The sequence below is a fragment of the Melanotaenia boesemani genome, chromosome 12, assembly GCF_017639745.1.
Source record: "Melanotaenia boesemani isolate fMelBoe1 chromosome 12, fMelBoe1.pri, whole genome shotgun sequence".
In the NCBI taxonomy this organism is placed as follows: Eukaryota; Metazoa; Chordata; class Actinopteri; order Atheriniformes; family Melanotaeniidae; genus Melanotaenia; species Melanotaenia boesemani.
The window spans coordinates 9826835-10072293 of NC_055693.1; the positions used below are offsets into that span (position 1 = coordinate 9826835).

At 39.0% G+C, this 245459-nt stretch overlaps 6 protein-coding genes across 21 annotated transcripts; 5 read left to right on the forward strand and 1 right to left on the reverse strand.

Annotated features, from left to right (window-relative positions):
* Positions 1 to 351: 351 nt before the first annotated feature.
* LOC121650281 (cytosolic sulfotransferase 3-like) lies at positions 352 to 6348 on the reverse strand. 4 transcript variants are annotated; one of them, XM_042001728.1, is made up of 8 exons: positions 6268 to 6348; positions 3850 to 3982; positions 3634 to 3762; positions 3391 to 3491; positions 1818 to 1944; positions 1628 to 1725; positions 1377 to 1551; positions 352 to 1292 (listed from the first exon to the last, which is right to left on the reverse strand). In XM_042001728.1, the coding sequence occupies exons 2-8, from the start codon at positions 3980 to 3982 to the stop codon at positions 1180 to 1182; spliced, it is 876 nt and encodes a 291-aa protein (XP_041857662.1). In that variant the 5' UTR covers positions 6268 to 6348; the 3' UTR covers positions 352 to 1179. The 4 variants fall into 4 exon arrangements, with proteins under 4 accessions (XP_041857662.1, XP_041857660.1, XP_041857659.1 ...); XM_042001726.1 differs by lacking the exon at positions 6268 to 6348 and adding an exon at positions 4195 to 5788 and having other exon boundaries at positions 3850 to 4043; XM_042001725.1 differs by lacking the exon at positions 6268 to 6348 and adding an exon at positions 4195 to 5787.
* Positions 6349 to 45017: 38669 nt separating this feature from the next.
* lonrf2 (LON peptidase N-terminal domain and ring finger 2) lies at positions 45018 to 59449 on the forward strand. Its single transcript, XM_042001046.1, has 12 exons — positions 45018 to 47207; positions 50415 to 50533; positions 51616 to 51738; positions 52067 to 52222; positions 52819 to 53044; positions 53431 to 53527; positions 53670 to 53784; positions 53904 to 54025; positions 54343 to 54529; positions 54648 to 54782; positions 54931 to 55080; positions 56476 to 59449. Exons 1-12 carry the CDS (start codon positions 46463 to 46465, stop codon positions 56632 to 56634), a joined length of 2334 nt encoding a protein of 777 aa, XP_041856980.1. The 5' UTR covers positions 45018 to 46462; the 3' UTR covers positions 56635 to 59449.
* A 12884-nt stretch (positions 59450 to 72333) lies between these two features.
* On the forward strand, positions 72334 to 163820 carry LOC121650655 (mitogen-activated protein kinase kinase kinase kinase 4-like). Of its 7 annotated transcripts, XM_042002257.1 has the most exons (32): positions 72334 to 72623; positions 72874 to 72939; positions 117042 to 117098; positions 128313 to 128438; positions 132485 to 132595; positions 132797 to 132887; positions 133484 to 133614; positions 134119 to 134173; positions 134801 to 134879; positions 134991 to 135166; positions 135314 to 135386; positions 135535 to 135745; positions 138402 to 138563; positions 138666 to 138752; positions 140015 to 140341; positions 142243 to 142398; positions 146849 to 147142; positions 148251 to 148360; positions 149353 to 149504; positions 149723 to 149820; positions 150572 to 150750; positions 150867 to 150984; positions 151508 to 151858; positions 152713 to 152827; positions 155523 to 155690; positions 156970 to 157113; positions 158622 to 158756; positions 160652 to 160752; positions 160991 to 161140; positions 161840 to 161999; positions 162118 to 162257; positions 162668 to 163820. In XM_042002257.1, the coding sequence occupies exons 1-32, from the start codon at positions 72567 to 72569 to the stop codon at positions 162749 to 162751; spliced, it is 4464 nt and encodes a 1487-aa protein (XP_041858191.1). In that variant the 5' UTR covers positions 72334 to 72566; the 3' UTR covers positions 162752 to 163820. The 7 variants fall into 7 exon arrangements, with proteins under 7 accessions (XP_041858191.1, XP_041858185.1, XP_041858188.1 ...); XM_042002251.1 differs by lacking the exon at positions 140015 to 140341; XM_042002254.1 differs by lacking the exons at positions 140015 to 140341; positions 151508 to 151858.
* Positions 163821 to 174065: 10245 nt separating this feature from the next.
* LOC121650659 (interleukin-1 receptor type 2) lies at positions 174066 to 179787 on the forward strand. Its single transcript, XM_042002267.1, has 10 exons — positions 174066 to 174216; positions 175169 to 175281; positions 176314 to 176572; positions 176800 to 176974; positions 177088 to 177253; positions 177598 to 177696; positions 177777 to 177842; positions 177945 to 178080; positions 178611 to 178756; positions 178993 to 179787. The coding sequence occupies exons 2-10, from the start codon at positions 175197 to 175199 to the stop codon at positions 179142 to 179144; spliced, it is 1284 nt and encodes a 427-aa protein (XP_041858201.1). The 5' UTR covers positions 174066 to 174216; positions 175169 to 175196; the 3' UTR covers positions 179145 to 179787.
* A 1731-nt stretch (positions 179788 to 181518) lies between these two features.
* zmp:0000000936 (interleukin-1 receptor type 1) lies at positions 181519 to 222287 on the forward strand. 3 transcript variants are annotated; one of them, XM_042002261.1, is made up of 15 exons: positions 181519 to 181665; positions 204823 to 204900; positions 209045 to 209297; positions 209919 to 210111; positions 210523 to 210694; positions 211180 to 211432; positions 212123 to 212315; positions 212452 to 212623; positions 213124 to 213186; positions 213724 to 213859; positions 214003 to 214157; positions 216329 to 216472; positions 217668 to 217835; positions 219029 to 219306; positions 220653 to 222287. In XM_042002261.1, the coding sequence occupies exons 2-15, from the start codon at positions 204825 to 204827 to the stop codon at positions 220944 to 220946; spliced, it is 2550 nt and encodes an 849-aa protein (XP_041858195.1). In that variant the 5' UTR covers positions 181519 to 181665; positions 204823 to 204824; the 3' UTR covers positions 220947 to 222287. The 3 variants fall into 3 exon arrangements, with proteins under 3 accessions (XP_041858195.1, XP_041858194.1, XP_041858192.1); XM_042002260.1 differs by lacking the exon at positions 181519 to 181665 and adding an exon at positions 192251 to 192348; XM_042002258.1 differs by lacking the exon at positions 181519 to 181665 and adding an exon at positions 193400 to 193521.
* Positions 222288 to 223719: 1432 nt separating this feature from the next.
* Positions 223720 to 241899, forward strand: LOC121650658 (interleukin-1 receptor type 1). Of its 5 annotated transcripts, none has more exons than XM_042002263.1 (12): positions 223720 to 223790; positions 227422 to 227497; positions 231311 to 231533; positions 234175 to 234343; positions 235816 to 235987; positions 236144 to 236212; positions 236412 to 236511; positions 238472 to 238611; positions 238848 to 238994; positions 239186 to 239344; positions 239702 to 239884; positions 241534 to 241899. In XM_042002263.1, the coding sequence occupies exons 1-12, from the start codon at positions 223758 to 223760 to the stop codon at positions 241722 to 241724; spliced, it is 1662 nt and encodes a 553-aa protein (XP_041858197.1). In that variant the 5' UTR covers positions 223720 to 223757; the 3' UTR covers positions 241725 to 241899. The 5 variants fall into 5 exon arrangements, with proteins under 5 accessions (XP_041858197.1, XP_041858196.1, XP_041858199.1 ...); XM_042002262.1 differs by having other exon boundaries at positions 223738 to 223790; positions 236385 to 236511; XM_042002265.1 differs by lacking the exon at positions 223720 to 223790 and adding an exon at positions 223803 to 223828 and having other exon boundaries at positions 236385 to 236511.
* The last annotated feature ends 3560 nt before the right edge of the window (positions 241900 to 245459 follow it).

Below are 245459 nucleotides of genomic sequence, written 5' to 3' on the forward strand. Positions count from 1 at the left end.
CATCTCCAACCCTGGACATTCAGATCCTCTGTCCTGAAACACCATCTCCTCTGCCTGCTTCCCAATCCATTAACTCTGCTGTATTCAGTGGGGCTGTATTCTGCTTAAATGCTTGTCTAAGTCCTGTTGGCAATAAACTTCAATTGACTTTAATTTCCAGATACTTTGCAGTCTGGAAATGGTGGCATTTGAAAATAATCCCCTTCAAACCTCAAAAAGGTGTGGTTAGATGGTCCATTTGTTCTACTTAGGACACTGATGAACCCAATCTTGAATACTGATGGTGTGGGGTTTCAAATAATGTAGATGAGCTGTGAGGAACTGATGAAATTAGAAGATAGCAAGCTACAGGAAAGGTAATGCAATGGAAATTTATTTACCCACAAAGCATGTCAATTTTATATATAAAGCAACCCTATGTGCTGTACATGATAAAAAAAAAATCCAGGCAAGAAAACACATGCAGTGAGTTACACACAAACAGACGAGGGCAGGAAATGTATCATCAACATGTAGCACGATATGGTGAAACTGTCACTCCTGACTCATCTCCTAGCTCCATTTCAGACCTGATCCAACCCAATATGGTGAGTTTTTGTGCTTTTGCAGCCCTTTCATTAATTTCAACTCACCTGTGGTTGGAATTTGGGATTACACCAGTGGACCTTATAATCAGCGGATGTAGTGAGAAAGTAAATGTTAGTGTAAAATTTTAGATAGTGTAATAAGATTTAGATAAAATTCTCTCCTGTGTTTAGCCCATTTTTGAGAAATCATTAGTTTTCTTTTACTCAATCCTCTCCAAAGAGAGCTCACTGAGTGTGCTGTCCACTACTGATAATACAAAAAGAAAAAAAAAATCTTGCTTGACACATACTGGTGAAGGAATGAAGCTAATAAAAGGTAACCTTATTAATCCCTCTCATAACATATATATCAACAGAAAAACAGTTAATGCCAATCAGCATACAGTTATATGGTTCAGTGTGAAAATGTGTTTGTCATTAGCAAAAAGCTTGTGGCCACAATGTCAGTGCAATCATTAGTATTCTCTTTAGTCTTCATTTTCATTTTCATAGCAAAAACAAACAGTCCATATTTCCACCGTCATATTTAAGGCTACACTGCATTGAATTAATAACTTTGAAGACACATTTAGTCGTGGATCTATCTTCTTTTTCAGATTTCAGTGCGGAGCTGAAGTGTGGGATCATTCATCTTTTTCTTGTAATCCTCATCGAACACTTCACTTTGGGCCACAGTGAAGTGGTTCTTCCAGTCCCCAACCTTCCCTGAAGAACCACAGAGAATCATTCAAGTCTTTTTTTTTGCCAAACATGGAGTGTCAGTTTCTTGCATCACAATTTTGCTCTTACCTTTTCTCATAAAGGGAGAAACCTCAAAATCCATAACGGGGACTGTAGAATAGTTGGTCATCTTGTTCTTCTTCATGTTATCGAACTGCACTCGGCATGTGATTGCTCTTTTTTCTTCAGCCGAAGGAGACAATCCAAGAAAGGAGCAGAGTTTCTCTACTTCCCGTCCCGTATCCTGGAAACGTCAAATATCATCTTTACATTACATGCAGCATGAAAAGCAGCCAGGAAAAGAAATGTTACTAAATTACCTCAATCATATCTTCATATAGCACGTAATGAAGTTTTGAATAAGTCTTTTTCTTCTTCCACCAACCATTGACATGGTCATACCAAGAGCCATACAACACTGAGGCCACATAAAAAGAAGAATACAGAACCTAAGCATTGTGGAGGAAACAGTGTCTTTGTATGACTGAACTACTTTATTCTTATACATACTCTTTCCCTCCAGGAATCTTTGGAAGAAGCTGCTCCACTCCCCAGGCTCTGGCTCCATCAGATTCATGCGATCAAAGTGGTAAAAAGACACCATGTTGTCCTTTGCATTGCGTGCTATATAGACAATCTACAAGAAAAGGAAATGGCACACCAAACAAACTCATAAACACCACAGAGCAACCAAATAGATGATTTTTGAGACAAGTAGGTATCGGTAAGGCAAGGCAACGCAAATTTCTTTGTATAGCACATTTCATGTACAAGACAATTCAAAGTGCTTTACACAAATCATTAAAAGCATTTCAGCAATGACGAGAGCATAAAAAACACAAAAAGAAAAAAATTTAATTTAAAAACAGCTGAAATAAAATAGATAAAATGCAAGAAATAAAGTTCCAGTGTAGGTAGGGAAAAGCAATATTAAAACATGGTTAAGTTTAAAAATTCAAGCTTATAAAAACCAGATGCAGATCTGGACTTCTCGATAAAAACTATTGAAGTGCAGCAGAGAACGGGTGAGTCTTTCGCCTGGATTTAAATAAATTGAGTGTTTCAGCTGATCTGAGGCTTTCTGGGAGTTTGTTTCAGACATGTGGAGCATCGAAGCTGAATGCAGCTTCTCCATGTCTGGTTCTGACTCTGTGAACTGATGAGAAACTGGATCCAGATGACCTGAGTTCATACTGGGTCAAGAGGTCGCTGATGTATTTTGGTCCAAAAACCATTCAGAGCTTTATAAACCAGTAGCAGAACTTTAAAGTCTATTCTCTGACGAACAGGCAGCCAGTGTAAAGACCTCAGAGCTGGACTCCACTTTCTTGGTCTTAGTGAGGACTCGAGCAGCAGAGTTCTGAATAAGCTGCAGTTGTCTAAATGATCTGTAAAAACACTGTTACAATAATCAAGTCAACTAAAAATAAAAAGCATTGACTAGTTTTTCCAGGTCCGGCTGAGACATCACATCTTTTACTCTTGATATATTCTTAAGGTGATAGTAGGCTGACTTTGTGATCGCTATCAGTTTTCGGCCAAATGAGTTGTAAAATATCGGACTATCGGATATTAGCCTAAAATCAAACTAGTAAAACTATTTTTTAATGCCTGAATCTAACAGAAAAAAATCTAACATAATGAAAGTAAACAGAAAACTTAGGTGAAGTTCACAGGAAATAATAGATCAGATAGGACATAGGTTCAGGTGTTTTGGTCATGTGTAACTCCACCATCAAGCCCCTCCAGCCTTTAAATATGGACTTTTAGTTATTAATTCTCAATTGCTTATTTAATAAGAAGTTCACATGATGCTGCTACTGTATTTTTACATACATTCTTGTTTGTGTCCTTGTGTACAAAAAGAAATAAGAAGAAAAATGTGTCCCAAGGCATAAATCACTAGATTAGTCACAAAATTTAAATCACACTGTGAGAAAGTTGTGTTCCAGTGCACAAATCAATAGATTTAGTTCATGACAGTTTCATGGTTTAAATCTGCTTTAAACTAAGGTCAGCATCATCTGGTACTGTATCTTGGTCATAGTTTAAGAAAGCACAAATAATACCAAGCCCAATATACCCGACAATTGTGCTCCCAAAAGGACTTTGGCACGAACTGAACTGGGAGGTGAGTTTTGATGAGTCTTGGGGAGGTGGGAAGCTTGTCTGCCAGCTCTGTTCCTGTGTTAGGAAGCGAAAATAGCAAATGCAAAACCTTTGTCAAATACTTAGAGGTGTATTGTGAAAACTAGATAATAATAACAAGCAAATTAAATGATTTTAGAGCACATGTCAAACACAGTAATAAAGTTTGATCATCAACCTGAAACCACAGACGGGATGGCCATCTCCAAGAAAGGTACTCTCTCATAGATAGGAATAGATGTCTGGCGCTCTGGAGATGACTGACCGAAGTAGAGTAGGTCAAGGATAAAGGAGACCCAAGTGATTCCTAAAGGCACCGAAAGAGGCAGGAAAATGAAATACTCATATCTACATGCTCTAAACTATAAAATGGGTTTACAAATGCTTTGCTAACCTGCTTTGGGGTATGCTACAATTAGGATGTCATCTGGTCGAGCCTGAAAACTCTGAACATTCTCCCAGTTTCTGGTGACACACTGAATCATTGAGACTCCGTGGAAATCAAACAGCTGCGGTCGAGAAGTCATCTTTGCAAACAAACAAAGCAAACATGCAAATCATGGGGTTGCAGAAATCCTACTGCAGGGGCTAAAGAAAGATATATAAATAAATATAAGGGTTCTCACATGTAGTTGACATTAACCTTCATACTATTTCAGACAATTAAGGCTTCATCTACATTTACATCGGCTCTAAATTAACATTATTCCTCCCAGAAGGTAAGCAAAACAACTTTTACCTTTCTTGATAAGTTTGTCCGCTGGTTTTTGCTCCCTTTCTCTTTGCTAAGTGTGTTACTTTGTCAAAGTAACACAACACAAAGTAACACAGAAACACCCCCAGTAACACACAGTAACACAAAGTAAAACACAGGACTGTTAATGTTTAACAGTCCTCGTCCTGCTTTTATCAGCAATTTGCCTGAACCTACAAGTAGTGATTTAATCCTCTGTGTTTGATTCTCAGTACCCATCTTGTTTATATGATTCTTCTCATGCTCATGTTTTATTGACATATATGGTACAGTCCTGATGCTCTTAATTTTACTGCTCACAGTGCACTTCTGATGTCATGATTGTAATGCGTGTGCAGTTTGTGAGAAACTTCCCACAGCTGCTTGATGACATTTGTCTATGGCGATCAAAGTGACTCAATTAAGAAAAGGAAAAACAGTTTAAATATGAAAGATATTCCTGGAGCCTGAATGCGTACTGAGATGCAGATTAGCTATAAGCTTCTATACAAACCACAGTGAAGTTAATGAGTAACATCAGCCATGGAGCTTCTTTCTTTGTGAGTTGTAAAATAATCAACAGCTCATAAAAATGTCCTTTGCATTCACAACACTGCCTTTGTTTCTCAGATTTCCATAAATGATTTGCTTTCTTGCTGCTTTTAGCTATAGGATGTTGAGCTTTTTCTATTGTAGCCACTTCATGTCCAGCAGCTGCTCTCAGACTCAGTTCTCACAACTTTTCCTGTCACATATATATGTGTGTGTTGTCACGTCCCCTGGCCTCTGGCCTGGGTACGGGTTTATGAGATGCTGCATAGCCTGCACCCGGCACCTGGCCTCAGAGACCTCCTCCTTCTTCCATCTTCCTGGTGATTGGCCGTCTTCGGCTCCACCTTCCTTCGGAGGGGAGACAAGCCTTCGACACCTTAGTTCTGGGATTTTGCTTGAGTAGTAGCTGGACTGAGTACCTTGTTGGTTTGTAGGAGCATTAATCTTCCCTTTATTTATTTAGACACCAGAATAGGTTGTTGTTTGAGATTCTGCGCCCTCTTTTGTATATCTTGGTTTAGCGGACACCTTTTGTTTAGTTAAGAATATATTTGATTTGGTTTATATACAAGCTCTGTTTAAGGAAGTGTATGCGTAGTATTTTGATTTGTGTGATATATTGTGTGATTTAGAGTGGACTTTGGTTAAAGTATAAGAAAAGATTGTGTTTGGTTAATTCTTACCTCGAATGAGGACACCTTATGTTAATTAGGATTTCTTTGCTTACCTTGGTTGTTTTGTAACACTTGAACCCGTTTTGTATTGTAATAAATTATTGTACATACTTTAAGTTTTGTTCCATTTGATTTGTTACCGACCCGAATACCCCTAGTTTGAGTAGGGGTCGTAACAGTGTGAACAGTGAAGTTGTAAAATATGGATTAATGGTTCACTTTGGGATGGGAACACAATGGACAGATTCCGGCCAGAGAATCCTTCATCAGCTTTATTATTCTGGTCATCAATTGCAGCAGATACAGGTTGGTTTTGGCAGGTTAGATGCTTAAGTATAAGAATGCTTGTTGATGAGCGTGTATGTGGGTTGTGTGTGTGGGTGTGTGTGTGGTCTAAACAGAAAGATAAACAGGATAATACAATTAGAATATTGTTTGCCAATAAACAAATGAGCAAGTAATAACACTTGTTAATAATGCGAATAACTTGTGTGACTGATGATAAATTGCTTTGAAACAATACAGAACTGGCATTACTACAAGAAATGCCTCCTCAAATCACCCTATAATTCTTCATCAATCAACAAGCATAACTACTACAGGAGTACAGTTTTCAAGCTAGTGAACATGGTAAATAAACAGTTATACACTAAACGTGTACAAATACACAACAAATAGGGATTAGCTTACTTTAGCGAGCTACCCATTGTACACAGTGAGCACGTTTCACAAGCTAGCAAAATACAGCCTCTTATTAATCAATAAGAAATTTAGGGAAAAGACTAAAGTAAAGTTAACAAATAAAATTACAAATAGTCATGTAAAGTACCTAAACATGTAACATACAACTTACTTGTTGTTCATAAAACGCACACGAACAAAGAACGGTTTTCCTCCGTGTCTGCTCTCATAATACCCATGTCAAAACGGAGGTGCTCTGCATGCACTCGTCAGGCACAGTTCCCGTGATGGGGCGTTCAGGTACACTTCGTTAATCACGGCTTTAGACGAATAGGCTTTCAGACAAGGCCGCCCCCAACTGTCCGCATGGCAGTTGAAAGAGTCACAGAAAGCCTATTTTGAGGGCTCTTCTTCATCCTCGTCGTCGAATGCTGGAAGTAGGATGAGTCGGGCAACAGGACGAACATACGTGCGGTCCTTTACTTGAACAGTCGCAGTGCGGACCCGTCCGTCTCGTCCTGGATGTGTCTGAGAAATACGGCCAACAGGCCATGATGCTCGAGGGAGTTGAGGATCCACTATTAAGACAACATCACCTGCTGATGGTGTCTGACCATGGTCCGTTTTCCACTTGCTGCGCTCTTGCAGAGCTGGCAGATAATGACTAGTGAACGATGACCAGAAGTGATCAGCGATGGCTTGGCTATGCCTCCAGCGCCTTCTTCCAAGATCACTGGGGTCATAGATTGCTTGAGGAAGTGATGAGTCATGACGGCCCATTAGGAGGAGGTTAGGCGTGACTGGGTCTGGATCAGAGGCGTCAGCAGACAGGTAGCCAAGAGGTTTTGCATTCATTATGCCTTCGATCTCCACCAGGGTGGTAAGCAGAACCGGTTCAGGAACAGTCTGGTCTTTGAGCACAACACGCAGAGCAGTCTTAATGGATTTTACTTCCCTTTCCCATGTGCCCCCAAAGTGCGGTGCACCTGGGGGATTAAACTGAAAGGATATCTGTTGCTCTGCAAGTTGGTCCCTCAACTCAGGCGCCATGGCAGCAACTGCCTCACGCAACTCCCTCTCTCCCCCAACGAAGTTGGTGCCATTATCCAAAAGGAGTTCGTAAGGTTTGCCACGTCTGGAGATGAACCTTCTCAGTGATAACAGGAAAGCATCTGAGTCAAGGCTCTCCAGCAGTTCCAGATGCACTGAGTGAGTTGTCATGCACTTATAAATGATGCCCCACCTTTTTTCAGTACGGCGACCAATCCTCACTTGGAAAGGTCCAAAGCAGTCGACTCCGGTTGAATAAAACGGTGGCTTATGGAGCCGAAGTCGAGCAGGGGGGTAATCGGCCATCTTTGGTATAGCAGGTTTTGCTTTCCATCGTTGACACTCCAGACATGAATGCTGGTGTTTCCGAATGGCCTCTCTGCCCCGTAGGACCCAAAACCGGCGTCTGAGCTCAGCAAGGACTCTTTCTGGCCCAGGGTGCAGTAGCGACTCATCAATGTCTTTTATGATAAGCTTTGTCACAGGGTGGCTTGGATCCAGGATGACAGGGTGGATGGTGTCCAGAGCTAGTCCTTCAGCATGCCGCAACCTTCCACCAACTCTGAGTAGCTTTGTGGCTCCATCATATTCTGGTGACAGGGATAGAAGCCGACTGTCTGATGGTAGAGCATGTCCAGCCATGAGAGCTCTCTGTTCTTCAGCAAAACAGTCATTCTGAACCTTTTGTAACACCAGTTTCTCTGCTTGCAGATGGTCAGCCGCTGAATTGGTCAGTGTAGCATTGTCATCAGCCGCCCCGTGAAGGGAGCGAGCTGTCTCCCGCAGAAGGTCTTTCCAGGTGGAGAAAGTGCAGGGGTCAGGAAGATGACTTGGAAAGGAGCAGGAAGTGGCTCCAACGAAAGCAGACTTTCTTAATTCTGTGATGTCTGGCACAGTGTCAGATGTGGGAATAGCGGGCCACTCCCTATCAGGCAGGTAGAGGAAAGGTGGACCTTTGTTCCAGCGATGATCACGGACCATGTCCTGTAGAGAAAGCCCGCGTGTAATATCGTCTGCTGGATTGCTCAGCGTGTCAACATATCTCCATTGTGTGGGATCGGTCAGGTTCTGGATTTCCCCAACACGTGTCCCCACAAACACTTTGAAGCGGCTCGATTCTGACTTAATCCAGTGTAACACGGTTGTGGAGTCTGACCAAAGAGTAATGAGCTCTGGAGGTATTTCAAGCTCGGTCTCGATTACTTTGGCCAGTTGTGCGCCTGTTAGTGCGGCACTGAGCTCCAAGCGTGGGATAGACAGCTGCTTTCGCGGCGCCACTCTGGATCTGGCAATCACAAAGGCGACATAGACATGCTGGTTGTCATCTACTGTCTGCAGGTAAGCAACTGACCCGTACGCTCGTTCCGAGGCATCGCAGAATATGTGGATACGACTGGTTGCCGTGGCGCTGTTAACTGCGGCTGGTGTGTAAGAACGAGGCAGCGTGAGGTGTTGCAGAATGGGAATTTCCTGCACCCAGCTCATCCATTTTGCCAGAAGCTCAGCAGGGTGGATCTTATCATCCCAGCCAATGTTGGACTTCCACATGTCCTGGATCAACACTTTGCATCTCGTCGTGAAAGGAACAATGTAGCCCAAAGGGTCATAGAGTTTTGCCAGAACATTGTAAACATGTCGGAGAGTGGCATCTGCTGGTTCAGGATGGCTAGGCTTGTAGCTTAAGGTGTCAGTCAAACAGTCCCAGCATAGTCCAAGTGTGGGCTCATTGAGGTTGTCACTAGCTTTGGATAGCCATAGCTCACTGCTAGCTGACTGTGCCTCCGGAGGTAAGTGTTCGACTACTTCCGGCACATTGCAAGCCCACTGCCGGATATCAAAGCCTCCCTTACTTAGAAGAGCTCGTAGATTGTCGATCAGGGCCTTAGCATCTTCAGCTTTACTCACACTGTGGAGGCAATTGTCGACATAGAACGAGTTCTCAACCACCCGGATGAGCGGAGAGTCTGGTGGTTCGTGGTCCCTGACGTGCTGCTGCAGCGCATAAACAGCGCAGCAGGGGCTGCACGTCGTTCCAAACGGTAACACTTCCCACTGGAAGATGCGTGGTGCTGATGTCCTCTGTATGTCCCGCCACAGAAATCGAAGTAGTGGTTTGTCATTTGGCAGTAAGCGGATCTGGTGGAACATAGACTTGATATCGCCACTTATGGCCACAGCATGACAGCGGAAACGCATCAGAACTCCAATCATGGTTGGACCTAAGGTGGGTCCAGGCAGGAGCTGGTCATTGAGGGAGAGACCGTTGAAGGAGAATGAACAGTTGAAGACTACTCTGTTCTTTCCGTTGTGGTGTACCATATGATGAGGTACAAACCACGACTCTGCTGATTCTGATGCCTCCTCTGCAGAGGTTTCAGTAACGTAGCCAGACTGGACGAGTTTGTCAATCTCCTTGCTGTACGAAGCTGCTCGAGTACTGTCCTTAACCAATCTGCGTTCAGTGCTGCGTAGATTGGGTAACACTGCATCTTGCTGAGCCTGTAGTGTGACGACTGGTTGGCGACGCAAGAGTGAAGTTGCGTAGCGTTGGACTCCATCGACAGTGACACGTTCAGTAGCTGACTGAAGAAGTGTCAGCGCCTGCTGGTCTTGCTTAGAACGAGATGCAGTCTTCTCACTAACATATGGGAGTGTGTCGATGTGCCAAAGGCGTTCCACATTCTTTAGAAGCTCCGTGTATGAAGACTCAGTGGCGCTGTGCAGACAGGAAGGCTGGTGAGAGGAAGCTGGCATGATGTCTGTAGGACCTTGTAGAGACCAACCTAGCCTTGTACAAATGGCTACTGGACCACCTGATAGTCCTGCTTTAACCGGCTGAGTCGGAGTGAGGAGGTGCTGCATATCTGAGCCAATGAGGAGAAGCGGTTGAGCTCTGTGGATCGGCGGCAAAGGAAGTCCTTTGAGATGCTCATACCGTTTCTGGAGGGCTGCCACTGGATACGTGTGTTCAGACAAACTCAGGCCGTCTGCAGTGAAGGCATGTTCAATCCAATACTTCTTGTTCGGCTTGAAGATAGATGACACATGCAGACTGACTGACGAACCTCTCAGCTCCTTAATCTCTTGCTGTACGGTTCTCAGGTGAAGCGTTTCTGGCTGCTGGGCAAGTTGTAAACGTTCTACTGCTTGTGGCAGGATAATTGTCCTCTCAGAACCATCATCGAGCACTGCGAAGGTTTCCAGAGCACGATCTCCATGATGTAGGAACACTTTTGCAATCTTCAGCAATACCCTCTGAGGGCTCCGGGGATGTTCAATGTAGACAGTGGGCTTCCTGTCATTCACCATTAGCACTCGATGAGCTGACTCTTGGATTGCATCATGCAGAATTGTGAGATGTTTCTCTTTGCATTTCTTGCATGGACGTTTCAGCGTGCAGGCAGTAGCCTTATGTCCACGTCCACATCTCCAACATCGGTCACCTTCCTGAATCCATTTCTTAATATCTCCAGTTGTCAGTTCCTTAAAGCTTGGGCATGCATTGAGATAATGCTCCTTATTGTTGCAGAACGGACAATATGGACTGGGTTTGAATGGTTGAGATTTAGGCGGAGTGGGCTCCTTGCTGGTGGCCATCTCCCCCGAGCAGAGGAAGACCGATGCCGTCTTATCCTTAGGTTTTGAATTACGCTGCTCTCTTTTAGACAGGGAAGGCCCTGTGGGGTCGTAGTAGAGAGTAGCTCGGCTGGCAAGTCGCTTGGCTTGAGCTTTCATCTGAAGCCATGCCGCAAGGTCGGGCAGGGTGTAAGTAAGCTCAGTACCTGGCTGAAGAATGCTGCGGACCAGACAATATTCCGCAAATCCATCTCTGTGAGCAGGAGACATTTTGCTAAGGAGACGGTCAACGTGGGAGCCACACTTCAGCTCAAAGCCAACAGGTCCCTCCAGGGTTCTCAGCATGCCAACTAGTGACTGAACAGACAAGGCAAAGGAATCAAATGCTTCAGCATCTCCTGACTTGATGGCCGGTGAATTAAGTATTGCTCCCAATTCACTTTGCACCAGTTGTCTAGGTTGACCATATTTGTCCTGCAGAGCTCCCAACGCAGCTGTGTAGGGTGCTGGGTCATACATGTATGATTTGGCCAGTTGCAGAGCACTCCGGAGTTTAAGCTGACCCAGGAGAACTTGGTATTTATAGTGCTCGCTAAGATGAGGGTGGCTGTTCATCAAGTTGTCGAGCGCCATTTTCAGAAGCGCAAAGTCGCTTTCTTTACCACTCTCAAAGAAAGGGAGCGTCGGTTTGGGGATGCCATAAGATGTGGCAATCAGAGTCTCCAGGCCAGGATAGGGCCAGGGTGGTGTTACCGGTACCTGGACTGTAGCTGGCAAACTGGGGGGAATGTACTGTCCTGCTGGAGGTGGCTGAGCAACAGTAGCTGGCTGTGGGGGGACACAGAGGTCTGTGCCTGGGACCGGGACCCTTGAGTAATGAAGAGTGTTGGTGGCAGCGGATCCTGCAGTCGGTTGCGTTCCAGTTGCCTGTATGGTTATCATGGATGAGGGAAGAGTAGGGACCATTTGACTTGTAGCCAAGACAGGTGTAGGTGGTAGGATTAAAACTGGGGCTGTTGTAAGTGCTGCAGTACCAGGAGCACTGTTCGGGACACTTCTGACTGGATTAGCATGTGGTGCTAATACCTGAGCCGAAGATGCAGGAGGCGGAGGGGATGCATGAGCCTGACTGGGATTCGACAGTTGCACTGGTGGATGCTGAGTGAGGACAGATGGCTCATGATGTTGTAATAGTTCCGTACGAGAAAATGTGGCGGGAGCTGACACTGTTGACAAGGCGTCACCCTCATCTGCCTCGGATAGGTAAGATTTAACTAGACCGGCAATGTGTACCTCCTTCTCTAGCTTCTTCAAGCGTCTCCGGCGTGTCATTTCTCTAGCCATTCTCTCTTTAGCCAGATGAGCTTCCTCCTGTAACCGCTGTCCCTCTCTGGCTTGTGCATCCAATGCTGCAGCTTCCAAGTCTGCTTTCCTTTCCTCCTCTATCTCCTGTTGTAGCTCAGCGAGCTCCAACCCCTTTATCTGTTCTTCCAGCGCAGCTGCTTGGACATCAGATGTACTCTTAAACAGGTGAGGTCCATATGATGACTGAGAGGACCGTCGTGAACGTACAGATGACCAGTGACTAGCCACACTCCTAGCTCTGCTTAATTGAACCTGGCCGGGTTGTCCTACAGGGGTTGAGGAGGCTTGGGCAACAGGCTGTTGAGAGGGAAGGAGCGTGACATCATAGGAGGCCAAATGCTGGGGTGGACGATGATCTCTCTTAGGTCGGACTGACGTCTGGTTCTGCACATCATCAGATGCTGAATCCTTAGGTCGCTGGTTCGAATCCGGCTCGAAGGACCAATGTAAAATATGGATTAATGGTTCACTTTGGGATGGGAACACAATGGACAGATTCCGGCCAGAGAATCCTTCATCAGCTTTATTATTCTGGTCATCAATTGCAGCAGATACAGGTTGGTTTTGGCAGGTTAGATGCTTAAGTATAAGAATGCTTGTTGATGAGCGTGTATGTGGGTTGTGTGTGTGGGTGTGTGTGTGGTCTAAACAGAAAGATAAACAGGATAATACAATTAGAATATTGTTTGCCAATAAACAAATGAGCAAGTAATAACACTTGTTAATAATGCGAATAACTTGTGTGACTGATGATAAATTGCTTTGAAACAATACAGAACTGGCATTACTACAAGAAATGCCTCCTCAAATCACCCTATAATTCTTCATCAATCAACAAGCATAACTACTACAGGAGTACAGTTTTCAAGCTAGTGAACACGGTAAATAAACAGTTATACACTAAACGTGTACAAATACACAACAAATAGGGATTAGCTTACTTTAGCGAGCTACCCATTGTACACAGTGAGCACGTTTCACAAGCTAGCAAAATACAGCCTCTTATTAATCAATAAGAAATTTAGGGAAAAGACTAAAGTAAAGTTAACAAATAAAATTACAAATAGTCATGTAAAGTACCTAAACATGTAACATACAACTTACTTGTTGTTCATAAAACGCACACGAACAAAGAACGGTTTTCCTCCGTGTCTGCTCTCATAATACCCATGTCAAAACGGAGGTGCTCTGCATGCACTCGTCAGGCACAGTTCACGTGATGGGGCGTTCAGGTACACTTCGTTAATCACGGCTTTAGACGAATAGGCTTTCAGACAGAAGTGTTTCATTAAATCTTTCTGAGCCATGCTCAGATTTCAACCTGTCAGAAAGCCACAGAAATTAAGGCTATTTGCATTACATTTTCATTTATATGTGGGTAGGTGTGGGAATTGATGGCAATGCTATTATCAATGCTGCTTATTAATCTGGTTCTTTATTGCCTTATCAATTTTTGACCTGGTTTTCTATTTTAAAAAAAACTTAAATCTCAAACTCAATAAATCAGCTCCAATCAGATAATTCAAATAAAATGCTAAGTTGATTTGATATCATTCAAAGTGTAACTTCTAAAGATTTTTTAGCTAGTTTCTTTGAAAATTGCTTTCCTGGGCATCACATATTCACATCAGGCCAAAAAGGTCTGAGCAGACTGAGTGTCTACTGTTAGACACACCCTGAATAAGGGTGTGAGCTTTCTCAACTAATTTTGTGTCAGCACTCGTTCACCCTCTCAACAATCATCAGTTTCCTTATAGTGCAGCAAGTTTGAAGGTTTCTCGCTGAGCTGTGGCTATCCTCAGAGCTAATGTTGGCTTTAGCAGGTTTATCTGCAGCATCTGTTTTGAGGAAGGCTTTTTGATAATGCAGGATATTTACCATCACTTACATGTGATTTATTTAATTGGTAAGCAGGAGCAGCAGAACTCAAGCTACAGATACAATTCTGGCGTGACAGCTCTTTCCATCATGGCTATTCTCTTCAAACGGTGAAACTGGGCTGAAATTTGTTACTTTAAAATGTTTCATTAACGCTAGCAGCAAAATTGTTGTAGATTTTTACTTCTTTTTTTTTTCCCCTCAAAAGTATTTTAAAACAGAGGTCCCCAACCCTGGTCCTCAAGGCCCACTATCCTGCAGGTCTTAGATGTCTCCCTGCTGCAACACACCTGATTCAAATGAATGGCTCAGTTGCAGACTTGTGCAGAGCCTGTCAGAGAGCCGTTTAATTTGAATCAGGTGTGTTGCAGCAGGGAGACATCTAAGACCTGCAGGATAGTGGGCCTTGAGGACCAGGGTTGGGGACCTCTGCTTTAAAAGATCTAAGGATTATGCAATCCTTAGATTATGCAGAGAGCTGCCAACAATATAGAGGATTATGAAAAAAAAATAAAATAATCATTAAGCCAGTTTAGCTTGGAGTGTGAAAAAAAATATACTGATTGTTCCAAGTCAGAAGTGACCAAAATTTGGAGGAAAAACTAAATTTTGTAGGTTGTAAAACAGAAACAAGAACCAAGAAAGGTGTCAAAGCATCATCACAGAAAACTCAGCAATGCACTAGACATTAGAATTTATTTCCTGAAAAGCCTAATTTAAATAATATTTAACACCTAAACAATGGCAAGTTTAAAGTGGCCTAAAGAGAAAGAGTCAACTTTTGTTTTCTACTCTATTTTTCAGTCTTTTAGCAGACGCTTTTCTCCAAAGCAACTTACATCTGAATGTGGTAAGACAGTAGTGTTAAGGGTCTTGCCTAAGAACCCAACTGGAAGGTGTTAATATTTAACCTTGTGGGATTCTAACTCACATCTCCGAAATGGGAGATGAGTGCTCCGCCAACTGAGCTATCCAGTTTGAACAGCTGCAATGCAATATATGAAGAAGACTTCATGAAGAAACCAAACAAATTTTCACATTTATTGATGACATGGGGTTATTGTCAGGAAAGAAACAGAGGAGGTGGCAGTTGTTACCACTACATTAAATAATGTACAGGTTTACATTGAAATATTGAACACTTTTCTCATGGTTTCAATCAAATGGAAGCTTGGTGATGCCTAGATTAAAGAAAGTTCATACCTTTCTTCAGAAAAGACACCATCCAGGCCAAATGGTGGAAATGTGTATATATAGGGAAATATAGGAAGTATAAATAAAAGGAAACAACGGAAAAAATGTGTTCAAAGTTCAACAAAAAGGAAAAGGAAATTAATGAAACTAAACTGAGTGCACTCAGACTGTCCTACCACCCTCTCTCACAAAGAATGTCCAGGGACGCTGTTGCAGCATGGATGGATGGTGGTGATGTGGATGGGTCCTTTGATGAAGGGGAGTAAGTTGACCAGACAAGGGAAGGATGTAGATGACCAGAGTAGAAGATGATGAATGGACCAGAGTAGAAGACCAGCTGAAGACTCCACAAAAAAAAAAAAAAAAAAAAAAAAAAAAAAAAACCAGCCTGCACAAATGCGCAGAAAATTTACTTTTCCCGAAATCCATAATAAATGTCACTTCAAACCACAACTACTGCAGTCATTACCAACATGAACTTATGTAACCATTTTATTATTAACCATGTTCTCTCTCTTAACCCACAATTGAAATGAAATAAAATCAATGTTATACTCCAGCAGTGTGACATAACTACAAAGATATACATTTACTTACACCAGGCTTAACAGTGGAAAACAAAATGCATGCTAACTGAGCACGTGCGTGGCGTTTAGCAGGCCAGCACAAGTGCTATAGGACATGTCACATACAGTAAATCGCACAATACATTATAAACAGACTACTGATAAACACTGTATGGTCATCGTGTTTAAGCTTGCTCACATCTTATCCTGACTGGTTTTGATTAAAGTGCAAGGTACTGCTACAAATGATTTTTCCTCGTTCAACATTCTGCTAATGTTTCCTTTTAAGCTAACGTTTTTAGCATGCCAATGCACAGCAGCATTGCTGCAGTAACTCACCAGGATATGTTTTCCAAAATTCAGTTGTTCGTGTAGTTCTATTTTGAGTCACAGCTCTAAGTTGTCATTTATCCAACCATTTATATTTCCCGGGTAGACTTTCTTGTCTTGTATCTTAGACTCTTTCCCAAAACCAGCTCGATCGTCCTCTCTCAAATCACTCACGCTGCAGCAGGCAGGGCACGTAGAAGGGAGTAGGACAAAGAGCGTTTTATAGGTGAGATGACCACTCCCATCTCATTTTCTCATGCTAAAACATAACATAACTAATTGCCCACCTTATTTAAAGGAACAGGTTCTTAGTGGAGAATTTAAGGTGAACTTTTTTATATAGGGAGTGATACCTCGCTATGACACCTCGTGGTCAGATTAAGAAATTACTTTAACCTGATTACAACAGATAAAACTTTTAATTTAGCTTGACCTAATGTGATAAAAAAAAAAAATAACCCAGGAGGGGGATTTGGACTACCTGGGTTACATCTGGAATACATTCTGTCTCTGATGTGGGTAAAAATGAGCTCTCCATAACTACAAAGATCTGTTGTTGTGTTCTGCTGTTGGATGCAAAGACCAGTGGACTATTTGTAGTAAATAAATTGAAATATGGATGTCAATGATGACTCAGAGTAAAAAGCTTTCCACATGGGAGGTCCAAATGGAAATTTCCTGTGATTTTTTCAGGAACTGCACTCTGTATTTCTTGCATTAAAGGTGCTTCATAAAATGTACTTGTAAACACTTAAGGTTTGGTTAAAAATCGCTGTTCCTGAAATGCATTTTAAGGCGCCTCTGTACTACCTTATAGAATATTTGCTTCTGAGATTATTAAATATTACAAATCTTGTACTTTTTACCATCATGTTTCAGTTTAAATATGACCTAAAATGTTATCAGATAGTCAATTGTCCTCAACAGCCAATGTTAGTATTCCTCAAAAAGTAAAATGATTACTTTATTTATTCACCACCTACTACTCTTTACTACTCTTCTTCTTCCTCTTTCACGTTATCTTCTTCAGGTGTTTTTTTATTTGGCTAACAACGTTAAGCAACCGGTATGTAATGTGGCTTAAGACCATAGACTATATATAAAAGATTGCTTTGCCCTTCTATCTGCCCATTCATTTCCTCTGACCCCTATTTGAGCCGGCACCCAAATCGTTAACCCCATCGTTTGAATTCTGAATAATGTTTGTTGAATGTCTATTTGAATATCTGGGCTAGCTGTTTCCTCTTCTTGGTTTCTTCTTTTTGCCAGTCGCATGTCAGCTATACTGCTTAAGATGCTCCCAGTGGTTTCCAGTTGCGTTGCTCCATTTGCTGCGTCAATCAGCGATCCACAAGGCCATCCATCCTTGTCAGATTTAGGCTATGTCCATGTGGCACCGAAACCGGTTCAGGTTAGAGATGTGACGTTTATGAATGAATCGATTCTGTTCAATGACTCTTTTAAATGAATGGTGGGAACCGATTCACAGCTGTGTGCCGTTCAACTGTTAGCCATTTTTTTATATACAAATATACAAATTTTTGACACTGCCTTCATCAAATCAAATCAAATCAAACTTTATTTACAAAGCGCTTTTCATGCCATAGGCAACACAAAGTTCTTTACATGATTAAAAACATTTATGCATATCTCAGTTCATATCTCATTGTTCAATAACACAAGCCTTTACATACATCAAAGTAGAATTACATAAGAATAAAAACACTAAATGAAATCTTTCACAGTCACACGCACACACGTATACACACACACGCCAAGCCCAGTCTCCCCCCTCCCCCCCAGCTAAAAATGATTGAATGAATAAATAAATGAATAAATAAGTAAATAAGAAGTAGTACAGTTAAGTAAAATGAAAATAAAATAAATAACATTTGTGACATCATAGAAGTCTGATGTCCAACACGCTCCATTCATGTGAAGCATCTGTGGGCAGAGAGTTCTATCCAAAACATTTACTAGAATTTACACAGACTGCTCAGGTTGATCCTTTTTATCTATATTTTTCCTATAATTATTTAATCTTGTATAGTAGATTTTATATATGTACATATTTTGATTGTTTGTCATTCTTATATATTGTGAAAATTGTAAGATATCGTGAGAACGAGCCAATCTTTTGAATGGCTCTTTGAAAGGAACGGCTCCTCAAGATCTGGTTCCCTTCAAAGAGCCATAAATCCCATCTCTAGTTCAGGTGTGAAAACGGTGGCGAAAACTAGTAAAAAGGCTTCAACATCCCCACGACACCGCTGTAGTGCATACTACAAGGCTGTGGGAGGTGCTAAGGAGTAACACTCCAAAGCTAGAGCAAAACAACGCATTCGCAAATAAAGGCTCAATGCTTAATTAATTCATGCTCAGTACCGCAGATGGTAGAGGACTCAAACCGATCCACTTTGGTACCTGGCTTCAGACCTGGTCGGTTTCATGGAGGCTTATCCCTGGCTTTATGGGGATGAAAGGGTGGTTTGTTAAAATACTTTGGGTTTTTGCTGCATTCCGGCGTCGTGGGGACGACCCCTTAATCTTTTAACAGCACGAAGATGCTAAACATCTCCAGCTCCTCACTTTCCACCCCCACCCATCTGATGACATAACAGTGGCATGTGTGCCTGTTTCTCAGGGCAAAGCATCATATGACACATCCCTCAGCCTATATTGTCCATTAGGTTCCCAACTCTCCTGATGTGTCTCCCTGCGCTAACATAGCTGGAAACCTGTTCTATCTACGCCTGCACAGATGCTCTAGGTTTACTCCTCAGCAATGTTGCATGATGGAAAAGTGCCCTACAGTTTTGTGGTTTTTAGTACAGCTTTTTAGACTGATTGAATAGATGCAACAGCTGCCTCATTGCTATGAATTTGTTAATATGTTCTTATGTTGGCTAAGCCTGGGATGCTGCCTCTGTTTGTACCCATTTGGAAAATTTACAGGTGTTGCTGTTCATAACATGAAATCCTTGGAGATTAGAAATAACAAACACAGCTTTGTTGTTATCATTTAATCCCATTTCTATGCCTTTAACTAGTTTAATCTTTGAGACTTCTTTTACTGCTTTGGCTTATGTAAAAGAATATATCATTCACATCACATAGCGCAAGAATGGATGAATTTTTTTGTCATTTAAGGTCCAGTTAAAAAATAATTTATTTGCATTTTTTAAGGCCTGGTGTTACGCATGGAGCCCTCAGAGACAGATAAGGATTAACCAGACTTTACTGAGCAGACAATGAACAGAGAAATGGTCTTACTATTGGGAGATAAACGGAGGAGTTGACAGAACTAACAAACCTGTTCTAACTATGCCTGCATTTCCAACCACTTCATAAGTGACAAACATTGGGATTAAATTTAAACTCTTAGCCCGTTTGTCATTTCCGTTACCATCTCTGTCTGATGAGAATAACAATCCTAAAAAGTATTAAAATAATCAGCTGATATTTAACCACATATTTCCTAGTATCAACGATGTACAGATGTTTCATTTTGTGTTTTTTTTTTAAAAAGACCTGAGCCTCAAACTTCCATTCTGATATACGCCTGTCGTTGTCACACTCACATCACCTCTTTCCAATATCTAAATCTGAACCCTCCACATATAGTTGCTTTCCACATCCATTCTCCTGTCTGTTTTAGCTTTGTTGGTCACTTTTTGTGTGGACTGCAATCTTTGCGTTTTTCCCTGGACTAAGTTGCCAACCTATAAGATTCTGTTCTTGTATTATACCGTAAACTGTGTTAAAATTGGTCCTGACTGCCTGGCCTCTGCTGTCAAAGTACAAATTGTGACAGAATTATCTTTTAAGCCAGTAACACATCCACTTTCTGCTGCTGAAAACACTTATTAGAGCTCTGGAAATGTAGTAATGCATCAAAAATAGCCTCAGTGACTAACATCTAAGGTGTCAGACAATGTCAGCAATTCAGCAGGAGTGCTTGGATGAAAAAATAAGCCTTCATAACGTGCAAGCAGCAGTGTGAAAAAGTAATTGCATTCTATGTAAATTCCTGACTATGTTCAACACAGTCAAAGCCCTTTTTTAATATTTTATACTGACAATTTAAAGATGAAGATGTTACGTCTCAGTAACAGTACATGTTTTTAAAGTAGGGATCTCAAATTCTGGTCATCGTGGGCCATAGTTCTGCAGGTTTTTAGATGTTTCCCTGCTTCAACACACCTGACTCAAATTATTGAGTCAGCATCTAAAACCTGGAGGACAGTGGACAGTTTAAAACTCCCATTGTAAAGAGAAGTTTAGGCCAACTGTAAACCACGGAGAAGGAAATGTAATGATTTGAATTTGCATTGTTGCCTTGGGAGAGCTTGCAGTCATTGATTCAGTCATAGCCTTTGTCCACCTTTGTCCCAATGGCTGTTCGCCTCCTCAACTTATCCTAACTACCCCCAACTCTCCCCCTTCCCCCTCCACCAATCCTCAGACAGTTACACCATAACACAAGCTGTTTTTTTATATATATATGATTATAATGTGTGCTGTCGGATGCACTTATAACCAACACTGCTTCTCTTCATCGATTTAATGCAACCACTCACCTGTTTTTTATTTATCTATCTGTATATATGTCTCTGTGTGTGCTGTATATATGTATATATATATATATATATATATATATATATATATGTGTGTGTGTGTGTGTGCACAGTTATGTACTTACCAAGACCTGTCTGTTGTTTATGTTCTTTTGTATCTTGCCACTCACACTTGCCGCCTGTTTTTTTGTCTATTGCTGCTATGACTGCGTTTTAAAATGCCCTGGGGTACAAAAAAAATTTTTTTAATTGAATTGAATTGAAGTTTTTCATGTTGTTTTTAATTGTTGAGTAGTAGATTCCAGTAGCTTCAAGAACAGCTGCACATATGCTGGATGGTTGATCATTGGTCTTTGTGTGTTTGCTCAGCAATTTGAGTAATGTTTAAAACTATTTTTTCTTGAGAGAGAAAAAGGACGTTTTATGTTTGTAATAACAATAAACTATTCTTTTAATTTAATATATTAAATAATATTCTTTAAAATTGTGAACAGACTTTTGTTTTTGACTTTGGAAAGGGTTTTCTGACCTCCAGGAATTTCTGTATTTCACCCACTGATTCTAACAATGATCCCACTGGACATTGCAGTTATTGTTCATTGATTTGCATCCCCATGCAAACTTCTCTTATGTTGGCCATCCTATAAAAAAATTTCTGGATGCACCCATTAGCTCCAAAACATGAGCTCATAATTTATACACCAACATGCCAATTGTTTGGGTTAAGGTAAAACTACAGGCTGGGGTGTCATCCTCTAACATTAGAATAAAAATGATACACAAAACCACAAAAATATGTACTAATAACACTGTCGTGACCTGGCGTACAATAACTACACCTTCAAACGAGACCAGGCTGTGGAAAAATATAGAAAAAGGCCCTCACATAAGGGCAACAGGCTTAAACAAAATAAGCTGATTTTGAATATGCAAACATATGTCAAGATTATTACATTTTTTTTACTAATACTTAAAAAATTAAATAAATCTTTGCATATTCAAAATGAACTTGTTTTGTTTAAGCCTGTTGCCCTTATGTGAGGGCATTTTTCTGCATCACTGTTCATTTGAAACAAACACAGAAGCAACCAGATTGTCTTTAGAGCTGAACTTTAACAGAAAAAGGTTTTCTCGTGTTTTACTCTTTTTTTGTTGGGTTGTTCATCAAGGCCTGGCATTAATGAATGGGTCCACGATCACTTTGTAGGTGAGACACATCAATGTTCTTCCCCTTATTAACCCCATAACTCAGCTTTCTCCGTCAGCTGACCTCACCTTTAAAATGACCCGCTGTGTTATATCTCACTCGGTCGATGCAGCTCAAGTGTTCATGAGCTAAAAAACAGATTTAGCTGAAGTGACATCGCTCAGCACTTTTCAACAACCATGATTTGTTATCAAATTTAATTCTTGTGTTGAAAGAAATCCCAGTGGGGAGTTCCCTTGACACAACCAATAATGATTTTACCTTTTCATTGGACTTCCAATCTGATTCTGGTGGTAGAAGCCAGAAGTTGGCATATCTTGTTATTAATCTCTTTCATTAAAGGACAGAAATGGTCATTATAAGTTAGCAGCAGGTGAAAAAAATTATAAAGGGGATGTATGGCGGCACAACCTGATTTGTTTCTAGAGGTTGTAAAATCCAAGATAAATATTTTAAAAAGCTGCTATCTTCAGTTTTGAAGTCTCAGAAAGGAGTGTCTGATCCTGAACCATATTTATCGCTTTATAAAAACTGAATTAAGTTGGAATTTGTGGTTGAAATAAAGTTATCGAGTGGTTCTAACATAACTTGTGCTGAACAAATTTATTTGCCAAGAAGAGCTTTATGGGTATAAGGCTCCTCTTGATAATCTGATTTTTCAATTGATTTTATTTATTTGTTTTTTATCTTATTTATTTATTTTGAATAATTGAATGTATGTAATCTTGCTGGACCTGACTGGAGGGGCAGAAAAAAAGAAGAATAATGAAGAGAAGTAATCTCCAAAGAGTCTGCTCATTCTTCTTTGAACTCTAACATCTACAAGGCATTTGTGTGAAAATCCCAGTAGATCAGCAGTTTCTGACAGTCACAGACCAACCCAACTGGCACCAACAACCATGCCACGTTCAAATTCACTTAAATCCTCTTTTTTCCTCATTCATTCAGTTTGAACTTCAGCAATTTGTCTTAAGGTTAGGCAGTGTGATTGTCTGATTAGCTATTTTTGTTAACAAACAACTGAGCTGTGCTTTGGTTGTTGTCGTGATACAGTTTAACTGTTGTGTTTCTGTACAGGTGTAGTTTAGTCATCTGGCTTTAGGTTGGATTGAAGGGTCTTTGCCTTGAGTCAGAGTATTGACACTCATGGTAAAAGTTGCTCGGTCAGAATTTTACTCAAGTTAAAGTACTGAAGTACTTATTTTTAAGTACGTTTTCTAGTATCAGTACATGGCTGTATTGTTTTCTGAGTGCTTTCACAGAGCCTTGTAACTCTTTGAAGGCCCTGGCTGGTTTCTCTGCTTGAGTTTCTCCTACCATCTCCATTACAGAGGTTTGTTTGAAAGAAGGTGGGAGAGCTCGCTACAATGAGGAAAATTACACATTTCCAAATCCGTCCTAGGTGTGAGTGGTGACTGTAAATAGTTCCCCTGTGTGCAGACCAGAGAGTCTGGCCAATTGCATTTTAGAAAAGAAAACACCAACAGCTGACTACAAATCTATACTGAGCCTAAAAGGAACGAGTAACGACAGCCTTCCTAGAAACGTAGTGGAGTCAAATATTTGTCTTTGAAAAGTACTGGAGTGAAAGTCATAAGTTGCCAAAAAAACAAATGCCCAGGTAATTTACAGATACTCAAAAATGTACTTAAGTTCAGTACTCAAGTAAATGTAGGCTCCTCCAGTGGTGTACAGTGCAGTAGTAAATGACCACCACTGTGTCAACAAAGTTTGGGACTCTGACTCTAGTTACACTTAAGTCGCATTTCCTGTGACTTGAGACTCGACTTGGACTGGCACTCGAAAGACTTGAGACTCAACTCGGACTCACAATTTGAGACTTGTGAACAATCTTTTTTTTTTTTTTTTTTTCTTTTTTTCGTGGTTTTCTCTCTGCCCGATCACCTGTCAGCTGTCATCTCTCCCGACATAACACTGACGTAATGTCACACAGACGCACCGCAGTGCATATGCAATCAGTCAAAACATTGATAGTACCAGAGAACACAGCTGTTGCTGCAGTGCCATGGTAGCTTTTGGGTATTAAAAACTTAATAAAAAGGGACCAGTATAAGATCATCAAACTGAAACAAGTGTGGTATTAAAACCCAGGACGCTGGATCCACCACATGCACCTTCATCCATGTTAAAACGCAAGTGGAGAGGTTAGTCACTGTAAGATGAAAGCTAATGTTAGCATCTATGTTAGCAATGAGAGCCACAGTGATGTAAACATTAGCTTGTTACTTCTTTTGTACCATCAAATTGGCTCCACTGAATGTGTTTAGAAGAAGAATGAGACACTGAACGGTTTCCATAAACTGCTGACTTTGCCATGATCACAATAAACTGGGATCAGACCCACTGTAAACAATGCGGTTTTACTGGGTCTGTTTACTAGAAAAGTACAGCTGCAAGTGGGCCTGCAGGTACTGGAATTTAATTAATTAAAATATTGAGGTTTGTTTTATTCAATTTCAAAAAAGGTTAAAGTTAATATTGTTGTTTGCTTGCACCCAGAGTGTGAGCAAACAGTAGGTGTAAATATGGATCCTTGGGTAGATGTGGGTTTGTATTTATGTCTAGTGCTGGGTTGCATAATGTGTTAAAACTGTAAGAATGGAATGTAAATATAGCTTACATGTTAGGCTAATGGCTAATTTGTAAGCTAGAAATTAGATTCTGACATTGGCATTAATATTAAGATTTTTATGATGCACTAGTGCAGGGATCAACAATTTTGTATTTGTTGAGTCACTGTCCTGCAGATCTTACATATTTGCCTTTCTGCAATACACCTGAGTCAATTTATTAATAGGTAATTAAGAGGCTTGTGCAGAACTTGGCAGCAGGCTGTCATATGAATCAGGTATGTTGCAGCAGAGAAACGTCTAAAACCCACTGGTGATCCTGCACTAAAGTGCAGCATTTTGGCCCTATTCTCTACATTCAGGAAAACATGCTATGAACTGTAGTATTATTATATTAAATTTGTTTTTGGGTCCAGATGGATTTTAGTTCACATTAAAAATTCTTTGACAAGTTATGTTATGAGCATATTTACTAATCTGAATAAATTTCCATTTTCATCCACAGGTTTTTCTGAATTCAGTAAAGCAAAGAAATCATCCAGAGGAGAGCATTTGTCAGTTTAAGCTAAAGCTCGGTGTTGTTACAAAATGCTGGTAAACGGTAGATTACTAATTACAACTAAAAGTGACTTGAGACTTGACTTGGACTTGAGGTCAAAAACTTGAGACTTGACTTGGACTTGAGGTCAAAGACTTGAGACTTGACTTGGACTTCAGGTCAAAAACTTGAGACTTGACTTGGACTTGCAAAAAAGGACTTGTCTGGTATCAACAGTTCAGGCTGCTGGTGGTGTAGTGGTGTGGGGGATATTTCTTTGGTATATTTTGGCCCCTTAGTACCAACGTGGCATGGGCAGCAAAACTGTGTATGGTTGCTGACCATGTCCATCCCTTTATGACCATAGTGTAGCATCTTTTGATGGCTACTTTCAACTGGATAATGCACCATATCACAAAACTCAAATTATCTCCAACTGGTTTCTTAAACATGATGATGGGTTCACTGGACTCCAATGGCCTTTACAGCCACCAGATCTGAATCCAATAGAGCAGCTTTGGGAAGTGGTGGATTGGGAGATTCTCATTATGGGTGTGCAGCCGACAAATCTGCAGCAACTGTGTGATACTGTCATGTCAATGTGGAGCTAAAGCTCAGAGGAATGTTTCAAACACCTTCTTGAATCTATGATACCAAGAGTTAAAGCAGTTCTGAAGATATTAAGGGTCCAACCCAGTACTAGTTTGGCATACCTAATTAAGTGGCCGGTGAGTGAAATGTTGTCATCAATAGTAGTGGTTGTATTAGATGTGAGTAGCTCATCAAAAACTTAATAGCCTTCGAATGTTAATGGGTATACATCCAATGAGACCCTGGGTTCATCATCATCACTCTACTCTTAGCAGGGGAGCAATTTGTTTAACATGTCTCAGTATCCAGTCAGTTTTGTGGTAGAAAACAGATGCTTTGTATTGCCACATGATCACCAAGAAAGTAGTCAGAATGAGTCACAGGACAGAAACACCCTCCTCTGGTGAAATGGTGGTAAATTCAAGCAATATAGCCATAATTTGCATCCAGCAGCTGGATGAAGGAACAAAGCAACACTAAAGAAAATGAGACATTTTCTGTGTAATTATTTCCCATGTGCACATATAATCCTGCAGAACATGAGGAATAATACACAAAACAAATCAAACTTTTAAAAGAAGATTTTTATAGAAAGGTTTGATAAACTGATTTTTGTTTATTTATTTATTAAATAATCAGTTAAACACTAAATGGGGCAATATATTTAGATGAAATCATCACGCCAGAAAAACTCCAGCAATTTTATGGAACAACTTCAAAGACGAATTGGAGATTTTTGGTGGTATATACTAGTCCATCCGGACCAGGTCTGAGCTGACGGTAGTTCTGGACCCTTCGATCAGCTCACTCTTAACAGAAATTGTGTTATTCATACATTTGTCCTTGTGTCCAAAACATAACGCAGCAATCCATTTAATTGTGTGATGGTACATATACCATATAGCAAGGAATATAATATGTGCAGATTTATTCATTTATTTTAATCTTTGTATCCTTATCACTGCTTATGGATTTCATATACAAAATAGTGTTTCTGTATACTCATACTTCAACATTTTTCAACACTCTATACTTTAAGAATTTTCTAGTTTTCTTCATGTTTTTCAGTTTGCGTGCTTGTTTTTTTTTTGTAATTGTTCTATGCAATCCTATACCGTAACTCTTACACCGTTTAAGCTATCAATGTAATTCCATATGAAAGCGGAGATGTGCAGCATTGCACTCCTGGCACAATATAGTATTGTAACGTGCTATACATCAGCAATGCCACTACTGTAATGTCCCATATATCACCGGGGCCACTAAAGTAATGTGCCATATCAGTGCAAAGCTTCAGAATCTGTTCGAATGACATTGACAGTGTATACAGTCGAATTACGGTATTTCATAAAATGTATGTAATTTCCTGTCATTTATTGTCGCCTGCGACAGCGTCAAGTTTTAAAGGGTTAAAAAGTATCTGTATCGGTACAGACAATACTAACCTTTATGTGCTTGGTATCAAATCAATACCAAATCTTGCAGTATCGCACACCTCAGTAATGGCGGCGCCACACACAAAGTGGGTGCCAGATTTGTCTATAAGCATTTGAAGGTAAGTAAGCATTAGCTAAAATGTTAGCTAGCTATCTACCTAAACTTAGCATTAGCTACCTCTTTCTTAATATAAGCACATTTTTTTACAGTATAGTGTATAGCTTAACTTCTGTGTGTCTTCATGTATCACAAATGATTGAATACAACACAATACCTCCATGCTGTTGTTTTCTTTCTTTGTTTGTTTTTTATAGTTAATATAAAATACAATCCAAGTCCTTTGTTGGACAAACAACTAACAAGGTATATCAGGATTGTAGAAAAAGGAGATTTTCATTTGCACTGAGTCTGTTCAAAACAGTAGATCTAAATTCAGCTTCTTCAGTTTATTAAATCAACAACAGAGAATGCATCTGAAAACTGCAGAAGTTTGATATGTTTGTGTGCTGCATGTGTGTGTTACTGCAAAGCGAAAGCATTGTTTGCTTTATATTTCCTTGTAAGAGATCACTACATGTCTTGTCTATAATTTTTCAGTCCACCCAGCAGCCTTTTACGGCACAGGGGAAGATTTTGAGTATGACAGACTTGTTTGCATTATATCATAAAATCTCCAGCCTGCTGCATGATTTGCACGTTCAATAAACAAATCCTCAGAGCCAGCCAAGATGAGCAGTAAAATAAAACACAGAACACAACATTGACCCAGCTGATGAAGCCCCTCTCTTATAGCTGCAATAAAAATCATTTCACAAAGGAAGCAGAAACAATACTAAACTCTGGAGGATAATTCAGAACACACTGAAAATCCCCAGACTGTTGCTCTAACACAAACCTATTTAACATAAATGAAAGGATACACTAAGTCAAACTGAATTGTGAAATGATATATACAAACTAAGCAGCAGAAAGCTCTCATTAAACACTTCACAAATGTTTACTGGATACAGACTCTATTTTCTCTTAATTCTCTGTAGATTTCAAAAGATATTGAAAACTTTGCATTTAGAGATTCTGGCCCAGGCTGACAAACCTGCTTAACTTAATTCTGTAATGTTCATATAAATATGAATCCTTTCAATGTTTTGCACCAAGATCCCAGTAGATCAGCAATTTTCTAGATATACCCAAACCAGCCAATGTTACAAACCACCATGCCAGAGCCCTAAAAATCCCATTTCTTTCCCACTGCTCTAAGACGACTAACTTGATATGATGGTGTGAGTAAGAAAGCAAAGCTTTCTGCTTTCAGAAATGTTGTAGACTGCTGGTTTGCAGGTTTTTACATACAACTACAAATACTATCTCATCTCGATAACAGGAGATTAATAAGCCAATGAATGTGTAATAGCAGAGTTTGAACATAACAAAACATAACAAAACATCCTTTTCATGGCTCATTCTCTTTTTCTCATGTGCATGCATGAGATGTAATGCAGCTTTTGGTTAGGGTTTGAAATGAAAACTACAATTTGATTATGGTTATTGCTAAAATATTGTATATCCTATTTTACAACAGCTGTTACCCCATAGACACCGATTTATTACATGCAGTTTCTCACATGACCACAAGGGGCTGCGTATTCCTCCATAAAACCTTTACGTCCACTTGAATAATCATCACATGAGGTCATATTTGGAGGAGGGCAGTCTTTTAAAATGAAAGTGGGTACAACTCTGTGACAAAAACTGTGATCATTTAAACACATTTTCTGATAAATCACAGAGCTCCAGCTTCTAAAGTGACTGTGGAGATGCAGAGTTTATTGCAAGTGGAGATCATGAAAAAACTACAGCTAAACATTTTCTAGCTTGCATCAAATATCATAAGAAGAGGACAATGTACCATTAAAAACATATGTTAACTAAAAAAACACCCTTTGCACTTTTTCCTTGCTTAAGATAGATTCATGCACCCAAAGAAGCCTTAGATCCGGATTGCCTGAATGCAACTGTGAAGCATGGTGCAGGTTCTGGGATGCTTATTTGTCCGTTTTGGGTGACAAACTGTTTCTCAGTTGTGATGCCATCTTCCACAATGAAAATACACAGATTCACACATCTAAAATAATTCAAATATGGCACAAAGAATTCAATATATGGAACACTTATATTATCCCAACATCTCTAACGAAAAATTCTTCAAGCAACTTCATTCCTCTATACAGTGAAGCGGTTATTGCTACCAAAAAGATCACCAGTCTAAATATTAAAAATGAATGCTCCTCTATGTACCTTATGACACTGTAATAAAATATCTTCCTGCAAGAAACCCTGTGAGCTTATGTTATGGCCAAAAAGGTAAAGCTGAGGAGTTAGATACTTCAGGATGGGCAGGAGAGATCATTGCAAGCTCTTCAAACTAAAGATAAGTGAAATCCTTTCAGGCAGACAGACATGATAAGTGATGGTAATTCTGCTGTGGACATAGGGGAAAAGGAGGAGATGAAGCCAAAAACAAAAGACAAAAAATTGAAGCTGTATAGTTCAGTATGCCTATAATCCACATCACCAGCAGGTTTTAAAATCCTGCCTAATTTAGTGCTCTTTAAAGTGAGTCAGAAGTGTTGCTCTGCCTGCCAGTGGACTGTGTTGATTGGTAGCACCCAGCAGGGGCATTAACTGTTAACTGTCACTTGATAGCACTCCTGATTAAAAGGTCAGTCAGAAAACTAGACTGACTGTTCACACTCAGTGGCAGCAGCATTAATAAGCCACTCTGGGCTGGATCTTATTTGCCACCCACTGCAAAAAAAAAAAAAAAAAAAAAAAAAAAAAATCTTCATGTTAGATGAAGTTTTTTTCTCAATCTGCTGCCAGCTATCTCCAATGGGGAATAAAACCATATGAGCCACCAAGACTTCTAAAATCATCCTGGTGAAGTTTGCTTTTCATCCCGAGAGTTTAAACTAAACCAGGAGAATCTGCATTTAGTTTTTATCTACCTAATATTTAGAACAAACTACCAGAAAACCCGAAGTCTGCTTCAAACTTTAAATCAGGTCTTAAAACTTTTTTTTTCCATTTAAATTGAAATAGTTTTGTTCTTTTTCTCATAAAAAATAAATAAAAAAATTATCCGTATGTACATGGACAGTGATGATAATAACGATGATTATAATGATGAAAATGATGATATATTTTTCGTTGACATTTGTCTGTATATGTAACTCGCTTTTTTAAAATTATGTTCAGCACATTGGGTTGCTTCATGTATGAAATGTACTGTATAAATTAATCTTGTCTTTGATCTTAGATATCCCCACAAGAAACATTTTTGGTTATTAATTGTTATTATTTTCTCAGTGTCACACCTGTCTGTGAACCTGTATTTAAAGTCTTCACTTCTGCTCACTAACGCATGACATCTGATGGCATTTCCATCCCAGCCACATGTAATTTTTCCTTTCTTTTTAAAATGCATTTCTATAAGGCTTTCCTATTGGTTGGACAAATGTTTATCCTTTTATTTCAGTCAATAAAGGTTGTGTATGTGCTTAGATAGTTTTTCCCAAACACCTTTCTTCAGAATTCTTCAGAGTAGCTATGTTGTGTTTTGTTTTGGATGAAAGCATAATCAATAAATAATAAATTACCAATAGGTGTATTAGTTTCCATTAGGCTTGAAAACTGAAACTAAAACTTATGTAAGGATAAATTGCTGTGCACAGTCTCATCTCCTGAAGAAAAAGTAATTTATTGTTTTGTTGTTTAGACCAGATTAAACTGTCAGGTTGTCCTCGTCTCTCTAATTTTGCACAGGTTACCAAGTTATCTGATCAGTTTCCAGATTTTCTCTCTGGGGTGTGAGTACAGGAACATAATGTTGACTTTTGATGGGAAGCTCATTGATATCTGTTGAACTGAAGTATGTTTCAGCATGAATGGATAGAAGTGCAGATTGTTGAACCATGGTCTCAAGAGGTGGAAAGCTAATGGATATTATTTCTTTGTAGCTTTAAACAATCAGTGTTACCTCAGTATCACCTGTACAGTATGTCAATGGATACTCAGGAAATTGGGTGTTGTGAAAAATCTTTATTTGATCTGAAAACTTAAAGCCCTCCTCAAAAGCAGATAATAAATTACTAGGTTTCCTCTTCCTTTAATCATGCCTGATTGCCCTGGGCAGCACTCTGCATTTATAGCAGCTGAGAGTGTCAGACATACTGTTCCTGGCTGTGATCTACTAATGCACTCAGTCATGCACTGACTCATAACACGTAAGAAGTTCAAAGTCACTCTTTATGTCCTAATTAGTGGTGGCAATTTCCAGGATTCACCAGAGTTGTGGGGGTAAAAATCTGAGTAACCTCTGTGAGTAATCTCTCTTGATCAATAGGAGGCTACACAAGTAATAAATCTTAAGGAATTTACTACTGAGCCATATGGTTCAACAATTATTTCAACGTTTGTTTTAATTTTGTTCATTCTAAGGTTTTATGTATTGGGATATTATTAAAAAAAAAAGAAGAAAAATCAGGTCTTTACTATTTCCAAAAACTGGAAAAACACAAAGTAATCCAAAATACAGAAACGTTATGTTAAAATTTAAGTATACCACTTGATTAAATAGTTTCTAGAACCACCTTTAGCAACAATAACTTGAAACAGTGGTTTTCTGTATAATGTTATGAGTTGCTTACATCACCGTGTAGGAGTTTTGGCCCACTCTTTTCTTCAGACATGTTTATGCACAAGTTTCTTTAGAGCCAAAACATCTCAGTGAGGTTGAAGCCTAAACCTTTAGCTGGTTTACTGCAACACTTCCAACAACTGGGTCTTTAATTATGAAGCCTTTCAGTTGTAGGTTTGCTGATGGATTTGTGATCATTACCCTGTTATATGACCCAATTCCAGCCAAGCTTTAGCTGTCAGACAGATGGTCTCTAATATTTTGGTATACAGAGGAGTTCCTGGTCAACTAAATTACTCCAAGGTGTCCAGGTTTTATGTTTACAAAACAAGCCAAATCTTCACTTCACCACCGTGCTTGACAGTTGGTAGAAGATGTTTTTGCTGAAACATGTTGTGTTTGGTTATTTGTAAATGTGGTGCTCAGCTTAATAATCAATCTCCACTTTGGCGTCAGATGCCCAAAAGATATTGTGCCAGTAATTTTTTGGTTTGTTAAAAAGAAATTTTGCAAATCTCAGCTGTGCTGTGCTGCCATGTTCTTAGTAAAGAGAAGATGATTTCTCATTGAACCCTTTTTTGTTCAGTCTTTTTCTAACTGTACTGTATTTTTTGCAGTTTCTCTGGGCATTGCATGGTCTGAGCTTGGGGTGAACTTCCTGGGACTTCTGAATAATTTTTTTTATCTCTCTCTAGAATTATGGGCTCCAGCTTATTAGGAAATGGCCTTATAACCATTCGTTAACAATTGTTTCTTTAAAATCATCACTGTGGTGCAATATGCCATGTGTTGCTGTTAAACTGAGGCTGTATTTAACTCATTTTAAGATGTGTTAAAGTAGCACTATGTGACTTTTTGACCTTAGAAATATGTGTTTCTGACTGATAACATATGACATTCATTATGTACATTCCTGGAGCTGTTGTCAGAGCCGGCTCCAAGGTATAAACACACTTAGCAGCCACTTACACTGTGCCAACCTACACACTTACAATTACAGAAATAAATTATTTGTTGTAAACAGATGTGACTCAGCATTTTAATTTTTTCCTTTAGTCCCTAGACAAAATAACAAAGGATTATCCATAACCATTCAATATTATCCATATGCCTATGAATGACAGCAATTAAAGTTAATATTTCCTGACATTAAACTATGAATAAAAATGTGAAACTGGGAAAATCAGTCCATCAAATTCTGAGCAAATAAACTACCAGTCAAAAGTTTGGACATATGTACCCACTGATACTGTATTATCACCATCACAGTGAGAGAAAAACTAAGTTCTTATTTATGCTTAAAAAGGAAGTAACTTCATGTCTAAATGAGCAAACAGAGCAACAGGAGAAAGGAGAAAGTTTATATTCTACATGCACTGATTTCACTTTCCAGCCAAAGAAAACAGCATCTGCAGATTTCAGGCTGCCATCTTGTGGTACTTTCAGCTCTGCTGCCTTTTATTATTTTTCAAGAAGTACCCATGCTCAAGGTTTTAAGCATAACAGCACAAACAAAGCAAAATCATTTGAACACAACATGTCATGTAAATACAACAGACACAAAGAAAGTCTCTGTGGAGGATTTAAGATGTAGATTTAAGATTTAAGAGTTAAAGCACACTTATGAAAAACACCAGTGAAGACCTGTTATTGACAGTTTGGATGTTGAGATTCATCTTTTTCTGCTTGTTCTTAATTAATTCTACAGCCTGAGATGACCATAAATAGAGTTTAAAAGCCTGCAACAGATGGTTTGTCGTCCACAGAACCCAGATCATAATATCATGTTATGCAAATATCAGATTAGGACCCAAACTTATGAACAAAACAAGCAAGAGGTACGTATATATCTATATCTATATCTATCTATCTATATATATATATATATATCTATATATATATAGATATATATATATATAAATATATATATAATTAACTTTATTTAACAAAAACAAAATTACAAGCAGGAATCTAGGCACAGAAAACTAAATAAAAATGAAAAGGATGAGGAGATTAAACTCAAATTTGAAAAGAGTCTGAAATGTTCAAAGCTCAATAGATAATGTTTATCTAGTTTATCTTGCAGTGGTGGTACTGGAACCAGCTTTCATCAAGGATTTTTATTGCTTGTTAAATTATTATAATAATTATATATAACAGTAATTCTGATGACAGATGCACTGGCCTGCCCCCAACAGGTCATATAGCATGAGGTATGTAAAAAACAAAACAAAACAAAACAAAAAAAAAAAAGGTAAAAGCATGCATAAATACTTTGGCTACATCCAAAGGGAAAAATTATCAAATCATCCATCTAGTTTGAAATTTATTGTATTTAATAGTTTTTATGCTTTTGATATAATGTGAAACCACAATATTTAAATTCAGTGACTTTACCAATAGATTTATTGTGACGCCCGCAGGCTTATCAGCCAGCCAGGAGACAGTTGTAGGACGTGCTGGAGACGCTGACAGTGGAGAACGCCCAGCACCCGCCTCCCCTGATCCCTGATTGGCCGCCTTACCCCTCACTCCCCAAACAAGCTGTCCAATCCGGAGAAGAGGCCTCCTTTAAGACAGAGTCATCACCATCATTCGAGGCAGCTGTGGACTGTGGGACGCATGTCTGCCAGTTTGAGAAGGATTGTGGATTGTGTGGTCTAGAGACTTTTCTGTGCGAGTTAGAGATTTGGTTTAGCGATAAATACCTTTTTGTGTTCTGAGCTTTAGTACCGTCCCTGCCTGAAAGAAGGAGGTTTTGTGTTTAGTTTACTAGGAGTTTGGTTTTGTTTGTTAGAAGTCCGCCTGAGAGCGTGTGTTTATTTTGTTTGTTAGAAGTCCGCCTGAGAGCGTGTGTTTATTTTGTTTGTTAATTAGTCCGCCTGTGAGCGTGTAGCCCGTTTTGGGGACATTTTTGGTTTGTTTGTTTCTTTTGTTACTAAGTAGAGTTAAGAATAATTGTTAAATACCCGACAGGGACACTTTGAGTTTGTTTGTTTTGTATTATTTGCCGGTTAAGGGTTGTTCGTGTTTTGGAACCCATTTTTGTTAATAAACATTATTGTATTTCATTTACCCTTGGTCCGGCCATTTCTGTGTTACAGTCCTTTTGACCCCTGGACAAAAAGGGGGACGGAACATTTATTTTTAACATTTGTGGTTGGAATCTGACCCCTGGTTTTACAAAAGAATAATCATTTTGTCTTGCAAATATTCAAAGTAAGCAAAGTAAGCCACTCAGCATCAATTTTAAGTTTCTCAGCTGCTAGCTAAGTAGTTTTTGCATGTGTGTACACAACTGTCCCATCATAACAAAAGACCAGAAAAAACAAATGATTGAATGTCAAAAGCTCAAAGCCAAGGAATAAAAAATGTGATTACGGGAAACAGGTAAGCTGGAGCCTATTCCATCATTTTATTAGGTGAGAGGCAGGTACACCCTGGATAGGTCACCAGTCCATCGCAGCCCAACTCAGAAAGAGACAAACAACCATACACACACACACACATGGTGGGGGGAAGTCGGAGTACCCAGAGAGAACCCCTACACGGGGAGAACACGCAAACACAGAAAACACACAGTGGCCTTTCCACACAGAAAGGCCACCGTAATTTACAAATAAATATCCAGGTAATAAATACAAAACAAAAATATGGGATTCAAGATCTAAAATGAAGGTGCATTGGTGCATGAAGAAAACAAAGAAAAGGGTGGTCAGGGATAACAGTTTGTCTGTAGTCATCCTATCCACCATGGCCTCAAATGTATCCGGCCTGCGCCCAATCATGGAGCCATCTTATCTGATCAGTATGGCTCTGGCTCTGATGCTGCTCCCCCAGCAGACCACGGTGAAGAACAAGACCCTGGTAACAACCGACTGGTAGAACATTTCTAACATCCTGCAACACACATTGAAGGATCTGAGCTTCCTTAGGAAACAGACTCATCAGCCGGACTGTTGGTGTTCCAGTTCAGTCTGTTGTTGATACTCAGGTACTTGAAATTCTCCACTGTGTCGATGTTCCTCCCCAGTATGCAAAGGGACTGTGGAACTGTCCTCCTCCTGAAGTCAATCATCTCTCTGGTCTTATCCACATTCAGCATCAGGTGGTTTTCACCAGCCCACTCTATAAAACTGTCCACCACCTGCCACTTCTACACCTGTACCACTACAGTCGTCAGGTCAGAGAACTTCTGCAGGTGCACACACTGGTGTTGTATTGAATGTCTGTGGTGTATAAGGTGAACAGGAAGGACACACCCTCTTCACAACATCCAGGTGTAACCGCAGGACCAATATTCAGTCACAGACCGATTCTGTCATATAACACAGAACGCCAGAGGAAATCATTCCATCCTGTGGCCATGAGTAGATCTTAATCCTGATCTCTTGTTAATAGTGTAAATATTGTATCTCATCTAATAGTTACTGTCTTTATATTCTACTTTTTACTCTCACTCTCATTTTTCAATTTTCTATTTATTGCTTCATGTGTTTCACAACATTGTATGGTTTTAAGGAGCGCTGTATTACAACATTCCTAATTCTGATTTTGATTATTATTTTTTTCCTGGTTTATGAGAAACGGCTGAACATGTGTACATGAATAAACTTACCCATTGCCATGGGATTTAAAAAAAAAATTCAGATATAAACATTGTTTCAGATAATATTCCCTTTCTGAGAGTTTAAACTAAAATAGGCACCAATTTGAACATCAAGCTCATTTGAAATAACTTGTGATATATTACAATTACTGTGTCTTAATGATGTTGGTCCTTTTATCTATTAACACATAAAATAGCTGGAATCATCATCTTTAGGTTAAGTTTGACTTAAAAATGAGAATTTGAATTAAGGAAAGTGAACTACTTGTAATGGTGAGGGTACATGATGATTATGTGACATTGTCTGAGGTGATTAAAAATGGCTTTGTGTGTGAACACTGGCTAAGGGAACACGCAACTGCTTTGGGTGCCATGGTAACTGTGACACCCCATTTTCTCTGTCCCCACCTCCCTCTTTACTGCATGTGTAAGAGCCAGGAGGAGGAGGCTTCACGTGTTGCTCCTGACCGTGTTCATTATTTACTCCCACTGACTCCAAACACATTGACAACACAACAAAGCTGGAAAACAGGTGTTATAGGTTGTGTGTGTGTGTTTGTGTGTGTGTGTGTGTGTGTGTGTGTGTGTGTGTGTGTGTGTGTGTTCTGGTGCAGACAGGCCGTCAACATGTGTTTTTACTGAATGGCATTGGAGCCACGTGATGCTGATAAGAAACACTGTGAACTCAGCAGAGATGGATGATAGGAGGCAGTTATACAACCACCCCTGCTGCTGGGTTTTAATAAAAGAAAATAAGTATCCACTTAATGAATGAATAATAAAGCAAACATTACAAACACATTATTTATATATGAGAGATTAATTTGTGAATGTAACACAAAGGCAGAGATTGAACTTTCAGATGCTCAACAGCATTTCTCACGTGTAGTAGATGAAACTGAGAGGAGCTGCAGCTGATCAGAGAGCAGGTTAGTTAACTGGAGGAAAGAACAAAAGCCCTTTTCACACAGTGATCACATTAAATCACTGTACTATTTTGGAAATTGCAGTTTTTATTTACTTCATTTGTAATCTATTTGAATAAATTAAACATTCATGGTTTAAATTTGAGCAGAATCATTGGAAAAATAACAATTACCTTGTTGTTTTTATTATTTTTATTAACTTAGAGCAAACATCCAAAAATCCAGCAGGTCACATTTCTCACCTGATTCAAAATAATTGGATCTCCAACAGCTTATTGTTAAGTTCTGCACAAGCCTCTTAACCCATTAATTTCAATAAGGTGTGTTGCAGCAGGAAAACATCTAAAACCTGCAGGACACTGACCCAAGATGTCCAGAGTTGGTGATCCCTGTTTTAGAGTAGTCCAAAAACGAGAAACCAAACACATGCAAAGTTGGTTTCATTTTGTAATTTTAGCCACTAGATGTCGCTCTATAACTGACTGAGGGACGTGTGTGTTTTTTTACAGCAAATTTAGATTTTAATTCTAGTCATAATTAAGTTATCCAAATGAGCTTTAGCCAAATAAACAAAATAATGCTATTGTTCTGTCCTAAATGTGTGTTCCTTTGCTCAACTTCACAGACAGCTAACAGCTTCAATGAATATCAGACGTAGAGAGAGAGATTTCAAAGTCTTTACTCAGTCCCCTGTCCAATGAACGTTTTCTTTTATAAAACTGAAAACAAACCAAATGCAAGTTACAACTTTTTCTGTCATCTTACTAAATATCCATACAAAAGAGATGATCACATTAAGATATATAAACAAACTTGCTGCCATCAATATTGCATATATCCATGTTCTATCATAAATGCAGCAATTACACTTTAGCTTGAGAAATGGTGTAGTTTAACCACATTAACAAGAAAAACACACAACAAAATAAACATGCTTACATGTTAAAGATGAGACTTATGAGATTAATTTACTCATTAATACTCACAAGCAATTTTTCCTTAAGGCAAAAACGTTTTAAGAAGGCATGTACACAGCTGAAAAGCATGCTCTGTGGTTTAGCATGAATCCTGTTTCAAAATCCCTGAACTTCCTTTCAAAATAAGAACTCAGAGGTGTCTACTAGTAACGACCACTAAGTGGCAACAAACACATGTCATGACTGCTATATTTTATAGTTTAATGAATTAAAGTATAATGTGTGATGGTAATACATTATTTTTCCCTTGAATGTCTTGAGTCATTATTTACATCTTACAAGACAATACAAAGATCTGCAGTGTGCTGAAGGCTTAAGTAGACCGGAGGACAGGTGTGACTTGTCAAGTTGATGAGGAGAGGCAGCAGGTGAAGTCCAATGAGATGGAACAGAGGAATCCTGGGTAATGCAGTCTTAGGACCGGTGATCAGTAGGCTGGTGAAGTGGAGCATACTGGTGCAGGTGGAGCAGGCATGACACCTCCTTGATGACAGTAAACATGGCCACTCAGGTGTTATATTTCTATTGATGATTTGAGAAAGTACATATCTGCAACTACTCATTTATTTTGGGATAAAATAACAATTAAACTATTTCTCACTGCACCCAAAATCCAGATGTTGGCATGTGTTTGCCCTTTATTTATTGATCAGTGTATAAAGACACTATTGACTTCTATACAATCTGACCTCTTATTGTGACCAGGATAATTCATCCTCCTTCAGATGTCCTGTTCCATCAGATGTACCTGATGAGTCAGGGAGTGGCAGAACTATGGCAGAACTCTTGGGCCAGTGTCCTGCAGGTTTTATTTGTTTCCCTGCTGCAACCTAACTCATATTATTGGGTCGCTGAGAGTCTTCGTCACAACTTAATAATAACCTGTTGGCAAACCATTTAATTTGAATCAAGTGGGTTGCTGCAGGGAAACATCTAAAACATGTAGGACACTGGCCCAGGAGGTCTGGAGTTAATGACTACAAAGGTACACCATGTAAAAAGTAGGGCTGTATCAGATTTATCAGATTTAGTATCTTCACAATTTTGTGTTCCAGCCCAAAGCATCACAAGACTTGTGTTTTGCTTTATGGGATGCTGTCACATGCCATCAGCTAGATATCAGCATACTGTCTCTTTTAACGCCACTATGGCTAATTTAACAAAGAATCCCAAGAGTAAATTATCAGGGGAGGTGATGAAAAGAAAGAGTGAAGGTGATTGAGCAAGAGATAAGACAAGAGTAGACATCAGACTAGCTGGACAGAGTTCAGAGAAGAGACAGGATGCAAGAGGTATGCTAAATTAAGTGCGCCAAAATGCAAAAATGTTGTGTTGTGCCGCTTCAAGGCCTATTTGAGGTCAGTAATATTTTGATTGGTCTATTTTTTAGGGAGCTTTGTTATCTGTCTCCACCAGAAATCAAGCTGACATATGACCAGTGAAAGAAATAAACCAGAGAAGAAGAGGAGGATCAGGAAGGGAACATAAAAGCAGAAGAATGAAGACGGTGACAACTGTAGAAATTACCCAAGCCTTCGAAGAACGACTATGTACGAGTGTTTAGGGCGTGTTGGGTGGTTAGAAACATCTTCATACAGACACATTACCGCTGCCAAACAGTGTCTGAAACTGACATTGGTTCGCGGGAGGGAACGCTAAACGCACTGCCCACTAGTGGAGGAATTGACTTAACAACCGTGTTAAACACGCATGGAAGTATGAGGCCGGAGATGCATGACAGCATTTAAAACAAACATTGCTTTTTATGCACGTAAGGGAGCATAAATGGGCCTTTAAACAGCAGGTATTGCCACTATATGTGCAGCATAACATCTTAAATTCAGATATTTGCAACTGCAACATGATATCTTATCCATTTACAAATTAAATAAAAAGAAAACTCATCTCTACTCTGTTGACCGCCCTGTTAAAACATTACCCTGATGTGTTGACTGAAATATTTGAGAAAAAGGCTTGAAGAATGTATTTATGTTGATGTGCTCTAAATACACGGGTAAAAAATGTCTTCTTGGTCTTTTTGGTGGGGTCACTTACTGAAAACCTTCTAAAAAAGAGAATAACTACCTGAAAAAACTCTACCAAATGTAATTTTTATGTGAGCAAATTGCTGATTCTTTTTAGTAGAGAACCTCGTCTCCAGTCAGCTTATCACCTAAATCTTCTTCTTTGTTTAAACTTTATTCTATATGACAGAAATTATAATGTGCAAAACGCCAAAAATGTAGAGAGACGGGCTGTGGCAATGTTACAGGACCAAACAAAAATAAGACGTATGTTTTATGATTATAGCTGCAAAATGTTTATATACTTCAAATATTTTCATTTAGTCCTCTGTAACACAGCTAAAAATAACACCACATCATTAGCATTAGCATGTGTCTGTCTGAAACTAACAAAAACAAGCTCAAAACATTATCGCTTCTCTTAATACTGTTTGCTTTTCTTATTTATATCTTTGAACCATTAAATGTGTCAAAGTGAAATCAGCACGGTAGTGTCATGTACTGAAATTGATCAGAGAACTTTTGGAAAAGCTGCAAAAGTATAGAAACATGTTCCAGTAATATTAATATAGGAATCAATACCAGCATCAATCCAGCCGATGCAGATCTGAGAGAGAATTTATTAAAACAAATGGCACACAGAAAAATCTTTTATAACATTTCTGCATTTTTTCCCCCTTTATATAATTGTGTGAGTGTGTTCTGAGCTATTTGTTGGTGTGATGATGTTGTACTTTAAAGCAAAACAGTGCATCAAGCTGAGTTGGAAATTACAGTTGTGAAGTGCAACATCTCAGCCCTCAGCTGCTCGGGGCAGTTTTAGAGCTCGGAAATGTGCATAATAAAGGTTAGTGCACCTAAAAACAAGTTAGAAGCTCAAAGTTTCAGGGTTCACAAATTTATCTAGTGTTGCCTTACTACTTAAATCACTTTTTATGAACAGTTCCAAAACATGCATTGCAACCATCTAGTAGATATGAGCTAACACAAAAACATTTCTGCAACTTTCTGACTTGTCTTAGCCAAAGTAACAACAAACATATAGACAACTGCTGAATTTAACCAGAAGAATAAGTGTTTGTAGTTTCCCTGTCTGCTTCTTTTCTCTCTTCTTTTTCATTACATCCATGATAATGTAAGTGTAGATTTAATTTAGATCTATTAGCATAAACACACTGTTGGTCATCAACAAACCTGTAATTAATAATAGAATTACCCAGTTCAGGAAACACTGAAAAATGGGAGTAAAATGTTTCTCACATCTCACATGCTGACAGAAACAAGAAACTTTAGTTTGAAGCAGCTGTTGATTCCTGTTCAAAATATGAATCTATGTCAAGAAATTACAAAACACAAAATGTAGGTCACTCGAGCCTGTTTCATAAGGAAATGAACTATGAGAGAGAACAAGGCAAGTCTTGCCTAAAACCATCAAGAACAGATTGTATCGTGATCCTCACTGCACCATCCGTCACCTCCTGCTGTTGTGTTTGGTAAGCACTTTTATGTTAGTACAGGTACAAGCTAATGTGTACCTGTAATAACCATTTTGTAACAACTTATCAAGACATTCATCTGGCAAGAACTGCCTTTCCTTTTAGTTACAACACCACTTCACACACACACACACACACACACACACACACACACACACACATTATTCCTGCAGGGTGTGTTGAATATATTGGTGGTTTTACAACTCTTCGGGGAACTGAGTCATGTAGGTTCTTGTGATCCTTTTATAACTTTCTGTTAATTGAAAAGCTTTCTGTTGATGGTTTTAATTTATTTTATGAAATTATTATGTTTTTTATTGCACCCATTTTATGTACAGCACTTCATGATTTATTTTTCTGTGAAAACCTCTTTATAAATAAACTTTATCTACTTACTAAGTGATGGCACACACAGTTGCACTGACCAAATAACTTCATAAGGCATATTTAATATTTATAATTACACTTAGAAAAGCTTACGGTTTATGGCTTTATGGGTGTTTCACCAGCATTCGAATAATGTGATTTTTCTTCTGTTTTTCAGTTATCATTAAAACAGCTTCTTATTTTAAAACAACCATAATAATAACCATCCTTTAACAGACATAACTAATAAAAGATTCTTCATAAATATATTCCAATTTGTCTTCAATCCAATATATAGCACTCTTAACTGTTTTCTGGGTATAACAGAAAGTAGTATCCATCAATAAAGCTGTTTTAGTTTGCACTATTTATTAGATTGCCTCATTTCCTAGTAAATTAAGAGATTTTTTTACATTTAAAAGAACAATTTTTGCTAGTATTTAGCAATAAGAGGTTATATATACCAGAAGTAACATGACACTACTACACAAGTTATTCAAGCACTGAAAGACTGATTTCATAAGACAAAGGGGCAGTTCCAAAAGGTTACATGACAATATATTGAGGACGGAGGCACCAGTCACTTAAAACAAACATGAAAAAAGGAACTTATTACTTTTGACCATTTGGCCAATGCTGGAAAAAAAGGGTAAAATATATTCAATTACGTCAAAGCCATTAGACAAAAGATAATATGCACTTATCTCCATCTCAGGGACATAGATTTAATCTTTCCATATTTTTGTTCTTTATTCTAAACAGAAATAGCCAATGTCATATTTATAGGTATATTTTTTGAAGACCTTTTATAGTCTCCAAGTGAAAGATCATAAATTGAACCATATGACACCATTAATATGGTAAACCAAAAGTGTCACTTATTATTCACAATTAAAACACAAGAATTTAAAACCACCTCAATAGACTAATTCATATGTTTACTGTGTAACCTGCAGCAGGCTGCTCTGGCGGGGAGCTCCACGTTTAAAGTCTTCAAAGCTGCAAATGAAACAGCAGTGTTTTAGAGGATTATTTTTATGTTTCCAAATGGGATTATAAAATTGAATGTATACGATGCAGTTAAGAAAGTCTCCAAAGCCTAGCTTCAAAAATTAAAACCTCCAGATTCAGATGAACTGTCTAATGTGCTAAATCAAAACCCCTAAAGGCAGAGCTTACAGAGCTAAAAGTAGATGATCCTGGAGTTACTACAAGGAAAAGCAAAGTCAGACATCACAATCTCTAAATCTGAATAAAAATGATAATGTACTTATTGCTATGTTATGCCTGTCTGCATGTGAGCTGAACATTTGATTTATTATTTAAGCTTTGTTACCAAAGAAACAACTGCTAAAAAAATAAGCTCATTCAATTCACCCAGGTCACTGTTTCTGATAATAGATGCTGCAAATGTATTAGAGGTCCCTTTTCAAGTTGAGTTTAACAAAACACTAGTAGTAAGAAAATAGGATTATTTGTTTATGCAACTTATTTGACTGACCTAATAACTGAAACATTTTGACAGTCTTAACAAAGCATGTAACATGAACCTTTCCATAGAAGATGATGCTATTGTTATAGGCAGACTAACCTGTTTGTAGGCTGTTTGTTACAAACAAACCTGTGGACAGTGCTGTTGTAGGTCACCACATCTGTGCAGAGGTTTGTCCACTTCAGCACAGATAATTGTTTCACTCCTCTCTATAACCAGCTGTCTTCTCAGTCCAAGTATTACTGACCTCAATTTAGCATCTTATGATACAGGTGAATATTGGCCGGGGGAGATGACTGTCCTGTGTTAAACAATTCAGTCACGGGGAAGCTTTTCATTCTTCTTTGTATAAAGATCTGTACACTCCCTGTTAAGTTATATTGCATTTCTAACATTATTCAACTTGTTTAGAAAGCTAGGTGCCTTTTCTTTGAGCTCTTGAGATTACCATGACCTTGATGACTGGTAATCTACACAATATTTTAACTTAAACCTCTTTACTGAGTCTTGCTTTAAGCTTCTGTGAAGCTGAAATTATACTTTTTTATTTTTAAAGGAAAGAACCTGCACTGTTGGATCTGGATCTTGGTTCCTTTTTCAGTCTCAGGAAAAATGCTGGACATACTCATTTGCATTTAGCAAAGCAGGATTCGTTTATTGTTTTATTTTTTTTTTATCATTGGGACAGAATATTTACTAATCATTTTAAAGAAATGATCAAATAATTTAGAGGTACATCTTCATATAAAAAGGAATCGAGATTATAAAATCACATATGACAGAAATAAGAAGAAGTCATCAGAGAGAGTGCTCTGATTGTTTGTCTCATCTGATTGGTGATTATTGATTTCTAGTTAGCCTTCGACCATAAAGTCACATTTCAAAACTGTAAACAGAAAATGAGCTTCTACTTTACTTTGTGCCAAATTGTGCCAAATGACGTCCAATTATTGATTTTCACTCGCTGTGGACAGCTTTGTCACTGCAGATAAGAAAAATAAACAGTTTTTCTTCATTTATATGATTAACTCCTTGCCCAAATTCAATGTATTTATTCTCAGATTGCATTATTAGGCCATTTTTAAAAATTGGAATATACATGTTGTTCATAGTATACTGGAAGTAACAGAGTCATAAATTGTGCACCTATGCTGCTTTTTGTGTGTGTGTGTGTGTGTGTGATTCAAACTAGGATAGATTGACTTGTTTGGAAGCCCAAGGTCTGAGTGTTAGGCTTAAGATCCTATTTGCTTTCTCATATATTTTCTTAAAATAATTATTTTAATTATTTGTGAATCCTCACATTAATCAAGATGGATGCACAACTTGTTGTGGGCTGTCTTTGGGGAGGTTCCTGTGCAGTTTATAAATCCTGTCCAGTTTGGTTCATCTGGCAGGATCTATCTTTGTACAGAACTGGGTCACAGCTGTTGTGAGAATTGAACTGGCACCACAAAAAAGTTTACTGTCCTATAATAAGAGGTCTTGGAACATAGTGCTTTTTTTCTGTTCGCCTGGGTTGAAACAAGTCTGAAACATAAAATGCTGCCATCACTTTAACTCCAAAACCGGACCTGACACATTGCTTATATAAAGCATTATATAAAACAATGATTCAATCCCTCCGCCGCGCAACTCCGATTTTACCCGAGACAATATGTCATTTCATCCCAGACCGAACGCAATGGTTTGAGTCGTTTCTTGTTTTATCTAAAATATTTGTTTTATCACGTGAGAAACAGCACTCTAACTTATAAACGTAAAGTTATTTTGTTAAAGCTCTCTGCCACACTGTTGTCTGTGGAGGGTTATACAATGTCATTATGTTATATAAGTGAGCCACATAAAGAGCCAATAGGAACGCGGATTGTGCGTCACGTGTGTCTTTGCGCTTACTTCGGCGAATTGCGTATGAAATCCAAATAAGCTTTTGCAGCTGAAGCTAACTGGCTAGTAACTCGGATGTTGTTCCTCGGTGAACGCTTTATTTTTATATGTTTTTGTTCGTTTTAAAAAACGAAACCATGACACTCGGATTAATCAGAATTCAATGTTTTTGGGATACCGGGTCTGATAGAGTTTGTTTGTGGAGTACGACAAGCGGTAAAAGAGCAGTTGGTGTTTGCTAACTCACGTTAGCTCTCTCAGCTTCAGTGCTCCCGGGATCTCTTACATAAAAACAACAGGCGATCAGCTGTAACTCAGTTGAGCTTGTCGGTTTGTAGCAAACGTTTAGTCAATAAATACGTTACTTTTGTTATGTAATTTATATATTAAACATCAAAGTTTATTTGGTTTAAGTTTATATACTATCCGAGCCACGAGTTTGTACAAAAACAAATGTAAAATAAGCTTAACTTGCTAAGGCTAATGCTGGAAGGTTTAACCAGGAAACAAAATACTACATGATTGATTGAAGGTTCTTTTTTTATTGTTTGTTGTCAGGAGACGTTATCAGAGTCGCTGCTAGGGAGCAAGAGGGGGCTTGATAAGCTGAAGGTTTAATAATTGAATATCGCTGAACCCTAAGAGAAGATAGAGTGTGTGTTTGAAGGGAAACCGCATCCCACGCCGGGTTTATTACCAGATGAAACATAGTTGGCGTTTCATGTGACTTGTCAAGGAACAGGGATGTTATATAGGCGCCCTAATTTACTGAATTGATGTCGTATAGTTTGGAAATAGCCCTAACCTACTTCCGATGGCTATCACTGCGAGTCGGATACAGTCGGAGGTCTGGTTTGACATTAAAACTTTCAAGTGCCAGTGAGGGATACTTCGGGACTATGATGTTTGATCGCGGAGAACTTTGTCTGCTTTAGTCAGACTATCGGGACATCTTTTTTTCTTCTATCTCGCCGTATCTCGTCTGGATCAGAAGATGGAGACTGGAGTTAGGTCTCACCAAGGCGAGCTTTTCCTCCACCCGCTCTCCAACCCTGGGGCTGCGGGAATCTGCCCCGAAATGTTGGAGGTGGCAGAGGAGGCCAACCGGGCAGGTGACTTTAACCTGGCCGTGGAAATCTACAGCTCCCAGCTCGCAGATCTCCAGCAACCGGACAGGGGTTTGTGTCTAAGGAAAGCCGACTCTCTCGCCCGCGCTGGGCGAATATCTGAGGCGCTAGACTCGTACTGCACGGCAGCCAGTCTTGGTAAACTGCGCCCGGAGGAGCTTACCCTCCTGGTGGAAACTATCGCCCGGACTCTGCGTGAGAAAGAGCTGGGCATCCCCATCACTACAAACGGACACAGTAAAAGCAATAGTGGAGGAGACGGGGTTCAGAGTGATGGAGAGTGTGAAGAGGACGAAGCCCTGGACTTGTTTTCTTGTCGCCTCTGCAAATGTTTGCTTCATGAGCCTACAACTGTGGAGTGTGGACACACTTTCTGCAAACGCTGCTTGGAGAACGACTCTCTTAAAGATTGTATACACTGCAAGCAACAGCTGAGCAAAAATGACCGACTACCAAATGGCAGAAGAATGAACGTGGTCATCAGCGGCCTGTTGGATAAACTGTTTGCAACTGAGAGTAAAGCTCGCAAATTTTGGATCGAGGGAGAGACTTTATGGCAAAAACAGAGCCTCTCTGATGCATTGGAGAAGTACAACGCAGCAGTGGATCTAGGTAAGATTGTGCAGTTAAAATTGCAAAGTTAAAACAGTTGACCTACTTTTCCAGTCTCACTTCCCCATGTCACCGATGTGGGGCGCCACTACGAGGCACGCGTTATGTGACGCACCGTCCTTAGTTACCTAAGTGGCACAGGTCTCATCCATTGCCTTCCAGGTCCACATTCATACCCTATTTTCTATTTATACTTTGAAATGCAGTGTTGTTTGCATACAGATGCTGTGGGAAACCGTATTTGTAGTTTTCTGTAACAAAAGCCAGTTATTTTTATTTGATTAAACATCGTCAAAGTATTGGTTTAATTTACCCAATAGACTGTTATATACATGAATGCATTGCCTAGTTATGAGACATTGGGTGGAATCGCAGCCTTACCCCTCCCCTTTACTGCTGCTGTTTCATAAGCTGTGTTGGATAACATTTGGAAAAAAACACTATTAATAATGTTTAAACGTTATCAAATAATATATTTTTTTACACAGTTAAGTGTTTATTTTCTCTATTTTTACCATTGATCACTTGAAGCAGCTGTGTTCCCCAAACTGCAGAGCCAAAATACAGAATGTTCTGTTATGTTGGCACATTACATAAAGAGTGCCAGGGTGCTTCATTAAACATGGGCCAGGGCAACTCTCACGTTGCACCGTCTGTATAGAGAGAAAAAATTGAGCTAATACCTTATTCAAAGTCACAGTTAAAATGCATTTTCTGCCAACAGTTATCTTAGGTGTTGGCCTTTCTAATAGATTGATAAGGTAAAGCTGAAAGCTTGAGCTCAGACCAAAGGAATATACACTAGCATGGCACCATTTCTAATGTTTCTCTCTCCCAGATCAATATTGATTAATGCCTTCTGTGCTGTGAAAGACTTTTGGTGACAGAAGCACAGACTGCTTTCACAGTTTTGTGTCTGCCAGACTATGTTTTCCCAATAAAGACAGCAGGAAGCCTTCTGGTGTCTGTGGTATAGGATGAGTGTAATATTCTCATTGATTCATAAAAATCAATGAGAATCTGGATTTTTTTTTTTTATCTGATAAGTATCTTTCTGAGGTGAGAAACTAGTATCATGATGTAGGTTGTACACAGTGTATGTCAGGGGTGTAATCAGAATTTCAGATTGTACAAACACATCTGTTGTAATTGTGTCCAGAAAAGGTCTATCCAGTTAAAATGAAGGGGTTATAGCATTGACACCAACCTGAAGTAACTTTTTTTTTTTTTTTTCATTTTCTGTACTGCTTAGTCCAATTCAGGATTGTGGGGAGCCTATTCCAGCAATTAGCCAGATGAGAGGCTAGGTACATTTTGAACAGGTCACCAGGCCATCACAAGGACAATAGAGAGACAAACAACCACTCACACTCACTCCTAGGGTTAACATGCAAGTTACGGATCATCTTTTTCCATCTGCATCAACGTTGAGCTTTAATGTTAAAAGTTTCAGGCTCATTGACCAAAAAATACAGTCTCTTTTAAACCCTACATTTTTAATTCTCAGAACTAAATCTAATTTAGGTCTGACTGAGGTTTATTTTCCCAGATTTAATAGATGCATTTCCTCATGCTGCTGATGTTGTCATCACCTACATAAGCAAGTGTGTTCTACACCTGTGAAAATAAATATCCTAGCTGACTGGAAAAGGATCTGTAGTACTACTAGAATTTGCAAGTTTGGTACAGACTATTGGTTCTGTGTTCTTTACATGGACAAGTGCTCTTCGACAAGACTCTTTATCCCACATTGTCCTTGATACTGGGTTATTAGTGTGTTATTGCAGAGAAAAAGTGGTGTAGTGCAGATGTACAGTAAAAAGAATTGGTGAATGCAAAATGCTTTGTAAAGCGTTCTGTTGAGCGTAGACAAGGCACTATAAGTGCAGGCCATTTACTGTTTTCTACTCCCAATGTTAGACCATTTTCAACTCAGAACCACAATTTCCTTGCAATATATTCTATAAGTAATGAGAGGTGGCTGAAGTCTTATGCACAGTGCTGTATATGAACCTTACTGTGATGTGACAGAGAATTACTGGAGAATATTGTCAAGTTTGCATCTAAATATAAACGTCAATTTTATCTGCAGGGTCACAAAACATCTGTTGCAGCACACTGTATAGGGGACACAGGAATAGCTGAAACACGGGTCTGACAAGCTGTTCAGCTTTTAAAAATAATGAGCTGTCAGATTATGCTGTGATGAAGCATTAATACTGGACTCTTCTGTCTGCTTAAATTTCATGTAATGACTAACACTAGAGGAACAGAAAACCAGTCTCTGCATTTTTAAAAAAAAAAAGGTAATCATCAAAATTAGTTGAAAAATAAAGAGGACAGCATCTAAATTCCTGCAGAAACCTTTTCTGGTTTCTTTCCAACATTCTTACACTGTTATTTATTAATTAGAGCTCCACATTTTATTTCTTGTGTGAATGCCTTTCAGGCATTTTGGATTAAAATTTGCTCTCCTTTGCTAAATGATCATTTATGCATCTTGTGCTATTTTCCAATACACCAGATTGAAGAAGCCAAATGTTGTGGTTGTATGACCCAAGCACATTCAAGCCTTCTTAAAGGACCAATTAAGTTGTCCAGCTTATCCTTTAAGTCTTTGCAAGTTGCCTTTCAGCTGCCTACTTCTGCTAAGATTTCAGCATCAGGTCTTCAGCAATTTCAAGCAAGACTTTTAAGTATTCATTTCATAGAAGGCATTCACACCACATAAAGCTCCTGCTACTGTTGATGTACATAGATTTGTTTTTTAAACAAAGTTTTTGATTTACATTTTTTTAAAATCTAAAACTATGTAAATCAAAGTGGTGGGATTATTGATTAAAAGAAAAAAGTTATAGCATATGGTTAGAAGTTTTTTCCTTTTTAAAAGAAAGCCTTACAATTTTTAAGTCCCCCTAAAATCCTCAAACCCTTATGACTTAAGTGTATTATTCAGTGATGTTGCACAAGCTTGATATTATGAGCTTACTCTGATAAAATTAGGCTGAATGTAATAGTACACTAACATAACTGATGTCATAGCTATGAGACTCATTACATAGTGTCCTGACACAGGAATTTGGTCTCACGCCACATGTTACATTATAGGCCAACTTCTGCTAGACCTAGATAAACCCATCCTTCTGGTGACGTGTTCACTGAGCTGATTTGTTTCTGCTTGCTTTTCTTTTTCCCTGTTGTGTGCAGTGCCCTCTTCTGGCAGGCTGCTGTGTCAACGGACTGAGCTGCACATGGAGATGAGGAACTTCAGCCAGGCAGTGCAGGATGCCAGCAGCCTCTGTAGATTAAAACCTCTCTGGACAAAGGTGAGTGTAACATTTGGTACTGATCTGCATGACAGATGGCATGTCAAGGCGTCAAACTGATGTGCATTTTAGGATGAGGCGCTGTTTTGTTGGCATCCTCTGCTTGGGGATGTTTGCTGTTCTTGTCATGGACTGTTTGCTGTACTGTTTATCAGTGTTTGGCTTTTGTGAAATGGTTTGTTTCTTTAGGCTGCAACAAAAACGCCTACAATGGCAGAAAAATTGAGAATGATGCAAGATTTTCTTAAAGTTCCATGTGGGGAAATCGGGTGGTTGCTGTCAGACATTAAACAATCGCCTTTGACAAGATTTCTTCATAAATGGTTTTTATTCTCAACATTTTTGTATCGAGAGAGATATGCAAGTTATTTGTTGTTTAATAATGCTACGTTATTAACACTTGTTCTACGTTTAATGTTCCTCCAGACTTTTCTGGTTTCTGAAGTTGCAAACCTTAGCTTTTTCAGTCACTGAATTAACCGCATTAGTAAACAAGGCACAGTAAAAGCAGCATAAAGGCCACAATCTGGTTTTGATACACGAATGTGACGCTATCATCGCATGACATGTTGCAAGCCGTGAAGAAGCTGTTGTGTCATATTTGATATGTTTTGTCAGAGTTGGAGTAAAACTAACTGTATCCTTGATATAACCCCTAGTTTCTCTTTGTTGTTAGCTCTGCAGTGTCGCAGTCTGCTGGTGGAAATGTGACTTTTACTCCGTAACTTATTTACAAATATGTCAAATGAGGAAACGATGTATAATCTGGACTCCTGAATTTTTACTTTAAAATATTGTTTTATAGAGGATATTATCACCAGATAACAAAATCATTTGAATTTTATCTTCTGGCATTTAATCACCAATCAAACCTACCAATTGGTGCGATGGCATTTGTATGTTTATTATTATTATTAATACTCATTAGGTAAGAAGTAAACATGTTAAAAGTTGGTTATAATAGATTCGTGGTGTTAGAGATTCTGATCAGTCGCAGCTCATCCCATAAAGATACCAGTTAACAAGAGGGGCGGGGATGTAGTGGGCTGCTGTATTAACGCTGTGACATTTGTTTGTTATAGGCTCACTGTCTGAAAGCCACAGCGCTGAGTAAAGCTGGCCGGAATGACGAGGCCTTGCAGGAGTACTTCCTGTGTGTGGCGCTTAAGCCCGACTGGACCAAAGTGAAACTGGAGGCTCAGAAGGTGAGAGAAATGTCGATGTTAGGGAAAAGATAAAACAGGTTGCTTTGTTGAAAATCCAATTTTGGTTAATGATAAGGTTGTGTGAACTAAATCAATTTATTGACTACTTCCAACTTGCTAGTGTGAAATGGACTCCTGAAAGTCAAAATTAAGATTTTTGTGAGCAAACACAGAGTCAGGTGTAAACAAGTGTGACACGTGAGTCACGCAAGTTGTCAATAACACATCACAGAACATTGCTGTCGTCAGTTATCGATTTAGGCAGATTCCCTGTTTGCCTCCTTTTTATCAGGCTTCAAACATCAATGGAGTGCCTTGTGTTTTCCAGGTTCTCAGCGAGCTGTTCTCCTCCGTGTTCGAGAATGAGGACCTGCCAACTCCGCTGCACCCTCTGCAGGGAGGGCTGGCTACACGTCTTATCAAACCCCCCGCCTTGCTCAGGTCACTGAGACCACTGACACAGAAACCAGGCTGCTCATCACAGGTACTTAAACACACAATCCACCTTCTGTGGTGCAATAACATTACGTAGGGTCTCCAGTTGTGTATTAATTTTTTAAATCTCAGTAAAGTTACTTATGCAAGTGATTGGACAGTTGTTATCAGACTGTGTTGTACTGAGTGCATTCTCATCGCGGCTATAAGAACTGCTTTAGATGCTTGTATAATGATGGTTATCATAAGTCCTTTATCCACCAGGCGATCAGTGTCACCAAGAGATTGAAGGGCACATTTGTGTAATTAGGGGGATCAGTGCAAACGTGGCCTGGGACAAAGAATAATGTGCTTTTAATTCAAGATGTGGGTGCATTTATGTAAACTGATTCTTTATCAGGGTATTTGATATTATTTTCACATAAACACGCAACAGATATGAAGAGATGAATTACTTTTAAAAGCTTAAGTTTTATCGTACAGATCAGAGTTTAAATAAAGTATTTAATTAAACATGCTAGTATTCCTTTTTAGTTTCATTCAGTTGTAATTACTTATAATAATTGTAGTATGAAAATGTTGATCTCTCAATAATTCCCCTCACCTGACACACTCACAAATTGTGCTTTCTGTTTGTGTGTGCAGGACTCAGAGTTCAGCATGTCCAAAAGTGCCCCAGTGGACAACTCGTCTTCCAGACTCTCCCCTCTGTCTCCTGGCCCATCAGACCCTGCTGCAGGGGAAGGCAGCTCCAAGAGTCTGGCTGATGTTTTAGCTGCTCTTCCAGCACCCCCTGGTGGCCTTAAGAGAAAATACAGCAGTGATGGGCCTTCTGGCACCTTCAATCCACCCTCCAAACTTCTCAGATCTGGTAGGAAAATCAATTTTGTTCTTCTTTTGGGTCCCTAATAAGTGTGATAGTTATGTTAATTAATTAATTTTTTTATATTTGTCATTGATAAGATGCCACTTTGGGACTACATGCTCAAGAACCTGAAACTGAATAATCTGATTTATCAACCAATGTGCAATCCAATAAGTAGAAAAAGTAATTACTTGATGTTGACAATTTAAACTGTGACCTGGTTAAACACTAGTTGAAACTGAATTGGTGTTGAATGGAGCAGAACTGGATTTTAAAATGCATATAAACCTGCTTGTCTGACTGAAATCATGGAAAACTGAAGCTCTCAAAACCCAATGCACTCAAAAAATGCGGGTCAAGAATATCTGGTAACGCTTAATACTGTGATACAGATGAGAACGCCATTCAGACGGCTGCAGTTTGTGTTGGGAGGATGGTTCCTGCTGAGCTTTTGGACAGTGGAGACATGGAGTGCTCACTCTGCATGAGGTGAATAGTCTCATTCAAATCTTCTTGTATACATAAAACATAAAAATGTACATATTTAACCCTAAAGCAGGTGGCATTATGTGATGCAATAAGTAACCGTTGTTAGCAGGTTCAGCCATGTGTTCTTGTCTCTTTGATTCAGATTATTCTATGAGCCTGTGGCTACTCCCTGCGGACACACCTTCTGCCTCAAATGTCTGGAGCGCTGCCTGGACCACAACCCCAACTGCCCTCTGTGCAAGGAGAATCTATCAGAGGTACACAGTCATCATGGCTGAGTTGTTAAATTAATGTATTAAAGACAAAAAAAAGGAAATATTTGTGGCCATAGTTTGTAATAATGAATGGCACATTACTGTGTTTTATGTTGTTGCAGTATCTTGCTACCAGGGGTTACAATAAGACCTTTCTGATGGAGGAAGTTCTGCAACGTTACCTAGGAGATGAGCTGGCAGAAAGGAGGAAAATCCATGAGGAGGAGATGAAGGAGCTGTCCAAGTTAGTTTTATATACACACATGTAAATTGGGGGTTCAGTATGCAGCAAATTATGGTTAAACGGGTGGGAACTTTCCCTCTGTGAAGAGAAGGATTAGTCTGTGTTTTTTTCTGTCACAGATATCTGAGCTACTTTAGAGGGCCCTTCAAAGGGTTCACTTTAGGTTTTGGTTCTGTATCTTTTGGACTCAAGTTCTGCCACTCAAGAGCTACTTTGGACTCATTTTGAGAAGCTTTTATTTTTGTATTTTCATTTTTGGAAACTTGTGGACTAAGACAAACCACTAGTGATGAGTCTCTTCGTTCTGTCTCTTGTAGTTTGAACCAGGAAGTGCCCATCTTTGTGTGCACCATGGCCTTCCCCACCATCCCCTGCCCACTGCACGTATTTGAGCCACGTTATCGCCTCATGATTCGCCGCTCCATGGAAACAGGCACCAAGCAGTTTGGCATGTGCATTGCTGATGAGCTTAAAGGCTTTGCTGACTATGGCTGCATGCTTCAGGTGAGTGTCTGCAGTCCTTAAAAGATTTTCCTTGTTCTTAAACTCCTTCCTTTGCAGTTTTTCTTGTCTCATTCAACTCAGTGCACAGTTGATTAATTTGATACCGACTGTGTTACAGGTACGAGATGTGAAGTTCTTTCCTGATGGTCGTTCGGTGGTCGACACAATCGGTGTGTCCAGGTTCAAGGTCCTAAGCCATGGCCAGAGAGACGGCTACCACACTGCTAAGATTGAATACCTGGAAGACAAGAAGGTGAGCTGAGAGCAGAGATAATAAAAATGTCTGTCAGATTATTTCACACAAACTAGAACTCCTTTTTTCCTGACTTTTTTATATAAGGACCCAGCCACCTCTCCTCCATTTTTCTTCCTACTAAAATAAATTCTTAATTTTTAATCAGGTTGATGGGGAGGAGCTGACTGAACTCCTGAAGCTGCATGACGCTGTGTATGAGCAGGCCAACGGCTGGTTCAGCTCACTAAAAGACAACATGAAGAGTCAGATACTCAGCCACTTTGGACATCTTCCCAGCAAGGACCTGGACCCTCAGGTCTGACAACACCCATGCATCACACTTTAAATGATAAACCGTTTATATTCTTTTCTTGAATATCATTTGTCACAGATATATGGACAAGTATCTGATTAAAAAAACTAGCTGTTGATTCACAGATGTTTCCTGAGAACGATAGAATATTGTGATGTAAGACTAATCCAACAAATCTGAATTAACTTCAGATAATTTGTGTCATTAATGAGATGCCTCTCAACAGAGGACAAGAGATCTGTGCCACTGTCTCCTAAATAGAGAGGGATATTACAGAGGGACATGGTAATGATAGCTGTTTTCTTAACCCTTAATTAAGAAATCTTAGGGTGTCTGAACATAAACAAATGCATTCTTTATGTCAAGATTTCATTTTGGACAACTAACTTTTACTTTTATTTTTAATTTGTCCATCAGATTGTGCCACTTTTTTATATTCAAGCATGCAAAGCATTTTATGGAAATTATTTTTAGTCTTTTTGTTCAGGCAACAGTTGTTATAAAAGCTATTTTTGTTCCACTTGTAATGACAAGTGGAACAAAAATATATTCTTACAGCAGTTTTTGACAAGGTGGCATTTTTTGTCCTTGTAATGTGTACGTTTTTTAAAGGATATCTTAAGATATGTAAGCAGACGAATGCAGACGAAGTCGCAGTAGGCAAGTTCTGTTAATATCGTCAGTTACTGGCATCCAGAGTCAAAGAAAATATGCAAACAGAAACGAGCTGCTGTACAAATGCACTGTTAACCCTTTAAGCCCTGGTGTTGCGAGTTTACATTAGACCACTTCTGGCCTTTGTTTATTTTATTTCTTTATATCTAGTTATTCTCTTTTATTTGTTTATTTATTTGCTTTTATTCAGTCATGTATTTATTACTATTTGATCTATATATTAAACTTTTTATATTGTTATTTATTTAATATTAAATTGTGCTTTTTATTTCAGTGTTTTTTCAGATTTTTTCCCCTATATTCAGTTTTTTTTTTTTTAAGTTTTCTTTAGATTGTAAATAAATTCAGACAGTAAGGAGTTAAAGGCATAAATTTAGAATGAAAAAGATGATCAAGTTGAATTAATTTGCATTGAAAGTAACTAAATTATTTTATCTGCTTCAGCAATAAACAGAGATGTGGATACTTATAAAGAAAATTATTTGAATAAAAATAAAACCACAAGAGTAAAATGTTCTTATCACAAAGGGAGTAATATTAGTGAGTTTAATTGAAAAGGAATTTTTCTTTAGAGCCACACATACAATGCTGAGCATTAAACCCCAAATGTGAGTGTTCAGTTCTGCAGAAACACACTCTCTCTAAAGCTGTGTGAGCAGTGAAGTTTTTTATTTTTATTTTAGATTGATTAATGGTAGTCATTTTTAAACTTTTTCCCCACAGGGCAGTCCTAGTGGTCCAGCCTGGTGTTGGTGGCTGCTTGCCGTCCTTCCACTGGAGAACCGAGCCCAGCTCACAATCCTGGCCATGGCCTCACTTAAGGACCGCCTCATCGCCATCAGAAGGGTCCTCATCTTCGTCACGCGCAAGAGACCACGGTGATACACCAGCTGCTCAAGAGGGCTGCGGGAGAGTCTATGCAGTTCAGAAAATTATTCCGTTTGTTCACTGTCACCGCTTTGACTGATTCATTTGCTAAGTTATACATTTTTACTCTTTGTTTCAGTCCTTTATTCGAACATCAGTTCACTTTAAGATCTTCATGAACTCCTTTGTGTGACGTATGTAGCCTTTCATTGCACATCTGTCTGTTGATGGCGTCAGGTTGTTTAGGGTGCTGATATGAAGGCACCCTCCAAACCCCTATCATCTCTGACTGAGCGACCTGTTGCATCTCATTTTCCATGGACAAGCTGGTGAAAACAAGTGGATCTTTTGGGTTGATTTGCCTGACTTTCTATGATGAAGGAACAAAAACATGTTGTCACAAAAGCATTGAGAGCAAGAATAGATCAGGTGCAGGAGGAATTCCTCATTCCTGCAAACAGTAAGCAGTATTTAACAGAAGGGGAGCAGAGCTGAAAGACCTAGATTCACAGCTGTGACAATGACGGTGTAAATGAACCTGCCGAAGGAACAACAAACCCTGCATGATGGCAACACACAAGCGAATGTACTGGTCCTGCTATAGTATGTGGATGGTTTTATTATTTTTATTAGGTTTTTTAAAATATATTTAATTTTTTTTTTTTTTTTAAATTCCATTTTTTCTTTTTTTTTGTCCCGCCTTACATTTTTCAGAATCAGTCGGTGAGGTGCACGAGATCAAACTCATCTATATGCAGCACCCTCTGCTGCCTCATTTTAAATCTTCCTGACTGAGCCAAAAACTTGCCTGGCAGTTGGTTTGTACCTCAGATTGTCTGAAAGAAAAGTTAACGGGTGCTAAGATTGTGATTATTCCCATTGTAACACTACACACTGCAAACTAGTGTGTGAGAAGAAGCGCAACTCTACAGCAGCATGCTCTGCTTGTTTTGAGGAGATTCAAAACAAGATATTGAGAGAAAAAAATAAGCTGAGTTATCGCACAAATTCTGATTGCATTAAAGAAAATGCTGTTAGAAACTTCTCTTAGGTATTTCTGATCTGGAACTTAATTGTCCTGTTGTAGCATATCTGGGACAAAATTCAGATGTAGTTTTAGGGATTTCTTTCTGTCTGCTATGCCCTTTAGGTATATGTGTAAGGTGAAATCTTAATCTGGGTGATTTATATGTATATCTATGTAACTGAGGCCTTTTTAATGTTCAAAACATTTCTCTCTCTCCTTCCACTGTTTGTTCATTAACATGCACACTATAATGCAATTCATGTGCAGTGGAGTTTTCTTGTAAACAATTAAACATGTTTATATTGATATTTTTCTTAACATTTTGTATCCTTGAAGCTTCTTTTTTTTCTTGACTATCTTTTCACTTGCATTGCTTTCCAGTACTTGAAATCATCAACTTTTATAGACAGCTGAAGTAAAGCGGAAGTGTTTAGGGAATCTGGTTTGGTGGTCTCAGGATTGGGTCTCTGCTTTTTGCAGATCATGTGGTTCTGTTGGCTTCATCGGGCCTCAATCTCGCTAGAGCAACTCACAGCCAAGTGTGAAGCTGTAGGGTAGGGACGAAGATCAGTGCCTTCATCATCTTTAAGGGGAAAAAGGTGGAGTGCGCTCTCCGGGTCAAGAATGGGGTCCTACCCCAAATGGAGGAGTTCAAATATTTTGGGGTCTTGTTCATCAGATATATTAGAATACAAGTGGCCGAAAGTAGTTTCCTCCACAGGGTGGCCGTGCTCTCCCTTAGAGATACGGTGAAAAGTTCGGTCATTTAGGAGGTGCTCGGAGTAGAGCTGCTGCTCCTCTGCATTAAGAGAAATCATATGAGGTGGCTCTGGCATCTGGTTAGGATGCCTCATGGACGTCTGGTCTGGTGTGGTGTTTTGGGCACGTCCCTTGAGGAGACCAAGGACACTCTGGAGGGATTTAATCTCTGTCTCGGCTGAAATGCCTCCGGATCCCCCTGGATGAGTTGAAATGTGGCTGGGGAGAGAGAAGTCTGGGCTTCCCTGCTTAGGCAGCTGACCTGACCTTCGATAAGCGGTAAGAGGATGGATGGATATCATCAACTGCTGATAGGAAAAGCTGTCCTCCTTGTTTAACCAAATTAAACATGTAAACTTTACAATCAAAACAGCAGTAGATGCCAGGAACTACAATAAATATTCTTTTACATATTGGAAAATGAGGAAAAAACATTCAAACTTCCATGAATCTCAAAGTTAATGCAACAAACAATTTCTCAATACTTTAATATAGTAGCTTCTGGTATTGGACTAAAATCACAGGGACTTCGTATATTTTATTATATTTGCATGAAGGTTACCATGTGAAAGCCATCCACAAATGGGTGCTGGCAAATGAAAGCAATGCAAGTTTGAAAAATTCAAAAGGAGTCGATTTGTTTTGGTGAAAAAAAAAACAATGTAAACTTACCTTGTTTATAAGAAAATACCAATCTACCTTAGTATGGAAGGAGTTAAGGCAAAAGATGATTGCGCAATTTTAACATTTCCACAAAATGATAAAACTGTTCTTAAAAGCTCCAGTCACTCTAAAGTGAAGCGTTCTGCATCATGTTTGTTTAAGGTTGCTTTGGTTGTTCACAGGAGGTTATAATTGCATTATCAGTGTGCATATGTATGCGTTGTTTTTCTGTATATTTCTGTCTATTCAGCTGTTTGAGACTCCACTGCAGTCACATGCTCTCTGTATAGGAGTGATGCTCACAATGTGCTGCATTTCCCTGGCATATTTGTAAAGGGAGCTCTTGTACCTATTTTTTATTGCAAATAAAAAAATACATCCAGTCCAGTCTGATTTGTGTTATATATATTACGGTGGAAGGGACATATGTAAACCTTACAGGAGCTTTTGTAATTGTATAAAAAATATATTTATGAAGGATCCAGGAGTCACACTGTTGTGGTTTTGTCATCTGTACTTCCTCTTTGGTGATTCCTTCCTTAAGAGAGAAAATGGCTGGATTCCATTGTCCCACAACATTGGGGGGAACATCTGTGATGTTCTCATTTTCTTGTGTGTCTGTTTCAGCTGCTGTGGGCTAAATAATAAGCATCCTCCTCATCTCTTCTTAAGCTCTGTTGCTGAGGGTGTTTTATATAATCTTATATAATAACCTTTTATATAATCTGCAGTGTGACGGTTCCTGGGCAACATCTTGTTTTGTGTGTGTGTATATATATATATATGTGTGTATGTGTATATATATATTTATGTATGTATATATATATATGTATATATATATATATATATATATATATATATATATATATATATATATATATATATATATATATATGTGTGTATGTGTATATATATATTTATGTATGTATATATATATATATATATATATATATATATATAATAAAAAAATAAATATAATTGTCCCCTCGCCCTTCATGGGTGGTCTCATCCATCCAAGCTCGCGTCCTCTACCAGATGCCTGGGAGTTTGAGGGTTCTGCACAGTATCTTGGCTGTTCCTAGGACTGCACTCTTCTGGACCGAGATGTCTGAGGTTTGTCCTGGGATCTGTTGTAGCCACTCTTCCAGTTTGGGGGTTGCTGCCAGCCACTTGATTATGACGCTCCTTGTAAGCTTTCCCTGCCAGCAACTTACACCCTGCAGTTATGTGCTGGATTGTCTCACGGGCCTCTTTGCACAGTCTACACCGGGGGTCTTGTCTTGTATGGTAGATCTGGGCCTCTATTGCTCTGGTGCTCAAGGCCAGTTCCTGAGCAGCTATGATCAGTGCCTCTGTGTTCTGTCTTTCAGTCCAGCCCTTTCTAGCCATTGGTAGGATTTCTCGATATCAGCCACTTCGGTTATCTGTCGGCGGTGCATCCCATGGAGGGGCTTTTTTCTCCCATGATGGTTCCTCCATCACCACATGATCTGTTTTCCACTGCCTGAGACATTCACCGAGCACTTCGTCCGTTGAGGCCATTTTCCTGATGTATTCAAGGATGTTGGATGTTTCATCCTGGATAGTGGTTCTGACTCTGACTAGTCCTCTGCCTCCGTCCTTGCTCTTAGTGTACAGTCTCAGGGTGCTGGATTTGGGGTGGAACGCTCCATGCATGGTCAGGACCGTTTGTGTTTTCACATCTGTGGTTTGAATGTCTTCCTTTGGCCAGCTTATTATTCCCGCAGGGTATCTGATGACCGGCAGGGCATAGCTGTTAATTGCCCGGACCTTGTTCTTGCCATTGAGCTGACTTCTTAGGACTTGCCTTACTAGTTGGAGGTATTTGGCTGTGGCTGCTTTTCTTGTGGCCTGTTCGAGGTTGCCATTTGCTTGTGGGATTCCAAGGTACTTGCAGCTGTCCTCACTGTCTGCTATTCTGCCCTCTGGGAGTGAGACCCCTTCTGTATGGACTACCTTCCATCTCTTTGTCACCATCCGCCCACATTTCCGTATGACATTCCGATGTCATTGCTGTAGATCCTGGTTGTGTGGATCAATGAGTCAATGTCTCGCTCGCTCTTGGCGTACAGCTTGATGTTATCCATGTAGAGGAGGTGACTGATGGTGGACCCATTCCTGAGTCGGTATCCATAGCCAGTCTTGGTGATTATTTGGCTGAGGGGGTTCAGACCTATGCAGAACAGCACAGGGGACAGGGCATCTCTTTGGTATATGCCACATTTGATGGACACTCATGGGTGGTCTTCCACTCATTGCAAACATTGAGTTTGCAATGAAGGCTCTTAGAGTCCTGTTGATGTTATACATCTCCAAGCATTCCATGATCCATGTGTGTGGCATTGAGTCATAGGCTTTCTTGTAATCAATCCAAGCAGTGAACAGATTGGTATTCTTGGTTCTGCAGTCCCGAGCAACTGTTCTGTCTACCAGCAGCTGGTGTTTTGCTCTTCTGGTATTTTTACCAATGCCCTTCTGTGCTGTGCTCATGTATTGATCCATGTGCCCACTTATCTTAGCCGCTATGATGCCTGACATGAGCTTCCATGTGATGTGGAGACAGGTTATTGGCCGATAGTTGGATGGAACTGTTCCCTTCGGGGGATCATTCTGGATCAGGATTGTCCGGCCTTCAGTTAGCCATTCAGGGTGGGTCCCATCTTTTAGCAGCTGGGTCATTTGTGCTGCCAGGCGTTAATGGAGTGCAGTTAGCTTCTTCAGCCAGTGGGTGTGAACCATGTCAGGCCCTGGTGCTGTCCAGTTCTTCATACCTGAGACTCTTTGTTGAATGTCTGCCACTGTGATGGTTACTGGTTCTTGTTCAGGGAGGTTGCTGTGGTCTGCTCTTAGATCCATCAGCCACTGTGCACCGCTGTTGTGTGATGCCTCCTTCTCCCATATGCCTTTTCAGTATTGTTCACTCTCCAGCATTGGCGGGTCTGCCCTGTTGTTATTACCCTGCCACTGAGAGTACACTATAGCTGGTTGAGTTGAGAACAGCCGGTTTATTCGCCTTGCTTCAATTTCTCTCTTGGACCTCTTTAGGCAGGTGGCCAAGACTTGGAGTCGTTGTTTGGCAGTTTCTAGTGCTTCAGGTATGGGCATCTGGCTGTACCTCCTGGGTACCTGTTTTTTCATTGCACCTTTCTGGAGCTCTGATAGTTGGCTCACTTCTCTCCGAGCTGCCTTGATTTTAGCCTCCAACCTCCTCTTCCATGGTGGATATGTATCCTTATGGTTGCTCTTTGGTTGATAGCCAAGCACCTCAAGGATCACTGCTGCTGAGGTGTGGATCAGCTCATTGGTTTCAGTGATAGTCATTATAGGAATCGTTTTCAAGGCTGCATTCACATCTTCCAGGAGACTTTCCCATGGTGCTCCACTCAGCCTCTGTAATTGGCGTCGGGGTTGCCAGATGTTCATTTTTGCCATGATCTTATCTCTTAGGTCAGTCGCTGCCTCGCTCAGCGTGATTGTGCTTATTGGGGCTTCGTACCCAATCTCTGGATGGGGGTTGTTGTTAACTTCCCCCCTGACCTGGTGTCCTGGCTCCCCCGTGCCATAGCATTTGTGTTGTACCTCATCAGTCTCAAGCTGTGATAGCAGTTTCCGTCTGTGGATGTTGGAACATTGAGCTACTAGCTCTTTGGCAGTGAGTGTTGATTGTGGGTTTCGAAGATTCCATATTTCCCACATTTTCTGCATGTAACCCTCTGACAGAGCCTTGTTCTTGCATCTTATCCATTTCCATCTTGTTCCAGTAGCCCACTTCTCACCAGGGTGTTCTGGTTCCCCAGCACCTGACGGTATCTCTTGTGTTCCCTAATCTCTCATCATATGAGGTAGGCAGTAGCATATATACAGTATATATACACACATACTGTCAAATTCAGCAATCCAATCCAAATTCAGCACTCCACGCTGGACCAACAGCCATCCAGACAAGGAAGATCACCATGGCAACAACCCTGCAGACCGAGCAGGCTGAGTCACGGTGTGGAAGATCCCCATGAGGAAAACACTGGAAACAAAGATCAAATAAATCTAAAAACAAAAACAGATAAGAGAAAAATAAATAAATAAAAAATACACATAAAAGAGTTCATAAAAATAATGTACTAAAATTAAATAAAGTAAAAAGACAAACAAAAATAAATATTAATTTATTCAGTTTATATCACTCAATCCAATACAGCTGGAGCCAGGTTGCTAGTCCATTGCTAGAATAAATAAATAAATAAATTCAATTAGCTATAAATGTAGGACTTGAGCCTTTAAAAAAAAACAAAAAAAAAACACTTCCTTCTTGCTATCAGGGTTTAGACATTCCTAAAGGTTTGTACATTTTATTGTCCTATGACATGTGAAAATTACAATAATAGACAATAACATTCTAGATGAATAAACAGGGTGAGCTGCATCTGTGTTGGATCAAAATATTGTAAAAGAATTGTATCTATCTGGTGGGATTATATCCAAAATGTGTCCAAAAATGAGTTTGGCCATATTGACATTAGAAACATGACTGCTGCTGTAACTATTATAGAACTCACCTGCTTCCAGCTGTGTCTCACCTGCTGCTGCTCGATGGCTGACTTGTTGCTGGATTCAAACATACAGCATATCCACACTGTTAAACAAATAGATAATGAGAATATGTTGAAAAGGCAGACATCCAGAACAGGTGAGTCATAAGATTGCCTCAGTAGTGGTTTACATCATGCAGTAACAATAATCCATGGTCATTAATTGTACTTTTGTTGAGTTTTCAGGGTTATTTATTTATTTTATCATTATTTTTTTAAGATGACCGTCCGGGTCCTGTGGATTTTTAGAGACAGTGTTATTCAGCTTCTTGTCCAGCAGAGGGCGGAACTCACTAATTAATTGGTTTGGTATGATGTGGGACAATATTTACAATGAGATGTCTTGCATAGACTCATTTATTTATGTTGTTACATTTCAAGCAAAATTAGCCAATTAAATTAGTTTAATTTAATTTCTATTATTGTTTTTACCTTTGCCCTCGAGTGCGACCATCTTAAACTGATTCCACCTGATAGCAGCCTTCTGTAGTCAAAACAAAAATGTAAAAACTAAGTATGATTATAGCAAAACGTTACACTCACTGGCCACTTCAGCAGGTACAATTGCCTAATAATTAATCAGCCAATCATGTGGCAGCAATGTAAAGCATTTAGGCATTTAGGCATGGTCCAGGTGACTTGCTGAAGTTCAACCTCAGCATCAGAACCAGGAAGAAACGGTATTTAAGTGACTTTGAATTTGACATGGTTGTTGGTGCCAGATGGGATGGTCTGAGTATTTCAGAAACTGCTGATCTACTGGGATTCTCACACACAACCATCTCTAGGTTTTACAGAGAGTGGTCTGAAAAGAGAAAATCTCCAGTGAGCAGCAGTTGTCTGGATGAAAATTCTTTGTTGGTGTCAGGAGAATAGACAGACTGGTTGGAGATGATAAAAAAAAGCAACAGAAACTCAAATAACCACCTGTTACAACCAAAATATGTAGAAATCATCTCTGAACACACAACACGTCCAGTGTTAAATAAGATGGGCTACAGCAGTAGAAGACCACACCAGGTGTCACTTTTGTCAGATAAGAACTGGAAACTGAGGCTACAATTCACACAGATTTACCAAAACATGGACAATAGAAGATGGAGAAATGTTGCCTGGTCTGACGAGTCTCCATTTCAGCTGCAACACTATTAGGTGGTAGGGTCAAGACAAAAGCTTTTTAATTAGCCTTCCTTTGGAGAAATTTGTCTCAATTTAAGGGGCTTTAATCACAATAAAACCAGAACAGTAAAAAAAAATAAAAAAAATAAAAAAAATAAAACAGACAAATGTGCAAAACATGCTAACTTGTTGACAGTTAAATTGTCTATTGTCAGAATTGAAAGATGGATTCACATGATGCATGGTAACACATCACATCAGATAGCCACACCCAGTGAGAGATGCTTTGACGTCTTTATGTCCCTCTTCATTACCTTAAAGGAAAACCTCACTTAAATGGGCAGAACACAGGACAAATTTTACGACAGCACACCAAATGATTTATAACTGTAAAACTGAATACAGCTATTTTTTCCTCCCCTGGACTCTTTGTTTATTGAAGCATTATAATCTACAAAATCATTTTCAAGAATAGTGTCTCATGCTGTGCCACCTAAAAAAGAGAAGAAGAAGAAAAAAAAAAGTCATAAATTACATTCACCTATTTGTGGTTTCCATTCTTGGTCTTTACACACTGCGATTTTCCCAAACACTATAAATCTTTTCACATTTTAATTGCCTGTGTTAGAAATTAATTGAGATTAACAAAAATATTAATAATAATAATTAAGACCAAATACCTTTGTACGTTTGTATTGAGAGTTTTCTTTGAACTGATTATAATCCAATTGAGTTTTGCGTAGAGTGGTGAGCCCAGGCCATGCCTATTTGAAAGGGCAAAGAATTCAGTGGCTGCTACTTTTATATCTAATCCTGGCACCCTGATCATGTCAACAACTTATCTGCTGAGTTAAAGAGAACAGTGTAACTTATAACTGTTCTGTCTTTCTTTGCTGCTCTTCACATATTTTTTGGTTCATAATTTAATTTAATTTAATTTAATTTATCTTCCTAATAGACTACAATTTAAGCTGACAGACAGTAGAAGTATGTTGTTTTATCTTTTAATTTGTTTCAGTTCTTATTTTTCTTCATAGTTTTTACTCATTTTATGATGTTGTTTAGGGCTTTTAAATCATATTTGTTAAACAATTAATGTTATTATTAAGTTCAAAGAAATAAAGAAAGTTTTTCCCCCTCAAACTGTAGTCAGTCATCTTTCCTGCTTCTTTCCAGTTACTGAGTACTTACCAAAGTACTAAGATATGCTCCATGTGTTCCAGCAAATGGTACTTTTTTGGCATTTGTTGATAGAAAAAACAACGTGAGCCAGTTAGTGGAAGAAACATCTGGATTACCAAGATCATTAACAAGAAATTAGAGGACCACACATTCCTGTGGAAAAGAAAGAGCACTGAAGCTGCGGCAGAAAATGGTTTTTAGGGCAAGTTTGGAGTCTAAGGGAAGAAATCTGCTGTGCTGTCACATGAAGGAAAACATACAAAATGTTAAAGAGCTCCAAGGAACAGCTGAAGACAGAAAAGAAGAGGCACAAATCTGTTATAACAATTTAAATTACACATTTAGCATCCCAAGACTCATCTTATAGGTGCTGTTGTTCTCTCAGCTGGATGCTATCAATAATTAGCTAACATGCTAACAATGTTTGTGCCGCTTTATGCTTTAGTATTTTAGTTTAGCTAATTTTTGATGTATGGTAAGCATATTTTGCTGAAATGTGGAAATAACCACATTAAGATGCTGGCTAATGTAAGAAATGGAAGAAGGGATTTCTTCGCAAGCTATTCAATAATTGCAATATCGATAGATTAGACAGATTGTCAGTCAGCAAAATTACATCAGAGATGCACTGCAGAACGAGATAATGATGCACAGTCCTATCCTGTTTCCATCTGTGCTACAATGATGGACCGAAAGAACAAAGCATTCAAAACCAATAAAAGTAAATCAATAAAACAGCTCCTGACTACAGAATGGACATAAAAACGCAAGACCAGGAAAAAAGATTTTCAGATTACATCTGCTTTATCCCTTGAAGCATCAGTCATCAGCAGAGGACACCTGTATTTGTGCAACTGTATAAATATTGTATAAGTTAAAATTGACAGAAGCCAGTAGAATTGTCTACAACTTGACTTGGAAAAGAGGATGCTGATATCACCAGCACATGATATGTTGTCAGTATGCAGCCTGTCTGGGAGGCTGTGAGAGCCGTACTGAAATATTTATAGCTGTTTCTTACCATTTCACATGCTCTAATTGCCCTGAAACCATCTTTGATTGAGACAGAGTGAGAGACATAAACAAAGAATGAGAGAGGAGAGCATGGAGTAAAAACTGCAAAAAAGGAGGAAAAATTTGTTGTTGTAAATACATTAAAGCTTTAAAACAACTTACAAAAAAATGCCTTTCAAATACACATTTGATTCACTTTATATGTGTGTCACTAATTGTATACATATAAATTCACTGTACAGGTGCTTAGTAAAAGCCAGTCTGTTTACTGTAGTTTTTAAAGTGCTAACAAATAAAGTTGGATTGGATTGGGAAAAAAAGGAAAATATTAGTGTATTAAAATCTGACACTGGCATAGCTTTACCAAACTGCTTTTCCAAACTGGAAACCTGAGCAATGCTCCCCTCAGTCTAATAAAGATCCCCTCACTGCAGGTTTGTACTTTAGTTGGTCACTTTTGTCGTACAACTTCCTTTTTTTGTTTACAGAAGCGTCCAAGAGGCCAACCACTGCCCAGAATGCAATGTGCTATGACGTTATTATATACCTACATGTTTTAGATCAAGTAAAGATGAACAGAGATTTTTCCAGAAATTGTCCAGACATGCAGACTGGTAAAGCAGTAACACACGCAAATGACTTTCAAAACCTTAAAATTACTTGGCTTGGGCTGGTTCGGGCATGCCACTGCAGGGCTGGGTCGGTGCGCTGCCTGGTGCTCTGGGGCAACCAGAGTGGGTGGGGGACTGGGCAGGGAGGAGGTAGGTTGTGGATGTGGGAGGGAATTGGCTGGATGGGGGCACTGGGCGGGTGAAGATGTAGGGTGGGTGATTAGGTAGGGTGGTTGGGTAGGGCTGTTGGGTAAGTGGAATGACAGGTGGAATTTTGGGCAGATGGGTGGACGGAGGGGTTGGGGTGGGAGGTTGTTGTGTGGGTGGAGAGTAGCCTGAGTGGGCCAGGGAGGGATGGTGTCCTTGTACTATATGATAGGTCGTGGTTGAGTGCCTTTCATGGCAGCTTCCGTCATCAGTGAGTGAAAAGGTGAATGTGACGTATATTGTAAAGCGCATTGGGTAAAAACGTTTTATAAATACAGACCTTTTACCATCTCTGCTCCTGATATCACCAGCCAGCACAAAAAAGCCAGATGCAGCTGTGGACTCATTGGCTACGTTTGGCCCAGACAGTTTGCCCTTGGCTTGTTTGAACTCGTGGTGACTTTGATTGTGTGCTTAGCTGGCAGCATTTTGATTAGACAGGTTAGTACTTTTCCAGCAATGTTAGAACTGGTTGGCTTTGTTTTGTGTTTGGTTTTTTTATCTGGTAGTCTTGTTTTCTTTTCTGTTTTTGATAACATGTAAAGCTCTTTTGGCTTCTCTTTAAGTTGTGTTATTCAGAGTTAAAGTTGTACTATATAGTTAAAGTTAAGAGTTAGAATGTGTTGGGCTAGTTTAGTTTTGTAGTTGTAATTGTGTAGTTTTTACATAAGCATAGCTATTGGAGCTGCTTCACCTTTTGTTAACTTAGACTAATAGGCCAGTGTTAGTTAACTCATTTAGTTATTCCTGGGTTTTGTTTTCAACTGGCTGATTTTGAGGTAAACCATAGTGGTTATATTGAGTTTTTGATTTGAGCAGCCCCGCTAACCTCAACACTTATCAGTTACCACCATTTGTTTATTCTCCCTTTCCACTTATAACAAAAAAAACTCTTTGTTTACTTTATTAACATTTGTCCGCAGTTCTTGTCTTTTGTTACGCCTTTTCATACCCATGTATTAGGTCGTAACAGTCTTTCTCTGATCCTTGGAGGGGTCGCAGTTGCATTTGCATGGTCACTCAGCACAACTCACCCCTAATGCTTAGTACACCTTTTGTTTAGTGCTCCCTTTTCTATCTTTTCTCTTCCTATTTCTACTCTATCCACCTTTTTTCTTCTGTATTTTAAAATAATATTTAAAAAATAACATTTAAGATTCAAGGGGAGCCCTGTATCCAAAAGGCTCTTGAAAACTCACCTGAGACACTAAAGGGGGAAAATTAGTCCACTTTCAGGTTCTGTTTTATTTTCCATAAGGTCACTTATGTTTCCTCAGTTAAAAGAAAAGTATTAATTAGTCAATAATGTGTGTTTATTAATTTCTTACATTAAATTTCTGCACATATTTCTTCATTACTTGAGATGATTTGGCATTGGTGCCTTCTGTGGCCGTCCATGTGTGGTGCCACTGCAGTCTAATGATTGTATTCATGTATCCCCTCTTATTACTCATTTGTGGTGCATTTAATGTAAGGATGATGAGATGAGATGTGATAAACTTTATAGTCTGTCACAGGTGAAAGACATTTCTCTTTGACAGGCTCCAGATACAAACACATGGAACACACACAAAAAAAACATGAATACAATAAGTGCAAAAAGACAAAAACCTATTTTAAACTGTTTTAAACTGATGACAGTGGGAATGAAAGATTTTATATTATATTTGTTTTTTGGGACTTTGTGGCAGTGGTAAAAGCTGCAAGGATGGGTGCAGGGAGTGTGTGGGGTCCTGTGTGATGGCTGTGGTTTTCCTGGTAATTGCCTGAGTGCAGAGGTCTGTGAGTGAGGTTTGGGGGGATCTGATTATTTTGCTGCCTTACCATCTGGGAAAGTTTGGTTTTATGTTTAATGGTTAGTGAGTTGTACCAGAATGCCATGTTGAAAATTATTATGGTTTCTATTAGTAATTTGTTGACCAGAGCCAGAGTGTCCTTGCTGACATTGAAACCCCTGAGTTTCCTCAGCAGGTGAAAACAGTGCTGAGCTTTATTCTAGATGGAGGTGATGTGTGAGTTGAAGCTCAAGCCCAAGTTGATTTCAGTCCCTATGTATTTCAAAATCTCCACCTGCTCCACCAACTCACCATTAATGGTGAGGGGCTTGAAAAGTGGGGACTGCTGTGAGTCCACAGTTACTCTGCCCCCACAGCACAGCTCCTTGGTTTTTTGGTGTTAAGCACAAGGAAGCTTTCTTGAAAGGTGCTTACTAGTGTGTCAACTGCAAGTTTGTTACTGTGGAAAACTGCAATAAAACTGTTTTACTGCTCAGATTGCATTGGCTGCTGCTGACTTAGGGTAAGCTAAAACTCAGGACTGACCTTTGTATTATTTAACACTGATGTATTTGATGATTTTGGTGATGGTGCTTGTATGTTTCTGAACTAGGATGCAAATGATCCACTGTTTCAATGAGGCTGACTCACCACAAGAAGCTGTTTAAGGATTGTGGACAGCAGAATTGTTTGTTTGTTGTGTGCTGTTAGCCACCCGAGCAGTGACCACTCAGTTTGCTTTCTTTTAATGGTAGTTTAAAGAACGTTCCAACCCTTATTTTTCAGTTTTCAAATGTTTAGTTATCTTTAAAAATGAAATATCAGGAAAATCTGATATAGATTGATGTATTGTTACACCCCTTGTACCTGTGTAGGCAATTGACAAGCTAACACTATAAACACTGCATTTTATTCAACAATGGGGAAGCAATAGTGTAGATATAACATAGACATTTCATGTGCTGGCATAGTTACACTGACATGATGTGATCTATAGTTGATCAAATGTGCAGTTGTTATCACTGTCTTTTTGACTTGCTGGTACATTTCCTGATCACCCAAATCACTTTTTAACTTTAGCTTCAAGGTGTCAGCTACCCCACTGCATTTTTCCATGTCCTATTTACAGTTATAATAGTTTTTTCAGGGTTATATGTTTGGTAATATTTTATGTAATTTAATAGTATGTACCTAAAACAGATTTTGTTTTACTTACTTGCATATTTATTCTTATTCTTACACTGTGCCTTTAGCCCCGTTTCCACCAACACGTCCAGGTCAGTATGGTAGTGGTAGGTATTTTTTACTGCATTATTTTATTTTGCTGCAGTCAAAAAATGGGACGGGTGCCAGAATATCCTATCTGACCCATCCTACTTTTTTGAGACCCTTCTGTTGGGGTCCCAGGCTGTGTCCGAATGTCCACCCTACTCCCTAACCCCTCGTTCACTACAGAGGGCTGCACTACATAGCACACTACATAGTGCACTTATTCTCTTGGCAATTCGGACACGAAGCTGCCCATTTTTTCCTCTCTGCAAATCACGTGACTACCGCCGTCACTCCCGTCACCCCGGCAACCACAACCCGAGTCAAGATGTCATTCCAAATCCAATCCAAAGTTGTGTGTAAATATTTATTTTTATTCCTTTTGTTGTATTTTATTCTTTGTTTGTTTGCTTATAGGTAATTTTGAGCAGCTCAATTTTTTCACCTCCTTGCGCCATGTTGAGTTTCTGCCTGCAATGCATTGTGGTCTATATTGACCCGTTTAGTGACCATCGATGCTCACTACTTTTCAAGATGCATTGTGGGTAATTTTGACTGCCCTACTTTTTTCTTTCTGGACATTCGGACACTCCAACAAAATGGCGTGACCCCTATATAGGGCACTATGTAGGGAGTAGGGTGCACATTCAGACACAGCCCCAGTCTTACCGATCCGACCCAGAAGGGTGGAGCTTGACAAGCAGTAATCTGTTTTTTGGCCGAAAGTCATATTGCTTCCTGTACTGCTTGACACTAGGAACAAAGAAAGAACAGTGCCATGTATTAATATACCGTAGAATAACACAAACTATATATATATATATATATATATATACACACATATATATATATTTATATATATATCAATGGCTACATTCTAGTGATTGATGTAGCCATTCCTAATGGTGGAAATAAAAGGGAAAAGCAACACAAGAGACTGGAGACATACCAAGGACTCAAGGAAGAACTGGAGAAAGCCTGGAAGGTGAAGCAACAGTAGTACCAGTAGTCATTGGAGCACTGGGGGCCCCGTGTCCACCACTCTGGAGAAGTGGCTCCAACAGATACCCGGAGAAACATCAGAAATCTCTATCCAGAAGAGTGCTGTTATTGCACATACATTTGCATTGGATATTTCAATAAATTTATTTAAATTTAGCTGTCTAAACTTGGTGTGGCACCTGGATAAGGTGGGGCAAACAGATCGCTAGGGTAGCCCATGCCCTCCTAGGCTATCCCTTTGGCCCTGCCTGCACACCCCAAATAAAAAAGACAAAACATTTCACACATCTGAATTTACAGTTTTCTGGTTGGGTTTAAAGGGGGCAATTAAAATTTCACCCAGGGCCCCAGAAAAGTGTTGTGCTGCCCCTGTATTGGGCGGAGAAAAAAGAGAGGGAGACAGAGAGACATATGGACTGAATGGGAGGGAGAGAGGGCGGAGAAAACAGGCAGAGAGACATACACGCAAACGGAGAGAGGGAGGGCAGGCAGGACTCAGGCAGCCACTTGGTAGCACAGGCTCGATGGTCGGTATGTAGCAGCGGCGGAGCTTCTGCTTTGGACTAGTTAGAGGGAAAAACGCATACTGGTTAGAAGAAAAACAGCAGAGGGATTTAATATAAAATTCCACGAGAATGAGACAAATGCCGTCCGCCTGAAGGAGATTAAAATACGCTTTTATTCCGTTGATTTATAACCGTTTTTTACGAAAATGGCGAACGACTCTCCAGCCAAAAGTCTGGTGGATATAGACCTGGCATCCCTAAGGGTAAATATGTGTCACGTTGACATTTTCTGCTCCGTTTTTATATTTTAAAATCAAGAAATAAATCTGTAACATTGTGGTAAGCAGTGCTGTTGTTGACACAGCCCTGCGGTGGCTTTTCTTTGTCTAATATCCGCTGGCAGAGAGGCGAGCCGGGCGCTGCCGGCTGATACGCCAAACGAACCCAACTGCAATTACTAAAGGGAATCAATTAATCTGATCTTTTTCTTATGTGTATTTTTTAAAAATCCAGGATCCTGCTGGGATTTTCGAGTTAGTTGAAGTGGTCGGAAATGGCACCTATGGACAAGTCTACAAGGTTGGTTTGAGCCTCCATCTGTGATCTATGTGTGTATGTGTGTGTGTTAAAACCCCAGCCAAGAACAAACTGGCGGAAACTGAAGAACAAACATGCATTTATGTATTTTTTCCCTATCACGGAGTCAGGAACACGTTTATTATAGTCTAACATAACACCCTCCCTTCCTCCGCTTGGGACCGGTGCGGTCTGGCCTGGATTATCTCTGATAACGTTTTGGTATCCTTAGCTGCTTCACATCTACCCTCTATTTTTTATTTTTATTTTTCTTAATCGATGCAAATATCCTCACAGTAACGTTACAGCTATTTTGGTCCTTCACAAGTCCCTCCTCCATCTCTCATCCACACCCCAGTAAAATATTCCTTGCACAGTGCACGCTTTGCATCAGACCAACCCAATCCGTACATGACAGGCTTTACCACGCTGACCGACTTGTGCGCCATTGGGTGGGCGGTGTTTCATTGCGCATTTGTGCACACCATTGCCCAGCAGGCCTTTCGCTGGAGTGGCTCTGTGCTGCATTAATAGGGATAGGCCTGTACATCCATTCAAATGCGCGCACACACATAGCGAGGAAGCAATTTGATGGAAACCTGGTCCTTCTGCAGCCCAGATTTCCACCTCCTGAGCCGCAACATCATCCTGCTTATTATTTGTTAGAAATAACAGCTGAGCAAAGGTGATGACTGGGTTGGAACTGTCCTATTAGTGTTTCTATATTTTATCAAATCTTTTGAATATCTGAAGACTGATATCTGCTGTAGGAAAAAGATCAGTTTGTGTCATGTTAACATCATAGCAGAAGAAAAGAGGCGATACTGTCAGAGGTGCGGCCTGCTTGCTTTCACACTGTTGGATAAACTCTTTTGCAGATAATTGCGATTTTCAGACTGCTTGTCAGACCTGTGTCAAACTGTGATTGACTCATTTGCTTGCGGCTGTAAAATTTCTACTCTTTGTGGTGCAAATGTCAGGCAAAAACATGTCTAATTAAAACTCTGACTGTAGGTTTTGCATTAGTTATTTTAAATATTATCATGTGGGTTGAAAACAAGCTAGGATTTGCTGAATAACCATTAATTTCTTACTGATTTAGGTCATGAGACCGTTTCACAGATAATTTCTACCGTCTAATGCAACAATGAGCTCCTCTCAAAACAACTTTTGCTCATTCACAAATGAACCAAACAAGCCAGCTTTATCCCACACCTATGTATTCATTCATTTTCTATACCGCTTAGTCCAGTTCAGGATCACGGTAAAGCTGAAGCCTGTCCTAGCAATTAGCAGGCAAGAGGCAGGGTACATCTTGGACTGATCGCCAGTCCATCGCAGGGCCAACACAAAGAGACAAACAACTACTCACGCTCACATTCACTCCTAGGGAGAATCTAGCGTGACCAATTAACTTAACATGCATGTCTTTGGACAGTAGGAGGAAGCTGGAGTACCTGGAGAGAACCCCCGCATACACAGGGAGAGCATGCAAACTCCACACAGAAAGGGGCCTGTTTGAACCTCCCCTCCAGTCGAGGCTCGAACCACCGTGCACATCTATGTATTCTTTCATAAATCATTATGGCAGTGTGGAATCAGAGGAAGTGTGATGCTTATTTAGCTGAGTTGGCTTGTAGTGTGTGGTGTATTAAAATGTGTACACTTTTAAATCCTATGGTGGGCTAGTTGGATATACCATGCATCCTCACAGCTAACTTGATGCATGAAAACTCACAGGAGGCAGGCCTACTGTGCTAGCTCAGAGGCAGATCAACTTTGACTCCCGACCTCTTATCAAATCCCACTGATCCCCAATGAAGGCACATCAGTCCTGGCTATAAAAGGTTTGTGAAAGCTGGTCTGGATTTTGCTGTAATCTACACAGACCATGAATAAAATATGGACATAGCCACCATGACATCACCCATTGGTTTGATATGATGTTTTAAAGCTTTTGCATTGGCTGATGCCATCGTTGTCTTTTTGGAGCTGGTTATATTTGGACATTTGAATATTTGATGAAGCTGGAAAACTGACTAGACAAAAATATGTGTTAAAATGACAAGCAGCACATTTATAAGAGTGAGTGAATCTGACTGATGACGCCGTAGTGACTTGTGGGAATAATTTTGAAGCGACTGTGTTGGAAACAGATGTTTGAAGCCAGTTTTGGCCTTCCAACTACTTGGACCTGGGACTTCCTCATTGGCTTGATTTCACACATGAGCTGGAGACCTGAAATGTTCTACAGATGTTCTGGAGTGGTGGGATGATAACAGAAATGTCTGCTACATTCTCTCTGGACTGCTAGCAGAGATTTTCTGCATGCTTGTAAATATTCCATTTGCTGTCACTGTGTGCTTAACCACGTGTGTGCTGGTGAGAGTTTGTCCTTTCTGTTAACTTCCATGCTGCTTTCTCATTTCAGTTTTATAATTTCTGCATCATATTCTGTCACCTTCCTGATCATGACAGCCATTCTCCAGCACCTTATTTATATATCTGGGAGAATGTATCTAAAGCAAAAAGCCTCTTGCTGAACAGCAGTGAGGAGAATCTGGACCTACATGTGCACATTTTCTCCTTAAAAAAACCTCTGTTTTTACGTGTCAAAGCAGCTTAAATTTATGGTTGACTTTTTCAGCCTTACAAATTGCGATTGAACTGTTGCTGAGCTTCTGGTAAAAAAAGATGTTTTCACTTTTACGCACTACTTAGATGCTGATGTTGGCTGCACATGCTGTTAAATGAAGACTGTATAATGCTGTGTTCAGTTTGAACAAGAAGAGTGGAATTTTGAGTTCTTGGTAACCTCCCCCCTGAAGCACCATTTCTGAATAGGACAGTCAGAGGAATCATGCTAGCCCCAATCTCAAAATCCAACATGGCCACCATGTGCATAAAAATAATTCCAATAGCTGCATTAATAAACGATTTGTGAAATTTTTTTTTAAGTATTTTGTAATCAGTCAAACATGTTGCGCTATCTTACTTGTATAACTGGATTTAATTTTTAATAGGGTGAAATATAACAAAGAATAATGAGACACAGAAATAAAAGAGGATAATAGTGAACATCCAGCACTTTGTGTTCTTTCTTCTTTCATGTAGCTTTAAACAACAAAAAAATCTATTACATTTTTAACGCTGGTGCGGTTCCCAGCTTTCTTCTTATTGGCGAGTCACACAGGAAATGATGGTTCTATCGACCATGATGATTCAAGCTCCACCGGATTGGTAAGACTGGGATCCCAGCGGACGGATCCCAAAAATTAGGGTGTGTCGTTTAAGATATTCTGAAACACTTCCAAGTTTTCGGGTATGGAAATGCAAAAAATAAATAAATAAATGAGAGAAAGCTTACTGTCCTGTTCAGAGTAGAACTCCTTGGTAGTAACAGGGCTTTAGTTCTGACCTTCAAGGGAAAGGTTGCTTCATCCCCTGAAGAGATGAAATCTGTTGTTCTTTGTTCCTCCAAATTCCAGCTAACTCTCAACCCAACTGTGTCAAATCTTCATGTAGCGTTATCACAGAGGGCTGTGGAGTCTTTGGCTGTAAGCTCAGTTCAAATCGGTGTGTTTCTCTCACATGATAATCAGAGTTACTCAGCTTAATAAATATGCAGAAGTCTCTTAAACTGCTGTCACTGACTCTCATGCATGTTTTAGGGCAGGCGGAGTGCTGTTTTATGCATACACAGTATGACACTGGTGTCCATGGAACAATCTAGAGGTCTCCTGTATTGTTGCCTTGAAGATTGCACAAGTGACCAGCAGTGTTGAACAGTTTCACTGCTGAAATCATTGTCGCTTTGAATCAGACTTTATAGACACTGACAATGAGGCCGACCCCGAGGCAAGTCTGACTGCCTACACCACAGTGTGCACGATGAAATGCCTCCTCATAATTAAGCACAGTTGGTGCGTTGAGTCATATATTTTGTACATGGAGACCACAATACCACAGGTCACACATTTTGATTTTGCTTTGAGGTTTTGTTTTTAGTGGCTATGAGGAAGACAACGGCTGCAGTAAATGTTTCTTATAAGTGGTGGGGAAGGGGGGCAAGTGATTGTGGAAATGCTCTGATGCACTGGAACACAATTAACCTTGACATTTTGGGTTTAGTTCCTCAGGATTCAGTGAATCATATCCATGTGTGCTACGCTGGTTTGAGTGAAGATGAACCTTTTCTTTCCCTGACCTATGAACGCGTATGCATGAGTGTTTTGGTCTTCACATGTGCACTTGATCCTCAACACTTTGCGATTGGCTGGGTTTCCCCTGACGACGAATAACTGCCGACTGCGACTGACTGAGGCGTTGCAGCTGTGTGCACTGACAACAGCTGTTGGCATAGGAAAAAAGGGGAGGTTAGGGGTAGAGAAGAAGAAGAAGAAGAAGGAAAAAAAAGAAGATACAGAAGCACTCTTGAATTATCAGTGTTTATATTTACTTTGGGGGAACAAGTGCTGAAGGATCTGGATGCATCCCTCACATTTCTTTGCAAGATATATATGACTGTAAACGTCCCAGATATCAAGCTGTCTCTCATTGGATGGAGTTCTTCTGAAAAGTTATTCACCCTATAAATTAATCTGAAAAACAGCCCTTTGTCTGAAGAGACTAAACATCAGCAGGTAAAATGATTGGAAAAAGAAACAAGAACAAAACTTGAATTCAAAATACTCCACACAGATAAGCTTGTTTAGCTCAGGCATTATTAGCAACAAAGAGCAAAGCAGTCAAGAGTTGGGTACTTGTTTTCATTAAACAGCGTGAGATGAAGGAAAAATTCAATCAGACCCAAAGATGGAGGCAGAAGGATTTTTTAAAACTCTGGGGTAAGACCACATTCAGCATGTGGGGCTGGGAATCCCCCTCTCTGAGGAAATGGTTTAACCCGTTTATGACTTGCTGAGTTTAAGACTAATTCAGCCTCCTTCCTTAAACCACAACTCTAATTGTTTCAGGCTTATTGAGAGTAAGTTTATAAAATTGGAGTTAAAAAAACCCCCCAAAAAACAGTTTTTTGTTCTGTTCCTACAAACCTGGAACAAAGTTGGAGTTTATTTATTTACCTTGCTAGTGGTGGGTTGTAGGCAGAGAGCACGTGGATGTTTATGAGACGAGTGAAATAGCGGAAGTCGTCAGTGCAGTAAGCAGAAGTTATTGACTTTGGTGTGATGGCCAGATTAACCAGATTAGCAAACCACAGCTCAGATTCTGTGGCCCTTTCAGCCGTTTGTGAGACACTGGTTAAAACCTGCTGTGTTGTTGGATTCAGAGTGATACTGTTCAGGTACTTCATTTAATTATAATTATGTTGAGGAATACAAACCTCAGTTTTAACAATCAAATTCAAAATCTGTAAATATCACTTGGCAGTGAGACTTCCCCCGACAACGGCTACTTCTTCACCCACCTTGCATCCTACATGTACTCTGAGATCTCTCCAGCTAGTAAAAATCAGTACAGTGGTGACTCTTGTCTGTCTTTCTATTTGTGTCTTCCTCTGATAATATCCTTTTGTACTTAATTGCTAAATCAGGCATGCTGCACGTTCAAAACAGCCAGTGTGTTAATATGCTGTCCCTGGAATGTGATGTGGTCTCGTAAAGCAAAATGCTGCTGTAAAGTGATGCAGCGTCCCTGGAAAAATAAGTTATGAAGTGCCGTTTCTCAGTCTCAGGACACTGCTGGACAGTGACGGCTCTAGGAATTGACATAATATCATTATGCCAGAAAAAAGATTCAGAAACACATTTTTTTAAGGTAAAAAAAGTTGCATAGTCTTGAAATGATTTGTTTTGCATATTCTACTCTTTGAGGTCTGTCAGTCTTCTGAAGGGTGGCTGTATCTTAGGATGAGGAGCAGTGATCTGCTAATCAAAAGGGATTCTCCAAATTACTTGTTGAAGTGTCACAAGGCAAGACACTGAATCCCATGTTGCAGGTTTCACATCAAGTAGAAAATAAGTGCGTGTAACTTCAGGGGAGGTGTGTGTAACTTAATGGGAAACTATATTAACTCTAAGATAATGAGTTTCAGTCACAATACAGCAGAACTCTGCTGACTAAAATACATTATTATTACAGTTATGTGAAATGAGTGTAGATTAACATAAATGAAACAATCATACAGTATGATGGAAGCTAGTCTTATTTATGTGAACCCATCAAATCAGTCTTGAAACGTGTAGCATTACACTTCGGTTCTCTGAATTAATCATAGTGTGCTAACCTGTCATTTCAGAGGTATGTAAAGATCCTTCCTGTGGTTTACTGGAGAAACTCTTCTCTTGCATATTATGTGCAAAGTGTTCTGTTTACATCTGACATCCTAACTTGCTGCCAGTATGTGTGTTCTGGGGAAAATAAGATTATTGGACTACATCTATTACTTGAATGTTAACTGCTGGTAATTCACAGTACACGTGTGTGTAAGTTCCTGAACGTGTTGACATCATAGTAGTGAAAAGTGGAAGTGTGGCTTGATAACTTCCAGATTTGAGTTCAGCCTTGCTAAGTCATCTGATCCCTGCAAAGAAAGAAAACCTAACCTCTGCAGCTGTCTTGGTGTATTTCATGTGGAACAAGTCTGTATCAATTTGACCTTAAATCTGTTTGGACTAGGAGGAAGATTTGGGTTAATTAAGCCAAGGTTCATGTCTTATTTTAGCTTATATATATATATATATATATATGTATATTTATATATATTTTTTATTAAATAGAACTGTTTCTTTAATTTAAATGCAAGTAACTTTGATTAAAATGACATTTTTACTAAGATTTCTAGGATCTTTGTGGACAGGATAAAGTCTAGTACAGCAGTGATTTGCTTCTGCTTTGCATTATGCTTGTGGACCATGCATTGTGGAAAGCCAAAATTATGAACAAGATTAAAACTTGATTAAATGTGCAGCCCTAGTACAGTGTAAAGATAGAAGAGATTAAAAGCAGTTTCACTTCCTCTACATCTCTTCATCCTGACTTTATAAATGGAAGGATGCTTTTTTCTCTCTTGCTGATAAAGTGAAGCTGGGTGTGGCTCTCCACCAGCAGCCTGTCATCAGCAGGGCAGAGCACCATTACTGCAAAGTCCCACAGAGGGAAATGGACCGCAGCATTTCATCGAACGCATGGGAGATCTGCCAGATGCAAGCTTGTCAGCATGCAGAGTTGTTTCTGTACAATCCAATAAGTCTTCTTAAATGTTTAGTACTCAACTTTTTTCAATTAGTAATATTGACAATCCATAGAATAGGGCTGGGTGATGTGGCAAAAATCACATGATTTACGATGCAGATCAGTCTCGGTCTTGATTGATTTTATCGCAATCTGATTTTGCAAACATGCAAATGTATTTGGCTTCTTTGCTTTACATAATGCTCCATTTAATTATTCCACATTGGTCCAGTTTGCATATGTTTATCTTAAATGAGATATTTTGTGATCTCTAATAATTAGAAGCTAAGCATGTCATTAGTTATTCTATATAGGCCCAAGCTAGGGTTACTAGTCATGATCATTTTAACCTTCTAAAACATGCATTTCCCATTGGGGGGGCATTAAAAACAGATTATTCCAAACTGTGCTGAACTAAGCCAAAATGGCCATTTTGGAGAGTGCACCTGAACTGTCTGTACTAAAACCTCTCTAAATTTGCTACAGCTGCATCTTTCATTTTTAAAATCTATTTATTGATTTTAATAGATTCAAATGAAATAAATCCAATATTGATTTATAAAAAAATCTGTTTTTTTATGTGTCCTTATTTCCAGTAACATGACCCTACTCTTGCATGACTTAGCGAGACTCGGTGAGATCTTAGCAAATATACACACAACTGGTTTCGTGTGTTGCCTCCGTCCAAAATCAGCTTCTCTTGCCGTGATAATGTCAAGTTCAGATATTTTCATTCTCCAGTGTGGATTACATCCATCTATAAAGTATTTTGCAGCATATTACCGCTCACAAGCTAACGTTAAGACTTTGTAGTCTTTTTTATTAACATCAACACGTTTCTGAGATCTGAACTTTAAGGATATTTTGAGCGACTCCACAGAATGAAACTGTTTCATCAGGACATTGAAGTTGAACTTTTTTCTGTCCTGAGGGTTTTTTCCCTATCACAGCATTTCTGACTTTGAATCTGGGGAAGTACTGTATTGTTATTGTACTTCAGAAATTAATGTAGATGTGTCAGATCAGATTATTACAGTAATCTGATTACTCCCAGATAACTGATTTTGATTGTCAAGTAAATGCACTGTGTTGTATATAAAAAAATAGGCATCTGAGAATGGTTTTAATATTCAAGAAAAATTGGTGGTGTTACATAATTAACTGCAAATAATTCACTATCCAATCAGATTTAATTAAAATCGAATCAAAATTGAGTTGATTCAGGAAATTAGTGACGAGGCACACATTTGTACATGTACTGAATATAATATTTCTTGTGACATTAGCTGGAGAAAAGCATCTTGTAGTATACAAACTGAACTTAATGAATTTCTGGTATTGTTGTTCACAATATTACACATCTCTGTCATTTTCTCACTTATTCCAGTTTAATGTGGAGCTATTTATAGTGCAGACTCTGCTCTGCAAAGTGGAGGAACTACAAAGCTGTCAGAAGGAATAGACTCATGCAAAGCTGGCTCACCGGCCTTCCGGCTATTCAAACTGGAATGTTAGTCGTGTCTGCTGTGACCTTTCACAGAGCAGGAAGTGAAGCGCGACCGGCAGCAACAACAGCGTTAAAAAGCAAGCTGCATCTCTGCTGAGAACTTTTCTTAACCACGGTTCTTACTGTGACCTTTCCATATGGAGGAAGAGGAAGCTCTGCCACTGATAGCAGCAACAGGAACTTGACTTCGTATTGATTTGTGATGGAGAAGTTGTGGCGGTTTTGCATTGTTTCCAGTGTTGCTGAACAAATTATGAAGCTTTTGTTGTAATAGTTCCAAAACACCAGAAACTAAACGGATCTTTTAAAAGTGTTTATTTTTCTGTAAAGAAGTTAGAAAATGTTTCAGCTTCATTATCTAGCACATGTAGATTTCTTTATTTTTTCCACAAAGATAATTCTTTGTACATCTAATGAGTCTGTTAGCAGTAAACTACTCTGCCTGCTAGCTATAGTTAAGCTAAAAATAAGACGGAGCTTCAGACTAGGGCAATATATCGAGATTTTCAAATATATCGAGACTTAATCAGATGCAGTATCGAAGGAGGGAATATCGTTTATATCGAGATAGCTTGTTTTGAGTTAAAAACATCTTTTCTTTTGCATTTTGCACTGCTGTATTTTTGTTATGGTCATTGAAAAGTATTTTTCAGTTTGTTTGTTTTAGGAGCATTTAATTTAATATAAATGTACTTTAATTTCAGTCAGCTGTTTTAATGCACATGTGCTGCTGATCCTTAATAAAAGTGTTTTTAGCACTGAAGGCTGTAAATTAGAACTGTCTCTTTGGTTACTTGACAAAAAAGAATGTATCGATATATATCGTATATCGTGATTCAGGTAAAAAATATCGATATATAAGATTTGGGTCATATCGCCCAGCCCTACTTCAGACAGTAACTGGGTCATGTTCTTTGATGCTCATTGCGTGGAATGATGCATTGCTGCTGCTGCTGCTATTATCAGACACATTCATACATAATGTGGAAGATTTCTGTGCTTTCTGTTATAGATGGAATTTGTTTACATAGCATGATTTGTCCTTTCCCTTGAGTAGTCCTGATTTCAAACAGTTCAACTGAATATTTAGGCTGTAAAACAACCCAAAACTAAAACACATTTTTCTAGAATGCAAATGTGAATTATATCTTATCTGAATTTTATCTTTTTGTACACATACTATAAGAAAGCAAATGAGATTAATCTGTTATTGCAGTACATGCCATTTTAATTTATTGGTGGACCAGTAATCTGAACATTTCTACAGTAAAATAATGAAACCTTTGTGCAAACAACCAGTTAGAACTGAGGAATCTCAAACTCCAGGTGGGTCAAACTGTCTACCTAAACAAATACATGATTATTATGATTCTGTTGAAGTATCTGAATTGCTGTTTGAGAGGTTTGTCCTTTGGTCTCTGAATCAGATGTTAGACAACAAAGGAAGTGTCTGAGCATGCATCGTCAGCCTTTAACCTCTAGATCAGGGGTGGCCAACGTCGGTCCTCGAGAGCCACAATCCTGCAGGTTTTACATGCATCCCTGCACCGACACACCTGACTTAAACTAATGAGTCATTGTGCAGATCCTTATAGGCTGTTGGATCCATTTAATTTGAGTCAGGTGTGTTGGTGCAGGGATGCATGGAAAACCTGCAGGATTGTGGCTCTGGAGGACCGACGTTGGCCACCCCTGTGCTAGATAGTTTTCTTTATTTTTTCTAGAAAGCACTCAACACTGTGATGTGCAACAAATACTTAAATTTTGATGATGGCCACTGTTACTTTAATCATCGGTTCAGACACCGATTACTATAGTAGTAAAATTTTAAAACCAGTTATTGGGCAAGACACAAATGATGCCCAACATCATCTCCAACTAGAACCAATGATTCGACTTGTACAGTTGCCAATAGTTACTAAACTGTGTTCACATTGACAGTTTTTGAAAATATTTAAGTCAGAGTTGAAGCACAGCAGAAAGGGAGGGAAAGGGACCTGAGGTCCCCAAGATTGGCTTTAACTGGGACCTGAAACACATTAAATTGTCATATCTTGCAGCTTTTTCCTGTGCTACCTTTTATTTGGTCCAACACATCTCCTGTTCAGTTTGCTTTACAAATGAGAACTTGTATATTCATGCTTTACTCCCCATCAGGCGGTGGCCTGTAGCTACACAGGCTGAGACTGTGACAAAGATCATGACGATGCAGAATCACAGTAATCGCAGCTTGTTTGGCTGCCGAAATGCGCTGTTAAACACTACTTTTGTGCAGAGCAGAAGAACTCTCTGTTTCCTTTCTCCTCCTCCCACTGCCCACACAGTCTCTCAGGCATCTGTGCATGATTGAAAATGGAAAAAATTAATACTGTTAGAAAAAAAAAAATGTTTAATGACCCTGTTCCATGTATGATGCATGGGTGAAGCTGCATATATGAGATGGGAGATTTCTGGATTAAAATGTGAAGGATACGGATTTGAAATGAGAGATGGATTCATGTAGAGGAGGTAGAGGAGAGCATCAGATGAAGGCCACCAGCTCCAGAGCATCCCTCCACTTTGACCCTGTTCACATGCCTCTGTGGGATGAGGATGAGGAGGAGGGGGGCTGATGGAAGGCAATCCACCATCATGACTGTAATCCTTCAGCATGAGATGGCACATGCTGAGAGCAGAAGGAGGGAATTAAGGTTAGGATGGATCAGGATAAAGAGAGAAAGATTTTTAAAATAATTTGCTGCTTTTCATTGACCCACCCTCTATTCACATTCTTCATTTTACTCCAGTTTCTAATTGTTCTTTTTTTATTACTTTTTGCAGTCAGAAATTTTATTTATTCCTCTTTGATGTCTACATACAATTAGTTTATTAATAATTTAGTTAATTGACAAGAAGTAGTTGAAAGGAATGCTAATAATTCATGAAGACTTTTAAGTCCTATAACAGGCTAAATATTTAGAACAAATCAAATCAAATGTGTCTGTTGATACCTGGTTGTCACATTAAGATGATTTGTTAATAAAAAATACTAATACAGTCCTTCTGATATCAAACCTCCTTCTATTGTCACCCAATATCATTTGATAATGAAAGAAAACAACGTAGAAACACACCTTCTCTTTTAATTTTATTTTATAAAATACTCTGGGATTTTGTAGAAGATTTCCATCTCAGGATATTTAGCCCATTAAGATCTAAGACCCGTTAAAAAGCATCCTTAAACCTAAGCATTGTTTGAAAACAACCTATTAAACCCCTCATCCTCTAACACAGATAAAAACATGTAATGAAAGCCATTTAAAGGCTTAAACTGCTGCCTTTGCCTTCATGTTTGTCAACATTAATAAAAGATCACCAGTAAAGTGTCCTAAAAATGAGGACATATAAATCTTACTTCCTTATGATGCTGCAGACTTTAAAAGGAAAAGAAAACATCTAATCCAGTCTGTAAGGGACATGCATGCATACTTAGCCTCTGCCTAGACAGTAGAATATATCTGTCCTTAATGGCTTATCAGCCTCAATCACGCCTCTGAGTTGACCTCAAAATCCAGACGGTAGCATCATCTTTGTCCCACTGACAGATCACAATAAAAACCCTCCCCTCTTAGTAAATTACCCCATTTTATTGTTTTTATTTTGTGTCTGCTGGCTCTTGTAAAGGTTATTATATAATACGCTCAGCTGTAGTGTTAATGTGGTGCTGGGTGGAGGGATGGAAGCAGATGGCTCGCTGAGAGCATTAACTGTACTAGATGTAAGTGTGGATGGTAGATTTTTCTCAAAGGAAATGGCAGCAGAAGACATGAGCTGTTGTACTGATAATGAATGCAGGGTTAGGTTTCTAACTAAGATCTCATCTTCCCATGAAAACCCAAATTTTCAGCATTTTCATTAGTTACTCAGCACTTCTTTTTTCCTTTTTTACATGGCTACATAAAAATTAAGACCATATCCCAATAAATTTTCAAATTTTCATTACTGTATACTTGTGGCTGCAGCAGCCTTTATTGAGGTTACAGCTTTCAAGTCATCAGTTTAAATATTTTGCTCCCAGTATTTTTTTATGGATCTCTACTCTTCCTCATTGTTGGGGCCGTAGGACCCATCTTATTGTGTGATCTAAACCTTTATTTCAGTGTGTGTGAAGGCTATTGTTGTTTTATTAAGAGAAGGAGATTTTAAGATGGGGTTTTAGAAGAGGAGGTGAACACTGTTTGATATAAGCAGCTGATTTTATCCGAAGAGTGGATAACCAGTAAAACAAACTAGCCGGAAACAGGTTGTTGTGGATTCCAGACAGCATGTTAACCATCTAAATGTACTTTAAAATACATTTTCCATTCATTTTTAAAATTGTACTAGTAACTGCTCAGCCAAATTTTATGCAGGAGGAAAAATAACAAATATAAAATATGGAAATAATCTGTTTGAATTATTATTTATTATTTATTCATGTATTTGTTTGTTTATCTTTAAAGTTACCAAACAAAAACAGTTTTGCATTCACCCAATCCAGGTTTAAAACTAAGTTAGAAGCACTTGATTTATTACAACACAGCAAAGACGTGAATAAATGTAGAAATACATCAATTTATACTGAAATAACTATAAAGATGGAAATGAATACATGAAATAATTTAAAAAAGGAAATGTACAAATATATAAATGCCAGAATAAAATAAAAATAACTCGGGAACAACTCATAAATTTGCATCGCTTTGTGTTTCCTCCTTAGTCATGGCTGACATGCTGACAATGAGATGCACAGGAATCAGTGTTTTAGCTAAAAATCTTGCTTAAGTTGTTCTCTTCTTTGATAGTTCCTGTGTGTTTTATCAAACACACTAATTCACTTGCTCATGAGGCTCATCCCCTACAAACTCAGTCTCTGTGTGACCAAATTGAAAGTCTTTTTCTGTGTTAGATTAGTTCAACCTTTCTGTTTCAATTAACCATATTTGGCTGTGCAGGATCATCATTATAGCCCCAGAGCACATTATTCCACCTTTTGTGTCCTTTCCGTCATCCAGTACTTTTACTTTGGCTGTTTTATGGTTTTTAATTTTTTAGAAAATTAACTCATATTCTAAAATATCACAAATGAAGATTATCACTGTGATCTTGTCCTTTATGCAAACATCTAAGGCTTACTTGTTAAAATGAAAAATTGTTCTTTCAACCCTCAGCTCAGATAATCTTTCTCCAAGGAAAACAGTTCTTGGTAGCTGAGCATTTTGGTGATGGTAATAAATAAATGAGTCTTTTCAAGTGGCTGTGACATGAACTCTCTTCTTAAAAGCATTTGACTCTTAGACCATCTGGTTTTGCAGTTCAACTTTCATTTTAAAGTTGCAAAAAGGTAAAAGACCACTTTGCATAAGAAAAAAGAATACTGAATTAGCTTTCTTTTAAGCTTTCTCTTAGTAGTGTTGGTAGTTTTCTCCCACTTTCTATTTCAACTAAATGGATCATGCGTCACGAAACATAAACTTGAATTTCCAAGGTTGGAGCATCAGTCACGTGTTTCCAGTGTTTTAGATGGGTTTCATGCCACTGTCTGTTTCTTCCCAGGACTCCCTCTGTATTGATTTTCCACCGCACTCTCTCACATCTCGTATAAAGGCCCCTTCATTCTCTTATCTGTGACCTCCTCCTGCCTGATAAACTCACTGAAAGCCTTTCTGTTTAGAGCCAAAATGGCTGCCACCGCGGCTGGGATGGCAGGAGAGGGGTCTCATGACAGAGAAATGTAACATGCTTCCTTTAGATTTATGTTATTTTGTATAGACAGGTTACTTTATTCCTCAGCCTGTGGCTTTATTCATATACAGGATGTTTGATAAATTTCATGATTTCTCTGGCCAGAACAAGTGCGTTTTTTACTGTTTTACTAGTCTATAAATACTGATTTTACTCAGTTTTTCCCAAAGTTTGCTTCCGTATTGACTGTCTGTTATGTTCACATTCACTGATGGCTAGCTGCAGAATTACTTTTTTGTACTTTTAAGGCTTTAACTATTGGATTTTTAAAGATGTATGTTGTAAAAAAAGAAGTGTCGAGGAAAGCCTCATTGCCTGTGGAGACTGGATGAATCTCACAGAATCAGAAGAATCAGTCCTCTTTAAAGTTTCCTGTGGGTGACTTGAGTTTTATTTAGTACCCTACTGTATATGTTCCTCACATTTGTTATCCATGTGGGAGGTTTAAATTTACTTGAGGGCTCATAGCGTGTTGGTTGCTTGTTAATCTTTGCATGTCTGTGCTTTTGATGCACGTTCCCTATAATTTTCTTAGTTATTTACCTTGTAATTTTTTTACATCTGGCATGTCACCACTGCAGGCCTACGTATTATGATGGATGTATGCCAATCAAAAATCAGCTGCTCGCATGTATCTGGTTTAGAAGCAGAAGTTTTGACCAAATGTTTCTTGACATGAAGTAATTTAATAAAAAGCAAACTCACTTCCTCAGGCTATTTGGTGATGCCAAATGTACGCTGGGACTGCACAGTTTGTGAGATTCATACTTAAAACTAGGGGCCATAAAATGGATATTCAACATTTTATTGTAAAGAAGATTAATTGGCACAGGAATGAAGATTACAGATGTTTTCGAGATCTTGTTTGGAGGAAAATGTATTTCTTTTAACAAGTTTAGATTCCGGGCTTTCTATCTGTGTGTGTGTTTAAATACAACAGCTGAATAAGAGTAGGTCTAGTCGGCTTGCCAGATAAAAGCACAACCTAGGACCCTCCTGTTGGCTTATTACAGCCCCTCCTTTCCAAAGTGCACGCGCCAGCTAACTCGTAGCGTCTGGTTGGGGCTCTTAATAACAGTTGTCCTCCTGTCTGAGCTCCTGTGGTTTAACTGGGTGGACACTGTGGACTTTGTATGAATGTGTATGTAGTTTGGAGGGTGGGTTGGGGTGGGGGTGGTTACTGTATGGGTGGCCATCTGGAGAGGGGTTGAGGGGCTGTTTGTCCTGGGTACAAGCTTAAGAGAAGTTTTGGCCAACACACAACTGAGGAAGAAGTCTGTGTTTGCGTTAAAAATGTCAGTGAGCCTGTGATGCACCTGCACTACTTACTGATGTTTACTTCTGCTTTTTAAGTTGGACAAGCAATGTGACATCAGGCCAAAATCAGTATTTTGGTAGAATTTAATGTTTCTTTTTTTGTGCCTTAAATTTGTCCTCTGGATGTTGATGGTTTGGAACCTGCTACCTTCCAGTTCTTTGCTTTTAGGCTACATACATTTTCAGTTTGTATATGGATGAGAAGTTGAGCTTAGTTTGCCACAGTGGGATCAGATAACATAATTAAAAGCACAATTTTGGACTTTCATTGTTACTCGCTATCTTTTCCTTCTTTCATTGTATACCTCTTTATCTCTATACTGACACACACACACACACACTTGTTGCCGTAGTTATAATGAATTCTGTTTTCTTTCCTGGAGCTCTGCAGCTTCTTTCAGCCGTGCACGCTGCGAGGCAGCTGGCGGGGCCGAGTGACGGCCTCATTAGCTTTTGTTTTCATCTGCTTCAAAACACTGTGAGCCGGTCTGAGCCATCACGTGACCACAAATTCTGCCGCATGATTGGATCGCAGCGATGAGCCTCAGCCAGATGACTGGAACTCCAGCCTCGGATTGGCCCAGAGTTTCTCAAAGCACTTCCTCCTGTAGCCGGGCAGACTGTGCTGTCTCCCATGAGGACTTAAGGGTTTCAAAACACATATAGGATGCAGTCATGAGAGAGACAGTCACTGCCTGAAGCTCAGTTATGCTCAGGAATCCTCTGTTATGGTTATACAAGCAGATTGTGGCCCAGTGAGAAATTTTCAAGACACATGAACTGTTAGTTGGGATTATCCATATTTGATCAGCAACTAAATAAATAAATAGCATTGGCTACTTTGTAGTCAGCACTGACATGATGAAGAGTTTCTCTGAGCTTTGCACAAAAAAGAAAAAAAAATTGAACTGAATGTTAAAAATTCTGAAATGTGGAAAAACCTGATGATTGTGGCTGCTGTTGGCATGAGTCTGAAAGCTGCTTGTGTTACCAGGCAAATAAAAAAAAAAATCAAGATTTCCAAACTGAAAAGATACCACAGTGAAAAACTGAGGTATTAAAAGATGAATCACAACTGCATCTTTTTCTGATTTAAAAACATTGTAGATTTACAGCTAAAACGAAGCAAAAAGGAAAGAAGAAAGAGGAGACAAAGATACAACAGATAGACCCTTCAATCCAAACGATCACCAGACAAACAACTGCTACCCCTGAACGAAAGCACAATGGAGAATTTCCTACAGCTTTTACAGAAAAACAAAGCTGACAATCAAGAGTTTCTGAATAAACGGCTTCTGTTGTTAACCACTTGATTTAACTAATTTTCATTTCTTGACTAAATACAAAACTGTCAGTAGGTTGCAGATGTGTTTCACCGTGCAGGACTTTTCATCACTTTGCTTTTTTTTCATGCTCAGTAAAGGTGTACTAATTATTGTATCCACAATAATTAGTGCACTAATAACTAAACGGTGCATTAAGTACACGGTAGAAATCTGAAAGCTTTTTGTGTTTGAGTTTATGTTCTTTGACAGTTAACTTAATATTTGCTGCCATATATAACTTGTAAACAGTTTATTTATTTATAATATATTTTTAGTGTTGGTTGATTATGCAGCACTGATCAGGGTTATGAAATGCTCCTCTAATTCTTGGTTTGATGGGAAAAATACGCTTTTCTCATTCATACCTTCTGTTTTTGTTTTTAAGGCCAGTGAGGATACATAATTATCCATTTTGTGTGATTATCTGATCCATATGGAATATCGGGAAAGGGGAAGCTGCAGGCATGAATGAGTTCATAAATCTCAGTATTGACTGAATACTAGATGAACTGTGTACATATAAAAGATGAAAACATGTGTCCACACATGCATTTATTTCTTATCTCTCATCTGTCTGTGAAGAAGCCTGTTTTTGTTGTTGTTGATGATCTGGCTGTTGGATGCCCTTTGCTTTGCCCTGAGCATGCTGACAGCAGCTGGTACATGGGTCACTGTGTGGTCAACCCCCCCCCCCCCCTTTTCATCCTTCAACTCTAGGCTTCTTCAGGTTACCATGGAGACTGGTTTGGAAGGTGTTTGATGAGCAGACGCTCAGCTTCAGTTGTGTATTAGCTGCAGTGTCTGATGCTGCTGCTGTGTGGAAGGGAAATTGATTTTAGGGAATTGTTTCACTCATAAAAAGTTAATCCATGAGTATACCAGTTCTGTAAACATGTTTTCTGTAATTAAACATAATTGTATGCATGCAGGCTACAGCAGAGTTTCATCAAGATAATCATGAAAACTCTGTTGCATAAGACTTCATTAGCTTTAACTGTATCTGCTGCAAACTGTTAGCATGTTGCTGTTCATGTAGTAAAATCAGCACATCACCTGTGTAGCCGCAGGCGTGCTTGCAATTTAAAACGAGAGGACTTTGGATGTTCAGTGATCTGTGCAGAGATGGTCTCAGCCTCTTAGAAACACATGATCCATAACTAACTCTCTTCTGTCTCTTTAAACCTCACTGACACTGCCAACTTCAGGAGCATGCCTGGACATGTGGCTGGATAACACTGTCTGCAACACCTGCAAATATGTGCATGAGAGCAGTAACAGTCAGTACTCACACAACACATAAATGTAGAAAATGGTTTTGTCTTTGCTTTGCAGCATTGGTGTCTGTTATTGTATGATGGCATGCAGATGGTTTATTTTGTCATGATCATTGATAATATACAGATTACTACATTAATATTAACAAAAATATTGCTACAGGTTTGTCTTTGTGTGTGTTGTACTTCATTCTGCTCAGTGGCCTTTGGACGTAACTCTGACCTCCATTTCATTCATTTTATTGCTCATCTTCTGCAGAACAGCCTACTGCATTTAGTAGTTGCTTTTGATATGAAGTGAGAATGTTTTCTTTGAGTTTTGTTTCTCTGGACTCTGATCAGAGATTTTGTGAGCTCTTTGCTCTCTGTATGTCATGTCAAAATGACCACTTGTGTTTCTTTTGCTTTAATATTTTGATATTATTTTCTGTTTATAGAAATACTTCCAGTTTCCTCTTCTTTTTTTTTTCCTATCTTTCCGTCATCCATTTGTCTTTTCTTGCATGACAGAGTGACACTGATGAAAGGTTCTGATTGCTGTTGAGGTCTCCACTGCATGCACTCTGCCCTACTTAACTTGGCCTACTTCTTACTGACTACTGCACACAGTTCAGGAATCTTTTACACTTTACAAAACAAAAAAAAAACAAACAAAAAAAAAAATAAAAACAACAGATAAGCACCCTCAGAAACAATCCACTGATGCCAAATAATCAGATGTGGAGTTTTCCTATCTTTAATGAGTGTATCAGGACTAAGGTTGTGTTGTACAGAGAGACTTATGTGATTTCTGGCTCTATAAATAGTCCTGACTTCACTGCAAGAGAAAGACTGTGCATGTGCATACATCTGCAGGTGTTTCCAACAGAAATGTGCACATAAATCTGTCACTTTTTAACAGAATAAATCAGCTGAGCTCTAAAACACACTCAGACACATACTGTAAATCTGTCAGCTGAGCTAAAGAGCTTATTTATCTTTTATCATTGCAGCATTGGTCTCCGTTAAACCGTTCTCTCCTCTCTTTTCTCTGACTTTCTCTTGTCGTGAATGTCATCATCCCTCCTCCTCCTTCCTCCTCCACCATGTGATTAAAACAAACCCTCGGTGTCCGCCCTCCCATATCGTTTGATCCCATGGTAGCTTGTGAGGCATGCTGGGTTTGATGGTTATTTTCGGCCTCTCAGCTGATGCACTCTGCAGGCCTCAGACAGGAAATGCTCCTTCTGGAGGTGTTGATAGCAAAGTGATGCTGTGTTGTGGGTCATCAAGGTTTAATGATGTGACCTATGTTGTGTCGTTTGGTACTGACACCTCGAGTCTTTAAGGTTTCAGCTTCAGGTTTCATCGAAGTGAGACCTTTGTGTCCAAGCCTGAAAATGAAATTTGATGAGATTGTACTTAACTGAAATATGAACTGAGCTAAAGGCAAAACGTGCCTTTGAATGAACCTTTTCTGTGTGTTGAAGCTGTCTTAGACATTGCATAAGGAAGAATGGATTATATGTTTTTCTTGTATATCTGCATAAAATATGTTTAGTTGCTGGATTTGCTTCTTACTTTTTCCTCACTCGTAATGACTCAGCCTGTCTGAGGTTCGCTGTCTGCGTTCAGGCCCTTTGGCAGAGAGCGTGTCTGTTGTCATGGATGTTTCCCTGCCAGCCAGGATGCGCTGCCATCATGTCATACAGGTTAAGGTGACAGGGTAGAGCAGGAGCGATTTTGTGACATCATACTTTTAGTTAAAATGAACCAGAGGCAGATGAAAAGTGGATGATGCAAGTCAGCTGCAAACCCACCTAAGTGGAAACCTGAAGACCTGAGGGGTATTTGCTATTAAGATTCAGGCCCTCTCAGTCTGTGTTTCCTCCCCCCTCTGTTGTAATCCCACCTCTACTCTCCTGAATAAATCATATAAAGCTTTCCAGCATCAGAGTGGAAGAAGTTTCGTGTTGTCAGACGAAAAGAACCAGGCTGAAGGGATTATCAGTCAGAGCAGAACAGAGGACTTCACAGTCACCGTGTTTACTTTGCAGGCCCTAAATCTTACACTTGATGGTTATTTACATGAGTGATGTGACATAGGAAAGTTTTTCATTGGTAAACTCTGATCATCAACCCACAAATGCATTTTCATTTCAAATTTGTCACTATTTATTTATTTCAAGCTTTGTGCTAAATTTAGTTTAGGATGACAGCTAGTAATGTTAACAAACCTGAAGATTAAAACATGTATGGGTTTTACTTGACGACCTTTGTGCATCAGCAGGTGATGTGCTGTTTATTAGTTCCAAGAAGCTTTGAGTCCATTTTTTGCTTTGTGCATCATTTCATTTGGGAGCAGATGTTTCATGTCACCACATGTGGGTTTGTTGTGTTTCTTAAGCAAGTAGAGAATTTCTCATGTTTTGACAAGTTCTCCCTCAATCACCTTTCAGTCGCCTCTCTGTAATGCAGCAAAAACTCCATAAACTGCACTGTAACAAAAGTTTAATGCTAATTTTACCTCTGGTGGTTACTAATTGCACTCAGGTCTTTTTTTTAATCTCACCTGACACCTCATATTATTGTCAGATATGAGTTACATCAACAAAGAGAACAAGATTTCTCTGCTCATGTTTGTTTCTGGCCTCCTACATCTTTATCTTCCTGCACCGTCGTTTCATTCCTTTCCCTCCTCCCTCCCTCTCTCTGTGGCTCGCTGTAGGTTAAATCTCTGTCTATTTATAGAGTGCAGCAGCAGAGCTGAATTGTGGGTCAGTATGTTGAGAGGGAGGAGGGGCTGTTTCTGCTGTGTGGAGCATCACATCTTACACTATTTTTGCGTCTTGATAAAGAAAATGTGACTGGGTTTTTAATTAACAGGATATGATGAAGGGTTTCTCTTGATTATCTGAATCCATGTTTATGTTCTATGATCTGTACATACAAGTGGCCTCCGTTGCCCATCAGATGATTTGTTGTGGTGTGTTGATGTTAACAGAAGGAAAAGGTTGGGTGGAGCTGCATCCAGATCAGCAGGCGATGTCCTATTACTGGCACAGCCACCCAACTGGAAACACAGGCCTCACAGAACCACTTGGAACAACACAGTTTGGAAAATCTGAATTATTTATTGATGTACATTGACTTTTTTTCCCCCCCACATGCCCTGCCATCTATTGATTTAAGGCCCTGATAACACTGCGGAGGATATATATATTTTGGACAAATTTGTGAGTGTGCCATATTGGTATTCTGCCAGCATCTGATCTGAGTCAAATCCGAATCCCTCCTTGAGCTGCACAGCTCATCCAGGAGTGAGCCAGCACTTGTAATGTTACTGTTGACTTTAGGCTTTGACTGAATCACCATTTATTCCTTAAAATCCCTCCACTCTCTATAAAGCAGCTCAGTGCTTCTATAAAGGAACATTTTTACCCACCAATCAGACTGTTTTTATCCTGTGTTTTTGCATCATTCTAAATATTCTTGTGATTGTAATTCTTTATTTTTAATTCCAAAAGTTGTTTATTTTCCTCTCTTAAATTAACCAAACCAAAAGTTATCATGTCTGAATTCTGTACAGGTTTTTGTAGCTAGAAAAGCTGAAGGAGCTTTTAGATGAAAACATCAGCGATTATCTGTGTTTTCAGTAGAAATGACTAACTTGCAGGTAAATTAGAAGAGTTGGACATCTCTTTATTTGACTCAATCTTTGTTGACAAGTTGGTATGTGGAAGCTTTGAAGAAAGAAATCTCACACTATGATTACTGCGACCTTTGGCGTCTATATGGCGACCTTTTGTAATAGATGTCACAAGGACGGCTGAGTAGAAAACCCTCTTTGTGTTATTCTTTCCGAGCTCCACTGCAGCCGGCAGCGTCTGTACATTTAAAGTGACAAAACAGACACATGAGCTCTTATTTGTTTTCTTGTTTGGCAGATTGGGGTTTGTTTTAATCCACACAGTCACATCTGTCTGCTCTACAGATGTGCCTTATGAAATAATTGGTAGCAGATAATTGGCACAGTTAGTCTAAAGGTTTGCCAACCTTTTTGAGGGAAAATAGAAAAGAAAGTGAACTCTAACACTTAAATTTAAATGATGTTTACTTGATATGAAACTTTTAGATAAATTTTAGCCTTGAGGATGGAAATGGATTTGTGTTGTAGAAAAAACATATTCTTCTTGTCACTTCATTTTTTTAGTTTTCCAGTTTTGATTAAATTTAGAGAGAAAGCTAAACTCTTCTGACTAAGCTCATCAATGATGTGCTTCAGTGTCTGTTTCAGATCTTTGAATGTATTGAGATTTTTATCATCAGTTTAATATTTTTTGTTAAATTTTTCTTTGCTTTTCTCTTTCTTTAAGCCCTTTGAGGATTTTCTGTTTCTGCTGCTTGTGCGAACACTGAAAAAAAGAGACCCAGTGTTAACTTACCCTCCATCTAAGATTTCCCCTCTCTGCCACCCCAGCTTTCTTTTTTCAGCTGTGTGTTTTCACTGGCGGTTAAAACATCCCTGTCTTAATTAAGCGTGCCTCACCCTTCCTTGAGCCGCTCTTTTATTATTGCCCTCTGTGAATGTGAAACCTCCTTCAGACCTCACTCTTCGCCGTTGCAGGACTCTATATTTGCCAGAGCCAACCCCCCTCAATTACCCATACAGGCCTTTGAAGAGGTGATAAAGATGCCAGTGTAGAAAGTTCCAGTGGTTTAGATATCACCCTGCCTCTACGGCTGAAAAAGGAGGGTGTAGTTGGCATCATTGGCTGCAACCTTGTAGAAATTATTGCAAGAAGTGCCACATCCTCAGACTGTGTAAAAGAAAATTCTTTCCATGCCAGCATTATACACCAAACCACTGTCTTCCTGTGACTTTGTCTCTTCATCTGGCAGCAGCTTCCTGTCTAGAGGGAGGCGGAAGTGAAGCTGAGTATGACTCGGCTGGGAAGCTGCACAAAGCGACAGTCCAGACTGTTGATTTAAATGACAGAGCAGGATCAGGAGAAGATTCAAGTAGAAAAGTGATGAGTTTCCTTGCTCCTGCTTAGAAAAATAGAAAAAAAAGTTATATCCCTTCCTTTCTTTTCATTCTTCCTTCAGATTGTAATTTCAAAGGATTTTGTTTGTTTGCCAGCGTTTCCAGGACACTAAACACAGCAGTACCCTATGCACTGTGTATCAAAGGGCCAGATCATCAAAGAGCTCAGGTTTAGTTTGGAACTAAAAACTGTTTTCCTCAGTTAGATGCGCCTCTATACACTACCCGCTGCTGGGGCATTGCCCTGTCTTCCTGTTTTTTTTTACTGTGATCTTTGTATCTCTTGTTTTCATCCAGATGGGCTGTATGGGAGCCGGTTTGAGTCTAAAGATGTTACTCTTTTAGTTTCACAGAGGCGGACAGTGTTTGTCTGGTGTTACTGGAGTATGTTTTAGGTCTAAATGAATGCAGCAGTGAAATGGAAGCAGGACCAGGAGCATGTATGTTTGGATAGTCAGTCCTGCTGGATTTGTTGCCCTGTAAGGGCTGGTGTTTTGTATTGCAATAGAAAAGCAGGATGCAACACCTCTCTGTCCTTTCTGTCCATTAGTGAATCACACCAAATCTGCTGACATCCTATAAACTTTGGTCCAATTGCTAAACAGAGGCACTTGCAGTTTAGAGAAGGATTATGCACACACACTAACATTTGAGTCAGCTGTCCAGAAATGTTCCATGAATCACTCCACATCGTAGAAGTGTGATTCTTTTTCAAAGTCTCTTCAAAACAGGAATCCATGTTGTTCTCCTGCTCTTGTGTGTTTTGGGATGTGTGCACAATCCCTTTGCTTTCAAAGCACATAGAAGGTACCAGTGGACCCTCTGGCAAGGATGACAAAATCTTCGTCACAGCGAGGAAAACACGAATTCTCTGTTAATGGGACTGTGAGATCTCCTAGGTTGCATTTGCAAGGGGAATTACTGAAGTGTCAAGAAAATTCTTCCATAATATATTGGCTCAATAAGTTCTCTGTTCTTTCTTTGGGTTTTTAGAGGCAATATAGGCAATGTTTTATTCATGTAAACATGTATACATTGTTAAGGTGGCTTGAAGCGCCATGTTCACACACATTCAGTCAGTTACCATAAATCGGCTGCTGTTTCTGTGTTTTGGTCTCAAAAACTACAAGTGACTTCTTTCAATAGTTTGAAGAACTATTGAAAATCAAAAAGCAGTCAAAAAGTGCAGTCAAAAAGCACCTTTTATTTCCCCAGATCCCTTTCCCAATGCACATTTGATGCTTCTTGTCATCCTGTCTGTAAGGTGTGCATTCATACTGGTGCTGCTTTGTTTGCTTTAAACAAACCCTGGTCCACTTCCACGCATAATACTGTTTAGAGTAGTGTGAAACTAAATTCTGCACTTTAGTGCAGATCAAAGAAGCAAACTCTGGTCTGCTTGAAAACCAGGGGTCTCGGTTGACTTGCATTGTGAAAACAAACAGACCATCCAGTGATTAAAAGAAAGGACATGACGTTGGATCATAACGCAGCATGCTGGATGTCTCGCTGCCTCTCCTGCTGCTCATACTGGACACATTCTTGTGAAAACTGCATTAGGTTTTAATACCAAAATAAAACCAGAAACCCCAAGACCTCATAAATGTATTGTTTACTTGTGGTGAACAACCCCTTTTCAGTTCCCAGCCAAACAATGAGCCAAATTTTCTTCTTTCCTCTTGGTCCATGGTTGTTTTGGGAATTACTTTCCCTAGCGAGCAGATGCTGCAACTGTGCGACTTGTTCAGGCAGTTTGGTCTGCTTCAGTAAAAAGCAGTTTAAAAGGAAATTAAACCAAACAAATGTATTAATTTTTTTGTAATTCCCCACCTAATCAATCCGAGTCCCCAGGACTATCCTGGTGTGAATGTATCCTAAGTTACAGAGACAGAAAGGATGGTCAAAGTTGATGTGCCTCTGAAGTGGTCGTAGAGGAGGGAAATCAATTTGTGCTCTACATACTGTTGTGACTGATTCCATGAGGCAAAAGTGTGACTTGAAAACACACACTGATACTGCAGTAAACCGCCTGTAAATGGCCAGAATGAATGAACAAGTGGAGGATGAGCAGCATGATGTAATGATACACAATTAATACAGCAGGTTTAGTGTTAATCTTCTTTGTTTTTTGTTTTTTTTTTAAAGATCTATAAAAGTTTATATTTCACATAACTCTGAATCCAGAGAAGAATTTATGTTTTAGAAGAAACTATAAATGTTTTAAAAATGTCTGGCCTTCCTTTGTGTGTGGGTGCTTCATTTTTTCCTTTGATGATTTTTCAGATTATCTGACGTTGATTCAAGAGACAGTGTTTATTTTCTGACCTCTGTTTAAACCACATTGTTGCCTCCTCACTTTTACAATTTTCCTCTGTTTCCATGGTGACACTGCATGGTGCTTCAACTGCTGGAGGGTATAAAGCATCATGGGAATGAGGGCGATGCCATACAAATACACACACACACACATACATACATATATACAGTATATATATATATATATATATATATATATATATATATATATATATATACACTCGTTAGTGCATTAATATATGTCCTGCAGCTATTTTCCTAATATTGTAGCTAAATAGTTTTGAGAAATCCTGCACTCCTTATGATCTCTGCAGTGCACATGTAAGCCATTGCAGACTTTTACTACAAGCCAAATTACTTGTATTTCATGCTCAGTATTATTTTTTTCCCCTCTTAGTTGCAAAGCCAGTATAGCCTACTACATCATTTCCTGTAAACATACACAAACAATAATGCTAGCACATACCCAACTAAATCCAATTGTTTTGTGTTTTAATGGAAAATGGATGTCTGGATCCAGGATGGACTGGCTATCTTACATCAGGAGGCCGGTGGCCTACTTTCACACAGCGCAGACTAACAGGGACATGCAGCTGATCACCACAGCACACGCATGTCATCAAAACGAGCTGTGTCTGACATGGCTGATCGCACGCACATGCTGCACTTCAACTCGCCCTCTGCCCCACGCCCCTTAGATGGAGCGTCGAAGCTGAATGAGCAGGCAGACGCTGCGTGATGCATGGCGGTCCATGAGTGGTGCTCTGAACAGACGCTTCTTGTGATTCGTCATAGGCTTGGTACTTTGAAAATGCCACCAATTAAACAGAAAAACAGCGCTACATCAAGAATTACTGTAGAAGAGGACAGGACAAACAACCATCAGGAAAATTAACTATACATCTGTGTGTTAATACATCTGTTTCAACCACATAAGCCTGCTTTCTGTGCTTGGTTTACTTAAAGCAAACCGAGACCTACTGTTTTTAGGTGGACCAGCGTTTGCTTGTTTGATCTGCATCAGAGTTTGGTTCCGCATTCACACTTCCCCAAACGGATGAGACTTTCCAAACAAACCAGCCAGGATGCAATTTGGAAGATGAGCTCATCTATGAATAGTTGAGATATAAAACATGAAATGTGTAGTTTCATTTTTTAGCATTGCAGTGATGATATGATTTGCAATATATTAACAAATACTTCAGTGTATGTTGTTAACCTTGGTTGTATATATGAGGGATGTACTTCTGCACCTGTGCATGCTGATTAGTGTAAAACATTTCACAAAGGCAAATCTTCCTCTAAGTGGAAAGCAGCCCTCATAAAATATTGTTCTACCTCAGATCAAAAAATGGTCCGCCATGGGAAAGGTCTGTACATACATCTGCAGCAGTCCAAACAGTCCTCTGTAATATTGATATTAGAACTGGATATACTGTGCAACCTAATTCAGTAAGAAACATAAAACTCAATGTTTCAATGTGTTCAGCTGCTTTTAAAAATGAAAATGAGTAATTAAGTAAACAGAACACATTGCTTTGCTACAAGGTTTGATGATCGGTATCATTACAACTGATCTCTTCTGAGTTTTATCAAGTTGAATACCAGTGTGGATCTACGTGAACTCAATAGAGGTGTACTTACGCTCAAGAGGAACATTAATCCTCTGTTAAAGCCATGAAGAGTATCCAACTAGTTTAGCTTAGCTTTTAGCTGCTCCCTATTCATTTAAGATGCCGAATGGCTAAAAACATTATTGGCTCCAACTAACAAGCTAATTGAGTTACCATTCAGGCTGGCATGGCCCTGCTCTCATTACGCTCAGCACTGATTTCCAGGTTGTATGAAACCAGCTCCTGGCCCCTGTGGATTACTTTGCCTCATTTTAGCAGTGTTTACTTATTTTCTTCTTCTTTCAAAGCTAATTTTTACTCGCATTTTTTAAACAAGTGTTTTCAAAAATTAAGCTGGGAGCTGACGGAGAGACGTGAGGGGATTTAATTCCCTAAATGATGCTAAAGAAATTAATAGTTTTAAGCTGCTGATGCCTACACAAAGTCCCTAAAACACAAGGCAGCCAAATGAGGCATTTGATTTCTAGCAGGGTTTTAGACATAGAATCTGTGAGGATTGTTAATATATTGGCTCTGAGTTGGAATGAATCATTTATTTATATTAGGTGAATCAGGTGAAAAGCTCTCTGTAATTACTCTAAAGTTGTGTGAAGAATTTTAAGGGTTAAGAGTTTGTAGTTCTAAGTGTCCCTTCACTGAACCGGTGCTCCTGTTTATAATCCGGAAGTAAAGAATCTGTTGTCTGATGTTGAGTTAGTGGGTGGAAACTTTGCTAATCCAGGCAGCAGAGAAGGTCCTTGTGGGACTTGTGGGCTACAGTGTGTGTTGTGAGCCAAGCAAAGGATGAAAAAGGGTGCTGTAGTTTTGTATACAGTAAGTAAGTGTTCTTTAATTCTTAAATTTCAGTTTTACACCCTGGCCAGACTGCAATAGAAGTGCTGTATAAAAAAAATAAGAGGCCACACAGGTGAAATATAAATAACTTTTGACTAACTGGTGTGTAGCCGGTGCCTGGACAATCGGGCCAAAACCCAAACCCTATTGTCAAAATAACTTTGTATAGCTCATTTAGTGCTGGATGAAAACCCAAAGAGAGCAATGAATTTTTCAGCTGAACATGGCCCATGTCTGCAATTTGCTTAAGCCTCATTCCTGGTTGAGGTGTTGACGGCCTTGCTGCCTTCACATGACCAAGTATCCACTGGACATGGCCGAAAAATGTGTTTTCTTTAGGGGATTTGGGCCAGCATCTGGTTGAAACAACACATTCTATAACCCATTTTAGGCCATGTCTTGTCTACATAACACTTAGCAGTGATGTAACTAAGCAATAGGTGCTAAAAGTAGTCCAGATTAAGGCTAAGCCAACATCTGGTTTAGCCTTCAGAAAACAATGCAAGCGGCATTTATTAAAAAAATAAATAAATAAAATAAATACTGGATGCAATGGAGCAATGAATGCCTTAATTAGCAGCTACTGCAACACTTTGATCTCAGGCACAAATTTCACCTGTTATTTCTGCAGCATTCTTAGCAACTCTGTGGTGGAAAACACACCTTTTTAAATATTAAAATAAACAGGCTTACAATTATCAATCTATTTTTTAGGTATTATGTTCAGGACCATAACCATTTATAACTGTTCTGCACATTTACATGTGCACAGTAACTCTAAACCTAAAGCAGAGCTGTTGAATTTGTATTTGCAAACTGTCTCAAATCCTTATTACGGTGCATCATGTAGGGATCAAGATATACATTTAAATCCAAAACTATATAGTGCAACAATCAGTGTCACCAACATGCACCTAATGTGGTTAAAATCAAAGTTAATTAATTGTGCCATGTTTGAAGGCATTCCTTGCTATTCCTTTAAGTGACATGATTGTCAGTAGCTGCTCTTTTTAAGGTGATTGAGGTCTGGGAATGTGGAGTCTTTTCCTGAAGTGAAAATCGAAGAATTCCTGGGAATTTCTGCTTTATTGTGAAGAGTTTGGATAGCAGCGTACTGGTCATCTAACAGTAGATGAGCTGTGGTGCAGCAGCTCTTATCAAAGCCCACTTTGGCACACTGCTGGGAAGGATTACCTGCTGCATTAACACTGGGTTATTTTTGCTGAACTAGCTGTCTGGATAATCTCTGCAAGACGTTTGGAGTGAATTTTGTGAATATCAGAGTTCTAGCATGCAGCCCATCTGGAATGTTTCACCCACATATCTTTCTTTCAAATGAATTCAATTACGTTTCAGAGAAGCGCATTATCTTCAATTTTGCAAAACATTGTCTATCAGTACATTGAGCTTCATTCTAAGCCTGAGATCAGGCCTCTCTAACAGGATTTAATAATGTACCATTCCCTGATTCATATCTCTGCAACCCCTTAGTCAGCCAAGATCAACACTAATGAGCCTTTGGGAGAGAATAATGAGCTTCCAGCAGTCGCTCCACTGTGTCTTCTTTGGACGAGGAAGGACAGCATGTGAAGGCGGAGTTAGCGTTGTGTGTCAGAAACAACAGTGATAATGGTGTCCGACAGCGAGCTAATTCCTCCAGTGTACTCAGCCGCTTCATCTGGACTCGGCCCAGAAGCTTCTGACCTGGAGAAAGAATCTGAAGAAGCAAGGACTAGTTGATACCGTTTACTAGTTTCTGTGCATTTATTAATAATAAACAATATATCTTTTGCTTTTAATTTCTGTTTGTTTGAGGGTTGTTAATCAATACTTCATTACTGATACGACAGCACTGGTACAAAGACACAGCTGAGGCCATGCCTACATTATATTTCTGTAGATTTACAGGATGATGTGATGCAAGCTGTCTTATCAGCATCAGCGGAGCATTCAGGACTTTTAGATGTTGACTAAAAAGCTTGAATACTTTGTAAAGAGGGCATTTTTCTCTCTTTACATGTTCAAACCAGTCCCGCACAGCAAAACTCTTTGTTGAAGTTGAATGAAGATTCCACCATAATCCTGGACTCTATCTCTAGAAAGCCCTCCAGAGTTTAATCCAGATCATATCAGGATGGACAGCAGCTTTTTCTTTACTCCTTGACTTTTTCTGTCTGACTGTATCATCCCCCCTTCATTACCTTGTTTTGTTAAACTTAGGAAACAAACTCATCGTCTTTGTCTTCTCATCTTTGTCTCTTTCACATCTTTTTTCTAAATCCACCTCTCTTCTGGTCTTCATGCCTTGTCTCCACAGTATTGATGTGTTTTCTCTGCTGATCCTCCCGGCTCAGAGGGCTGATGGAGGAATGCCGTGATGAAAGGAACAGTGGGAGGATGTCTGGTCGTCTTGTGTCTGGACGTCCTCAGACTTTACAATCACGGAACCTCCTCTAGCTTTTGTACTTTGAACTTTAGTTGGAGCCAAAAAACTGACTCATTAGATGAGTAAACCTTCTGTATGTATGACTTAATTGAAGTAAAACACAGAATTAATGAGTCTTTATTTGCCACAAATGCAATTCTCTACCACTGCCTCAAGACACGTACAAGACTAGGAAGTGTTATTTGGCTACTTCACAAAGCAGCTGGAGTCCACATCCAGTTAAGACACAAGACCTAAATTAATGACTAGAGGCCAGATTTTAGATAACAATCACTATTTCAGTTGTTGTTTGTAGAAGTCTGCTGGTAACAGACTCTGATTTCTGTTACTAGAAGTCTTTTATGAAAGACAACCTCCACTGGACTGTTTGTATTTAGATGTGGATTCACTTCAAGTACGTCTTTCACAGGACTCCGTGTTTTCTCATCTGCCTCCGACAGCTCCAGAAAGGCCCCTATGTTGTGGTTTGTCGGCTCGGACAAGAGTGATATCCATTTCAATGACTGCCGGTGTGTCTAAAAATGGGACGATAGCTCATTACGTTATGGAAAGTTGCAGCGATGCCCAGAATGTAACCCTTTTACTACAACTAGATCTAATTACAGCAGCTAGCTCTGAGCTACCTGCCTCTCTTCTGCTTGTGTGTTTGCATTTTACTCTTAAACCTACTTACTTCATGCCTTTCCACTTAGGTTTTACTTCTGAGTTTTTTGTGATTCGTATCGGTGTAGCAAAGCAGCAGAAGCTCTTTTTAAGCCACAGCACTGTGATCAGCAGACTTCTAACGTCTAACTGACCAGTCTCCGTGTTTCTGACTGCTCTGTGTCACTCCCCAGAGTCAGGCTTTTTTTCTTGGCCTACATACAGAGAGCTTCCTGTTTGAGTGCAAAGCAGCACCAGAAACTGAACTAAATGATAAACAGGAACCAAAGAAATGGAAAATAAAAAAAGAGGGGATGAGTGTGAGAACAGAGGAAAAGTAGCATCATCAAACTATTTGGTACTTCATTTTGTTTATGCGACACAACGTGTGACACAGATTTGTTGTCAGATTAGTCATGATTAGCCAAGTTTAATCTTCTAATAAACCAAAGGATAAAGATTTACCTCAGCTTTTTTCTTCTTTACCGGCTGTCCGTGTGCTCTCACATTCTTTTTTTTTTTTTTATGTTCTGGGAGTGGCAGCTGTGGGCTACCTCAGGGAGCGCTGTCAAAGTATACAAGCCTTTTGCATTAAAAGTGGATGAGCCAGTACAAGCTGTAGGTCTAGTTCATATGCCCATTATCGCTTCACTCCAGAGAAGTGAAGCATCAGCTGCAAACCTGAAACTCTGCATGTGTTATATGATCAAACTGGAGCATGAATGTGTGATTGTTAAAGTTTACATCACAGCTGTGCTCATGGTTAGTCTGTCTCTGCAGAAGAAGTATCAAATTTTTAATATTTAATTTTGATTTAATAATCAAATCATGTAAACTATGTTAGAAATCAAACAATTTGAGACTTTTGTCTTAATGTCTTTAACCAGCACTTGGTAGTAATATAATACTAACACCTTAAGGTGGTTTCAGACAGAAGTGTGAGTAACATTTATTTGCATAACACTTTTCACAAATAAAAGTGCTTTATAATAAAATCAATAAAAACATAAAAGCAGAGCCACTAATTGTTTTTTTTTCTTTTTATTTATAAATAGTTTGAGGTGAAGGCGTTACTATTACATGATTCTACTTAAATTTCCTACATTCATGATAGAATATTAGTGTACAGTGCACATGAACCTTTTACATTTTCAATATATTTCACCCAAAAGTTGAATATAAGAAGTGTAACAGTTGTGTATGTTGACCATAGCTTTTAGATTTAGTTGCAGTGCTTAATGCCACACACCACAGTGAGCTTTTTTTTTGTGGGGGGTGAATTGAAAATATAAACATGTAGTAAATTTGTCCAGTTTGCAGCAGAAAGGCTTTGATCAGAAGCTCTAACAGCACTGATATAAGAAAATATCTAGATCCAACACTTGCTTAATTTCACCATTCAAAATGTATTTATATTATTAAAATACTATTAGAATAAAATGATAAAAATGTTGAGAAAAAAATTACTAATTAAATTAATCTCAGTTATTTGCATGACAAACATTGACAAAATGTTCATAATCTTGATGGCTTCATTAGTGTTACCAGGGGGCTCGAGATGATGTTTAGAAACTTGTCGCAGTCAATCAGGGGGGAGCTATCCCCTATCATTCATTCATATCTTAATTTTCTGTGCCACTTATTCCAGTTCAGGGTGGTGGGGAAGCTGGAGCCTATCCCAGCAAAAAGCAGGCGAGAGGCAGGGTACACCCTGGAGAGGTCACCAGTCCATCGCAGCTGTCCCCAATCAGTGTACTGAGTTTATAAACTGCTTATCATTTGCTGCTTGGCTGCTGATAGGATTTCCCACCTTCTGGCTCTTTTAAAGAAAAGTTCAATACTTAAAATCAATTTTCTTATGTGCTGCCCAATAGTGAAATATCCAACACTGTAAAGCAAAAATTTTAAGTTGTGGGTGAAGGGAGGGCAAATTAGTGGCAGCTGCTGTGTGGAACCATCCAGAAAAAATGTGATTCCTCTTCTGGCCCTTTGTTTTCTCTTTTACGTTCTAATTGTGCGTTTGTGTTTGTGTCTTTGTGTTTTGTGTTGAGCTGCTGCTCTGTATGCAAAAAGAAATTAATGCAACCCCGCCATGATGACGATGATTACAAATGCTTTAATAACTACACGCACCACCACTTTGATCGATGAAGACTCGCTAAGTTTCACACTTGCAGAGCTGCATAAAAGGGAAGTGTGTGTGTGTTTGAGTGTGCCTTCTTTTTATTTATGTGTTTGTGAAAGTGTTTGTGTGTCTGAACCAAAGCTTGCACCTGGCTTCCTTTTTATTGCTTCAGAGCCCAGAGGGGTACAATAAAGAACTCCTTGTCCCCAAAATCACGATGCACCCACCCACCCACATACAAAAAGGAAAATAAATAAATAAATAAATACACTAACCCACACACAAACTCTAGATCCTCAGCAGAATCAGAGGTATGTCCAAATCTGATCTACACACAATTATGTGGATGTGTTAACATATTATTATGAGAGCTGGTATGAAATGACTCCACTCTGCTGGCATTTTCACAAGGAGGAGGAGGGAGGATTGGCTCACACACTTTCCATCTTCTAGCTTCTTAATTCACACACATGCTCATAAACTCATATCATCTTAACTTCTTCATTCTCCAACCCGCTCATTCATCCCCAATGCAGCCCCCTTTCCTTCCCCTCCGTCCTCCTCCTGCTCGTCCTCACTCTTCTTTCTCTCCAGACTTCCTTTGATTTCTGGCAGCAGCTTGAAAAATAAGGAAAACAGATTTTGAAAGTTGTAAAGGGAACCAGCAGGCCCAAAAGAAAGGACAAAAAGAATATGTAGAATTTGATGATCCTTCAAGGCAACACAGCACTGACAGAAAAAAACTTCAATCTCATGGTGTACAAATGTTTGTATGTCATGTGATTGACCATCTTTCCCAAAAAATTCCTCAAAAAAACTGAAGTCTACATTAAAGTTTTACTTAAGAGAAGCAATTCTCTTGCAGCTCTGTGTTTAGTCTCCACCAGGCTTTTGTGAAATAACTGCTGCTTTATTCTTCTGTATATTAAGAAGTTAATTGCAAACTTTAAATGTCTTCTGTTTGATGTTGTGCAGGTGGTGTACAGTATATCACAAGCAATAGTCTCCAGAAACATAACTTAAAACACCATAAGTCTGTTTTTATTAATTTTAGAAGTCTAATAATGGTTAATTAAATGTGTCCGGGCACGTTTAAAAAGTAGTCTCAACCTTCTACTTAAACAAGAAATCCAGATCCCTTCCTATGGAGTCAGAGTTTAATGTCGGGGGTCACAACAACGGAGGGGTCCTGGGAGGGTATATGTTTATGACTGTGAGGTCAAATCCCAGCCCTCGAGTGAGGGGCCTCATCAAAACTGTTGTCTGTGGCCTTGAAGGATCTTAATCTGAGTGAAAAGTGATGAGAATGAAAGAAGTTTTAAGAGGAAAGTTGTGGGTTTTTACTCAGTGATTCTTGTTTTTAGTCAGTAATCATTTTTATTTCAGTTTAGGCTTTTTTGATATTTGTTTTGAGTAAATATATCCCTTTATTATTTAACTAAGTTTCTAATAGCTAGCCACATAGCTTGCTAGCTGCAGATTTGTTTTATGGCCACACTAAAAATGTTTACTTTTTTACTAATTACTTATGTTGGCGTAAAGACTGCTAATTCCCAGACCTTAAAACATTAAATAGTTTTTGTGAACTTTCTTTTGTTTTAAGAATGTATGATTAAAGATTGCTAGAAGCTAAATAGCTGAATCATAAGAAGCTTTCTCCACCACAGTTTTTGTTTTCTTCCCTTCTTGCTATCGTTGGCAAATGTGTGCTTAAAACCAAAGACACTGGTGGTATGAAAGATCCGTGGATGGCTGCACTGGCAAACAAGCTGGTTAAGTGACTGTCTGTTGGTTGGGGAGAAAAATGCTTAAAACTCCCATCTGTCTACAGATTGAGGATTTTAGTTATGAACATCTGGTTTAGACTTAACATTTCTACTTTTACTAGAATAAATAACACTAGGATATAAAATTCTATCAAATTCACAGGCTCCCTCTGTGACAAATAAGTCACAAGACTTATCTAGTGCCCTTGTAATCCCCTAACTCTCTACCTTTTGCAAACTTCCTGTGATTATTTTCCTTGATTGCAGTGGTGGACACACCCTTTGATGGTGTGTAGATTACAGTTGTGAACAGTTTGATCATTTAATGAGCCTTTTTTTTTAGTGTTGAGATGTAGTGTAATTGTAGATTTAAAAAAAAAAACTGCTTCTGATCAGGAAAGTATAAAGCTCAAGGTAATAGAGTTTAAAGAAAATACAAATAACACCCAAGCCTGAAAATTTAGCCAATCAAAGAGTGTAAATATGTGCAATACAAATATAAAAGCTCATGGGGCTGTCTGAAAAAAACGTGTTGAACATGTGAGTCTAAAACTCTGAGAGTCTGAAACCAAAAGTTGAGTCTCCTCCTGAGCCCTGCAGGTTTTTCCTTGATGGAGGAAACTCTGGTCCAAACATCCCACACAGGGAGTTAAACAAGCGTGTCAGGGATGGTAGTCATGGGAGAGCAGATGACCAAAGGATTATATCATGTTTGAATGGAGCGTTGAATCAGCTGGGAGGTGTGAACATCGAGTTTCAATAACTGCATTATCTTCACTGAGTCACAAAAACTTTGAAAGAGTTCATTGAGGTTCTTGTGTTCTTTTCGTAGCAGAAAATGGCTTCTTTTGATTTTAATTTGATCTGATTTTGATTTTAATTTGATTAAGAAGGTGCATGATCTAGACATGTGGTATACGTATGTGGTCATTGCAAGAATGGATGGTTTTAATTGGACAGTTTTAAGCACCACAGTTTCTTGTTCTCATAATTTCATCTAAGGTCTTGTTAACACCACGACACTAAGACAGTAAAACACAAAGGTTTTGTTGTGTTCTGGTTTCTGGTTTACACAGTAACAGAGTTTTGGGTGGATAAACCCACAAAGATTTTGACCATAGTGAATTTTTCTTGCAACACATGGCGAGTCCTTTCAGTGTAAATTAGAATTGGACGATGGTGTATTTCATGTCATCTTCCACTTGCTTGTATGCACACTCAGACCCTGCTTAACAACAACAGTGCACCTGTGTCATTTTTGCTGCTGCATCTTTTTAATTTATTCAATAAATTGAAAAAAGAAAAACTGGTAGAGCAATTTTGATGTGAGCAGCGATGCATAGGTTGCCTGTGCCAGATATCTAGCGGTTGGCAAGCAAAGCTTGTGTTTCCTGGTCTTGTGTGTACAGGGACAATTTTCATACCTCTGTTGTGTAAATGCTTGTTTTTTCAAATATGCCATAAAAGTTTATGTGGAAACGTAGTGTAAACGCGGCTTATCAGGGGTGTCCAAAGTCGGTCCTCATGGGCCACAGTCCTGCAGATTTTCAATGTATCCCTGCCCCAACACACCTGACTTAAATGAAATTGATGCAAAGGCCTATGGAGTTCTGCACAATGACCCATTAGTTTAAGTAAGGAGTGTCAAGGCAGGGACACATGGAAAACCTGCAGGATTGTGGCCCTCGAGGACCGGAGCTGGACACCACTTAAGGCTACGTTCACAAAAGTGGACCATATCCCACTTTTTTTTTTTTCCAGTTACAGCCAATATCTCATTTTTTTTTTTTTATCTTTTAAGCCAGCCTGAAGAGCAGAAATCTGAAGCTTTTCCTAATCGGATCCAGGCCACTTTCATAAGTGGCCCTAAATTGGATACACATCTTCAGTTTTTTAAAGCAACTTCAGTCTCATCCAACTTTTATATCACAGAAGTGAGACAGATGACAAAATTCGGATAAGGCGTGAGACGTATGCACATATAGTGTTTATCATTACGTCACATGCAGTAAGGTCTTAAACTGTTCACACTGGAGTCCGCTGGCAGTCATGTTTAAATTTTAATGCGAACAGCCACACACACACACACACAAAAATCTGATCTGAGCAAAAAAATCTGAATTGAGCATTAAGAGCGTATTGAGCATATATGTGATAATATCAAGGCCTCCTCACTTATTCTGTTTGTTTGAAGCTTTATTTTTTAATCTTTAGAATTCTGCACATTGTCTTTGCAAACAGCAATATGCAAGTAACTGCTAGGAGCAGCGTAGGGACCAATTTGACTGGAAGGAAGGGTAAGAGGTTTCTCATCGGTAAAAATGATGTAAAGATTTTGAAGATAAGAAATGGCGTGCTTGGTGTAGGACCCTTAAATACCGTCTACGATACCACTGCTGTCATTTTTGTCTGTCATGATCTTAAAATGAACCAAAAACTACCATCCTCTGTTGTAACCATGTTTATTTTCTTGTTTACAACCTCCAAAGTCTGCAACTCTATGTAGTCAATTCTCAAATGCGCCCCCTAGTGGAATTACCCAGTAACAAATGTATCACACAAATATGTGAACAACTAAGCTTACATCAGAGCTGGTTGAGTATGCAAGAGTGAGGCTAAAAATCAAGTATTTTCTCAGCCTTAGCTATTTATTTAAAGTAAGTCTGTGCATTGAAGTACACAGAAGTAGAATGATAGTCACTCCACCGTTAAACAATCTGCTTTAAACAGGGATTTTGAACTTGTGAACCACCAAAAAGCAATGAGTTGACCATTTCCAGTTCAGGGTTATTCATTTTTAATTATTCTATAAATTCTTTAAACCTTTACAGTATATATATATATATATATATATATATATATATATATATATATATATATATATATATATATATATATATATATGAAGGCTATGTGTGGTTCACATCAGATAATGTTTGGAAAAATGGAAATAAAAAAAGTGGTTTGTTATGTTATATGCATTTCTGCAGAATTTCTTAGATTTACACACATTTGTAACATTTGCAATGAGTCTAATTTACCATTCACAAACTGCAGTAAAAATAAATAAGAGTACTCAATCATCTCAGACCTGCTACTGTTTTGTTGATCATAGTGCTTTGGGAAGCTGCCATTGTGTATAAGAAGGATAAATAAATGTATTTATTTTACCTGTGCCTGAGTCCTTGGCTGTGAACATATTCAATAGCCTCAGCTTCATGATTCATTCATCAATATTTGTTCTCATTTGTTCCAGATAAAACACACTTCCTTTTCTCCGATTCTAAAATGACTTTCATGAAGCGGTTTTCATTTAGATGTAAAAATGTGGTGAAAACAATTTTTTTTTTTTGTTGTTTTGTTTTTTACAAGTAGATGGTAAATTGAAGGAGTATCTAAATCTATTCATGGCTAGAGATAGGAGTGGAAATGAAGCCCATCCATGTGTGCAGTTTAATGATGACGGAGGTATAAGAAAGAGAACTATGTGTATAGCACATTTCTGCCGTAGTGTGTGTGCAGTTTCGGTTGTAAACTAAAACCCAGGCTTGGAAAGCTTATGACTAATTTTGTCAGCAGAATCATTTCTGATCCGTTCAGTTCTACTTGCAGACAGATGGGTGTTGTGTACATTCATACTGGCCAGGTGTGTGCGTATGTCTGTGTCTCATTTTTGAACAAAGGAAGTAGAAAAGATGATGTCATCTTTTAACGGTTGTTCGCTAGTCTTTGTGTGTCGTGGATGGTGGGGGTTTGTTTTCTGAGGTCACCTTTCTCACACATAGTGGAAATGAACACACATACATGTTAATAATTTTGATAGCCACATGTTCATTAATTCCTTTAATTAACATATCTTCACACATACAGATACAGTCTTTCTGGTTAGAAGGGAGTCACGAGCATGTTTTTTTGCTTCAGGGACTTATATGAAACTCAACCTCAGGAAGAAAACCGACACGCTAGTTCATTAGTGTCTGTCATGATGTCATCTGGGTCCATACAGCAGGGTCTATACAGTGTGTCAGCCTCAGGGTGTCTGTATGTTGGGGAATGTGAAGTGTGTATCCACATCAGTCCGTGTTTCAGTCAGTGTGAGTGTTTGTTTCATTAACACCAGAAATGATGTTCCCCATTAAGTGCACACACCAGAGACAACTCTGTGTTGTGTCTGTGTCATTATGAGTAAAACCAGTCAGCACACACTCTGGAGCCTTCACAAACCTGCAGTGTCAGCTGATACCCTACCTCCTCATACCAAAGGCCAAACACACTGCTGAGTTTTGTTCTCTGGACGCAGCAAACCGTTAAACTGGTCTGTCGTTTTTAGAGTGAGGGGCTGAAAAGACTAGCAAGACAGAGAAAACATGTCTTAGTCGTAAGCGCATTTAGAAGAGTTAGTAAGTTGTTGGTAAAATACCTTTTATGTGTAATGAGTTAGGAAGAGATGACTCAGCATTTAGTAGAGGCTGGAGGTGGTCGCTTTGTGTTGGTTGTTCTAGTTCCTGCTGCACATTTCAGGATGTCTTTATTTGTTTTTTAATTCAGTTCAGCTGCATCTTAGATTAGATACAAATAAATTAATAAATAAATTAGGGCTGCAACGATTAGTCGACGTTGTCAACAATAGTCAACAATGAAAATAGTCAACGAGTTTAGCAGTCGACTATTGTCGGCAAAAAAAACAAAAAAACTACAGAGTGAGACATCGTCTTCTAATTCTATCTCTGCTGAGAGTTGCACATGTGCAATAAAGTATATGTATAAAATATGGTGGTGGACTAGGGAGCAAAATGGTGGCAGAGAGCGTCAAAAGTCTGGGATAACTTCACGTTAAACTTACAAAATAAATTCAATACATGTGAGATTTGTCAAGCGGATCATGCGTACCACGGAAGTACGTCTGCAATGCTCGAACATTGAAAGAGGAGGCAGGTCGGACTTACTTAACAACCTCATGCAAGATATCAAAGCTGAAAGTGAAATAAGATCCATTTATAATAATCATGAGATACATAATCCGATTGGTCGACTAGTCGTTTTAATAGTCGGTGACTAATCGACCATCAGAATAGTCATTAGTTGCAGCTCTAAAATAAATGTGATTTTTTTTTTTTAACACAGAAAGAGTCTCAGTAGGTTACAATTCCAGTCAGACCTGTACTCTTTACATGGATCCTGATAATTATTATGATTATGATGTGATTACATGTTTAAGATGGAATAATTTATTTTGACATGCGTAGAATCGTCCGTTTTTCTGGAAACAGTAGTAGGGGAAGAAGCAATGAATTGTGATGTAAACTAACACTGCTGCATGTTTGTATTTATTACTGTCGTACCAATTTCATTTTCTCCCCCTTAAAATTTAAAGTAATATATTTGTATCACGTACCGACCAGTTCTGTTTTGGTCCCACCATATCTTCCACTAGCTGAAATATAAAGTGCAGTATGTTAAATTGATGTAGAGCTGACATAACAGGCCTGTGCAGGCAGGATCACTTCTGCCTGAATTTTGGGATATATGCTTTCATACATGCTGATCAGAAAACAATCTGTATAACCCACCCATCTTGACCAGAATGGAATTATTTATCTTAATGAGTATGACCGGATCAGAAATAGTACATGAAGCATTTTTTAATCCAAATCAGGCTTTCAGTACAAATACTTGTGTCCATTTAAACCTCCTGGCTAGGGACACATCCTCCAGGTTTGGGTTTTGCATTACATGAAATACATATTTTTTTTTGAAAACCAGAATGAGAAGAATCCCAGTGGAAATGACACCACTTGCATCAAAGCACATGGTTCCACAGTGTGGCCCAGGACACAAAACGGTATTTTCTTGCTGTAGCAGGAATAAATCTCCTGTCCTTAAAATGGCTTATCCAGCAGTGATTTTTTTTTGTTTTATTTTATAAAGCTTTTGTGCTCACAAGAAAGTTAATATTTCCAAAAAGTTACCATATATAGTTTACCTAACATTGTTTTTCTTTTATTAATTTAGCATCTTCCTCACACCACCAGACACCACACCAGCAGAAGTTTGTTCTTCTGTCATTTTTGCAGTTTGTTACCTCGATCAGTCTTTACCTTTTTTTGCTAACCCTGCCTCTACACACACATGACACACGTCCCCTGTGGCTAAACCAAAACGAGCTGATCTCTCATCAGTCAGACTGTAGACCTCGTCGGCTCATTCAGGACCAGGAGCCATTGGCTCGGGTGTTGCAGCCGTTTTCCTCACAAAGGAAACCTGATCGTGTGACAGTTCAGACCCTTTCTACAAACATGATGCAGACATCTTTTCTTCACTCCCCTGACTCTGAAAACATTTGTTGTTCACACATTTAAGTCCCAGTCTAGTCGTGTAGTGAAAAGTATCAGGCGTTACAGAAATAAACATAGGGAGAATTTGTTTTTGCTTATGTGCTGTTATAATAAGATGTCTCCTGTATGTATTGTTGAGACAAATTAGATGCTTATGGAGCGATGTTCTCTTTTAGCAATCCTTACCTGGAAAAAAGACTGTCTTCATTTTGGCAAACTATTTGTTGTAGTTTCTCTCCTTCCTGCACTTGATGCTGGGCTCACACCAAACGATTTTCACGATCGCAGACTAAAAACGGAAGTCTTTAGGGAATCTTAGGAGTTTTACTGTTTTACGTGCTCCCATCATCGCTGTCGTTAGGTTTAAGCTGGTAATCTGCGCTGTTTAACGTCAATCTTTCCCTAGTCTTGGATCTGCGACAATGTCAAACGTGTTTGATATTATTGCAAGTCGCAGTGACGAAACATGATCAACAACCAATAGATGAGCTCTGTCAAAAGGCAGAAACGGGAATCCTGACAGTCAGAACACCGACAAAAACGGATGGGGGGGAGACGAACAAGAAGCGGTGATGAAACGTCGTCGGTGGACCGTCCAGAAAAAGAAGCAGATGTTATTAAGAATTAAACGTCTGCTGTGGATCATTTGTGTTACAGTATCATGATCTAACAAATGAGAGAAGAATAGAAACTCATTCATCCCTCCAGATTCTGATGAGTCGGTGTAACACCTGGTGGAGATGCAAAGGCACACTTAATAATGATGATGTGTAATTCCCTCCTGGAGGGAAACTCTCCCCTTGTTTGCTTTGCTGTGGGCAGATCAGCCCTGTTCCATATCAACTGTCCAACATATCACAAAAAATGCTAAAAGAATAGCATCTCCCTGGTAATAATCCCTGACTGCCCTACTCTTATACACCAAATAGACATTAAGAGCCAGTGCTGGAAGGAGTTTCCCTGCTGGGTCTCCTTGAATCACCAGTATCCAAACAAATGAAAATCAACAACACATTAACATAAATATTTTCCTACTGCTGGACAAACCAGTCTGATCTTTCGTAAGAAGACATAGCTCGTGAGTCAGAATCAGAATCAGAATCAGAAAGGTTTTTTATTGCCATATGAGTGAACAGGTTCACATCATTAGGAAAATGCTGCGGTACTTGGTGCAGACATAAAAACAAAATAAGTTATAAGTTTAAGCATGCAATAAATATAAAATAAAAATTTTAAAACAAAATAAAGTCTCTACACTTTAACACAAAATTACAAAATATACAGGATGGGTATGGAATTAGAGCATAATCCAGAAAGTATGCTAAAGTGACAGTAAAGTAGCTTTGGTATGTTTGTCTCTTTTTGCATGAAGCACAGGTCCTGTGACTGAGACAGAGCGTTTATGGCCTAGAGTTCTTGTTCATCAAAACAATGCGCACCTAAGCACCAGGGCATCCGTTCGCGGCGCCACCTTGGTTGAAGACAGAAGATGTCAGTAGTATAAACATTATACAATGTGGGAAGGCAGAATACTGTGTAGATTAAGAAATAAAAGGGGAGAAGGGAGATTTCCAGTAATGTCAAACAGGTGCTCTCTTGAGTCACGGTTATCAGTTGGTCTTGAGTTTCTTCGCTCCACATGGCAATGTTAGGGTGAAAAGTGTTCATTTAGAAAAATGAAGGTCGTGAGAGACGTGTTAGGTTAGCTGTTAGCTTTCTGTCATCATTGCTTCCTCTGTTCGCAGGCACTTCAGTTCTACAAGTTGATATGGCTGAGGAAAAGTAATTAACTGAGACAGCAATGGTTGCAGGAAACACAGAGAAAGAGACGCTCACTCAAGCTCCTGATGTGCCCGACCGCTGATTGTCAGCTTTGTGTATAAAGGTTGGAAGGCAAACCGATCCTGTATGGCACCTTTACCACATTTGGTTTTATTAGTTTATTTGTTGGTCGGAGGAAAAGGAGAGTCGTTACAGCAGGTTGTTTCTTTCATACAAATTTATTGTTGGTAGGGAAGTTTATTCTAGCTCATTCTAGTTAAGCTAAACAATATATGCATCAGCTGTTAATGTTAATGTTTTATATGATTACTTCCATGATTAGACTATAAGAAGAGGTCGGCTAGTAAATTATCCTGTACGCAATGCTGCAGGCTTGATAAACACAATTTTATATTACTGCCTCATTTCGTAGTTAACATACCATTTGATATTATTCATGTTGTTTGGATTTTAAATGTTTGCTCTTTCCTTCCAAACATGAGTTTCTTTCCTTGCACCACACTGGAAACACTGACCTTAGTCTGTTAAGGAATGCTGAAGGTTTGGATGTTCGCCTGTGATTCTCTATACTATTTTAGAGGAAAAAAAAAAACTTGTTGTGAGTGTGGTTCCTGTTTTTATGACCAACTTAATCACCCTGAATGTTTACTCAGACTGTAAAACTGTCATCTGGAAAGCTTTTTGATTCCTACCATCAGTTTGCACAGCCAGTCACTTTCTGACTTGAATCAGCGAAAACAGTTATTGTGAAATTATGTTTTTGACTGTACTGAACTGTTCACAGATCATGTTTTCCTAATAGTTTTTATCATTTTTCAGGGTCGACATGTTAAGACGGGACAGCTGGCAGCCATCAAGGTCATGGACGTCACTGAGGTCAGTAACACATTTGAGGGAATTCTCATACTCTTATGTTGTCATTCACCAGATTAATAATTAAACATAACTGCAGAAAATCAGTTACTCGATGTTGAGCTCATGATGAGATACCCAACGCAACTGATTCATCATTACCTTTACCAATGCTTTCACTACTCTGACTTATCAAAATGAAACAGGTGTAGGGTGTGGTCTGTTTGTCATTAAAAATTGTTGCTTCAAGTTGCATTTACAGCAGGCAGATATCATATGTTATCATTAAACTGGCACAAACAGACGGACTACAACTTTGGCATTGTAGAAGTTTCAAGTTTTTACTTCAGTCTGGATAATCTGCTGCTGCAGGGTTTCTGAACTCTGTGACAAATCTGAAAACTATTCTGTTATAAGGAAACGTAAAGTTAAACTGTTCTGCTGCTGACTCAGTGGAACAATACAGCTAAGTTAATGCTATTACACTATTATAGCAAGACAATGCTTGCACTGTTGCAGTAAACAAACTTCCTGCAGTGGCCAAATAAAGGTTAGGGTTAGACCCTTTTGTAAGTTACAAAAGGGCCTGTGATCACACAAAGAGAGACTCTGAATACATGCAACCATTTGGGACACCTGTTGGTAAAAATTTGAAGCACCCAACCATAAAACTGGACGACCCCCTACACTGTGTGCAGGCCTTTTTTGGACATGCACTACTTTCCAATAATCAGATGGAAACTGAATGTATTGATATCAGCTATCCATTTGGTGCTTTTTCCTAGTATTGCAATAGTAATATTTACGAATCACAAATCTAAACTGCAGCGTTCACATCAGGCAGTAATAGGTTAATGTGGATTCTGATCAGCTGCTCAGAGGAATCCAACAAGCTGTTATTAAGTAAATAACAGTGCTGTCTGCATTTTCCTCCCTCATGCTTTGACTTGCAATAGATAGCTGAAGCACACAGTTGTTTTTAGTTCTTTTTCCTGTTAAATATCAAGAAAAAACAGTTAAATATCTATTTCCCCTCCAAATCTGATAACTACAATGTTACTGTAGAAGTTCTTTTAGCACAAGCCTAACAATTACTTTTCCATAAAGTCAAATGTGTAGAAAAACAATACTTTTCATCATCACCTTTCTTTCATACAACTCGGTGCTTATAATATGAACTGAACAGACATGACATGTGCCTGTTTGATATACTCCAGTTGATTCACAGTCAAATCTCACAGGAATCGCAAACATTGCATGAGTAAAAAATGAACAAAAAACCTACTGATTAAATATATGAACGCCGTCGCTGTAACAGATTGAAGCCATTAATGATGGGTATATTTCTGAAAAGGGCTATAGTAGAACTGTGTAAGCCTATGTGTACTTGTATAACATGAAAATACCTAAGATTTTAATCAACTTCATTGCATTTGACTGATAAAATGTGTTTTATTTATTTTTTTAACCTCATACTTAAATGCAATAAAACTCCCAGACTCCTTTTCTTTATTTTTCACACTGGTGTAAATGTTTTTCTTCTATAAAACTCAGGCTTATAATCGTTTAGCTTCCAAAACGTTTGATAGATATTTCTGTTTTTGAATAAACAGAGTTTCCGTTGAGTTTGAGCTCAACATATTTTACTCTCCTGAGGCCAGTTTAGCCAGTACCCATTGTGTCTGTCGATGTTTTGAGCTAAGCTCTCTCAAAGTTGAGCGGGGACCCAGGGGCCCGTTTCTGCTGCTGTAATTGGAGCCTGTGTTTTTATGCAGAAATGTTCCGGTGATCTTATTAAACTACTGCTCGTGCTGATGGTTTTTTTTTTCTTTCTTTTCTCTCCCTATTTTTTGTGTTATTTATAGAACCAACAGCTTACTGACACTGTGAGAAAAACATTTGCAAACACATATTTGGGGTCATTGAACAGTTTCCTGCAGATGTGAAGCGAGTGTATAAACAGTTCTGCAACCAGGCTTAACTGTCACTCTGAACAGGATCCTCTTTTAGAGTGGGACCCTGTTAGTTTAGTCTCAATTTGCAAAAATACTGATATTTTTACTAAAATGCACTACTTAGCTCACAGTTTCTGAAATAATTGTTCAATATGATTGTAATCAGTCTGCAGAACTACAGAAATGCATCAAAATATACCATGCATCAGTTCTAAAGTAGAAATGAGATTTTTTTCTGATCCTGATGTATCCCTAATCATTTAGAGACTTCTTTATAGACAAATTTACACAGTTGTGGTGGGACAGTTACTAAATGCTTCAGGAAATATCTTTAAAATTTAAATCTTTACAACTTTTCTGTGAGTGGAATGATCTGCTAAAGCAGAGAATTGTGCAGGATTAGTGTTTCTAAGTTCAGTCTACATTTAGAAACCTTATTTTATGCTCTTGTTACTGAAGACAAATAGACCTTTAAAAAGGGTGAATGGGACGTATTGGCTGCATAGCTTGAATGGTGTTTTGCTTTCTTTTCCTAGCAGCAATTTATTTTTAGAAAACTGAATATTTGCTTCTCCTGCAGTCTTTTATGGTTTTCATGTGGCTGCTGTCTGACGCCTCATGGGGAAAGAAGTGCCCAACAGTTTGAGATGTCAGCCGTCAATTCACCACAAACCATCAGCAACTTTTTTACCGTTTAGTTTCCATTTGCTTTGCAAAGCTCAGTAGGATGAAAGTGAGGTCTGATCTGAATGCCATCCAAAGCATAAACAAAGTACTTACATGTTAGATAATCAAGATGAGTATTAAATGCACACAGAGGTGTCAACATGAGTCAAATTATTTCCCCTAAGTGCTTAACCATTTCGTATTTAGTCCATTGAAGAAGAAATATCTTCAATAAACCTTTGTTAGCACTCAAAATAAAGCTGTGGAGCAACACATTTATCATTTTTGATATTTATGTAGCTGCAAAATCCTGAGAATCATTTAAAAGTGATCCATTACTTCCATAAAGAGCAGTTCAAGTCATTCCTGTCTGCCTAACTCCAACGCTTCAGTAAATCAGAGGACTCTTGTGCCACATTTTTGAGAAATCCACCTCATGGTAAAATATTTAAAAAGCCTATCATGTCTTTGAAGTGAGCTTCTCTCTGTGGCCTGCAGGAGCAAATCTGAATTTCGAACTGACGACATCAAAGAGGGACAGCAGGGAAGGATCAGGGACATTTGATGGAAATATGTTTATGTATTCATACAAGCTGATTCACTGAAGAGAAGCGCACATGTTGGGAATTCAAGACTTTTTTCCAGTCCAGTTTAATGTTTACAGTGGTCCCTTTTTCCCTCAGTTTGACCATTTTCTTAAATAAACATACTCAATTCGTCTGGACGCTTGCCATGACAGTTAGATAGAGGAAGTTGTTTACTTTGGAAAATCTGGAGACTTTGCAATTACACATTCACAGATTCCATGTTTCTACAATGAAAGGAGATTTTACAAGTATCATAAATGCAAAATAACACCACCACTTTTTTTTTCTCACATACCACCTCCTGTTCTCTATACAGAGTAGGAGCAAGATGGACACCCAGGAGCAGAAAGAAGAAGAAAGCTGAAACAAAGTGTTCATGACTGTATAGAAACCTCTTCTTCATGTCATTTAATATTGATGTAAAATTGATATATTCATTCAAAACTTCTGCTGACATCAAGTTTTCTGTTTGAGCTGAAAAGAAGCAAGAAATGAGAGAAAAGGGCTGCAAATCAAAGAGCAGAACAAAGAAACTGAAACATTAAATAATCTATATCTTACTGGTTAAATGATGAGAATCTTTTGTTGGGGGAAAAGGAAGTTAAATCCCCTTCATCACTCAATTACGTTCAGTATTTTTTGGAACAGGAACAGCATTTGTTTCATCTCTTGAGACAAAAACTTGCTTCTTCAGTTTGTAGAACAAACAGAAGTTTTCAAGGTACTTGAATAAACTTAACATTTGTTAACATTTGGTAAGAATAGCTGACAATAAATCGTCCTCTGTTGGGCCTTCTTGGACTGACATTGTTGCTTATACCAGGAAGACATAAGTCTCCAGCGTAGAAGTTCATAATATGCAAGAACAGAAACCAGAAGACTTGTGTATATAAAAATTTCAACTAAGTAGTGATAGTTTTTACACCACAGATGTTCACTTTCTATTGAAGTTTCCGTAAGGCTGTTATAACTAAACTTTGAGCAATGCTTGTTCTACTAGTTGTAGAAGAAGAGACAAAGGTTTAAAAAAAAAAGAAAAGAAAAACCCACAGTAAGCAGGTAAAGTCACAAATTCTTTAGCTACACTGAAAATAAAATTCTTGAGGATTCCCAATGAAGCAGCCAGTCAGGAAATGCTTTTTAAATGCAGTACCATTAATGGTAACTAGGGATAGACTTGATCATAGCTACTTTCAAAAGGACTAACTGGAAGAGCAGCTGCCATGTGTGTAGGCTGGAGTTTATTGGCCCATCTAACGCAGGTTTGAGTCCTGTCCTGGGGAACCTTTGCTGCTCAGGTCCTCCCAGTTTGTTTCATGGAATAATGAGTTTTTCTGCACTGTTGCCCTACAAGTCATCTTAACAACTTCAGGAGTAAAAGTGAGCTTCATTAAGTCCTTCTGATCAGTGTGCTAGTAGTTTTTCTTAAAAAGATGTCATGTTCAAAGATGGATCTTTCTATCCAAATATGTTTTGATTTTCTTTTTGCAATTCCAAATTCTTTCATTTTATTTTATTTTTTTTAATCAAATGACCTGCGGTTGCAGTTTATTTTATTTTATATTTACACCATGTACAGGAAAGTGTTTACCTCTGTGTTTTTAAACAGTTGGGTCAACAAATTAATTTGTGTCACATGCAGCTAAAATCAGAAGGTGTGCATCTGTGCAGGCTTCTATGCAACGTACAGGAATTTAATGTGCAGTGCTGGAATGAGAAGATTCTAAGGTTTTGGTTTGTTGCTTTTAGGTTGTGGGTCTGATTGCTTGAATTTGAGGTGGATGCGTTTCATTGAATGGCAGTGCTTTAGGTTATAACTTTGACATTTGTAGATGCATGTTTGCAGTAAAGTTTTCTTTTACATAATCTGCTTTGTGGTTACGTTCGAGTTGTGCAACTGCCAGACCACTAACATCTGGTTACCTTAAATGTACAGCTCCTGTCACATAAATGCGCTTTACCTTAGTCCCCCTGTCATTGTCAAAGGTTTTAGATAAAACCAGCGTTTTGCCATCAGAGGCAGTGCTGCTACAGCTAGTCCCAACACAGGGATGTATGATCGATTAGAAAGGGCTTATTCGTCTGTGATGTGAGCTGCCTGTTGGATTACCTGGCAGCTTACCTACAGGTGGTACAATGTGTCTGTTTTCTCAGTCAACACTTTTTATCTTCTAAATGAATATATTCTCAATCACCTAGCACTTATAGAGCGTAAGAAGAGAAGACTGCAGGAACAGAGTAAGTGAAACTTTAGATGGAGAGCGAGTACATGAGAGCTTAGATAAGGAGAAGAAAACACTTTTTTTTTCTCCTCTGAGAAGGTTCATCCGAAGTGCAGTGGGATTATAGGAGGGGCTATTACTGCTCGCCTCTTCTCTGCTCAGCTGTCTCACTTACATCCTTTCACCAATCTTTCCTCTCTCATGTCCATCGATCCTCTCCCTTTACAAGATGCCCTTCTTTGTTTCATTTGTCCTTATTCACGCCAGTGTTTTCTCCTCTCCTCTTCCCATTCTAGCATTAATCATTTTTGTTTTTCTCTCATTTCTGACCATCGCCATCTTTCTTCAGCCACCACCTCTGTTTTCTCTGCAGCATAAGAGAGGACATGAGGGAGAATGAAGTCATCCTCATACCTAATAGGTAATGCGAGGGAAAGAAATGGGGATATGGTTGTAACTGCAGCAGCTGCATTATGCGTTTCTTACTGCTGCTGTTGACTTGATGTAATGCAGCAGTGATCTGTTGGAAAGAAATCCATCTTGATTAGTGGGAAAACTCTACTGCAAGCATGATTTCCCTTCCTTCTCTTTTCCCTCTGGGAATTATCTGCTTTTCTTGTTTTTTTTCCTGCCTCTCCTTACCTTTCTTTTCCCCTAGAGTTTTGCTCATGAAATGAAATAGACACTTTAAAGCTGTCTGGCACCTTGTTTGCCTCCCACCGCTTACTGTGCAGAGGTGTGAAAACGAGAACTAGCAAAGTGTAAAGTAAGGCACATTATTGTACTATTCAGCCTACAAAAGCTGGGATGCTCTGTAAAATGCAATAAACAAAATAGAATTAAAGAAAGACTTAAAAAATAATCTAAATATTGCTGAACAACAGTCAGAGTTCTATCATTCTTATTTAGGAAGCTCAAATTAGTATAAACTGAAAATTAAACTATAGTTTTCCAAGGAGTAGGTTCATTGTTTTATCTAAAGTTGACTCCAGCAGCTTTTTTTCAGATATGAACAGGGACAGCAAGCTTAAAATTGCGCCTGAACGACAGTTCGTGTTGCGACAATAAATGCCTCTCTAGAAACCAAAGTCTTTATTTTCCATCATATTTCATTTTTGTGGCTGTCCACCCCCCAGGGGTCGTGGTTCTGTTAATTCTATCCTCATTGTGTGCTGTAATACTTTAGCAACAATATGGCCGCCACTGAGTCTCACCACCATTTCATGCCCAGGAATGATAATGAGTAGCTTCAGGATGTCTTGTTTTCAATGACTTGCTGCACTTCAGGGAAAGTGAGACAGAGAGGGTGAAGCAGAGAGGCGTGTCCGTCTACGTAATGATGAGATACATAAACGTGGCGTTAAAGTCATTGTAGGAGACGCTGAAGGAGAGTGATGCTACAAGGACAAGTGGGACTCAGACAAGAGTTTAAAATAAATGTGTGTTGTGGGGAGAGAGCGACATGGTAAACGAATGACAGAGATGGTGACATCATCCCGACATTTAGGTCACTGTCTGCCCGCTGCATCTTTATCGAGTGTTTTTCTTTTTTTATTATTGCCGATCATGTGACTGTTAGCAGTGAGGACAAATGCAAGCAGCCACTGTCTTGTGCAAACATAACATTGAAGTCTCTCTATATATAGTCTCTATTTTGTAATGCCACTAAACAAAAACATGTAAGGAAACACTCAACCACATATTTGTGAATGGAAACCAAAATTGTTAGTAATTTATATAAAACTAGGTTTATGAATCATGAAAAGATGAGCTCCCCTCCCAGTCCAAGTGGACTTCACCAACCCAGCAAACAGAACCAAATGGGTTAAAGTTATAAACACAAACATTACAGATTCATTAACTGCAGTTTTCCTGACTGATCCTGATTTCTCATTTCAGGTCTGATCTGCTAATTTTCTTCCTAAGAACAATAATCATTACAAGATTATTGAAGATTTAAGTTGTATGTTAAGAATAAAACATTAAAATTGTAAATATTTGTATTTTTCCAAACCTACATTAGGTTTCAAGGCCGATAACAGTGCAAAGGTTTACTTTGACAGAGATTTGCAGAATAAAATCTAACTTTAAAGTCATTACAGACCCTACAAATGCCTCATGTAGGTTGTGTGTGGACACCGGTAGACTTCAAATTATATTAGGCTCAAATGATGTATCAAGTTTTTTCATCATGGGAAGCAGCTTGGATTGTAGGAATTTCTCAGATCTGTTGAATGAAATCTAGATTTTTTTTTCTAATCAGACATGTTCAGCCCTGGGATACTGTTTCATTACATTTAGTGTATCAACTATTTCACTTTGTTCCTTCGTGACTTATTTTTGGCTCAACGATGCCACAGATTGTGAGCTTTTTTTCGTCCTGACTCCCTGGGAAAAACCATCCACATGCATACGTGCGAGTGGTTGTGGGCGTCTGTGTCACTGTGAACACTATGTCTCTACTTAACTGGTAAAAATGAGGCTTTAAACATTGAAAGATTGATTTCCTCATTATGTTTTTGTTCTTATTTTGTTTGATCAGATTATGGAAAGAACCCCTGTGGTAGCCTGGTTCTGTTGTAAATCAAAGGTAGAAGCATCAAACCAGAACTGTACATTTTGATAAAACCTCATTTAAACATTACATTTCACTTTATATTACTCTGTGTAGTAATTACTGAACATGGATGAATTATGATTATTATCATTATTTTGCTTTAGGAAGACAGACAGACCTGATTTGCTAACTGCTTCCTCCTTCAGGACACCCCTGTGTTTTCTTTTTTTCTTTTCTTTTTTGTGATCTGGCTCACTTTGAGATTTGATGTCTAATTTTCATAACAGTTGGAGTGATTCTTTTCCATCTCCTCTCTTTGGCTGTTGTCAGAGTTTGTATTCATGGCTCGTGGTGTGTGATGTGTAAGAAAGTTCCTGCTGTATTTCCCCTCCTTTACTTTGGCTGCAGCATCTGTAATTATTCTGAGTAGCTTCAAAAATGCTCACATGACTTTTTGAGGGTGATGGATGCTTCATTGACCATAGAAGGAAATTATGTCTTTTAACTCTTCATCTTTTGCTGTGAACATGGTCCAATTTTTATGGACATTACTGACTAAACAGGCTGGTTGACTGACAGGCCAGCCAGCTTACCTGCTGGGTGACTGGTTGGAGGACTTCTGGCTCACTGATGGTCTGCTGCTGCTAAGTAGATTAGCAGGACTAGCTGGCCAGCTCCCTGGCTTCCTGACTGATTGTTTGGCTAGCTGCCTTGTAAAATAACTGGCTGCCTGGTCTCTGACTGACCAGCTGACTGACAGTGATTCAAGGGATTGGCTGACTAGCTGTCTGACCAACTGACCCCATCATCTTTATGACAGTCAAAGCTGCTGCTTAAGTCTTTAAACAGGTCCAATGAACTGAAGTAAATAAATAAATAAAAATAAAAAATAAAAGAGCAAACTGAAAACCCCTCAACCAAAAACTGTTGCTTTCTTAAAGAACATTTGTAGCATCAATAAACTAATCACTGTTCAGGCTGCTGAACTGAACAGTCTGAGAATTAATTGGTTTTAATTTTTAGCTGCAGAAAGCAGCAAATAGCAAGAGACACAAATTACAGATTAGCTTAACTTATTAGCATCTTACCTTATTAAAAATAGTCTGTGGTAGAATCAAACAAGAACACATCAGCTTAATACTCTGAATGACAGACAGCATAAAAACGGCTTCTTCTAAACTTGCGCACAAGCTCAGCCTTCAGTAAAATTAGCTTGAGGTTTCCTGGGTGTTCTGTGTTTTTTAGCGATACTGAACTTGAGCTGCAGGTGATGCATCTTTTTCCCCCTTTTTTTTTAAAAGACATGCAAATAGTTAATCTTTTTTTTTTAATGCTAAACTTTGACAGAATTGCCCTTTATCCTGTGGCCCTGATTGAAATGTCATTGGAGTGTGTTGCGTCTTCAGCTGCAGAGCTCGATAAGATGTTTTCATTTCATCTAACGTTAACTTTTAACACCAAAAAATATCTGTTTTGACGAGTGAACTGAATCTGACAGCCGGCGGAGTGAGGAAGCAACCTGTTGCGATAAAGGTTGGATAATGCTGTGGCGCTTCTGAAGAGGGTTTAATCCAGCAGTGGAATAAAACATTATAAAAAAACCAATGGTTAATATCCCTGCTCTGTTAAAACACTGCTCTTATGTAACAGCCTAATGCCATTTTTATAATTTTACTTCACCTTGAATCTTTTTGTCAACAATGTTATGTAACTTTTTTCAGTCACATTGCAGTATACAGTGTCTTTTCTCTGCACAAACAACCTCAAAGCATGGCTTGTTTTTGCTTTATCTAACACACAGCTCTGCTTGTGATTAGTTTGTGCAAACTGCAGCATTTGTTTGGCTAACTGCAGCGTTTGGGAACTTTTTTGTTTCCTTCTACATCTTTTTATAGAAAAGACAACCTAAAGCAGGTTAAAACAGGGTCACTGTAATGAATTCTTAATTTAGAGAATTAGAGGATCATAAACTGCAGTTTGACTGCAAGTGGTGTCTTTTAGGGGCAGGAACCAGAAACTAAACTGAGTCCTGGGGCTGGAAGTTCATCCTTAAAACAGCCCTGGTAGAGAGGTAGGACAGGATGGCTTAGGGTCAGGGCTCTTTGCAGATTATTCAGATTTTTCCTCACAGACATGGCTAAACCTTTGCTCTTAAAAGATTTCTCTAAATGTTGCAACAAAGTGTGAACAGCTACATTTTCCACAATAGCAGTTATTTAGTGTTTATTTCATATAAATGAGCCTGCAAGTGCAACAGGAAAGGAAGTGTGGGTTGTATCGATGCAACATCAGGATAGAAAAATGTCAAAAGGTCTCAAGCTTTGGTTGGTAAAGCCAAACAGCTTTTTTGCTCCTCTGAGCTTTTTCTTTGTGGACACACACAGTTTGCTCAGGAGCCCAAGCTGCTGCTCCTAATAAACGACTGGCTGCGATAACAGTGAAAAATGTCACGTCATGTAAACCCCATTCGAGCTGGACTGAAGTAAAATGCTTGGAAGTAAAATGTCATGCAGCTTCAGTGATGTGGCAACGAGGGAGAAGTAATCACTTGATCAAGTAATGTGTCTGTGCTCTAATATCCTGGAATCGTGATGGAGAGAAGGTGGTTTGTTTGACTGGATCTAAATATATAATATCTGTTTATTATACTGTCTTAGACAGTATGCTTCTTTGATTGGCCCCATCTTCAATAAACAAACTAAAAGCCAAGAAACGATTAAAAAAAGGCGAATATTTTGTTTTGCTTTATGATTTAAAGTGTCCCTGAAGAAAACAGACACTTAAGTAAGTGGCTACTCCTTATTAAACACAGTGGAAGAGGGCCAAATATCGGGCAGATGTGTTCTCTAATACTGTAATTGGTTATTATTGAAAATGCAAATAACACAAAACATCTTGACATTAAATAATATAGAATGACAATAACAGTAAACTTTTAGCCATGAATTTCACATATAAATAGTTTTAGATTGAGAACAAATCTGCCCATTTTTCAGTAAATGCTGAACAAAAATATTTAAAGATGCCACATGATGTCTCCATCTTCTCGGCTGACTATATCAGGGTAACTCGACAGTAGAGATTTGAATGTTTTGATGTTAGTTTTCTGTCTCCAGCTTGAATAGAAGGAAACCGGCTGTTTAGTTGGTGTTGTTTAACTCCATTAGTTCATGTAATTGCTTCTCGGTTGTCTCACAGGAAATAACAATGCCTCAGCTCCACACTGATGTTACTCCTTTTTCCTCTCGTAGGATGAAGAGGAAGAAATTAAGCTGGAAATCAACATGCTGAAGAAGTATTCCCACCACAGAAATATAGCCACATATTATGGAGCCTTCATCAAGAAAAGTCCACCAGGCCATGATGACCAACTCTGGGTAAGTTTACACCACAAACGATACTGTAACACCCAACAGCAACCGGGTACATATTAAATTTGCATTCAAGACTAATTAATCTTTGGGTGAAGTTGCCTGCCATTTTGAATCGTCAGTATCTCACCTGCACTCTGTTTCAATTATAAGATATTTTCCCACCACACGAGCTGAAGCTAGAAGCTACTCAGAAAGTGCCCCTGAAAAGTGAAATTTTCACCATCAGAAAAAGCTTAAACCTCAAAAGGTCTATCTTGAGATAGATCAACGCTGTGCATATTTACAGTGTCACTTCTGTCTCAGACAGCATTACATGTTACACGTAATGCTTAAATATCTCTGAGATCACCACAGACCGTGTTGCGACAGGACTTTGTGCATGTGTCAACGTGTAACTGATGCAGAAATAATGCTGTGTAAATATCCACATTTAAAACCCGGTTTGAACTGGTATTAAATGTTTTTACATTCAAAATGTTTAGATTTGAGTTGTTATTGGTGGTGAAAATGTCCTCTTCTGGCTCAGTTCTGTGTAGCTTCTAGTGTTAGTTTACACAGCAAGAAAGCCTCTTATTTTACAAACTAATCAGAAGCTGTGGCAGTTGTGTACTGCAGGTAAGACCCTGACTAGTCATACTTAAAAAACAAGGAAAAAAACTGACAGACAAAAACAAGTCCCTTTGATTTCACCTCTCAGTCCACTTTTAATGCAAATAAAAAACCCTCATAAAACTACAAAAATCCTAAACAGGCGAACATTGTAAATAAAACAAAAATCAATATTGAATTCCTGATTCTGGCTAAATGTTTTCCTTATTATGTTGGAATCGAAACTCATTTCCAAAGATTCTAAGTTTGATTCGTAAAAATGAACATTTACTACCTAAACCTTTGTCTGAAAGAAGAAACAGTTAAATATATTAAAGAAAGAAGACACAACAAGCCTATCTGACCTGTATCTGCTCAACTAAACTCAAATGGGCATGATGCACATGCTGCAAAGCTCCCCGTTTCTGCACCTATTTGTGAAAGTAGTAAAGTCTGAAATCCTGATTTACAAACAGCAGCAGCATCATCTGACAAAAAATCTCCATTCAAGTAACTTAAAGATGCCCAAAGCTGTAAACTCTGCTATACTTACATGTTTGGTAATCTCCATCAGAGGAAGCTAGAAGTTTCCACAGCATCCCAGCTTTTGACAGACTTTGATTAATAACTTGATTCACCTCCAGTGTGTGTATTACTGGGATAAGTATGGTGATCTAGTTAAATGGTTATGTATTAACTCTGAAGCCTGTCAGTAAATAAACTAGACCTATCACCAGCAGTTGGTCCAGATACAGAGTTGGTGTTAATAGAATGAATTAAAATGCCAAAATAAGACACAATTGTAATTTTTAAAAAGACAATTATTAAAATAAATGAAGCAAAGTTAATCAGAGAAAGCAAAAGTAGAGAAATAAAACCAAGGAGAGACATTTATTTACAACTGCTCAGTTTGTTGAATGCAGGATTATTTAGTTTTATGAGCATGCAGCGTCATTTCCTTGTGAGGATAGATTTCACTCTCGCTCTACAACACAACCCTTTATTTGTTTTTGCAGCTGCTTCCACAACCCCGTTAACAGACCCCACGGTTACAGCTTCATGCTGTCTACTTTGTGTGCATGAGAAAGACTGTATGTGTCAGTTTTATGATAATAAGGTTATGCACTGACCATCACTTAAGACTATCGTCTCCTGAGGAGGAGCACTTAACGTGTTTTTAAGGCATATATCCTCGCACCAGCTTGTGAGACACAATGCACCACAAACTTGAGGGTCATTAAAAAGTAATACCCAATGCAGAGGCAAATTAAGGGAGGGGTATATTTCTGTGTAGTTCTTTGTAATGAAGGACTTAGATTTCTATGAACATTCCAGTCAGAGTAGTGTTAGTTTTATTTCTCGAAAGAAGAACTAACAATGTTTATCTTAGAACAATACCTCTTCCCTGATGTAAAAAGAGTCTGTAGAGCTGAACTGGTTCAGTTCTAGTTTTATTTACTAGGACTAAATCAATACATATTTGTATTTTGTACATTATTTTCAAATTAAGAGGCTGCAGGAGTCATTTAGCTTTTGTTTGAATTCTTAGTTATTTTTCTCCCTTAAATTAAATAGGCAAGCAGTTTTGATGCATGAGCGCCAGAGACTTTCAGGAAAATGTGAGGACATTTTAGACTTTTTTTTCCCCAGTTGCTGTTCTGCTCGAGATGCCCTTCACAGTCCGAAAAACAAGGAAGGCGCCGCAGAGGAATGTCTCTAGAGTGCACAGGATACAAGATATGATTGGAAAAGTACACAGTGAAATTTGTTTTTTTTTACAGCTCATCGCGAATAGTAGAAGAATCTCATTGTTGACTGTTTTTGTACAAACGAAAAGTATGAAGTATCGATTCTCACAAGCACAAACACTAAATGCTGCTGAAGATGAGGTGAAAGGGAATAACTGCACCCTTCCTACATCGTGAAAACAACTCAGGAAACGGGAAAATTCATGGCTGTCGCAAATAGCCGCTACTACCTCAAGGTTTAAGGCAAAGGTGGAACTTCTGTGATTATTTCAAACAGCTCGATGCGAAGTCCAAAATCCATCCATCCATTTTCTATATCTGCTATGTCCAGTTCAGGGTAGGACAGCATCAGAGGTGGCACTAGATTTTTTTTTATTGTTTGTTATTTTGATTTACAGGGTCATAACAATCCTGTCATAATCTATTTTCACCCGTCACTTAAAAATTAAACAAAAAACAAACATGGTAATAATGTCATATTCAATAGCATTTAATTTCCGTTTATTTTTAAATAATATTCAGTCCAAACAAGCTGAACAGAAAATCCGCATCGTGCCATCACACATCAAACAGATGAATACTTTTAACTTTTTTCAGCGAAGTGACAAAAACCATCAACTGTGACCCCAGTAGCTACATATGAACAATGAGAATAAACGATTGCACTTAAAATATGAACAGTTCACCTGCTGTAGCCTGAATGTCTCACACCTTCCCCCTGGTCTGCATGGACTTGAATTGCGCGCTCGCTTGTGCGTGATCACATGTCCCAAGTCAAGTTGGATTGCTGCAGAGGCTATTGTCATGAGGTTTTGGACTTTTGCCTCTGCCAGACGACTTTTCACGGCTGTTTTGATGTTGTTCTGGAGGCTGAATCCGCGCTGTGCTGCCACACTGGAGACTGGAATTCTACCAGTGTTTTGAAATCCAGGAACATTTCTCCAAGTGAAGTCATAACTCAGACCCCCCCCCCCCCCCCCCCCCCCCCCCCCCCCCCCCCCCCCCCCCCCCCCGGGGGGTCCGCTCCCCAGTTCGGAAACGACAGAGTTAGTGTATGTGCACAGTATGCTTAGACTCTAGGGGGGCACCACAGATGTTTAAAGTTAATTACTAGTAAATGGTTGTTTCTATTTGAATGAATTTAGTAACATGACTCCACTGATCCTTTCGGATTGCTCTTGGGTTATTCTTGCAGCTATCAAATTATCCATCATCAGCTGTAAGATCTGTATCCTTCAGAGGGCTGGTTTGATCAGGAAACTATTTCAGTTGACTTCTGGAAAGGTCCGGTGTTTAGTCCTTCCCTAACAGCTTTCGAAGATGCTGTGTGTAGCGTTGTCTTTCTCCAGGGGTTCAGTTAATGCTCCTCTCTTTCACATAAAGGCCATATTTCTTAAAAGCCAAGCTGCTTCCTGTATCAATCATGGTAGTGTTAATGTGTTAGAAGTGATTTTTCCACTGGCTTTTCACTACACAGATCATTTCTTGTTACCAAGATACTCTGAAAGTATCATGTGCCACATAACACACCAGCAGATTTCAGCTCTTATATGGATCATATGTGGAAAAAGCAAAGCACCAACAAAGCAGAAATCTCAGTTGTTGCCATGATTTAGCAGTGGTGATACTGGAGCACCTATGGTAGAATGAGGATTAATATTTTCATGTTTTTATGTCCAGAGTTTTCTGAATATGTCTTCTTCTTTCCCCCAGCTGGTGATGGAGTTCTGTGGTGCTGGTTCAATCACAGATCTGGTGAAGAACACCAAAGGCAACTCGCTGAAGGAGGACTGGATCGCCTACATCTCCAGAGAGATCCTCAGGGTTAGTCATTTTTCACACACATTTACCTGATTATAGTCAAACATGTTGACATTACTGTGACCTACATTTACTCATTTTGTAACCAATTTGACATCTTTTTCATTTTATTTTAGACAATGATGAAAACTGATTACACAAGTATAAAACATTTCTGAAGTGTTTGTTTTAAGTTTTTGTTTAATTCTGTATTATTCTGTACAGGGATTGGCTCACCTGCATGCGCATCATGTCATCCACCGTGACATCAAGGGACAAAATGTGCTGCTGACTGAAAATGCTGAAGTCAAACTGGGTATGAGCTGGTTTTAACATTTGTGTTAATATTACACTGATTAATCTTGTGTTTGCTTCTTTAATGATCAAGAATTAGAATACAGTTTATAATCAGGACACGTTCTGTGACCTCTGTTATTGCTGTCCTGTGACACGCACTATAAACCACGTGTCTCCACTGCAACTGCAATAGAACACTTTGGAATTTGGCTCAAAGGAGGCACGAAGGAGCTTTGCAACAGATCAGCATCTTTTCTCTCTGAGTCAGGCCTAAACACCAAGTCCAGACTCCAGTGTAGCAGTGGGGCGAATGGGTGAAATTTTAATTACCACAGGCCCCAGAGCAAGTGACTGGATTTTTATAAACATTAAGGGCTGGTATTTAAATGACTCTTCTCACATTTTCAGCCGACTTTAAAACAAGATGTAAACAGCTTTAATCAATTTCCTCAGGTTTTCATATGCAGCGTTTGGAAATAAGTTATGCTATATAAAATAAGCACCATCAGTGGCTGGCTTACAGACATGAGTCATTTAAGCACACACTCACACACAACTCTGGGGACAAAACTGCTCTGAGCCACTTCTGATCCATTTTAATTGTGTTTTCCTCAGTGGATTTTGGTGTGAGTGCTCAGCTGGACCGGACAGTCGGCCGAAGGAACACATTCATCGGGACGCCGTATTGGATGGCTCCAGAGGTCATCGCTTGTGATGAAAACCCTGATGCAACCTACGACTACAGAGTAAGGACAGTGGCCTACAAGCTGCAGAACTTACAAGTTGTATCACACAATGGGTGATGATGTAAACATCTCAAGTGTCTCAAACTGAACAGTTTTTCCCCCCAAACCCTGAATACCATAATAAAATCAATTTTGAGTGCAATACTGATAAGACGAGGACTATTTTAAGACCATTCCGGTATTTACTATTCTTAAAACTTCAAATACTTCCTGTACCTCAATTTAGGCAGTGTGCTTAAATTAAAAGCTCAGAAAGTTTGAGCTTTCCTGGATCAAAAGATATGTTTAAATTAGAGAAACATGTTTATATTGTCGGTAACAGTCTGATGTAACAAGAACTTGTGACTTCTTTAAAAGTAATCATTCATATGAAGAAGAAGAAGAAAAAAAAACACTACTAAATTGTAAATGTCTGTTTTCAGAGAATAAGTATTTTTTATTTCCATTTTTGTTTTTATATTTGCACACACACTGACTTGTTTAATCTTGTCTTCTGTCCTTCAGAGCGACCTGTGGTCCTGTGGTATCACAGCCATAGAGATGGCTGAGGGAGCTCCCCGTAAGTCGGTTCTTGTTGAATTTGTGATCTTAAGTTGCGTTCCAGTTGTCTCCTAATTCAGAGCTACTGAGAGCAGATGAAGTCTTTACAGGGCAGTTGCCATTTCTGCTGCACAAACTCAGGAAAAATAGATGCCACCAAAATAGTTCATTTGTGAGCATCTGCAATTATGCCATATAAAATTAGAAATCTAAAAATGTGCACCATGAGAACACCAGCCAAATTTGTTGATAATGATTAATAAGCAACACAAATTCACGTGACATTTCATGAGCAATCCCACCTTAACAACATAAAAAACATAAAAAACAACAAGGTGCTGTTTACATTAGAAACATACTGGATACAACACATATTAGAAAGAAACTTAATAAAAACATCAATGAAAAGGCCTTTATATTATTAGTGGGCATAGCCATCTTTAAATCTGGACTCTCGGGGTCCTCTGCAACTTACGAGCTCTCTGTTAAAAAACAACAAGGTCACTTCCAGCAAAAATTCTTTCAGAAAACGAATTCCAAAGACGACTGGAACGCACACTGAGCTTTACTGTTAGACAGTGGAGGCAAAAGCAAGTAGTTGTTTTTGCTAAACAGACCTCTCATTTGCTTTTTTTCTTTGCTACAGCTCTGTGTGACATGCATCCAATGAGAGCCCTCTTCCTCATTCCCAGAAACCCTCCCCCTCGACTTAAGTCCAAAAAATGGTGCGATGTGTTTTTTATCTTTATCATCTCAGTCCAGGGTTTCTACATTGTCAGACAAATTTCTGCCTGGTTATGTAAACTCATCTAAACTTCAAGCATCACATTTAACAGGTCGAAGAAGTTCTTCAGCTTCATTGAGGGCTGCCTGGTGAAGAACTACACCCAGCGCCCTCCCACCGAGCAGCTGCTCAAACACCCCTTCATTCGGGACCAGCCCAATGAGAGGCAGGTCCGCATCCAGCTCAAAGACCACATCGACAGAACCAAGAAGAAGAGAGGCGAGAAAGGTGATTTGGGTCTTTTGAGAGAGGCGATGAAAGAAGTCAGACTTTATTTGCAGTTTTATCTTAAACACAGTTTGCAGTTCTGCTGGTGATTTTCAGGCCTTGATTAAGATAAGAGCTGTTCGTTTATTGTATCGTTTCTATCTACAGATGAGACGGAGTATGAATACAGCGGCAGTGAAGAAGAGGAAGAAGAAGCATCTGAACAAGAAGGAGAGCCAAGGTTATTATTATAGTCTTGGATATTAAAAGTTATCATTTCTATATTTCTGCTTTAGTCCAAGAGAGCAGCAAGAAGGTAACTGTCTAAAACAAGCAACTCCTGGTTTTCATGATGACGCCCTTTTCCTCTCATTGGTTCCTCCGTACAGCTCCATAGTCAACGTACCCGGCGAGTCAACTTTGCGCCGCGACTTCATCCGGCTGCAGCAGGAGAACAAGGAGCGCTCGGAGGCTCTGCGCCGCCAACAGCTCCTTCAGGAGCAGCAGCTACGTGAGCAGGAGGAGTACAAGCGCCAACTGCTAGCTGAGAGGCAGAAACGTATCGAGCAGCAGAAGGAGCAGAGGAGGCGGCTCGAGGAGGTGAGCGCACACGTCTAGTGCATCACCTTAAAAATCAGCCTAAATGAAAAGGATTATATCAAAGTGTCTATATAATAGAAAAAACACAGTCTCAAAGCTGCTGTTAAACTGAACGGAGAGGAAATGAAAGGTTAATGTAAATAAGAATATTAAAGTGTTTATGTACTAAAATATACTTAAATTATGTATTATAATTTAAGTATATTTAAAAAAAAAAAGGGTAGATTTCTGCCTACCATTTTTTGGACACGTTAAATTGAGATGATTTCTTCTTGTATCCAATACACATTTAGCTATTGCTTTCTTTCATTTATTTTCTACACCGATTATTCCAGTTCAGGGTTGACGGGAATACCAATACCAGGACTTAGTAGGTGAGTAGCAAGGTGCACTCTGGACAGGCCGCAGCCTATTGCAAGGCACAGCTGTTGCTTTCTTTTTGTTTAATAAGTTAAAAATAAACCATATATTCATTCAGTATATTATTTATACAGTGTTTACCAAATCCTATGCTATGTAGCACCAAATTACAGGAAAAAAGAGGACGACATCATGCTGATTTGAATTGGTTATACTTTTCTTTTCTCTAGAAAATTCTGACAATTTCTGACAAATATTACATTTGTAAATATATACATAAAAATAAATGATTAATGTGTAGTTTGGGGAACTTTTGCCCAGTATATTTTGCTCTAAAATGCTTTGTTCATAACTAAATCTTATTATTGCATCAAACTACTAACATTAAGGCGGGTTGTATTTGTGCTCAAATAGGCACCTTTTTACTAAAATCCATACCTAAAGAATATAGTTTTTACTATTATTATAAAAGGACAACAGAATCCTTTCCCATAGCTTCACTCAAGTCTGAAGATGACTATAAATAATCTTGTTGCAGGAAAAGACTTAAGTAATTCATGAAGCTATGTGCACGCAACTTTAACAAGCAGGAGGCATTTTCCTTTAAAACTGAATGATGTAACCTCTTTAAGAATAACTACAAAGTTTTCATAATCAATAATTATATGCTTGGCAGTTTTCCAAGTAGTGAAAAAGTCCGTTCGTCACATTTAAAATACTAACTGTACTAACAGCAACTCCTACGATACAGTCAGTGGCGTGATGTTCATGAAATAAAATGAGGTTATCTATATTTTAGACATATAACACTATTAATCCTATTTACATCTTTCTTCTGTGGCTATTTTACATTCATTTGAGAGTTTATTAATATTAAACATAGAAATCCTCCATTTATTGTAGGTCTACAGAAGACACTGGTGGTCCCTTTAAGAATCTCACTCTGGTGTCATAGTTTATAAAATAATCTATAAAAAGCTTAGAGGATTAAATTATTTGAGTAATTAAATATTAATCAGCACCTATTACTGGTAATTTGTTGGTCATGAAATATATACCAAGCAAAGATATCAAATCAGTGACTGCTTTACTTTGCCTTTAACTTTTAAAACAAAAACATGAAAACGGTCAATAATTAAAAAAAAAAATTCAGTCATAATTTTGTGGATTGTTTTCCCTGCTTAGTACATTAGAGGTAAATAGTTTTGTCTTTGTTGCTTCTCACAATATTGAAAACTTACATGTAAAAAGACAGCAGCACTAACTCTTCTAACATCCACTCTCTTTTAATCTTCTCTGTTATTCATCACAGAGTGAAATCTCACCTTCTTTCTAGCCTCAACTTGTTTGTGTGGTGATGAAACTATGAGGACCCAGGGGCATTTATGTCTGTAATAAGATTAGAGACTTTCAACTTGGAGGTTAGTGGTTAGATTGCTGCTTGATCATTTTTTATAATACAATCCCAAATGAATTTTAGGTTGCAGTAGAAAAATAATTAATCGTTGTCCCCAGAGAACAAATTGGAGAACCCATTTTGTAATTATCCCTTATCTCTTTGAGCTCTGGTCATTTTCTCCTCAGAGGAGAGGAAAATGAACAGTGATAGCAGAAAGAAGTGGGGCGCTACAGAGAGAAGAATATAAATGTGGACAGCAGTGGGCTGAACTAAAGAAAGCAGAAACCCAAAAGGAGGTCTGACAAAGGAAAGGAAATGTAAAAGGAGGAGCATGCAGAAACCAGAGTGTCACCACACCACCTGCTGTGTTCAGCACATTTGTCTTAGATTATTGTGTGTTTGTTGTCTGTCAGAGACACAAATAGTTCAGCATAATGTGTTACTCATTTATTGTGGCATCAAAAAATAATAAAGAATTATTTTCATTGCAAACTGCACCCAAATGAAACATCATAATAATATTTTACAGTGGCCTTAAAAGTGATGAGTACTGAGCTTCCTGAGGAGGGCAACCCGCTTCATTTTTGATATAAACAATTATTTAAGTTTCAAATTATCTTTCTGCTAAAATGTTACAGACAGGAATTTTAATGATCCAAAACAAAGAAGGCTGCTAAATTCTGCAGTATGTTTGAAAGATTCTCTGTGCATAACTAAAACTGTAACTTCTACCCTCTACATGTTTAATCTAGGCCTCACCACTAAGGGTCTAATTTTGTAGCTCGCACCCATAACGCAGCATGAGCTCTGTGGTCTCGTCTGAAGAGACGAAAATCAGAACTAGGACAGCGAGCTGGTTTCTGTCATAACTCACCTCCAGTGTTCGTTCACCTGCAGCAACAACGGCATGAGCGTGAGATGAGGAGGCAGCAGGAGCGTGAGCAGCGTCGGCGTGAGCAGGAGGAGAAAAGACGAATGGAGGAGATGGAGAGACGCCGCAAAGAGGAGGAAGAGCGCAGGAGGGCCGAGGAGGAGAAGAGGAGGGCCGACCGAGAACAGGTAACTAGAGAGGAAACCGGCTTCAAGTAGACAAAGGCAATTTTTTAAATGTGTTTTGTGTGGTTTGAAGACAGTTAACTAAAGACTGTGTTTGACTGATAGGAGTATATTCGTCGTCAGTTAGAGGAGGAGCAGAGGCACCTTGAGATCCTGCAACAGCAGCTCCTCCATGAACAGGCCATGCTACTGGTGAGTCTGTAACCAGCTCGTTTCAACCCAGGATGATGCATTTTTAATTCATACTGTAATAAATATAAGTAGTTTTAATTCTTGGCCCCAGTTTTTCCTCCTTCGGTCATTTAAGCTCTTTACTTTGTTAATGCTGTTTCCATTTCTTTTCTACGTCCCAGGTGGTTTTATTCAAAGTTTCCACAACTTCCAGGTTGTTAAATTTCATTAGACGGATACTTATTATTCCTCCATTACACAAGCTTTCCTGATTCCATTTACCTTCCTCTCCAACCTGGAAAAAAAAAAAAAAAGTTGTGGCCTTAAGAGGTCCGAGGGGAGCCGTTAACAGTCGAGGTCAGAAGATAATAACTATTCTCAGAGTTAGTTGGGAAAGTCGGGATGTTTACAGAGCCCTTAATGATGGTGATGTCATCACCAGGAAACAAGTCATCCAAGAGGAAGAGAGGGTTTCCCCTGTCTCTATTCCAGGTGGTATTGTGAAGATATGCTTGGTTACAGAAAATATTCACATAATAAAAGGATATGGCCACTTCCTGTCTGAGACCATCACTAAGATTTGGTCTGCGATCTCCGGTTCCTTCATTAATTCATAAATATCAGCACTAAAAAAAGATTCCCGGTGGTTCAGTATATTGGGACTAATATTTTCACATAGCTCAGCTTGGACACTGTGGTTGAACTTGTGCCTGCTTTCTGTGTTTGATGTGTTTGATCTAAAAGCTGGAAGTCATGATGATTACCAATGACAAGGAGCAGGTGGAAAATCATTATTTTCTAAGAAGCATCAGGGGTGTTTGTTTTTCTCTGTGTTGAACATGTCACATTCGCTAATTTATTCAACTTAAACAACTGTTGTCTATTCAAACTTTACACACCAGTAAAGAGAAAAGAAAATGACAATGACTGCCCTGTCTTAGGCATTAATATATCAACCCTCCATTTTCTCTAATAGCAAGTCCCAAGCTTAACAATGTCGAGGTCCTCCAGCTCCACCCATCTTACAAATACACAAAAGTCATTTTACTTTGATTCCTTCAAAAAGACCAAGCTTTCCTAATAAATGTGCTTAACTGTCCCAAAGACTAGGTGGCATGTGACCCTAAATGGTAGGAAGATTCACATTTGAGGATACCAGAGGAAATTTAAGTGCCTGGATTGCCGTTTTACTGTGTAACCAAACATTGAAAAAGTGCAGCCATACATCTTACCCAGCCTTTTCTAGTGGTTTTGCTTCAACTTGGCCCCTTCCCTGTACTCAGGAGTATAAATGGCGAGAGCTTGAGGAGCAGCGGCAAGCCCAGAAGCTTCAGAGACAGCTGCAGCAGGAGCAAGCCTACTTACTGTCGCTACAGCAAAACCAGAACCTGGATAGTAGCAAAACTGCCCCTCAACAGAGCGCCAAGCCACCAAAGAACCTCGAGCCGGACACAGTAAAGCCCCCACAGACTCCTGACTTGGAAACGTCTAAGCAACAGAGTACTAACTCTGAGAAGACACGGTCCAGTCCTGTGTCCAGTCTGGAAAAACCGAAGCTACCTGTGGCTGATGTCCAAGGCCCCGCCCCTGACTCTGAGCCAGTCAGAGAGGTGAACCTTGCAACCTGATGCTGTCACACTGACCGCTGTAGAATGCTTCCGTTTGCTTGTGTGAACTCACTTCCACTGCTTTGTGTGTTACATGGTGATGCTAGCTGATGATGTGGGATGAATGGATTCTTTGTAGATGGGCTCTGTGCCTAGAGCGCATTATCTTTTTCTACAACTCACAAGTCTAATAGTTTAACAGGTCTGTCTGCTGTAGTGATACTGGACCAACAGCAAAATATCTCACTTTTTATATTTTTATCTAAATCTTCTTGGGCTATAATATAAACCTCAAAACTGTGTCTAAAACAAGTAATAAAAGCCTCTCAAAGCACTTGTTCTGCATAAACAACGTGTCACACAGACACATGCTTAACTCATTTAGATGTCATAGAAATCAAATATGTGAATGAATTTAAACAAAATTCATGAAAGTTAATTTGTGTCTTCAAACTTTAAATCACTTACTAATTACAGCTGAACGCAGCCTGTAATGATTGATGCCGTTGTTTGGTCAAAAATTAGGTTTAATGACCAAATCATTCCTGGATTTTGCGGCTGCAGGTTTCATTAACAGTAGGCTTGAGAATTAAAGAAGACCGTTAAAATACCTGTAAAAATAGCTTATTTTATGGACAAAAAACCAGCCACATGTAAACATCACCGAATTAACTCTCTTAATAGGAACTCTCATTAACTATTTTTTAATAAGGTGCCCTATGTTGGTCATGAACTTTATCTCTGGGCTCTGAAGATGTTCAGATTATTGAGCTTAAATATGTTTCAAAGGCTTAAATAAAAAAAAAAAGTTAAACCATCTTATTCTGTTTTCCACATAACTATTTATATGCAAACAAATGTTGTCCGTTGTGTACAGATGTATATAGATTGCTCTCAAGACAGATTAACTGTAGGTTTGAATTATGTATATATTATCCCATCTACTATTACCATTCTTCCCTCCTTTAGGAAACAGGCATCCCCTCATCAGTCTCACTGTTCTCTCAGAAATGGAGAGCCACCTCACTAGTTTCTTATTTAGTCTTTCCTTGTATTGTCAGCATGCAGCTTGGAAGGCAAAGAATTGAGATTTAAACCAGATCTAAAAACATCTCGCTGGCTGAATGCTGTGTTCAGGGGTTTTTTGTAGTTTAGTAGCTCCTCTCCTCCTTTTAGAAATGAGTTTGGTGTTCGTTACATCAAGCGTTGCGTGAACTGCCAGGCAGCCATGTTGGAGGATGAACACATGAAACTAAATAGCAGATGAATGTTTAAAATGAAGGTTAGACGTATTAAGTACTCCTGATTTAACGAGGTTCTGTTTTTATAAATTGTCAGTAATTATAATGTTATCATAAATTTTAAGAACATAAGCAACATTTATTTATTTTTGATGAGTAGTGACCCGCTAATGTCAGATCCAGATCATTATGGTGTAAAGAAAACTTTTGGCACCTTCAATAAAATATTCACTTTAAAAAAACAAACAAGAAAAAAAAAACACCCACACTTTAACACCTCACTTTCCTCCAGGATTCAGGGTCCTGGAACTCGATGTGTCCTAATCTCTCCGTTTTCTCCAGTAATTGTTCTCTCTCTCTCCATGAAAAATGCATGACACTCTTGCTGGTCATGGTGCCGTCGTCCTTCTAGCGGAGATGTCAGTATTATGGCAAAAATAACACGCCTGCCCTTGAGAAGGTGCTTTGGTGTGCCTGCATCACCAGATGCCCTTCTGATGTGCTTGTACTCCTGCTAGTACAAATCATCTCTTCTGTGTGGGAGAAAACTAACAAACCTTTCCGTCTCATGGCTTGTGTCCTCTCGGTCCTCTTTCATACTGACACGCATTGACCTGTACCGTCCGACCGCCGCTTATGTGTCCGTCTGCGTGCTCTCCTCAGGCTGACGAGCGGTATCGGAAGAACATCCAAGGTTCTCCTCAGGCGGCTCAGACCAAACCACAGCAGCCTCCAGTGCCCCAACGCTCCGAGTCTTCATACCCCAATGGGAACTCTGCATCTGAGGCGCCTGCCATGCATCGACCTGTGGAACCACAGGTAAGGATCCCCTCTCCTCATCTGATATTAATGTACGTTTATTGCTTGGATACAGTCTGTAGTTGGTTGGTAGTTAAAACGTCTTGATACTTTCTCCTCAAACTGTAAAGCTGCAGGAAATGCTGGGGGATTAAACTCTCATCACCTCTGATAACTGCTGGGTTTTAACTGGGTTATATAGTAATTATATTCTATCCTCGTAACAGGTTTGCAGATGGTAAATTTTTTATTTATCCCTGCTGAATTGTTTTTACTGTCGAGTTTACAGACTTAGCCGTTTAGACAATCTGAAATCTATGTTTTAATATAATTGTTCTTTCAGTCCACAGCGGCTAACTGTATTAGCAGCTAAACTGCTAGATTTGATGCTCACACTCACAATTAGTCTGGGATCAGACTAATGGAAATTTTTACCCTTTACTTTTCTCTTTGAACCTGCCATTTTTAATGATTTATACACACCAAGTAGATTGCTTAAGTGTGTGGAGCCTTGTTACCCGAGCAGAACGTCCAGAGCTAACAACGAACAGATTTATGATGACATCATTCTTTTTCCAGCTTTCATTAAATGGTTTAACATTGTTAGAAAATCTGGTTTCTTGTATCTGGTTTGGCTTGTGTATCATAATAATCCTTCATTATCTCTCTTTCAGGTGATTTAAAAAGAAAAACTTGAGTATTTGCTCATTGCTGTGAAAGATTGATCATCAATCACGCTTTGCTGCTTTTTATAGATACTTGTTTATTCTTCCAGGATTTTATCTGAAACTGAACTCTTTTAGGTTGTTTCACCAGGATAAAGCCTTCACCTCTGTGCAGCTGCAGAGGCTGTAGGTGGCAAATATTTTAAATCTGAGTGGAGTTTTATTTTTCCTGTTTTTAAGCTATAAAAAGGAAATCGTTCCAATCCTGCTCTTATTTAATTGTTTAACAGTCCCAACATGTAGAATTAAACCAAACATACTTCATTAATCCCTTTAATCATTAAGAGAAATTAAATTGTTGCAGTATAAAGTATTGAGAGAAATAAATTAATAAATAAATTGACAAAGTGATGGAAAGCTAGAAGTGTAGAGAAAAGGTGTAATGAAACTCTCCAGACATTCCCATAATCAGGCTGATAATGCAGTTACTGTTGTAATAGTTCTGTATTATACCACACACTGTCCAACCAGAGCTACTGTAACATTATTCCTTCTGAAATAATCTATAACTCTCAAAGTAAACAAAAAGTACATTCAGCAAATATCAAGTGTACTTATTTATATGAATATAATCTCTGCAGGATATGGTTTTGGTACTGGAAAAAATGCTTTCCTTCGTAATCTTCTTGTTTCAACCAGTCATGGTTTAAGAAAGGTTGTTGCACTGACATTTAAATATGTGTGGAGGCAATTTTACAACCACCACTTATAAAGTCATGATGATTTATCTTTTCATTAGCTGTTTAAATGTTATCAGAATATATGGTGGAATCTCTGAAACTACATCCCCAGAGGCCGAGATAATAGTCGATGGGTTCTGGATTGGTGTAATTATTAGAGTACTTATCTGGTGAAAGTACATGTTGTGGATCATTACATCTCTGTTCTACATACTGTACTTTGTCGTGTGCTGATGCTTGACAATATCTATAATTCATGGACACTCTGATTTGCAGCAGTGACTCAGGTGTAATTAGTCACTTTCCATCGAAGGATTGGACCTGCTTTGCATGGATAACCACACTTCATTGAAGCCAATCTGTTGTGAATATGTCACACAGATTAAATTATACAGATACAGACGATGCTGTAACTTGGGTAAATTGGAGGGATGCGGCTGATGTTGTAATTCACTGGTGCGTTAATAAAAAATCATGTTTAATGTAAAGTACGATAATCTGTTTCCTCTCAATAGCTAGGAGTCATCAGGCTCAAATATGGACTTGTTTTAATGGAGCTTTATAGCTTTGTGTTTTTCTGAGGTACTTGGGGTAATATAATTAAACTAATTAAACATAATTTAATAAAACTAGTTTCCAACAGTCAGTATGCAGTATTCACTTCCAAACCCGCGTGTGAAACCTGATTTCATGGTGTTGGATCCAGCTTCCAGTCCATCAATAAAACAAAAATATTGTGTTTTATTAAATTAAACTTTTCATACTTGAAGTATAAAATAAGTTGTGTCAGCTGCCTTCCTTCTGTGGGGTGAGTTTACAGTTAAACAGCACTCAGAGTCAAAGTCACATGCTATGTAGTTCCTACCATGAGTGTTTGCATGCTGTGTTAACATTTTTCTTCCTGCATATATGTATGTTTGCATGTCAGCCCATTTTCATGCTTGGACTGTTTGTCTCAGGATCTGTGGAGCTTCACATTTTTTTTCATTGTCTGTGTTGTGTTAATGTTACGCTTTAAGTCATCCAGAAATCAAAAGTATGACATGACACCTTAATGAGGGTCAGGCTGTGTTTTTAAAGGAATTGGGTTATTAATAAAATTCTGCTTCCTGAAAAGATGCAGCCTGAAAACGGGTAAAACATGTGCATATTTTTATTTCTCGTCTTGTTGCACCCTGAAACCAGGAGGTCTTTAGGGGCTGTGCTCAGATTTGGAGCTATATCATTTAAGCTGTGCGCCACCAGGGGAAAAATATCTTAAAGTTTTGTCATTAGACCTCACACTGCAGCAGCTGATTTCACATAGACTTCCCTTTGTTGTCTTTGGGAGTCACAACTGGAATCAGCTGCTGTGGTGTTAATTTGATCTAGCTAGCAAGTATTATACAGCAGTGATTGTTAACATAGGCTCTTAAATTTAGGAGAACTGAAGGTGCTTCGCGCTGCCACGTTATCAAGTTTTAAATGATTTCTGACACTTATTAGATTGGAAAGCTTTCAGAGGAACTTTGGCCAAATTAACAGGGACTAAAAGTCACTGAATCAGAGCTGGAAAAGCGCTGAAGTATCCCTTTATAAATAGACTGGATTTAATGCCACAAGTTTTAACAAGAAAGCTGCAACAGTAAAAGGTTAAATGCCCTAAAAGAGATTAAATCCACAACTTCTTCCTTTTACTTAAGAGGTCTGTAATGTATCATTTAATTATACTTTTAAATTTTATTCATGCTGAAAGAAATTATGAATATGCAGGGAAATCTTTTAGATGATCCGGTGAGGTAACAGGAATTAAAGAATGGCCATATTATAAAAGCTTGTCATACTTTTTTAAATGAAGATGAGACTGATGAGTCTTGGTATCATTTTAATATTGGTCTCATGTCAGCATAAAGCCATAAAAAATATTAGTTTTGATAACTCTCATATTAAAGCAGGACGTTTGTAACCCTTACAGCTCTGGGTCCCCAGACAGCACAGGGGGCTCCATGAGGACTTGACCCTACAGAGCCTGTGTGATTGCTGAAATAAAGCCCATTTTCAGACAGAGACGGTCTATTCGTTACCATTGGGACGTTTTGTTCACATGGAACGGCCGTTTTGGGAACCTGTGATTTTAACTTTTGAAACAGGTCCCAGAATGAATTAATGGGGATTATCAAAATCTGCTATAATCTGGTAATATTTTATTTACACATATATATTTACTCAAAAACATAAAAGCACCATAGTAGATCATATCTTGAGTATCTAATCAGTATTTGTCCATGTACTATGTGGTCCATTGCGGTCAGTGAGCTAGTGGAGGTATGATAGGGTAATAGTTTAAGTCTATCCTGGTAATCTTGATTTTCCTGCATCATTTCATTAATGGTATATGTCTTAGATACACCACAGTGCAGATGATTTGTCCCTATTAAAAAAAAAGAAAAAAAACAGTACGGCTATATGTTCATAGTTACCTTAACTTTGGTTTATCAAAGGGAAGGAAAGTACTTGACCAGAGTGCATCATCTGTGGCAAGGAGCTAGCTAATGAAAGCAAAAAGCCAAGCACAGTTTCAGCGCAGGGCAGGTGGGGGTCCACATGTTTCTTTGTAGTTGCAAAAAGGGGGTCCTCAAGGAAAATAATTTAGGAATCACTATGTAAGAGAAAGATGAACATGGCTTGGAAATTTGAACAGATAAAACAGGTCCCTCCCGCTCAGCTTTGCTTCAGCTTGGACTCCAGATCGCCCTCTTGTGGAGGAGGCTGGCTCTGACTTTTCTCATTCAGGCATCGTAGTTTCTTGCAAATCCCATTAGAAGCACTTTGATGAGCCTAAGGAACCTGATTGACTGAAATTATTACATGTATCATTGTAAAGTCAAGGTGGTAATTTCATCAAATATTAAAACGTTATATTTAGTTTTCCATCTAGGCTCAGGTTAAAACTTTTAGGGTTCAGTGCTTTCAGTATCTGTATACCTCCAATCTGACCAGCCACTAAAGAGACCCCAGCGTTGTTTGAGTAAACTGCATGCGACTGACCTGTGCTCCCCGATGTGTTCTGTTTCTGTTGTCCGGAAGGTCCGCTCTCATCTGGCTGCTTTAAAGAGCAGCAGCAGTGTGGCCTCATCAAACTCCTCCTCTCCAACCCCACCTGTTGTGTCACGGTCACAATCCTTCAGCGAGCAGCTTGCCCCTAGCTTTGAAAACCTTCACCTTCACAACAGCCATGAATCCCACCTACACCATCAACCTCCATCATCATCATCACCATCCTTCTCATCATCAACGCCTGCACGCACTGACCCACAAACCCATCCCCAGCCTAGGCCCTTACCCCATGACAAGGTCCCTTCAGAGGAGGCCCCTCCCAGGGTAAGGTCAGGAAAAGGGACCTTCAATGTAGTCTGATAGCCACAGCTAAGACTTGTTTTCCAGGATTCTGTTATATCTTTTTTTCCTTTTTTAAAAGATATATTAATATCCTTTTAGATTCATTTTCACTGACTTCCATTGCAAATACACATACAATGAGCATTAGAGAAATATAGGCTCAGGACAAGTTCAGCTTGTTTAAAAAAACACATCAGTTTTCCTCCAGAGTTCACAGGATGCTTGATGTTATAGTTAAATATAGGACAGATTTGAGACCTTTTTTAAGGCTCTGTCCGCATATGTATGTAGGATCCCAAGTAAGAAAGATCTACATTCAGTCCACAGAGCCAAAGATAGTTGTCCATGAGAAGAAAACCGTCATAAACAGAACTACTGCCAAACCAAATCACAGCCCTGTAAAAACCATGTATGTGTAAACCCAGTCAGACCTCACAGGAATCATTTCAGTCTTGAAAAAACAGGAGAACACTGCTACAGAAACATTAAATAACACTACTGAATGGTTAACTTGTAGACACAGCTGAGTAATTTCCAGAAATTCTGCTCTGCATGTTGTGCTTTGAATTCTCAATGATTTGCAGTAGATTTACTAAATTTACATGTGACTCATTAAGCATGTTTAACATGTGACTGCAAGCGTTAGTTATATGGTGCAGTGGTGCTCTGGGTGTGTTCAGGAGGGATGATGGATATATTTGCTCCGGCTTGGATTGTCTGGGTCAGAGTTTTTAAGTATTTTAAGTAACTATTGACTTTTTGTAATATAAATTTTTGTGTGGTGTATAGTTGTCTTCTGGTTTTTAGATGAGCTTTTAATTGTTTTAAACAAATCCATTCACTTCTCACTAGTTTTCAGCAGTTATCTTTGATACTAACAGAAGTAAAAATATTCTTGAGGTGTTGTTTTCAGACTTGATTTGGTGTAACAAAGATCAGCTGCAGTGTTTTACAGTGAAAGAAAATGCTGCTAATCAGAGTTTTGGATCTTTAAAGGTTGGAATGTGTGTTCTATATTCGCTGTACACTGACATGCGTCATGCCTACAGACTGTGTTTGTGAAAGCTGGCCACTGTTTTTATCATAAAAGGTTCCTGTCAGGACTACATCAAGGTCCCCAGTGTTGTCAAGGCGAGACTCGCCTCATCACCATGGCAACGCCTCTCACAGCAGGGAGGCCATGCACCGAAATGCTGCCAGGTAAACTGCCTGATTAGTGGGTTGCTTTTAGGATAGCAGCCCTATTTTCTGGTTTTATTTTTTCACACTGTTGTTTTGTTTTTTTTATCTCTTAATAATTGGCAACTTCCCTATGCTTTAAAAACAAAAATCCTGTGGTTTGATAATTTCAACACAGTTAAAATAGAAGGTAAGTTTGTAAGAGAATAGCATTGGTGTGGTAGAATCATGACTGATGTATGTAAATTTAGAAAATATAAAATAGAAATTATAAAACTGTAAATTCATTCAAACTGAAATTTACTTTTCAGGGAACACTAATGCAATTAGCATTAAATTTATAGATGGATTAAAAATTGTCGGATCTTAGAGACTCCAAGACAAAAGGTTTGAGCTTTGTGCTGCAGTCGGCATCCAGGCGTCTGTTTCCAACTATTCCTCATGAAAAGGAATTAGTAGCTCAAAGAGTCTGGAAAAAGCAGCTACCTTGTTTGGAGATGAATCAGACATCATTCAGATCATTCAGTGTCTGTGGTTCTACAGTCATCGTGAAGTTCCGTGGGAGGTTTTACAAAACAGAGCCTATTTGACCTTATTTTCACTTCCTTTTTACTTCTGTGTGTAAATGTTGAATTGGACCAAACCAAAAGCTGATTTAGATTAATTTCTCCTCCTTCCCCATTAAAACCTCTATTCTAGGGCTGTAAATATATACATTTCCAGAACATAAACTCCTTGTTTAGCCTTTATTAGCTTAACTTATAATGTAATGTTGATTTCAAAACAACACTTTTTAAAGAATCTAATGAACAGGAATAAATCACAATTATCATGGATCAAAAACCACTAAACACATTAAAATCTTTATTACAAAAGTCTTTGTAACAACAACACATAAGCAGCTTTTTGCACTTATTGTATTTTCCTGTTTTAAATTCAGTGCAAACTACAGCAAGTCTGCATCTCTCTACAGTCTTTGACTTCCATGACTCTGGTGTCTGTTGCCTCTGCAGTTCAGCAGAGCCTCGGCTGCTGTGGGAACGAGTGGAGAAGCTGGTTCCCAGAACAAGTAATAGTGGCAGTGGAGGCTCCAGTTCCTCCAGCAGCTCCAGTAACTCTCAGCCCAGTTCTCACTGTGGCTCTGGAGAGAGGTTCAGGGCCCGCTGTGAGTCCACGCACACTTTTAACAAATCAACACCAAAGTAACATCCAAAGAGGTGGACAACATAACTGAAATACAGAGCTGCACACAACACCACTTGAGTAAAGGAGGTTCATACACATTTAGATTAAAACATACATATATGTTTAAATTGGTTATTTTTTTCCCTCTGGCATTGTAATTCAAGAATAAACTCATCTTACCACCTCCACCTCCTTTAGCTTCTTCCAAATCAGAGGGTTCGCCCCTCCAGCGACCAGAGAATGCTGGGAAAAAACCAGAGGAGAGGAAGGACTTGGTCAGGCCGAGCAAACCAGCGGTGAGAGTTGACCCAAAGCTGACTAGCCAGAAGCGTAGCTCTGTAGCCGCCATAGATTCAGATCTAGAACATGTGCTTAGTAGCATCTACATGATGGAGTGCTCCTCTGGGTTTGTTTGAAATCTTGACTGTGTGATGGTTTGCTGTAGCATGACTGGGACTTTTCTCCTTGCTGCTTCTTTTCTTTTCTCTAATCAAGTACCTCCTCTGAACTGTGTCCTGTGATCTGCTCACCATCTAGTAAGAGTGATGCAGTCAGACTGAGAAATGTTTGTTTTAACCTTCGGACCGAGCTCACTGGCTGACGGGGTTTCCTATTTCTTGTTTGATTCCTTTGCGCTCGTCTCTCTGGCTGGGTGACCGTCATTTGAACTCATGCCTTTTCTAACGTTAATGAATGATTTACTCTTTCATCTTTGCAGCTCTAACAACTGGTTCATTATTGTAATTAATCCACTAACCTTACCTACAGTAGCTTGAAGAGCATCAGCTGTGCAGTCATCTCTTTCTTCTCTTCACTGTTTGGCTTTGCTCCTCACGCTGGCTTCTCATCTGCTGGCATATCTCTCTAACCACTCTTCCTCTCCAGCAATATTCAGTTTCCTGCTTTGCTAAAAAAAAGTGAATGAAAACACCTCAGCTGATGACTTGCACCTAAAATGTTCTGCTGCAGAATGGGAGAAAAACTCCAGTTAAACAAGGAAAAGTAAATTAAATGATATAAAATGACCTCTTACCTCTTGATCTTTAGGACTTGACAGCTCTGGCTAAGGAACTACGTGCAGTAGATGATGTTCGTCCCCAAAATAAGGTGACGGATTATTCATCCTCTAGTGAAGACTCAGACACCACAGATGAGGATGATGATGAAGAAGTGGACCAGGAGGCAGGAGAAGAGTCGACCTCTGGCCCAGAAGACTCCAGAGTTGTGTATGTGTTTCCAGTGGACAAATCAGTAGCACAATAAATCAGCTGAAAGAATACTATTCCAAACTTCAGTCTAAACATCACACATTTATATTGAACACCTCCTTTTTCTCCTGCAGTACCTCCAGACTGAGTAATGGAGAAACGGAGTCGATGAAAACCATGATCGTTCATGATGAGGGTGAAAGTGATGCAGGGTCAACTCCCTGCAAGGACAGCACGCTGATTGTCAGACAGGTACAGGCTTAAAAAATAAATAAATCCCCACCAATCATTTACCATGCACCTTTTCTTCTACCATTTTTTTTGCATTTTGTTTATTCCCAGGTGTTTATCCATTATGTTTGTAAGTTGTGTTGATCCTTTTCTGTTCTTTTCTACTTTTAGTTTAACCAAATTTGGGTGTAAATCTTAACATTTCTGTTTGATATGCAAAGAAGAATAATTATAACATTTGTAGGTAGAGTTTGATTAATTTTTGACATTTAAATTTTAACTTAGCATAGCAAAAATCAGAACATTAGCAGGTATCACATCCTGTTAGCACCAAAGGAGAGCAATAAAGGTAACTTCTATGGAGCCAGATAACACGCGTACAGTATGATCTAACCATCAAATTAACTACTAACAAGAGTTTTCTTTCCACCTGTAGAGTAGCCACTGTAGCTTGCCCTTTGCTGTAGCTAACACATTCCCTTCCCCTGAGCTCATCAGGTACGCATCTAGACCCAAAGTCGTCTACCCCTCTTTCTACTTCCAGAGTGCAGGTGACAACAGAAAGCGTGCGGCCCCCGGCTCGGGCCAAACGCAGACCCTCAGCCTGCTTGCAGGCTTCGCTCCCAGCCCTGGCTCGGTGTCGGGGCAGGGCCTCATCCACCTCACACCCAGTCCACACCACCACCACCATCATCACCACCATCATCACCCCACACAGCACTCGGACAGGAACGGCTTTGCTGGTCGCATCCACCACCTCCCAGACCTGATCCAGCAGAGCCACCATTCCTCCCCCTCCTCCTCTGCATCCAACTCCCCTTCCTCTTCCAGCCTTGCCAGTCCCTCCTCCATGTCCCCCCAGAGTCCCCTGGAAAAGCTTGGCATCCTCACAGAGGTATGTCCCACAGCCCTATCATGGACGAGTGTACACTGTCATAATATTGGGCAGGAATAACAAAGATGATGTCATCATAGACCGCCATCAGAGTACAAACAGATGGAACCAAGAGCCACAGATTATTTTTCATTGTTTTAAAGAAGTTTGGTAATAATTCCCCTTTATATTATTTATCATGTTCTAAGTAGAGTGCCCTCTACTAACTACAACTGGCAGTAGAGCTTATTTTTTCCCCTCCCCACTGGCACAAGTCCGCTCCAGAATTACGGAGGCCTGCATCTTATTTACGCCTAAATTTTAATTCCTCATTGAATGGTTGCATTTGAAATAAATTAACAAATAAACCAGATTTCTTTAGTAGAAAGATTTACAGTTATTGTTCAAATGTCCTCTGAGACTTTGTGTGGTTTCACGAAATCTGCCCCGAACATTTAAATCTCATTTTATTCCTTGATGTTGCCTATTTTCAGCCAGAGTCATATTCCCGCATTCCCCAGACATTAGGTCATAGCACACAGGGCAGTTAAGAGTGTAACGGCAAGTATGTTTCCCATGGAAATACTTTATTCATAGCAGCATTTTTTTTTACCCTCTTGTGTTTTTTGCCAAGTCAACAACATTCATGTTTTTTTCTACCCCTCAACTTTGTTTTTGATGTTATTTTACCCTTCGATTCAAAGCCCATTCTGTTTGCATGCAACACATAAAGAAATACCTGCCTGCTTGTTCAAGTGCGTCGTCATGTTGATTAATCTTTATCCATCCTTTACATGTTTTTGGTCTTTCATAATATCCTATCCAGAGCTGATATGTTCTGTCACTACTAATTCTTTTTTTCTGTTTCTCTGTAGAGTCAGTCTAGTAACAACATGCAGAAACACAAGTCTTCTTCCTCCTTCACTCCGTTCATTGACCCACGCCTCCTCCAAGTCTCTCCATCCACCGGCAGCGCCCTCAACAATGTTGGTAGGTCTCTTTACTGCATTGTGTTAAGCTTTGTGTGCTGAGTAAGCCGGTTTTGTAGAGTGTATACACCAGGGGTGCCCAAGTCAAGTGTGTTGAAGAAGGGTTGCATCTAAAAGTTGCAGGATGGTAGATCTTGAGGACCGAACTTGGTCACCTCTGGTAAACACACTCATTTAATCTATTACTTAATAAAATAATTGTGGAAGTGATCAATATGCCTGGTTCTATTTGGTCTGAGGATACAAATGTCAAAACATCCCCTTCAATTTATTGATTTATAAAAACATACTGCTCAAAAAAATAAAGGGAACACTTAAACAACACAATGTAACTCCAAGTCAATCACACTTCTGTGAAATCAAACTGTCCACTTAGGAAGCAACACTGATTGACAACCAATTTCACATGCTGTGGTGCAAATGGAATAGACAACAGGTGGAAATTATAGGCAATTAGCAAGACACCCCAATAAAGGAGTGGTTCTGCAGGTGGTAATCACAGACTGCTTCTCAGTTTTTATGCTTTCTGGCAGATGTTTTGGTCATTTTTGAATGCTGGCGGTGCTTTCACTCTAGTGGTAGGATGAGACGGAGTCTACAACCCACACAAGTGGCTCAGGTAGTGCAGCTCATCCAGGATGGCACATCAATGCGATCTGTGGCAAGAAGGTTTGCTGTGTCTGTCAGCTTAGTGTCCAGAGCATGAAGGCGCTACCAGGAGACAGGCCAGTACATCAGGAGACAAGGAGGAGGCCGTAGGACGGCAACAACCCAGCAGGACCGCTACCTCCACCTTTTTTAAGGAGGAACAGGAGGAGCACTGCCAGAGCGCTGCAAAATGACCTCCAGCAGGCTACAAATGTACATGTGTCTGCTCAAACGGTTGGAAACAGAGTCCATGAGGGTGGTATGAGGGCCTGACGTCCACAGGTGGGGGTTGTTCTTAAAGCCCAACACCGTGCAGGACGTTTGGGATTTGCCAGAGAACACCAAGATTGGCAAATTCACCGCTGGCGCCCTGTGTTCTTCACAGGTGGAAAGCAGGTTCACACTGAGCACATGTGACAGACGTGACAGAGTCTGGAGGCGCCGTGGAGAACGTTCTGCTGCCTGCAACATCCTCCAGCATGACCAATTTGGCAGTGGGTCAGTAATGGTGTGGGGTGGCCTCCATGTGCTCGCCAGAGGTAGCATGACTGCCATTAGGTACCGAGATGAGATCCTCAGACCCCTTGTGAGACCATATGCTGGTACGGTTGGCCCTGGATTCCTCCTAATGCAAGAAAATGCTAGACCTCATGTGGCTGGACTGTGTCAGCAGTTCCTGCAAGACGAAGGCATTGATGCTATGGACTGGCCCGTCTGTTCCCCAGACCTGAATCCAATTGAGCACATCTGGGACATCATGTCTTGCTCCATCCACCAACACCAAGTTGCACCACAGACTGTCCAGGAGTTGGCGGATGCTTTAGTTCAGGTCTGAGAGGAGATCCCTCAGGAGACCATCCGACACCTCATTAGGAGCATGCCCAGGTGTTGTAAGGAGGTCATACAGGCGCGTGGAGGCCACACACACTACTGAGCCTCATTTTGACTTGTTTTAAGGACATTACATCAAAGTTGGATCAGCCTGTAGTGTATTTTTTCCACTTTAATTTTGAGTGTGACTCCAAATCCAGACCTCCAATGGTTAATACATTTGATTTCTATTGATAATTTTTGTTGTCAGCACATTCAACTATGTGAAGAACAGAGTGTTTTAATAAGAATATTTAATTCATTCAGGTCTAGGATGTTATTTTAGTCTTCCCTTTTTTGAGCAGTGTAGTTAACAACTGGAGTTTTCTTCAAAATATTTTACAATTGATGTATAATAAATTTACCCCATAATATTATGAAAACTAACTTGACTTTATGTAGTTGCAAGCTCCCTTTCGGAGTGGTGAGGCCACAGAAATCACCAGTTCGTGTGATGGACCCCTTTTCCCCCAATAAGGGGGAAACGGCATCCAGAACAAACACATTTTATTAGTGTGGACTCTTGGACTCAAGGTCAGAGACACAAACAAAGCTTTCTTATCACCACAGTCCTCATTCCTTCATCATCATCATCTCTCTATAATCAGGCCAAAATGTTAAAACCTTTGGTATGCTGAACCATTACCTCACCTGACGCAGCTGGTGACCAGCCATTCACCCCTGAAGTGAGCTCGATTACTTCAACATGCATTTGATCACCAGTTTGATTTTCCTGTAGATGTCCAGGTCTCACAACAGAATTTAACCACTTAAAAGGAGAGAGGAAGGACAATCGTCTTCATTAAATACTAGGATTACATGGCTGCAAAGGCATTGTGAGGTTGGACAACTTGCATATCCCAGTTTCATTTAATGTGAAGGATGGTTTGAGGGGAAAGTTGTTTTTCTTTTTGTTTTTTGGCTACTAAGTGGAATGGCTGCTTGAGTAACTTTCGTAATAATCAATTCATGATTGTTTTCCAGATGCCTTTCTGAATAGACTCTACCAATTCTCAGTTTCAAACTGTTTCTCACAATCTTTTATTTAAGAGAAACTCAACCAGTGAAGAAAATTTCTACACCTTTTCTAATGCTGATCATTTGACTGATCCTCACCCTGCCCGGTTAACTCTACATCCTTCACCATCCTACCTAAGCCCTTCCCTTTGACCTTTTAGGCTACGGGAATGATGCCCGACTGGCAGAGGCGTTGAGAGCAGATCCATCTCGGAAAGGCTCTGTGGTCAACGTCAACCCTGTCAACACTCGCCCGCAGAGCGACACGCCAGAGATTCGCAAGTACAAGAAGAGGTTCAACTCTGAAATCCTGTGTGCCGCACTCTGGGGTAAGCCTGCAAAGATATTCATCAGCAAATAAATTTCCGCTTATTCATAAATGAAAAAGTAATGAAACTGTCCTGTTTTACTTTTTCACATTTCTAACATTTCTAAATAATGACATTGTGTTTTTGTTCATATGTTGGTGTGATCTGTTATAACCACTAATTTAAGAGTTTTTCCCACTGCCTGAGTAAGATGATCAGAAAAGCTGGATGAGAAAGAAATGCATTTCCACCTTCCACAGAAGTTCAGTAGAGGCTAAGAGCCTAGTAGAAATACCCAAGTTGCTCAAAAACAAAGAAATTCAATGCTGCACATCTCTAGAATAAATAATAAGCTGCACCTGTTTCTGGAGAAGCATCCGGCTGACAATATTGCTGATATATCAGGAGCGTCACCAATAAGCAACAGCAGCCTCCATCAAACTCACCCCATGTGTTTGAGCTTTCCTCCTGGAGGCTGTCATGAAGAAGATGCGTGGAAGAAAAAGAAAATCTGCCAAAATACTGATACAAGACTGTATTAAAAAAAGAAAAACAAAAAAAAACTTGATGTTTATGGTTGCTTGAGCTGGTGGCTCATCTACATCTATAGCTCCTTGATGCAGCTGATCCAGGTTTGAACCCTGGACTAGGGTACTTTTCCACAACTACATTAAAATTCAGGGGGTGGGGGAAAAATGGAAAACACTGCATTTGGGAAAAAATAAACCACAGAATCTGGATACAAATTAAACAGATTTCACCATGCCCTGTTAGTATGCACTCTGTCCACATTAAACTAATCTTTTGTGTCCATCCAAAAAAAGACTGTTCCCTCACATGTTTGAGCTAAGTCTTCCCCACACGGTGGCAGCAAAGCCCTAATCAAGCTACAGTCTGTCTGGGCAGATCCAGTCCTGACCTCCCCTCTAAATCCTAATAACTAAACCCACAGATTTAAAAGTGTAGTAGCTGATCTTGTTCATGTGGGTTTACATACAAGACAACAAAATGTATGTCTGACCAGTCTGCAGTAAATTTTGGGCATAAAAGTCTGCAAATGTGCAGATTATGAGAAAAAGCAAATAATAGCATTCAGAAGTCTGCATCAGAGGCCTGACGTACTTTGTGCTTTGAAAGTGGGACATACCTGAGATCTCATGTACTTAAACAGGAAAGTGCCTCCATGTTTGAGTCTGAATGTGTGGATATTAGGCTTTGGCTAGAAAACACCTACAGTATTTCTACTTGTTACAGCATTTTCCTTGGTTTATATGTGTGTGTGTGTGTGTGTGTGGTGTAGGGGTGAACCTGTTAGTGGGAACAGAGAGCGGCCTGATGCTGTTGGATCGCAGTGGGCAGGGGAAGGTTTACCCTCTGATCAACAGACGGCGCTTCCAGCAGATGGATGTATTGGAGGGTCTCAACGTCCTTGTCACTATATCAGGTACACACACACATTTTACATGCAGCAAAATAGTCCCAGTGGGATGAAGAACTGGGTAATGAAAGTTAACACAATATCATTACTGAGAAAATAAACATACTATAAGTTGGACTCAACGCAAGTTTCAATTTTATCCTGCTGTGCTTGATCATACTTGATTCCTTTGTGAATTGTTTTGTTTTGCCTACTCTATATTTCTTCCTGACTTGTTGAACTTATCCGACCTACTCTAATGTGCTCTAATGTGAATGCAAAAAAAATAAATAAATAATTGCCACACTGCGATTAAAAAGGACATAGTTGAATATTTTCATACATGCACATACAGCTGAGTTACAGATTTAAACCAGATATTCTCAGACTGAGTGCACCCACATCCACTTCTCCTTTTTCTCAATATCACACAACACATGCAGTGCAGTCGTAAGTGTCACAACTTATATTTTGAGCTAAAAGGATGTTGAGTAAAGCTCCAGTGGGTAAGAGCACGTTATGTGTTCGCTGTGTGTAACACTGACACACACTTGAGCTTCCCATGAAGGAAGAAAATGCCAGAGTTGCACAGATTTCCTTGTATTTTGTTTGCATTGTCAATATGTAAAAATGTCAGAGATAGGTATGTCAAACAGCATATGTTGTGACATTTCTATGACCACATCCTGACAGCCGTTCATCTTATGTAATCAGATCACTAAGGAGACCCTGTAAGCAGACATCTTCCTCATTGAACATATTCGGATCTTTATTGTACACATGCAAGATTAGGAAGTTGTTAAGTTTGCTAAGAAAGAGTTGCTTATGCCAGTGGTTCCCAAACTTTTGAGCCACAGCCCCCAAGATGAGTAATAATTTTTCTGTTTATGCATTAATGCATTAAAAAAAATCAATGCTTTAATTTAAACCGATGAATCTCTTTGCAGTAACGCATTAATTTTAACACTCTTAATAAAAAAAATCTAAAATTTATTTGATAAATGTAGGCTGTATTTTTTTTAACAATGATCTGGTGACTCCCTGAAATGATCTTGGGACCCCTGCTGTTTGGAAAAGGCTGGCTCACACCATACATTTTAAATAAAATAAACCTTATTTATAGTCCATCGTCTCAGGTTAAACCAAACAAATTTTACAGAAGATAATTTTACTAATATTTTTTTTCTGTAACAAAATACCCAACAAATGGGGACAAATGACGCCTGCATCTCTTTGCTTTTTGTTCTGCATCAACACATTTTGTGCTGTTATAGTTTTTACTTAGTTACAAATCAAAAATAAAAAAAAGAAAAATTAGGTTATTTCTCAACTAATTGTTGGAGCAGTAAAGATCTTAATCAACTTAAAAATGTAAGCATCATTTCCGGCCAGAATTAAACCTGCACATTCTTAGCAGCCAGTAAAGACGTGGTATAAATGATTCATAAGATGATGAGGAATTAAAATAATTGTCAGTTCTGATTAAAGAGAAGTAAATTCTTCCTCCTTCTCTCTCTGCTCCTCATCATCAACAGGTAAAAAGAACAAGCTGCGTGTATACTACCTGTCCTGGCTGAGGAACAAGATCCTGCACAATGACCCTGAGGTGGAGAAGAAACAGGGTTGGACCACTGTAGGAGATTTGGAGGGCTGCGTCCACTACAAAGTTGGTACGTAATACTTCATGAGCTTGGAGAAATACTTTGGTTTTGACTGTGTGAGTAATTCTCATGAATACTGTAAATATGGACACAGTTAAGTAGAACCCGAAGGATGATCATGTTTCTTTCCTATGCCTTGATGCTCTTTAAGATGCAAACCTTTTTTTATTTGCTCCAGTTTGGGATATATGTTACATTTCATCCTCACAGCTTATTCACGTTTACTTTCTTTGATGTTTTTGCTCCGCAACAAGACAAAGATGTTCAGAGACATACAGCACAAGCCAAACGTTTGTAGGGTTTAGCTTCTGACCCATACACATTGTGGCATCTGTAAGTGTCTGGACATGAGTAACATTTCATCCAAACTTTGTTAAGAAACCTTGTTTCCCATCGAAAGCCCAACGGTGTCCAGATTCAGTGGGAGGCTACAATATGAAAAATTCCATCTATGATAACAGGGTGGATTCATTTTGTACTGGAAGTGTGCCACTGATAAATGCTGAGGAAAAAAGCCCTTTATTTAGTAATAATATGTAAGAGACATCTGAGGAACCATAAAAACACAGTCCTGTCTAAAATGCAGAATGTTCTTGGTGATATTGGTGCCAACAAGCACAGACGGGCACTTCCTTTCCTGTTGGAAACTCCACTCTGTCAAGAAAGTCTGTCAAAAAATGTATTTCCTGTTCGGGAGTTCAATTCAGGACTGTCCATTGATTAAATGAGCTAACGCTTATGGAAAGTACAGGACTCCCCAAAAACATATGAGTAGTATTTAAAAATAAAGTGTAATTCAAGTCAATTTTAGAAAATTAAAATGAGTGTGCTGTGTTTAACGATCAGCTGGACAGCAAACATTCAAACTCAGTCTCCTTAAAGATTTGTCTAAGTTATCTACTGCATACTAAGGATGGGAGGACGTTTTGAAGACTAGAATAAAAAATGTAAATTTAGTTGATTTAAATAAAAAGACTTTTCCCCATTTTTCAATGTTCTGCCAAACAAGAGACTTGAATAATGTATGATGTTCCTTTTTTCCTTTAAAGGCACCAATTCAACCAAGGGATTAAAAAAAGAATAACAAAATATAAACTGATTAGATTTTTCTTCCTTTCCTGTAACTTGCAGCAACATGCAGATGTAGACGTGCATCTGAATCCAATCTGCATGAACCTAACTTTACATGAATTGCAATGCAATAAATTTAACATTTAAGTTAGTAACTGAGGATGTACTTAATAATAAAATATTAAACCAAGAAATCTGCTCACAGCTACAGTATTTTGACAAACATTATGGATCTACCAATTTTATGAGTTGAAGTTAAAACCGAAGGTGGGTCTGAGGCAGAGCTTCCACTGATGTGGAGGAAATCTAATTGTTTTCTAACTGGTGAGCTAAAATGAAGAGATACTTAGAACAGGACCACTAGGAGAGTGATTTATTTATTTAATTTATTTTTTTCTCACTGCCTAAAACAACTCAAACCATAACATTTCATCGCAGTTTAAGGAGGAGCTTTATCGTGTATATTAATGCCACTTGGCTTCTGCCTCAGACTGTAACAGTCTGTACCACAGTGCAGGATTGTAGCCTGGACTCATTTTAAATGTCCCAGTTCAGAAAGTGGAAACAACTGCCTGATGCATCAGAGCCGCAGTGTAAAGCTCATGGTTGTTTTTAGATGGGGAAAAACTCTTCTGATGACCCATTGCTAAATAACATTTAGGTTTTAGCTTGCTTATCAGGAAAGCTTCTGAATCCCCAAACTGAAACACCCCCCTCACTACCTCATGCAACTGCAATCCAAAAAACACCTAAGTATTTCTTAAATAAGTTTTCTTACTCTGAGTAATTCTATTTTATGTTGTTGTAATGTTTTTTTGATTGAATTTTCCCAGTAAAATACGAGAGGATCAAGTTTTTGGTTCTGGCTCTGAAGAACTCAGTGGAGGTCTACGCCTGGGCACCCAAGCCCTACCACAAGTTCATGGCTTTCAAGGTAAACCAAAAACTTTAATAGCTTAGCTTTTTGGTGTGTTTGAGAATAACCTTTTTGTTTTTTACAATAGAATACATATTTTTGATAAACGTATGTCTTTAAAGAACAACAAATAAAAAGGAAGCTGAAGATCGTACCGATCCTCTCTGAGAAAAATCTACTTTTCTCAAGCTTTTTGCTGTCTGACTGCACAAGCTATTAAACATGCAGCTGACATTTTCTGGTCTTTGCTCTCCAGTCTTTTGGTGACCTGGTGCACAAGCCACTGCTGGTTGACCTGACCGTGGAGGAGGGGCAGAGGTTAAAGGTCATCTATGGTTCGTGCTCAGGCTTTCATGCTGTTGATGTGGATTCTGGGGCGGTCTACGACATCTACCTGCCTACACACGTAAGACCATACACATCAAGGTCAAGGAATGATCTTTAAAGGCTATTATTCTAGGATGCCACGTCATAATCTTGCAGGATTGTTCCTGTTTTAACACTTTGAAGGACGTAGGTTTGGATTCTGTAAAATTTCAAGGATGTTTCATTGGTATTCCCAAAGTACCCCAAAGTTCTGACTTGTATACTTGGTGCATTGAGACAAATACCTGCACGGTCAATAGACTTGCTGCATCCATTTAGACTCAGAAGGCAAGAGAGGGAAAGTTTATTGTGCTTGTCCAAATTCCCTGAACTGTGCAACACAAGTTTGCAGACCTCAGGAGGAAAGCTCTGTCTAGACAGCTCTGAGCCAAAAGACCTGCAACTGAAACTCCTTCACAAGCCTGAATTCCCCTGCTTGCTCTCGAGGTCTTAAAAACCCACAACCTCCTTTTTGCTTCCTTGCTTTTTAGCTCAAGACAGGTGATTCTTTGTTGCTGACAACACTTCAAAAACCAAACTGAAAGCTTCCCATCTACTAGTAAAAACCTCTTCTATTTTTGCTCTGTACCCTGTGGCTCTCTGTCAACCAGTATACTGCATGTCACATTCAGTCTGCAAAGGCCTTTACTTGTATAAAGTTAAAATATATCATAGAGAAGAAATAATTCTTTATCTCTATAAAATGATCTCATGATTTTATTACGTGTGTGCTGTTCAGATCCAGACCAGTATCCAGTCTCATGCAATCATCATCCTGCCCAATACTGATGGCATTGAACTGCTAGTGTGCTATGAGGATGAGGGCGTTTATGTCAACACCTATGGACGCATCACCAAGGATGTGGTGCTGCAGTGGGGGGAGATGCCCACCTCAGTGGGTGAGTCACTTGGATGAAGGCCACACAACAAAAAAAAGTCTTATTATTCCACTGGATATATGTTAACCACAAGGACTTTTTTAGTCATCAGAATTCTAACTTTTCTACCTCCCTCTAGCCTACATTCGCTCCAACCAGATCATGGGGTGGGGTGAGAAGGCCATAGAGATTCGCTCTGTGGAGACTGGCCATCTAGACGGTGTCTTCATGCATAAGCGAGCTCAGAGACTCAAGTTCCTCTGTGAAAGAAATGACAAGGTGAGGCTCCATGTTGTTAAAGATGCATCCTAATCTCTGAGGTGCACCAGAGCTATTTATAGTTCTAGTTATAGTTTCAGATTCCTGGAAATCTGAGCTTTTGCAGTCCAACCATACTTTGCTAGATAAAAATCAAACACTAATTTGGGCACGAGAGGCCATCTGAAAGAATCCCTTGTCACCCATTTGCAAGATCTCCTGTCATTTGAAGTGAAACTGAACTAATTTTGCCCACTTCCTCTTCTCGCTTTTCTGAGCATTACTTGGGTAATTTTTATACAAACAAGAAGTAAAGACTTGCATAGGATTTTTCCCCCTTTTCTTATTAGCTATGACGGCTTATGTGGGAAATGAAAAAGAAGCTCTGTTACACAGTTTTCTGTCAAAGTGAGTCTCTGTGATCTCTTCAGGTGTTTTTCGCATCCGTACGGTCCGGAGGCTCCAGCCAGGTCTACTTTATGACTTTGGGCCGAAGCAACCTGCTCAGCTGGTAGATGTCCACACCCTGCCCTCTGTCTCCTCCTTCTCCTCATCCTCCCCATAGCCCTCCACCCTTGCCAACACTGGATCTCTGAACCCACCACTGATGTCTCATCAACCTTTGGACAACCAATACAGAACACAACAACCAATCAGCCCTTTGGAGCAGTGGGTTACGACGACTTCAGCTCCTGGAGCGACCGAGCTCTGGGCCTTCCTGCGATGCAGCGACCGCCGCTCAAGTCATCGCCGCTCCCAAACAACCGAAGTGACGACTTGCGCCCAGAATGAAATCAGTGGTTGATCTGCTAAAGGAAGTAGAAATGTGTTAAATGTGAATTTGAGAAAAAAAAGGAGGCAAACTAATCTTTGTTTTCCTCTGTTTTCTTGACACTCATCAGATTATGATGGGATAGATTTCGCACCTCTTCATAGTTTCCGTGCTCCTGGGCTGGTCAGTAAGCTTGAGGTCTTCTACTAGTACTGCTAATGCTGTTATTACTACTACTGCTACATCTTTCTGCAGGTCTGCCTCTTGTAAAAAGAGTATCCTCTGCCCACTGTCCCACCCCCCTGCTCTTTCTGACAAGCATGGGGCCGGTGTGGTCAGTCTGTTGTATTAAACTACAGTAGTGTGTATAAATGTATTTGTTTGGTCCAGTTACTGCTGACAAGCTGGTCAGAAACTATCCTCCAGGGTAAACTGTAAAACCCTGGAGCCAGAGGGACAAGAAGCAGGTAGAAGAGACATATGTGGTTGAAATATGGAGGTGTTGCGGACAGGTGCTTTAAAAGAAAGATGTCAGAGAAAGAGGTGATGAGGCAGAAGGATCTCAGAATAGTATTTTTGAATCTTTATTATTATTCCTTGAAGATAAGTGTAACTGTGAAGTTAAACATGTCTTTTTCCTCTTATTTTTATTTTGTTTTAAAAGCCATTTATGCACATCCACCCACAGTCCACAATTTGCTTGCTTCTACTCTAAAACCACAGAGGTGTGTGTATAAAGAAAGTGATGTGGGTGTGATGCTAAAAATGAAAGAAAACAAAGGTGTATGTACAATAAAGTTCAGTTAAGCTTTTACGTTTCCCCTCACCTGCCAACCATGACAACCTAAACCTAAACTTTAAAAAAAAAAAAAAAAAAAAAAAACTTGAACGGTGTGAATAGTTAGATGACATGAAAAATGGTGATAATGAAGTGACAAAGCAGAAAAGAAAGTTTAGTATGTGTGTGCGGTTGGAGAGTTTGGCGTCTTCATGGCAGAGAGGTTAGCACAGGTTTGAAAGCAGGTTTGTTTCAGAACAGGAGGCAGACTTCCTCCATTTCATTACTTCAACTCTTTTCACTTTCATTTATATCATTTGTGTGTATTTAATGCACTAAGTGTCAAGAATGTAGAAAGACTTATTACTGTGTGGTGGTCCAAGGCATGAGATGTTTTTTGCTTTGTATCTTGTCACAAGTGATCAATCCTAGATGTTCAATTTCAATTAAGATGATTAAAAGCTGCAGCAGCAGAGCCTCTACGTCAGGTGTAGATATTTTCTGTTCTTATTGTTTTGCTTTCATTTATGCAACTGTGGCAATCTATGTGGAAATAAATCCCTAGAGTGTTTCAGAGCTGAGGAGTGTTTTCAGACATCTTAAGTGTCCTGCTTGCACACACCAGGCACGCTTTAACACAAAGACTTAAATCTCATTCATTTAGTCCTCACACTCTGGAATGCAGTTTTACTGTGATGAAATGTCTCCAAACAGGCAACACGGGGCAGAGCTTTTCCTCCTTAACACAGAGACACGTTTTTCTGTTGGGAAGGAATAGTTTTCTGTATTTTTATGCCCTGCTCCAGCTTTTATTTAAGTTGTCTGTATATGAGAAAGACGGAGCACTACGTGCAGCATTGATCCTCCTCAGCCAGACTAGAAAAGCTGGATTTTCCTCCCTTTCCACAGACACTTTCAAAGATTGCACATTTTTACCAGAAAGGGGTGCAAAGGGGAATTTGATTTGTGCTCTGACTTCATGTCCAAACATGTTTTTGTCAAGCCACAAACAAGTTTCGCCATTTGGTGTCCTTTTCCTCCTTGTAATAATTACACACGTGATCAGTACGTAGATGTGCGAAAAGGAAATTGTCAGTTTGTCACCAACATTTGTACGGAGAGGCCATTTGGACCCCGAAGCTGTCGTCTGAGGCCTGTGTGTGCAGAAGTTTCCAAGCGAGTATCTCTTATTGCATCAAGGCCTTGACGAGCGGTTGTTTTGACTTCTTGTGGTCGAAAAAATAATTGTAATTATTATTATTATTATTGATATTGTTATTGGGCTAAATAAAGGATGAGCTAAAAGGTGATATCTGGTGGGAAAAAGTGCCAAGATGGCAGCATTTAAAACATGTAAACCGATTGTTATGGAAATCACTACTTGGATATAATTTTAAAAAGGAAAAGAAAAAAGTCACTTGAAGAATTGTGTATTCTTAAGTTGTAGAAATAGTTAAGAAGCTTAACAATAGTTTCTGTTGTTTCTGAAATCAATGTACACGTAAATATGCGACTGCGGTGATTTAATATTATTACACTCACCATAGGTGGAGAAAATGTTTACAGAGGCAATGTTTTGTTACACTAATGTGCATCATAATTCTTTGTTTCAGCTTTTTGAGCCTATTTTTTTTTATCTGATATTTAATTTTTAATTTTTATTAGGGTCATTCCCCCAACTCACTAAGTAACTGACTTATAAACAGTAAAGAACATACGTGTTCATTTCAGGTATTCGCATAAAAACGCTGCTTCACCATGGAAACATTGCAGTTTTACGTTCTCTGCAGGCTTGGATGTGAGGCGACATGTTTTTTCCTGTTTCTGCCATGCTTCTCTAACTTATGTCCTCTGTGTGTGTGACAGGAAGTCATGTATTTTCCTTCAGTTTTTTTTTTTTGGTTTCTTTGAATAAACTTTAAAAGTAATTTTAAAAGAAAAGTTTATCTCCTGTGTCTGGCCTCTGCTGCTGTTTCTTCCTCAAACTTGCGTAGAAACGTGTTGAAAACAAAGATTTTGTAATATGTTGGCTCATCAAAACGCTTAACACGCATGTTTTGTTCTGTTTCAACAGAATTTCTTTGTTACTGACAACTTATTCACATGTTCATGGAAATTTTACACATTCTTTCACAAAGAAAAGCCTGCATAAAAATGAAGGGTGTGGTCATTCACAGCAGTAAAGGCAAATTAGGAACGCTTTATAAACAATGTGTGTTGGAAATGTGGGCTTTTGTTAAGGTCATCCTTTGGTGTTAGTTTGTCTGATTTCAGGTTTGTGTCTGAGTTCAGCTGAAAGTGAAGCATGCTATCTGCAAAAGTTCATAGTATAACACACCTACAAAACTCCAACACTTCATGCATTAACCATGCAAAATGCACTTTTGAGTCAAATGACATTTTGAAATGCATATTTCTTGACTCATTAACTTTTAAAGACAATTACAGTTATCCCTTTGAAACTTCATGTGTAACTGAATATCTCACGCTGTTTTGTGACAACAAAGGTGTGAGGAAATTATAGAACTGTCCATATCAGCTTAATTTAATGGATGGACTTTGAAAATCATGATTTTTTTTTCTCTATCCAAGCAAGAGAGAGAAGTTTCTTTCCCCTAACTGAATGTGATCATTGATAAAGAAAAAACTAGGTTATTTAAGGAGCTCAAATTCCAGTGAACAAAATTTTTCAAAGATAAAATAAAAATGTAATGATCCAAACTTTCCCTTTGTTTTTGACCAGTCTAGCTGTGGAATCCACTGGACCTGAGCAGCTTCAATTTATTTTGAATGGGAGGAGAAAAAAATGTTTGTTCTTACACTTGGTATTTAAAGTGGACAGCATGTTGCGTTACTAGAAGGTGAATTCCTAAGCGGATGAAAAACAAGACACTCCTGCCAAACTGTTTAGTCATCTGGACGGTGTCAGTGAGGATCAGGGTATCTATTGAGGTGATCTCAAGAATTCCAAAAACATGCAACATATTCTGCTTTCTCAATGACCAGTAATGACAGCTAAATGACTGATATGCCCTGTTGTTGTCACCTTTTAAACCCCACAGCGGGTGTTAGACTGGCTTACTAATAAATATTTCATACTAAATTTTGTTATCCCTATTATAAGCTTTTGAGGTCAAGATCAAGCACATACAAATACTTATAGTGTGAGGTACTTTTTGGCCACAACTGCAAAAAAAAAAAAAAAAAAAAAAAATCCATTTAAAAGTGATTATCACACATATTCAGGTCAAATTTCAGTTTGACCTGAATATGTCAACCAAAAGACAATTTCATGTTACTTGCTAAATTAGCATTTAATGAGCAAATTACTGAAACAGCATTATCTGGTAGCTTTGCAATGCAGTTTTTACAAGTAAACCATAGTGTGCTGGATGTAATAGCATGTGCTACATCTAGCACCTTGTTGTAAATTACATTAATACTGAAAGAGGAAGAAGAAGAAGAGGAACAAAACCCTCCATTAGACCTCATTGCTGAAATATATAATCAGTGAAAACTGCATGTGACAGTTGACCAGTGTGAAGAGATTTTGCTTTAAATTTGGCTTTGCAGCATTAACAGCAGGTGGTGGTTCCTGCTAAGGTTAGGTGCTGGAGTCAAAAAGACAAGGTGAGAGGTCTCTGCTTAACTTTCTGTGGCTTTATATGCATTTTTTAGACTGATATTAACCTCACAAATCAAATGGTGATCAATCAAACAATGAATCATGTGATAGAGCCTCCCTTCTCTATAGAAGCCATTGCAGAACCAATAAAGAAAAAGGAGCTCTTGCAACAAAATCTAGTTTTAAAATATCAATCCAGGACACTGATTGATCCAAATATGTGTTCTGTGTCCCAGAAATTGAGAATTTTAAACCTGGTCTTGTGATTGTCATCTTGCAGGATCCAGCTTTTCTGGCATAATGCAGTTAGGTGACCACATCATTTCTATTTGAGACACCATGTGGCAGAATATCATGTATAACATGGATACACTAAATATGAGACAGCTGTAAAGGATGTTTTCCTGTGTCATTTATAGAGCTCTGCATAATTAAAGGAGAATGTTGACTTCAGTTCTGTTAAATATCCACAAAAAGTCATCATATGTCATTTGGCTTTAGTTTACAAGTCCTCGTTCTGTTTGTAATTAATTAGTTAAAAACCAAATAGACTGTAGATAAATGTAAACAATGCTTGGGATTCGATCTAGACCACCACTATGGATCTGTTTCTATGGTAATCATGTACTGTACACTGGAACCACTTGAAAATGTCCAGTCAAGCTGACTGTCAACTAAACTGAGGAACGCATGAGAAAACATAAATGTATTTGCTAAACAGGGAGATGACGGAGCCGTGAGTCACTATTACACAGCTATTTTCTGATTGTTTGTCTACACACTGAGCGCCAGGTTTTTCTTCATCATCAGGCAACATTTTTGATCATCAGTCTGTTTAAAGAGATATTAGTACAAACATTTTGAAGACATTTCTAAAAAGCTGGGGAGTTTTCCAATCACAGGGGTCTGTCACTGATGCTGAAATGTTGTTTCATAAGATTTTTCCTCACCAAATTATAGCTCAGCTGGTTGGGTGGGAGCCTTGATGCAGCCTCCCACCGTCTCTCTGACCCCTTTCTTGTCAAGCTATTTCAAATATAAAAGCTTGTTTTGCTTTTAGAACAGAATGATAATATTTTAACACATTAAGACCTGATGCAACTATGTGGGTACTGCAGCTCCCATGGATATCTTTAACCCATAAGAGCCCGACATGACATATTTGTCAGATACATTTTCTGAGACATTTTATGGTATAAACTTTGCTCAAAATCCTGTTGAACACAATCTGATACGTGTCTTCTGTCCCCTAATAGATACCCAGAAGCAGAAAACCATATTATATTATTTTTAATATATCACATGGTAATAAATGGTAGAAAAATGTTAATTTTTTTTTTGTTACATTTTGTTAAAGGGCCAAATGAAACCTCATATTTAAAAAATTGGACTTTTCTTACCATTTTTTCATGGGTCAGGCCTTAACGGGTTAAAACTGAAACTGCTGGTGATCTTTAACACGTTTGGGAAAAAACATTCATTTTAATTTTTATTTATTAAACAGGAAAACATTAAAACAGTCTGACTCAGTTTAAGAACTGTTTTTCAGCAGGTTCCTGCTCTGCAGAACATACAAACCAGACACACATCACAAATTCCAAGACAAGACAGTACAATCATGCAAACACAAACCAAGAGAAGCAGCTTTAGGGGAGGCTATGGAGCCACCTCAGTGGTCACAGCTGTACCTGTCCATTAGATGGCGAGCAAATATTCTTTTAAATAGTCTTTGTGATGTTATAGTCCTGATGTGCTGTGGGCTCTCATTCCAGGCTTTAGTGAGCACATAAAAGAAAGCTCTCTGACCATAGCAGTTCCTAAAGGCAAAAGTCCATTTGTAACAGATCTAGTCGAGCGTTCGGACCTTGAGCTGAGTTTTGGTACCAACGCAGTAAGTGCTGCTGAGATGTGTCCATTCAAGATTTGATAATACAATTTAATCCCATGGCTTATTGTATAGTTCTGAAATGTCAAAGCATTAGACAACGATAGTGCAGAGCAATGGTGAGTCCAGCCTGGAAGCCTGTTATGGATCTTGTGAGCTCTATTATAGAGTCTTGCTACTGGTTCAAGGATTTCATTTGGCTCCACATTAGTTAAAACCTCCAGTAATCATAGGATATTTACACATTCCCAAAGCTGATAAAACTTGAATTTCCTGTCCCAAATAAAGATGACATCCAGCAAATAAAAGCATTTCTACTTATGAGAACTGGTCTGATCTAAAATATGCCCCACAAACCTCACAGTAAAATAAGTTCGTGTTATGTTTTTCTCAAATGTTACAAAAAGATTAAATTCTCCTTCATAAAATGTCTTAAGCATAAGGTTCCTATGAGGAAAATTATGACATCAATAATTTGAGAAATGTTTATTTTGCAACCATAAAACGTATAATAATGTATGAGGATAAGACTGTTTGGTTTCATATGTAGTGAGCATCTCAGAGCCATACTGAACTGTGGTTTTAATTTCAAATTATTTTGAACTTGTATTTTGTTTGGGAAAAGTGACACCTGAGGGATTTCCTGATTACCTTCATGACAAGATTTCTAAAATTAAACCCAGCCTACGTTTTGCTTTACAAAATTGCAGAAGTGTATGGACATTATATCCATGCTACCACCTCTTGGGTTTCTCTTTCCTAAACCCTCAATGGCTACCTGCCTTTGTGTAAGTGTAATAGCGCACGTAGAGCTTTGCCATAAAAAAAAAAGAAAAGCAGGGAGTGTTGCAGAATTCATCACGGTAAGGTTAGCTTAGTATTTACTAATCCTAAGGTATGAATACTTAAGAGATCATTCCAAACCTGTTACCACAGCCCATGAGCTGTTACTCCTTTAGGTTGACCACAACAAATGATTAACACTTTGGTCAAAATGACTGGCTTGGCTTTGAAACTCGTGAAGCATCCTTAATTCCTGAGGTTTCAGTTTCATGCTTCATAACAAATGACAATGGTTTGAGGTTAATACCATCAGCTTAGAAACACACTATGACTGTTTAAGGAGGTTGCTGCATGAACTGCCACACCAATCCTTAATCAGAGAGCAATTAATGCAATAATTGATCTCCAAGGGTTTAAAAAGAAGAAAATCTTTTTTAAAAGAATCTGTGTTTTCCTGTCTTTTATTGGTGGAGTTACTAGTTAGCATTAGTTGCTTAACACTAGGAATGGAAGCAAGTTTTCTGCTATAAAAATATTTCTACAAAATTATGTAAAATTAAAGGTTAATAGTTTTATTTAATACATTTAAAATTTATAATTTAATTTATCATTTATAACAACACATGTGTATAGATAGATAGATGGATAGATAGATAGATAGATAGATAAATAGATTATATTGCCAAAAGGTATTGGCTCACCTGCCTTCACTCTTATATGAACTTAATAAACATCCCACTCTTAATCAAATGAGTTCAAAAAGACATTGGCTCACCCTTTTCAGTTATAACAGCTTCAGTTCATCTGGGAAGGCTTTCCACAATGTTTAGGAGTGTGTTTAAAGGAATTTTTGACCATTCCTCCAAAAGCACACTTCTGAGATCAGACACTGTTGTTGGACGAGAAGGCCTGGCTCTCAGCCTCCGCTCTAATTCATCCCAAAGGTGTTATATCACGTTGAGGCTGCATTCTGTGCAGGCCAATCAAGTTCAACACACCAAACTTGCTCGTCCATGTCTTAATAGTCCTTGCTTTGTGCACTAGTGCACATTCATGTTGGAACTGGAAAAGGCCATTCCCAAACTGTTCCCACAAAGTTGGGAGCATGAAACTGTCTTGGAAAAAAAATACCAAAACAATAATCCCCCCTCCACCAAACTTTACACTCGGCACAATGTAGTCAGACAAGTACTGGTCTCCTGGCAACCACCATACCCAGACTCTTCCATCAGATCGCCAGATGGTGAAGCGCGATATGTCACTACAGAGGATGTCTCTCCACTGATCCAGAGTCCAGTGGCGACGTTCTCTACACCGCTGCATCAGAAGCTTTGCATTTCTGCCGACCTTGGGCCTACCACTTTGTGGCTGAGTTGCTGTGGTTCCCAATCACTTCCACTGTGTTATGATACCACTGAGAGTTGACTGTGGAATATTTAGGAGCGAGCAAATTCCATGACTGGTCAAGTCACAGTACCACACTGGAAATCACTGAGCTCCTGAGAGCGAGCCATTCCTTCACAAATGTATATATATATAAATATATATATATATATGTATATATATATACATATATATATATATATATATATAGGAGGCAATATGTAAAGCTGGGAAAACACACATCCAACACCTGCATGATTATCATCTGCAGTCACCAGTCTGTCAAACTCCTGACGTTTGCAGACGATACCACCCTCTTTGACCTCATCTCTAGTTGGGATGAATCCGCCTACAGTAGGGAGGCTGGTAGGCTGGTGACCTGGTGCAGCAGAAACAATTTGGAGCTTAATGCTGCCAAGACAGTGGCGATGGTTGCAGACTTCAGAAATAACACAGCGCCTCCCTCCCATATCACCTTCCATGACTCTCCAGTCACAACTGTGGAGTCCTACCGCGTCCTGGCAACCATCATCTCCTGGGACCTGACAACATCAACTCCATTATCAATACAGCTCAGCAGAGGTGTGTGTGGCAGCTGAAAAAATTCAAGCTGTCAAGGTTGATGTTGGTGCATGCTCACCAACTCCATCACCATCTGGTACCCTGCAGCCACCATCAAAGACAAAGACAGACTGCAGCACATCGTCCAGTCTGCTGAGAAAGTGATCGGTTGTAATCTTCCCTCTCTCTTGGACTTGCACTCCTCAAGGCTTTGAGGTGGGCTGGAAAGGTCATGGCTGATCCTTCCCACCCCGGTCACAAATTTTTCATCCCTCTGCCCTCTGACTGTGCGCCTTTAGGAGCAAAACCTCAGGCCACAGTAACAGTTTCTTCCTGTCTGTCACTGAACTCATTAATAAAGCCTTCCTCCATACTTATAACAAATTCCTTGTACATGCAAACTTACTCGGCAATAAAGTCCCTTTCTGATTCTGATATAAAAAACTATATGAAAGTGGTTGAATATGCGTAAGTTAGCTTAAGATGTTTCTGTAATGTGGTTACACAACCCTTCAGTGATTTTCCCCTCTCTCATGTGCTGATAGATGCTGTGTGTATGTGAGCACATACGTGTGTGCCTGTGCTTAAACAAACAGAGACGTGCACCATTAACGCAAGTGACACATGATAACAGAGAGCAACAACAGTAAACAGTGAAACTGATTCACGGACTTTTTCAGAGTGAACCTGATGCAAATTCATCTGGATTTTCTTCTCTCACCATGTATGTGAGGATGTTTTTTTTTCTATACTGTGCATGTGAATGCTGAAGTGTCAGCAGACATGAGTGGTGAGCTGTACAGAACACTGTGTTACATTGGGAAACCTGAGAAATTTCCATCTCATGAGGGGTGGGAACCTTGAAAAGAGAGCTCATGTTCCCATGGGCCGATAGAAACTGGTCACTTGTTGCTGACTCTAAGAATTACCACACCTCTGGGACCACCACGCTCACCCCTACGCTGTGAGTACACTCTGCTAATCCTATGCTACACTGTATTTACACATCCGGGTAACTAATCGAGTATATGATTTTATACTGAAATACCTTTACAAAGTATTACTAAGTAGCATATTAATGGGTTAAAAATGCTGTACAGCAAAATTTGTGGATTCTATATAAAATCTATATATTTTATACAAAAATGCAAATTTGAACATACAGACAGAAATGATTAGTTATGCATACATGCCTTAATATGTATATTTATATATATATATATACTAAAATATTTGCACAAATGTGAGAATCTGAGATACTATATATATTTATATATATGTATGTATGTAGATATGTGTGTGTAAACCACTGGGAATTGTGAATTTTCAACTTTTTTAACTAATAAATCAATACTTTACATCAGCTGAGTTTCCATTTACTCTTGAAAATGTCGTAATGCATTGTGACTCATGCATAGAAATAGTCATTTACAACTTTGACACTCCCACAAATATTATGACAGGACCACCCACTACGCTGACACTCCTACAGATTTTATGAATGGGCTACCCTGTGATGACACACAGAAACATAGATACTAATCAGGGAAAAGGTTGATTACTCATGCGCATGGATCTGCATGTGTTTGAGAAAGTGATGACAGAAGTCAGCTGAGTATGGCCATTACTGGTGCAGAAGCAGAAGTGAAAATCGGCTAATTTCCATGGAAATTTTGATTTAGCTCTGTGGCTTTTACGACACTCAGCTGAGAAAAAAAGGCCAACTTTTACCATATATTGTACGGATAAAGTCTGAATACAATATAGAACTGACATTTGGTTTAGTGTGTCAGATCAATGCATGTGTTACAACATAACAGTTATAAAGAAAAAAAGACGTTAAAATAAACATGGTAACAGATGTTTAAAATGTATTTAACATGTTATAAACAGAATAACTAATATCCACAAAGTTGCAGACTGCAACCAGCTCTATATGGGGCGGCAGTGGCTAAGGCGGTAGAGCAGGTCGTCCAATGATCGGAAGGTCGGCGGTTTGATTCCCGCTCCCGCAGTCATCTGTCGTTGTGTCCTTTGGCAAGACACTTAACCCTCCTTGCCTCCAGTGTTGGCATCGAGTGTGGATGAATGTTCGGTGATGTTTGGAGAGGCCATAGGCGCGGATTGGCAGCCACGTTTCCGTTAGCCTGCCCCAGTACAGCTGTGGCTACACACGTAGCTTACCATCACCAGGTATGAGTGAGGAGTGGATGAATAATGGTTTCACAATGTAAAGCGCTTTGGGTGCCTTGAAAAGAGCTATATAAATCTAATCCATTATTATTATTATTATATGCTTATCTCCCCATCTCTTTCCACAAATGTCAAAGAAAATACACTAAGAACAAAACAAAAACAAAATAAATAAATAAAATAAAAATGCAATAAATCTCCAATACTTTGATGACCATAATTAAATCACACATATTCCCTGAGTCAGTGGAACATAAAATGTCCTCATATTCATGTAAATCCAAGCATAGCAGCTATAACGTAAATCTAGCCCCATCACGAAAATCTTTGATTTCATTTGATCAAAAATATTAAACACATTACGGATATTAAATACACAATTAATTACATATGTGATGACTGCTTACAATGAATAATAAAATTCTATGACCTGAACCTACAGTAAAAAGAAAGATTTATATTTCAATTGTAAATTTTGAGTTAGTACTAATCTAATAGTATAATATTATTTTGTTGACATCGAATATCAGTGACTTTTAACCATTTAATGTGACTCAGCTCATGACAGTTAAAGCCCAGTTTAAATTTAACTGCAAGTGTGTGGGTGGCATAAGTGAGAACAATTTCATGACGACTTCTCTGATGTCACAACTTTTTCTACACAAAGACTTTAAATTAAAGCTAAATGGCATTTTACGACAGGCTGCCTGAGGAGACAATGGAGAGCTAAACCCCAGGACCAGCATATTCTAAATTTTCCTAAACTTAATGTTGAATTAAGAAAACTGGCATCTTGTAATCCACAGTGTCATAGTTATTTCTCTGGCTTGTTACTATTTTATGTTTGAACATTTACGAGTATTAAGCTTAATATTTTCTAACAAGAGCTGAGTGTATCTGACCAAGACCTCCTCACTAAAATAACTTTTGCTGGTGGATTCTTCTGTTTCAGAACTTTTGTTTTCCTGCAGACTGCCATTATGGTCTGTTTATTTCTGATGCTTATGGTGGTCACGATCACCTGTGCATATGGAATACCTGCACTACCTCCTCTCCCTATAAAAGGTAAGCATGGTTTACTTTGCTTTTCTATTGAATAATGGGTGTTATCAGAAGAGGTGACAGTAAAAGTTATGGATGATGGAGCTGTGAGGAATGCTTTGAGGCACAACGATGTGTCCTTTGAGTATTACTGCTTACTTTATGCAGCTTTATGCCATCGGGTTGTATCAAAGTCACTGTATTTGAAGAATAAACATGTTTTAGTTTTAGGAAACTAAATATTTATTTACTGTTCAATTTCTTTAAGTAGTAAAAATACAACTCTGCTTAGTTTATCAGGGATATACACTCACCGGCCTTTTTATTAGGTACAGCTTTCTAGTACTGGGTTGGACTCCCTTTTGTCTTCAGAACTGCCTTAATTTCTAGTGGCATAGTTCATCAAGGTGTTGGAAACATTCTTCAGTTTCAGGATTGAGATTTGGAGCCACCGGAGCACAATGAACTCATAATGATGTTTCGCAAACCAGTTGGAGATGATTTGAGCTTTGTGACATGGTGCAATATCCTGTAGGAAGTAGATCAGTAGATGCTACACTGTGGTCAGAAAGGGATTGACATGGTCAGCAACAATACTCAGCTAGATTGTGCTGTTTACATGATGCTCAGTATTGTGCTAACAGGAGTGACACCTGGTGAGGTCTACTGCTGCTGCAGCCCATCTGCTTCAAGGTTAGATGTGTTTTGTGTAAAAAGGCATTTTTATCCAGACACCTGCTGCTCACTGGATATTATCTCTTTTTTGTAAACCTTAGAGATGGTTGTGTGAAAATCCCAGTAGATCAGCAGTTTCTGAAATACTCAGACCAACAACCATGCCACATTCAAAGTCATTTAAATCCTCTTTATTCCTCATTCTGAACTTTAGCAAGTCATCTGGACCGTGCCTGCATGCCTAAGTGCGTCAAGTTGCTGCCATGTGATTGGCTGATTAGTTACTTGTGTTAACAGGCAATCGCACCTGCTCAAGTGGCTGGTGAGTGTGATGTTTTGCTATAATCATACTTAGTTTTTACATTTTTGTTTCCACTACAGACGGCTGCAACCAGGTGGAATCAGAGTTGACGATGGTACGACTTGCGGGCGAGGCCGTAATCCTGGACTTCCCGATATTCATGAGCGTTGTCAAAAAACGCAAAATTGTCCCACCAGCAGCAAAATACCAAATCAGCAAGACCAATCAGACAGATGGCATAGTCTTTCACCATGAGGGACGTGTCCAGCAACATGATGAACAGCTGTGGTTCCTCCCAGCTCAGGCTTCAGACTCAGGAAATTATACCTGCACTTACCGGTAACCAGCAACATTTAAATAAAAGAAATCTGATAAAGTGTAGTATCTCTCATTTTCTTAACACAGTAGAGTAAAACGAGATCAACAGCAATAATATCAATATATAAAAATAATAAAATAGAAATACAAAATAGAAGAGAAAGAAAAAAAAAAGAATCCTTGATTCTAAAGACAGATTCTGTCACATATAACAAGACATACTGTATATGTATACCCTTTGTTTTCAGAAATGATAGCTACTGTGTTACTGGGAATATCACGTTACTTGTGTACGAGTCCACCTCTGTTGACATGACACAACTGTCTCATCCACTGGATGCAATGATGGGAGAGGAGCTTAAAGTGTTTTGTCCATCACTAAGCCGCTTCAACTACACTTACACACAGATAGACTGGTATAAGGTATGTGGAACACCAAATTACTCAGCTCTAGGTTCAAGCTAACCATCAATTCTTGTGGTGAAGCTGCTTTGCTCTTTTCTCCACACGTGAAACAGTATGTTTGCTTCTGACAGGACTCCAGCCCCACAGCTCTTCAGCCAGGCAGAGAGGGGAACAGAGGGAGTCTCATCATCCCTGCGGTGAGGCGACCCCATGCAGGTCTTTACACCTGCAAGCTCACAGTGCTCATCAACAACCAACAATACAAAGTCAGCAGAGTGTTCAAGCTCCAAGTAACAGGTTGGTGACTAAAATTTCCCGTTTTAATTTAAATGAACAAATCTAATTAACTAATTACTCTTAAAATATAATAACATACATAAGTCTATGCAAGTTATCTCACTGGAAATATAATTTATGACATCATACCAAGACAATACATTAATGAGTTCTGCTCTCTGCTGGACAAACAGCTGTATTACACTGACTCTGCAAAGCCACAAGACCCAGACAGCCAATCATCTTAAGTAAAAAAAAAAAAAAAAACTGCAAAAACACAATTACTGACCATGGATTTTTGTTACTGTACGATACAAATCAATGCTGATACAACCATCTTTTCTGGATGTCTGCCTTTTTGCCAGGTCCAGAATATGAAATTACTCCCTCAAACCCTGTGCCTGAAGTCTCCACAACATCAGACCCAGGGCTCCTCAGCACCAAAGCCTACAGGACTATTAATTGTAAGTTTTGGACATTTTGAGATTCATATTCCCAATGAGACAAGTTTGATGTAACTGCCTAATTTTGATCTACACTATAGCACTGACAGCTCAACCACCTGTGATCATCTCACCTGTGACTGGAACTGTTCTTGAAGTTTCACCTGGTAAGTGCTGATTACTCACCTATATATATACACGGATATACTCTTAGAGTTTTCCTTTTCATCAAAAGGTCTAATGCTGAATTTTCCTATCTGTCTCTTTAGGTTCAGGCCTGGATCTGTTCTGTCAGGTGCAGACTGAATGTCAAATGGCAGATTCCACTCTTGTCACATGGCTGGTAAATGGCCAGTCAGTAGAGCTATCATACCTTGAAAGACGGGCTCTGCAGGGTGAGAAAAGGTACTTATTCACTGACCCACTCAAATGTGAATTAGAGTTAAACTGAAACCTTAAAATAAAATGATGTAGTTAACAGTGCAAGGTGGTGAGCACCCCCCGAAAAAAAATAAAAAAACAATGTAAAGAGTGTTTAATTTGCAGGAATAGATGATGTTTGACTTTAGATTTTTAATTGGAAAATTAATTTTTTTTTAAATATGTGGTAGAAATTTTTAATTACACCCAAACTTTCATCAGTGATTTTTATCATCTTTCGAGGTATTAAATTAATCCATTCCAATATTCCAAACATTAACATGATATTGCATTTTTCCTTCTGACCTCTGACTAAACACTAGATTTTACCTTTGTGACATGACAAAGCTAATTTGAACCCACTATAATGGAAATTATAGGAGCGGCTTAACTTGTTGCGTCAAACTAAACCACACTGTGAAGATTAAACGCTAACCCCTGATTGCTTCATGTACAGCATCATGATCTATTGGCTAAGTTTGCTTACACGCTTTTGTTTGTTTGAATGTTTCCAGGGTAACCAGGGTGTCCAAAGGCTGCCAGGTGGAGTTGAAACTAATTATTTCAGTAATAACCGAAGAAGAAGAGAAAACGGAGATGAAATGTGTCGCTCAGAACGCAGGAGGGAGAAGTGAAGTTGTTGCACAGATTCAACTGGAAGGTCAGTTGTTTTTCTTCTTTATTGTTTGAATGACAGAGATCAACTGGTACACTTTGTGCAATGAATATATCAAGCAGTTAATCACATTTTAACTTTTTTTTTTGGCTTTTTGTGACCAAACCTGAGTTGTTGAGTAAATAGCCAGGCAAAGCTCTGATACACTGGAAGTTATAAGTTACATTACTGAAAACCATTTACCTGTGAATAAAAATGTTTATTTACCTGTTTCCTCACAGATTCGCCCTTTACTTGGCTGATTGTGGCCGTGGTGGCCGTTTTCTTCTTCCTGACCGTAGTCTCCGTCTTCATCTATGTGCTCTTCAAACCTAAAAGGAAGAAGAACATGGATTACTTTCTTGCTCGACAGAACAGCACCTTCTCAGTCTAGCTTTTATTAAAACAGTTTATGCATTTGTTATCACTGGAGTGATCCTGAATGTAATACAGAATGACCGACCGAAGTGATGTAACAATGCAGTACTCCATCTTAGTTTTCATTCAGATATTTTTCCAGCTCAGCAGCTCAGCCATAAGCTCTACCTTTGCAAAGTGTGTGTTTAGTTTTGATGAGGAACTAAATAAATGTTACTGAGATTGCGGTCTGTGTTGGTGTTATACTGGAATACATTTTACTGAAATTTGTTTACAATATTCTTCCTTTTTGTCAGTGGGGTGGTGAATGGAGTCCAGTTCAGTTTGTTGGTTAAATAAAATCAAATACCTCACTGAGACTGTTGGTGAAAACAGAAACTCAGCTTTTTAGGCATATTTTACCTCTGAGCTGCTGTGTTGGAATCCATTATGTACAACTTATGTATTGGTGTCTTTTTTTCTTAAAGAATGTATTGAATATTCTCAGGGAAACATTTTGTACCAGTTTAATCTCACATTGTGCATCTTCATAATTACTCAAACTTTGACATATTGACAGAAGGATCATTTCAAAAACTCTGAAATTAGTTAATCTGTTTATTTTTTCAATGGAGCATAATGTTATACTCCCAATATAAAATAATAAAGTATTAAATTAGTCCTCTATTAGTGGTCTGTGGTTATTTTTTAAAGATTCTGATAATGGATCATATGTTTGCAGCTGAATATGAAGCAGCTGTCATGGCAGTCTTGTGGTAAGTTTAATATAATTCATTTTGAATGATGCAGCGTTTATAATTCTCTTCAGCTCAGCTCTTTCCAGCTTCCAGTGATAGAATTAAGTTTAAATGTATGAATGTAGTTTTAGTAGAAACAAATCCTGTTTCTCTCAGCTGTTTCTTAGCTCATTGTAGAAGCCCCATCCTAATTATCTGATGTAATTATCAGCTAAAATCTCAGATATAAAATAACAACCTTTTCCTTTTCAGAAGTACTGCATGTTAATTTTTAAAACATATTTTATTTTTTTAATTTAAAGAAATATTTCTTTGCTTTTTGTGGTGGTGCATTTTCTAGCTAGTCCAATTGCTATTTCATTTTTTTTTTATTTAACTTTTGTTTGACTGGGAAATCAAACTTAACTAATTTTCTGAAACATGGATGGATATTGGACATGAGACAAAAATGGAAAAGTTTTTAAAAAATCTTAAATAAAACATCAATTTTTCTACAAGGAATAAGAACTTTGGGATCTTGGCCAAAGTCCACAGGAAAAAAAAGAAACATATATTCTCTTGAAATCGTAGTAAGATGCAATAACAGTTTACAGTTCGGAAAACTGGTCAAAGATTTTGAGTAGCTGTGCTTATAATTCCGACAGATTTAATGAACTGATGACATAAAGCTGAACTTCTTATTCTTTCTTTCTCCGCAAGGGGGCGCTCCAGCGCTTTGAGGCTCTTCAGTGATGCTTTGTTTTGGAAAAAGAAGCGTTTTATATGAACACCGACAGTGAGGGATGCCATCAAGCTGAAGAAGTCCAATGGGGGTTGCTGAGTTCTGCTTGTTATATGTGTGTGTTCCCACAGTGTGCATCATGTAGATAGCATAAATTACATCTGACTGTTCAATTTAACATAAGGACAATGTATCAGCCAGTTGTAGGGTAAAGAGAACCTCAGTGACTTCTGTTGTCACCTGGAGATGTATATACATTTAAATAAAATAATGAACTTGGCCTCGTAGGGGGGTGGGACGCCTCTTTAATATAATGATGCATACATTTGGAGTTAGCTGCATCCAAAGTAGTCCACAGAAACACAGAAAACATGTAAAACTCCACATACAAAAGCTTCCTCCAAGTCCTTGAGACATTAAACCCTCCTGCACACTAAACAAAGCCTGTACACACAACACTTTACTTGTTTAGCGCACATAGTGCGGTCAGAAAGCGAAATAAAACCTGATACATGTATCCAAAATCGAACATCAAATTCCTTCTTTTGCAGATAGGGAAATAAAAAATGAGTGAACAGTTGAAAGTTATCTGCTCTCAGGTTGTTTTTTTCTGTGATGCCACGAGAGGTCTCACTGTGACTGTATTATAAACCAGAAGTATGGAATACCGTTGTACTTGGCTCACACGATTTACTACAGCTGGAACAAATGAATCCAAAGAAGCAGGCTGGTGTCCACAGATCCCAATGTCCATAACACAACATTTAACTGTGTTGCTTAGTAAAAGTGCAGCGACTGCTGTGTTAACAGCATAGTGAGACATGTAAACAGCAGAATCCAGGCTGCTTCCTCCCAGTTATTGCTCAACAGATTAGTACATCTGGCTTTCAAAAGATTCCTGAAAAGGAAATTGCAACATGTGCTGTTGTCTGCTCAGAAGAGGAAGTCAGAGCTGGGAAGCACACGTCTCAGTTCTGATTTACGTTTTTTCTTTTTTAAAAAAGATGCTTTTACTGGATTTATATGAAACCTGAGGAGGCGACAGCCTGTGCAGAAGAAACCAGCAAAACTCTAGACTGGTGAGTTTTCTGTTTTTAGCACTATCACTAAAACACACGACAACTTTAGCTTATAACTGAATTCTCTTAATCCCTGACATCTTTACTGCTGTGTGACGTCCTCCACACCTGCATGCTGTTGAGATTCACTTTGTGATTTTTCTCAGTACTGCATACATGAAAGTGTCTCATGTGCTTAGTACAGTGCAGTTTAAAGGAATAAAGAGTTGTATAAGAGCAAAGTATATACATATAATATAGATCTAAAAACAGCCAATCTCTAAAACAACCAAATAAACCAAACAGACAATTAGACACATCATTAGAAGACAACCTAACAAACTGTTTTTTGCCACTATTTTTACAGAAAATGTACTTTAGTCATTTTGACTGGTGTCTAGCCGCTCAAGAGCAATAATAATTATAATTTGGGGCAAAAATAGACTTTCAACACATTGTCATTTTATTTCTTTGAGCTAAACTCAACCTGACAGTTTTTAGAGATTCTTCACTATTTTTTTTATTTATTTATGTATTTTTTTAAATAACATTACTGCTATCACAGATAAGTTCTGCCATATGACCAGAATGGTCATACAACGGTGACGTTAACTCAGCAATGTTGGAATGTGCATCTGGTGTATCTGTCATGCCTCTCCCCAGTTAGTAATAAGTAGCACACAGCTGCATAAGATAACCGCATGTTTAAATATTTAGAGTCATTGTGTTGCAGTGTGTGTGATTCAGTGCTGATTGTTTATGCTTTTAAATGCCAGTGCATGGCAGTTTCACACTGGCATGCTTTGATGCCAACTTGATAAGTGAAAACACACACAACGTTTGTTCTCTACTTCCCTTACCGGTCTCAAAGGCGTATCAGAGGTGGGTCACCTTTGACCCCACATTCCTTCTTCGCCTTTTAACAAATCATACTGATTCCCAACGGAGGTGCATCAATCCCAATTTAAGAAGGTTTTGTGAAGAAGATTTTGCCTAAACATTTTTTAAGCAGAAGATTGCAAAAATTTTAAAAACTTGCCACCACATTCCATTTTAAAATAGATTTTAACACATTATGTCCTTCAAGGTGGATTACCAAGGGACCTCACGCCGAGTCAGTCATGTTTGTGCACAAACATGACTACTCATCAGAAAAGTTTGAGACCTTTTTGGTTTTTTCATCCATCCACCCACCCACCCACCCACCCATCCATCCACCCACCCACCCATCCATCCACCCATCCACCCATCCACCCACCCACCCACCCATCCATCCACCCACCCACCCATCCATCCATCCACCCACCCATCCACCCATCCATCCATCCATCCATCCATCCATCCATCCATCCATCCATAGTGCACAGGATTGTCTGTCTGGTTTTTTAGTCTCAGGCAACAGTTCTGTCAACCAATAGCTGGTGTTTTGCTCCTCTGGTATCTTTACCAATGTCTTTTTGTGCCTCTGTCATGTATTGATCCATGTGCTGACTTATCTATGCCACTTGCCCGACAAACGTTTTCATGTTGTGGAGAGACAGGTTATCGGCCGATAGTTGGATGGGACTGTTCCCTCCTGAGGATCTTTCAGTATCAGGACTGTCCATCCTTTGGTCAATCATTCAGGATGGGTCTCATCCCTCAGCAGTTGGTTCATTTGTGCTCATGGAGTGAAGTTCGTGTCTTTAGCCAGTAAGTGTGGATCATGTCTGTGTTGTTCAGTTCTTCATACCTGAGATTCTTTGTTGGATGTCTGGTACCATGATTGTTTCTGGGCTTTGTTCAGGGAGGGTGCTGTGGTCAGATATCTGTACCGATACCAATACCTGAGCTTTGGGTATCTGCTGATACCGACATTAACAGATACTGGAAATCAATCAGCTAAAACTGATTGAAATAAGTTCTGAACTGTTTATTTTTCAAGTAACTGCAGCAGCATCAGACAAAGTAAAGCGCCAACATTCCAAATAGAAAAAAGATGCTATACTGCAAGTATAAAGTGCTGCAGAATGGTCACATAAAAATTTCCAACACTGCAAACATAAACAAACCAGCCGCATTTACTATAAAGATAAAACTTGAAACACTGTAAACATTTTCTGTGCTTGTATTTAAAAAACAATCCAGTGTGAAAAGAAACGTCTGCCTTCTGCAGCATTAGGTGAGGATAAATAACAAATAACTTATTCAAATATTAATGTATGTAAGTGATTGCAAATGCACCTCAATCATAAATGTAAGTGACTGAGGTACTTTAATTTAAGCTTTAGCTTTTAGTGCAAAAAAGAATAAATAATCCAAAATATAAACAAAAGCAGCATAGTCAGGGTAAAAAAGAATACTATTCAAACAATATTTTACCAACAGACAAAATAAGAAAGATTTTGTGCAGACTAGAACCTTGTGCAATAACATTTCCCCTCAGTTAAGCACTAATAAGTTCTTGTTCAAGAAGGCTAGCATTTCGAGTCGTTCTGCAGTGAGTCTGTTTCTTTTCTCATCCAAGATGCTGGAGATAGTGCTAAACAGTCCCTCACTTTCAGCACTGGTACAGGGGCCACATGGGTATTTTGTGGCAGCATCAGCAAGAGCAGGAAATCTTTGCCTGTACATTTCCCAATATTTGTATGAGTCAACTGTAGTGTTCACAGTTTTTCAGGAAAATAAGTCTGTAGTTTGACAGTTGAGCTTGAGCTTCTTGGGGCTTCCAGATCTTCATTCTCTTCCAGAATCTGTTTAAACTCCATTAAGAAGCTGCTCTTACTTTGTACTGCTGCTGAAGCTGCTGGTGCTGCAGACGTCTCTGGTACACACAAGTCAACTTTTCAGGTGGCTCTCCCTCTGACCCCTCTTCACATATGACACTCCTCTCTTCTTCTTCTAGTTCTGTGGTCAGTGCATCCTTTGCCTTGTTTACAGAATCTGTCCTTGTGAATTATCTGAAACACAAGTTATGAATTATATGAACAAAAATATATATTAACCACATTTTTTATGAGTGCTAAATATTTATTATATGTTTTTTGTGCCTATTTAAAATAGTTCTTTTATATTTGTACCTGTCTTTATGGCAGAGGTCCAACAAAGGTGCAAGGGCATAGAGTGGTTCATCCTCTACAGAATTGAAGTAAAGTGGTTTTCATGGTTTTGATCCCAGTGTCTGCATCACCTTCTTTAGCCAAAAGGCGTTTAAGGACAGTGACAGCTGGAATGACAATAGCTACCGATGCTGCAGAGGAGCTGACCTTTCTTGTTAGCTCTTCAAATGAAGCCAGAACACTCACTGTTTTTGTCAGCAATGCCCACTGGACAGCGGTCAGGGTTGCAGACAGGTCATGGTCAGCAACATAGGTGCTGAGGACTTCTCTGGACGTGAGTAAGACAACAGAGAATGTTTGAAATGTCCAACAATCTGCTTACATTTTGCCAGTGCATCACTTATACTTTGTTGTGATTATAATCCTTTGTTCACAACAAGTTGCAAAGAGAGTGCAAAACAGCCTAAGCTACGCGTTCCCAAGGTTTCCATTGCTTTTTTCCTGTTAGCAGAATTATCACGCACCACAACGTGCGCACAACACATTTGTGATAGAGTCACCCATATGGGAATCGCTGAGGTTTTTAGCACTAAGCATTTATGGGGCGCCAAGTGTAAAAGTTCAGTATAAAAGTTGTAGCTGACACATTTTCATTATTTATCTCACTTTTCTCACATTTAGCACATTTTCCCTACATTTTCCTACATTTAACATAACTTTTAACCACATGTATAATGGTCCAACAGAACATCTAAATCTAAATGTTAAATCTAAATCTAAATGTTATATGTTAAATCTAAATGTTAAATCTAAATCTAAATGTTATATGTTAAATCTAAATGTTAAATCTAAATCTAAATGTTATATGTTAAATCTAAATGTTAAATCTAAATCTAAATGTTTAAATCTAAATCTAAATGTTATATGTTAAATCTAAATGTTAAATCTAAATCTAAATGTTATATGTTAAATCTAAATGTTAAATCTAAATCTAAATGTTAAATCTAAATCTAAATGTTATATGTTAAATCTAAATGTTAAATCTAAATCTAAATGTTAAATCTAAATCTAAATGTTATATGTTAAATCTAAATGTTAAATCTAAATCTAAATGTTAAATCTAAATCTAAATGTTATATGTTAAATCTAAATGTTAAATCTAAATCTAAATGTTAAATCTAAATCTAAATGTTATATGTTAAATCTAAATGTTAAATCTAAATCTAAATCTAAATGTTGAACCTAAATGTTTCGAATATATGCTAATTAACCCCGCCCCTTTTAGCCTCAACCAATAGGCTAGTAGGGAAACACTCTCGCGCGAGCACACACTCACAGGCGCTCGCACACACGTCTTTACTGTGAATGTGTCGGTGGATGACCTGCGTGAAGCTGGCCCCCCACCCCACGCAAAACACAGCGGAAATGGTCTCGATCGTTTGTGCTGCGTTAGTGCTGGTTTGTGCTGAAAACATTTTCGTTTGTGCTGCTTTAGTTTTTAAGATATTGTAGCGGTTCCATTGTGGTCCCACTAATGTTAAGAGTTGTGTTATTCTCCCATGGTTCTAGCCAATGTTATGAGTGTTAAAATGTTCGAGGGGCGGGGAAAAGGAGGGGGGTAGTTTCTTTTCTTCTTCTTCTCTGCTCAAAAAGTTCTTGGAGGGAGAGCTGTTGTCAAGTGTACGGCGTGGTTACGGCCAACAGTAACCGTTATTGAGAGCAATAAAGCTGCCGTTCTTGGAGAAACTTCCGACCTGTTCTTTACACGTCCGGCAGGACGTTACAATATTAAAACATGTTTTTAAGGTCACTGTAAGTTCATCCAGCCCCCCACATTGTTCAAATTGAACAAAAATGGTCTCGATCGTTTGTGCTGCGTTAGTGCTGGTTTGTGCTGAAAAAATCTTCGTTTTTGCTGCTTTGGTTTTTAAGATATAACAACCAACACATTCACAGTAAAGACGTGTGTGCGAGCGCCTGTGAGTGTGTGCGCGCGCGCGAGTGTTTCCCTACTAGCCTATTGGTTGAGGCTAAAAGGGGCGGGGTTAATTAGCATATATTCGAAACATTTAGGTTCAACATTTAGATTTAGATTTAGATTTAACATTTAGATTTAACATATAACATTTAGATTTAGATTTAACATTTAGATTTAGATTTAGATTTAACATTTAGATTTAACATATAACATTTAGATTTAGATTTAACATTTAGATTTAGATTTAACATTTAGATTTAACATATAACATTTAGATTTAGATTTAACATTTAGATTTAGATTTAACATTTAGATTTAACATATAACATTTAGATTTAGATTTAACATTTAGATTTAACATATAACATTTAGATTTAGATTTAACATTTAGATTTAGATTTAACATTTAGATTTAACATATAACATTTAGATTTAGATTTAACATTTAGATTTAGATTTAACATTTAGATTTAACATATAACATTTAGATTTAGATTTAACATTTAGATTTAACATATAACATTTAGATTTAGATTTAACATTTAGATTTAACATATAACATTTAGATTTAGATTTAAACATTTAGATTTAGATTTAACATTTAGATTTAACATATAACATTTAGATTTAGATTTAACATTTAGATTTAACATATAACATTTAGATTTAGATTTAACATTTAGATTTAACATATAACATTTAGATTTAGATTTAACATTTAGATTTAGATGTTCTGTTGGACCATTATACATGTGGTTAAAAGTTATGTTAAATGTAGGAAAATGTAGGGAAAATGTGCTAAATGTGAGAAAAGTGAGATAAATAATGAAAATGTGTCAGCTACAACTTTTATACTGAACTTTTACACTTGGCGCCCCATAAGCATTGCACTGTAATGATTACAGCTGTTGTCGTTCCAATCCACATTTAGGCTCAGTAGCGACATTTTGACCCGCCATTCAATTGGTCAAAAAAATTTGGCCTGGCGAGAACCCATGCATACATGGGGAGAAAATGCAAACTCTGCACACAAAGGCCACTGTTCGAGCCATTTGTATCAGTCATCTCAGATAAAGTACAGTAAATTACAGTTGAATGGTTCCACAGCTTTGTTTTTCCTTTAGAGTGCAGCCACCATGTGTTGCTAAAACATCTTTGAGTTGTGACGCTTCTTGGCTCCAACACCGTGTAAAAGCCGTGTTTCTAAGACTGAATACAAGATATGTTGGAGCAGGTGAACATCACCAAACCTGCAGGACTGAGGCCCATGTAGCAATGAATTAAGTAGCCTTGGTTTATGTTTAACATTTAATGAAAACAGCATATTTGTTCAAAATGAGAACAGAACAATTGTGAAAAATATTATGCATTTTTCTAAACTAAATATGAATAAGATGATAATTTATTTGATTTATTGATGGTATTTAAGAGAGAAGACATGTTAATCAGTGTTAACCCAGGAGACTCCAAAATGAAGCAACAACATATCTCTTAGAAATATGATCTCAGTCTCTAAACTTGTGGAGATGGTGGCTGGAAAAAAACAATAAAGACTAAATATCACTATAAATGCCTTTGTATTGTCTTGTAATCTGTCCAATATACAACAGCCGGTATCAGCATCCAACTCCGACTTTATTTCTAACACAAGTCTAAAGACCTGCATCTACTGAATTTCTGGTTGATAACAGATTAAATAGGAAAATAATTAAGTAGCAGCAATTAATATAAAAAAAGGAAAAGCCATTCATTATGAATCATCTGTTGGCTGTCAACGATCTACATAGTCTAACAGGAAAAAGCAAGAAGAAAAACAACTCTGTGGTCAATGCATTCTTGCTATGTTGGAAAAATGGTTATAACCCATCTATAAGTTTTTCTCAGCACGTTGTGGCATTTTCTTTGTGGGTTGTGATGGATGGGGAGTGACTCATAACTGAATGCATGCGTAAATCTGCTGGGAACTCCTCTATCCAGTGGGGAAGCCCTAGCATGTCTGTCGATTTCTGTAAAACTGCACATGGTTTTACACAGATTTTAACAGTTGTTAGAGAAGTTCCACTCTTAACCATGAGGTCAGAGGCATTCTATCATTTATCTGTATCAGGATTAACTTTGAACACCTCAATTCCAATCACTGTTTTATGACCACAAAACAGCTGTAAAAAAGAGTTGTGAAGCAGCTTGCCAACATATCTGCTCTAGCTAACCAGGCCTGTAATGAGTTTGCTTCTGTCTTTACTAACAAACTTCAGAGAATCAGGCAGTCAGTGCTTCCATGCCAGAGGCAGGAATATGTCATCACTGTGTCACTTAGAGACATGAACACTTTTCTCCAGTCAGTCCTAAAAACCCGGATAATATCATTGAGCATCTGAACGCCACCACTTGCTGTCTTGATGCTTTGCCAACAGGGTTTTCAAGAATGTTTCAGGATGCATGGCCTTAGATATCTTACAGATTGTAAAACTGCAGGTGTCTTCCCTCAGACCCTAAAAACAGCCACTACTGAAAAAGAACAACTTATACTCGTCACTCATGAGCAGCTACAGCCTGATATCAAACCTCTCATTTCTTATTAAGATTATAGAAAAAGCTGTATTGTAATAGCTACACAACTTCCTGACACTAAATAACTGTTTTGATGTCTACCAGTTGGGTTTTCGGCCACACCACAGCACTGAGACTGCTCTAGTTCAGGTCTTTAATGACATCCGCTTGAGCACATATGGTGGAAACATTTCAGTCCTGGTACTATTAGATCTCAGTGCTGCATTTGACATGGTTGACCACAACATAGTTAACTTAGTAGACCAGCTGAAAAACTGGGTTGGAGTTTCAGGCACTGCAATTAATTAGGTTGAGTCCTATTTAAAAGACAGGGACTACTTTGTGTCTATAGTTAACTATAAATCTGAGCGAACCAAAATAACCTGTGGAGTCCCCCAAAACTCCATCCTGGAGCCACTGCTGTTCAAAATTTACATGCTGCCACTCGCTACAATTAATAAAAATAAAAAAAACTAAATACGTTATCACAATTACTCTGACCAGATACAAATCTACACAACCATGTCACCATGTCACTACAGTCCCATCCAAACTCTGATCAACTGCATCGATCAAATTAAAGATTGGATGTGCCAGAACTTCCTTAAGTTAAATGAAGACAAAATTGAAATAATAGTTTTTGGAGCCAAGGAAGAAAGATTAAATGTCAGTTCTCAGCTTCAAACATTTAAGTTCTCAGACCTGAATTTTAGCAGTTATGTTAAGACAATTGTGAAGTCGGCCTGTTATCTCTTAAAGAACATATCAAGGATCAAATGACTGATGACTCAGATTAGAAAAACTTGTCCGTGCATTTATCTTTAGTAGACTGGACTACTGTAATGCTGTCCTCACAGGTCTCCCTAAAAAGTCCATCAGACAGCTGCAGTTAGTCCAGAACGCTGCGGCTCGAGTCCTCACTGAGACCAAGAAAGTGGATCATGTAACACCAGTCCTCAGATCTTTATACTGGCTTTCTGTCTGTGAAAGAATTGACTTAAAAATCTGGCTGTTAGTTTACAAAGAACTAAATGGTTTAGGAGCAAAATATATTCAGGGTCTTCTGGTTTGTTATGAACCAACCAGATCCCTCAGGTCATCAGGGTTAGGTCTACTTTTTGTTCCCAGAGTCAGAACTAAATGTGGAGAGGCAGCATTCAGCTTTTATGCTCCTTACATGTGGAACAAACTCCCAGAAAACTGCAGGTCTGCTGAAACTCTCAACAGGTTCAAATCAGGGTTAAAAAAAATTTCTATTTGCTGCTTTTCTTAATTCCTCGCACTGGGACATTTATTTATGGCATTTTATCTCTTCTTTTTCATTTAATTTCTTTTCAAAGTTTGATTTTAATGCCCTTCTTATTGCTTCCTGCGCCCTGCTGTAATGCTTTTTATGTTTTATGTAAAGCACTTTGAAATGTCTTGCACATTAAATGTGCCATACAAATAAACTTACCTTGCCTTGCCTGCAGAGCGGCCAAAAGCCGTTTGTGGTAACATAAGGTGAACTAGGAAAGACAGACTTTTATTTATCTCACAGAGAAATTCCAAATGTTAAAGGAACAAAAACAGAATAAAAATGTTATACTGCACTGAAATATAGTGATAAAATAAATAAAGGAAGAAATGACAGGGGAGAGGGCTTCGTTCACGTAAACATGTAAAGGTTAAACAGCTGGGTAAATGTCCACTCAGCCAGCTCAAGATAGACCAAAGTCAAAATGGCCAAAGATCTGCTTTTTCATGCAGTAAAAATAAGAATGCATTCACACCGAGATAGTCCAGATGACTATTCAGCTGGATGGGGAATTCCAAAAAACTTACACCTTTGTTTGGTTTGGTCTTACTTTACTGAAACAGACCCAACTACCTGAATAACATCCGCAGTTACAGAAACTGCTCACTACAACAACATTTCTAAGCAGTCTTGAAGTTCAGTTTTTACTTTTGTGTTTAAACCTGATGCAGTTTTTGCTAGAATCTGTCTAGTATGACCAGCAGGAGAAGAAGCTAGATATCCAGCATGTTTAGCTACGACGCTCAACTTCCCTCCGTCTCTTTGGTTTTCTTGCAAGTGAACTGAGATCGTTATTGGTATACTTTTGAAATTGATAGCTTTATTAATCTCAGTATCATCATCAATCAATATAACAAATTATATTGTGTAAATATATTTTGTCATATCACTTAGCCCCACATGGCATTATTTGAATTTTCATTACTTATTGAGTTAGTATGCTGTAGGACAGTTAAAGGTCCCATATTATATATATTTTCAACAATTTTATATGAGTGTCAGAGGTCCAAGAACATTGTTTTCAAAGTGTATTGCCCCAAATTTAGCCTTGGTTTTTAATTTCAGCCATTCCAAATGTGGCTCTAGTGAGCTCTACTGAGAACAGGCTGTTTCTGTGTCTGAACCTTCAAATGTCCATGAATGGTGCCTGTCCATGCCCCTCTCTGGGAGAGGATCTGGCTTTCACAGGCTCCCACTCTGTGATTTTAGAGGCCAGGCTCGGCTAGCTGGGGTGGGGGTGGGGGGGGGCCCAATGACAGCACTACAGAGCAGACAGATTAAGAGGCTTGTGTTCAGTTTTACTTTAAATCTGACTTCATCAAAACAGGGATATTCACAACAAAAGTAAAACTTCTTTTGCATCATTTCTGTCATTTGCAGGTTTTTAAGAAAGAAAAAATAATAGATTCAAATGGAAAATGTGGTTTTATTTCTTTAGCCGTATTTTCCGGCCCTGTAGGAAGTGCACACATTTTTAGTTTATTCTTTGTAAAAGCTAAATTTTAAATGTTTTCAAACATAATTGTTTTATGTAAACCGAAGAAAAGCATTAAAATTATTTTGTTGACAGTTTTCACAAAGTTGTGTTAAAATGCAAAGGAAAGTAAACAGAGTGCTGAAAGGTGCAATCCAAACACAGTCTTCCTCCTCTTTGTGGGACTGTTGTTCCATGGAGGTGGGACAGAGCTGTTGAGTCATAATTGGCTGAGCTTTATGGTGGAGACTCCACTCTGCACGAACAGGTCAGAGGTGATGTTTCCTCTCTTAGCTCCACCACATAGTGTAAACTCTCTCATCCTTTCTCTCTCCTCTGCTGGTGCCTCTGTGTTGCTTTCTTTGAGGTGAGTCGATGTGCTTACTTTTGTTTCCTTTTTTGTTTCAGGCTCTAATAATAACTTTGCCACTCAAGGCTGCCTAAATAGTTACCTTGTTATAAAAATTAAGCCATTAAAGCTTTGAAAAGCCTCACCATTCAGAGTTAGATATGAATTCTTTTAGAGAATTGTAATTGTAATTGTAGCTACAAAGAAGGCACACTATGTTACATTATATTAGAGCCATGGAAGTCAGTTAGCACAACCTTTGTTTTTTCTTTGTTTTATAGATTACAGTCATCAGTATTGTGTTGCAAATACCTGGGGGGGAGACAAAGACATTGACATAGCATTTTAGATCTGATTGCTGTTCAGTGTTGGTTGGAAAACCACACTGTTTCCCTCTGCTTGTGTTTTTGCTGTCACATACTTGCAAATTTTGTGTTTACAATAGTGAGTGGGAACATTATCACATGTACTTAACATTCTGTACACCTACAAGTGGTTAGTCACTGCAGGTGCACACAAATAAGTTACCAAAAATCTGACACTAAATCAGGAAAGACACACTAATGTAGACCAGCAGTATGTTTTATTTAACAGTAAAATCTTGTCTGAGGCCATTTTAACTAGAAACGAGTACTTTCATGTGTATTTTCTATTTACTTTCAATTGTACAATCCACAATACACTTCCATTACAGTATATATGGATTGTGGTTTGCTTAGGATCTTAAAATTTGGAGATTATTATCAGACTCTTTTACCATTTTAATCATTATCATATAAAATCAGTTCAAATTAATGTAATTATTCATACTAGGATCAAATGAGTAAAATACTACATTGAAAAAACCCCAGTGGAAAAACACATCTGAGCCACAAAACTTTCACCACAAAGCCAAAGTAGGGCAACATCTTCATTATGAACAAGATACTCGATTTCATACACTAAACCGTGCTGTCCCCGTTCCTCAGTATGAAACCTCTGTTAAATGTGTCCTACATGTGCAGCCAGCTGCACTTAGGGTAAGTCCCAATGTGTTTTTTTTAACCCTTCTTTCTTTTTTTATGGTGCTAAGTGTGCCATTGTATATCGTTTAAATGGCCTCCCACAGAGTAAAAGTCTTTAATCCAAACTGTCAATCCCACTGACTGCGGTCACACTGAATGCCCTTGGCAGGCAGTTCCAGTGTAGGATGTGGGTTTCTGTCATTTCCTCATTAAAGAGCTGAAATCTGTTATTTGTATTGGAATTTTCCCACAATATTTTGCCTCTCAGCAGGTCAACAGTTCCAACTGATACTGATATTCTCTCAGAGATGGTTAAAAATAAACTGGTTTTGTGGCAGAATGTGACTATCAGACATAGTCTGGTTTCCTTCAGCAGAAAAAGCCAGTTCAGACAGTAAACAGTCTTTACAAAACAGTGCAAATACAGGTGGTAAAGCACCAAGAATTTCTTTTCCCTTGCAGATTCTTTGACAAGATATAATTTCGTAGTGCAAAGCTAGATGCCCTGTGGAAGATTATTTCCATATCAATGTTGAATTGTTAGATAGGAGCTTGAATGTTCCAAATATCAATTTTAGGAACATTTAAGGAATACAGAATCAGAAAGTGGCACACCTGCTAAATTTATGTAATTTTTTAGAAGTCCAAGTCAAGTCATTTTCAGTTGGAATGAGTGAACTGTAATGTGATGCCTGCCATCTGCTTTAAACACTGCATTGTAATATCCAAGGGATTTCAAATCATACTCGCCTTTTATATAACAGCACTGATTTTAACCCTTTTAAGACATGACCCATGAAAATGGTAAGAAAAGTTTAAAAAAGCGAATAATATGAGTTTTTTTGGCACTTTAACAAAATGTAAGATATTTACCATTTATTATCATTTAATATGTCAAAATTATTATAGTGTGGTTTTCTTCCTAGTATCTATAAGGGGACATAAGACAAGTTGTGTTCAACAGGATTTTGAACAAAGTTTTTACAATAAAGTGATGCAAAATGTCTCAAAAACTGTATGTATCAAATATGCTATGTTGGGCTCTGTTGAGTGAAACTTAAACTCTCCACTGGACCATTTCTTTGCTTTACTGAAAAAAAACCTGTAGATGTACTTGGAATTTTTTTCAGATTAATAAATATGCTGTTAAGATACAATTTAATCAAGATTTTATAATGTGATCCATAATCCATCTGGGCCAAAGAAAATCTTTCTAAATTCAGAGCGCATTCACACCAGCACTGTTTGGTCCACTTCCACGGATAGTCTGGTCCGTTGTGATCAGTGTGAACACGCATTTGCTTGAAAACCGGGGGTCTTGGTCCTCTTGCAAGTAACCTCTGGTTTGGTGGTTGACAGTAGGAAGGCAAATGGACCATCCAGCAGACCAAAGAGAGGAAGAGGAGAGGTATGACTTTATGTATGTTAACATGCTGCACAGCTTGCTGCCTCTCCTGCTGCTCATACTGGACAAATTCTTGTGAAAAACGCATTAAGTTTCAACACCACTGTGAAAACAGAAACCCCACGACTGAATAAATTTATTGTTGCTTAGTTTTTACTCTAGGTGGGCAAGCTGGTTTTGGCTCTGGCCAATCAATGAGATGGATTTTTTTCTTCTTTCTTCTTGATCAGAGGCCATTTTGAGAAATGGGAAAGAACAACTTATATTTATCTTTTCAAATTACCGATGAAGAAAAATGTTGTTAGAAAATTAAATAGTGGTGCAGAAAATATTGCTGTGGTGTGGTGGTTAGCGCCACAGCCTCACAGCAAGAAGGTTACTGGTTCGAGCCTCGGCTGGGGGAGGTTAGAACAGCAGCCTTCCTGTGTGGAGTTTGCATGTTTTCCCTGTGTATGCGAGGTTCTCTCCGGATACTCTGGCTTCCTCCCACTGTCCAAAGACATGCATGCAAGGTTAATTGGTCCCAAATTTCCCTGAGGGCTCTCCGAAGGGATTAATAAAGTATTTCTATACTAAATTCTCCCTAGGAGTGAGTGTGAATGGTTGTTTGTCTGTCTGTGGCCCTCTTTTGCCCCTGCGATGGACTGGTGAATGCTGGGTTAAGCTCCAGCTTCCCTGCAACTCTTAAACTTCCTTGGACAAAGTGGTATAGATAATAAATGAACAATATCAAATTTAGAAAAGCTTAACTAAAAACTCTGATACCTCATAACCAGATCTGCCTGATACTCATATAATTAGTACGTTAAAGTCATTAGCATTCATTATAATTTATTGGCCCAGTTACAATTATGAAATTTACTTGATATTTAATAATCTATGTCTATTGTTATGTTGCTATTGCAAACCTAGAAATCCATCCATGCATTTTCTGCCGCTTATCGGGAGTTGGGTTGTGGGGGTAACTGCCTAAGCAGGGAAACCCAGTCTTCTATTTCCCCGGCCACATTCACCAGATCATCCGGATGGATCCCGAGGTGTTCCCAGGCCAGCCGAGAGATGTAGTCTGTCCAGCGTGTCCTGGGTCCCCTTTGGGGCCTCTTTCCGGTGGGACATGCCCGAACACCTCACCAGGGAGGTGTCCACGAGGCATCCTAACCAGATGCCCGAGCCACCTCATCTGGCTACTCACGATGCAGAGGAGCAGTGACTCTACTCCCTCCCGGATCACCGAGCTCTCACTCGTGAACAAGACCCCGAGATATGTGAACTCCTCCATCTGGGGCAGGACCCTACTGACGACCTGGAGAGAGCACTCCACCCTTTTCCGGTTGAGGACCATGGTCTCTGATTTGGAGGTGCTCATTCTCATCCCAGCCGCTTCACACTCGGCTGCGAATCGCTCCAGTGAGAGCTGAAGATCACGGCCTGATAAAGCCAACAGAACCACATCATCTGCAACGAGCAGAGACCCAATCCTGAGGCCACCAAACCAGATCCCCTCAATACCTCGGCTGCGCCTAGAAATTCTGTCCATAAAAGTTATGAACAGAATTGGTGACAAAGGGCAGCCTTGGCGGAGTCCAGTCCGCACTGGAAATGATTCTGATTTGCTGCCGGCAATCCGGACCAAGCTCTGAATAGACCTTACCAGGGAGGCTGAGGAGTGTGATCCCCCTGTAATTGGAGCACACCCTCTGATCCCCCTTTTTAAAGAGGGGGACCACCACCACAGTCTGCCAGTCCAGGGGAACTGTCCCTGATGTCCACACGATGTTGCAGAGGCATGTCAGCCAAGACAGCCCTACAGCATCCAGAGCCCTAAGGAACTCTGGGCGGATCTCATCCACCCCCGGGTCCTTGCCACGAGGAGCTTTTTAACCACCTCAGCGACCTCTGCCCCAAAAATGTAAGAGCCAGCACCAGCTACCCCAGACTCTGCTTCCTTATCGGAAGACGTGTTGGTGGGTTTGAGAAGGTCTTTGAAGTATTCCCTCCACTGCCTCACAACGTTCGGGGGACTCTAGTCGAGGTCAGCAGCCCCCCATCCCCACTGTACACAGTGTTGATGGAGCACTGCTTTCCCCTCCTGAGCTGCTGGATGGTGGACCAGAATCTCCTCGAAGCCATCTGGAAGTCATTTTCCATGGCCTCTCCAAACTCCTCCCATGCCCGAGTTTTTGCCTTAGCGACTGCCGAAGCTGCGCTCTGCTTAGCCTGCAGATACCCATCAGCTGTCTCTGGAGTCTCACAGTCCAAAAATGCCCGATAGAACTCCTTCTTCAGCTTGACGGCATCCCTTACTGCTGGTGTCCACCAACGAGTTCGGGGGTTGCCACGACAGCCACAGCTGCGGCTGGCCGCCTCGACAATAGAGGCACGGAACACAGCCGACTCGAACTCAATGTCCCCCACCTCACCCAGGACATGGTTGAAGCTCTGCTGGAGATGGGAGTTGAAACTCTCTCTGACAGGGGTCTCCGCCAGATGTTCCTAGCAGACCCTCACAACACGCTTGGGTCTGCCAGGCCTGACCAGCATCCTCCCCCACCATCTGAGCCAACTCACTAGCAGGTGGTGATCAGTTGACAGCTCCGCCCCTCTCTTCACCCGAGTGTCCAGAACATGCGGCCACAAGTCCGACGATACGACTACAAAGTCGATCATCGAACTGCGGCCTAGAGTGTTCTGGTGCCAAGTGCACATGTGGGCACTCTTATGCCTGAACAAGGTGTTAACATTCAGTTTGAGACAGAAATAAGAGAATTGTGTTTGTATAGAATGGCGAGGTGGGGGCTGCTTGGTGTGTGTGTGTGTGTGTGTGTGTGTGTGCGTGTGGCTGTGTGAAATATTTTGGTGAGTTTTTTTTATTTTGGTGAATGTTTCTATTATTATGTAAGTCCACCTTGTTTTGTTTTTAATATGCAAAAGCGCTTTGTTTTGCCTGTGGCATGAAAGGTGCTTCATAAATAAATTTTGATTTTATTTGATTTGATTTGAAGCCCCCGACAACATAGCTGCTAGGATTGTCAGGACGCACAAACTCCTCCACCACGATAAGCTGGCAGTTCAGGGAGGACAAACCTAATAAATCACTGTTTTATTCCTTAAAAAACATAAACAACACATGTTGAAACTCAGATCTTTCAGCATTTCATGGAAAGCATTAATTATTTTTAATCTGATGGCAGCAACACATCAAAAAAATAAAGCTGGAATAGGGCAACTAAAGGCTAAAGAAGTATTTGGCACAAATGGAAAAAACAACAACAACAAAAAAAAACAACAACTGGAGGATCATTTGAATTAGGTTAATTGGCACCAGATCAGTATAAATCTGGGTATTAAAGGAGCATCTCAGATACAAATATGGACACAGGTTTACCGGAATGTGACAAATTAAGTGGAATAAATGTGGAACAATTTAAAAAAATGTTCTTCAATGTAAAATTGTGAAGACCTTGAGGATCCCACCGTCTACAGTGTATGATATGATTACAAAATTTAGAGAATCAGAAGGAATCTCTGTGCGAATATTGCATAGGGACAAGGCCTGAGGTAAAAACTGGATGCAGATGATCTTCTTACGTTCTGGTGGTACTGCATTAAAAACAGACATGATTTTCTGTTGGAAATAACTTTTACGCCCTTATAGTGTTTCAGTCATTTCAGCAAATTATTGCTTGTATTGCAAGTTAAGAGCTCTAACATCTGAGTTTCAATTCTCCATTATCATTTGGAATCATATCCTCTTCTAAAACATTTTTTGCTTTGTTTAGCATTTCTTCAACATTCTAGGAGTGAGACAGTGTTGACCTTAAGTGACATTTACCTTTTCCTAAACATCAGGCCATTGCAGTGTTTTATCCTGAAAGAGCCAATAAACCCATGTTATCATCTGCACATTTGGAGATGATAAGGAAGAAAGTACATTTTTAAAACAAATTTGTCAGACCCAAAATCTAATTCAGTTGAGTCCAGATGGAGCCAAATAAGGCTGTGGGAAAGTTAAAGATGAGAAAACTTAATACCTTTTTAAAAAGTTTGTTCAGTGTCAAATGTTTGTGAGAATATTGGGTGAAAGACTATTTCACTAGTGCTGCTTCATGCTAATTTTGTCAGTGAGCCATGATATGAATCTGGATGTTAATGACTCATGTCAAGTCTAAATCTCAGTGGGTGTGATTAACCATATTTCCAGTCAAGTAACTCATCACTTTTTATTTCAGCTTCACAGGAGTTTTGTAAGTGTTTTATTTACACTGTTTTTGTGCTGATAGTAAGTCAATGACCTACAATGATAAACTTTTATACTTCAGTTAAAAGATTACCAACATAAAATGAACCTGAGGGGAAAAACCTTGATACTATATGTTTATTGAGCAGTTATCTGCTCCCTAGATGTTCCTGTTGTTAGGACCTTGCCCTTCTGGTTTCTCTTCAATGTGTTGCAACTGCAGTCTCACAAACAGATGGACAAAGTTCGCATGACTGAGCAGATCTGTAGGACAACACACCCAACCACCAGTCCATTAAATGCAAACAGACAAAAACACTTTCTGTCAGTTTGTTGTAGTGAAATCAAGCATTGCAAAAATTTGCTCATCCCGTGAGGGCCATTTCTCAACAACAGTATCCGGTTTCTGTCATGCAAGCTTTATTTCCATGTTGATTTACAACATGTACCATGTCTTAGAAAATAATTGATGTATATTTATGGGTATAATGGGTCATGCTGGAGTTAATTAGCAACATCTAATGTGTTGCTTTAGGAAACAATAAACATTTTCCTCATTTCCCAGCAAACTCTCCAACAAGGACACACTGATAATGATAATCCATCATGCTATCACTTTCCCTGTGATACTCAGTTGCTATCATCTCTTAAATCAGCATGTAACTTCATTTTAAAGCTTTGAAATGGTGGCAGACGCTTTGTCAACCAACTGCTAACACCTCTAAGCTTCAGGGACCAAATCAACATTTACTAGATGATCTATAGCCTAATATGGCTGAACCACTTCCGTTCACCTCCAGTCCCCCATGTAGTTCAGTCATATCTGTGTTCACATCATGACCCGGTGAACCAGCTCTGCTCTTCTCACGCTCCTCTCTGCCTGAACATGTCCCAGAGTAAAACTATGTTGTGTCAGTGATTCAAAGACATTCTTCATTAGATTTATATGACTATAAAGACATAGGTGTGTATGTGGGGTGGGGATGGATCATGTGAGCTTGTGGGGGAGGCCTGTGCGGGCTTGGGGGTGGTGTGCCGTGGGTCTGGGCTCTCCCACTGTCCTCCTTCCCCTCCTCTCATTCTCCCCTAGGCATGTGGGGGGTGTGTTCCTTCTGGGGTTAGTAGCAGCTCATTGGCAGCAATCGCTGCATGACCCGGTCGTGGGGGACGGCTGCTCCTGGCCTGTCTTGCCCTGGGGGATCTCCCGGGGAACGGGGGTGCCTAATGCCTCCAGAGGCTCAACATCCAGAGGAAAGTTTGCTGCCCTCTAGACTTACATCATCAGACCCCTCTTCTTTCCTGCTATCTTTCTCTCACACACACATACACCCACACACATGGTTCTAGGGTTATGTGTGATGTGACTGTGTGAAAGTGAGTGCTTATGGGTACAGCACAGGGGAGGATGTGAGTGAGGGGTTATATGGGGTGGATGTTGGAGTAGGTGGAGGGTGGGGGAGGAGGGTCAATGGCGCCCTTGTTCCCAGGGTGTGCGGCTGGAACATTGGGGTGGGTGCTGGCCCAGGCCGGGTGGTTGTCCTGGACCCTTCGCTTGGGCCGCCCTGGATGGCTGGTCCCTGGCGGGGCCGGCGGCTGCCGATCTTGGCCAACTGGGGTCTGTGCCCCAAGACCGCCGGGGGCTCTGGCTGGGGCCTTCCTCTGCCACCCACCGGGTAGGACTGGAGTTGTCTTTGGGTCGGGGTAGCTTGAGTTCATGCTCCGGGTTTGCTGCTGATGGCCCAGGTCTCTGGGCTGCCCTGGTCTGCCTCTAGCCTCCGTAGAGGCGTGGTCGCATTTGCACGATCTCACTCACCACTCCTCATCAATGATCACTCCTCATTCCTTATACGCTGCATGTTGACACAGTTACTGAGTTGTCCAGTGGGTTTATACTCTAAGAGATTATTTTTCTTTTTTATTCTGTGAGTTTGCATGGTTGTTGTTGTGATACATTTGTAATCTTTGCCTCTTTCTTCCTAAATAGCATCAGCTCAGAATGATTCAGAAATGCTTTTAAAAGGTTTGGGGTTTTAAATTCACAGTACAACCACATCCGAGGCATTCTGGGAGTTTGTTCCAGACATGTGGAGCATTGAAGCTGAATGCAACTTCTCCATGTCTGGTTCTGTCTCTGGGAACTGATAAGAAACTGGAACCAGATGACCTGAGGGTTCTGGCAGGTTCATTCTGGGTCAAGAGGTCACTGATGTGTTTTGGTCCTAAACCATTCAGAGCTTTATAGACCAGCAGCAGAACTTTAAAGTCTATTCTCTGACGAACAGGCAGCTAGTGTAAAGACCTTAGAGCTGGACTGACGTGGTCCACTTTCTTGGTCTTAGTGAGGACTCGAGCAGCAGAGTTCTGAATAAGCTGCAGATGTCTAATTGATTTTTTAGGTAGACCTTTTTAGGTAGACCTGTGAAGACACTGTTACAATAATCAAGCCGACTAAAGATGAAAGCATGGACTAGTTTTTCCAGGTCCTGCTGAGACATCAGATCTTTTACCCTTGATATATTCTTAAGGTGATACTAGGCTGACTTTGTAATTCCCTTAATGTGTTTCTCAAAGTTAAGCTCTGAGTCCATCAATACACCCAGTTTTCTGGTCTGGTTGGTGGTATTTAGGTGTATAGACTGAAGCTCTGTGGTGACCTTTAATCATTTCTCTTTGGCTCCAAATACAATCACCTCAGTTTTGTTTTGTTATATATATAATCCCTATATATCTAAGCATGGCCTAAAAAAAAGTCATCCACCTGCTCATCATATCCTGCATAGATTATTGCAACTCTGTATTATGGCATTAACCAGTCATCTTTCGCCGACTGCACTTTGCTCAAAATGCTGCTGCTTGGTTGTTTACAGGGACGAGACGACGTGATCTCCCCTGTGCTTGTCTCCTTGAATTAGCTTCCTGTTAGTTTTAGGACCAAGTACAAGATTTTATTACTTGTTTTTAAAGCCTTAAATGGTTTAGCTCCCCGTATTTGTCAGAGTTGCTACACCAGCATGCTCTGGCCAGGACTCTGAGGTTCATCTTCACAGCTCTTTCTGAAGGTCCTGTCTGCTAGACTCAAGTCCAGGGGTGAGAGAGCTCTCTCGGTTGCAGCTCCAAAGCTGTGGAACAGCTTGGCCCTTCACATCAGAGCTGCTCAGTCTGTCTCTGGTTTTAAGTTTCAACTCAAGACCCACTTCTTCGCACTGGCATTTAAACAAAATTGAGCTAATTGAGTTTTATCATTTTGTTGATTTTATTTTTTTTTGTTTTATTGTGTAGTGTTTTATTTTTAACTGTGGAGTGTTCTATTTGTTGTTTTATTGTTCAGCACTTTAGGCAACTGCTGTTGAATAAAATATGCTATGTAAATAAACCTGAACTCGAACTTTTAGATTAATTAGCTGATTAGTGTGGCACTTAGAGGCTACAACAAAGAACCTTTTCACTCTATTCTAATTTTCTGAGATTATGATTTTTGGGTTTTTATAAGCAGTAAGCCATAATTATCAAAATTATTACAAATAAATTCTTGAAATATCTCACTTTTGCACATAATGAGTCTATTAGGTTGTTGTTAGGTTAATTGATTACTCTAAATTCTCCCTAGGAGTGTGTGAGAGTGTGAATGGTTGTTTGACCCCTATGTGTTGGCCCTGCGATGGACTGGTGACCTTTCCAGGGTGTACCCTGCCTCTCACCTGTTGATGCTGGGATAGGCTCCAGCTTACCCGCGACCCGTAATTAAAACTTTTATTAATTTACGTCACACTAGCTAGTTAGTGCGTCTTTTACGCTGTTAGGCAATACATCCACAAGAGGGCAGTGCGGAGTTCACCTCGGAGTTCCTACATTGGTTTTAGAAAACAAAAAAAATGGTGAGGATGGAAGAGATAATGTTCATTCTCAGAAAGAGAGATAAACAAAGGCAGCACAGTAGACAGCGGTGCTCTGTGTGGCCATTAAATATGTTGCAGCTTCTTTCTCTTCTTTGTTCCTTTTGCTGGTCGTTAGCTGTACTGCTCGACACTGCCCCACGGTTTTCAGTGGTACTGCTTCTTTCATGGGCGCATCCGTTTGCTCACTGAAAACAGACACAATTATGCACATAAAGGATGCAGGAGGCGGATGGAAGCCTCCGTATGCATCTTTAGCATAGAGCATTAATAGAACAGGTGGACCTTCTATCAGTTATGTGACTTATAAAAGAAGTTGGTAGCACCAAGTGTGTTAAGAAGCGAGATTAGTGTATGTTTATTTTTAACTTTTTAAAATGTAAAAGACTTTTTTAAATAATTTGGGGTATTTTCTTTGGGTTAATTATATTAAATACATTTTAAATAAAGGTTGTAGCCAATAAATAAATATATGAATAAGTCAATGGAAAAATGCCAGTTGAAATAGCCTACACCTTTACAAGAATCTGTAGTGTAATTTGACTCGCGGTGTAATTTGACTCGCGGTTGGGTGGTGAGGGAAAAGATGTTGCGAGTGAAATTCTTCAGCAGTGAGAGCCTGAACCAAACCACTGCTTATTCACCTCCTTTTTCCATCTATGCTGTTTGTAGCTTCTTCAGCAGCAGTTGTGGTCAGTGTGGTTTAGATATTTTCCCCTGTTTACTCTGCTCTCCCATCATATGTTTGACACATAGTTTTGCTAACATTTTCTTGTAAAAAACACAGTTTAATTTTTACGTTTTGTCCCAGCCTTCGGTTTTTAATGTTTCCTGCTAAAAGAAAAACTTACATTTGAATAATTTTTTTAAAAGTTTTCTTTTCTTTTGTTTAATCAACACTAAAAAAATTATAATGTTAAAATTCAACACAGTGTCCATCATTTTATAATGGCCAAAGAAATTTAAACTACAGGGGTTCTGGAAACCATTTATATAGCATGTTGTGGAAATTCAGCATTTCGGTTAATGCATCAATCAGGTTTTATTTTTCTTACTTCAAAGTGTCAGTGAAATGAAGAATTCTCTGTTTGACACCCACAGTTAGTCTGTTGTCAGGGTAAGAAGAGAGGCAGATGAAGTGATGCAGCCATCATGCCTAGTACCTACTGTACAAGCCTTTGGGGGTAGTGCTATGATCTAGGGTTGCTGGACTTGGCCAGATCTAGGTTCAGCAACATTATGTACCTAAAGAATGAGGTTCTCCGACTACCTCTGAATGAGCAAGTTATTCCATCAGTGGAATTTTTTATTCCCTGATGACACAGCTATATTTAAAGATGACAGTGCCAGGATTTATCTGATTAAGATTGTGTAAGAGTGGTTCATGGAGCATGAGACATCCTTTTTCACACATGAAGAATCCAAACCTGAACCCCACTGAGAAGCTTTGGGATGTGCTGGAGAAGGCTTTGCGTAGTGGTCAGACTCTCCCATCAGTACAAGATCTTGGAAAAAAAATGTAACTCCGCATGGGAATAAATGTTGTAACACTGAGGAAGATAATTAAAATGATGCCACAACAAATGTTGCTGTAATTGAAGCTAAAAGGGGGTCTAACAAAATAATAGTGCAGTGTAGTTCTCATTCATAGGCTTAAAGAAAAGACTAAGTGGGAATACTAACATGTCAGTGTTCAGGAATACTAATACCAAAACATTACACAAAATTGTGTTGAGCTTATTACAGTGACTCATCAAATAGCAGAAGGTTAGTCATTTTTTACTGTGGAAAAGAAGTAGATGGAGGGTGGGACTGAAGAGTAAAAAGACACAGAGACAGGAAGAAGGGAAAATGAAATTTAATTATTAGGCAGAAGATTGTTCAACTTAAAGTGTGTCTGTAGCTCTTCTCCAGTGATCATTTCTAAATGTTGTCTATGTTTGTGTTTTTCAGCCATGGGCCTGAGCTCAGCTCTGGGAAATCTACTGTTTTTCCTCTGGATTTCAGGGCTCGATGCAGAATTCAAACAGGGTGAGCTGAATCACAGAATTTTTCTTATGCAGTATAAAAGCACACATACACAGTTTTTACATTCCAGAAGCACGTTGGCAAATAGTAGATTTAATATGTTATGCCAAGTCAAACCAAGGGCATCCTCGAGTCATGTGGAAGTGTTTTACTGCCCCCTTCTGGACAAACTTGTAATTGCAGTAACTTTTAACAACAGTAGTGTTCTTGGTAAACACAAGGTCTACTCATGACATTTAAAGTCCAGATGGCAACAAAGCAGACTTTAGATAAAAAATGGCTAATAAGTGGCAGTTGACCCATGACTGTGAACAAACTACAAAGCCATGCTTGGACTACTGCCCGTCTATATTTGTAACCTAATCACATGGAGAAATGTTGATTTGTATGGTTTGTGATCAAATAATCATTTGTTGCTCTCTGTACCATTTGCCTGCACTGAACTGGGAAAAAGGGCCTTTGTTTTCTATGCCCCTTCCACATGGAACATGTTGCAAAAGGACTGTAAATTAACAGAACTTATTTCATTAAACAACTTTAAATCCAGACTGAGAGCCCTTAGACAGCTTCTTTAACTTGTAACTGTTTTCATAATTTGTAAGTGATTTTAATTCTTTATTTCAACTGTTAATTGTTGTAATTATTACTTTAGTTGTAACTGATACTTTTTGCTGCCTCTTGCTTTGCAAAATAGATTTCTAATCTCAATGGGACTTCCTGGTTAAATAAAGGTCAAATAAAAAAAGAGTATTTATCTAAATAATAATCCCATCTCACTATGGGATGCAAGCCTCTCTGCAGCCCTCAGAAGCATTAATCTCATTACGCCAACCCTGATTGGCTGATGAATGTGTGAACGTATCCGTCCGCAGCACGTAGTGCCATCTGCCTTAAATAGCTTATGCGGTTGGATCAACTCATTCAAAAACCTCTTCTCACTCTGAGCATATCTCGCGTCCACGGCTAGCTAGCTCAACTGTTCACAGACTGATCCTTGGCTTCGGTCGCCGAGCGCTACGTAGGTTGGACTCTTGGCTCGTTTGGTCACACCAGACCATAGTGCTTCCTTGCCCCTCCACGGTTCAGTCGCACTACCCTTGTCGCCCCACCATGGCGTTTCGAGCACTGAGTGTTAGCACACCAGCTAATTTCTCAACCTCCCCACGGCTAGCACACCAGCTAGCTGCCTCAACTCCCTGCCTGCACACACCAGCTCGCGAGAAATGGAGGCTAAAACCCCTCACACCAGAGGGCTTGGAGACTCTGGGGCTCGTCCCTGTCACTGTGGGAACAAAATATCAAGCAGAGACCCACACCAGGTCTGTTCGAGTTGCCTGGGGCTGGAACACGCCTGACTGGCTATCAATGTTCCCGGCTCGTGTTCAGTGTTCACCGTGAAGAGTCTCCGCAGACGGCTAGCCCGCCAGGTTAGCCTGTCTGGACAGGACCCCTAGCTCCCCTCCGCCAGTGCTGAGGTCGAAGAGGAGGAGGAGAAGGGAGCTGCTGCGGTGGTGGTACAGGAGGCTGGCGCCAGCTGGGGCTCCCAGCTCGATGTAGCCGCGGATCCCCTGCCGGAGGAAGATGTCCTGGACTTGGACTACAGGAAAGACGAAGATGTCGCCTCAAACCTCCTTACTTCAGAGGATGAAGAGGAGGACGATGTCTTCATCACTTCTACCCATGCTGCACAGCATGCGGTCTCCGTTGCTTCTCGGGATGGAGACGAGAGTGGCACACCAGCTTCTCCCCTCCCCAGCTCGGGCCCGACTGGCCGTCCCCTGGCCCGCGGTTGTAGCTGAGACCACCAGATCCCGCTACGATGGGAAGAGATTGCCCTTGGCCAAGAGTGCAACGAAGCAAAGATTCATGGAAGGACCACCCTTACAGCAGCAGGAGCCCGATTCCTTGTCCCTCGATTGTGGGGCGATGGAAAACCTGAGCCTGCTCCGCATGCCTCCGATTAAGCCACCTCCACCCCTGGCTGTCGACAGTGTCCCCCAAGAGTCCCAGCTTGCAGTCTAAGTGATCGTTTTCAGTCGGCCCTGACGAGAAGGCTTATAAGGCAGCGGTGCTTTCGGCCTGGGCGCCTAATGTCCTCTCCCTGCTCACTGCTTACCAAGCCGAGTTGTGTGAAGATTTTGGACAAACACAGGACCCAGCAACGTGGGAGGAGATTCCGGTCATCACTGACCTATGTCTCCGTGTCCAACGTTGTGCGGTTCAGACCACGGACAGAGCACTGGGAACTATGGTGCTGCATGAATAGGCGCGGTGGCTGAACCTTGCCAACCTGTCAGATAGGGAGAAGGATGAGATGCTGGACTTGCCCCTTGTCCCAGAGGGGATCTTTGGCTCTGCATTGGCCTCAATGCAATGGCGTTGTGAAGCCAAGAAGAAGGAGGATGAAGCTCTCCAGCTCTGCCTCCCTCGGAAGCCTCCTACTCCCTCTCCGCCTGTGCAGTGCAAAACCTTCACGCCAGCTGTTTCTCTGGTTTCGCATTTCAAGATACCCAAACACCCAAGGCCCCAGCCCGCCCCACCCTTCTCTGCCTGGTTGGGCCGGCTGGTCCAAGAAGCCGCCCGCGCAGGCTGCTACCTTCCAGGCCAGGAAGAAGAAACGGGCGGCCTGACAGCGGCAGCGGTTCACCCGTCGCTGCGCTGTCATTTCGGACGTGGACGCACAGCGCCACCCGGGAACCATTACGCTGTTTCGCCGAGGGAGGGCGCTACCGCATCACGGATAGAGCCTCCTATGGCGGGCTGCAGAGTGTGTCTCCTCTCTCCCTACGTGGATAAGGGGTCTCAGGCGGAGCGATTAGTTGTTCGTCTCCTGGTCTGGTCCTCATAAGGGAAAACCTATCACAAAGCAGCGCCTGCCACATTGGGTGGTGGAGGCGATTGCTTTGGCCTATACGAGTATTTGCAGCCTCCTGGGGGCTTGTGGGCACATTCGACTCAGGGCATGGCCACTTCCTGGGCCCTATTCAGAGGGGTCTCTATTCAGGACATCTGTGCGGCGGCGAGTTGGTCCTCGCTTCTCACCTTTGTCCGTTTCTATATGCTGGACGTCTCTGCTTCGTGCGTGGCACGCGCAGTTTTGTTGTCCTGACCGGATCAGAGTTCTTTTCCCGGTGGGTTGGTGGACGCTAGATAAGCTTGTCTGGCAATATGTGACCTACCACATCCCATAGTGAGACATCGAGCAGGATATTATGAAACAGAACTTTAGGTTATTTACATAACCCCGGTTCTGAGTAATATGAGCGAGATGTCTCACCAGACAACCCTTCTTGCTGGGGTGAGTGAGAAGAGGTGCTTATCTTGAATGAACTGGTCCGTCCGCATGAGCTATGTAAGGCAGATGGCACTACGTGATGCGGACGGATACGTTCACACGTTCATCAGCCAATCAGGGTTGGCGTAATGAGATTAATGCTTCTGAGGGCTGCAGAGAGGCTTGCATCTCATAGTGAGACATCTCGCTCATATTACTCAGAGAACAGGGGTTGTGTAAATAACCTAAAGTTTATAGCCTCGTACAAGGCACGACCAGTTCTAGCTTCAGTGAACTGAATGAAACTAAACATTTCCAACTATGAAATGGATCATGAGGCTGGGCTGCTTCTGGAAAGTGTACCTCCCCAGGATGTACATTTAATCTTTTTCATGAGAATTATCTTCTTCGACTTGAATTTAGTGAAATACAGCTCCTCTTCAGGTGTATTATCTGCCACGTTCATGACTGCTCAACCTGTCAGAAACATCCATTTTTTAATTTTTTAAAAACACATAACAGGCTGTTCTATCAGTAGTTTTGGCAACAACAATTGATGTTTTTGTCCATAAATCTTGTTCAGAGGACTGCATGGTGGTTATCATTGAAGGTCACAGGTTCTTCACTGTTCTGAATGCCTAAAGTTTAAACACACATCATGGTGAACAACTGTAGATCAGAGCCGGTCAGAGGAGAAGACCCATCCCTTCTCTATCCCAACAACAGCTCTTCAGTCACTTTAACTATAAAGACTGAGATTATCTGTACTAAAGTGTTTTTAACAATAAATTCTGATACCAGTAAGATTGCACAGAGCTTTATCAGTTTCAAACTCCAGAAAATCACCTCTCTCGTATCATGTTTGTTTTGCAGAGAACTGTACCAAGTACAAGCTCCAGTTTGAAAGGGTTTTTTCTGTTCCTGGAGATGTGGCTATGCTGAATAGCACCCTGGTCTCTCCAGATGTCTTCGACTTTAAAACAGTCCCCTACAACATCACATGGTACAACCTAAAGACAAAAGAAGAAATTAGCAACCAAACTGGTAAAATCCTGGTGCTACAGGAGACCCTGTGGTTTCTTAATGTAACACTTGACGACGATGGAGAGTATCAGACCATACTGAGGTATGATAATATCAGTAGAAAGACTTGATAGAAGCATATAAAACAGTTAACAGATAAGACAGCAGGGTTTGTGCATAGCAGTTCATTAGCATAGTGCTAAGATTTTAGTGCAACAACAATGGCGAGGGGAAAAAACCTAACAGACAGTAAATTAGTGCATGGTTTCAATTTAGTTTTGAATATGCAAAACAAAAAAAGAGAAAAAGAGAAGGAGAAGTTTTTTAGGGTGAAAAAAGCTACATTACAATCTGTAGTTATTTGATATCAATAAATTAGAGAAATAATAGATGGGCTTAAATGCTCTTGATATGTTGGCTTTGCTTTATAAAAAGGTTGGCCTAAATATTAGGACTGTTTGCCATTAAGGTGAGGATTTTGGAAATTTTATGGAATAACTGTGTTCAGTATGAGATGAATATTTGTTCTGACTCTGCACTTCAGAGCAGGCCATTTGTGAATCATTTCCTCCAGTTTTCTGTTCCTTAATTTTATATTACCCCAATTTAGACACTACTACTGTTGCTTTTTGTAAACAATTACCATCAATACAGAAAGCAAACTGGATAAATGCTGCAGCAATATTTTACTTGACTTGACTTCCTCTATTATTTGTATCCACAGAACTCCTTCTAGGTGCTACATGCAGCCGACTAGACTGGTGGTGAATCTACCACTTCCTGGAGAGTGTGGACGACCGCTGAAAATCGAGCAGCCACTTACAAATTTAGCGTCAGACAGGCTGAACTGTCCTCTGAGGGACTACATTTATAAACTGGACAGCTACAACATCAATTCCACAATCCAGTGGTACAAAGTGAGTCATAATAAATTCCAGCAGAAAACATTTATACACCTGCAGTGATAAAATTTCTCAGTTTTACTTAAATAGTGTCAGTGGGCATCAGTATACCAGTAATCCATGCAGCAAGCACAGAATCTGAATTCTGAAAGATTTAACATTGATAAAAATATTTTTTCCATCAACAGATATATTTCATAGAATTACTGCATCTACCAATGCTTCATTTTTAAAACGTAAATACATAATTACCATTTTAATTTACATTTTATTAGACTTTCTGTAAATCAATGAGCCTTTCTGTTCAGCATAAAAGCTATTCTTGCAAACTACCTGGTTGTAGTAAATTTAATTTTTATTGAAGGTAAGAAACTTAGTAATGATATGACACTCAAACAGTACCTCTATTTCATTTCCCAAATGAAGAGCTGTGACCCCATACTGGATGGAACAGACAGACATACCTACTGGGACAGGACCAAACTGAACATTCAAGGAGTGGAACCTTCAGACGGCGGCACCTACACCTGTACTCTGACATTCACCTTTGGTGGCGTTAATGGATCCGTGTCAGAGAGCATTGATGCAGTTGTCAAAGGTTAGAACAGATGGAAATCAGACCAGGCAACAACAATACTATTGATACAACTGATTCAGATGTCACCCAGACCAATGTTTTTCTGTTGTTCAAAATAAAGATTAATCAGGTAACTGTGGAGTATTTACTGTCCGATGAGCTATTTGATGGACACAGCCATCATTTCAGTAATGTTAGTGAAGCATCTGACATTTCAATCCCATAAAACAAAGACAAAGGAGCACAATATGTTGATAGTTGATAAACTAATGATTGTTTTATTGAGAATGACCATCCATAATTCCTGAGTTAGATGCTTTACTGTCACTTAGCATTCATGCAACTAGAAAGCAAATTTTGGTCAGGTTGTCCACTACAATAACCGGACCCTTACAATTTATTAACAGCTTTACATTAAGTTTATTAAGTAAGACATGGGCTTTGTTAATTATCTTGCTAATGCATTTAAGTGTGTGTTTTTACGCATGTTCATGATTTTGTTGCAGAGAACTGTGCCAACTACAAGCTCCAGTTTGAAAGGGTTTTCTCTGTTCCTGGAGATGTGGCTATGCTGAATAGCACCCTGGTCTCTCCAGATGTCTTCGACTTTAAAACAGTCCCCTACAACATCACGTGGTACAACCTAAAGACAAAAGAAGAAATTAGCAACCAAACTGGTAAAATCCTGGTGCTACAGGAGACCCTGTGGTTTCTTAATGTAACACTTGACGACGATGGAGAGTATCAGACCATACTGAGGTATGATAATATCAGTAGAAAGACTTGATAGACGCATATAAACAGCTGTTTGTATAGTTATTCACACCTTTGCTATAATCTCGAAGAAAAGCTAATAGTGATAAGACAGCAGGGTTTGTGCATAGCAGTTCATTAGCATAGTGCTAAGATTTCAGTACAACAATAAAGGCTGGAGAGGGGGAAAAAAAGCAAAACAGCAAAACATAACAGAGTGTAGCTTTATGAATAATTTCAACATAATTTTAAAAATGGAAAACAAAAAAAGAAGAAAAAATTTAGGAAAAAAGCTACAGTCCAACCTGTAGGGTGATCTGATACCAATAAATTGTAAAGATAATAGATGGCCTTTAACAATCTTGTTATATTATACCTTGGCTTTGCTTTTTAAAATGTTGAGTTGGTGGACCAAACTATTAGGATTGTTTGCCATTAAGATGTAAGATTCTAGTTTGCTGTTGCTCCCTTTTACCATAAGCTTTGAAGGAAATGAAGCCCAAATAAACCTTGATCCAAATTATGCTCTCCATTTCTCACCATGTCTGCCTTTATGACCTACTACAAAAATAAGCTAATGACTTAGATTTTATCATAGCCACCAGTTTTCATAATTGATATTATTTACATATAGCCACTTCTACTACTACTACTGTTGTTTTTTGCAATGATAAAAGAGTATATTTTTCCCCACAGGACTCCTTCTAGGTGCTACATGCAATCGACTGGACTGGTGGTGAATCTACCTCTTCCTGGAGAGTGTGGACGCCCACTGAAAATCGAGCAACCACTTACAAATTTAGCAGCAGACAGTCTGAACTGTCCTCTGAGGGACTGCATTTATAAACTGGACAGCTACAACATAGCTTTTACAATCCAATGGTACAAAGTAAGTTGAACTAAATTCTGACATTAAAGATTTATGCACCCACTTCTAGTGAATTTTTGTGATTTTCAGTTAAAGGTAAGAAGCTTAGTAATGATATGACACTCACACAGCGCCTCTATTTCATTTCCCAATCAAGAGCTGTGACCCCATACTGGATGGAACAGACAGACATACCTACTGGGACAGGACCAAACTGAACATTCAAGTAGTGGAACCTTCAGACAGCGGCCCCTACACCTGTACTCTGACATTCACCCTTGGTGGCGTTAATGGATCCGTGTCAGAGAGCATTGATGCCGTTGTCAGAGGTTAGAACAGATGGGAATCAGACTGAGCAACAGACCAAAGGGCCGCTTCAGGCTGGTAAAGTAGTAATAATGATGGAAGTGTGTATGATACAGCAATGTTTGATAAAACTGAGAATGTCTGATCACAGATGGGCTGATCACTGCTGTATCCTACAAAACATAAGTTATGATTAGGATTGTAACACATAGACACTTCTGTGCCCGTTCAGTATGGACACATGTGTTCCTCAGGGTTTCATATCATAAACATAGTGGCACAAATGTTATTTATTGTTCCTGTTTGTCCAAAATGAAGCCAAGCAGGTGGTAAATAAATAAATAAATAAATCAGGTATAGAGGATGTCACAGTTAAAATACCACTGCATAGATACCTATTCTGAGGAAGCCTGCAAAGACAAAGTGCTTAAAACAAAGAAAGAAATCTGCAAAAATCTGCGTCTCCAAATCATCACATATTTCTGATTAGTGACCTTAATGTGTTTTATTTCTGCCTTTTCAGAGGAGTATTCTTTCCCTCCACAAATGAATGAACCAGCGAATGAAATTATCAAGGCACAGATGGGTGAGAAAATATCTTCAACATATTCCAAGAAAGATGTATTGTGCTGTTAAAATGTTTATTATTACAACTAATTCAGATTTCAGTCAGACCAACATGTTTCTGTTTTCACTGAAACTAATCAGTTATAATATTATGTGTTTCAATCCTTCATTTAACTAAACAAAAATGTATTTACTGCATAAAAAAGTACCTTAAAGCAGTAATCAGTGTTGGTTTGTTAACAGATGTGCACACAACAAACTTAGTGTGTTCCTCTTTTTAAAATGGAAGCCAGTGAGTGTTTCATCTTAAGTGACTTGGCTTTATTCTCCTTTTAAATACTTATTGTTAGACTTAAACATTTTCCTTTTTTCTTTTCAAAAACTAAAAATTGTTCTGTTGAAAGCGACCTTCCTTAATTTCATACAATCACAAAGTTCATTTTGCTGAGACTGTTCAACACTATCAGGTCCCATGCAAGCTCATAGTACCCCTACATTTAGCTTTACTCAGTGATAGCTGGGCTTTACTAATTATCATTTTTATTTTTGCATTTAGGGTCTAACCTTACCAAAAGGTGCCTAGTATTTGTGCCAGGTGTTGGGATACCTTTAGATGATGTTGTCTGGTTTGTCAGAGATAACCTCATTCTCACTACTGACCCATCTGAACACATCTACACAACAGAACAAAGGTCAGCACTGTGACATTCTTAAGTTTTATCTGCTGTTTTTGGGGTGCAACACTGTTACAGTAAAGTTGATATGTACTTTTGAGCTTTTTGTTCAAACAAAGCACAGTTGCTTCACTTATTTAACCACACTTTGTTTTCAACAGATCGTGGAGCCACCACCTGGTTCATAAAGGCATGTATCTAGAACGCCTGCTGATCATCTCTAAACTGAAGGCGGATGACTTCAACATCAACTACACCTGTCTTGTGCAGAGTTCTCGAGGTTTTGAAAAGGGATATTTTACTTTGCTAGAAACAGGTAAAGACATAGCGTAAACCACCCAAATGAAGATGATTTTAATACCCAAAATGTATTCATTCATGTCAACATTATCTTTCAAATCACATGTTCAAATATTGTCTACGACTATTAACTTTAACGTTCAAAACTTCAAACACATCAGAAATAACTCAACAGAGAGCATAGATGTTCCTTTACTCTATGATCCTTTCTCACATCAAGTTGCCTGTCCTACAACTCTCAAAACCATCGAAGGACTCTATAAAACACTTAAATGACTCTAAGAAATCATTGCTATTTTTTTTTTTTAGCAAAACTGAAGTTAAAACTGATTTTAAAACTATCTCTGTGATATACAAGGTCTTGCACCTCGCTCATTGACGGATTAAATAAAACATAACATCAATTTCAATAATCCTGAAAAAAAGACAAGCCTCTGCTAGAGGAGACAGGTGCACCACGTTCATTCAAACGGTCATGTCTGTCTGAGGTGGTAACCTGAGGAATGGCCAACAACAGGCTGTGAGGGATGGCCCCACATACAACTTTTTTAAAGCTAAATTGAAAAACTGACCAAGATCTACTCAAGATTACCCTCACATAAAACCACAGAAATAATGTTTTGATATATTTTATTATAGATATGTGGATAACTACATGTAAAGGTTGTACGTATGAGTGTATGGTCTCTGTGTATGTATTTTTATAGGTTTCTTTTTTTCTTTTTTTTCTTTTGATTATATTTGTATAATATATTTCTATTTTTTTAAAATATATGTCATGTTTTCAGGCTTTGCTTCCAACACCCTCTAGGGACAATGATGAAAATGATCCTTTGGCTAAAATCTTGGGTGTTTTTATAACATTTTTCTAGTGTTCATTACCTTCACTGTCCCGTCCTAATAAATTTGAAGATATAGCTGTGATTGTAGAAAATATGTGCCCATAAAGATTAAGATAACAACAGACAATTCATTTATTAGATTCAGAGGCCAAAACCATAAAATACTGTTTACTGAAAACCAGCTCTTAATAGAATTAGAATTTTTCTATTCTTTACTGAGAATTTTATTCTCTCTAATTTTACTATTTGAATATTATCTTAGTTATTTTTAAAAAGTTACATGTGATACCATAGAAAAGCCACTGGGCGTCGCAGTAGAGCAGCAAACCCACCCACCCAGTCCAGTTACCTAAAATATATAAACATAGATTCATTATTAGCGCTAACAATTCGCTAGTTTGCTGTTCAACTGAGGGAGGTATTAGTAAATTAAATCAGAATAAATAAATAAAACAATAAATTATAAAAAGCATTATTATTAGCATTATCACAGTTTCCTGGAAAGATTCAGTGAGGCTGCAGTCTATTTTCAACCTTTGCCTGCCTGGATGCTGGTCATGGCTATATTTAAAGTAGTAATACAAAACTTTCTGTGAATAAAATTCTCAATATTGCACTGTAAAGTTTGAGACCCCATGTGACCTATAGGATCAGTACAGGAAATGTGCAGTACATCAATATCTGGGAATCATGCAATGTCACTTTATCATGTAACGCACTTTAGCATCATGTGATGTAACATCATGTAATGTATTTAAGCACTTTAACATCTCAACTTAGATCCTAAATGATAGGGTAGTCCCTCTTGTCTCAGATCAATAATAGTCTTAATATATATTTATATATTTTTTCTTAATATTTTAATTCTTATATCCTCATTGTTCTTATTATTGTGCACCTTAATCTCATTATTATTCTTAGTTATTTTATTGTTGGCCTGCCAAGAAAGTAAGGATGGAAATTAGCTAGTCTTTCAAATTTACATTATGTGTGAATATTAATATGCACTATGCTCTTTCAAAAAATGAATTAACTCAAACACAAATAAATATTGCAAAATAGTCAGTTCAGTTCTTTGATTAAGAGTAAAAGATAACATGTTTTCTGCTCATATAAACTCAGAAAAAAAATCAAGCTGCTGATTCTGCTCCTAAGTCTTCTTCTAAATGGTTTCACTAATTCCCTGAAACAATATAAAAATAAAACACTTTTAAATAACCAAATTAATAAGCAAAAATCTGTAAGAATGAGCACCATATAATATTCCCCATACCTATATCCATGTGCTGATATATCCCTGGTGGAAATGATGAATGTTTAATGTGTGCTTTGTTCATCTCAACAGAACCAGATTTCACAGTTCCCATTGGATCTGTTCTTGGAGGTGTGATGGTTCTCTTCATTATCAGCGTCACCTTCTACTATATCTTTAGGATCGACATTGTGTTGTGGTTCAGGGGGACTTTTCCAATCCTTTATCCAAATAAAGGTAACACTTCACACTTACACTAAGTAAGACACACACAGTACACAGGGCTACTCACATTTTCATAACTTTTAGAATCATGTGCTCTACTTCAGACCCAACCGCAGTATGTTTTCAGTAAGAACAAACAAAGGAAACAAACTAACCACAAGGCTGCCTGCAGCATGTCTGATGAAATCTTTTCTGACATTTAGGCAACAAAACTGTTGAGGTTTAAGGACTTAAGCAAGAAGGAGATAATAAACAGGAAATCCAAAGAAATGCAGATGGGTTAAAAAAAATAAAGATTGGTAATTAGGTAGGCAAGCTAGATCCATTTAGCCTTACCAGCATCCATCATTACACTTGCTTAAAACTCAAAATGAGGGTTGAATATTGTTGTATATGTTATACAGAAATCTTTACAAATGTGACTTGTTTTCATCATTTACATAATTTACACATAAGAAAAACTGTTTTTATTGGCTACATTATTTTATATTCACAACAGTCCTGTAAACTAATGTGGTTCAACTAAATGCAAATCAGTTTTCTGAGTGGTTTTGACTCCAGGAAGCATAAAAATCTGTCATTTTACGAATGAAACTATTTGTTTGGACAAAGGTAGAAATGTGATTGTGCATATGACTTTCTTCTATAAATTTCAATCATTGTAGGACTATGCACATGCATGAAACTGATTTTCACTCCCATTTTTAGTCGTTAACAAAAGCAAAAACTTCCTCAATTAGTCATTGCTATGTAATCATGTTGATTAGCAACAGAAAGATTGATATAATTATTGATATAAGAAACGAAGCTAGAAAAAAATACTACCATACAGCTCAAGTTTGGTATTATTATTTCAAATGATATCAAAATCCTATAAGGGTTACATAGCTTTCTAAACATGGTTATGTCTAAAGAATGTGTAAGGTGAACATATTCACTCTTCATAGATGCTGGACTATGTTCAGAAGGTGTGTACAGTCTTTCTGTGTACACATGGTTTATGTATCTGACCCCAGGTCTGTCCAGCTCTGAGTGGTTGGTTGGCGCTGGCTAGTAAATGTAATGTAGTGGTTAATGAGTGTAGTACAGCCAGAGCAGAGGGGTAACTCTTGTTAAAAAACAGAGCAAATAAGTTTATCTGCCCTAACAGGTACTAATAAGTGTATTGTTCTAAAATACATCCTTAATGAGCTCTTTTCTGTGTCAGATTTGGATGGAAAGCTGTATGATGCCTATGTGGCATACCCACAGCGCTATGCCTCAGGATTCAACGAGCAAGTGGAAACGTTTGCCCTGCGCACATTGCCTCAAGTATTGGAAAACACCTGTGGCTACAAACTCTTCATAGCAGGCCGTGACTGCATCCCTGGGCAGGGTAAGTCAAAGCATATGGCATAGTTAACGCTTGTGTTATTCGTGTTAAATACAAATCCACACCTACTGATCTCAAACCTGTGTAAATATCTCAAGTTATTCCTGCTAAAGGTGGTTCTACAAACTACTGAATCATGAGGTGCACTTAGTTTTACATTTTTTTCATGAATAATGACACTGGTTTTAAGGACCAGGTGACAGTTTATTTTGTACAGATAAATATTAGATTTAAAAGAAAAGTTTTCATTTTTATAAGAACATGATGTGTTTATTTCCATAGAATTTTCACTCAGTTCAAATGTTACTTTGCATACTAGCAATAATGGATTTTATGACAATGTTCAAGGTACAGTTTTCAAACTTACTTTCATCGCTACTGTATAACTTGTATGATTTTTAAAAGTGGAATCAATAAGAGTGTGATCTGCTTTCCCTACTGATCTAAGAATATTTCAGGGTGTGTGAGGCAAACATATTCAAACATAGTTAGACTGCTGCAGCTTCCTGTCAGTATAACATCACCTGCACTGACAGGAAGTCAAACCCCAGACAGTCAGCGATGGCTAAGAGACCAACAGAAGCACCAAAATTGTTCAAGAAATAAAGAAATGCTACTCTAAGCAGCGCTAAAAAACAGACAAAAAGCTGCCTCCATTTTTGGTAAAGCCTTACAAACAAGGAGGGGTGTTGTAAGAAAACAAGAGCAGCCTCTGTTAAACTCATTTAACTCGAGTATTTAAGCTGATACTGTGTCCACAAAACTACAGTAGGAGAGCCTGCCGCCTATAAAGAATTTAAAAAAAAAGAAGCTGGCGGAGGTTTGAATCCCGGCCTGAAACCTTTTACTGCACGTCATCCCCTCTCTCTCTCTGGCCTCCTTTCCTGCAAAGCATCTGTGTCATAAAGCCCTTTAAAGCATAAAAAAAATATTTTTAAGAAAAAAATATTTTCCTGTTTAACTGTTGACATTTTATACAGCCACCACATGATCTCTGCAAACAAAAAAAAAAAAAAAAAAAAAAGGTTACATAGGAAAACACAAAACACGGGAAAAACACAGAAAATATGGAATTTGGGAAAACATAAAATGGATTTCACACGACCCCACATACAATAGCAATGAACGAGGGTTTATCACTAAACTCATTGTGGCGTTATATAACATATAACAGCGTTATATGTTTTCTTCTGCAGCTACGGTGGACTCCGTGGAGGAGAACATTCAAGCCAGTCGGCGCTTCCTTCTGCTCTACACTGCCTCCACCTTTACCTGCAAGAGACACACAAGCAGCACCAGTAGTAACAATAACAACATTTGTAAGAGCAGTGATTGCAGCGGCAACATTGACAGCATCAGTGATAGCATCAGAAACACGAGTTTTGATGGTAGTGATAAAGTCTGCTCAGACCCAAGGCAGCAGCTGGAATGTGTGGCAGCCATGCACAAAGCACTGCTGGAAGGTTCTTTCAAGGTAAGTAAACTGACTTCTTAGTATAATCTTTACAATACATTAATATTTCTTTGAATAAATACAACAAAATATTTTTCAGCGGCTCTGAATGAGCAGCTGTTTAAATCAAAACTAAATCAAACTTTATTTATAAAGCATTTTTCATGCATAACAGCAGCACAAAGTGGATTAAGTTAAAAAAAGGAAAACAAGTTTTTGCATCTTAAAAACAAAAGCAATCACACACCCAAGTTTATTATCAAAAAAGAAATCAAAGAACACACAAACCTAATACTACTCTCACACACACAAACTTAGCATAGAGCCCCACCCCCGTCTCTCAACCCCACTCTAAAACAAATTGTCTGTAAACAAAAAAAGAGTATAGAGTATAAATAAACATGTCTTGGCACTGATGAACCAGGAGAGGAAATTATATCCTAGGGGAACATCAACATCAAGAGCCACCCCACCCATGACCACAGGCGTCATCACCACTGGAACTGCCCAGATCAGGGCAGACCGGGTCCACACCACAACTGTAGGGCTGCAGTGCAGGGCCCCAACAACTCAGACATGAACAGTCACCATGGCAACAACCACAGTCAGAAACAAACAAAAAAAAAAAAGATCACATCCATCTTAAAGCAACAGCAGCAAATTAATAATGGATTAGATTTATATAGCACATTATCCATTATTCATTCACTCCTCACTCATGCCTGGTGATGGTAAGCTACTTGTGTAGCCTCAGCTGCCCTGGGGCAGACTGACGGAAACGTGGCAGCCAATCCACGGCTACGGCCTCTCCAACCACCACCGAACATTCATCCACGTTCATTCACCAGCGATGCCAATGTTGGAGGCGAGGAGGGTGAAGCGTCTTGCCCAAGGACACGATGGCAGATGACTGGGGGGAGTGGGAATCAAACCGCCAGCCCTCCAGTTATTGGATGACCGTCTTTACCATCTGAGCCACTGCTACCCCATTAGACCAAAATCAGACCAACACGTAGCAGGAAGCAGTTTGAAAATAAATATAGAATTAAATAAGTAAGTCGATAAATAAATAAATAAAGACAAAAATTTAATAACTAAGTAAAAGAAAAAAAATGATTAATAAAAAAAAAAGAGATAAAATAAAAATTTGTTTTAAGCTAAGTCTTGAGCCTCTTGTTAAAACAGCAACAGTTTACAGCCCTGAGGTCCTCAAGAGGCTTTTGACTGGTACTGTGTGTTTGTGTATGTTACAAAAATCCAATGACAGATGCTTTATTTATTAATTTATTTATTTTATTGAATTATGCTCATTGTGAAACCAGAAAAAAAAACTGGACCTTGATATTAATTCAAGTTTTACTTTACAGGTGGTTCTAGTTGAGCTAGAGGAAATATCCCCAGCTCAACTCGCCTTCTTTCCCGAGTCAGTACGTCACCTGAGGAAGAAGCAGGGTGCTGTATGTTTGTGGAAGGACTTCAGGACAAGGCAAAGATGGAGGACATGCACAAGGACAGAAGATGAGAAAGGAGGAGGACAGGACTCACAGCTGTCACCATCTCTTTCTTCTTCCTCCAGGTTTTGGAAAGAAATGAGATATCATTTGCCAGTCAGAGGCAAGAGGAAAGTGTATCCAGAAAACATTGCCTTGCTGAATGCATGATTGACTCGTGTGTGTGTGTGTGTGTGTGGGGGGGGGGGGGGGGGGGGTGTCAAATAATAAATGAGAGCATCAGGTTTCCAATGCACATATGTATGGAAGTGAAACCCCTCACACACAGATAATTCCGAAATACTGTAATGTCACCAGGAGTGGGTATGAGAACACTCCAAGTTAAGGTTATAGAACAGATGCAACAAATAGGGTACTCTCATTCAAAATGTAACCCTGAAAAGGTCAACTTAGCCTTTTCTGTGCAGTTTTTCCATCAGCACATTTATAATTAAAAGTCAATAATTGTACCTTACATACCATACACGCATACTTTGAAATTCAGATTAAACAGATCAAGAAAAGCCAGAAGATTCTTGTTTGACAAACTAGCAACAGTAGCTCATTTGCAAGTGATCATAATGACTGAGCAATCCAAAGTATGCTTGAACAGGTATGTGAAGTCTGGACCAAACGATGTAAATTACAAATGTGTACATAAAATTAAAACTGTAAAAATGTTAAAAAATTACATACAAATGTTTGCATTTCTTATAATTTTCTAGTAAAATGAAAGCTGTGATTTTTATATATTTATATAAATGTGTGTGTATATAGTAATGAATTTACTACTGATCAAAAGTGTCTGAAAGTGTTAATTTATGTAATTTATGTAAGAAACATGTTGCGACAAGAGAAGAAGAACGGTGCATAAAGGTTCCAGAAACGATCCAGCATCTAAAATAATACATGGAATGCCATAACCAAGTTGCCCGCATGGTGTATAGAAATATCTGTGCAGAATATTGGCAGGAGACCTCCAGGTCACAATAGGAAATACCTCCCAAGATGGTGAAGAATGAGAGAGCTAAGATCCTGTGGGACTTTCAGATACAGACTGACAAAATGGTGGTGGCCAAATACTCTGCCGGATCCTCAAGCTCCCAGGCCTCTGGTAGAGGACCCGAGCTTGAGATTAACATCCCCCCCAACCCACCCAGGGAAGATGGGAGGTTGTTGAGGGAAGATATTTTTTGTTTTTTATATGTGTATATTGTTCAAAGTCTAACTATTTTATTAATAAATCAGCAAAAAAATGAAAATCTGTTTTAAAGATGTATTTAATCTTCGTGTTGTTTGTGGCTAAAGTTACTAAGTCAGCTTAATCCTAAAATAGGAACATTTTACCAAACTTGGATTTTTAGCTATAATTTGCTTTTACCAATTGATTAAAAACTCTAATAGATAATATACATAAAGCCCTTATATTCATAAGCTTTGAACTAGCTTTGTAAGCATTTAAATTAGACTGAATTTTGTTGATCTCGTCATGCATTAAAGTAAACCACAGAACACAGATATAAAGTGTGTTGTGAATTATCTTTGAAAATCAAATCTGCACAGCAGATGACAAGCAGATGTGAATATGACGATTGTGTACTGGATAATCTGTGTTTACTTAAACCTCTCTCATTTTGTTCTGCTTTACTTTATCAGCGATAATGTTTACATTTTTTACAGTTTTTTTTAAATGGTTCAAGCTATATATTCATCCTGAAAGTGTTGTTTGGTTTAGCTTTTCTTTTAGCCTGAAACCTTTTTCATTTGAGCTATATGACATCTTTAATTATAACATACACTAATATTTATACATCTTTACTAATCTCACAAGTGCTACCTTTACAATGACTCCAGACGTTTTCAAGTAAATCTTGTGGTTGCAGACTTAAACTTATTTTACTGAGTATGCAATTGAAGTGCAGAGGCCTAAAAAGTAGGCACATGGCTGAAAGGTGTTTTTATTTTCAAACACAGCAGTTTGTCAGTTAGACATCTCTTTGCCACAGCAAAACTAAAGATTATTAGTAGCATAATTACAAACAAGGCGATCCTCCTTTCAAGGTGTTTGACCTATTTTAAACCGTGTCTCAACACAGCAGCCCTAAGCTACAACAGGTAGGTGTGTGTCTAACAGCTGAGTGGAGAACAGATTTAAAAAAACCAAGCTGACATCGTGATAAGCTGGATTACACTCAAAAGAATTATTCTTAAATACAACACTCAATGAACACACTTTTTGTTAAGGTAAGAAGTTGACAGTTTAAAGTTAACAGTTTAAAGTTTCTCCCTTAAGGATGGGTAATGATTTGCGGTCTCACCCACCCTGCAGAGGACAGGATGTGGTGGTCACAACTCTGTGTGAAAAGGGTCATAAAGTGTTGTATGCTAATGTGTTTCCCTGTTTGAAGTTTGCGAGAACTTTGCTTGCTCTACTAAAGTGTGATAGCTGCTCAATAAAAAGGCTGCACTGGGGTTGAGACTTCGGAGTTGACACCAGACACTCTCTGAGTGCTGAACCACTGTCTCTCCCCATCGCGATGAAGCTGACTTCACTCTGAGTTCTTTGTGTCTTATTCTATGATGGAAAAATACCCATCACTTTTTGCATTCATCCTCCATTCACTGATTTTTTTATTCCGCTTAGTCCAGTTCAGACGAAGCCAGAGCCTATAAATGTTCATCCTTCTCATAGAAGGCTGAGAAACACTGAGTAACAGGTTATTTTTATTTAACCTAATAGCCTTTAAGACTAATTGTAGGGACAATATTGTCTTTTTGTCAAGGTGATATGTGTAGAAAATGAAAGTCTTTACACTGTTACAAAATACTCTTGTCATTGTGATATGTGTAGTTGATGAGGTCAGATGACCCATATTTGACCGAAAGGTCTAGTTACCTCTCAATGATTCATTTACACCTATACCACGAAGCACATGGTACTTTTTTATGCTGAGTGGAAATTTCATGTAGGAGAGGTACAGCATGAAGAGCAGGAGAACGGAAATGTCAGAGCAAGTAAGTCACTGCTGTGGTTAAGACTTGTTACTCCGCTGGTAAGTTATAACATTTAAATCTGTTCTGTCTGATAGCTGCTCACCAGTGGTTTTCTTCTCAGTAATGTAACACAGCTGATAGTAAGTTTGTCTCATTACAACTAATTTAAAAACAAATTTCTAAGCAAACTCACAAAAGATATAACAATTATTGCACCAGGACTAGTCAGAAATTCATGCATAAACAGACAAGAATGTTGTCGGGTTTAAGAAGATGACTGTTGACTAAGCTAATATGTCACTTGCTTCATATTGGGAAGATTTTTAGACTTTGGGAAGGATACATGTGACCTCAGCTACATGTCATATTCTTATCTGAAATCACATTTTGTAGCTTTTCTCAGACTTGAAGTTTTTGTTTAACTTGACAGAGTGATGTAATTTATCAGTCTGGCTCTTCTTTTTTAGACCTCTTGTACTTCAATCTGACATAAAGAAGCAGCACTGACAAGAGACAAGCACCTCAACAAACAAAACAGTACTTTCCAAAAAAAAAAAAAAAAAAAAAAAAAGATTTAACCGTGTGGTAATGGGCTCAACCCTGTAAATAATTTATTTATTTTTTTTTACAAGAGAAGGTCACTTTCCTGTTCCAAAGCATTAAAACAAGGAAGGCAGGGGGACCTGATGCCATTTGTGGTTGAACAACTCAGTGGAGTTTTTAAAAAATCTTTTTCAGAAGTGTGCTGATTCGCACCATCTGGAAGATGTCCACCATCATCCCCAAAACAAATCACTCCATAGATCCTAATTATTTCAGACCTGTTGTGCTCAGATCATTTTTATTTTATTCCTTCAGTTGTCAAGCTACTGAATTCTGACTGTAGTCTTTTAATAAGTGATATTATTATTTAACCAGGACTTTTTAAAAAATTTTCTTTGTTTTTAATCTTATTCTGGTCTTATGCTCTTTCTATCTGTTTGGACTGCTGGTGCTAAGGCCACCGTTTTGTCCTGTTCTGACGTCTGATAGTCGATATGCGATATAGATGTGGGTGAGCTACAAATTAATTGTCCAGTTAGGATCAAAAAAGTTGTTTCAAAGTCTGGAAGTCTTGAACGCAGCACAAATATGACTTCAAACTGTTGGACGGGACATTACACCTGTGCTAGATATAGTTTGCGTAATGTAGTAGCATGTGTTTTCTGTTTCTTAGGAATGTCATATTGGGCTGGTCTCTCTTGAGTCATGATGATCAGCTGGTTTTTTAGTTTCTTTACTCAACATGACTGAGACAGATTGGAAAAGTGTTGCTTGTTTTGGGGAATTGAAGATGACAAGAGAAGTTGTCTGTGGTATGATGACTACTGCTGGTTTCTACATGCACCCATTAGCAACGCTCAACAGCCAGTCACAGTGAGCACTCACAATGTTAACAATAAATAAATAAAAAAACGAAACAACAAAGACTTACAATGTGTACAGCTTCTAGGCTAAGATAAATCATAATAAATAATTATTTTATTAATGAAGTTGAATGCTACACATTTTATATTTTTCTTTTTTCTTTATTATTGATGTAAATCTTAATCTCATTACTTTATAGTATTCTTTGTATTTTAATTGTATTGCTAAGTTTTCTTGTTGCGATTTATTTTCTTTTTTTAAGGGGGGAAAACTTAAATAGTGACTTAAATTAGTTTGATCACATTTACATGTCTGTCCTATTAGTTTAAATTACTTATTCTCTGTTATACACTTGTAATATTAACCTGTTATAACTTTTGTTATTTTATGTTTGCTACTCTGTTTGACTGAGCTGTTCTTAGTTCTTAGTTATTTATTTTTTAATCTTTTATTCATAAATATTCTGCCAAAAACCTTAGGAATCACTTATGTAAGTAACTAACTAGCTAAGATTCCTGTTCTTCTTCAGCTTAATCAGCAGCTCTCTCATGTCTCCTTGACTTTGACAGATTAGAAAAGTGGACTTCTGTCTCATCTCATTTCACTTCATTGCCTTTGTACCCACAACACAGCTGAGCTACCACTGATGACCAGCATGGTGCATTCAGCTGCACCAGGCAGCATGGACTGCCTAAGGTACCAGTTAGTGAGAAGTGGGCTGCTTATACATGTAAAATACAGAGGAAACCCGGCATTCCTAACCTGATTGCTATGAAGCAACAGCTCTTAACACCCAGGCCTGACACTGCCTTAAAGTTCATATTTCTCAAACCAGTTTGGTACAGAGACTCTGCAGCTCACAGCCTGGTACAGCAGGAGAAATCTAGGTTGGAAATCGGCCTGTTTATTTCTGTTCATCGTTCCCATGTTTTGCAGTGCTACCAGAAATGGACAACATAAAAACGGCAGACTTAATGTCAAAATTATCCCTAAAAATGAGCCCTGGAATCTCGCGAATTTTAAATGCTTCATTTGAGGGATTCTGTGAAATTATTCCCAATTCCCACAACACACCACTGAATTTCAAGTCCTGTAAGCCAAAAACTTTACCTGTTTAGCACAAAGTGGGTCAAAATTTGAATGAATTTTTAAAAATATAATTAGCTGGGCTGTGTTCTTTTTTAATTATTATTTTAAATGAATACATATAATTTCTGATCCACCTAACATGAAGAAGGTGTTCCTCATAAGTGCCGTGACCAGTTAGGACCTGCAAAGGACATCTGATGATGCTTTGAAGTGCCTGGTAACAAAATGTTAGCAATCATTCCTTTGGGCCTTGTGGGATGAGCAGTGAGGACTGCAGATTGTACTTCTTTCTGACATACCTCAGCAGATTAATTTGTATTATTTCAGTTAAGAACAAAGAATGCATGTTGTTTTTGTTGTGGCTTTCCCAAAAAGTTTTTGCAGGGATTCCACTGTTGCTGGGAAAGATGAATGTGCTCTCACAGACAGATATGAGGAAGGTGGATGCAGGGAAGCGTCTGTGTGGGGCTCACAGAAAGCTAGACATTTTACAGAAAGTACACGGAAAAAAAAAAAGAAAAATCAGTTTTCTTTACAAAATATTGAGAGTAGGGGTCCTGATCACAGTTTTTGAGTTTCTATCAATTCAATGTGTATCTCACGGAACGCAACAAACTGAGAAAAGAGAGAGGCAGAAAGAGCCTGTGTTACTACTGTATGTTCAAACCCGATGATAATCTGAATATTAATCTCCTTACATGCCACTCCTGTGGAAGAGTTTGGACTCACCTACATGTATGGAAACAGCTAAAGGTCTCAAATTTTTATCTTACAACCCTTTTCTTATTTAATATCTTGCTCTAGTCAAATAAATACATTTTCTTCACAACAAAGGTGAATACAGAGTAAAATCCAAAGTACTGAACTACAGTAACATTAGACAGCCAGCTCCTTGTTGACCATATGCCAGTAAAAGCCAATCAGTGGAACTTCCTAGGATTCTACTGGGAGTGTTTCAGCCTTGACTTCCTTGTGTAGGTTGTGATAACTATATCTCTCACTTCCCTTTAGGAAGGCAGACTTTTCAAGTAATCTCTCATGAAATGTGTCAAGAAACTATTGTCATTGCCGAGGGACAGTTTTGCAGAAAGTATGAGCCACATGTCGGGGAACACACAAAGGACTTTAGTGAAATGTGACCTCTTTATTCCTACAGGGGAGACGAATGGCAGCTTTAGGCTGTGTCTGCTTACTGGCTTCACTACTGTCTCTGGCATTAGCTGTGGAACACAGTGAGTACTGACCATCACAATAACTCTGATTTACAGACTTGGAGAAGCTTCTGTTGTTGGGAATCATCTCTATACAAATGTTATGGCTTATTTGAATAATTTGTGACAGGGATTTGCTGAGTTGAAGGTTTTCAGTATGTGCTGACTCTTAGAGATTGTGCTTCAGTATTCTTCCGGACAAAGAACTAACACAACAGCCTGTGGCTTAGTAAACACTTTAACTACTGTTATGTAAGAGAGGATTTCACAACGGTGAAGGTAAAAACCATTAAACAACCTGTGTGGGATTTCACACATAGTCATGACATACTGTCAAGCGATAAAACGAAAGTGCAATCCGTGTCATGTCTGTTGTTCAAAACCAGATAAACAGGTGCTTGAGAAACCTGGTTACACATCACCACAGAATGAGATTTTGCAAATACTGATGTTGACATACAAACAACTTAAACTTGTTGCAGTATATTTAAACAAAAATTTTGAAATGATTACAGTATAATAGGTTACCCATAAACAATATACAATCATGTAAAAAAGAAAAGAAAAGAAATAATAATAATAATAATAATAATAATCAATCAGGATTATTATTGACAAACTCAAAAGTCTGAGATGTCTCTTTTTCACATTTTGTTTTTAAAAGGTACAGGGATGTTATTGTCAAGGCTACACAGTAGTTAGTTTAGTTAGTCACAAAAACTAATGATAAATACTTGGCAGGGAAATAATCATCAAGGAGAGGCCATCCTATCTAAACTTCCAAGTACAAGAAATTCAAGGACACTGACAGTGGAGAGAAACTTCCAAATTATTTTTCCTAATTTCCTTTTTCTAGTGAGACTTCCTAAAACCATAAGGAAAATATGTTATTGAAACAACAGCTGTGTGCCCTCTGATAAAACTGAGATTACCAAGGAGAAAATCTTTAGTTAAACAAGGCAGAGGATGAACCACAGAGCAAAGCTGCTTCATCCATCACACCACCTCATCATTATGGCTAAATGTATCACTGCTTATTTGTTATGTATCTTAGCTTGAGTTTAGAGTGTGATCTATTATATTTAAAATATGAATAAACAAGTAAACAGCTATGTTTATTTATGGACTAATCCAGCAAGATACTAGGATTGGAACTAGCTGCTAGTCAATATTAGCTGGTTTACAGGTTGAAAGGTATACCAGTGTGGTAATCTTAAACTCAATCTGATAACGATTTAGATGGATGCAATGTGATTTTAAAATAATTATTAATACATCTTTATTTCCCCTTGTGACCATTCCTACTTTCTAAAACGTGTACCATGGTTTCTCATATTTGTCACAAACAACAACTATCTATTGGTTAATGCAGGGCAATGTGTTTCCACCAAACAAGAGCAAAATGTTGAGTCTCAACATAGTATTACCAGCAGTTAAAAAGGAACATTTATAACATTTGTACACCAATTCCAGATGGTTCACATCCACATTGCAATACCCTTACCCCTACCTCTAGTTTCCATGGGTAACAAATGACCTAATTTATCATGCAACTTGGTCCCCACCCACACATACACTTACTGCACCTACAATAAAAACTCTTAATCTACAGGAAACCCTGCTTCTTGCATAGTTTCAAATACGTCAAAATCAAATCAGTGGTGAGATGAGCTGTTTGATTATCCATATAGGTAAGATATTGGTTAACCTCTGTAGAGATAAGACTGAGGTTTGTAAGATCATTTTTTATAATATAAAGATATTGTTTTCTTGGTTGTGTTTTTTTTTTTTTTTTTTTAACTCTGCTGACTAAATAGGTCAAATGCTTATTAATTAGGTCAAACATTTACTGGCAAGTAACTGTTTACACAGTAAAATTGCATGATAAAAGTCAGCTTTGCATGGCAAGTTAGACCTATAAAAGCTTTGTTAAGGACACTTAAGTTTCTGTTTGAGAACAGCTGCAGTAACTTACAGTAAATTTGACAAGCTTTCTTCTTGTAAGAGCAGAAAACAGAATTTTCAAATTTCCTCACTCTGTAGTACTACACTTGAAAGGAAGGAATATTATTATTGTGTTACGGCCCTAAGGTCATAACAATTGCAACAAAAATGTATTATGTAAAATCCATGACACAATAAAGTAAACGGACAAGTTCAGGTACAACTTCAGTTACAGCAACTTCAAGTCCTGTAGCAAAAGAAGACTAAAAATTATCTTCAACAGTTGAAGAGATATGGTTTAAAAATATTTTCATTACATCATAAAATAAAGGTAAACATTATACTATATTATATATCATATCATATGTTTTATATCTAACTTTATGTTTTTCATCAATCATGTACCTACAACTGTCAAGTAGAGGTAGGGGAAATGTTTGCAGCAAAATCTTTAACACAGGAAATACGGTAAAGACGTCATTCAGTTTAGTGTTTCATTTCAACTCAGCTTTAGTCAGGTGTAACATTTAAGTCTTTGCTAATGACATCAAACTGGGGTAATGAACAATGCCTTTTCATGGACTGCAACATAATCTCCCCTGAGTCAAGCGTGTTACTGCAGTACAAGGTGTTTTACTGAAAGTGGGTTTACAACTGACAAGGGCTTTTCCACAGTGTTTGAATAGCATGATGTAAAGGATTGCTCAATCCAAAGAGAAAAAAGAAGAAACAAAAGAACCTGCCATAAAAAAATTTAACAATATGAGGAAAGCCAACTACATGCACGGTCCCTAAAACTGTGGGAAAAAAAACAAAAACAACAAAACAAAACAAAACAAAACAAAACAAACAAACAAAACAAAACAAAACAAAACAAACAAACAAGCAAACAAACAAACAAACAAAAAAAAACAGCAATGGAAACACATACATTTTAAAAAAAATATTGCTAAAAAGTTTTTACACTCTCGTGAGGTGTTTTTTTCAGATGTATTGACATAGAAGTATATTGCAAAAAATGTAATGAAAGCACTTTTTTCTTCTTTTTTTTAACTTCTGTGTGTCATCCTGACACATACACATGCAGACATGCATACACATGCACACAAACACACGTACACATGCACACACAAATCTCTCAGTCACACCCGTAACCATACCCCAGTGTCTCTCCCCTATGATCCCCCAAACCCCACTCAGCCTCCCTTCATACCCCATACACCCCTCCCGCCCCTGTGCCATAGTGCCGGGGTGGCAACCAGACACCAGGGAATGCACCAGCCCATCCACCAGCGGCTCATCCTCTGGAGGGAAGTTTGCTTCCCTCTACTGTAGTCTTACATCCCCAGACCCCTCTCCTTCCCCTCTCTTTCTCACACACACATGTAGGGTCTTGAGAGGCGTGCGCGTCGTGCAGGGTGGAGTGGAGGGGGCCATCAAAGTGACCTCCTTGGCTGCACTCTGTGGCAGCTCACCTCCCAATTTTAATTACAATTAAAAAATAATGTTATTATTATTATTATTATTATTATTATTATTATTATTATTATTATTATTATTATTATTATTATGGCCATACTTGGTTAGTTACTGCAGTTAATTATTGGTGATAGTTTGTAAATTTGCATTTAATAATGATATTTATCTCTTAATAAAGTACAAAACATGAAAATACAAGGTGGCTTGTGCATTATTGCATATGGAAACAAAGAGGATAATTGAGCTAAATATCTTAAAATGTTCTTGTTTTTTAAATAGAAAAAAAGTCAAACACTAAGATTTTTCTTCACAATCAAAGAAATCAAAGTTCTAAGTACTTGTAGGTGTATCATAGTTAATGTTTAGAGTGTTACCCTGGCCAGATAATAAATGACTGCTCTGCCTTTGCAGTGCCTCATGCAGGCCATAGTGGGGAGACAGACACCTACTATGTGAGTGCCGGCCACTTGTTTCTGTTGAAGTGCCGCCATGCTGAGGCTCATGTCAAGGTGACATGGAGCAGAGGAGACAGCGACAACGCGAGCCTCCCCGATGGAGTTGAAGTCAGGGATGGGTTACTATGGTTTCTACCTGTGCAGATGTCTCATTGTGGAATCTACACCTGTGAGAAAAGGTATAAAAACAACTCACATAATCCTTTGAAATGACAACTAAGTTTAATAATCTCATTTAAAAAAACTGTTTAAGCATATCCTAGATCTGAAACATATCCAACATAATAACTAAACTGATCAAATTTAGCAACTATTTTTACAACAACTGATCTTTTGTTTTTTATCTAACCTGTTCTGGTTGCTGTGTCGTGCCAAACAACTTTGCTTTGCCAAGGGAGGTTTATGGGTGTAAGGCTCTTCTTGATAAGCTTATTCATTTATTTATTTGTTTACTGTTATTTATTTACTTTGAGTTATGGAATCATTTGGACAGAAAAAGGAGGAAGACAGCAAAAAGAAGCAAAAAGAAAAGAAAGAGGAGACAAAAACACAACAGACAGAAGGCAATGACCCTTCAATTCAAACTATCACCGGACAACCAACTGCTACACTTGTACAGAAACACACCAGAGAATTTTCTACATGTTTTACAAAGAGAGTTTATAAATAATAACCAAATCAAACAACATATCATAAATGTATCACAACAACAACCAAAGTACCAGAAACCCATTCAAAGAAAGAAGAAGAAGAAGAAGAAGAAAACCTCTTAGAGTATAAACCCACTGGACAACTGAGTGACTGTCAGTATGCAGAGTATGAGCAACCACGCCTCTCCAGAGGCTAGAGGCAGACTAGACCACTTTCTCACAACCACGTCACACATAACCCTCCCACCATGTCCTATGGCAGACATCCCTGGTTCACCAGAGGACAGCAAGCCCCAAATCCATCACATCCCACCCAGATGTGGCAAACTAGGCTTCCCCCAGGACCAGCCGGCCCCTATCAGCGTAGCCAATCTGGGTCCCGGCTTCTGGGGCAATCACCTACGTCTGCGCGCCCCTGGCAGTGCCCAGGGGATCAGGGTTGTGAGAGGTCCCCATTGCCCTCACCTTAACTGCTCATGAATTGTTTGTGAAGTGTGTGTTGTTTGTAATTAAAATTAAGGGGCAGTGACCTCATTGTGCTGTTGGCACTAGGCACCCCCGTTCCCCTGGAGGCCCCCCAGGGTAAGACAGGCTAGGAGCAGCCATCCCGACCGGGTCACACAGCAACTAAAGCAATGAGCCGCCACGAGAACTGATCGGTGAAACTTAAAGGCTCCATTAATCCAAAACAAGCCTGAACAGGCAGAGGGAGATGCGTGTTAGTGCTGGAACCCAGCAATAATTAAAGCTAAGGTACATACATGCTGGAGGGGATGAGATGAATACAGGTGAGTAATAAATACTGGGAACATAGTGAATAAATAAGACAATAGCTGAGGCTGTCACCTGAGGCTGAGTACAAATAAGGACAAAAAGAGAGTCCAACAATGAAGCAGGCTCTACAGATACCTCTAAAGCTGCTGTATTGTACATCATCACATAGAGATGGTGTCATGATTTTATTCTCTGATAGAAACCATTTATAAGGAAACTCATAAAGTCATCACAGCTGAGAGTTAAAGATATGCATGGCTCAACAAAGCAATTTCTCTCAGCCTCAGAAATTTAAGTTTGTATTCTAAAGAAATGACTGGACAAAAGACAAGGTTATGAGGAAATGCAGTATCACTACTTGTTCACATGCTCACTTTTGATGTAAGAACAAGATAAAGAAGATTATGTTTAGGAGAATGAGTGGGTTTGTGTAAATTCTGTAGTAAGATAGTTGAGAGTACAGTAGAATTAAAGGCAATATTTAGGCTGCCATTATCAACATCTGCATGAATGTGCGATGAGAAGTCAGAAACTCTGAGTAAGGGCCAGGTGGATGATACACAAACATAACAGTGATTCCTGTAATTTGTACTTTACATGGAGGAATGGACACTTCAAATAACCTGATCCTCCTGCTACAGCCAAGTTTCTGTAATACAAAATAAACAAATAGGTTTTTGTGATTTATCCAAACTTGATTCAAATCTTAACAGAATATGTGAACAAGATTGCTTCAAAGGTCAACTCTGCCAAAGTGAAACAGAACAAAATAAGAGTATAAAATTTTAGTACAGACAGTTCAGACAAGGCCCCCAAAATGGCCAATTGGCACATTTAGTCACCATCTGTTCTCAAAGACTGGGGGTCTATGAGAACAGATGGTTAAATTTGGGTGCTTGGGGGTCAAACACAGTTATGGTGTTTTCAGAGGGTGGTAGCAAGTAAAAAAGCAAAAACAACACCAAGACATTATTTTAGATGACTGATATGTTTGTCTATATTTCTAGATATGAGAACTGCCGCTATCTAAATTTGGATGGATGCCACTTCTCCTAATAAGACCAGGTTTTCCTCAGGGGGGTTCCCTCTGTCTTTTCTAATTTCACTATCACAAACTCTGACATGTAGCCCTTGAGGGTTTCTTTGTAATTTCTCTGGATATCACATAGTCTGACCTCAGGATGAACAGGGTGGAACTCCTGGGAAAAAGTTTCCTTCTTGGGAAGACTGCCAACTGGCTTTGTTTTCCAGTTGTGAATAATCTTTCTTACGTTATTTAAATTATCTTCAAACCTTACACCATTAGAAATAAATAAAATCTACTTAGGACATCTACAGTAAATTACTACAGCTGAGATTTTCCTGCAGCCTTCTCAGATTATCTCTCTGTTTTTAGGGATGAAACTGGAACATTGTGGAGGAGGTTTCGAGTGTCAGTGTCCAGAAGAGAGTGCCCTGATCCACCTGAGAACATAATCACTACAAAGGGACTGAATGTAGGTCTTCCATGTAAGCAGACAGAAATCTTCAGCCTGAATGCCACAAAAAGCGTTCGATGGATGAAGGTAATTACCTCCTTGACATTCACACGTTTTCAAAACATTTATGTCTTGTCTTACCACTTTTTCTAGTTCCCAGTTTGATTTGAGTTCAGTGAAATTAGATCTGGTTGCAGTGATACTAGAGTTTATTTTCATTAAGATTACTTCTGGTACTCTAGTCCCTAAATGTGGTTGAATGATTGCAGTTTTTTTGTTGGTTTGTTTTTACATTGCATCCTGTATTACGTTTCCTGGTTTGATAAATGCAACACTGTCCCTTCCAGTGCAAATCAAAGGTAACAAATGAAGCTAATACAAAGCATTTGCCCTGTAATACTGGAATATGTGGCTTATGTGGTTTAACAATGTCTTGCTTGAATATGAAAGGTCTTCCCTGAAAAAGACATTGTCTGGTTGGAAGCAGATGTTGCTTTTAAACCTTCATGTACTGTTCCTACAGGGACATTTAGTCTGCAATTTGTCTGCAAGACAATGCGTCCATGATTTACAAAAAGAATTTAAAATTTTGATTAATCTAACTGCAGAAAAGTTTTCAACTCTGCCTCAGACTATTTTTAACCCATAAGAGCCCAACGTGACATATTTGCCACATACAGTTTCTGAGACATTTTGCTTCAATTTATGGTATAAACTTTGCTCAAAATCCTGTTGAACACAATCTGATACTTGTCTTCTGTCCCCTAATAGATACCCAGAAGCAGAAAACCATATTATAATTATTTTAATATATCACATGGTAATAAATGGTAGTTATCCCACCCCAAAAAATGGTAATTTTTTTGTTACATTTTGTTAATGGGCCAAATAAAGACCTCGTTTTTAAAAAATTTGACTTTTCTTACCAATTTTTCATGGGTTAGGCCTTTATGGGTTAAATGATCTTTGGCCCAGGAAATACAGCGTAATTTATGGATCATGATAACATAAGGCTTAGTCTTTCTAGGATTGAGCTTAAACCTGCATTTGTGGATTGCACAACATGTGAGCCCGTACAGTGACTTCCAGTAGAGAATTATGGCTGTTTTAGTGTCTCCTGAGGGCCTGAAGATCAAGTTTTGACCTTTGGCCTTGTAACGTTTTCTCAAAAAGAGTCCTCCAGATTTTCTGAATCTTTTGATATTATAAACTATAGATAGTGGAATATTCAAATTTAATGTCAAGGAACATTTTTCTGAAATTGTTCCACAATTAAATGACCTCTGCCTATCTTCACACCTAAGAAACTCTGCCTCTCTGCAATGCTCCTTGTATACCCAGTCATGTTACTGACCTGATGCCAATTTACCTAATTAGTTGTCTAAAGCTCTGATTTGTATTGTATTTTAACTGATTCCAGTTTAAATTTTATTGCTTCTATTATTTTTGGAAGTTCGGTCTTTTGCTTTGTGTGCAACTTTTTCTCTGTGAGTTTTTGAAAAGTGTTGTTATAACCACACGTTCAAATTTTAAGCTTTAATGTTTGTGTGTGCATGTAGGACTGCCATTCAATGCAACATGAAGATGAGCCCAGTGTGGATAAACAAGGCTTAATAAGACTGTCATCCGTCTCAGAGGGAGATGCTGGGAAATACACCTGCCTCATAGACATAAGCGTGGATGGCAGGACGTATACTACAGCACGCAGCATCCAGTTAACTGTTAATAATGGTTTGTGCTATAATGTCCCAAACTTCCATTATTATTATAAAATTCATTATGAATAATTGTGGATTGCTATGGTTATTTGTACAAAGTTTGTTTACAGAAAATCTTGGCAGTGTGACCCAGACTCAGCTTTCTGCTTCATTCACTGTTTGTTTTTAGATCTTCCAGAAGTTTTTCCAGAGCTCCAGGTAGTCAGCCCTCAACAGGATGAGATCATAGTTCAAGTAGGTAAGTGACACACAGCCCAGATTTAACATCCTACCACAGTGATGAACAAATGCTGTCCCTGTAGAACTTTAACTCCTTATGTAAGACCTCCAAATATCACATATGTAATTCATGTTTTCCATAAGAAAGTTAAATGAAAAAGCCTCTTGTTTCCACTTTTATGGATGACCAGGTATGAGAGCGGAGATATTGTGTTTAGTCTACGTAGGCTTCAGCGAGGATCCAGAGATCTACATGTTCTGGACTCTTAACAGGAATTTCATAGAAGACTACAAGGAGTTCAATCAGACCTGGAAGTTGTAAGTATCTTCTCTCGCTGTCTTTTATCATGTCTTCCTTTTTGCAGGATCAACAGTACAACAACATGATCAGCAAATGAGAGAGCTCCTACATTTTTTCCAAAACATTAACAAAAAAACCAAACCAAAGCAAAACAAAACACAAAAAGTTCAACAGAATTTTGTACTACAAGCTGCTTTTGAAACTACACAATTAAAAAGTTCAAACCCCCTTTCTTCAGACTTTCCCCGAAGCCACGCCTCCAAAGCAAAGAAACTTGCAATGCTTGTTCCCGAAGGTTCACAAGCACTGGGCAGCATTGATTCGCTAAGCTTTGCTAACATAAAGACTGTTATCGTAGCAAGTACAAATGGGGCCACCATGGCATCATTTTGCAGCCCTTTCTGTTGCTTCAGTTGACACCATTGCTCAAATGCTGCACCTATGCACACTGCTCTCCTTCAGCTTTTTTTTTTAACCATGTCCTGTCCAACATCCAAACATACAGAACGGTGGTCTGTGTGCCATACTTTGCTTGACAGATTTGCTCTACCAAGGGAGATATGTTGTATGCATGGCTGCCCTTGATATTTTTATTATTTTTTATTGTAATCTTATTTTCTTTAGTCTTTATATGTCAGTGCCCAACCTGCAGAGAAACGTACCTTCAGCTTTTTTCTTGTTAGTAGCCTTCTCCAAAACAGTTTTTCTTTTCTGACTTGATATAGGTACCTTTTCTGCCACAATGTCCCTTACATTTAAGTGTGTACCATATTTTGATGTAGTAGACTAATCAAGCTCTGGCTCTTGCTTCATTGTCTCTACAAGTGCTCTGAGAGCGCACGATTTGTGCACAAAGAGGGGCATGAACTGAGGGGTTTTGGGGGGAGGGAAAATGGCAAATGAGTTTGATAGACATATCACCAACCAATCTTTTACAATGACCCGGTTAAAATGATTGGATGGCGTTTTGCCAGTTCTATCTGTTAAACAGGTGACAAAATTAGTTTATTTTTGGCTGCAATCAGGGTTTGAAGGGGATTTTTAGCAGTATAGTAAAAAATGCTCTTACCCTACCTTTAAGCTTAGGTTTGCCATTCACAGTGTGACAGGCAGACAACGTATTGATTTAAATCTACAACTGAAAACCTCTCTCAAAAGGGCAGGAAACTTGTTCTTTCAGTAAACGCCTTACACCACTCTACAGATAGTCCTTCAGGAAATTTTCCATTACCCCTTTGTCATGAGTCAGAAATTTCCTGTTCAGTAATGAGCTTTCCTGAAAATGTTTGGTTATGCTATGACACTAAGGGTGGATTAACTGGTTTCTTCCTTTTACCATTCTTGTCTGATGAGTGTAGTCTTTTATAGAAAAATAAAAACTTGATTGGTTGCTTTCTTGAAACACCTTTTCCCACCATTACTTGACAAAAATGAGGCTGCAAACAAAACAAGACAAACAAAAGTTGAAAGTTTCCTAATGGGGTAAACCTCAGACAGAACACTAGACTGCATTTGTTAATTTAGGAAACAGCACTTGGCATCAAAGTGAAAGATTAAACATCAGGATATAAACAGAACTCATCACCAAAACATCTGGCTTAGGCCCACACCATGATCATGACAGTGACCTAGCCACCCAGACACGGGCGATCCCCACGACAGTGGCCCCCAGACTAAGCAGGCATGAAGATACCAATATGGAAAACACTGGAGGTAGTAAAACAATGTAAAATCAAAAATCAACCTAAAAGCAATAAGATCACGTAAAAGCAACAAGTTTAAAAGGCAACATCAAGTTCATAAAAACAATGTTCTTGGGTAAAACAAAACTACAAATATAGGCAATATTGCAAGTAAATAAATTAATGAGTATATAATTAAATAATTAGGTAAAAAAAACAACAACAATATAATATAATAATATCACTCATGGGGCTTTTTTTTTTAATGAAAAATGGACTTTTTCTGTGTTTCTAGTATTCATGACAGAGGAAAGGTCTATGGTCTGTCCACTCTGACCATCTCTAAAGTACTTCCTGACTTCTTGAACGTTCCCATTTATTGCCATGTCATAAGCCCGGCTGAGGAGAAGGTTGGCATGGCCTTGCTAAAAGAAGGTATTGTCATTTTCAGTATGAAATGTAATTCATAGAGATGCACAATATAATTGCCACAATATCGAAATGTTGGCATATTGGCTAAAAATCCAATATCTTGCATCCCGAGCAATGTTATATACAAACTGCTTGTTTCCTAGAGAGATTACGAAGGAATATACATGAAATGTTAATGGAAATTTGCCTTGCTTAGACCAAGGTTTGACTTTTTACATTTTCCTGTCTTCTCTTCTCAGCTGACCACAGCGCCTTCTACATGAGTCTGACTCTCTGTCTGGCAGCCTCGGTGGCTCTTCTGGTTTTGGCTGCTACTTTTTTCTTCTTTAGAGTGGAGCTGATTTTAGTTTACAGGAAACTGACAGCACATGTATTAAAACAAGAAGGTAAATATTTTTGGTAGAACTTGCTCTTCTCTGCAAGTTATAGTCAGACATGAACTAAATTTGGTTTGTGGCACAACCATGAAAAACATAAGGATAAAATTGTTTTGCTGAAGGCTGTGTGGGCTTGACATATAAAATAAAAAAGTGGAATTATAGAATTAACAATTAAGTAACAATTATGTCCATTTCAGATGGAAAGTTTTACGATGCCTATGTGAACTTTCTCCAACCTGACACTCTGAGCTTGGAAGGGGCAGCAAGGTTTGCCTTGGAGATTCTGCCCACAGAGTTGGAGCAAAAACATGGTTACTCCCTTTACATCGGAGGACGGGATGATTGCCCAGGAGAAGGTCAGGAGCAGGCACTCATCTGGCTCAAATACAAAGCTGCAATGAAAATAAGGAATGATGTAATGAAAACACTGCAATTTCATAAACATGGACAAAAAGAAATGGATAAAATGATAATATATAATAATATAATCATTCTATATAACTATATAATAATTCTATATATAAATATTCCATTTCTTTATATATATTTTTATTCTTAAGTGCGTGTATGTGTGTTAGGAATAATTAATAGGAAATTAAGAAATGGTGGCCAGGACAAGAGGGACATGTCATTTTTAAACTATGTTTTCAGTTTACAGAGCTTGGGTTTTACCTCATAAGCTGTTTTGTTTTTGACCTTTTAATTTCTCACAGCAATGCATGATGCCTTTGCTACTACAATACGTCAGTGCCGCAGGCTGATCATCATCTTGTCACCAGATGGCAAAACAAAAGAAATGTCACCTTTATGTGAAAAGCAGCAGTGGTACGAGCAGAAAGTTGGCCTTCATGATGCTTTGATGCATAATGATCCCAAAGTAATTCTGGTGGAAGTAGGTGAGGACAGATTCTTCTTCTTCATTATTTATGCAGCATTTTGTTCTTAAACAGAATATTTACATAGACATTAATCCCCCCAAAATTATTAGAGTTTCATTTAAAATTTATCTGCAGTAGATCCAACATTCAATACAAACATCTGACCCCATAGCTATTAAAAACTTCATTTTCTAAACAGAAAACTTACAAGGCGCAAGATAAGGACTGCACTCAAGGTAGCATTAAAAGTAACAGGCTGAAATTTTAAAATCCTTCTGATAGAGTTCAACAAAAGGCTGGATGCTACTCTCTGATCTCAGTTGTACCTGCTAGCAGTTGGTTAGCTTGGAGACAGGCTAAAACTGACTCTTTTTCCTGAGGTAGCAAAATAAACTTTAAACCTTACACATTACGCGAACCATATCACACATAACATATCATTTCGTTGAGTCAACATGTTGGTTTTGCTTCTCAAAGTTAAGTATACTTCCTTATTAGGCTGACTTTCCTAGTCAGGCTCTTCTCAAGGGCAAAACATATCAACATAGAGCAGTTTGCAATTTGCTGTTGGCGGTCCTTTAGTTTTGCTTTGCTGTGGGAAAGAAAGAACTGAAGGTTAAGTTAGCATGAAGCTAGATTTACTGCAGATGATGTCATTAGTCTAACTGAAGCTAGCCAGTGACTGAACGTCAAGTACATATGCACAACTTTCAAATATCTCAAGAGGTTAGTTTTCTCAGGGCTAAAAAGTGCACAGCAAACCTGACTGTCATTATGATAATGTAGTACCAGCATAAAAATAATGGTTAAATAATTACAAATGAAAATTATATTTAAAAGTATATAAACTATAATAAAAGGCTTGTCCACTAATGAAATGACCTGGTTTGTGGTCTGGTATATCTTTTCTTGGCTAAGACCAGCAACTAACTTAAACTGGTTACCAGACCACCGCACAGAGACAAGAGACAGCCCGGCTTGTTGTGTTAACTTTATTGCAAGACAACAGACAGAACTAACAACTTTTTATATTCTGTTTTCAGCCTCATTCTGTTGTTAGCTTGACAACACCAGCTCCTGCAGTGTGCAGTGCACCATTTTTAAACTGATAAGCTTCTGTTTCATGTCACAATGCATGTAAAATAAGTTAATAATAATAATAATAATAATAATAAGTGGACTGATTAAAAGATTTGGACGCAGGAAACTCCACTTCCCAGCCTCATGTTAAAATAAACTAATCAGGTTTATCACAAACAATAAGAAAAATTAATAAATAATAAAATCCACACACAAAAAGGTTCCTTCCAAAACCAGCTATTTGCAGTTAATATCCACATCTGAATAGTAGGAAAGGCAAATTTATTTATACAGCACTTTTCATGTACAAGGTAATTCAAAGTGCTTTAAATAAAACATTAAAAGCATTACGGCGGGGTGCAGGAAGCAACAGCAAGTGTATTAAAAACAACTTTAAAACAAACAAAAAAGAAAGACAAGCAGAAAGAAAAAAGCTAAAATAAAATAGATAAAATGCAAGAAATAAAGATCCAATGCGAGGAATTAACAGTTGTTTTGATTATAGGCAGCAAGTAGAAAACACAAAACACTTTACACATAAATTTAACACTTTTTTTTCATATTGTCTTTATGTTTTATTCTACCAGATGGTCCAGTGGATTACAGTCACCTGCCAGAGTCTCTGCACTATATCAAGAGGAAACAAGGAGCTCTTAGATGGAAGAAAGCCTTTGGAAGTAGAAAACCCACCAAATTTTACTCAAACAGAAATTTCTGGAAGAATCTGAGGTATCACATGCCTCCGGTGTCTGCAAAACATTGCCAGACTATTGTCTAAACTCCCTGATAGTCCATCTTGGATGTCCTGTTTATACGACTCGGGCCTCTTTCCTGGAAAATCTGGAACACTTCTGTTGTTTTTACCGTGGAGACCAGATGCTTACATTAAAATGTAATTAAACATGCCTTTCCTGTTATATAACTATAATAAATAAACGGGACTGGTTACCTTGCTCCCTGTTACAGTGAATTTTGTGGTGAGATGAAGACAAAAAGGTATCTTCTGTTTTTCCTGCTGGTACAAAAAGGGAACACTTTGTAGAGAGCTGTTGTTTTTAATATGATGTCATAGATGTTTCATATCTGATAACATGCGAATACAGGAAAAGGAGGGTGTTGGCTTCCGCATGCTGTCATGTCTTTTCGGAAAGAGAATTGTCTTTTAGCTTGAACTTCATAAGCTCCCAAATTTGAAACTGGTGCTTAACTGGATCAGCTGTGTGAAATCCCTAACAAATTGTATCCCGAAAGGTCATGACACATTCTGATATTGTCATCTTAATTTCTGAAAGCAAGCCCATTAGTTATGTCATCTTACACATGTTTTAAAGGTCAAATTGTTTTATTACTATTAACATGCTCAACCCAAGATCTAAACCAAAAATGTAAATAAAAGCAGAATAGAGCTATAAATCTCATAATCCAATATTTCATCCACAGCAGAGCAGAAAACATAAAATAAATGCAAAATACATAAAGTGACGCATTTTACTGTTTATAAAAAAAAGAAAGCTAGTTTTAAATATAATTGCAGAAACATCTAAAAGAAACTGGGCAGAAAGGCTGTCTAGGTAAGTGGCTCTAGAAAGAAACAGTAAAAAAAAGTTGCAACAACACACACACAAAAAAAAACATCCTTTTAATTTCGTTTTGTTTCCACTCTCCACACTGGCAGGGTTCCCAGGGACTTTCAGACACACACACACACACACACACGCACACACACACACACAGAAAAGTTGGTTCAAAAGCTGAAGTCGGTTTTCAGCTGGAGGAAATGAGTACTTCCTGTTTATGACCCATGACGTTGTCAGTGGGCAAAGGCTGGGTTCCCCTGAACTCCAGACCAAGTGATCAATAATCATTACGTTTAAGAAAGTGAAGAAGGGATACCATCACAGTAAAAAAAAAAAAAAAAAAAAAAAAAAAGACTTGGGTAAAAGTGGAGATAGACGTGATGTTAGACAGTGTGTTGGGTCACTGAACTGCAAACCAGGTAACAGGATGCAGAATTCAGCCATCACAGTAGCAACAACACGTTGGCTGGCAACCAATTAAAATTTTGGTAAGCTAGATTTATGCAAGATTGTGTTTACATCCTAACATTTTATAAAATTCACTCTGTCATCTGAATACCAGAATCAGAAAAACTTTATTGTCTGTCATTGACAGAAAACCATCTTGGGTAAAGCTTGTGTGTTAAAAAGAATAAAAACCAACAACGTTACACAAAACATCCACTTTAGATACAAGACATTAACTTAAAAGAAACAAAAAGTATAGAGTAATTGTAGAGTCTTGTATTTAAGGTAAACACACAACAATAACAGAAATAAGAAACATTTAACATTGTACAACTTATTTATGTTATGTAAAATTATGTACTTACCAGCATATTTTTGTAAAAGATTATTATTATTTACTATTATTAAAATTATAATTTATTATTTAAAGGTTATAATCCGGCTCATCACCTCAACCATCAACTTAACGACTACTTTGTTTCCACAATTACTTCCATGGAAAAAAGTCGTCCCACTCTAGTTCCAGTTAAACTGTCATGAATGCTGGCTGGTTCGTCAGAAAGCACCAAGGTACTGAGACTCCAGAGCCAAAACCAGGGGAGAAACTGTTTGACAAACATGTTTTCAAATCATTTTAGTAAACACTTCTTAGCATATTAGCATTAGATAAACTTATTTGGTTTATCTTCTTATAACTCGGCATCCTGTTAACTTGAAATATATTGCCCAGTTTTACAGATGAAGTTTCCTTTCTATTATATGTTGGTGGCCTGCCCGTGTGCAGAAAAAACTCAATGCACTGCAACTTAAGAAAAATGTGTGCAAAGAGAGAAAACATCAGCCAATTAATATATCAGTTAAGACATGCAAATTGAGAAGCAGGAGGAGAAAAGTCATAATGGTGCAGATTTGAAACAGGATGCAGATAGCGTTCTGTAGTAGAACAAAAACATTGATGATTATGAACCAATCAAAAACAAACACTCTTCTTTCTGACTTTTGAGTCAATTTATATAAATTAGTCACAGTTGTGGAAAATGAGGATCTATACTTATTTACCAGTCAAAGGTTTACACCTGTTTACACACTGGATTTAATGGGAGAATGTGTCCAAACGCTGACTGGGTCTGTATGTTAAATTTTTAAAGATATTTCCTTAATTTGGCCAAAAAAAACCAAAACAGATATTTATCAGGAACAGCTACAATAAGCACACCTCAAATAAAAAGTAAAAATGCTCTTTAATCCTCATCATGTGAGGTTTATTCTTAGAAGTTGGTATAAAAAGAAAAGACAGTGACTCTGTGGCTTGTCATGACTCAAAAGTAGGCTGCCTATGACTCGGCCAGTGAATAGATTTCTTTTTTTTTTTTTTTTCTTTCCTTTTTTAACCTGTCTTGTCCAGCAACGTTGCAAACAGAATGATTGTCTGGCTGCTGTCTGGTGCTGGGCAATTTTACTCTATCAAGCAGGGATTTATACTACATGTATAAAGTCCCTCTTGATGAAAAACTTTATTAAATCAGACTCTTAATGCTGGACTCGACCGGAGGGGACAGAGAGAGAGAGAGAGAAAAGAAAGTAGAAAGAAGAGGGAGGGGAGAGAGAGGGACAGAAAGGGTGTGGGGAGTGCGGGTGGGGACTTGAAACATCATACAGAAGACCATGTAATCCATACTACTTACAACATATATAGCTACGATCATCCTAGCCAGTAGGTCATTACACAACTAGTTGATAATAGTAACAATAATAATAATAAGAGTAAGAGTAATAATAATAATAAGAACAGAAATAATAAAAAAAAGAAAAAAAAATATGATAATAGATATAAGTGAAACTGCTGTGTTCAAGAACACGCGCAGAGAAACCTGTGTGGATGTGTTGGAGAACTCGGCCACACGGCGACGCAAAGACTGTGTGGAGACGTTCAGGAAGGAGTGACCATGCAGAGTGATCATGCAGATGCCACCTCACTTGAACAGAGGCCAGAGTCAGGCCAGCGGTCCCGAGACCCAGGCCACCAGCCCCCCCGCAGGCAACAGATCCCGACCGGTCCACAGAGACGACCACTCGCCCGCCCAGGAAGGCAGCAGCAGGAGACCCCAGCAGGAGCCGCCCCGCGGACCCAGGGCATCGGCCCCGGCGGGCCGAGGCCAGCAGTCCCCGACCCCCCCGGGCACCGGCCGCCCGGGACAGACGGGGCAGAGGGCCCGGGCCCAGGAGCGCAGGGACACCCCCCTCCCCCACAGGCCGAGGGCCAGCACGCCACCCGGGGGGACCCGGCCCGCCCAGACGGCCACCACCAGAGGCCAGCCCCACACCCCAGCGCCCAGCCGCACACCCCGAGAACCAGTCCTGCCCCCCCCCAGACCAACACACACACACAAACACACACACTCTCCTTCCACTCCTCCATTTATCCTCCCACGCATACACCATTCAACCCTCACATACTCTGTCCTCCCACACACACACACCATCCTTCC

Coding starts and splice junctions, on each gene's coding strand:
- LOC121650658 (XM_042002262.1), top strand. CDS start 223,758: ATGAAGAGCAGGAGAACGGAAATGTCAGAGCAA. Junction 235,988..236,143: donor CCAGTTAACTGTTAATAATG/GTTTGTGCTATA, acceptor GTTTGTTTTTAG/ATCTTCCAGAAGTTTTTCCA. Junction 239,885..241,533: donor AGTAATTCTGGTGGAAGTAG/GTGAGGACAGAT, acceptor TTATTCTACCAG/ATGGTCCAGTGGATTACAGT.
- LOC121650281 (XM_042001728.1), bottom strand. CDS start 3,982: ATGACTTCTCGACCGCAGCTGTTTGATTTCCACGGAGTCTCAATGATT. Junction 3,763..3,849: donor TGTAGCATACCCCAAAGCAG/GTTAGCAAAGCA, acceptor CGGTGCCTTTAG/GAATCACTTGGGTCTCCTTT. Junction 1,552..1,627: donor TATATGAAGATATGATTGAG/GTAATTTAGTAA, acceptor TGACGTTTCCAG/GATACGGGACGGGAAGTAGA.
- LOC121650659 (XM_042002267.1), top strand. CDS start 175,197: ATGGTCTGTTTATTTCTGATGCTTATGGTGGTCACGATCACCTGTGCA. Junction 176,573..176,799: donor AATTATACCTGCACTTACCG/GTAACCAGCAAC, acceptor CTTTGTTTTCAG/AAATGATAGCTACTGTGTTA. Junction 177,843..177,944: donor TGTTCTTGAAGTTTCACCTG/GTAAGTGCTGAT, acceptor CTGTCTCTTTAG/GTTCAGGCCTGGATCTGTTC.
- lonrf2 (XM_042001046.1), top strand. CDS start 46,463: ATGGAGACTGGAGTTAGGTCTCACCAAGGCGAGCTTTTCCTCCACCCG. Junction 47,208..50,414: donor CAACGCAGCAGTGGATCTAG/GTAAGATTGTGC, acceptor TGTTGTGTGCAG/TGCCCTCTTCTGGCAGGCTG. Junction 51,739..52,066: donor TGAAACTGGAGGCTCAGAAG/GTGAGAGAAATG, acceptor TGTGTTTTCCAG/GTTCTCAGCGAGCTGTTCTC.
- LOC121650655 (XM_042002257.1), top strand. CDS start 72,567: ATGGCGAACGACTCTCCAGCCAAAAGTCTGGTGGATATAGACCTGGCA. Junction 149,821..150,571: donor TCAGGCCGAGCAAACCAGCG/GTGAGAGTTGAC, acceptor CTTGATCTTTAG/GACTTGACAGCTCTGGCTAA. Junction 162,000..162,117: donor GGAGATGCCCACCTCAGTGG/GTGAGTCACTTG, acceptor ACCTCCCTCTAG/CCTACATTCGCTCCAACCAG.
- zmp:0000000936 (XM_042002258.1), top strand. CDS start 193,491: ATGCCCTTGGCAGGCAGTTCCAGTGTAGGAT. Junction 213,187..213,723: donor AATTATCAAGGCACAGATGG/GTGAGAAAATAT, acceptor TTTTGCATTTAG/GGTCTAACCTTACCAAAAGG. Junction 216,473..217,667: donor AATCCTTTATCCAAATAAAG/GTAACACTTCAC, acceptor TTTCTGTGTCAG/ATTTGGATGGAAAGCTGTAT.